The sequence below is a fragment of the Eschrichtius robustus genome, chromosome 3 (genome assembly GCF_028021215.1).
Source record: "Eschrichtius robustus isolate mEscRob2 chromosome 3, mEscRob2.pri, whole genome shotgun sequence".
In the NCBI taxonomy this organism is placed as follows: Eukaryota; Metazoa; Chordata; class Mammalia; order Artiodactyla; family Eschrichtiidae; genus Eschrichtius; species Eschrichtius robustus.
This window is the reverse complement of record NC_090826.1, coordinates 46461159-46749516: the sequence shown is the minus strand read 5'-3', so window position 1 is coordinate 46749516 and position 288358 is coordinate 46461159. Positions and strand designations below refer to the sequence as shown.

The following is a 288358-nucleotide window of genomic DNA, read 5'->3' as shown; positions in this document are numbered from 1 at the left end:
GACCCTTGATAAATTTTGGTTGGAGCATAGTATGTCACCCATCCCTGTTCCAACATTCTATTATTGTGTATAAAGTGTGGCCTGGAAGATAGAAAGGAACAAAAGAGATGACGTGTTCTTTGTTCCACAAAACCACACGCCAGACAGGATGGCTTGGGCCCCACTAAAAGGCCAGGGCTCCCTTGCAAATGACCAAAGGCTCTTGGTCAACCTTTAGCACAAGGGACATTTATTAGATTCAGGAGACAAAGAGGGTCCCTAAGGGCCCCCTGGGTGCTGGTATAAGAAATGATGGGAAAGGTACAAGCTCTGAGAAACAGACTTCTATAGGATGTCTTCAATGCCTGAGTAGTGATTATCAGAATTCCCACAGTTATGAGGTCAAGTAAGGAAGCAAAGATTGAACATGAAACTTTCACTAACGTACTCCCCACCTATAAAGGTGACCCTCATTCAAAGAGCAGCACACACAAACACACACACACACACACACACACACACTGTTTGACACTGAACAGTATGACCCACAAAGAAAAGGATGTGATGGGAAGATGGCCTTTCTTCCATGGTCAAATCTGCCACATCTAATAATACAAGAAATATACGATGCAAATGGCCTACAAAGTAATACTGTAATTTACAAAAGACTCCGGATGTTATAAAGTCAGTGAAAGTGATACAAAACAACTGTATGAATCACAAGCGGTGCCACTGATAAATTATCATTTATCTGTCAGGTAGACCAACTAACTCTCACTGAGCCTCTACAGTGTTCCAGATCTGTACGTACCTCATCTTATTTAATACACACAGCATCCCTGTGAGACAAGCACTGTTGTTGCCAGTTTAGAGATGGGAAAACTGAAGGTCAGAAAAGGTCAGTGTTATTGTTGAAACAATTGGGGCTTTGGCGTCAGATAAACCTGGATTTTAATAGGTTATAATACTTACCGGGCCAGTTATCAATGTACTGCCTTTCAGTTCCGTACTCACCTTCATCGCCCAGCTTTGTGATGCTGAAGGTGGACCCTGTGAACATTTCTCCTCCGTCAGTGGACATACAATGTTAAGCTTTGTCAGTAGAGGGCACTCGAGGGTGCTACAGGAGGAAGGGTCTTTTCTTCCTGGCTCCGTGTGCTTGCTTTCTTCTTGCTCCTGTGGTGAATAGCAACCAGCATGTAAAGGACACCCAATCTCAATGGTGCTCACACCTCAGCAAGTTTCACCAGCACCCCAGAAGGCAACTCCACTGCAAACGTCAGCAGCACTCCCCCAATCAGCCCCTCAGGGGATCTTAATCACACCCCCGAAGGCAGGTCCCTAGAGAGTTCTGTTGGCATCCCAGGATCTGGTTTCCCACTTGTGGCACCTCAGCGAACCTCTCCACCATCCAGTGGACTAACTCACACCCTCTCCACTGAGGTCTGAATCTCAGCCTAGGGAGAAGGGATCCTCTTCCAAATTTGTTCCTTCCTTGCATACTAAAAGAAAATGCCCGTGTTGTCCTCAACTCACAGCACTTCTGACACCAAATGTGGGAGTGGGAGGAGGCGGGGGCACACCAACTGATTCTCCAATGCTCAGACACCACCTGGGTGTGCTACGGTTCAGCTATGACATTAACTATCTGAAGTTAGTGCAGACGCACAGGTTCAGGGCACAATCCCACAAGACTGTCTCGTGGCTTCAGATGCCAATCACAAGTCCCAGGTACTCACCTATACTTCTGACCAACTGGCTAGAAATTAGGGGTCACCACAAGCCCCTGCTCAGGCTTGATCATGTCCTATAATGGCCCACAGAACTCAGGGAAACACTTACTTACATTTGCAGTTTATTATAAAGGACACAATTAAGGATATAGATGAACAGCCAGATAAAGAGGTACATAGGGTAAGATCTAGAAGTGTTTTGCGTGCAGGCACTCCTGTCCCCGTAGAGTTGGGGTGCGTCGTGCACCACCGTTTTGGAATGTGGATATGTTCACCAACCCAGATGTTCTCCCAACACCATAGTTCAGGGATTTTTTTTTATGGAGGCTTCATCACACAGGCATGATTGATTATTAATTAACTCAAGCTCCAACCCCTCACTCCTCACCCCTTCCCAGAGGGTGGAGGGTAGTTCTGAAAGTTCCAAGCTTCTTAATCATGCTTGGTCTTTCAGGTGACCAGACCCCATACAGGAGCCTCCCAAGAGTGGCATCATTAGAACAAAAGACACTCCTATCACCCAGAAAATTCCAAGGGATTTAGGAGCTTTAGGTGAGGCACTCCTATCTCCTCCATCATTCAGGAAATTATAGGACTTTAGGAACTCTGTATTAGGATTCAGGGCAGAGAACAATATATATATATATTTCTTATTATTTCACAGGTACCCTGCCTCCACCCTAGAGGAAGACAGTACTCCTTACATCCTCTACTCCTGCGTTCTTTACTGTTATCTTTACCCCTCAGTAGTTAATATGCCCTGCAACTAGTTTACAATTCTTTATATTAACCTTTCTCCATTCAAATTATTGTATGGTTTCTATCTTCTGACTGGACCTTGACTGATATGCTTAGAGGAAGTTACTTAACCTCTCTGAGCTTCAGTTCCTTCTTCTATAGAATGTAAATAAAGTTCAAATAATTATTTTTAACTAATACAGTGTAAACATAACTTTTATATGCACCAGGGAAGCAAAAAATATGTGTGACTGGCTTTATTGTGATATTCACTGTACTGCGGTGGTCTGGAACCCAACACGCAATCTCTCCAGGGTGTGGCTGTATATACAGCACTTAGAAGGGCACTAGTTACGGTGCTCAATAGTTGAAGTTTTGTGGTTTTTTCCCCCACAAATTTATCCAAGGTTACACAACTAGTTACTGGTGGATCTGCGATTGAATCTGGACCTAAATGATTCTAAAGATTACTTTTTTTGCATAGCTAAATGTTAAAACATCCATCTCTTAAGAAACACACGCCCTTAGAAGAGTCAGTGTAGTGGTTAAGAGCCTGGGTCTGGGAGTCAGAAAGTCTGAATCTGGTGCCAATATTTATTAATTGTGTGTCCTCAGGCAAGTTGCTCCACTTCTTTCCACCTCAGCTTCCTTCTCTGTACCGAGGGGATAATAGCATCCACCTCACAGGGCTGCTTAAAGATGGGAAGGGTCATGATGCAAAGCGCTCAGCTTGCTGCCTTGCCCAGAGTAAGAGCTCAACAGTGACTATTCTAGTCTTGTTTTCCTTGTAGTCATCATGGTTCTGAGAACATAAAAGCACTCAGTAGATGTTGTGAGCGCTGGTGGTGGTGTTGTTTGTGTTCAATAAGTTTGTTGAATGAATAAATGAATGCAGGAGGGAGAGCCAACTGATAGAGAAATTTGCTTTAAAAATATTGGGGGCCAGAAAATATGCCAAAGAACTATTAAAAATGCCCTCTCCTTGCATACAGCCCTTGGGCTAGCGGGCAGCAGCCCAACCAGCTGGAACTTCCCTCCCAGAAGGCAAGAGGCCTCAAAGGCAGCATTGCCAGGCAGCCACGCCAGGAACACACCAACGGAGCAAGCTGGCCTTCTGACAGAGCTGTCATATTCTGTGTAAGGATGTGTAACGTGGCACCTCTGGTAAGGACGGGCAACGAAGGACTCAGGAAGCTTTTGAGGAGCAGCTACCCACACCCGGGGCAGACGGGGACTGAAATAATAGCTGTTTGCCGAGCCTGCCTGTACCACCACTCTGCCAGGCCCTTGACACACCTAGCCCATTTTTCACACTCCTTAGAGGGGGTATTCAGCCTGATGGCTCCTGCTCCAGAGAGCTCTGAGCTGTGACTGAGGCCTGCTCTGTGACCTTAGACAAGACGCTTCACCTCTCTGAGCTGTTCTGTAAACAGAGGTACTAACAGTGCCTACTTCACGGAGGTGGAGGAGCAGAGACAACATTAAATATAAAACTGCAGCCTCTCTCCACAGAGCCTCCCGAATCCCAGCAAACGCTGGCACAGGAAGTGGAAGCTCAGCCAGGACAGAGTGAGCCCTGAGCAGCAGCTCTGAGTTCAGATTTCCTGAGGAAAACCGTTTAGGCCTAAACTCATTCAAGAATTATCCCTGAATAGAACTGGCCCTTGACCAAATTGCGGGGGGAAAAAAAAATAGCAGCTAATTTTTATTAAGCCTTTGTGCCTGGCTAAGCATGTCACATGAAATAACTTATTTACTCATCATAATAACCCCAGCCTACCCCTATTAATAATGTTCATATAATACCACGTATCTGTATGGTTCTTTTTTTGAGAGAGAGAGTTTATTTAGAGAGAAACATATTCCATAGGCAGAATGCTGTCTGTCCACACATAACCATACAGTTCTTTTCTGCTACAAGCAAACTTTCACATCCACAATTTTCTTTTATCCTCACAACATGTCTAGGAGGTGTAGATTACTATTACCCCCCCATCTACAAATGCAGAAATGAGCCCACGGAGGGAAGATGGCTTGCTTTTGCTTGCAGAGAGAGTTAGTGACAGAACCTGAGAACGCGGGTCTCCATTCTTGGAGACCAGTGCTTTACAACTGTAAGACTCTTCTTTCTTCTTGATTTCCCCACCCCCTTCCCTTCCTGTGCCAGGTGAATTGGATTAAATAACTCTAAATGCCAATGAGCATTTGGAAGTGCCAATATGAAGATAATGTGCCCCTGGAAGTGATTCGGAGACACGTCCCTCAGCCTCTTTTAAGCCATTTAGAGACCACGGAAATGCACCACCAGATCTCTGGAAGCCCGCTCTTACTGTTGCCCCTCTGGATCCACCAGCACGTGTACTGAGGCCAGGCTTCCCAGGGCAGCCCCCAGCCAATGACTGAGTGCAGCAGGGACGCTAGTGCCCACCCACCCTACCAGATACAGCCAATGACTGAGTGAAGGGAGCGGGCAGTGGGGAGCAAGCCTCTACCCACCCCTACCAGATACAGCCAGCGACTGGGTGCAGCAGCGGAGCAAGTGCCCGCCCACCCCTAACAGACGCAGGGTACTCCAATGGGTGACTTGGTTCAGGAACCGCTATACGAGCCCAGACAAAACCTTCTCAGACGTGAGCTTAGGTTTGAGACCTTCCTGTCCAGCCCTCTTAACTTTCACCTCTGCTTTCCCCGGGGGGCAGTCCCACGTCACTTCTGCAGGCTTGCCCTGCCTGCTGCCGCTCTCTCCCCTTTATCCTTCACAAGCGTTTCCCCAACAAATCTCTTGAATATCTAACCTTGTCTTGGCATCTGCCTCTCAGAGGATCCAACCTACCGTCTCCTCTTAGCTGGAGATGTATTCACAGATGACCAACAGATTAGACCCTCGTCCTTCACTTCCCCCTGCAAAAGAGCAATCTGGGAGGACCAGCATTTGCACACTGGATCCTGGCTACCCTGCTCTGCTCTCTCAGACCTCACTTGGCTCTCTCAACCTCCGTCATGCTGACCTTGGCCTGCTTGTCTCCCTTTAATCTGACCCGCCAGCCTCCAACCCAACTGCACTTCCTGGCACTGAACTCATCTTCCTCCCTCAGTGTTCCTGTACCAGGCTGGGCATGGCTCCTCAGACCCAGTCCTGGGGTCTCTCCCACAAGTAAACTGCTTGAAGGACAGTACCCCCAAACCTGCATCCGTCTTTGGTGGTGGGATGCCTGATGGGCAGGACCAGACATCTATAACTCAGCCTCCATTGAGCTTCCTTCCCTCAAGGCAGAGCCAGGGTGGCCCCAGTGAGTCACCATCTGAAGGGGCTTCACAGAAATCCCTACCCAAACAATGACAGGGGCGGGGGGAAGAAGTCCACAGGCCTGAACCAACGCCAGATCCAGGTGGGCAGAGGTGTAGGGAATGAGAAACTCAGAAACAGAGGAGGGGATCCAGGATGAGCAGACTGGGCTCAAAGGAGAGAGAGTGTTTCGGGTACAGCTAGGATTGTGTAGGGTCTGGTGAGCCAGCCTGACTTAGAGCGCAGCCACAGTGGGTAATCAGTCACTGAGACCCACCACCCAAGCCTCAGCCCTCGGGTTGTTCCAGAGGGCATTTTTTTGCCCAGTGTCCCTCTGGTAAAGCTCAAGATGGCCCTTCCTCTGCCAGCTTCACCCCATCTGCTCTACAGGGCTGCCACTTCACTTTGAGGTTTGCCCCCAGTGTCTTTCCACAAGCATCTCTCTGACCCTTTCCTCTGTGGAAGCTGGACACTGAACCCACAGTTCCAGCCACCAGGGGGTAGATGCTTCTCCTCCGGCCAATTTAATACCCCCAGCCCCATCCCACCACGTGAGTGACAGTGGACACCATACGGCGTCTGTGCACTGAACCACTGCCTCCCTGGCCACCTCAATCCTTCCCACTCACACAGCCATTCAATTCTTACCAGCTGTGTGGCTTTCTCCCTCCCTTTTTCTAGTCCAAGTCCCTGAGACCCCCGCTGGGTGAAGGTCAAGTCTATGTGACCAGAGGCAGGTGACTTTCCCCCTCTGGACCTCAGGTCCCATCTTACACTGGGGAAGAAGGTCCTCTAGAGATCATCCCTCAGGGCCTTCCCAACTTGGGAATTCCGTGGCCACTTTGGTTCCATAATCCCATAACCACTCGGCCCCCAGTATCTCTCGTGCAAACACTGCATCTGTTTTCCCTTCCTTGTCCTCACGATGGGCAAGGGGCTGCACGGTCAGGCCGCATCACCCATCTCCTGGCATCTTTCACTACCCAATCTCCCCGTAAAGGACTTCCTGTCCAGATATAAAGAGGACTCCCCCTCCCCCAACCCACCCCATTCTACAGCCCAGCAGCTGGGACCGTGACCTCCCCAGCCAGACCCATAGGGGGGAGATGAAAGAAATCCTGCATAGTCACCCCTACTGACAGTGACACGTCTACCACACAGCTGCTCGACACTCCCTGCAACACACAGACACACGCTGACTCCCTCACACATTCTCACACTCATGGCCCAGCACATCCAATCACTTCTTGTCTTCTAACACGTACCAACTCTGACACAAGCCCTCTCGGTCTTCCCACTCACATTCCTTCTCCCTCTCTCTCTCTCACACACACATCAAGGACCACTCCTGGCCAATGAAGAAACACTGAACTCAGGCGATGACCATGGTTCTCCTCTCCCTCTCTGGCCCCAGGGAGCAGATACTCTGCCCAGAGCTCCTCTCTGTGCTCCCCCAGGGCCCCTCTCTGTGCTCCCCCCGAGCCCCTCTCTATGCTCCCCAGAGCTCCTCTCTGTGCTCCCCCAGGCCCCTCTCTGTGCTCCCCCCGAGCCCCTCTCTATGCTCCCCAGAGCTCCTCTCTGTGCTCCCCCAAGCCCCTCTCTGTGCTCCCCCGGGCCCCTCTCTGTGCTCCCCCCGGGCCCCTCTCTGTGCTCCCCCCGAGCCCCTCTCTGTGCTCCCCCAGGCCCCTCTCTGTGCTCCCCCCGAGCCCCTCTCTGTGCTCCCCCGAGCCCCTCTCTGTGTTCCCCCAGGGCACCTCTCTGTGCTCCCCCGGGCCCCTCTCCGTGCTCCCCCCGGGCCCCTCTCTGTGCCCCCCCAGGGCCCCTCTCTGTGCTCCCCCCGAGCCCCTCTCTGTGCTCCCCCGAGCCCCTCTCCGTGCTCCCCCCGGGCCCCTCTCTGTGCTCCCCCGAGCCCCACTCTGTGCTCTCCCAGGGCCCTTCTCTGTGCTCCCACACACATACCCAACCCACCTTCCAAGGGCTCTCTCTCTCATGTCAAAGCCCAAAGTGAGCCAAGGCCAAGTTAATGAAGACAACAGTGTTTTCTAAGCACAAAGTTATGTTCTCAGGTGAAAAGAGGACACGAAGAATGTTCGTCTGTTCTTGGGTTCAGTCAGAGCTGCTGAGAGAGACTCCGAGGGGAAAGCAGGCCAAGCAGGCAGCATCAGCGCCCTCTTCCTCAGCCACAGGGAAGGGGCTGGGGGAGTTACAGGTGATGCATTTTTGTACCTCGTCACAAAGCATATTTATCCCCCCATACTAAGGGAGCATTTACTAAGCCGCTTTCCTCATCCTGAAATAGTAACTAGTATTGATGAGTCCTTATTCTAGGCCGGAGACTGTACTAAGCACCGGGCGTACGTAAATTAGTTAAAGCTCACAACAACCTTACAAATATTTTTACAATCGTTGTTTGTGCAGATGAAAAAACCAAGGATTAAAAGAATTTAAAGTAACATGCCCAATACCTCCCAACAGGTAAGGAAGGAGCTGGTTTACAACCTGTGTGACCCCCAGGCCCAGGCTCCAGCACCTCCCCTGTCCCTCCCTTTTGGATTTGGACAGAACCAAGTTCAAATCCTGGCTCCCCTGCTGACAGACTGTGTGACCCCAGGCAATTTCCTTAATCTCTCTGGGTTTCCATTTCCACACCTCCGCAGTGAGGACACTGGTGCCAACAGCATCTGTTTTGTAGAGTTGTCAGGATTACAGAGGGTTTCTCTAAAGCACTTAGCACAACGCCTGGCCCATAGTAGGTCTTCAATAAGTGTCTCATCTCTGCCTTCCTGTAAAATTTGGTAGGGTCTTCAGAGACCAAAATGAGCCCACAAGGTAAGAACCCAGGTCTAGGATACCAGATTTGGAAAGGGAGTGAAGCTCTTTCGAATGTAGTTTTTAGGGTAAATAAAAAATAATGTTCTCCTTCCTACCACGGGGTTCAGCCATCTGTAATTCATTTCTCTGAGGGCACTGCAGACAGAAGCCATGAACTGGTCCAAGAGGAGTTGAGATGGCTGGATGGATGACAGAGACAGAAGGGGTCACTCGAACAAGCACTAAAACCTCCCGTTTGCCCTGTACTTTAGTTTACAAAAACCTACCCACCCATTATCTCATTTGATCCTCACAACCACCCTCAGAGGCAGCTGACATGGTCAAACGTGTCTAGGACGATGTCACCTCCACTGGACAGATGGAAGAACAAGGCCCAGAAAGGGAGCATGACCTGCCCATGGTGACAGCTGGGGCTCAAAAAGACCCAGGCCAGCCAACAGTGGCCCCAGGACCCTTTCCAGAGGACAGAGGGGAAGGGAGGAGCAGGGGACTTCCCATTAATAATAGCAATAGCCAATACTCATTTGCCAGCAGGGCTGGGACCAGGGTGAAAAGAGAAAGACACGTAGGGCACAGAATTTAACGAAGCAAGCAAGCACAGGGTGAGTGCATCCGTACATTTTGTACCCTAGGAACTTCACCCCACTCCCAGCCCTGTTTACCAGGCTGTTCTAAACACTTTATGCATATTAACTTATTTAATCTTTACAACAAGCCATGAAGTAGGTACCATGTCATCACCTTCCACACACATGGAAAACAGAGGCACGTCTTTATAGACATGGATAAAAGTGAGGCGATGTGGATGTTCCAGGCCTCATAGGAAGAGTCCACACACAGACCCTTGACTCTGCTGCCTGCTCTTCCTTGCTGCCTCTGACCGTGACCATGGTCTCTAGGGCTCACGAGTATGTCCCCTCCAAAAACAGTCAATGAGTGAGACTAGGAGAATAGGGAAGTGACATTCAATGGCCCCTGAAACAGCTATAATTGATTCTTGTTATTTGCAGTAATTGTGTTCTATAATGTCACCATGAACACTGGATTCATAAACGTTGAACCATTGCTCCTAGGGGAAATACAGGGTTAGGTTCCTGCAAGCCTCTGGTTAACACATTTTATCAACTGATCAATATATAACCTTATTTTATGTATATTTCTGTTTAAAGACATCTTAATATATACTGTTGAACTCATGGCCGACAGCACCACAACTCATGCCTGAATGAAAGTTATTTAACATGTATTTTCTCCGTAAGGTGCATAGGAACAATAGACAGCACTTCAGCACTGCAGCTGGGGCCCTCTGCGTGCCCCGTATGTATTGTACATGTGTCCTGTAGCCATGCAGCACTGCAGTGGTTTCATTTTAAACAGTGAAATCACAAACAAAAAGCACAAAATGTGGGAAATGTGGCACTCAATAGATCATTAAAAGGCCGCTTGTTTATAGTCTGAGCTGAAACAAGAAGGCAGAGCATCACTTTGTTTGACCTCAGCCGGGAATGTGTGCATTGGGTGACTCAAATTTTTCATCACTTTTGCACACGTCCACAAATGACGACAACAGAGATTGATATGGGGGTTACAGATAAATTTTAGCAAGTAGGCAAATGCAAACACAGAATCCGTGAACAATGAGGATCAACTACACACGCACACACACGCGCACGCACGATTATTACCCCAGCTTTATACAGAAGGACACAGAGGCCCAGAGAGGTCCAGTGACCAGCCCACAGTCATGCAGTGTTTAAGGTGGCAAGACTTGTACCCTGGTTCATTGCTCCCCAGGTTACCCTCCTTCAAAGAGGAGCATGCTTGGATCTTTCCCAGCATTCTGGGCTCTCCTTTCATGAACCCCCAAAATCTCAGTGTAGTGTCACCCGGGGTTTGGAAGAATCAGAAGACCCAGGTTTGACAGCCAGTACTAACCCTCAGTTTTCCCAGCTGTAAAGTGGAGACGACAGCTCCTGCCTCACAGGAGGGCTGTCAAGATGAGCGAAAAAGCCTGCAAATGCTGGAAAGGTGAGTCATTGTCTTCCTTTCCTTCTGAAAACGGGCCTTCCCCATTTAGGCTAAGGCTCCCATTCCGGGCCCCTCCCACTGAGCGGACAGGGAGGGACCGGGCCTCCCCCAGCTGCAGCTGAGAGCCTGGGGCCTAGAGAAGGGCAGTGAGCACCGCCCCTCTAGGGAAGGGTGTGCACTCTCCTGAGTGGATGATCAGCCCTCACAGACCCTTGACTCCCTCTAGAGCCACAACACGGCCTATGGTTTATTTTTAGAGGATCAAATCATTTTCTCTCCCTTTTCTTTCCAGGGTCCAACAGTGCAGAGATGGCTCTTAAGGGACCCCCCTTGGCGTGCTGAGCATGTGGCACTTGGGAAAGATCCCATGAAGTTAGCACTGCATCTGAATGCTACTGCTGCTAATGAGTGTGTGACCCTCACTTACCAGGTCTGACCCTCCTTTTTCTTATCACAAAATGCAAGGAGTAATAGTGCCTGTCTCTATTGATGTAAGGATTGATGTAGAATCAAATGACCTAAAGTCCTCCACTTCACTCCACCCATGCCCTAGGACCAGCAGCACAGGCATTACCTTTTAGAAATGCAGCAACTCAGGCCCACCCAGACCTGCTGAATCAGAATCTGCCTCTTCCCAAGCTCCCCAGGTGTGCATTAGCGTGTGGGGAGCACTGCCCTCGCGCCCTGCCCAGGACCTAGCAGGTGCTCAATAAATAATAGTTATTATTTTTATCAGCATATGGGTCCAACCGTCAAAGAGCTCACAAATAACTAATAGAGCACACAGATCACTAATGCAAGGCTGGACATATGAGAAGAAGAAGCCGAACATTCTGGGAGGAGAGAAGACAGAGTGGCTGCCACAGTTTGGAGCCCTCAGACAAAGCATTAGACCTGGCTTCCTTCCTTCGTTTCTTTGCTTTAATAACGTTCTTTCTTCCTTGAATCAGTGTTAGCTTATTTCTGTGCTGATTGTGTTCCAGGCTCTGACCTGGGCCCTGGGGAGAGAAAGCCACATAAAGACGTCACCCTTGACTCAAGTTGTTTGCACTCTAATCAGAGAAACATAAACCAATAATCACAAAATGAGTTATAGTACCATTCAAACTCCCATGGAATAATCAAAGCTCCAAACTTGATTCAAAGGGGTCACTTGCTCCCCCCTCCCCAAGGCTAGGGGCCCGCTGCCAGCAAGAAGCTCTCCTGAGTGGGGCGGGGAGAGGAAGAGGAAAGCCATGGTCCTTCATCCTCCACTGTACCGTCCCGCATTTCCTCATCCTCTGGCTGACTGTGCTTCCTGCCACCGCCCACCTCTGCCCCCGCCCCCCCCCACAAGGGTTGAGAAGAAAGGAAGGCAAGATAAGAAAGGCAGGGACATTCTTAATGAACTTATACTGCCCCGAGATAGCTTTATCACACTCTCTCAGCTCAGCAACACTTAAAGCTCATTCTTTAAACACAATTTCATGGCTTCTCAGAGACCCTACACCTACAGCTCCCTTGACAACAACAATAATGCCTTCTCCTCCAGCTTGTCACTTACTGCTTCTGCAGCTCCTAGGAACCCAGAAATTCACCTCTTGCCTTTTTCTATTGAATCTGTTTTCACCCTTGTCAGGCACACACGCTACCTCCCTCTCACAGGTGGCCCACATTTAGTCCATGGGAAACACTCTTACATCCTTTGCTCCAACAAACTCCAAGAATGCAGGTATCTTTTACCTGAGTCATAAAGTCACTAGATATCAGCTACCAAAGTAAACTGTAAGACAGGACTCCCCAGAGGTCCTCATATTCATAATTTTAATAACTAAGTATGCCTTCTAATATTTATTCTCCTTTTCTTCCATAGCTATAGTACCCAACTTTTTAACTGGGCACATGGTTGTGATTAAATTTTCCCATTGAGATATAAACGAAGTGTCATGTGAGGAAGTCTAAGATGTCTCCTTAAAGTGGGAGTGTGCACACCTTTTTGTTCCTTCTTCCATCCTGTTGCTGGAAGTATGGATGTGATGGCTGGTGCCCTAGCACTCATCTTGAACCATGAAAACAGAGGCCTCGCTCTAAGGAAACTGGAGCAGAAACCTGGAAAGCAATTGTGACTCTTGATCCATCAAATCAATTTTGGATTGCCTTCCCCCGGACTTCATTTATTGAGAGAAATCAGTTTCAATCTGTTTTAAATCACTATTTAAGTGTTTCTTATCTGAATCTTGTCCTTACACACTGTGTAATAGTCTATTGTATGGCTAAACCATAGTGTATTTGATCACGGTTCTCATATTGTTCCTTCAGTTTGTTTCCAATTTTCACTATTAGGAATAACACTGTAATGAACTTTTGTCCATACTCCTGGTTATTTCCTAAGGTAGAAAATAAAGCTTTTGCTACAGATATAGGTCCATATAACTTTCCTAAATTTAGACTCTTATCTTCTCAGAAGCAGCAGCGAGGAGGTCGCATCGTTCCCATACTTAACACGCGTGTGGACTTTAGAACACACCACACTGGGTTTGTCAGCTCTTGTGACTATAATGCTGCATAACAAACACTTCAAAACTCAATAGCTTTCGACAACAAGCATTTATTCTCACAATTACAAATCTGCAGATCAGCTCTGCTTCGACTGATTCAGGCTAAACTGGGCTAGGAAGCTATGCTTCAGCCTGCTGACAGCTGGGTTTGGCCAGAATGTGGTTGGGTCAGGTCTGCTCCATGTGTTTTTATTCTTGAACCCAGGCTGAAAGGGCAGCAGCTACCCAAGAGCGCTCGTAAGGAGTGATAAATAATCCAGGGCATGAGAGTGACACTATTCAGAGGAGCCTCAGCAGGAAAGACAGGAAGCAAGTGGCCAAGCTCTTCTCTGGGCATTTTCAAAGAATAGTGAATGCCAGTGAGCTGATTAAGCAAGATTTGGAATCAACAAGCAACACTGATTGAGCACCTACCCTGGCTAAGCCTCTGCCAGGTGTTTTCAGAAAGATCCTATCAATCCTCAAAACAAACAAACCTATCTGTACATTTTTTTTAAACATCTTTATTGGAGTATAATTGCTTTACAATGGTGTGTTAGTTTCTGCTTTATAACAAAATGAATCAGTTATACATATACATATGTTCCCATATCTCTTCCCTGTTGCATCTCCCTCCCTCCCACCCTCCCTATCCCACCCCTCTAGGTGGTCACAAACCACCGAGCTGATCTCCCTGTGCTATGCGGCTGCTTCCCACTAGCTATCTATTTTACGTTTGGTAGTGTATATATGTCCATGCCACTCTCTCACTTTGTCACAGCTTACCCTTCCCCCTCCCCATATCCTCAAGTCCATTCGCTAGTAGGTCTGTGTCTTTATTCCCATCTTACCCCTAGGTTCTTCATGATCTTTTTTTTTTTCTTAGATTCCATATATATGTGTTAGCATACGGTATTTGTTTTTCTCTTTCTGACTTACTTCACTCTGTATGACAGACTCTAGGTCCAAAAATGGGCAGAAGACCTAAATAGACATTTCTCCAAAGAAGATATACAGATTGCCAACAAACACATGAAAGAATGCTCAACATCATTAATCATTAGAGAAATGCAAATCAAAACTACAATGAGGGGGCTTCCCTGGTGGCGCAGTGGTTGAGAATCTGCCTGCCAATGCAGGGGACACGGGTTCGAGCCCTGGTCTGGGAAGATCCCACATGCCGTGGAGCAACTAGGCCCGTGAGCCACAGTTACTGAGCCTGCGCATCTGGAGCCTGTGCTCTGCAACAAGAGAGGCCGCGATAGTTAGAGGCCCGCGCACCGCGATGAAGAGTGGCCCCCACTTGCCGCAACTAGAGAAAGCTCTCACACAGAAACGAAGACCCAACACAGCCATAAATAAATAAATAATTTAAAAAAAAAAAAAACTACAATGAGATATCATCTCACACTGGTCAGAATGGCCATCATCAAAAAATCTAGAAACAATAAATGCTGAAGAGGCTGTGGAGAAAAGGGAACACTCTTGCACTGTTGGTGGGAATGTAAATTGATACAGCCACTATGGAGAACAGTATGGAGGTTCCTTAAACAACTAAAAATAGAACTACCATACGACCCAGCAATCCCACTACTGGGCATATACCCTGAGAAAACCGTAATTCAAAAAGAGTCATGTACCAAAATGTTCATTGCAGCTCTATTTACAATAGCCAGGACATGGAAGCAACCTAAGTGTCCATCATCGGATGAATGGATAAAGAAGATGTGGCACATATATACAATGGAATATTACTCAGCCGTACATATTAAGGTTACAGAGACTCAGTGCTAAAAGAGACCAGAGACAAGAAGGAATGCTTTGAAATTCTTGACCCACCCCAATCAGTGCTGAGGATCTGATAGTTGTCACACTGGCAAAAGGGTTTGAGTTCCCAAATCTGGGCAAGCAAATCTGAGGTTAAGGGAAATGGCCTTCACATCTGACTTCCCAAATTCAAAGCCTGGGTCTACTGTTTTCTAACTGTGCAAATTTAGCAAGGTATTTAACCTATCTGTGGCTCAGTTTCCCCATCTGTAAAGTGGGGTGGTAAGAGTATATATCTCATTGGGTTACTGTAACAGTTTGGTGAAATAACACACCTAAATTTCTTACAGCAGCACCAGGCCCAGAAAAAGTGCTTGATTCATGTTCCTGTTATACCAGGGTGGAACACTTAACTCCTATCGAAACTCAGACAAAGACCATGTGGCTCCTTTGTTTTGTGTATAACTGTTTTCCTCCCAACTAGCAGATTTTTTGTACTTTTTCCAATGTTTACTAATGTCAAAGAAGAAAGTATGGGATGGTTGTCTTAGTTTACATTTGGGCAGATAATTGAAGTTAACTTTTTTCATATATTTATCAGTTAGAATGTTTTTAGAAGCCTTTCAAAAATGGCTAATCTTTGTCCTCTGAGAGTAGATTTGATTTTTGGAAATAGCCAAAAGCCATTCAAAAGGATGACCTGATTACTTCCATGTCTAATCACGTTTGAACCTCAGTATAACACAATAACATAAGTGATCCCTTCAAAGAATGTTTACTCTCTAAGGGGAAATGAAGGCTTAAGCTCTCAGACATACCAGTCTTCTGGCTCCTTTCCTGGCTCCTCTCCAAGATGACATCTGGGTGTATGGGGGAAGAGATAGGGTTTAAATGAAGTCCTGGAAGGTGAAGAGTCATATTTTTCTGGCTGCTCTGGCTCTTCTGGCCCAGGTTGGGCAGGAGTCCCTGATCCACCTGCTGGGATTCACAGCTGAAGTTTGGGTCTGCACTAGAGCAACTTGTAGTCCAGGCTTTCCACAACTGGTCAGAGCCCAGGGGGCTGCCTGGCTGGCTTTGCCTCGTCCCAGCTCTCCCTGGCAATTTCGACTCCTCTGTTGGCTCTAGACTCCCTCCCATTTGCTATGACTCCAATTTGGCCTGGCCCAGGTGGTCCACCGTGCAGCCCTTCCTCCAGAGCACCCTGACGCTGCCCAACCATGGCGACCCCCATTGGCAATGCTTCCTAGCCAAATTCTCACCACTTTCTGTGTGGCCATCTCTGCCCAGCCATGCCACACTGCCATGTGGATGTGGTCACAGCCCAGAACGACAATATATTCAGCAGAGTCTCAACTGGTAAGAAGTACAAGAGCCCCTCTGCCCTTGGTTATACTTATTCAACATGCCTCCCAACTTTCTGGGCCAAAGCTGAGAGAACATCCAATGTAAATTGATCTCTTACCTCCTCATTCCTCCTTTTCCTTTCTATGTCTTTTTCACTATCTCACAGTGTCCCAAAAGGTCAGATAGGCCCTCTACCATCACATCATGCCCTCCGTCTTTCACTAGAGTTTCCTGGCGATGCCTTAATGGAGCACAGGGGTATTTCTGGTACACACAACGGGAACTCCATAAGCTGGGTAAATCAGAATGCATTGCTGAAAAGCTAAAGGGGAAAACTAAAGGAATTTAGAATTCCTCTTTCAAGATAACACCTGGCTTGCAAGGCTATTTTCCTGTTGAATAATTCTATTTTACTTGTCAGAGGAGGGATATTAACTTGCCCTTTCTTTTTCCATTCCTTCTGTTATAAATCATGGTCTAGCCCCAGGATGATGGATACCTCAGGTCAGCTAGAGCAAAGGTCAAGAAAGGAAGGAAGCAAAATAGAAAAACACATTAATAGTTTTCAAAGCATCCCCTTCATAAAGCCACTATGACTAGCTATAATTATAATTATCCTTTCCTTTCTTCCTCTAATTTGGCTTAGAGTTCTCAACTCCATACTATGCATAGGAATTTGTGTGAACATGTGGGCCTTGTTGAAAGTCTGATTCAAACAAACCAACTGTTAAAAGACGTTTTTTAAAAACTGAAGGAAACCTGGTGTTAGATGATATCAATAAATTATTGTTAATTTTGTTGGCTGTGATAATGTCATTACAGTTAGGTTAAAAAAAGAACTTTACTTTTTTTAATGTCGACAAATGACATGATGTCTATGATTTGCTTTAAAATCTGCAGCAAAATAAAAGGTGGGAAGGCTAGTTGGTAGATGAACCAAATATGGCAAAATGCTGAGTTGAAGCTGAGAGATGGCTACAGAGAGATTTTTCTGTACACAATTTATTTCTGTGTGTGACAGACATTTTTAAAATAAAAAGATTTTTTTAATTAATTAGTATGGGGAATTATAAAATACAAATAAAGTGTGCCACACTTAATGGTCAGGTCAAGAGTAATATTGATTATATGCAATTTTCACTTTACAGGACCAGGTATAACTCAACCCGATGGCAATCCCAATGTTGACTAATTTCAAAAAAGAAATTATGGTCAAGTTTTTTAAATTTACATTTGGGAGGTTTTAGTGAGGTTAAATTCTTTTCATATATTTATTGCCTAGTAAATGTTTAGAAGCTCTCTCAAATGGCTAATCTTTGTCCTCCAAGAGTAGGTTTGATTTTTTAGAAATCACCAAAAGCCATTTATAGCTACCAGGCAAATAGCAGGCCGTCAAGGAAGAATAATCAGACCTCATTTTTAATCCCCAAATCTTAAGAAGGACTATGCTTCATTTTTCCCCCAGGCCCTACCAACAGCCTCGGAAAGTTCTGTTCATCCAGAAGATGCAAGTATCTCCCGCTGACGTCACCTCACTAAAGTAAGGACATCATGTCTCAAATTTGACAGATATAACACTCCTTTGAACGACACTAACAATATTGAAGATGACAGCTATAATGTATTTTACACCAACTAAGTGCCAGGCGTTGTATAGACACAGTACCTCTCAAAAATTTCCAGAAAAGTGCCTCAATGCACAGAGTGAGCAAGAGAACCCAGCTGGTTGTAAAAATTTAGCCCGAGGCCAACTGGAACAAGTGCAAAAATTCATTGAAGTCTCCTGTTTTATCTTTTAAAAGAATATGACTTTTACATTCTGTTCCTCATAATAGTACTAGCTAAGATTTATTGAGCACTTAAAAGAGATGTTGTTTTAAGCTTTTTCCATGTATAATTCTTCTATTTTTTTGGTGTTTCTATGAGGTTGGCACTATTATTACCTCTATTCTGCAGATGACAAAACTGAGGTACAGAGAGGTTAACTAGCTTACCTGAGGTTGCACAGCCAGCAAATGTCAGAGCCAGAATTTGGACCCAGACAGTCTGGCTCCAAAGACCATGCCCTTTACTACTATGACGTATTTCCTCCATAGTGTGTTCACACTCTCTTTAAATTAAAAAATATCAATGTCATCTTCTAATTTACTGTTCATCTGTAGTTTAGAGCAGCAGTCCCCAACATTTTTGGCACCAGGGACCGGTTTCGTGGAAGACAATTTTTCCACAGACGGGGTGGGGGGATGGTTTCAGGATGATTCAAGCACATTACATTTATTGTGCACTTTATTTCTATCATTATTACATTGTAATATATAATGAAATAACTATACAACTCACCATAATGCAGAATCAGTGAGAGCCCTGAGCTTGTTTTCCTGGGGGTGATGGGATCACCTCAGCTCCACCTCAGATCTCATAAGGAGTGCACAACCTAGATCCCTTGCGTGTGCAGTTCACAGTAGGGTTCGCGCTCCTATGAGAATCCAATGCTGCCGCAGATCTGACAAGAGGTGGAGCTCAGGCGGTAATGTGAGCAAAGGGGAGCGGTTGTAAATACAGATGAAGCTTTGCTCGCTGGCCCGCCTCTCACCTCCTGCTGTGCAGCCCAGTTCCCAACAGGCCACAGACCAGTACCGGTCCGTGGCCCAGGGGTTGGGGACCCCTGGTTTAGAGCATGTATGACTGTGGAATCAGAGTTATGACTACCCAGCTGGAAAAGCACAAACGTGTACTATTCTCTCCAGTCCTCACAATGACAGAGCAAAGTAAATATTATTATTCTGTTTAAAACTTTCCCAAAATCAGGGTGACTCCCTTCTCTGGGACAGGCCTTACTTTGATTCTTTGTAAAAAATAATGAAACCAAAAAGGGGTGAGGGGTCAGACAAAGGTTTATTCCACTGTCCCCTTTGGTCTTTACCAATGGCAAACCTGCGCTGTCACTGCTTCTCAGATCTCTCTGAGTCAAATGTCACACACACACATGCACGCACACATATAGGGACACATACATACATACACATGCACACATACATGCATGCACACACACAATCTAAGCTTAGGTCAGTTGGCCCTATGAGCAAGCCCCAGACACGTTTCATGGGGACCAGGACAACTTCTTCAGGTGACAACTAATAAATGGACAGAGGGCACACAAATGAGGCCCCACTGAATAAACTCTGCCCCAGCAGAATAAACTCTAGTATTGAGTGCCTGTTTTAGACCTTCTGAAGTCAAATTAAGAAATTCACAGAAAGCATTTTCCGGACAGGCAGTGAAGAGGCAGCATGAAGTACTAGGACCCGCATCCCCTTTGCGTCAGTCCCACCCGATTGAGCCCCGGCTCATCCAGTCTTCAGTTCTGTGGCTGTGGGCAAGTGTGCTCACCAAGACCCCTTTTACTCATCCACAGAATGGTCAAAGTAACAATACCATATCTGCGTTACGACCACACAAGGTCATTACAGGACTAAATGAGATAACACATGGGAAGGTACTAGCATAGTGCTTGGGGAACCATAAGAACTCAGTAAATATTAGCAAAATAGAATTTATTGGGAGTGTACACACACACACACACACACACACACTGTATTTGCACAACCATTTTAGGAAACCATCCTCCTAAGGAGAAGGACTAGAGAAGGCTCTGGGGTCACATGGAAACGTGGTTTCACTCTACCTTTTTATACTGTTGGAATGTCTAGAATATGCATATGCATATTCCTTTCTCAGTTAGAAATATTTTTAATGTTTATTGTGGTTTTGTTTACTAGGAGACTTTTGGAAGACCAGATTTTGTTATCTGGAGCCCATTTCTGAAGGCTCTTTTGCTTCCATCCTCTCACAGGCAGAGCTACTGAAGGCCCAGCTGGAGGATTGGACTATACCCACCTTGAATGTATAACCATCAGCACATAAGGTAACTGACAGGCAATAAAACCAACAGTTACGCTCTGCCTGGCAGCATGTCTCTAAGCGCCCCACCAGGCTAAGCAGTTTGCCTAGGGTTACGGAGTTGGGATGTGGTAGAGCTGCGATTGGAACCCTAGTAGGCTCTATTCCTGCACTTAACCATTAGGCTGTAGTGCTTCCAGCCATGCTGTAATGCTTCTCACCAAATATTAGGGACCATTCCACAGTCTGACAGGCCCCTATAACACTGCCCAGTCTTTGCCTCTAGACCAGCACCTTCCCTGAATCTGAGCCCACCAGCAGGAGCCCAGAGCTCTCGCTCAGCCTCCCAGAGGGCCTGGAGGTGCTCTCCACGGCCTGGCCCCGCTGCTCCCTCCCCAGCCTGCCTTGGGCAGAGTCCAGCCGGAGCTCCTCCCAGCAGCTCAGCCCACTGCAGCTGATTGGGGTGCCTCCCCCACCCCAAGAATTTCTGGAATCAAGACTGATGCTATTACATCCCCTGGGACCCTCAGCAGGCTGTGGGGGAAAAGGAGGTCCCATTAACAATTCAGATGCCACTGGCTCAGAGCCCTCACCTGCTGATGAAGGAATCTGGCCTTCCTCAAAGTCGCCCCTGGGGTTTTCTGAGCCATCTCACAAACTCTGGGCTCTGTGCTACCCTCGAGGGTACCTGCGGCTTGGAAGCTTCTAGGGGAGGGCTCTTCCCTGCCACCATTCCCACCGCTGAGAGCAGCTCTTCCTTCCCAGGGCCCCCAGAACTGCACCCTTCAGTCCTCAGGACAGACCTTGAATCAACCCACGTTCCAGGCATCCCTGGGAAAGGGGTCCTCTCCCCAAACCTGTATCTCACTTTGCCAGCTGGGCCCCAAAGCAGCCCTGCTGGGAACCAAACCTCACATAGGCCTTTGTGAAAACCACACCTTAAGCCTCTGCCCTGGACCCTATTCAGAAGACTGGGACCTAACCCTTGGTCTGGACTAGGAAAAAGAAGTAGCAGCGTGGTTTCATCAACTTCTCCCTCCCACACCCTTGTGCCCTCCCCTTACCTCTGACTCCAGAGATCTGTGAATAAGGTCCTCCTCAGCGGCTCCCATTCCCCACGAGGACACACTGGGAGGCCGTGGCCAGGAGCTCAGCTGGCCGGGGCATGCTCTAAGGTACCTCTGGGCTCAACTAGATCCATCTGTGACTACAGGTGTCTGATGATAGCAGTCGTGGTTAAGTGTGCACAACGGACTGGATAATTTACAGACAACGTGTCATTAAACCCCCATCTGCAAATTAGGAAACACTATCCCCAGTAACAAACAAAGATGGACACAGAGAGATTTGGTGATGACCCCAAGGCTATGTGGTCAGAAAGTGAAGGATTAAGATTCAAGCCCAGGTGCCCCCCGACTGTGCTCTTCCCAGCTTACCTTTCCTATTCAGCCTTAGGTCTCTAACTGAGGGTATCTCCTCAGCCCACATTCTGTGCCTTGGAGCCAGGATGGAGTTGGAGAGACGGGGCAGGGAGCAAGAAAACTCAGGCCAGGGTGGAAGCATGGGTTTCTAGCTATCTGATGTTTTAGTCCTAATGGTCATAGGGAATTATCAAGGCTGGGGGAAGAGTGGAGGGGGAGGGGACTCACTTCTTGAACTGGTATCAAGAGGAGGCCTGTGTCCCTTTACGGGATGCTGAGTGATTTTGACGCGTGAGGTTTATTTCAGGCAAGGAGAGGAAAAGGAAGAGGGAAGCGTGAGAGTGTCATGTGAAAATTAATAGGGTTGGCTTTTTTGTGAGGGAAGAATATTTTGGTCTCTTGCTACCCCCTCCTGTACCAGGCAGGTACGCCATACAGCAGCTCTTGCCAGGGTAAGAACATGAAAGTAGAAATCGCTGCTCTCCAACCTAGGATTACAGGTGAGAGGGAGGTGCCCAGGACGTCAGCAGAGCCAGGCTCGCAGGAAGGCTCAGTTTGAATTCATCCATGCATCAAACGTTAATCACATATGTGCTGGGCATTTTGATAGCACCATGAATCATGTGGTCATAATCATATAATTATACAGGGCATGGTTATCTCTATTTTAACAGTGAGAAAACTAAGCTTTAGAAAAATGAAGTGCCAAGGTCACATAGCTAAGAAATGTCAACACTGTGGTTCAAAGCAGTTTTCTGTGACTCCAGATCCAGTGTCTCCCCACACCTAGGACCCTGCTAGCATTCTAGTGAGGACTCAGCCCTGTACCTGGAAAAGTGTCACACCCTGTGATGAGGGGGCCAGGAAAGCAGAGCAGTTCAGAGAACAGACTGTGAACTTGGACAAACCTAGAAGTACCACCCAGCTCTGCAGTCTACTGGCCATGTGGTTCGTTATTTAAACTCTCTACATCGGAGTGTTCTCATCTGTTACATGGAGATATCAAATTGTACTTCATAGGGGTGGTGAGGATTAAACAAGAAATGAAAATCACTAAGCCCAGCATCTGGCACATAGCAGCAGCTCGCTAAACAGGAGCTGCCATATCACCGTTGAAACAGGGCAAGTGGAAGGGAGTGTGTAAGAGAGAGATGCTGGACCCAAAGCCAGACCCGTGGGGTCATTCCTGTGCAGAGTTCCAGTGGGATGGAGACCCCTTGACTGGGGGTTGGCAGGGGCATAGAAACACCTGAGACAAAAGATAATTATTGCTCTTTCTATCTCCCACCATCTGGCTGGGAAAAGGGGACTCCAGGAACCTAAGCCAAAGCAGGGGAGCTGAGCTGTTGGAAGGATGGCACAAGCTTTCCCGTCCAGGGGACCATCTCAATGCAGTCTCACATCCAGGCACACGGGGCTGTGTCCTCCTTCGCTCATTCCTAGCTACATGGCCCTGGGAAGGAACTTAGCCACTCTGAGACTCAGTATCGTCATCTTTAACCTGTGCAGGGCAATGCCTGTCTCATTATTAAGAAAAAGAATGCATACATGCCACCCAGCACAGTGCCTGGTGCACAAAAGTGCTACAAAGACAGCAAATATGTTAGCTGCACCCTTCACGCCCTCTTGGTGGGCCCTGACCTGCACACCCCAAAGCCCTCCCAGCCCCAGGAGAGAGGAAGCCCCTCCGTAGCCTCCACACCTCTGTGTGCGCACACACGTACACACACACAGAAGGAAGGATCGGGTCAGAAACAATCTCATCAGATTTCTAAGTTCTGCAAGGCAGTGGGAGACTGTGGCTCTAGAAAGAATGTTTGCTTTAGAGCCGACCAGCTTGACCTTCTGCCTCAGAGCCAGTGCTGCAAGAAGCACTGCTTCACAGAACCTTCACATTGTCCCCTCTTCCCCCACCCAATCCCCACCCAGGCACCCAAAAGCAAACTCTTCCTCATGGCCCTGGACGCCATCCAGTTTTGGCCAGCCCTGAGAAATGTTTCCACTTTGGCCGGTTCAAGCACTTCCTGAGCACGGTTCCTCTCTAATCTGGGTTCCACGGCAGTCATGCATTGGTGGGAGCCGGAGTAGGGAAGGGGGTCAGGAAGAGGGTTCAAGGCGTCAGATAAAAGGGGGCGACAGGAGGCCTTTTCATCGGCAGCCTGAGGAAAAGCCTTCCCACGCTCACCCAACATCAGCAGATTGGGCGACTTCCCTTTCCCTTCCTTGTGGTCACAGGCAGTTGAGAGTGGGCCTTGCAGGTTCGCATCTTTTGTCTAGCCTTAGAGCCAGGCATCGTGTTCCCTGTCCTATAGATGGAGGCACTAAGTTCAGAGAAGGGAAATCACTCACCCCCAACCACATGAATAGTGAGAACCACAGTCATACCCTCAACTCTCCTGATTCCTAAGTCCAGGGCTCTGTGATCCAGGATGTGTCCCTTATAATGCTACAGCAGAACAATAATGAGAATAAGAAAGCAGTATCACAGGGCTGGCACAAACGAAGAGCTCAATATAATTTACCTAAGGGCTGTTAACTATCATATTTACTCTTACAAAAACCCATAGAGGAAAGGAGTATTATCTCCATTTGTGGATGAGGAAACTGAGGTTCAGAGGGTCAGGGGTCAGCAAACTGGCCCATTTTTGTAAATAAAGTTTTATTGGAACGCAGCCACACCCATTTGTCTATGTGTTGTCCTTGGCTGTTTTTACATGATGACAGCAGAGGTGGTGCTTGGTCACAGCAGCCCTAGCAAACTAATACCCTTACCCACCCAAGACCAGACACTGTTCTCGATGTCATGGAAAGAGAACAGGGCCTGGCACATTGTACTCACTAAACGTTAATTATTTATATCATTATCTAAGCACTTTGCTGGTTTTGACACATTTAATCTTCACAGAAGGCCTGTTATCTGAGTATTCTTTTATCCCCATTTTATAGATGAGGTATCTGAAGTCCAGAGAGCTTAAAGTACTTACCCAAGATCACAGCGCTAAGAGGAAAGGAATAAGTCACAGCCCAGTTTCCAGTAGGGTTGGGTATACTGGACAGTAAATGAATGTCCAGCAGGGAACAGTTAGAGGCCACTAGTGATGGTCACTGCCCCCTTGACTGGTTCCGTGAAGGCTCTCTATGCAGCAGACCAACGAGCGGACGGAACCCAGGAGATGTGCCCTTGCTTGAGCCCATGCCGTCAACGACCAGCCACACCCCCACACACACACTGGTTTTGGTGACATGAGGCCTACTGGACTTTGAATTACTAGCTTCCCTGGGAAGGTTCTGGGTACCTCTAAGTGTCATTATCTCTCCCATTGTCCATTCATGACACTGCTTCCTGGCTTCTAAGAAAAACTAAAGTTAAATCTAAACCTGTTTCCTGACTCTGTCTCCTTCTGGGGCCCCACCAGTCACTCGGGTGCTAGAAGATCCAGTGAGGTCATCTGAGACAGTCAACCCGTTCCGTGCCTGGCACAGAGGGGGCTCTGAATGGCATCACTTCCTATGCCCTTGTTCCTCACTTCCCAAAAGGCTCAGATGTACTCAAAGGACAGGAGTCAGGGGCACACAACATTTTGTCCTTCAACAATTATTTACTGAGCCCCTTCTTTGCTGGAGATAGAGCAGTGAACAAGAGGGAAGGGGCTCCTGCCTTCACGGGGCTTGCAATCCAATGGGAGAAAAGGCCGTTAAATAGTGATTGATTATAGATGTAATGAGTGTTACCGAACGGGAAGCCTGAAGCGCAGGTGAGATTAGGAGAGGCCTCACCCATGTGTGTGTATGGCGGAGGGTGGGTGCAGGGGGTGGAGGGAGCGAAGAGGAAATGCTCTTCTAAGGCCGTGTCATTTAATGGAAGGAGGAGTAGGAATTAGCCAAAGAAGCGGAAGCTCTGAGCTGTGCGCTGTGCTCCTGTCCCTACCAACAAATAGCAACGTGACCTCAGACACTTGCTTCTCCTCTCTGGACCTTTACTTTCCCACTCATGCAGTATAGGTGTAGCTTGAGTCCTATGAAGCTTCCTTCAAGTTCTAAAAGCCTATCTTTGGTATCACATTCAGGCAAGAGAAAAGTTGCTCCCATGTCTCTTTCCTATCCTAGAATAGTACACGTTACTTTTCTACCCAAAATTTGAACTGGGGATGTCTCCGTCCTTAGTGAGCCTCTGAGCGCCCTAAGGTCAGGGCTGGAGTCTATCCAGTGTGTGTGCCTCCCACGCCCAGGACAGAGCCTAGCACAGTGGGGATCAAAAGCCCTTTTGGTCGATGTCTTTTAGAGACTTTGAGGTCACCTTGTAAAGTCAGAGGCATCAGAAAGGATCACATGGGAATCCTAAGGAAATGAAATGATTATTGTTAAGCCCCCATTCGCATGTTATCACAGGCAGCCGTGAGCCCAGCCCTATGGGACTTGCATTATTACCTCCTCCCCACCCCCATTCACAGATAAGGAAGAGGAATTAACATTTATGAAGCAGCAATTATGCACTCCGTGAGGCACTGTTGTTTATAGTTATCTCATTTTACTTTTTCTCTTCACCCTGAACTGCCAAGTAGAGATTATTAACCCCATGTTAGAGATAAAGAAACTGAGGCTTAAAGAAAGAAATTGATTTGCCCACGTCCTGAGTAATAACTAATCCTGCCTAAAGCTAAACCAAAGCTGGGATTAATTCCTAAACCCATGCCCTTCATTCATTCATTTAAAATATCACGCCCTGCACTTAATGGGTGTTGCTGCCCTTTCCCACACTATGGCATCCATAACCCTGAAAGATCCAGAAGCAGAAGTGAGGAGTGTAGGAGGGGAGAAAAGACAGACACATCTCCTTCCTGACCCAGGTACTTCAGGCCAAAGCCTGGCCTGGACCAGGAAGAAAATAAATTCTAAATTGGAAGTGAGATTAGAGTTTTAAAGGACTAACTGTCCAGAAAACACTCAGATCTGCTATAAAGGGACATTCCATCAAACACATCTGAAGGCAACGATTACAGGGAAATAAAACTGTCTCACGCTTGTATCTCACCAAGCTGTACCTGTTCAATGTACTGATTGTAAGAGCACGGGGCCCCTTATGACAGGAGAGGCACAGGGTTCTAGGGAGGGACAGAGCAGAGGATCAAGCCCAGCCGTGTGGGGTCAGAGACGTCCCTGAGGAGACTCGCAGGATGAATAGTCAGGAGAGAGCCTTCGGGCAGAGACCTGGTGTGGAAACAGAGAAACGTCCAATATGGCTGCAGCGACAAGCGTGGACGTGAAGAGTCTAGAGAAGCGGGGGTAGGAAAGGAGCAGATCACAAAGGCCCTCAGAGGTCAAGGTGAGGATTCTGGACTTCATTCCCAGGATAAAAGAGAGCCTTTACTGGGTTTTATGCAGGGGAATAACAATCTGATTTGTGTTTATAAAATATAGTCTAGTTGTAGTATGGAGTAGAGATTGGAAAAGTGAAGATGCCAATTCAAGAAGCTTATGATGAAACCCAAGAGATGACGGCGGATTGGACCCGTGACAATGGAGATGGGAGGGGGAAGGTGTGGAAATGATTTCAAGGAGCTCAGCAGTATTCCATGGTGAAAGCTTCATCATCTACAATTCCTCCAGAGGAGATTCAGGACACCAGGATGAATCTGTGTCACTTTTGATACAAAGATGTGCTTGACTAAGGGGACCCTGGGCAGGCAGCCAGACCTTGCCCCTGACCAAAGATGCTGCAGGCTTCGGAACATGGAGCTGGGAGGGAAGGGATGGGGCCCAATGACTGGACAAAGGAAGGCATCTGGCATGGGCAAGATCGAGTGATAGATGTATATAAATGTAAAGATCGCTTAGCTAAATCCCTCATTTTACAGCTGAGAATACTAGGACCAATGCGTAGAGGCTAAATCACAGTATCCATTATCCAGAAGACCTGGGTTTCATCCTGACTTTGACACTGACCAGCTAGAGAAGCCACTTGACCACTGTGAGCCTAGATTTTTCCATCTGTTAAGTGGGTATAATAAGACCTCTTTCTTGCAAGTCTTTCTTGCAGGGAGCTTGGGAAAGTTAAGTAAATTACTGATCAATCACCAGCCCAGTCCACTTATTTAGGCATTGGAGACGACGAGATGCGAGCAGACCTGGAAGATACTCAGAAGTTAGGAAGAAGGGGAATCGGTGACTGAGTGACTGATTGGATGTGGGGGGTACGAGAAAGGACGGAGGCCAGGATGATGCTCAGGCTGAGGACGCGGTGTCCCTCCCGCCAACCCCGTGTGTACGAAGCTGAGTAACCCTCCAACCCTCCCTCCCTCCTCACCAAGAAATTCCCTGCAAGACTGGACTCCCATAAAAATGAAAATAAGAAAAACAAACACTCAAGTATTTGCTACCTGCCAGCTGAGGACCTGACATGCACTTATGTCATTCAAGCCTCACAACAATGACCTGTGAGTTAGCAAGCAGTATCCTGCCATTTCACAAGTGAGGAAACTGAGGCTCACAGAGAGGAAGCAGCACCCCCGAGCCTCTCATGAATATATAGCAGCTCCTGGTCTCAAACCTGGGCCTGACTCCAGCCCACCTGGGCAGCCCACACACACACACAGCAAGCCGTCCCCCCCCAGTTCCGGCAGGTGACTGATTTAGAGGGGAGGCTTGTCGGGAACAGCCAGGCGCCTGAGTGCATTTGTGATCCCACAGCTAGGTGTTCCTGCCACCTGCTGACAGCACCTGCATTACGTGTGGCAGGAAGAGGAACAGGCCCCAGGCTTTGGACACCAAATCTCGGCACCAACCCGCTGTGGCTCGCAGGGGCCTCCTGCTCTCAGACGTCTGTGGTCCCCAGTGGCCTTGCTCCTCCAAGGGTGGTCTTAGGCCAGCAACCTCACTCCACCTGGGAGCTCATTAGAAACGCAGGACCTCAGACCCACTGGACCTGCTGAGTCAGAATCTGCAGGTGACTGGCGTACACATTGATGGGTAGAATGACCACTGGCCACAGAAACCTAAGTAAGGGTCCTGACCAGCCACCAAGAGGCTCTGGGACCTTGGGCAAGCCCCTTCTCTCTGAGTGTTGGTTCCTCACCTGTGAGATGAGGGTGCTTAGACCAGATACTCTCTAAGGGGCTGCCAGTGGAGGGAGCCGGTGGAGGGAGCAGAAGCCTGGGAAATCAGACTCAAAGCTCCGTAAGTACTTTAGCTAAGTAACTAATTAATTCCACAGGTTTTTACTGGGCACCTACTATATGCCAGGCATGTTAGGCCCTGGTGACAACAGTGATGACCAAGTCCCTGCTCTAATGAAGCTTATATTAATTAATTCTCTAGTTAACGAAATGGAGTTAAAACCCCACCTCTACTCCCTAAAAGCTGTGTGACTTTGGTAACACGACTTCACCTCACCAATATCTAGTTTTCTCACCTGTAAAATAATAACAATAATAAGAGCAGCTGACAATTATTGAGCACTAATTGTCAGGCACTATTCGAAACACAAGGATTCCCTGGGAGGCAGTATAGCATGAGTTCCAATCCCCCTGAAAACTCTGGGGCAGTTGCTTGCCCTCTGTGTGCCTGGTGGATGCAGTGCCCCCAGGTGCCCTTCAAGGAATGAAGAACTTAGGGCCCCCAGTGTCTGGGAGTGCTGCCTCGGACAGCCCACAGCTGGCAGCCTCTTTTGGGGATGGCTTTGGCTGAAGAAAACTACCTCACCCAAGTTCATGCTCACGTCCAATGTCTGATCAACACAGTGGTTCAAATCCCAGTCCCCTCCCCCCAACTTGGACCAACTGAAGGACCATCCAAGCTAGAGCATCCCACGGGGTCAGTTGAGGTCTCGGCTGAGACTGGTCACAATTCAACTTCTCCCCTGGGCCCTCCCGCTTCCTCCCCTCCTTCCACGGGTGCTGGTCCCAAGAGCGCTCCCTTGTAAGCAGCCGGCACACCCTTCCCCATCTCGGAGTCGGCTTCCTGAGCAGCCCAGTCTGATAGCTTCCCACCTGTAAAATGGGGATAAGAGCACCACGTGCCTCACAGGGCTTCTGTGCACATTAAATGACTTAACATAGACGTAAAATGCTTAGAATACTTGGAATGTGGTGAGTGGTCTCAATGTGTCTGCTATTATTATTATCATTGTTGTTATTATGTCATGCAATGCCACTGAGGAAGGACTTGTCACTGGCCCCATTTTAAAGGGAGCAGCACGTGCTAGGGCATTGAAACAGGTAAAGATGTGGTGTGATCAAAGAAGGGAGGCCCAGTAGCAGGGGAGATGGTAAAATAAGGAGAGCCTGAAGGGGAGGGGGGCAGGGGGCAGGAAGCCAGACCATGCTGGCTCTCCTAGGCCATGGCAAGAAGTGTGGTCTTTATCCTAAAAGTCATGGGAGGCCACTGAAGGGTCTTCAGCAAGAATGACTTGCTCACCCCTCAAAGCTGCCCAGCCCAGGCAATGTCAGCTCCCGCCCTTCCTCCTGCCTGTCATCAGCCCAGGCATCTGTCTTCCTCTCCTCTCAGGGGCAGCACGGAACCCCCAGCCCCTCTGCTCGGGGAAGCCTCAGCCTGAACACAGACCTTTGACTCTCCAAAACCCTTCTTGAAGACAATCACTTCCACTTCCCCCAGCATGCCTTTACGAGACCTGTTTTTAAGTTCCCTCCCCATTCTGGCTCCTTCCCCTGGGTGTCCAACCTGATTTTATTCTCTTGACGTGCAGCAGGCAGGACTGGCCTCCCAACTCCTGGTGACGCTGGGTCAGCTCAGAGCAGAGCAACCACCCGGCACACAGCCAGCCCCTCCATGTCTGCAGGGCACTCTGAGGTTTATTTCCTTTCTGTGAACCACAAATGAATGAATGAACACACGAACGAACAAGCGGTGAGTGGTTCCATGTGACAGGACTGAAGGATACACAAGGGGTCTGTGAAGAACACTATTCAAGATGTGACCTTAATTATGTGGCATTTCCCTGCGGAGGTTTCCAAAGAGCACTGCAATGGAAAGAGACAGCCTGCACAAAGGAAAGAGTCCGGGGCTGGGACTCAAGCAGCCCGAGGTCCTGGCTCCAGCTGTGCTGTAGAGCCCTGGAGAAATGACTCCACCTCTCTGGGCTTCAAGTCCTCATCGGCTAAATCATCTCCAGGCTCTTAACTAGGCTCATTCATTCAGGAAAGAGCCACTCCACCAGAATAGCCATCCCATGTCTACAGTAAATGTTTGCAGAGCAAAGAAAGGTAGTCAGATTGGTCCAGAATGATATTTGGAACAGGTACAGGTGTGGATAAAAGAAGGGACTTTCAAGTCTTTTTCCTTTGGCCCTGATTCGGTACTTAAGATTCAAGTGGGCTACCTTTCAGAGTGCTATAAATGCATATATCCTCTGTCCCAGCAATTCTGCTCCTAAAAATTTTTCCTGTGGTTAAACCAGACTAATCATGGACTTATTCATTGCAACAGTGTTTGTAATAATGAATATTAGAAACATCTAAAGGACCACCAATGAGGAACGGAGTAAATAAATTGATACACCCTACAATGAAATACTGTGATACTACAAAAGAAAAAGAATAATTAAGTTTGCTACGTGCTGTTAAGGAAAAATCTCAAGATATACTTCTGAGTGAAAGTGCAGAACAGTGATAAACTGATTAAGTTAAAAAAAAAAGTGGGGGAATAATACTCTATTTTGTGTACTCTGTGCTCGTACGTACATAAAACACCTCTACGGCAGAAAAACAAGTGAGAAATAGTGGTTGGTTTGGGCAGTGGTGTGGGCAGTGTGAGTTAGCAAATGGGAGGAAGAAGTGGATGGGAAATTCTCACCTTATGTTATTCTACAGTTTCTTTCATTCCTTTAAAAGTTCAATTCAGGTAAATAAAAAATAATGTATGTGACCAGGGCAATATAGTAAAGACATTATGACACGGGGCAGAGCTTAACTTTCCTGTTTGCTTCTGGATTTTGCAGCTTGGTGAGAAAGCAGCTGAGTGAAACCCAGCCTCCTGCTTTGTGGGAGTTCATTCTATACTTTTCGATGTTTAAACCTACCACCTGGTCAAAAAACAAAGGAGGAAGAGCAAGCCATCTCCAGTGTTTTTATCCCATCCAGCCCCCTAGCAGGGGCCGATGCCAACCCCTTCTTCCACTCGTGCAGCTCTGCCCTCTTTCCAAGTAAATTCACGTCTTTTACAAGATCACCAATGAAAAGATGTGCAGAAAGACTGGCATCTCTTTCTACAGATAAAGAAACTCAAGTTGAGCAAGAATAAGTCACCTGCCCAAGAACACACAGGCAGTAAATCAGTTTAAATGCTTTCAGCTAATAGTAACAGAAGACTTGATTTTAAATAGCTTAAACAATAAAGGTTTACTAACCCACGTAGCCAGAAGTCCAGGAACGAGGGGAAATTCTACATTTGGTTAATTTGGGGGCAGGAAGATGTCGTCAAAGGCTCAGTGCTGGCCAGCCTTGTGATTTGTGACCTCAGCATGTCGCTGATTTCTTGCCTCATGGTCACAAGATGGCTGCAGCAGGGATCACTCAAGGACACTCTATCTAAAAAAGGGGACATTTTTTCTTTTGCATCTCTCTCATCAGCAATAAAGTTCTTTCCCAGAAGCCCCACAGTGAGTTTCCTCTCAAGTCCTAGGGACCATATGATTGGTTCATGGGTCCATATCCAAACCAATTACTGACAAAGAGTTTGAGACCACCATGGATGACTTAAACCAACCATGATTCATCCTCCTGGGACTGAGGATAGAGCCATCTCCTCTAAACACACGATACCCCAAAACTGGACAGTCATTGGCAAGGGTGGAGTAACTGTTATGTCTGTTCAGGTAGTAAGTGATACGTTATCTCAACACAAAGCTGGACGTGACCTGGTTAACTATCATTAACAAAACTCAGTATTCAGTAAACTTCTGCTGAGTACCTACTGTGTGCAAGGCAATATATACAAGGTACCAGGGATTCCAAATGGAGGCATGGTCCTTTAAGGCCCTTCCCACTGTAGTGAGGACTACAAGTAAAGAGACAAGTCCAACCCAGCAGGGCCAGAACCATGAGGAAGGGAGGCCCAATGGACTGTGGGAAAGGGAAGAGGCAACTGGTCAGTCCAGAAGGTTAAGTGCAAATTTCCAAGAGAAGGGACCCTTGAGCTATGAACTAAAAAAAACTGGAGGTAACAGTCAGGGAAGATAGTCCAGGCAGAGTGAGCAGTCTGTGAAGAAGCCTAAAGATGGGAAAGAGCATTTCGGTGGGGGCGGGCATGGGTGGAGTGAAAGAAAGTGCTTGTGGGGACAGGGTTGGGAAGAGGGCAAGGAGCCGTCCTGGTGAGTCCTGTAAATCAAACCTTTATCCAAGAAGATGGGAAAGTCAGACAATCTTAATAAATGCTGACGTCATCAGGTTTGCATTTTAGAAAGAGAAGATGGGAAGAACAAAAGACAAGAAGGAGGAAGAAGAAGAGAAGCAGCAACAAATGGAGAAGGATCAATTAATTACAAATAGTGACCGAGCACCAGACTCTGTCCCAGGCGCAGGGAGGCCAGCGTGAACTGGGCAGAAACAGCCCTGCCCTCCCTGTCCTGTCGGGAAAACAGACATTGAGAACATCCTGCAAACCCGTAACCACTGGTAACCACGGGTGTCAACAGAGGCTCCAAGGAGTGAATGAGCTTTAAACTGAGATCCAAAGGATGAGTAGGAGTTAGCTGATGAGAAAAGGGATGGAGAGGTGTTCCAGGCACGGGAACAGCATGTGCCAAGCCCCTGAGGTGCGAACCGCTTGGCATAATCAAGGAACTAAGGCCCCCAGAGCAGCAGGAGCTCAGAGAGCAAGGGCCACAGAGGCAGCAAGGAGAGCTGGGAGGCAGCGGAGCCAACGCCCGAGGCCAGACTAAGGGGCTTACCTTTATCAAGAGAAAGGAATAGAAGAAACACAACGAGGAAGCAGGAAAAGAGAACTGGAAGGCAAATTTCCTGAGTTCAAGCCATTTGAGATCAAATCGGCAGTTGAAAACCCCAGATGAGATTTCAGAACATTAACTGGCCTTGGGCCATCCTACTCACCCACGGATGGTGTAACAGCCTCCCAGCGGTCCCATGCCACGCCCAGCTAGCTCAGGGCCCTCCTGAAGGTGAACTTCAGGCCTCAGGGGAGACCTTCACAAGTGAGTGATTTGCCCCAAGGACCAGCAGCAAAGGGATGGCCCCTCCCCCTGGCAGCATCCAGGAGATCTCCTGCAGGTGGAGGCCATCAAAAACAGATTAGCACGCGGCCCTGAGACACCTGCGGGGAGGAGCCATATAGGTCCCCTTACTGGGAACTCCTCAAGCTGATGCTGGGGGGAGAAACCTGAGATCTCTTTAGCAGGAGTCCGAGGGGCCCTGGAAACACATTTCCCCTTTGGGCACCTTTGCAAAATCTGTGATGGACTTGGGACTTGCAGAATTTAGAATTTTCTAGCCAAAATGTGTCTTCAGAAACTTTGAATCCCACCCCTTAACTTTAGAGAAGAGAAAAACAAAGCCTAAGAAGGAAAGTGACTCGCCCAAGGGCACAAAACAAGTCGTAGTAGAGCTTCACTGGTATATAAGTCTGAAGACTCTCTGTTCAGTGCTCTTGCCAATAATAATAACAATAATAACAGCTAACAAGTACTGAGCCCTTACTATGTACTAGACTCTGTTCTAAGTGCTTGGAACAATTTTATTTAATCTGCGCCACTACCCCATCAGACTGGTAATAGTATAATTCCCATTTTACAGATGAAGAAACTGAGGCACAATTTAAGTATTGCGTTGGCCCAAAAGTTTGTTCAGCTTTTCTGTAACACCTTATGGAAAAATCTGAACTTTTGGGCCAACCCAATACCTCTCCCAAACTTGCAGTTAGAACTTGAACTCAGGCAGCCTACACTTTTAAAGACCACTCAGAACTGCATGTGGATATCCAACCCCTCAGTTCCAACCCCACTTCCTCAAAAGGCAGAATCTATTCACAAATGTGGACCGTTTTTTTTTTTTTTTTTTTTTTTGGCCGCTCTGCACAGCACGCGGGATCTTAGTTTCCCAACCAGGGATAGAACCTGCACCCCCTGCAGTAGAAGTGCGGAGTCTTAACCACTGCACCACCAGTGAAGTCTCTGGACCCTACTTTTTAAATTTTGGTTTGTTTTGGACGTGAGTGGGCTCACCTCTCTTCTCCCACACACAGCCTTCCCTCAGTCCGGGACAGCCAGTTGTCTGCACTGACAGTATACCAGGACAGGACGCTAGCCCTTTTTCATCTATGCTAAATAAATGCTCCCATCTCCAATAACCTCAAGGCAGAAACAACAAGGTCACATGTCAATATGTCAGCTGAGCCCAGGCCCCTTCCACCACTTACCAGCTTTCTGTACTTGACTCTCTGTCCCTGCTGGCTGACATATGGATTATATCACTGGGTGTCCTTGTCCTCATGCGGGGACAATGGAAAATATGATCCAGAGATTAAAGGAAGAGAATAAAGAGGTTGGGGTATTTATTCCCCCAGTGCCCTCTCTTTTTGGTCACCACAGGCTGGCTGAATCCCTCCGCTGCAGGTCCAGATGCTGTAGAGGGGGGGGTCCTTCCATACAGCCCTCTCTTCCTTGGTCCAGTTACCACCCCCTCACCCTTTCAGGACAAGGAATGGTAAAAAACCTCTCTGCTGTAAACTCCAAAGTTCCGCAGTATCCCTTGTGATCTCCTTACCCGCCATTCCGCCATGAAGAGTGCCCTTATTAACTTCTCGATGCATCCTAATTTGAGCCGTCTATTTCCTGACTGATGCACAAGGCTATTCCTTGATCTTCTGGATTGTGCACTCTGCCGCATCCCAGGTGAGCTGGGATGGTCACGAAGCAGCTGGTCGCTCACTGGTGGCCCCTCTCCACCTTCGACTCTCCCAGTCCAAGTGGTTCAAAGAGGGCTTCCACCAGCTCCATCCTGACTCAGGAGTGGAATTCTGCCAGTGGAATCCCTAGGAGGGAATGGTCCTAGTGATTGGTTCAGGTTGGGCACATGACCAGAGTTAGTGCAAATGAGAGTCAGTACAGGGGCTTCTCTTAAAACTAGGGCAGGAGTCTGCTCCTAAAACTAGGAAGAGAAGCACCAGCCAGGAGCTGCTGGTGGCCACCTTTCCTCACTTGGGAGGCACCTGCCTGAGAATGCAGCAAATACAAAGGAGCACAGAGCAAGAGAAAAAGAAGGAAAATCCTGACTTGATCATTAGAGCGCCTAGTTTCAGTTGTGCTTTAATTCAGCACAACCCCTAGACTTTCCAGTGAAGGAAGCTAACCCAGTTCCTTTTGTGCTTAAACCAATTTGAGTTCTGACACATGCAACTAAGTCCTGACTAATATAGAAGGTCTTAACCTTATCAAGGATTTGAGGTACAGATCAGGGAATCTGAGGCAAAAGCCCAGTTGTATGGCACCCAGCTGGGAGAGGGCTGCAATTCCCAGCATCCCTAATAGTTCAATACATGGCTCCTGAAATCATCCTGCTTGGGTCTGAATCCTGGTGCAGCTATTTCTTGTCTGTGGGAGGTGCCTCTGTGCCTCAGTTTCCTCATCTGTATGATACAGATATTCAAAACAATACCTTCCTACTAGGGCTGTCGGGAGGATTAAATAGGCTGTCCCACGTGAAGCACTTTCAACAATTCTGGGCAGGTGGTAAACTCTCAGTTAATGTTAGGTCTTGCCATCATCCCCAGGCACACAGGCGACCCCAAGCTCACTCCAGGTTGCAAGACTCCTTCCATATCCACCGAGTTGAGAGAGCTGGACCTGCACCCAAGTCAGGATGGCTCAGGGTCTCTGGGGCAGAGCCTGTAGGAGAAGCCTCAACACTGACCAGCTCCCATGCGATTAGGACAATTGGGGGCCCCAGGGTGGCAAGCTTAGGGCGTCCCTGGGCTGTCCAGTGCATACTGCAGATCTGGCTGCCCTTGCAGAGCCTGCTGGGAGGCCCCTCCCTTCCCCCACCATGACCACCACCCAGGTGTTGTGATGATCCCTTCATAACAAGCAGCAGCCCCGAAAAGGCAGGCACCAGGCCAGGGCCCAGCCCGTATCGCGCCTGGGAGAGCACATCACCAGGCTGCCAATCAGTTTGTATTTGTGTTTGTAACACCCAAAGGTAAAACAGGATGTCCTTGGTCAGAAAGGAAATTGTGAATTTTGTTTTTATTGAATTAAGGGTGCCCCTGACCAAGAAAATGAAAAAATGTATAGTGAAAAAAATACCTGGAGCAGGAGTCAGGAGGCCCAGGGTCCAGCCCACGCCTGTCACTGGCTCACTGTGGGACCTCGGCTGGTCCCTTCTCCTCTCTGCAGCCCAGTTCCCTCAACGGCAGCCTCCTGGGTAGGAAGCAGAGAGTGGGGAGTAAAGGCAAAGGGTTTAAGCGGTCTTGGTGGCCTCCTTCCCATTTCATGGTTCAGAAATTCCCTTTCACCACAGAGACCAGTAACTCTGCAGTTTGAAAAAATGAACTTTTTCTTCAGTCCTGGAGCTGGTCATCCCGCCCCGCGTTTTCTCACCATTGGCTTCCACCTCCTCGTGTGTCTCTCACTAACCCACAGCTTGGGCCCTTTCCTCCTTTCCTTTCATGTTTGAGAGTAGGTTCTAAGAACTCATTGATAATATTAATGAATGACCAATATTTGCATAAGACCTTTGCAATTTAAAGCTAACTTCGTGGGGCTTCCCTGGTGGCGCAGTGGTTGAGAATCTGCCTGCCAATGCAGGGGACAAGGGTTCGAGCCCTGGTCTGGGAAGATCCCACATGCTGCGGAGCAACTGGGCCCATGAGCCACATTTACTGAGCCTGCGCGTCTGGAGCCTGTGCTCCGCAACAAGAAAGGCCGCGACAGTGAGAGGCTTGCGCACCGCGATGAAGAGCGGCCCCCACTTGCCGCAACTAGAGAAAGCCCTCGCACAGAAACGAAGACCCAACACAGCCATAAATAAATAAATAAATAAATAAATAAAAATTTTAAAAATAAATAAATAAAGCTAACTTCGCGTTGATAGATTTGTTTATCCTGAGCTAAATGAAAACTTACAGTGGTGTAGTCCTACCATAAGAATTACCCTTCTCGATTGTAATTGCTTGTTTCAGTGTCTTCCTTGTGAAATGGAATCTCTAGAACTGTGGGCACTGATTCCACTTGGCTCGCCACTCTACTCCCAATGCTGAAACATAATCCCTGTCATATGGTCCACTGTTAATAAATATGTAGTGAACAAATCAGCCTGTAGCTGGTTGAATGTGGAGCCTGAGAAAGAAGGAGGTGTCCAGGGTGGCTGGAGGATCCATCTCCTAGTGAATCCACCGGGTCACTGCAGGAAAAGCAGTCTTAGAGATAAAAAGAGTAGCACAGTGGTTAAAAGGCCCAATTAGGAATCATAGTGGCTTCTGGCATGAAGAGCAACACCCAAGTAATGCTTTCATAAGGGTGGGGAGAAATCCTTTGGGTGATTTTTATGGAATCTGATAATTCTGCAACCGGTAACACCAAATCAGATAGGTCTACAGTATTTTTTTCTGCCAGATAATCATCTGTAACAACTTAGGCAAGTTAGGGGAATATTTGGCTCAGATCAATCTGAAAAAATAATGTTCTGTGGAAGTTTCAAGAAGGAAAAAAATGAACCCCATGGAAAGCAAATGTTCCTGACCCAGGTCAGACTCTTTAAACAAAACCACATGAATGTTCAGACACCTTGGTCAATTAGCTTAAAGGAGCATTCACCACACCTTCTAAATGCTTTCTTCTTTGGTGGGGGACTTTAATTAAAAGGCCAGAGGAAGTCTGGCACAGAGGATGACAAATGCGAAGGGATCACCTTAGAGAAGCCACTGGCACAGAAACAGAGAAATCTGGGCTGGCTGGGATGCTCAGCATTTATTAAAATTCCCAAAGTGTGAACTCACGCCTGAGTCAGACTGTCAGTGGGCTGCCTGAGGAGGAGAGCGGGGCCCGTAATGAATTATGCAGCCAGAGGCCTTGCCACCAACTCCAATTCCAAGACTGAGGCTGAAGCAGTGGGGGTGGAAAACCAAAGCCTGGATATAAAGACTTAGGAGAGCAGGGTCCTAATGCAGAACAGAACTTGCCTTGGTGGGGTTATCCCAGCTTAGGTGGGCTCAGAAAGGGAGCATGTTTGGGCCTTAGCCAACAGCTAGTCTAAGGGAAATGAAGCTGAAGCTGAAAAAACCATCCGGGCGTTGCACGGTTGTATCCTAAACAGGAAGGGAGGCTTGTTGTTGGGAGCTGGGGGGAACCCAAAGGAGCTACAAGGGCCCTCCTTTGTCTGTCCGTCCCATAAGTGTCGGTGCTCCCCAGGATTCGGTCTTGGCCTGCTTCTCCTCTCACTTACTCCCTTCCAGCTCCAACCACACTCACGAGATCTAGACTCAATCGTTATCTGCCTACTGGACTTCTCTTGCGGGGTGTCCCAGAGGCCCTTCAAACTTCTGTTCGCTGACTCAGTGACCTCAGGAAAGTTACTTATGCTTACTGAGCTTTTGTTTTCTTACTTGCAAAATGGGCATCCAAATACCTACTTTATACAATCCTTTTGAGATTAAATGACTTAGACTTAATGAATGAAATATACCCAATCAGGGGCTTACTCAATATCTCTCCCCTTCATCCAAGAATATGTAGTCCCCCGTCATGTTCCAACTTGTATTTTGGCCAATCACTCTGGCTTCTGTACACCCTTCACAGGCAATAACCAAAGGGACTGAATTTAATGGCACTTCTAGAGTTGTGTTCTCTGGTGACTCATCTGGAAAATGGAGCCAGGATCTGAATGGCCCTTCAAACCCAAGATTCCCCAAACCAGATCCATTTTCATACCTACCCCACGATACCGCTCATCCCAAGTCCCCTCTGTGAGTGAATGGCAGAACCTTCCATTCAGACACCTGAACCAAAAAGCTGGATATTGGCCTCAACTCCTCTCTTCCCAGCAGTCACCAAGTCCTGCTGTATCTCTTAAATGGATCTCAAACCCATCATCCGTCACCACTCCCTACCTAGAATACCTCAGATGCATGTAGGGGCTTCCCTGCAGATCCTATGGTAGGCCCGGCCAACTGACAGTACTTTGGAGACTTTGCATGGCTCTGTTTGCTTCATCTCCTGTTCAATTGCACACACCCTTCCCCAGACTTGAATCCTAAAACCAAGCCAACAAAGCCAGCTCTTAAAAGACTCAAGATCTTAAAGCTTTGCCCTAGGGCTCCTTGTTTCTCCTTCAACTGGGACTCCTAACTTGGCCTTGGCCAGAGGCCTCAACCCCCTACCACTTAGCCTGCCCCAGATTCCTTAGCGCCTGCTTGCCTCTTCCTCCTCATCCTCACCATCCCCCACCTTGCCCTCTGAGTTGCTCGGCAGAGTCTCTCCTGAATGAGCCTCCAAGCCTGGGTTAAGAGCCTTCTCTGAGCTCCCAGAGCCTCTGCATGTCCCTGTTACCACTTCATCTCACTGTATTGGATTTTCCTGGTCACTTGTATAATTGACTCTTTGAAAAGGGCCACCTCAAATGAGGTCAGTTTCTGTTATATCTAGAAATGGGGGCAGCAAGTCACTTTAGAGGAAATCACTTGAGGGCCTAAATCAATAGTCGAACCCATTACAAGTTTATTTCTGTCTTATGCCACAGCCCAGTGCCAGGTGGTAGGGATGGGAGGCTTGCTCTATGTGTTATTCAGGAACCCAGGCCCCTTCCATGTAGGTCCTCAGAGTTCCTTCCATACAGCAGGTGGGTGAAGAAAGAAAGCAAGGATCACACGTGGGCCAGTTCTTGAACTGGTGCCATTACTTCCACCCACATTCCACTGGCTAGAGCCCAGTCACGTGGTCACACGTAGCTTCAAGGGAGTCTGGGAGTCTAGCTGAGCTCCATGCCCAGGAGGAAGAAAAGAACATGAATATTGGTGAGTACCAGCCTTTTCTGCCACATCTGGCAATGTTTACCAGGCAAGAATTTGTCCATTTGATCAGTGCCGAAGTTCAACCTTGGCAAGGAGAATCATCCACCCTTGAAGAAACCTGGTCAGTAGCAACAAGAAGAATAGAGAAAAAGGCTCCTTCAGACTCCCTTCACTACAACTGCTACATCAGCTCCCCTGTCCAAACACCCAGCAGCCACCAAACCATCCCAAAGCAAGCCATCTCCTGTGGAAGGTGGGCACCTCCTGCCTTAGACAATAGGGTTTGCCTCCTGGATTCTTGTGATGAGCTGCGAGACAGCAGGTCTGGGCCTCCCCACACACACAGTGGTGAGTATCCAGGAACCCTGTTAGGGTTCCTGGAGGAGAATGAATAGGCTTCTTTTAGTAAGAGCAGGAGGGAGTTAGAGAGAAGATTGCACTCCAGGACACTTGGAGGACAATATCTGCAGCCCAAACTGTAAAGTCAGACCCTTATATTTTGGTCCTTTCTGCTAAACTCTGAGCTACTCAGAGGCAGACTCTTGTCTTATTTTTCCCACAGCCCCAGGCCCTGCGGAAGACTCTGGCGTGGAGGGGTGGCAAATCCAGCTCCTCCCTGGGCCACACCACCACAGAATCTGCTCTCGGGACGCTGGCTCCAGTTAAGTAGGACAACCAGGCCCCGAGGATAGGCCAAGAGAACACTCATTCAATGCCTGGCTCCATTTTCCAGATGAGTCACCAGAGAACACAACTCTAGAAGTGCCATTAAATTCAGTCCCTTTGGTTATTGCCTGTGAAGGGTGTACAGAAGCCAGAGTGATTGGCCAAAATACAAGTTGGAACATGATGGGGATTACATATTCCTGGATGAAGGGGAGAGACACTGAGTAAGCTCCAGATTGGGTATGTTTTATTCATTAAGTCATTTAATCTCAAAAGGATTGTATAAAGTAGACGTTTGGATGCTTATTTTGCAAGTAAGAAAACAAAAGCTCAGCAAGCCTAAGTAACTTTCCCGAGGTCACCGAGCCAGTGAACAGTAGCATCAAGATTTGAACTCAAATCCTTCTTCAAACTTGCCGTCTTCACACGTGCTATGATGCTGGCCTCTTCCCGCCAACAGAAGCAGCTAAGAGTGAGGCAGAGGTAAAGGGACAGCACTACTGAGAAAAGTAAGGGGGAGGGAGGGGAGCATTATTTAAAGGAAAACCAACCTGTGAGAGCAGGAGAGGAAGACAAAAAGAAAGAGCATTTGTTGAGGGCCAGCAGCCTGCCAGGCACAGGATTGGCAGTCCTCCATGTGTCACCTCATCTAATCCTCACAACAGCCTATAAAAGAGGTCTAAGTGTCTCCATTTTACAAAGAAGGAAACTGGACACAAAGAAGTGAAGTAACCTAGCCAAAGTTGAAACTATGATGCAGCTGAGATTGAAACGCTATCTACCTAACTCAAGAAGGGTAGGCCGAGGCCCATGGCCACTGCCACTCTCTGCCAGACTGTATAAAATCCAACACACTGGCTGCTGACACAGAAGGATCTAGGAAGGCAAAATGCCATGTGCAACTGGCTAAAATCCAGCCCTGCTCAGTGGCTCTGGAATCCAAGCTGGTGTATCCCTGTTTACACTCAGAGCAGTGGTATTTGAGGGCTGGAGGCTTTGGGGGAAAGGCAGGACAGATCCTGGCCCCTCCATATGGAAGCACTCTGCCTTCCACTTACCACCTCCCACTTGTACTGCCCTGGTGCTGATCTGTGGGTATACTGTACTTTAAGAGGAAAAAGCTGCAAAGATAAACAAGGAATAAAATCCAACAATACATAAAACCCCAAGTGACAAGAATTGCTGTCATTAAGGAGACCGCCTGTCATCTAGAGATTGCCGGAGACTGCCAGCTTGCTAAAATCTATTTTCTTTTGAGAGCCCTGGTTCAGATGCCACCTCTTTTAGGAAGACACTCCCTGGAAGGAATCCCTCTCTCCCTGCCTGGACTCTGTTGTATGGTTAGTTTGGAATTTATCATATTCATCCCCCAAATTAACTATACTTCTTCACTAACCTGTAATACTGAAAGCAAAGACCCTGTCCTCTTCACAGTCATAAAGGTGAACTAATGGCCTCATTTGTTGGTGCTCACTACGCCCATGTGCTTTACTTTCATTATCTCCTATAATCTCACGATGCTCCACATGTGTTTAACCAACGTGGAAAGTCATGGTCAGAAAGATCACCCACAGGGTCAGGATCCAAACCCAGATCCAAGACGGAACTCTTTCCAGTAGATGACAATGCATAAAGCATTTATTGAAAAAATATTCACTCAATATTTGTGAATTCATGGGTTCCAAGCCCATCACCCTGTGTGTCAAGTAAAGCTGGACATGATAGTGTACCAGCATTCTACTGCTGCATAATAACCCACCCAAATAATAATCGCACCACACCCTGTTGGCATCCAACAACAATCATTTTCTTTGCTCTCAGTTATGAGGATGGACAGTCATTTTCTTTGCTCCCAATTCTGAGGCTTTTTTTTTTTTTTTTTTTTTTTACTGCATTGGGTCTTCGTTGAGGTGCGCGTGCTTCTCATCGCAGTGGTGTCTCTCTTTTTTTTTTTTATAAATTTATTTATTTATTTATTTTTGGTTGCGCTGGGTCTTCGTTGCTGCACGTGGGCTTTCTCTAGTTGCGGCGAGAGGGGGCTGCTCTTCGTTGCAGTGCGCGGGCTTCTCATTGCGGTGGCTTCTCTTGTTGGGGAGCACGGGCTCTAGGCGTGCAGGCTTCAGTAGTTGTGGTATGTGGGCTCAGTAGTTGTGGCACGCGGGCTCTAGAGCGCAGGCTCAGCAGTTGTGGCACACGGGCCCACTTGCTCCGCGGCATGTGGGATCTTCCTGGACCGGGGCTCGAACCCGTGTCCCCTGCATTGGCAGGCGAATTCCCAACCACTGTGCCACCAGGGAAGTCCAGCAGAGCTCAGCAGGGACCCCTCCTCTCTGCTCTGCAGAGTGTCTCTTTTCCTCCTCGTGGCCTCTCCACATGGATACTCTGGGCTTCTTTACATAGTAAATATGTTTTCCTCTGAGTGAAAGCAAAAGCCTTCTGAAAAGGCTCCTTAAATCTCAGGATGTCAATTCTGCTGCATTCTCCTCACCAAAACAAGTCACAAGTCCAACCTAGATTCCAGAAGGTGGAGAAATGGACCCCAACCCCTCGCTGGGAGGAGCAAGCGAGGTCACACTGCAAAGGGAGAAATAATTCACTGGGGATCTTTTTTAGCAATCTGCCAGATACAAATGACAGATTCTGGTCAGAGCATAGAGCTGCGGGATTAACTGTCTGCGCCTTTAAAGAAATGGAGATAATGCCAGTTCTGATCTGGACATCAGAGCAGAGCTGCATCAGATGCAGGATTTTTCATGGGTTTTCTCCTTTCTCTGCTTTGGCCAGGGTTTGCTATGATAATCATCACATCCACTTTACAAATGTATCCACAAACATTATCACTCATACATAATTGAACAGTCTCTAAGTTAAATCTTCTTGCCAACCAGGGGTTTTGTTGTGGCAGGAAGAGTCTGATGGGGGCACATCTCTGGACCACCGGCAGCACCATGGCCCTCACTGGACACGAGGCACAAAACAGGCACCGCTGGCACCAGAATAAACTCTCCCTTGCCCCTGAGTCACTCTCTCCAGATTCACAGCATTTAAAGTGGACATTTAATTATCTGGAAGTTTTACTAGGTGGAAAATTCCTGACTGGGCAGGAACCGGAGAAGAAAGAGGCCAACGGGAGAAAATTCAAATCCACCAATTAGTGCCTGGAGAGACACAGCCCGTCCTTACCCAACCCGCAGATCAATAGCAGACATTTATACTCAATACCTTCTTTAATGTGTGTGACAAACAACTTTTTCAAGTTCACTACCTGTGCAGTGAGCTGTATGGGTCCCCAGCAGATGCAGGTAGTACACTAAATCTGTAATGGGGGCGGGACGTGAATAAAGGGGCTCTTCTTTAAGATGTGAGCAGAGTTCAAGAAAACCATCAAGGGGGAGTGCAGTTCCCTGGGGTTAGTGGCAGCGAGGCTGCCTAGAACTTAGCCAACTCATGGCCTCCTGGCTGGGAGAACCCCCTGCCAGGTCACTCTCCACACCCCCCCAATCCCCTGTCAGTGCCAACCATTGGCTGAACCCAGCCAGAAGCCAGGGGCAATGGAACCCACAGAAGGAGTCTGTTAGGGTCAGCTTCCCAGGGTGCAGAGTAAAGTAGAGAAGAGAATGGATCTGCAAGGACAGATGACAGATAGACAGCACACATTCCCTCTGCTAAGTAGCACACCATGGGTTGTTCCTAAGAATTGCCCCCCATCGTGCCTGCCTTGGTAGTCTTTAAAATCCAGCTTCACCCAATTACACAGTTGTATGGGGAAGAAGGAGGATAGGACGCTGAGATCTGTCCAAGAGACATCCTCTAAGGCTCAGTGCCCTGACCTATAAATTTCAGATAACTTGTATAATATTTCCCAGGGTTGCTGTGAGAAAATTCAATGGGCTCACGTATGTATACAATCCTTACAAAGTATAAAGCAATAGACAGATACGCTCTACTGTCTGATGGGGGTGGGAGGGCCACAGACATGAAGCCACACCTCCCGTGAAGGACACACGGGGCACATCTGGACCAGGCCACTCCATTCCATCACAGCCCATCACATCACGTCACTCCCCCACTAAAGGTCCTGGCAAGCTCCCACATCCCTCACAGCCACCTCCACTCTGACATGTGAGGCCAGCAAGGAGTCCAGGCCGGGCCCTGTGGCATCAGCAAAGACCTCCTGAATGGGCCGCCGGGAATGCGGTCCCTCGTCAGCGAGACCAATGAGCTGGACACGTGTCAACGTCATCTGAGTTTTTGTTTCAGGAACACTCTTCTCTCTAGAAAGGCCCCGTGGGAGCATTTAAATCCACAGTGTTTATTTAGGGGCACATGAAGTAAGTCGAGGATGCCAGAGCGCACTCCCTGGGGAACAGCCATGCAGAGGCTGCTGGCCAGAGAGAGAGGCTAGAGTCGGCCGGGCCAGACTGTCCCTCTGCATCCTCGCAGGACCTTCGCCAAGCTCACGGCAAGAATGGCTTCAGAATTTCAGAGGTTCTTAAATGATTCTTACTTTACTTTTAGAAGAAATTGGACGGGTGTAGTGGGAATGGGGGTAAAGCAGAGTGAGAGCCCATGGAAATGGCACCAGGCATGCGCCCTCTTGACTTACAAGTAAGATTTCCATTTGACTCAGGAAGGAGAGGCAGACTTCTGCTCTCCTTTCCCATCTAGTGGCTCCCCGCTGCCCACAAGACAATGCCCAAGGCTCCTTAATTTGGCATCTCAGAGCCTCCCCAACTGGCCCCAGCCTACTTTTACAATTTTGTTTCCCAATACTACACCTCATGGGCTCACGCAATTCGGGCTTCACGTGGTCGTCAGATGCACAGGCTTCAGAGCTGATACACCAGATTTCTATCCTGGGCCCCATCCCTTCCCAAGCTGTGTGACTTTGGGCCAGATGTTCAGCCTTCCTGAATCAGGTTGCACATCCTAAAAGTAACAGCGCTTGCTACAAATTAAATGAGGTTATGAACGTTAAGCCTGCAACAAATTGCCTAATTCAAAGTAAGAATTCAATCAATAACAGCTGATAACAAACCAATCTCCTGGTTATGCCGTGTCCTTCACCCCCAGAATCCTGCCTGCCCAGCCCTCCACCGACGCAAGCCCACCCCGAGTCCAACACTTCGAACTGCTCTAACCACACGTGCCCCTCCCCTGGCCTTGACCTCCGCTCCTCCCTCAGGACTCCAGGTAACCACACTCACCCTGCAAAGGCCACCACCATGAGACAGAAATACCGCTGGGTTGGGCACCCAAAGGTCCCAGGTCAAGTCCCAGCCTCTCCAGTGATTCATCGCCTGACCTTCCACCTGTCACTCAGCATCTCTGAACTTCTGTTGCCTCTCCTCTAAAATAGGGAGACTCCCCCCTGCCACTCGTGGAAAATCAACAGGATGATACGTGGAAAAGGACTTTGTAAACTTTGAAATGCCATGGAGTATTTAAAAATTAAACTATTGACTTTTAGGGCAATAGTAATACTAAACCATAAAGGCTAACTTTTTATGATCTGGTTCTGCATTTACGGTCTATAATGTTTCTGCTAGAAGACCCAGTATACAGATTCAATTATCCAGGCCGCTCCAGTTCACTGTCACTGATAAGCAGAATTTCCACAGACTCCCTCTGACCCCAAGGCCCCTCTCTGAAAAGTGCAGAAATAATTTGTGTTGTTGTTCAGACCATAGAAATGCTACTTCTCACCTGCAAGGTGCTTTTACAGTTTACAAACCAAGCATACATCCCAGGGCCTAAGGAGCTACAGTTAAATGAAAGAGCCAGTCAGAGTTCCCCGCATCAGCCTGGGTCACTGCTCTCCCTCCTAACCCGAAGGGCCCAGAGCTTTTGATTACTTTAAAACCTGAGAGCAACCCAGCCTCTCTCACAAAGGGCCAAATGCCCATGGGAAATGGGATTATTTCCAAAGCCCAATCACATGTCAAAAATCAAGCCAGAGTTCTGTAACCTGGGAGGTGAAAGGATTGCTTCTTTTGTTTTATTTCTTGCAAAGTGCAAATCTAGCCATTCTTTCCTCTCCAGCTTACAGCCTTGACACACACTGAGAGCCCAATTGACTGACTCAAGCTGCCTTTCAAGGTCTCTACATAGTCTATGCCACAGTGTTTCTTTCATGTTAAACTTCTTGGCTGACATGTCTTAAGCAACATCTAGTTCACAATGCTGTCCAGTTTCTTTGAGATAGGGGAAGATATGCAGGGGAAGCAGATTCATCTGTAAGCACAACAAGATTAGTGTGTTTAATGCTACAGAGCGTCATAGCTGAGATTAGAGCCTATGGTCTTTAATGTTCTAGGTTGCCTCAATGATTTCCACTTAAACAATGGAAATCCACTGAGGTAAGAAAAAGAATGGGTATTTTTAAGTTCTTTTATTGAGGTATAGTTGATCTATAATATTGTGTAAGTTTCAGGTGTACAACATAGTAATTCACAATTTTTAAAGGTTATACTCCATTTATAATATTATAAAATATTGGCTATATTGCCTGGGCTATACAATATATCCCTGTAGTTTATCTATTTTATATGTAGTAGTCTGTACCTCTTAATCCCCTACCCCTATTTATTTTGCCCCTCCCCCTTTCCCTCTCCCCACTGGTAACCACTAGTTTGTTCTCTATATCTGTGAGTCTGCTTCGTTTTTGTTATACTCACCAGTTTGTTGTATTTTTTAGATTCATTCTTTTTATGGCTGAGTAGTATTCCATTGTATATAAATAACACATCTTCTGCACCCACTCATCTATTGATGGACACTTAAGTTGCTTCCATATTTTGACTATTGAAAATAATGCTGCTATGAACATTGTGGGGCATGCATCTTTCCAAATTAGTATTTTTGTTTTTTTCAGATATATACCCAGGAGTGGAACTACTGGGTCATATGGCAGTTCTATTTCTATATTTCTGAGAAACCTCCATACTGTTTTCCACAGTGGCTGCACCAATTTACATTCCTACCAACAGTGTATGAGGGTTCCCTAGAAAAAGGATGTTTAAATAGTTAAGTATGACTGGTAGTCTTGGAAGCTGGACTGAAGTGAGAAAAATCATTAGTCCCAGCCCTGCCCCTAGTTCATTATGTAACCTTGAGTAAGTCAATTTCCTTCTCTAAAGTTCATTTCTTTGTTGGTTAAATGACAGAGTTGGACTAGATCAGGTAGAGCAAGTACATGCCACCCTCACTCATCCACCAAAAGCCCATGCAGACATTACTAATCAATCACAGCACCCTTTCCCCATAAGCAGGACATAATACATTGCTCCAGGCAATCGGGACAAGTAGCCCAGAGCTGACACATGAAGTAAATAAAAATCTAGTTGCCATCCCTGAGCCAGATGATTTTTACCTGTTTTGACATCGAATGATTCATGAGGGAAAAAAGCAGCAAAGCAGAAATTAGGAAACCTGGGACCTACTGAGCACCCAGCCATGGGGTTTCAGTGCCACTGAGAAAGTATTACAAAATCTGGGTCTCTGTTTCCTCATCTGCAAATGGAGAGTAACAATTTTATTCTCCTTATTTTCAAGATCTTCATGAAGATGAAAATTAAAATGAAAAACATATAAAAGAGCTTTCTAAACTGAAAGTCCTCTAATAATCACAGTATACTAACATTTATTAAGCACCATGCTAGTTACCTTAGATTTATTTCTTGTCTCATTTATAGCACCACTATAAAGTTGGGTTTCTGGCATAATTGTAACCGAAGAAAATCGTATAAATACATTGTGAACTCCTCCAGAACAGGACTGCTTAATCCATATCTTCATCCCAATGCTCAGCCTGGAGCTTGGGGCAGTCAATAAATATTTATTGATTTTTATATAATTCTCTGGAGGAAATTGTGTGGCTCCTGAGAGAGCAATTAGGGACATATTTTAGAAAGTGAAGTATAACGTTTATGACGCATTGGGATGACCTAGCAATGGTTTCAGATCCTAAGGATGGTTGAGGGTGTGATGTATGGACTTTCACCTCATGGTCCCAAGATGGCTGCTGCAGCTCAAGACATCACATTCTCACAGTATGTTCTCAAAGTAAGAAATCAGGGGGTGGCTGAGACAGTGAGAGAGAGCTCTCGCTGAGTACCTAGCTTCTTTTTTCAGGGAAGAAGACACTTTCCCCTGCTGACTTTTCCTTATGACTCATCGGGTCACATGATCACCAGAGTACAAAGCAGGCTAGAAATACAAGTACCTGGGAAGAAGGCAAGGGAGGAGGGGGTTAGGAATGGTCATTAGGTAGCCAAGCAGTAATGTCTACCATGGGGAGACATTTCAGGTATTCTTCATGTATTAGTTTCATATTGCTGCTATTATTACCATAAATATAGTAGTTAAAGAAACACAATTTTATTATCTTACAAATCTGACATTCAGAAGTCCGAAATGGATTTTGCTAGGCTAAAATCAAAGTGTCAGCAGGACTGTGTTCTTTTCGGAAGCTGTAGGGGAAAACCTTTTTCCAGCTTCTACAGGCTGCCTTCATCCCATGACAAGCTTGTAGCCCCTTCCTCTATATTCAACGCCATCAACAAAGCATCTTCAAATCCCTCTCTGACTCTAGCTCTGCTTCTATCCTCACATCCCCTTCTCTGATCTAAATTTCTGCATCCACTTCCAGCTTTTAAGGACACGTGTGAGTACATTGGGTCCACAGGATAATCTCCCTATCTCAAGATCATTAACTTAATCACATCTGCAACGTTCCCTTTGCCATGTAAGGTAACATAGCCCAGGTTCTGGGGATTAGGACATGGACACCTTTGAGGGCCTATTATTCAGACCACCTCACCTCACATGATTCCTTGCAAACCTCCTCTTCCTGAACACAGACTCCTGCTCCTAAGGAAGGCTGAAAACAAAACAAAACTGCAGACTCACCATCTTATACATCTAATTGCTTAAACATCAATGGCTAACATTCAAAAGAGCCACAGAAAGTCTAGTGCAGGTCAATCTGGCAAGTTCTCCAAGTTCTTGAGAGGAGATACACAAAACAAATTTGAAAACAAAAAGAAACGCCTTTCCTGGGTTGAGGGGGCTATTAATTCTTAGACTATCCAACAGCACCCCCCAGTGCCATGAAGCAGGAACAGAGAAGGAGGGCTAGCATTTGGTAAAGAATCAGAATATTTAGCCAGAATCATGAATCAGGTGCCCAGGCCCCAGCCTCAGAGATTCAGGTGCAAGGGATCTGAGGCTGGGTCCAAGTGTGAGAAAATTTTTAGAGGCCCCAAATGATTGTATGTTCAGCTAGAACCACTGAGTTCAGCATAGCAATAAATATGGTCTGAAAGCCTACCAGGCCCTAGGGATTCAAAACTAAGTATGATAAAGCTCCTCTTCTCAAGGAGCTTTCAGTCTCAATGGACTACGAGAGCTGGAAGAGACTCTGGTCACAACTAACAACTGTATGACTTAGGGCAAATTACTCAACCTCTCTGTGCCAGATTCCTCGTCTGTAAAATGAGGATAATAATAGTCCCTGACTTAACAGGGTTGTTAAGAGAATTAAATTATATAATTCACATGATCCATTTAGTATGGTGCTTGGTACAAAATAAGCACACAAGAATGTTAGGGGTTCCTAGCAAGTTCCAGGAATAAAAACTACGTGGCCCACATGCTGCCACTTCCCTGTCACTCAGAGCAGACACTACTGATTGATCTGAATGCTTTTTCCTACCAAATCTGGACAAAGCTTCTGAGTTCTTCTCAATCTAGTTCTCCACTGCGGGTGGGGAAGATCAAATCTGCCATGCAAACTTCTCCTGCATTTTTTTTTTGAATTTCATTTTATTTATTTATTTTATACAGCAGGTTCTTATTAGTTATCTATTTTATACATATTAGTGTATATATGTCAATGCGCTTTTCATTTAAGGAAATTGAGACTCAGGAGGGCCAAGCTCATTGGAGGAGCCTGTGCATAGCTGGTAGGGTCCAAATCTTCCGGCCCAGTGCTCTGCGCACGCGGCTTTCAACACCCTCCAGCTTGCTGGGCTCTTCCTTGGCCAGAGCGTGCCATGCTCACAGCCTCCTTCTGTCAGGGCTCCTGGCTATTCTTGTCCTCTCTACCTGCTGCCGTGCCTCCTGGGTGTTTTGCAGTGGCAGCATGACCTCAGAGTCTCTCTGTGGGCCAGATGCCCATTGTGACATTGTAAGAACTGACACCCAGGGATTAAAATCACTCTCACTAGCGGAGCCCTGACACCTGCCTTTTGCTAATTGCTTGATTGTACCTGATGTATCTCAGATAGCTTCATGTAGATCCTGCCAGGCAGGGATTTTTAGTCCTATTGTAAGGATGAGAAAACAGACTGAAAGAAGTTTATTATCTAGCCCAAAGTAAAATTGTTAAGAGGCAAAAGAAGACTCAAACCCAGGTCTGACAAGCATGCAGCACACCTTTTAGCTTAAGCATGCAGCACACCTTTTAGCTTTACATATCCATAACTTCATGAAGCAGAGCCATTACACTTTGCCGTGCTCCTAACGTTCCAGGCTCTCCTCCATCATAACATTTACTAAATTACATTGGAACCTGTCCTGTCCATTTATGGGTCTCCCTCATAAGACTGAGGCCCTTCAGCCACTACTCCCTGGCACATACACACATGCATACATACACACCTTCTCTACCAGCTGTATCCTACTCATCCTTCAGTGTTATGCTTATAACTCACTCCTCCTCCAGGCAGTCTACCTAGACTGTCAGGTGTCCTTGCTATATGCACCTGTATCAACCTGTATTTCCCTTGTCTCAGCACTTGTCAAACTGTATGGTATATGTTCTCTAATTACAGTGCAGTTAATCAAGAAGCTCCCATTATATGTGAAAATTAAGAAACATTAACAAATACTGCATAATGTCACTTATATGTGTTATCTAAAATAGTCAAACTCATAGTTACAGAGTAGGATGGTGGTTACCAGGGGCTGGGGGCTGGGAGAAATGGGAAGATGCTGGTTAAAGGGTACAAACTTTCAGTTATAGGATGAATAAGTTCTGGAGACCAAATGTACAGTATGATGACTATAGGATACAGCTGGTAGAGAAGGTTAATAATTTTATACTGTATATTTGAAATTTTCCAAGAGAGTATATATTGATATTTCAAGTGGTCTCACCACACACACACACACACACACAATGGCAACTATGTGAGGGGATAGATATGTTAATCAGCTTGATTGTAGTAATCATTTCACAATGTATATGTATACCAAAACATGCTGTACACCTGAAATATATACAATTTTTATTTGTCAATCATACCTCAGTAAAGCTGGTAGGAGGGAAGTAACACTAAATTATACTTAGTAATAACAGCTACCATTCATTGAGCCTTGTGCCAGGCACTCACTATACCAAGCACTGTATCCACACACATACATTTATAAAACCTCATTGATTGATTATTTGCAGCCTCTTAGGTGACAGTTATCATTTTCCTCATTCTGTGGGAGGTAGGGGTGGGAGCTGGCAGAGAATGAGCTTCAGATAGGTTAAGTCATCTGCCCAAAGCTGTGTAGATATATATGTGGCAAAACCAGAATTTGGACCCAGGTCTGTGAGTCCTCAGAGCTACACTGTGGACACCATGCTAAACTGCCTTGATGCAGTGTGACTTCCTCTCACACCCTGTACAAGTGCCAGCGGCCCTTTGACAACTATTTCAGCCCTGGAAGGTGGCATCCCTTTCCTCCTCTTCTTCCTGTGACATCAGCTACTAGAAAAGTTACCAGGTTGTGAATGGTTAATTAAACTCAGTCATCAGGCATTGCCAATAAGCAGCCAAGTTCTCCCAAAAATTTACCCAAAAGAGATCACATGTGGGAGATGGTGAAAGAAAAGGAGCTTGGGGGCTTGTTCCCACTTCCAAAACTCAATAAGGACCTATTGAGGCAAATGAAATATGATCCAGCCCATGAGACTATATACACATTCATCGCTCATCAGAATCTGAGCTTTATGAAAGAAGAGACAGTTTTATTCCTTGCTGTCTCCCCAGAGCCTAGAACAGTGCCTGGCACAAAGTATGTGCTCAAGAAAACCACCACTGAATGAGTGAACAGACTCATATTAACCCAGATAATGGCAGTGCAGGAATGGTGGTAGGGATCATGGGCAACCTAAAATCATTATTAAAAGTTGTCCAAATATGGCACAAAAATTTGTTTGGTGTAAATTTAAGTGATCAAAATTACATCCACTTTTTAGGAACACATTTAGCCCTTTTTCTTATATATCCCCCCGCCAAAAATCATAAAAATTGTTTAATATGAAATACACTGATGAGAGGGGAAGGAAAAGATAGGGGTATGGGATTAAGAGATACAAACTACTACGTATAAAATAAATAAGCAACAAGGATATATTGTATAGCACAGGGGATTATAGCCATTATCTTGTAATAATTTTTAATGCAGTATAATCTGTAAAGATACTGAATCACTATGATGTACACCTGAAATTAATATTGTAAATCAACTATACTTCAATTTAAAAATAAAATACACTGATGAGGGCTTCCCTGGTGGTGCAGTCGTTGAGAATCTGCCTGCTAATGCAGGGGACACGGGTTCGAGCCCTGGTCTAGGAGGATCCCACATGCCACGGAGCAACTGGGCGCGTGAGCCACAATTACTGAGCCTGCGCGTCTGGAGCCTGTGCTCCGCAACAAGAGAGGCCGCGACAGTGAGAGGCCCGCGCACCGCGATGAAGAGTGGCCCCCGCTTGCCACAACTAGAGAAAGCCCTCGCACAGAAACGAAGACCCAACACAGCCAAAAATAAATACATAAATAAAAACATCTGATTGTCTATTAAAAAAAAAAAAAAAGACCATCATCACGATACCCCTGAGTCACTGAAATGGCAAAGTATATAAAAAAAAAAAATACACTGATGATTAATGCACAATACTCTTCATCATATATCATCCCTAAAAATAATAATAATGTAATGTAAAATATACTAATAATTAATGCACCATATAGCACATAAATTTGATGAAAAACAGCTATCTAATTGCTACCATCGTTTCTGTGAAAGGGCCGCTGAAAGCACGTTGCATGAAAGGGGACAGAGCAGCAGGTGTGGAGGCTGGAAATCAGAGGCAGGAGAATGCTCAGAGGAGGGGCTGAGAGAAGGCTCCGAAGATGCGGGCAAGAGGAGGCTGAAGCCAGAGGAAGGGATCTCCAGGAGGAGGTACGTTAGGAGGGGTGTAGGGGGCGTCTGGGAGGAAGGTGAGTGGGGCATTCTCAGCAGCGCAGCTGGATGCAGAAACTTCGCTTCCTCGTCCCCGGGGCTTGGCTACTCTGCTCTCTGGCTCTGTCTCCCAGGGGCTAATTTGTGGTCTTTGAGGGTTTTTTCCTAAATGTTCTGCCTTATTTTTTTTTTTTTTAAAGGGCTTTTAGAAACCCTCTCGCAGGGTTTCTTTTTTTTTTTTTTTTAAAGAAATTCACGTTCTTTTATTTATTTATTTATTTATTTATTTATTTATTTATTTATTTATTTATTTATGACTGTGTTGGGTCTTCGTTTCTCTGCGAGGGCTTTCTCTAATTGTGGCAAGCGGGGACCACTCTTCATCGCGGTGCGCGGGCCTCTCACCATCGCGGCCTCTCTTGTTGCGGAGCACAGGCTCCAGACGCGCAGGCTCAGTAGTTGTGGCGCACGGGCTCAGTTGCTCCGCGGCATGTGGGATCTTCCCAGACCAGGGCTCGAACCCGTGTCCCCTGCATTGGCAGGCAGATTCTCAACCACTGCGCCACCAGGGAAGCCCTCTGCCTTATTTTTAATCATGGTTATTCTGCAAAGCAATTCATTCACCCCATGCCCTTCTCATGGAGAGCTAATTCTAAACAAATGAACAAGCTCCTGAAATAAGAATGCACAGGAACGAGGAGGAGGCCCTTGCTGAAGGCGGTTAGAGAAAAGGAGACAGCTGTCTGCTTGAGAGTGGTTAAGTGCAGCCTTTCCTATTCTTGATTAAACCGCCTCTTGAAGCCCCATTCAGTCCTGACAGTAGGTGACAGGGACCGTGAAGTGACACTTCAGCCACCATCACAGCTGTGCCACTGTCCACAAGAGGGCAGTGGTGCATGTGGTCAGAACAAAAGTTCTCCTGATACCAGCATTAGGGACCATTATAGAAGATCCAGTCAGAGTCAAGGACCAACACACACATACACACGCACACACACACACACAAACACGCACACACAAACACACACGCAAACACACATGCACAAACACGCACACACACAAACACACGCAAACACATGCACAAACACACACACACACACGCACACAAACACACACACTTCAGGTGGGGCACTGAAGCTCAGGGCAGAGGCCTCAGCTGTGGTCTCGCAGAAACAAATTGCAGTGCTAGACCTCCTTCCCTACATCAGTGGCTCCCATGTAGAGTTCCTGGTAATATAACTCGGGGTCCCACCCAGACCCAGTAACCCAAACCTCCAGGTGGGTTTCAGGCACCAGTGGTTTTCAAATCATCCCAGGGTGAGGTCCTACTCATCACTGCCTCTCAACACAAGGAATGCAAAAGAAAGGAAAATGTGAGTCTTCTGTACTTTAACAGGTGTCAGGACACCAAATGGTAAAAGGGCAAGAAAATATGCTGTCTTTATGAGAAAACGTGTATGAAACAGTGTATAAGTCAAGGTCCCAGCAGAAAACAGATGTCTCGTTCAAACTGGGTAACTTAGGGAAAGTTGATAAAGAAATTACAAAAGTTACAATCAGGGTGTGAAGAAACCACAAGGAACAGTGGACAGACATTTACCTGCAGGCCAAAGTCAGACAAGGAAGTGGTTATTAGACCCAGAGCTAAAGCAGGCTGGGTCGGAAGGACTCCCTCAGTAGAGGGAAGCAACCAAGGGGATAAATACCCCGACCCACTGTCCTCCACCCTCTGAGCTCCTGCCAGGGCTTCTCATTCAGCCAAACTCAACCAAGGAAGCTACTGACAGAGTCCCTGGATGTCAGGTTCCGGAGACGAGGAGCAGGGTGGCAGGGGATGACAGGATTCAGAGGTACAAGCAATCACACACCATTCAAGCCTGGCCCTTCAACAGAAGCTTCATGAGCAGTACTATATTCAGACACTGTTGGATGCAAAACAATTTTAGTTTAAACCTCCGTGGATGTGGAACAGATATTCTTTGCTGGTTGGAATACAATCTAAGCAAAGTCACTTCTGGGAAATCAAGAATAGAGTTTTAGTTGGACAAAAGAGGAATTCCTAAACACTTTCACTTTTTTAAAATATAGCAGTGAGCAACTTTTCTTAGAGTTGGACAACAGAAAAAAATTTTCAGGAACTTTCCTTGTAGTCCAGAGGTTAGGACGCCGTGTTTCCACTGCAGGGGGCACAGGTTCAATCCCTGGTTGGGGAACTGAGGCTCAGCCAAAAAAAAAAAAAAAAATTCATTAAGTTACAATACAATAGGGTTGGTAACGTCTTGGTTGGAACTATGGAACCTCGCTTCTGAGGCTTAGAAAAAAGAAATAAGCTCCTTATATTTATTATAAAATATCTGCCTTTTCAAAGAAGTGTCATTTATTACCTCATACTACTCTTTTAAGGCAGTATCCTTATTTACCATCTTACAGATGAGAAAGCTCAAATAGAGTAGTCAAACCATTCTCAAAAGGTCATCAATAGAGCAGGGGACAAAGGGTAAGGCCAGGCTGGCCCTCTGATGCCCCGTCTAGGCCCCCAGCACCAGGGTGTTTATCTGACCCTGGAGGTGGGGTCAGAGGGTTACCGTTAAGAACTCAGCAAAACTGAGTCCCAGCTCTAACATGACTTCACTGGGTGACCTTGGGCCAGTCCCTTCCCTTCTTTGGGCCTCAGTTTCTCTAATCAAAACACCAGCAAGTTGAACTAGACTTGCAGTTTTCAAACATTTTTAGCAGGAGAAATTTTTCAGACACAATCTTACAAGGCAACCAACAATGTAACAGATTTAGGAGCTGCGTCCTTGTTGAAGAAGCCTCCCCTCACCCTGCTGCTGAAACCCTTGAGGAAATTCTAGGGGACTTTTCAGATTACTTCTAAGTCTGTGTGCTATGAAATATTAGTTCCATGAGATAGTATAAGGATTTGGAGGAAAGGAGCGATCCAAAGCAACACACTGGATTAGCAAAGTTCCACGGATGTCTTTACTGCAGGAATTTTCAGGGCCTTTAAAAAGCACACGTTTCGTCCCTCTCCAAGCTGACGATTTAATATATAGTTGGGGAAACAGTGATCCAGAAAAGTGTTTCTCAATCTTTTTTTAACCACAATCCACAGTCAGAAAGATGATTTATATCATGACCCAAGACACACACACACCCAATGTGTACTGAAATGAATACACCTTTCCTTTCAGTGACACAGAAAAGAGAGTTTCACCAAAACAGTATCTATCTTCATTGCACTCTGATACTGTCTAGTCTATTTTGCTTCCTTTTTTAAATGTTTAAATTATGCGTGAGGGTGTACGTGAAGGTGTCTGTGTGTGTGACAAGGTCATGATGCAAAATTTATTTCTCACTAAAGGCTACAGTCAAAAAAAATGTTTGAAAACTGCTGCCTTGTCAACACTCATTTCTACGACCCCAGCCGTGCAGGCTGCAGGCTGCTTGTGGGTCTCCGAGACACAAATTAACTGATTCTTTTTAGGGCTTAAAACATGGGAGCCTCTGTGCCTCTCTGCACAGCTGAGTTGGGCCAGAGAATGTGGGCAGGATGGAGTGAAGAAAGCTGGCACTGCCCGTGTCTAGGAGGTACAGCTCAGGAACAAAGAGGGAGTTTGTCTCAAGGGATGCCAACCCCACCTCATTCACAGGCTCCAAATTCATTCAGGCTCCGCTGGCCCGCAGGCGTCCCCTCGCCCCGGGGGCCTGCCAGCCACTTCGACAAGGGGTTAGTGTCAGATCTGGGCAGCTCTCCCTGCCCGATGTGATGGGCATTCAGGTCGCCTGTGAGAATCGGAAACGGAGTAGCTCTTGTCAGCTGAAAAACAACATCCTGCCCCCGTCACCCCATGTGCTCCCTGCTCCCACCCCCACCCTCAAGGGGACCCAGGAAACAAGCGTATCTGGAGACGTGCGTCCATCGTGGGAAAGGGCACTGACTAGATGGCCTGGCCACTGTGTGCAGGTTCCTGGGGGTCAGCCCTCTCCGTTCTCCTTCCCTCACCGGTCTCCTTACTTCTTACTCTGAAAGGGCTGCCTTTCCAGAGTGGGCCACCCTAAGCCACACCACCGGGAGAGGAGAAAGGAAACGGAAGAAATTACCCCTTGTGCCAGGCAGCGCCCTGGGTACCTTGCATCATAATCTTGTAGGATCCCCTTTTATACAGATGAGGAGAAAGAGGCTTAGGCAGGCTACCACTCAAGTCTGTCTAGTTCCGAGGTTCCAGACCTACCAAGCCACAGGGAAGAAGGAGGTAGCAGAACAGCAGATCAAACTGGAGTCAAGTCCAGGGCAGCCTCAGACTTAGGCACAACAGCCGGCCAGCTGCTCACAGAATGAAGTCCGGAGGTGTCTACACAAGGGCAGCCCAATACAGGCACGATGTGAGTCACGAGCTGAACTCTAGGGATGGGGACAAATGGTGTAAGAGCACCCATTTTGCAACCACACAGGCTCAGAGTTGGTTTTTGGTTTTTTTTTTATTTAATAGATTATTTTCTAGAGCAGTTTTAAGTTTATAGCAAACCTGAGCAGCAAGTACAGAGTTCTTACGTACCCCTGTCCCCCACACACAGGTAGCCAACCCCACCTCTCACCCCATGACAACATCCCCAACCTGAGTAGTACATTTGCTACAAATGATGAACCTACGCTGACACATCATTATCACCCAAAGCCCACAGTTCACATCAGAGTTCGCTTTTCATGCTGTACATTCTATGAGTTTTGACAACTGTATAATGATGTGTATCCACCATTATAGTACCATACAGAATAGTTTCACTGCCCTAAAAATCCTTCTGTGTGCCACCTATTCATCCCTCATTTACACCCTCTTGAACCCCTGACAATCACCAATCTTTGTACTGTCTCCATAATTTTGTCTATGAATGGAATTGAATTCATTTAAACTCTCCAAAAGCAAATATCCAGGCCCATATGTTTTCACTGTACAATTCTACCAAATGTTTAAATAAGAATTAGCACTAGTTCTACAAAATCTCTTCCAGAAAATAGAAGAGAATAGAATATCTCTCAGTCCACTTTATAAAGCTAATATCACCCTGATATCAAAACCTGATGAAAACAATATAAAAGAAAAAAAACCCTACAGACCAATATTCCTCATGAATATAGATGCAAAAATTCTTAAACTATTAGCAAATAGAATTTGGTAACACATAAAAAGAATTATATACCATGACCAAGTAAGATTTATTCCAGGGATGCAAGGCTGGCTCAGTATTCAAAAATCTACCGTGTTACCAGGCTAAAGATGAAAAATTACACAATCATATCAATTGTAAAAAGAATCTTATGGTGAACTTCAACACTTATTCATGATTTAAAAAAAAAAAACTCTCAGAAAACTAGAGAGGGAAACTTCTCAACTTGATAAAGAGCATCTACAAAAAACCTACAGCTAACATTATACTTAATGGTGAAAGACTGAATGCTTTCTGCCTAAGATAAGAATGAAGGCAAGGATTAACCCTCTTACCACTCTTATTCAACATCATGCTGGAAGTTTTAGCCAGAGAAATAAGGCAAGAAAAAAAAATAATAAAATGCATATAGATAGAAAAGGAAAACTGTTCCTACTCACAGATGACATAATGGTCTATGTAGAAAATGCCAAGAAACCTACAAAAAAAAAAAATTAACTCCTAGAACTAATAAGTGAGTTTAGAAAGGTCATAAGATATAACATGAACATACAAAAATCAATTGTATTTCTATAACTAACAAATTAAAATACCATTTACAATCACTCAGAAAAAATGAAATCCTTAGGTGTAAATCTAACAAAACGTGTATAAGACTTATAGGTTGAAAATTATAAAATGATGGTGAAAGAAATCAAAGAGATAAATGGGAGACATACAGCATTCATGGATTGAAAGACTCAATATAGTAAATATGTCAGTTCTTCAGATCCATCTGTAGATTTAACGTCATTCTTATCTAAATTCCAGCAAGACTTTGTACAGATATAGAGAAGCTTATACTAAAATTTATATGGGGGACTTCCCTGGTGGTCCAGTGGGTAAGACTCCGCACACCCAATGCAGGAGGCCCAGGTTCAATCCCTGGTCAGGGAACTAGATCCCTCATGCATGCTGCAACTGAGAAGTCCGCATGCCGCAACTAAAAGATCTCACGTGCTGCAACTAAGACCCAGAGCAGCCGAAGTAATTAAATAAATAAATAAATAAAAATAAATAAATATATATTTTTTAATTTATATGGAAAGGCAGAGGAACTAGAATAGCTAAGACAATTTTTGGAAAAGAATTATAATATGGGAGGAATCAGACTCCCTGTTTTCGGGACTTATTCTATAGTTACAGTAATCAAGTCTGTGTGCTACTGGCAGAGGAAAAGACACATAGATCAACGGGACAGAATAGAGAACCCAGAAACAGACCCACACAAATACACCCAAATGCAGAAGTCATCCAATGGAGGAAAAAGAGGCTTTTCAACAAATGGTGCTGGAGTAATTGACCATCCAAAGAAGGGGGAAATAATGAAACTTGACCCAAATCTCACACCTTATACGAAAAATCAACTCAAGATGGATAATAGACTTTAATGTAAAATGTAAAGCTATAAAACTTGGGGGGAAAACGTAGGAGAAAATCTTCAAGATCTATAAAAGGAAAAATGTATAAAACGTACTTTGTCAACATTAAAAACTTTTGCTCCAGGAAAGACTCTATACAGAGGATGAAAAGACAAACTACAGACTCGGAGAAAATATTTGCAAACCACATATCTGACAAAGGGTAGAATATATAAACCTCGCTCAAAATTTAACAGTTAAAATAAAAAACAAACAACCCAATTAGAAAGTGGCAAAGAGATATGTAGAGACATTTCACTGAAGAGGATATACAGATGGTAAATAAGCATATGAAAAGATGTTTAACATTGTTAACTATTAGGGAGATGCAAATTAAAACCACAGTGAGAGATCGATACAAATCTATCCAAATGGCTAAAATAAAAGGGTGACAACACCAAATGCTGGTAAGGATTCAGAGAAACTGGATCACTCATGCATTGTTAGTCAGATGTAAAATAGTACACAATTCTGGGAAACAGATTGACCATATCTTTAAAAATTAAATATGCAACTACCATGCAAACCAGCAATAGCATTCCTGGGCATTTATTCCAGAAAAATGAAAACTTATGTTCATGTAAAAACCTGTACACAAATGTGTATAGCGGCTTTATTTGAAATAGTCAAAAACTAGAAACAACCCAGATGTCCTGCCAATTTTTTTACAAATACCAACAATGCCACTGTAATGACCATTGTTGTGACATGTCTTCCTGTAGGCACAGGAGAGCTTGGCAGACACTGCTGGATGCCTGCCCATAATCCAATCACACCTTCTAAGGTTATTTCAATGAATGAGACAGACATAATCCCTGTTATTACAGAGCTCACAGTTTTGGAGGAGAGATAGACAAGTAAACAAGTTTATACAATTGATTGTTCGTAACCGGTTGTTATGAAGCCATCAGTTCACTACCACCTCAACCCCAAAAGGTGCCAAACTCAGTAGCTGACTTCACCATTTTGCACAGAGGAGCCTAGGACTCTTTTATATTTTTATGTAAAACTCATCACAAAAATTTCAAAGGACTAGGTGATACCCCCAGGAACCCTAATTAAATGTCTGACTTAATTAGAAATCCAAATGCTGCTGAGGCTCTCTGATCAATGGAACGAGGAACAGTTTGCCCCTGCCAACTTTAACAATATAATAGCCAGTTATTTAACAGCAAGAGTGAGTTTACCTGGGAATAGTCAATGGAACTGCAATTCCAGATACGAGAACTACGGAAGGAGGACCACAGGCAAATCCAAAGAACAAAGAAAGGGAGCTTGCTTTTATAGGGAAAGGGGGCAATTTGGAGGGGCTGTAATAACCAAAGAGTCCATTGGAGGAAGCTGGGAGTCCACAGTACGAAGGTTTCTCATTGGTTGGGCTGCTACAGTCTCTGATTGGCTGGGCTGTACTCTCACAGAGCGTTTTCTTCTTCCTGGTGGATTGTAGAGTAGGCAACACCTTCTTATCAGAGATGTAGGCAGAAGTCTCTTCTTGTTAAGAGTAATTGACATGCATGGTGGGTGTGTGACAGTTCCCCTACAGGTCTGTCCTGACTCCAATTTTAGCTGAGGTTTCTTTAATTAATTCCACACCTGATTTAATCATTTTGTAAAAACACTAGCTTTTCACCCTCTTCTTGGACCCATGTAAAGTTATTAAGGGCCCATACACTAGAGTCAGATAATCCCAACTTCTCCACTTCTTCACAATAAGTGACCTTTACTTAACTTCCTTAAGCCTCAGTTTCCTCTCTTGCAAGAAGAGACTTAATGAAAGTACCCACCTACTAAGTCAATTGTACATATTTAAAAAAATAATACGTATTAATGCACTTAGCACAATGCCTAGCACACTGCAATTTCTCTATTCCATTATATGATAACAGTGAAACATTTGGATTATTCCCTTAGGATGAGTCTAAGGAGTAGAAGTACAAATCAAAGAGTTTAAACATTTTTAAATCTCATGAAACATACCATAAAATTATTTTCTAAGAAGAGCTTATCTACATTCCTGTGAGTTGAGTAGAAAGCACCCATCTCTCCTTTCCTTGCTAGCTTTGTGTGCTCTCATTTTTAAATCCTTGTAATTTAAAATCTGCATATTCCTTTCCTTTGTGTTTCTTTGATTATCAGCAAGGTTGAATGATTTTTGTAAATGTCTGCTAGCTATTTATATTTCCCCCTCTGTAGATTGTTGATTAATATCCTCTACCTATGTAATTATCAGGGTCTTCATTTTTATTGATTTGTAGGAGTTCTTTATATACTAAGAATATTCATTCTTTGCCAGCAGTGTGATGTTTAATAAATACATGCAGAAGGAATGAAGGTAGTTCTACTGCTTTGTCACTAGAATGTGAGTAATGTTTATGAGTTGATGTATGTGATCTTCAGGTCTTTTAATTCTGCATGGATGATAGTGCTATCGTTTCCTTTTTTTTTTCTTTTCTAACTACCAATTCGTCATCTTCCATCCTCCACAGACCTGAAGATACATCTTCTGTTTATAAAATTCTGCTGCCCTCTTCTGAACAGAAGTGCCCTGGACCAAACAAGAGCACCTCACCAGGGAGGTTACACAACTCCCTCCTCCACCCCACCTGTCCACCGACCTCAGACAGTAATTGATTGACATTTGGGTACAAAAGGCCCACTCTCTTACTCTTAGATGAGACTAAGCCTGCAGCACAATTTGTGCTCTAGAGCTTCCCTATAGGAGCTGACTGAAGCCAGGCTCTGGAGGAAACCACACTTCCCTAACTTTTCTCCTCTGCCCTATGCCATTTCTGTCACTCCCTTCTCCTGAGAGCATTCTCCCAGTAAATCCCTTGAACAAGAATCCCTCTCTCAGGCTCTGCTTCTAGGGAACTCAACCTAAGGCAGCAGCCTTTCCAGGAATAAATATTTCTGTTTGTACCTTTGTTTCCCCAACGATTCTGAGTCACACTTCTTTGTGGCCACCCTGAGCATATAACTACTTGCTTTTCCTTGGTGGTTGAGTAAACGAAGTGGTGAATTATTTCAGTAGCTTGACCAAGGTCATCCAGTATGTTGGTTAATATTTACTGAGACCCCTGAGGCCTGAATGTGAACTCTGGGCCATTGCTTCACATCCGGCCCTGATGAACTGAAATCTCACATCTCATTCGCCTCCCCAGGGTTAGTTCCTTCTGAGCAGAAATGATGCACACTGACTCTGCACCTCCAGTACTGAAGGTACAGAAAGGGTCTCACCTGGGGGCCCAAGAGGCTGGAATATGCTGGTTTGCACAATCATACAGTTAGAGCTGGAGAATACCATAGTGGTTGTGTAATCATACAGATGGGGAAATTGAGGCCCAGAAAGGTGAACTTACTTATTCAAGGCCAGGAAGCACCATAGTACTGCCACTGCAAGCCATTCTGGCACGGGGTGGGGAAAAAATGGGCCGAACCATAACTTCTTTGCCTTTGATTCCCCCATTATCTCCTAATCTAGCAACCCCCTTTCTGTTCCTTCCTGGCTACCCAAGTTCAGCCCATGGTTGTTTGGCCTGAAAGAGGGTCCCCTCTACCTCCTCACCAACTTTGCAGCCCTGCTTCACCTGCCTCAATCCGTCTTCTTGGTTCCTACATCCCACACCCCAAGTGCTGCTGGAGAAAATGGCACAGGCCGACTGGTTCACAGCCTCCCCCCTCAGCTGACCCAGACTTTGACAACCTTTTGCTAATTTGTAGTTGGCTCTCCCCCTCATTCCCATCATTGCCCACCCCCTAACACACACTCTGAAAAACTGCTTGAGAAAAGAGAGGTGCCAATGAATGCACCCCCCAGAGCTTTCTCTCCTGCTGCAAGAAAATTTACATCTGCACTCCAGCCCCATCAGCTCCTGCTGCTGTTAGGGAACCATTGACGGAAACTGCCCATCTTCGCCACGCACGATGATAATCGCTTGCCTGAGTTGTCTCACAACAGGAGGTCCCGATAAAGAATCGGTGCTGCCACCGAAAACTAACTGGGAGGATTTGGGAGGGGCCACAAGGAGGAGGAAAGACATGATATGTCCTGCCAACCTCCCGGAATCCTTCGTGCTGGAATCCATCTTGGCTAAGAGATGCACACACCATCAGGAAGGACCCTGAGTCAGACCAAATATCAGCCAAGCAAGATGATGGGTCAGAGACAACCCGGAAACTAACCTCATTACCATAAAACCTGAGACTGCGTGCCACGTGGCAGAGCAGTTCTCCTGGGTTCCCTTACCCTGCTGCTCTCTGCCTGGACTCCCCTTCCCAATAAAGTGTTTTGCTTTGTCAGTACGTGTGTCTCCTCAGACAATTCATTTCCAAGTGTTAGACAAGAGCCCACTCTTGGGCCCTGGAAGGGGTCCCCCTTCCTGCAGCACTCCCACCTCAGACTTGTTCTTCTGGTCACACTGACTTGCTGGTAGTTCCCTGTGCACACTAGGCTCTTTCTTGCCTTACTGTCTTTGCCCATACAGGTCCCTCCTTCTGGAACATCATCCCCCTCCTGCCTTCTCCCTTCCCTCTTGACTTGGTCCAGGAAGCCTTGTTTGATAGCCTAAGTCCCTCCACGACCAAGCGAAGTGGGGTTCCTCCCTGCCTGAGCAGCCTGCTGTGTGGATCACCACCAATCCACTTACTGCATTAAAGGAAATTTTATTTCTGTATCCTTCTCCTCCAGGAAGCTGGAAGCTCCAGGCAGCCCAGGGCTGTGGTTTATCCCTGTTTGAAAGGTGTTCTAGCACCTGCACATGGGAAGCTCTCAGTACCTGGTCAAGCCCTGTGCCCTTCCTGTTCAGGTGGTTTCCAGGAACCCCCTGCCTTGTTTCTGTCACCCCCTGAGGTGGTGACAAAACTGTGGCAAATAATGGTAAAACCATTACCCCAACCATGTTGCACCGTTCACGTGGCCAACGTCACAGAACCTGACCTCAGCCACCAGAAGGTGATTTCTAAAAAGCTCAAGCCCTTTGTATTTTCAAATACCATGAAGGGGACTCATGCAATAAGAATATGTCTTTACAAAGTTTGCTTTTTCTCTCATCCACGACCCTGATACATTACAGCTGCTTCCATGCCAATGTCTTCAGCACTCCCCCTCATCTTCTCTCTCACTTGCTTGTCCTTCTGACATCACAGGGGCCTAAAAGAACAAGACCAGCAAAGCCAGAGCCACTGCTGGGGGCAGAGAAAGAGAGGAAGGTGGCATTATTTTTCTGGGGGTGGGGGCAGGGAACAAGTGGAGTACACTCATTCCGTTTCATGAGTGTATCCTAGTTTACCTATCTATCTGCCTCCTAGTTAGGGTGTTTCTGATGTCTTGCTCCTGTGACATATGTCTCAAAGAACACCTTGGGCCAGAGATGTTTGCCTCAGCACCTCCACTTACTAACTTATTGACTTTTGACCTTGAACAAGTTCCTTATCCTCTGTGTGCCTCAGTTTCCTCAACTGTAAAATGGTAATAATAATTCCTACCTCATAGGGTTGCTGTGAAGATCAAAGGAGGCAAAAAATGAAAAGTACTTAGAATGTTTTTTTTAAATCACAGTTGTTGTGGTTGTTGATTTGTTATTATCAAGCTTTTATCGCCTGTCTTAACTTCTTATCTGAACACCAGACTGTTACCTTGATTTGGATATCCCGCAGGCATCTCACATACAGGATATTCAAGATTCTATTATCACCAGACACCACCTCCACCACTTCCTGCCCCACTTTATCACCTACTAACCACCTCCTTCTATATCCTTCCTCTCAGTAGATGCCCCTGCCAAACTCCACTCTCCCAAGTAATACACCTAGGAGATGACCTACCATCGCAATTTCCTTGGGACTGAGGGGGTTCCCAGGACATAGGACTTTCAGGTTTTTTTTGGGTTTTTTTGTTTTTTTAATTTTATTTATTTATTTATGGCTGTGTTGGGGCTTCGTTTCTGTGCAAGGGCTTTCTCTAGTTGCGGCAAGTGGGGGCCACTCTTCATCGCGGTGTGCGGGCCTCTCACTATCGCGGCCTCTCTTGTTGCGGAGCACAGGTTCCAGACGCGCAGGCTCAATAATTGTGGCTCACGGGCCCAGCTGCTCCGCGGCATGTGGGATCTTCCCAGACCAGGGCTCGAACCCGTGTCCCCTGCATTGGCAGGCAGATTCTCAACCACTGCGCCACCAGGGAAGCCCCAGGACTTTCAGTTTTAAAACTGGTAAACTTTGGGACTTCCCTGGTGGTCCAGTGGCTGACTCCATGCTCCCAACGCAGGGGGCCTGGGTTCAATCCCTGGTCAGGGAACTAGATCCCACATGCCACAACTAAGAGTTCACATGCCACAACTAAGGATCCCACATGCCACAGCGAAGATCCTGTACACAGCAACAAAGATCGTGTGCCTCAACTAAGACCTGATGCAGCCAAAAAAATAAATATTTTTTTTAAAAAACAAAAACAAACTGGTAAACTTCCACTGCCATATGATCCATCAATCCCACTCCTGGGCATATATCCAGAGAAAACCATAATTTGAAAAGATACATGCACCCCAACGTTCATTGCAGCACTATTTACAATAGCTAACACATGGAAGCAACCTAAATGTCCATTGACAGAAGAATGGATTAAAAGCATGTGGTACATATATACAATGGAATATTACTCAGCCATAAGAAAGAACGAAATGATGTCATTTGCAGCAACATGGATGGACCTAGAGATTGTCATACTGAGTGAAGTAAGTCAGACAGAGATAGACAAATATTATATGATATCACTTTTATATGGAATCTAAAAAAAATGGTACAAATGAACTTATTTACAAAACAGAAATAGAGTAACAGATGTAGAAAACAAACTTATAGTTACCGGGGGGGGGGGGGGGGGGGAAGGGGGGGGTGTGAATTGGGAGATTGGGATTGACATATACACACTACTATATATATTATATAATAGATAATAAGGATCTACTGTATAGCACAGGGAACTCTACTCAATACTCTGTAATGACCTGTATGGGAAAAGAATCTAAAAAAGAGTGGATATATGTATATATATAACTGATTCACTTTACTGTACACCTGAAACTAGCACAACATTGTAAATCAACTATGCTCCAATTAAAAAAAAAAAAAAAAAACAACCGGTAAAGTTCCAGGCAAACCAGGACAAGTTGGTTACCCTAATTCTTGATCCTCACCCCCACGTCCCACATCCATTGGCCACTTACTTCTGTAAGCTCAACCTCCTGAGTCCATCCCTCCATTCCACTACCACCAACCATGCCTTATCCTAGAGCTTCTTGTCTTCTGCCTGTGGTTTCCTTGAATCCACTTTTGCCTCCTTCCTGTCATTTCACCTAGGGTGACTAGAGTGACCTTCCTGAAAGACATAAGTCTAATGGCATAAATCTCCTACTAGGATTCTTCAATGGCTCCATGGCTCCTGTATGATCAGGCCACCCAAGATGGCTGTTCTCTTGCTCTCTATACCTCCCCATGTAGGAAGTACCCTTCCTGCCTCACCTACACCCCACTCACATGACTGACCTTCTCTCTTCATCATAGAGCCTAATCAGTAAATGCCTACATACTTGCCCCCAGCCCCAGCTGGTGATTATTCTAATCTTTAGATCTATGATAGCTCATCAAAGGGGTAGTGAGGGATGTGCATGCCCCTCTGCTGGATTCCCTGCTAACCAATGAGATGTCAATTCCCCCTATAACTGGTAACCTCCCTCTCCCCTTGCTGCCCTGTCCTGCCTGCCATCTGGTGGGGAGTCGCGCCAGGACTCTTTTGCTTCAGAGGTGTAAGATCCTCCATCTATTAAATAACTGGTGTCTCTGTCGCTGACTCCGGCTCTTTCTTCAGCTTGAGGCTGGGCAGGTCCAGGGCTTGCAGGCCTGTGAGGTGCAGCCCAAGAGCTCCCCTCACCCTTACTGTTAATCCCAACTCTTTACCACCATTGCGGTTCTGATATGTCAAAACTCCACTGATAGACCACTATTTATAAGTATTTTCCTATTTTTATAATTCTATATTATTAATAAGCACTCCTTTTGCGTAAAATGATAGTCACAAATGCTCTATTGACCTAATACTCATAACCGTAATGTAAATGAGAACACATTTTGACCAGAATTCCTCTTAAGATGGGTAAACTATCTTTGTTGGCAAAATACAGTGGTAAATGCTTGGGCTGGGGTTGGTTTGTCTCTCCCATGTGATACAGGGGAGGAATTTATGTGCAGGACAGAAGGAGGAGAGGGAAAGAGACCAGAAAAATGGAGGAATGAACGGAAAGTGGGAGGAGGCAGAGGCTGTGTCTGGGATGTGCCCCAGACCTGGAATACTTGCCCTTGTCCATAGTCAGTAGCATTTTACTAAGTTCATGAAAGAATCAGTGTCTGTGCATTGTTTGTGCAACTTGGTCGGAGGGCTGGGCTTTGCATCTGCTTTAATTTAGAGCAGCACAAAGCAGCAAGTGGAGGAAGCGATCAGAACCAGAGAGAAACCATGCCGAAGTCTTGTGATGTCACAGGCCATGGAATTTGGCTTCAGGTCAAAGTTACACAGACTTCCCAGGGATGGGGAGCCCCAGCTGGTACCCAGGTTGCACAACCCCCTTCATCTTCACCTCTGCAAGTCCTGATTTGGGTTCAGGTGTCGCAATCCGACCTTGGCACAGAGAGCAGAGGAGAACAACAATCTGTCTTCAGGACGTGTCAGGCCTCAGCAAAACTTGACCATCTCCCTCTGACTCTGGGAAAGCCTGAGGAGGCTGTGGCTTTCCACCTCTGTGCTCTGCTCAGGCTTCCCATTCCCCTCACCCTTATCAAATGCATCCATCTTGTAGAGTCATCCTCAGATTTTATCACCAAGGATCCCTGACACTTCTTCTCTCCCTCTCCCCTCTCACCCATATTTTGAAAGATTTTATTGACCAAACTGCATTTACTCACATTTCACCCATTTTCCCATATTTTGGCAATCAAATGCTGTAATAATGGTCAATGGAGATTTCTGATTTGCTTGAGATAATAAAATTAGTGCTGAATTGATATAACTCCAGATTAGAGCAAAGAAGCTTTATAGTTTAATAACAGCTAGTGTTTACAGATAACTTACCATGTGCTGGGGCAGTAACCCATTGAGGTAGGCATTATTATTAACCCAGTTTTACAGACAAGGAAACAGAAGAGATTAGTTTGCCCAGCATCACTTAGCAAGTAGGTAACAAGGCTGGGGTTCAAATTCAGGTGAGCTGATAACAGAGCCAAACTTAACTATCCTTAACTATTGCCAACGTGATTAAACGTGCTTTTAAAATACATAATTTCCATCATGTTCTGTGAAATACAGCACAAATTTGGAGCTCCTGTATCACTATCCCTAGGAGTCCTAACATTCCAGGTGAGGAAACACTATAATAAACAAATCCCCCTCAAGATAGTCGTCACTTTTTGTTTCAGTGTTTCCAAGAAGCTAGTTTTACAACTTAAAACTAGATAGTTTTAAAAAATCTATCTCCTTTTTTTAAACTTGTTCAATGTGCTTTCTTTTTTTTTAAATTTATTTATTTATTTTATTTATTTTTGGCTGTGTTGGGTCTTCGTTTCTGTGCGACGGCTTTCTCTAGTTGAGGCTAGCAGGGGCCACTCTTCATCGCGGTGCGCGGGCCTCTCACTATCGCGGCCTCTCTTGTTGCGGAGCACAGGCTCCAGACGCGCAGGCTCAGTAGTTGTGGCTCACGGGCCTAGTTGCTCCGTGGCATGTGGGATCTTCCCAGACCAGGGCTCAAACCCGTGTGCCCTTCATTGGCAGGCAGATTCTCAACAACTGTGCCACCAGGGAAGCCCTCTTTCTTTTTTTTTAATTGAATACTATAAACTATTCTACCCCAAAATACAACAGAGGCTTCATATGCTAATCATTTGCATAAGTCTGAATATTTCTCTTCCCTATTGGAATACAGATACCAATTTTCTCTAGCTTTGAGAAGTGTGTGTATACTCTTTGTGGTACTATTTTGCATTCTGTCCTTTTTACTAAATATAGTTTCAGATGTTCTCCACTGACATGATTCATGTATTGGTCTTTTGAAGTTTGTTCTGTTATGTTAATGTGTGGCAGCTGGTCACTTTACTGTCCAATCTGGGGCCATAGGGCTATGTGATGAGTATGAGCTATAAAGATTTGGGGGCTTTTGTTTTGTTTTAACAACTGACCTTCTTTTCTTTTTAAAATTTTTTACTTAGGACATTTTCTCAGAAGTGGGACTGCCAGTCCCAAGAGTAGCAAGGCATATCGGGGAAAATATGGCCATTGGAGTTAGGCCTCTATTTGAATCCTTTCCTCGTCACTTACTCTCAGGTGGCTTCAGACATGTTGCTTAATCTCTTCCTAAGCGTCATAGATAGAATGGTAATAATACTATCCCCACTGGGTAGTCACAAGGATTAACAATAAAATAAAAGACATCAAACATATAATATACCCTAATTAAATGGAGGCAGCTGTTGTATTACTAATTTAAGGCGCTTTTTCTGCAAGTTACAAGCTTACTTTCCAGCTTGCACAATAAATAGCTTAATTATTAATTAAGACTTAATAATTGAGATTGATCATGGTTTAATGTTTTCTCTTTAAGGTTTTTTCTGTTTGTTTTGTTTTGTTTTGTTTTTTAAGGCTGCACCGTGCGGCATGTGGGATCTTAGTTCCCCAACCAGGGATCGAACCCATGCCCCCTGTATTGGGAGTGCGGAGTCATAACCACCAGACTGCCAGGGAATCCCCTAAGGTATTTTCTTTGCCACTGGGCCTCCCAGAGACAGCACATCTTAATTCAAATGTCAACAGTGGAATTTATCAGCTAATAATGAACTATGGAGGGAAGGCTAGTAATAATATCACCTGTGGCTTCCCTTCACATCCATGCCATGTTAATAGCTACCATTTATTGGTCACTATCTACATGCCAGGCATAGCACAAAAAGCTGTATTGTGTTTTCTGACTTAATCTTCACAGCCCTATGGGTTATGAATCACAATGACCATTTTTAAAGATGAGAAAACTGAGTCACAATGAGGTTATATAAACTGTATGAGGCAGTACAGATAGAAGAGGCTGCAATTGGTTTCAAACCCAGGTCTACGTGACTCCAACATGACTCCATGTTCTCTCTGTCACATCAGGCTGCTTCCCAGTGAACTGGATAAGTAACTATAAAGTAATCATTAACGTGTCAACATGCAGGGAATATTCTGGATCATGCTTGGATCTCTCTAGAATCCACTGTTTTGATGATCATTCTTTGCTTTGGAGTCTACATGACTCCAAAGCTCATGTTCTCTCTTTCACATCAGGCTGCTTCCCAGTGAACTGGATAAGTAACTATAAAGTAATCATTAATGTGTCAACATGCAGGGAATATTCTGGATCATGCTTGGATCTCTCCGGAGTCCACTGTTTTGATGATCATTCTTTGCTAGACCCCTACACTGGAAATCATAATGTAATTTGATATTATCATCCTCAAGGCAAAAATTTCAACTCCCCTATCTTCAGCTTTAAGCCCACCTCTGCTATTACTCACCTTGGGCAAGTTTCTTAACTTCCTTCACCCTCAACTTTCTAATCTATAAAGTGGGAGTAATAATAGAGCCGCACTTAAAGAGCTATAATTTTAAAAATTAAATGAGCTAATATATGGACAAATCCCTAGTACAGTACCTGGGACCTAGTAAGTATTTAATAAATGTTACCTATTATTATAAAAATAATAGATTATTATTAAATGAGGAAGTAACCTATTTCCAGCTTAGATGTCCTTGCTGTGATCTCTTTCCTCCCCTACATGCTTCCCACCTCGTATCACCCTTGGTACAAAAGCTATTTGGAGACTATTTCTGCCCAAGGATAGGAATGTGGGAAGACAGCAAAATGAAAGCAATCAGGCTATAAAAATTCCTCTTTGCCAAGATGGCTCTGAGCCAGGCCTGCTGGCAGTCAGAATGTATGAACCAAGGGGAGATGAAGGGTACAGTTGCCTTCAGAAAATGCCACTGCCAGGATCAATCTCTGGCCTGGAGTCAGAGCTCTCTTCCTCAGTGACACGGCAAGCTGGACTGGACAAGTAGCCTCTGTTGCCCCAGAGGCCACCGCAGAGGTCAGGCCCTAATCCCCAAGTATCACCCAGCCTGGCACTCCCACCAGCAGAGTGAGGACAGAGCCAGGGCCACCAGGTAGGTCCCCTGTCACAGGGCTGGACAGGCTGGGCCAGGATGTAACACACCCATTCCCAAGCAGGCCAGAGGGGTGCTTCCCCAACGTACCTAGAGGCAAGGTAACAAGGGTAAGTCATCAGAATAGTCATGACCAAGCCAAAGGCAAGGGTGGGAAAGAGAATCCAACCTTCCAGATAAAGGAAAAGCAAGTGAAAAGGTCCTCAGGGAGGAGGGCGGGTGAAGAGTAAACAGAAAGGCACTGTGAGCTGGACAGCAGAGAGCCAGGGCAAGAGTGGTTCCAGGTGAGGCATGAGGCGGCAGACTAGGCCCTCAGGACCTTCTGGCTGTATCGAACATTTTCATTTTCACCCTAAAGTAAATGGAACATTTTAAGCAGAGAGACGTGATTAGGTTTACATTTTTTTAAACGATTCACTCAACAAACACTCTTGAGCACCTACAACAAATTATGCAAGATACTAAGAAGAGACTGTGGAAAAAATAACACTTACTGAGCACTCAGTTTTGCAGGGCAGTAAGACTAATCACCAAAATGATCATCATACCATGTGGAAAGTTAATGCTTCATAAGAAAAGCTTTGTAAATGGAGTATATGTGATTCAAAGGCAGAAGAGGGTGTTTCTAAATGAGGGATCTGGAAAACTTCATGTAGAAGGTGGAAGAGGCATTTATACATGTGGGTATAATGTAGCCTAGTGTAGTGCAGACATTGTAGAGTGTTGACACTAGTGTCTGATGGCCTGCGCCCAAAGCCTGGCTCTAGCACTTACATAAGAGTTGTGAGACCTTGGGGCTTCCCCGGTGGTGCAGTGGTTAAGAATCCGCCTGCCAATGCAGAGGACACGGGTTTGATCCCTGGTCTGGGAAGATCCCACATGCCGCGGAGCAACTAAGCCCGTGCTCCACAGCTACTGAGCCTGCGCGCTAGAGCCCGTGAGCCACAACTAATGAGCCTGCATGCCACAACTACTGAAGCCCGAGAGCCTAGAACCCGTGCTCTGCAACAAGAGAAGCCACTGCAATGAGAAGCCTGCATACCACAACAAAGACCCGATGCAGCCAAAAATAAAAAATAAATAAATAAATTTATTTTTTAAAAAAGAGAGTTGTGAGACCTTGAGCAAATTGCTTAACGTCTTTCTTCATTAGTATTATTTTTATTAGAGCCAGACCTTAAAGAGAAACAGGATTTGGACATACAGAGATGCAGGAGGGGGAAATATAGGTGGGAGGTGGGATGGGGAAGAACATCAGTAAAGACACGGAGGGCTTGAAAGCGGAAGAGCAAAGCAGCTTCATTTGGCTGCAGACAAAGTGTGTTAGAAGAACTATGTAGTCAAGAAGGGTATTAACACTTTTTGAATGTTTACCAGATACCAGAACTCTACACACATTAATACATTTAATCTTCACAAAAACCCCACAAGGAAGGTGGGATTTCTTTCATTTTGCACACAAGGAATTTGGTGCTCTAAGACGTTGAGCAGCTTGACCAAGTTTGTAACTGGAAGAGAGAGGAACTGAACCCGAAACATCTCACTCCAAATTTCACACCTGCTCCACTCTGACCATACTTACGCTGCCCGCCCCCCACCACACACACACACCACCAGAATGGGACAGCATCTTCTCCTGAGCGAATGCCCCACGTTCCCCAAGCACATACGGCTTTGATCACTGAGGACATTCCAGAGCCTGATCCACGCCTGGGAAGGTAGTTCTGAAAAAGGTACTCCAAAAACACTTTGAGCAAAAAGACATTGTCAGACCAGGTACAATGCCTTCCAAAGGGGGCTCTTTGAGGAGTTCCACATTCATTTGGATGTGCAAGATCTCTGGTGGTGGGCTTCCCTGGTGGCGCAGTGGTTGAGAGTCTGCCTGCCAATGCAGGGGACACGGGTTCGAGCCCTGGTCTGGGATGAACTTACATGCCGCGGAGCAACTAGGCCCGTGAGCCACAATTACTGAGTCTGCGCGTCTGGAGCCTGTGCTCCGCAACAAGAGAGGCCGCGATAATGAGAGACCCGCGCACCGTGATGAAGAGTGGTCCCCACTTGCCGCAACTAGAGAAAGTGCTCACACAGAAACGAAGACCCAACACAGCCATAAATAAAAATAAAATAAATAAATAAAAAATAAAAAAATTTAAAAAAAAAGATCTCTGGTGGTTTTTAAAGTGGTTTACTTTACATTCACACCTCTATGTTACCTTGGAATGGTAGCAAATTAAGCCGGAAGCAGCTATTCACACTGAATGATTTTATAAAGCTTGCCTCGTTCCCACAGCTCGGCTACTTTAAATGCAAGCTACTTGCCTAAGGAAGCAGATATGGTGGAAACTGCATTAAAAGAAGGTGCCATAAATCAACTCCAAGATCCTGGACCCTTTCCTTCCAGAATTCCCTTTTCATTGATTCTCCTAGTTCTCAGTCAAGTTAAAAAAAAAAAAAAGATATTGCAGAGTATGGGCAAGAAAATGTTACTTCTGTCCTAAAAGAACCTTTAATGACTGAAATGTGCCTTTTATATGGTAGAGTAAATTCTACCAGGAAAAAACAAACAAACAAACCAGCATGTCTTTGAGAATGAAAATCGACAGTTGAGAGAGAACTGACATTTGGCTAGTTTAAAAATAGATCCTCCAATAGAAAGAGCATCTGCTAAAAATACAAACCAGCACAGGCCCTGCTGCACTCTGAACAGGTTATTAGGCTACTCAAAAATGCCCTATTTTTAGGGCTGTGGAGCCAGGAAACACAGGCCGGCTTCAGTGGCTCAAATAAACACCTAAGACAAGGACACGCAGAGTAGTCTCCCAAGTACCTAGAAGTAAGGAGTTGTAATACCGAACAAAGTCTTCTGAGGCAAAACGATGATGTCGTAGCTTTTCTATGTTGCTGAGGTTAATGGAAAGGGGTGTGAGGTGATGACTGGATCCATTCTCATTTTGCTGGTGGATGCATGCATTGTTAGCATTGAAGGGACCGTCGAGACTGCCTAGTACTGGACGTTCGATTTGATTGGCTGCCCGGGATCTGAACCCTCTGATTCCTCCCCTGGGGAACTCTCCATTTCAGAAGGGTTGATGGCCAACAGAGCCCGCCTCCCTCTCTAGGAAGCTGTTTTCCAGTCTGCCATAGTCGTCCCCCGCCTCCATCCCCATACCTGCCCCCGCACACCAAGCTCAGGGTGTCAGATGCACCTGCTCAGGTTTTTGAGTCAGAAACTAATGACACAAAGGAAAGAAAGCAGAGCATTCTTTCCGAGAGTAACAGCAAAGGCAGCAACATCCAGTTCCCAAGGGCAGCACAGACAGTGGTGCCAACAGGGGTGTCCCTTGCCCACTCCCAGCAGGGGCACAAGCTGTGTCGCTCAGCATTCAATGGCCCGGTGGGTAGCTGTGCTGGCTTCGAGGGAGTCTGGCCCATCACTGAGATGCTGGCCTCGGTTCTGCCCGTTCAGTCTTCCCTGGTCTTACCAGTTCTCTCCATCTGGTTCTTCAAGCTTGCTAGGAATCCTGTGAGCTGGCCAACAGCCCTTCAATCAGTTCATTTTCTGTTGAAATTGCCCAGGGGCAATATTTGTTCTTTGCAGCTAAGAGCCCTGACTGCTATAATAATCCAACTCTGTTATTTTACAGGTGAAATTAAGAATGAGAGGGAAAAACACACGGCTAGTTAGCATCAAATCCAGGCCTCAAAAGCAAGTCTCCTGGCAGAGTTTGGGCACTTGCTCCCACAAGGCGCAGCCTTACAGAGGCTCAGAGGGCACCTGTGGACATGCCCTCTGTCCCTGACAGGCCCTTTCCGTTCTTTCCTGCCCAGAGGTCACCACTGTCATGGCCCACCCACCTAATTGTCTACGTATTTTCCGAGTCATTCCAAATGTCATAACCCACCTGCCCTCGGTCACTTTCCCCCGAGCCCTTCCAGGTTACAAAGTCTCCTTTCTTCCAAAACATATTTACTGAGTACCTACCATGTGCCTGACACTACCCTAAGCACTAGGGTTCCCATAGTGAGAAAGCAGAAATGGACTCGGATATCACGAGTATTACGGTATAGAGGGAAAGACAGGTATGAATCAAATAATCAGGCAAGCATATAATTACAAACTTATTATAAGCATAAGCTGTTATGACTGCATATAACGGAGAGGTCTTATCTAGTCTAGAATTCAAGAAAAACTCCCTGAGAAGGTAGTGTTTGAAATAAGATTGAAAATCAATTAAGTTCATTTGGTGAAAAGAGGGGAGGGAGAATTCTAGGGAGAAGGATTAGCACTCCACAGGTCCTGAAACAGAAGCACAAAAGTGGGCAGCACAAAAGAAAGCCAGTGTGTCAGAGCAGGGGGTAGAGTGAAAAGAGCTGGGCTGAGACGTGGGAGGATGGAGCTGGGTCATTCAGGGCCTTAGGCCTTGTTAAGGATTTTGCTCGGGGCAGCAGGCAGCCGCTGAATGATTTTAAGCAGAGGAAAGACGCAGGTCATGCTGTATTTGGAAAAGATGGCTGTGGCTGCCCTGTGGAGAATGAATTGGAGAAGAGACGACAGTGAACATATGCAAACAAATTAGCAGTCCATTGCCATGGTTCAAGGGAGAAGTGATGGTAGCGTTGGAGAAGGAGCGATGTGATCAGACTGGAGAGAGATTCGAGAAAAATCTGCAGAACTAGGTGGCTGGGGAGACTGGCGAGAAGATATTAAGAATGATGCTGCATTTCTGGGTAGATAGTGGAGCTATTTGCCAGAATAGACACTGTAAAAAGGGCCGTTTTGACCCAGGACACCGTAAGTTTGGTTTTAAATACACTGAAGTTGTAATACCTTTTAGACATCTCAATGGAAATGTCAAAATATATGGATCTGAGGCTCAGGAGAGAGGATTTGTCTAAGAAATACTTTTTAGTGTTATTATTATATAGATGATCATTGAAGCCATGGGTGCAGATGAGTTCACTTGGGGAGAGAGTACAGAGGGATAAGAGAAAGAGGCTTAGGAAAAGACCTTAAGGATTGCACCATCTGAAGATCACAGAGGGGAGGGTGATCCAGCAAACAATACTAAGAAGGAGTAGCCAAAGGAGGAGAAAAACCACTGAGATTTCAAAAGCCCATATTCAAACAAGTATGCCTGAAATTCCTTGACCTGGCTAGTGACCAGGATAGTATTTATTGACAAAACAACAGCACATAATTACTAGGGGCTTCGAGATTTGCAATCAGACATTTTGTCATTCTGGTTCTGAATTAGAATCCCTAAACTTCCCAAAAATCAGGTCCCAGAGAAATGAAAAGGCAGAGCACAGAGGGTTTTTAGGGCAATGCAACTACCGTGTACAATAATGGTGGATACGTGTCATTATACATTTGTCCAAATTCATAAAATGTACAACACCAAGGGTGAAGCTTAATGTAAACTATGGACTTTTGGTGATAATGATGTGTCAATGTAGGTTCATCAGTTATGACAAAGGTACCACTACAGTGCAAGATGTTGATAATGGGGGAGGCTGTGCGATGCAGCGGCAAAAGGGCATATGGGAAATCTCTTGTGTTCAGTACGACTGTGAACCTAAAACTGCTCTAAAAAATAAAGCCTATTTTTTAAAAAAGGAGAAAAACCAGGAGAATGTTTCACAAATGCCAAGTTAGCAACTGGAGCTGGTGTCCATGGCATCAAATGCTGCTGAGAGGTCAGGTAAGCTGAGGATTGAAAGGTTGCCAATTGGCTCAAGCAATGTGGAGGCCATCGTTAATCTTAAGGAGGATCATTTTGATGGCAGCTGGAGTGGAAGCCAGGATGAAGTGAGCTGGGAGATGAGGAGTGACTAGGAGGTAAGAAAATGATGACGGCAAGAAAGAAAACAGTTCTTGTGCGAAGTCTTACTACACAGGGGAAGAGGAGGCATGGAGCGGTGGGGGAAGTGGACTCCAGGGGGAATTCTTTAGGATGTACAAGGCTTGAGCATCCTTAAACGCTGAGGAGAAGCATACATAGGAAGAAAGAAGTTGATCATGTTCTATAATATGGACTTGAAAATTGTTAGTGGGTAAAGTTAACATCACCCATCTCCCAGGAAATATTGATGTTTTTAGATGGGTGTTTGATGACTTAACCCAAATAATAGATGATGTGGGACTTCCTAGGTCATTACACTGCCCCAGGCAGAGTTCACTGCTCTGTCCTCTGTCTCCAACTCTTGACTGGTATCTTTTGCAGTACTCCCAATGTTGCAATGTGATTTATCACCCGTTTCTCCCACTCACTGCATTTCCTAAATTTGTATGTTGTACATTGTATGTTCTGTATTTTACTCGTCTTTATACCCCTGAGAAACAGGACTATGGCATTGCAGGATATCCTAGAATTGAAAGATATAGTAGCTCTGCCTGACCCATTGAACTCAATAAATACTTATTGAATGAATGAACAAGTAAACAACAACAAAAACAAGATAGAAAGAGGACCTCTGAAGGAGAACACTGGAGTTCAGAAGGGACTTTGCATGTTCCATCAAATCTCAGCCACTTGTAAGAACTCTAACTTCATCCATGTAGCTAGCCCTGGTGGCAAGATAAGCCCTGTCTTTACTCTAAACAGTATGACTTCTGACCAGCACACAGTGACAGCACTATGAGTCCATCAGGCTCTTCCAGGAGCAACCCAGGAGGAGGATGCCACAAGGCTTGACCTCAGGGATTGAAGACCTGGTGAGCTAAGTCAGCACTTCTTTGGCCAAGACAATTTCTCAGAGAACCCAGGCCTCTTAAATCAAACTTTGCCTGAATTCCAGGCAAAATGGAGCAACACTTTGGCATGAAGGGGCATAAATCATCCCAAACATAGGGTAGTTGCTTCAAATCTGGGCTGCCTGCTGCCTCTGGAGACCAGTCTAGAATGTGCTATCTTCTCTTTCTTCTTTCACTCCTCGAATAGTCCAGGTCTGGGCAACTGCATTGTTTTTTTATGAGAAAAACAAACTGTAAAGTTTCTTATCTCACCCTCTCTCCTGAATGGTCCTATCCAGAGGGAATCTGCTGCATCAAATTTTTCTTTCACCTGGAATTCAGGCACAATGTTATGAATTGGCACACTTCCCTCTTTTTGCCACCCCTGGGTACCCTCGCCTTCCTCCTGTGCCTGCTCTGTGTGCCAAGGAACTAGTTGCCGTGGACCATAGCCCTTGGGCTCCCTTGCCCTCTGGGTTCCAGGTGGGTTTGTGGAGGTATGAATGGGAGGTACTAGAGGGAGGTAGAGAGCTAAAGGAATGTGAAGTCAATATATTTCTCCATCCTTCTGTGATCCGCACATGGTCCGGGAATGGTTGCCTCCCTCCACAGCCTCAGCCCCCGCTGGGGAGCCCCTCCCTCACGAGACCAGCTCCCACAGGCCCCAAGGGGTAGCAGAGACCACCACCCTGTGGCTAGCCCCGGGGTGCCTTAACCTGCCCTTACCTCTGTAAATAGTCCCTTTGTCCAATTCTCTACTGAATTCCACCTGAGTGTACTTCTGCTTCCTGCCAGGACCCTGACTGACACACCTGGGGGACAAGGGATAAACAGTTGAAAAATCAAATGGCGATATGAATCAAGCCATAACAAACATGAGAAAAGTTTAAGCCCCTGTCAAGCGAGTAGTCCATCTTCCTTATTTACAGAAATGATTCCCGAAATCTGTCTCAAAAACTCTTTCTGAGTTACAGGGTGCCACTTGTGGTTTTCACTAATATGGGTAAAGTTCTGACTAAAAGACATTTTCAAATGTCAGTTGATTTAGATTTTTTTTCTGCAACACTGAGCAACGTTGATTAACGTGGAGAGGTCTGTTCATTTTCAAAGGATTGGTTTTTATAAATAGGCATTAAGTAAAATTGTGAAGTAAGTAAAAATCTGTGTTTCCCCTCCCCTTCCCTCCTTTTGTGCTACTCTGGGGCTCTGGATCTCTTCTTCCACAGGAAAACAAGGAGAAAAACTAGTACCCCAAGCTGTTAGTGACCCATTACAACTCTTTAAAATCCTAAAATGAAGCCAAAACACGGTATATCTTGTTTTTACACACAGCACCTCTCACTCTTATTTCCCCAGTGTATAAATACACACACACACACACAAAACACACATACACACGGAAGCATTTGACAGAGCAGAGCATACACGCGGGCTTAAGCTTGCCCAGTAGGCACAGGACAAACTGGAAAAATAGAAATATATGTATTATATTTTTAAATTTATCTTTACACATATATATCTGGAGAAATAATGGGGAAACTGTCAAGAGAAAGTTGGATGTGTGTCCAACACACATTGTGGCCATTTGGTGATGGTGGTGGTTCAGAATAGAGACATCATTTCATCTTTCTTAAAGGTTTTCTTTTTCAAGTTTGTTGTATTGTTTATCCCTCATACTTCTGAATATCCTGTATTCCTTTCCTCTGATTCTGCTCACACTCACCTTTTTTAAATCTCTTATTTGTAACTGCAGCCAGACTGCTCCAGACAATATATCTATCTGGCTCCCCAAAACTTTCATTTTTCCATTAAAGGAAATACTGTGGTGATGGTTTGGAACTCATGAGTTATCTTTTTTTAAATTCCACTTTGAATTAATGTGGCACCTTATAGTAGCTGACAAGTAGGCATGTTAGGCGTGCTTTTATTATTTTTGAGACAAGAGAGTTATGGGAAAGACAAACTCTATTAAGGTTGATGGATTGCTTAATACTGTACCTGTGTCGAGTACTGATGTGAGCTTAGTCATAGGAAAAGCAATCACTCACACTTCCCCCAAATAATGAAAATAGCACCAAAGTAAATGAGCTGATGGAATTGGATAAAAAGATGTAATGTACCATCACCCCAACTTCCTTTTGAACAGCTTCCGAATGCCTTAGCATGTGAGATTTTCTATGGGCTGCCTCCTACCTGTGTCTCTAACCTTCACCATATTCTCCATCTGGGCCCGGTATCCTTAAATCAGCAGGCCTCTGTGCCTTATTCCCAAACCCAATATGAGAGAGGACTCAGAGATTTGTCGCAGCCTTTATTTCTTCCCTCTTTCATTCACAAAATATTTAGCATGCATTTATGTTCCACGTGCTGGAGAAGGAGGGCTTAATCCAGCCCAGAGCTGGCTGAGACCCAATGGGTAAAGCTGCCTAATTCCATAACCAGTTAGCTTTGCCTAGGCTACGCTTCCAAATTAGCCCCTACTGGTAATACAGGTGATATTTTCACTTCTCTCTTTACCCTTTTGTTATATTTCTTGAAGTTGTTCAGAACCTGAAGGGCAAGAGGAATGCTGCTTATTGTGTGTGTGTGTGTGTGTGTGTGTGTGTGTGTGTGTGTGTGTGTGTGTGTGTAGGGGGGAAGTCCCTTGGAGTTGAGGACCAGACACTGTCTAAACCGCTAGAGATAGGACAGCATGACCCCAGTTCTAATAGAGTTTACATTCCAAAGGAGGAAGACAGTTGATAAACAAAGATCAAAGGTAAATTCAGATAATGGTAGGTGCTAGGAAGGAATGAACTGTGTAATGTCACGGAGAGTAACAGAGTGGAGGGGGATGCTTTAGACTGGGGGCAAAGGGAAGGTTCTCTAAGGAGGTGACATTGAGGTGAGTCTGAATGATAAGACATGCAGATGAGATATGTGAGGAGCTTTCCAGGAAGGAAACAGCAAGTGAAACATCTTGGGCATGTGAAAGAACACAGAGTATGCAAAAGAAGATGTGCGTGGCTTTAGCTTTACTAATAAGATGGAGAGTGAGATGAGGTCAGACACATAGTTAGGGAGAAGATGACATAAGGGAAGGAACTTGAATTTTCTTTTAATTATGATTAGTAAGTCTCCTACTGATTTTAAGTAAGAGATCTGATATGATCTGATTTACATTTTTTAACTTTTTATTTTGAGATAATTATAGATTCACAGGACTTGCATAAAACTGTACAGACAGGTCTCCTGAAACTTCACCCCTCCTCACCCTATGTTAGTATCATATAATTATACACATACAATATATAGAGTACCTATATATAACATAGTACAATAATGACACCATGAAATTGACATTGCTGCCATCCACAGAGCTTATCCAGATTTCAACAGTTCTATAGTTGTACTTGTGTGTGTGTGTGTGTGTGTGTGTGTGTGTGTGTGTGCGTGTCTATAGTTCGAGGCAATTTTATAACAGGAGTAGTCTTACCACCATCGCAATGAAGATGCAGAACTGTTCCATCATGTAACTCCTTTGTAGCCACTCTTCCCCCTCCCCCCAAAGCCCTAATCCCTGGCAGCCACTAATCTGTTTTCCATCTCTATATTTACAACAGTTCAAGAATATTATATAAATGGAAGCATACATTATGTAACCATTTGAAATTGGCTTTTTTGACTCAGCATAATTCCCCTGTGATCCATCCACCTGGTTGTTTATGTCAATACTTTGTTTCTTTTTATTGCAGAGTAGTATTCCATGGTATGTATGTACCATAGTTTATCATCTATTGAAGGATATCTGGGTTGTTTCCAGTGTTTAGCTATTATGAATAATATGAACATTCGTGTGCAGGTTTTTACATGAACATAAGTTTTCATTTCTCTGGAATAAATGCCCTGTTTATCATCCATTGAAGGACATCTGGGTTGTTTCCAGTGTTTAGGTATTATGAATAATATGAACATTCTTGTACAGGTTTTTACATGAATATAAGTGGTCATTTCTCTGGAATAAATGCCCAGGAGTGAGACTGCTGCATTGTACTGTAAGTGATTTTTTGGTTTTAAAAGAAACTGCTGTTTTCTAGAGTGGCTGTACATTTTACATTCCCACCAGCAATGTATGATTAGTGATCCAGTTTTTCTGTATCCTCACCAGCATTTGGTGTTATCACTGGTTTTTATATCTGCCATTCTGATAGACATATAGTGATATTTTATTTGTGGTTGTAATTTACATTTCCCTAATGGCTAATGATGTTGAACATCTTTTCATGTGCTTATTTGTCATCTGTACTTCAGTGAAATGTCTCTACATGTTTTCTGCCCATTTTCTAACTGGATCGTTTGTTTTTACTGTTGAATTTTGAGTGATCTTTGTATGTTCTAGATCGTAGCCCTTTGCTAGATACGTGATTTGCAAATATTTTTTCCCAAGCTGTAGCTTATCTTTTCATCTTCTTAACAAAGTCTTCACAGAGTAAAAGTATTTAATTCTGATGAAGTCAAATTTATCATATTCTCTTTCTTTTTTTGGTTTTCTTTTTTTTTTTTTTTGATTGTGCTTTTGGTGTGAAGTCTAAGAAGTCTTTACTTCATCCTAAGTCCTGAAGATTTTCTGTGTTTTATCTAAAAGTTTGGTGGTTTTATGTTTACATTTAAATCTTGGACTTATTTTGAGTTAATTCTGTAAGGATTAGCTCAAGGTTCTTTTATTTTTATTTTATTTTTCAATTTATTTTTTTGCTTAAGGGTGTCCAATTGCCCTAGCACCATTTGTTGAAAAGGCTAGCCTTCTTCCATTGAATTGCATTTGCAACTTTGTCAAAAGTCACTTGGGCATATCTGTGTGTCTATTTCTGGGTTCTCTATTTTGTGCCATTGATCTATATGTTTTTCTATCAGTAGCGCACTGTCTTCACTACTGTAGCTATATAGTAAACTTAACATCAAATAGAGTGATTCCTCTGATATTACTACTCTTCCTTTTCAAACTTGTTTTAGCTATTCTAGTTCTTTTAGCTTGACATAAATTTTTAAATAAGCTTCTCTAATATAAAAAAATGCTTGCTGGGACTTTGATGGGAATTTCATTAAGCTTATAGATCAATTTGAGGGGAATTAAAATCTTTACTATGTTGAGTTTCAATAAATGAACACTAAATGAACAATAAATGAAATGGTATATCTCTCATTTGTTTAGATCTTTGATTTCTTTCATCTGCATTTTATAATTTTTAGCATACAGATCCTGTACATGTTTTGTCAGATTTATATCTAAGTACTTAATTTTCTGTGGAGCTATTGTAAATGGTATTGTGTTTTTAATTTCAGTTTAATTTCAGTTTCCACATATTTTTTGTTTGTAGATTTTCCTGGTGTGTTCATCTTGTCAACTGCTACCTTGTTGAACTTATTTGTTCTAAGATTTTTCTTTTTTCCTCTGGGGCATTTTATTTGCATGTATGTATTACATCCCTGGAAAAAGAATCCAAGGATTTTCCCTCCTGTGTGTTTTCGTCTTGCTTCTTCATGGTCCCTGATGCCAGCTGAGGTTGTCAGTACAGTGAAACCAAACTGATGGGACAGGAGCAGTCTATTGTGCTATTTTTTCTAGATTTTTGAGTTGCACATCAAATCTGAGGCTGATCATTCCACACTTATTTAGCCTGCCTATGAGGTTCACAACAATTTTCCCAGCCCTGTGATCATCGATGATTTCAAATTCGCCGGTGTAACCATGCTTCATCGTCACAGTTAGAAACCAGTTGGTGACTTTGGAGCACGGCCTAATAAGAACCTGTCACTTGCCTCTCTTTTAGGCACTGTTGACGCTCTTGAGAGCATCAGTCAGGACATTCATTCACACCATTATGGCAGCATGGAAAGGTGGCCGAGAGAGCTAGGATTTTTTTGTTTTGTTTTGAGAAATTTTCTTTGTAGATTCCTTGGGGCTGTCTACATAGACAATCATATTTTCTGCAAATCAAGACAGTTTTATTTCTTCCTTTCAAATATATATGACATTTATTTCTTTTTCTTGCTTTATTGTGCTGGCTAGAATTTCTGGTAGTATGTTGAATGAGAGTGGTAAGAGTGAGCATACTTGCCTTTTTCCTAATCTTAGGGGAAAAGCATTTGGTTTTTCACCATTAAGTATAATGCTACCTGCAGAATTTTTTGTAGTTGCTCCTTATCAAGTTGAGAAGTCCCCCCTCTATTTCTACATTTGTTGCAGAGTTTTCATGACTGTGAATTGAACTTTGTCAAATGCTTTTCCTGCATCAATTGATATGATTGTGTGAATTTCCTTCAGCCTGTTAATATGGTGGATTACATTGACTGATTTTCAAATATTGAACCAGCCTTGCATCCCTGGAATAAACCCCACTTTGTTGTAGTATATAAATTTTTTGTACATTGCTGGATCCAATAAGCTAATGTTCTGCTGAATATTTTTTCATCTAAGTTCATGAGAGATATTGGTTGATTTACATTTTTAAAAGATTGCTCTGGTTTCTTTGTGGAGAATGGGTAGAAGAGCAAGAATGGCAGCTGGGAAACTAGTTAGATATTGTTCTTTTCTCTCAACCTTGAGTTCCCTCCTCAGCCCTAATCTTCATTTGTTTCTTAAATTACATTTTCCTCCTTTGGGTCCAAGTAACAACATAGTTCAAATTCAATGAATATAACACTGGTGACCCCAACCCACCAACTCCAGAGAGTTTGCTCCAACTCCAGCAAAAGGGAATAAACTTTCCACTCCAGCCATACAAGTCCTTGTATTGAATATGTCATGTACCTTATTTATGCCTTACCCTTTCTTCAGTATCCTACTAAAGTCCTAGAACCTCCGTAAAGCCTTCCCAACCATTCCAGTCATTGGAAGTGTTCCTTCCTCTCACCTCCTACAGCTCTTATTGTCCATGCTACCCATTTCATTTCATTCATTCACTTATGCATTCAACAAACATTAATTGAGTGTCTACTATTTTGAAGGCACTGTGTAGATACCGGGACACAGCTGTAAACAAACGAGATGAAGTTGCCTTTCCTAATGGAACTTACAGTGTACAGGAGGACACAGCATTAAATATATGTATATATATATATAGAGAGAGAGAGAGAGAGAGAGAGACACTCACAGAGAGTGATACAAATCAAGATAAGTGCTGTGAAGAAAAAGCATAGAACATTTAGAACAAAAGAATAGACTTCTTTCATTTTTTTTTCTGTGCATACTCCAGTTTAATCATAAGTTCCTTGAGAATAGAGACCATATTTAATGTTGCTTGGTTAAACTCAGAATCTAACCCATAGTAGGTATGCAGTGGGGGGTTATTAATGATGAAGTGGCAATGAAGGAGAACAGTATGGTTTGAGGATGACTCTTTAAGTACCAGGGGCTGAAGAAATTCCACTTTTCTTTGCATCCCTGCAAAAAAGTAAGCAATCTATAGAATGCCTTCCTATTGTGTTGGTTTAAAACACAGGGAACCATCTCTTTATGTGTTTTATCTCTGGCAGGGCTCTGAGAATTGTTTTATAATGCCTATCTACTTACCTCAAATGTCCATGCATATCCATCCTCTCTCCAAGTTACTGTTTTCTAAGACTGTGCACAATGGTGTGCTAGTAAATGTCTAACTGACTACCTCAAAAAACAAAACCACCAGATTTGTAGCATTTGCTGATTTCTGTGGTGTAAATACTCCCACCATGGCCAATTTAAAACTACCAACAAGTTGTCACTAAACACAGAGATGAGAAGAAATGCACAGTAGCACATTTTTAGAAGGCCATACAGATATAGCAGACATAACCTCAAGAGCATAGTTAATAGTGAAATGTAATACAATGTTAGGAAGTGGTGAGTCTTTTTGAGTATTTATGACCTTTTTCAAAATAATTTATTTAATTTTAAGTTAGTGTAATTCCATTTTAATAATGACTGTGTTTATCAGCTGGCTCACAACATTCCTAAAAATTTAACAACTGGCTCTCGTGAGATGGTAAGAGCCAGCTCCAGCACCCCACTTACTGTGCAGCTTAATAGACCCATATATGTCCCAGATGGAATCCAACTATGCTAAATTGAGTCTTTAGTTAAACCAAGAGGAGAAAGCCAAGTTGAATCTTAGTAAGTGACTCTCAACTCTCTCCCCCAGCTCTGCAAAACAATTGAGGGTCATACTAAGAGCTTCAGTGTGGCAATATTTCAAGTTAGCTGACTGAAGACCCACTTCTGACCACCTCTCCCTTGTCTACCTCCACTACAAAGGCTGAAAAATCTAAGTACTCATTTTCTCAACTCCAGTGAGGCTGAGTTGCCAATGGGACATGAAAATGCTGGAGGGTAGAGAGTGGTCTGAAAAAGCTTTTTGCTTTCCTAATGGAAGGACTAGATAGGTCTTTTACCCTTCCTTCCTGTCTCAGATATGAATACCATGTCTGGAGCTGCAGTAGCCATTTTGGAACCATGAAGCAATATGCATGAGGCAAAGGCCAAGAGAACTGAAGAGCTACTGGCTGTGGATTTATTGGGCTCCCAGACTAAAACCAAACCAGCAGACGCCATCAGACTTAATGTTATGTGAGGGAAAAAGCTCCTATTTCTTAAGTTCTTAGGAGTTTTCTGTTATTTACAGCCCAAACCATTCCTAGCCCATACAGATAGGAATTTCACCTGTTTTGGCTTCTACCACCCTAAAAGCTGGAAATAGAATAAGAAGAAAGGCAACTGATATGCCAAGCATGGTGCTGGGCGTTTTTCACACTTCATTCTCTTTAAGTTTCACAACAACACTATGAGAGATGACATTTATAAATGTGTGTAATTTATCATGGTTAGTCACACTTTAAAGGAAGTGTGTTTTAAAGGAAGATTTGACAGAGCTGTGGTTATATGGACCTTGAAAGATTAATTTCAGTGTAAATTTGCAAAGGTTTGAACACATATCCTTCTTCAGTAAATTAAAAGTACATCATACAAATATTTCCTTTGGATTAATTAGACACAAGCTGCCTACTGACAGACATAGCATAGCATCCCTAACTACCTTTTGCCAAGTGACTAAGGACATTTGATTTGGTTAATAAACAGTGGGGAACACTTTTCCTTTTATCAAAGCTGGCCTGGGTTTCAAGGAAATTTAGAAAAGATCTATCCCCCTGGTGGCATCTGTTAATGAGGAGGAGGAAGTGGTACTTTCTGTGGAGTGGGCTGGTCCTCTCTTAGGCAGGCCAGAGGAGTGTTTCCCAGGGATCTAGAACTCTCCCGGTGGGAGTCAGGAGGGAAACGGAGGTGAGCACTGCATTTCTAGGGCTCCATCGATCAGTCAACAAGGAGTTAGAAGTCCCTGTGCCTTTAAAATATATGGAAGGTAGAGGCTTCCTTGGCATGAGTCAGGAGCACTGAGAAATTGCAGAGGGTGCCAAGGGAGAAAAATGAGGGTGGAGTGACAGAAGCCACATCAGAAATTATATAAACAGCAAGGGGTGTATTCCATCTCAAGGAATGGAATTCCTGCTGCTCAGTCATTCTTCAGGCATTCAGAGGAGAGAGGTATTTACTGAGTGTCTCCTATGAGCTAGGTCCTGGGGATGGAGCAGTGAATTATTAAGCAGACGTAGGTTCTGCTCTCATGGAGTTTACAGTCTGGTGGAAAAAACAAACAGTTAAAACAAGTTATAATGAAGTGGGAGGACTGTTATAATAAGTGAATGCTATTATTTATATTCATCCTCTTCCCTTTAAGGTGTGATTATGTGGTGACATGGAAGAAGAAAGAGCACTGGACAAGAGCACCTGGTGAACACCATTTTGTTCAGTTATAGAACTTCATCAGTTGTGTGTCCTTGAGTAAATCCCTTTACCCTCTCCATCTTTCTTTTTCTTTAAAATGAGGTCAAATTAGATGGTTATGATTCTATTATTTATACTAAAAATAGCAGCAGTAACTTCTAACAATCATTCCCACCCTGCTTGTGATTGCCTCATTTAACAAGTACCATTTATTTGTTTATAGATGTGCCCCAAAGTTTGTTCCAAGGAACACACTATTTCCTGTGCCTTTCCTCTCTCTACATGGCTCTGACTTGGGCTTCCTGGGCCCTCCTTGCTAATACTGAAGGACCAACACCTGAGGTTGGTCATACCAACATTCTACAGCAAGCCTCTATCTTTTGAACTGGTTCTTCTAGATAAGTACATTTCAAAGCAGTAATTCTTAACTCAAAGTCTCAAGTACCTTGGAAAACAAAGGATGAGCTTACAGGAGTCCATGAACACCATTAAAATGTATGCAAAAAATGCAGGCAACATTGTGTGTGTGTGTGTGTATGTGTGTGAGTATTTTGGGGGGAAATGTTCACAGGGTTCATGAGATCTTCAAAGGTGCCCATAATCCCGAAAGAATTTGGAGCACTGGCTCTGGAGATATGATCAAGACATGATCTCACCAACCTCTGAACGCCCATTGTTCTTGTAACTTTCACCACTAATTCTACAGGGTTGTGCATCTTTTCTATCAGACTATTCCTTTCTTAAGAGTGAAGATTATATCTTATTGAAACAACGAAGTGTACAGGGAAAAAAATACATATATGGAGAGAGAGAGAGAGAGTTTGGAGTCAGACAGACCTGGGTTCAAATCCCAGTTCCGCCACTTATTGGCTATGTGACCTGAGACAGGTTACTTAACTTTCAGACTGACTATTTTTTTGTCTGAGTTCCTTTCGGGTCTTCTGGAAATGTATCTTCCTTGTCTATAGGAGAGGGCAGGAGACTCAGTCTAAACCAATCGCAATACCTATTTTCCTAGCCATAGAGGTGGACAGCAGAGGGGCACAGGACCCTCACCCGCCAAATAGAGTCCCTCTCCAGGATCTTGCTAAGTGGTACTGGCAGGGGAAAAATCCTTTCCTCTCTGGCTGCAGAGAAGTTGGGGCATGAACCTAAGCTGTGTACAGCCATGTCTCCATTCTTATGAGGATATCTGTCAGTAAAATGAATGAATAGACTTGGCAAACAGCAAGAAGCAGAGGTAGGAGAGAAAGAATCTTGTGAGTTTCAATATTCCAAGCTTCTCAGTTACATGAACCAATAAACCCCACTTTGCATTTAAGCAAGTTTGAGTTCAATCTGTCACATGCAACCAGAATCTTGAGCCCATCTGTAAGTAGGGGTAATAATACCTGTTCCTAAGGTGTTATGAAGATAAAATAACATGTAGCTAAGAACTAAGCAATAAGCTTTCACCCTGCTTGTGACTGCTCCATTTCAACAGGTACCATTTATTTATTCTTCAATGTGTTCAAAGGAGCACCAGTTACACAGGCTATTTCTAGGTTTTCTGAGTTAAAAAAAATAATGAAATAAGTTGAGAAATGCTTGATTAAACAAAATTCTTTCCTCCCATGAGACTTCCCAGGGTCTTCGAATTTGCCTTATGAATTCCCAACTGGGCAAAGTAATATGACCACAGGACCCTGTGTCAAGGAGCGTCTGTGAAGACATTTTGGGAACTGCTATCTGTGTGGCTAATTCCCTAGGTTGCTGTGGCAAACAGAGCTTCAGTGAGAGAGTGACTGTCGTCATCGGTTCCTTTTCTACCTGAGCAAAAGTCCACGAGGTTTTCACCTCAATTCTGACAATTATTAGCTGTGGGACTTGGAAAAGTCACTTCAGTTCTCTGAGTCTCAGCTTCTTCATCTGTAAGGTGATGATGTTAGACTCCATGACCTTTTAGAACCCATCTAACTGTATAATTCTCTGCTTGTGGTATTATAAAAGGTTCTGGGAGATCAGACGTAGAGAGTCTGGACACTCTGGGCCTGTGAAGGCCAGGAAAGGCCTAGGCTGTTGCGTGGAGAATGGGAGGGAAGCTGGTGCACTGCAATCACGGTTCACGGCAGTCACTGGAACCACTTCCACTTTTTGGAGATTTTCTTCCAACATTCTAGCATAACAATCTCTGGATTATCTCAACTTTTAAAAAATTGAGGTCTCTAGCGGCACTAGATTCTTCTATCTTTAAGATTTGGATGGAACAAAAGTAGAGACTCATAAAATAAAAGGTTAATATAACAATGTTTGCCCTGTGGATCCTCAAAGGCCAAGAAAACCTAACAGAAAGAAGTGATAGAGAGTGAAGATCATACAACTTAGAACTCTGGACTCCTGAACAACAACTTTATATTCCTCACTTACTTATTCAAATTTAACCAAGACAGCTGTCAACCGAACTCTCTTCTCTTCTGCTCTCCTCAAACTAACCAACAGGAAACCTTCTTAGGGGTGCTTAGTAAGTGTAAATGAAATGACAGTGGAGGAAACCTTTTGAAAACTGCAAATGCTCCACAAATATATTATTTTTATTATTATTCATAACATTTAAAGTATGATTTTGGCTTTACCACAGACATGACTTCAGGCAAGTAATTAATCAGCTCCACCCTCCACATAAAAGGGATATGGTAATAGATGGGAAAGATTAGCTAGAAATGATGGTGGATGCCTTTGAAAACTGAGGGTCATTGCAATACTTCCTAATTAATAGTAACCATACAATGTGAAGTTATAAATAGATCTGCATCGGAGCAGAACCCAGAGCGCTCTGCTACTTTTTCACTTGTTGCCATTTTGATTTAGTCCATTAGTTCCACTAGCCTATAATTAGCATAACACCCTGGAAAATTAATCCAGACTGGTGAGTCAACATCAGGGAAATGAAACAGACTTCTAAATCATGTTGAAATTAAGCTGAAGCCTGACAGCCAGGTCCTCCTGGTTTCAGAGGAAATAAAAGCCTCAAGTCTTGGGTTTTCAACTACAGATATGGGAGTCCATTTTTCTCTTTTCAACAACTGAGTTTCAACATTACTAACAAGGTAAACATATTCTTTATTCAAATTTTTAATCAGTCAGAGAATTGCAAGCTGTTACATTATAACTGCATATTCTTCAGAAAATATAATTAAGATAAACTGCCCAATTTCTATCTCCTGGCAAAGATTCTGGGGTCGGCCTGAACAAGAGGGTTCTGAAGGTATGAGCTGGCAGAGGAAGTCTTTTACTGGAAACTGTGAGATTGCTGAAATCTGAACCCATGGACAGAGGGATCCAACATGCAGGAAGGGGAGTCGAATAATATAGTCGAGAGGCCACAGGCAGATTAGCCACAATATGGAAGGCTGGAGTACAGAACCGGCTATGCAGGAGCAGGAAGATGAAAATGAGGAGCAGTGGAATAAAAATGGGAGTGTGTGTTTGGGACACTTCTGCCTGAACAAGCTTTGCTTTCTTGAGCTGCCATGTGGTGTCATGTGTAAGTGAGTATGATGAGCTAAAGGCCAGGAACTAGGTCATCAGAGAAATAAATGCGTCCTTTCATCTTTCTCTTTTTGTAAAATCTTTTCACTTTCCAAATTAAATAGCTCCATTCTCCTTTCCGTGTAAATGCCTATCAGCTTTAACTGTTTTATTTCCAGTTATATGCATGTGATATGACTGGGAAAGTCTGCAGTCTTTCCTAATTAAATGTCAATTCATCTAAAGCCTAAGTTATCATCTTCCCTTCTGGTTGAATCCCGACTTCAGATCATCCAGTCTTAAAATCTAGGAGTCCTTCCTTTTCCTTGATCATCAAATCCAATTGCCAAATCCGTCTGCATACTTCTTTTCAGTCTCACCCCACAGCTGTTTATTTGATCTTTTATGTTCAATACACTAATGCCAGTTTAACCTTCTTAAAGTACATCTTCAATCATGTCATTCCCAGACTCAAAACATTTAATGGCTGCTCACTGCCTAACAAATTCAGGAAAACTCCTCAGTTTGGCAGTCAAAACCTTGGCCTTATCTCCCGTCTCCCATTCACTCCACAATCTGATGGCATGCATTTCCTTAGGTTGTGGACTGCTGGATTCCTAGCTCATCTACGACAAGTGAAAAGCCTCCCAAAGTGGAGGTAGGGGAATCAGTTTGCATGTGCAGGGGATAGATCTGCCCATTAGTCATGGGGGCTCAGGAAAACCCATAGTTGCTGCTGGAAAAATAACCAAAAGCTAAGTTGGACTGCCATCAGGTCAGGTGTATCATCTTCTTTTTTTTTTTAATTTTTATTTATTTATTTAGTTATTTATGGCTGTGTTGGGTCTTCGTTTCTGTGCGAGGGCTTTCTCTAGTTGCGTCAAGTGGGGGGCCACTCTTCATCGCGGTGCGCAGGGCTCTCACTATCGCGGCCTCTCTTGTTGCGGAGCACAGGCTCCAGACGCGCAGGCTCAGTAACTGTGGCACACGGGCCTAGTCGCTCCGCGGCATGTGGGGTCTTCCCAGACCAGGGCTTGAACCCGTGTCCCCTGCATTGGCAGGCAGATTCTCAACCACTGCGCCACCAGGGAAGCCCTGTATCATCTTCTTAAGTGACAAAAGACACCACATTAACTTCCATTTATTTATTTATTTATTTAAATTAATTAATTTATTTTATTTATTTATTTTTGGCTGCGTTGGGTCTTCGTTGCTGCGCGCGGTCTTTCTCTAGTTGCAGCGAGCGGGGGCTACTCTTTGTTGCGGTGCGCAGGCTTCTCACTGCAGTGGCTTCTCTTGTTGTGGAGCAAGGGCTCTAGGGCGCACGGCCTTCAGTAGTTGTGGCGCACGGGCTTAGTTGCTCTGCAGCATGTGGGATCTTCCCGGACCAGAGCTCAAACCCGTGATCCCTGCATTGGCAGGCGGATTCCTAACCACTGTGCCACCAGGGAAGCCCCCACAGTAACTTTTAAATGACTCCCCATTTGGCAATATGCTTTCTTTACTAAAGGGTGGGAGGAGGCTTGAACTTAAAATTACCTTTTCCTCTTCCTTCTTCTAGATTTCTCTGTTTTTTCATACTGATTTTTTTTTTTTTTGCAGTAAATAATCAGACTCTAGATTCCTCTAAAAGTAATTGCTCTCTTTCCCTAACATTATCACTGTGTTTTTAAGCAAAATATTAGCAAACTAAATCCAGTAACATATATAAAGTAGTATCACCATGATAAAGTGGGCTCTATCCCAGAATGCAAGATTGGTTTAACATCTGAAAATCAATTAAAGCAATGCACAAGATTAATAGAATAAAAAACAAAACCACATAATTATGTCAATATGCAAAGAAAAAGCATTTGACAAAATCCAGCACCCTTTCATGATAAAACACTCAACAAACTAGGAATAGAAGGAAACTATCTCAACATTAATAAAAGCTATATATGAAAAAGCCAGAGTGAACATCATACTTAATGGTGAAAGGCTGCATGCTTTCCTCCTAAGATCAGGAAAAAGACAAGGATGGCTGCTATTGCCACCTCTATTCAACACCGACCATACTGAAGGTTCTAGCCAGGGCAATTAGGCAAGGAAAATTTTAAAAAGACATCCAGATTGGAAAGAAAGAAACAAAACTCTCTCTATTCACAGAAAACATGATCTTGTGTATAGAAAATCCTAAGACATACACTAGGAAACTATTAGAATTAGTAAACAAGTTCAGCAAGGTTGTATGTTACAAGAGCAATACGTAAAATTCAATTGTATTTCTATACATTTGCATTCAAATAATCCAAGTATGAAATTAATAAAACAACCCCATTTACAGTAGCATCAAAAAGAGTAAAATATTTAGGTTTAAATCTAGCAAAAGGAGTACAAGACTTGTACTCTGAAAAATAGAAAACAGTGCTGAAAGAATTAAAGAAGATCTAAATAAATGGAAAGACATCCCATGTTCATGGATTGAAAGACTTAATGTTGTTAAGATGGTAATACTCCCCAAATTTGTCTACAGATTCAGTGCACTCCCTATCAGGATTCCAGCTGACTTTCTTGTAGAAATTGACAAACTGATTCTAAAATTAATATATGATTGCAGGGAACCCAGAATGGCCAAAACAATCTTGAAAAAGAACCAAGTTGAAGAATTCACACTTGATTTTAAAACTTACTAAACAGGAACAGTAATCAAGAGAGTGTGGTATAGGCATAAGGATAGACATATATCTCAACGGAACAGAAATGAGGTTCCAGAAATAAACCCATGTGTCTATGTTTAATTGATGTTTGACAGGGATGCAAGACCATTCAATGGGGAAAGAATAGTCTTTTCAACAAAGAGAAGCCAAATGCAAAAGAATGAAATTGGTCCTTTACCTCACACCATATACAAAGATTAACTCAAAATATAAGAGCTAAACATATAAAATTCTTAGAAGAACATATCGATGAAAAACTTCATGACATTGGATTTGGCAATGATTTCTTGGATATGAGACCAAAAGCACAGCAACAAAAGAAAAAAAAAAGATAAATTGGACTTCATCAAAATTTAAAACTTTTGTGCTTCAAAGGACGCTGCCAAAAAAATGAAAAGACACACACAGAATGGGAGAAAATATCTGCAAATCATACATCTGGTAAAGGATTTGGATCTAGAATATAAAAGAACACTTGCAACTTAATAATAAAAAGACAATCCAATTCGAAAAGGAGCAAAGGACTTGAATAGACCTTTCTCCAAAGAAGATATACAAATGACCAATAAGCCCATGAATAGATGCTCAATATCATTGGTCATCAGGGAAATGCAAACCAAAACCATGAGATACCACTTCACGCCCACTAGGGTGGCTATAATCAAAAAGTCAGCTTATGACAATTAGTTGAGAAAATGTGGAGAAATCGGACCCTCATACACTGCTGGTGAGAATGTAAATTGGTTAGGCTATTTTGGAAACAATTTGGCAATTCCTCAAAAAATTAAACAGAGTTAACATTTGACCGAGCAATTCTGCTCTTAGGTTCTCTTGGGTAAGAGAAAGGAAAACATATGACCACACAAAAAGTTTTACATAAGTGGTTATAGAAGCGTTATTCATAATACCCTAACATTCAAATGTCCATCAGGAAGGGATAAACAAAATGTGGTATATCCATATAATACTACTCAGCCATAAAATGGAATGAAGTACTGATATATGCTATATAACATGGATAAAGCTTGAAAACAGTATACTAAGTAAAAGAAGCCAGACAAAAAGGCCACATATTGTAAGATTCCACTTACATGAATTTTCTAGAATAGGCAAATCTATAGAGACATAAAGTAGATTTGTGTTTGTTCAGCACTGGGGAGGATAAGGAAATAGAATAAGGATGGCTAAAGGAAACATCCATCTAAGTTTCTTTCTTAGGTGATGAAAATGTTCGAAAATTGACTGTGGTGATAGTTGTACATACCCATGAATATACTAAAAAAACATTGAATTGTACACTTTTAATGAGTGAACTGTATAGTAAGTGGATTACATCTTAATAAAGCTGTTACCAAAAGAAAAAAAAAATCAATGCCCAAGTAGAGTATTCTAGGTATGGCCATTGGTGCCAATTTTCTGGTGGCTGTTTTTACTAATTTTTAAACATATATAATGGGTATGAATTTGCATCCATCAATATCTGGTAAATTAAATACCATTTTTCTTTATTTTTTCTGAAACAATTTAAAGCTTACCTAAAACTCCATTTGCCAAAGCATTGAAATGTTGAATTACAGTCACAATTAGGACTCCCTCCTCTACTGCAGGGGTGGGGGGGTGGATTTATACAAGTTGCAGGGGTCTTCTGTAGTCTGAAGCATCAAGAAGTGCCCTCTGGTCTCTCTATACTAGTTAACACTGAAAGAATCACAGTATAGCCTGTACAAGCTAAGGTCCTCCAAGGGAAGGTGGTTCTGCTACTTCCCTGCCCTGCTGGAGAGTGGGGAATTTTGTGGAGGCTGGAGATGCTGGAAGCCCAGGCAGTCATTTCTCTCTGAGCTCTTTCTACTTCTTGGGGCACTGTGAGGCAACAGGGCAAGCCTCTTCCTCCTCATGGAATATACAAAATACTAACCTCTTCCTAGTCTTGGAAAACCTCCTTCTCTGTCAGGGTCTGCTCCTTTTACTCCCTACCTTGAAGTACTTTTATCCATCTTCTTTCATTCTATGGGATTTCTGCTCCCATCAATGACAGATCTGCTTTTTTAAGACCATCCCTCTTACTGAGAACAACCAGACAAGTCGGGCAGAATAGAAAAAATATCTATTTAAAGGCACTGGAAAGTTTCCAAGTGAGAACTTGAAGGGCCAAATCCCAAAGAGAAAGGAAGTTCAGAGAGGTGAACATGATGAGTGAGCCCATCATTTGGCACTGCTTTTCCCTTTCATGCATTTGCTGATTCTTAATCATCAATCAAGAAGCTGAGAAGCTGAGGAGAGCTTTGGGCAGTCTTACAGAACTGAGATGACAAAAATTGGAGATCAAGGGCCACTAAAGAGGAAGGGCTTGGATAAACACCCCAGGCTTTCATTTAGTATAGTAATCTGTTACACTGGTGGCCCCTGCAATGAAACACACCTTCCAATATTTATGCCTTGGGGTGGGTCTCTTCACATTGGCTCTGGGCTTGGTCACGTGATTTGTCTTCATCAATAGTACATCAGTAAAAGAGACACAAACATAGATTTGATAAGCACTTGCTCACTAGGGTTTGCATTTTTGAAATTCTCCCTCTTAGAACCCAGCATAAGGAAGTCCAGGTTATCCCAATGGAGAAACAGGTCATGTGGAGAAGCCCTGAAGGATGGGACATTATATGGAGAGAGGGGTCATGTGGAAGAGCAAAAAAATGCCCCAGCCAAGCTCTCAGGTGAATGGAACTTTATGAGTGATCCCAGCCAACACCAAATGGAGCAGAAGAACAATCCAGTCAACTCAGAGAATTATGAGAAATGATTAGTCATTGATGTTTAAAGCCACAAGTGTGTGGTGTTTTGAGATACAACAATACATAACCAAAACAGTTGGGAATCCTAAAGTATGCTAGGAGTAAAGGTGGTCCAAAAGTAAACCAGCCCCCAGAAAGATTGATGTCTAGCTTCCAAAAATACTTAATCCTTTATTAGATTACTTTGTTTATCATTCCTACTCCCAGTTACCTGCCAGAAGATAAAGTAAATCCACTTGTAAGGAAGATAACATCATCTAGAGCCTAAGGTCATCTATATAGTTTTTAAACAATATATAATCTTTAAAATTTAATGCGCAGAAAAAAATTTTTAATTATGCTTGCAAAACATAAGAATTGATTGGTAATCAAGAGAAAAATCAGACAATAGAAATGGACCCACAGAAGTGCAGATATGGAAGCTATCAGACACTGACTATAAAACAGCTGTAATTAATATGTTAAAGAAATTAAGATAAAGAATTTCAGAAAAATGTGAAAGGCATAAGAATTAAAGTGAATTTTAGAATTTAAATACACAATAACTGAAATTAAGAACTCAATAGATAGACTTAGCAGATAAGATGTAGCTGAAGAGAGAATGTGTGAACCAGAGGAAAGGACAGAAAAAAAAATCTAGACTGAAGCACAGAGACAAAAGAATAAAAAATACAGAAACAAGCATAGGAGACAGAAATGGTTCAGTGAAAAGAGCCTCACATTCATTTAATTGAAGTCGCAGGAGGAGAGAGAGAATGAAACAGAATATAAAGAAGCAATAGCCAAGAATTTTCCAAGCTATGAAAGATCTCAAGCCACATATTCAAGAATCTCTGCAAACTCCATTGAAAACAAGTACAAAGAAAACCATCCATAGACACATCACAGTTAAACTGCCAGAAACCAAGAACAAAAAGACAAATATTGTAGATTGGACAAAAAAACAACTCAACTCTTTCATTTCAAAGGTTACCTAGGAAGGCTAACTGATCTTGTCTCCTAAATGGATTCTCTACTTTCTCTCTTCCTCTCTTCTATACCATTCTCTACACTGCAGTTAGGTTGATCTTTTAAAAATTTAAGTAACATCCATCACCTCTCTCCTCTATACAAATGATTCAGTGGTTTCCCATACCTTCAGAATAAAGTTCAAACCCCTTATCAGAGTTTAAAAGGCCCTCTCAGATCTGGTGTCTGTCTAGGTTTCTAGATTCCTTTCTCATTGCTACCTCTCCAGAACTCTGCACTCCAGCCACACTCCACTGACTTTTAATTCCCCTAAATTGCTTCCTTCTTACCCACTCCATAGCCTTTGCACATGCTGTTCCTATTCTTTGGAACTCTCGCCCCTCATCTTACATTACTTTTTCTGGTTTTCCTACTTTCTATCATATTATTGTTTAACATTTACTTTGGGAAACTTTCCAGATTTCCTAGATTTGGTAATTTATGCCCATAGGAGGCAAGAAATTTGCTCCTTACTTCCTGAAATTCCCCTATCAAAGCACCTATCACACTTTATTATTACTGCTTATTTTTCTGTCTCCCTTTAAAGCCTTTAAAGTTCTAAAGGGGCAGAAACTATGCATGTTTTGCTCACAGTTGTCTCCCTAGTCCTCAGCCTGCCTCAAAATAGACACTCAATAGATGTTTTTAAATTACTTATTAATTATTATTAGAAACCCCTCATATCTTATCTTCAAGACAGTCCATTAACTAATCTCCAAAATTTACAAGCAGCTCATGCAGCACAATATCAAAAACATGAACAACCCAATCCAAAAATGGACAGAAGATCTAAATAGACATTTTTCCAAAGAAGATATACAGATTGCCAACAAACACATGAAAGGATGCTCAACATCACTAATCATTAGAGAAATGCAAATCAAAACTACAATGAGGTATCACCTCACACCAGTCAGAATGGCCATCATCAGAAAATCTACAAACAATAAATGCTGGAGAGGGTGTGGAGAAAAGGGAACCCTCTTGCTCTGTTGGTGGGAATGTAAATTGATACAGCCACTATGGAGAACAGTATGGAGGTTCCTTAAAAAACTAAAAATAGCACTACCATATGACCCAGCAATCCCACTACTGGGCATATACCCTGAGAAAACCATAATTCAAAAAGAGTGACGTACTACAATGTTCATTGCAGCACTATTTACAATAGCCAGGACATGGAAGCAACCTAAGTGTCCATCGACAGATGAATGGATAAAGAAGATGTGGCACATACATACAATGGACTATTACTCAGCCATAAAAAGAAACAAAATGGAGTTATTTGTAGTGAGGTGGATGGACCTAGAGTCTGTCATACAGAGTGAAGTAAGTCAGAAAGAGAAAAACAAATACCGTATGCTAACACATATAGATGGAATCTTAAAAAAAAGAAAAAAATGGTTATGAAGAACCTAGGGGCAGGAGAGGAATAAAGATGCAGATGTAGAGAATGGACATGGGGAGGGGGAGGGGTAAGCTGGGACGAAGTGAGAGAGTGGCATGGACTTATATATACAGCCAAATGTAAAATAGGTAGCTAGCGGGAAGCAGCTGCAGAGCACAGCGAGGTCAGCTCAGTGCTTTGTGACCACCTAGAGGAGTGGGATAGGGAGGGTGAAAGAGAGACGCAAGAGGGAGGAGATATGGGGATATATGTATATGTATAGCTGATTCACTTTGTTATAAAGCAGAAACTAACACACCATTGTAAAGCAATTATACTCTGATAAAGATGTTAAAAAAATAAAAACTTAATAGATTAAAAAAAAAAAAAGACAGTCCATTATACCTCTCCTCAAGACCAAGCTATTTCCTTTTCTTCTAAAAGCTTCTAAATAAGGATAAATGTGAATTAAATATTTATTTTGGGGGGTCCTTTAACATTTTCAAGATTCTACTGCAATAAAAATAAAAATGTAAGTGAAGGTATGAATATTCATAGCACAGTCCCCTCTCCTGCTAACCCAATTCAACAGAGTTTAAAGTGCTCACTTGCTTTCTTACATGCAAAAAAGTGTGATTATACTACTCACATCCTCAAATGACACTTTGGCTTTTCAGTCACTCCAGGATCTGGTTCAAAAATGGCCTTCCTTTTTTTTTGTAGCCTTCTGTGGCTCCTTTCCAGTTTTTATCACAGACTTTGTTTTTCTCTGCTTCCTCTTCTCAGCTCAGCACAGTTTCCTCTGTCACGATCTATAAACCTGCCACTGTTGATGAGTCTTTTTATGTGCCAGCTGAATCGGTCGGCCCCGTCTCATTACCTCTTGAGTTCTATTTTGAATTTCAGTGGCAAACAATTTTTTCTTTACCTGTTACTTTCTCTTCCCTTATAACTGATTTCTTAATTTGGTCACTGAATTAACTCTTTAAACACAGTGCAAAATTGAATGTCATCACTTTGCCATCATCAAATTTTGTCTACTTTGTTTAGAGTTGCATCACCAGTGCCAAGAACAGTACCTGGCACCTGACAAATACTAAGTACATTATTTGTTGAAAAAACTAATTACCTTGGCAGGTACTCTATGACAGGTTGCTTGGGTTGATTTGGATTACTTTTGTTCTTCATATGCCACAGATAAATATCTAAAATGTCATCGAGTACCTAGAAGTGGATAACACTTAATAAAATTTTATTTTAATATACACACTGTGACCTGATCCAATTATAGGCATTCTTCCTTAGCAGGTTCTTTTTTGTTGTTGTTCAGAAATGGAAGAAGAGAGGAGTTTTGTTATTTTCATTAACAAATTACGAGACTTTACTTCCTTTGCATATTAGTCCTAGTCTTTGGTCTATAATCTAGCCTTTAATCAATACAACAAATACAGTTACTTCATTTAAATGTAAACAGCAGTGATAAATTCACCCTGTAAATCAAATTGCTGGTGTTTATAAATTTATGCAGCAAGTACTAGACAAGAAGGGCTCATGGTCCAGGGAAAAGGATGCTAATAGAGAGAGTGCAGAGAAAATTTCTGGGTACTGTCCCTAATTTAAGATTTGGGGTAAAGGGGGATTTTAGTGAGTGCCTGGTTGGCAACAGGAGGGATTTGACGGTATGAGAAAGGTTAGACGGTGGACTTCAGGGTTCAGGAAGAAACCAGGGTAAGGGTAATAGGAGATGAAGTGAGATATGGAAAAAGCATCAGGATCTTGGGAGAGGGTGGGGAAAGAACTTGGGAGAAGCAAGAATAAAAGGAAATTGAAGGCGGGAAATAGCAAGGACCAGGGCTTACATGGTAGTCAGTGGACTAAAGATACGGCCCCTGCGCGCTAATGCTAAAAGTGGAAAGAGAAAGCAAAGAAAGCAGGCCTTTGAAGGGGAAGAGGAATGCTCAATGGTGGAAACCAACGGGGGTGCGGTCCCCTCCCCCAAAGGGCATAAAAAAGAGGGAGGGTAGTCCTCCCTCAAAAGGCAGAACAAAGACGGAATCCTGAGCCAAAGGGTGCAGTAGAATGTGGGTGGGTGGATGAGCATCAGGAGGGAAGTAGAGGTCCAAAGTGTTCGAATGAGTCAGAGGCTGAAGGAGGCTGATGCAGTCAGGAGTTTTTGGAGGTTTTCACAGAGAGTACTGGGGTTTGGAGTTCCGGTTGTAAAAATATGTTTCGGACTCTCAGGGGATTTTTGTATGAGTTTGGTAGAGTCCAGTCAGGTTGGCTGGGGGTAGGTGGTGGTCAGTCAATGCTGGAAGGAAAATTCAACGAGGGCTGGGAATTCACTTCAACCAGTTTAGGGTGATTTCAGCGAAAGTTGGAGGGATTTAGGTCAAGAGTATGTGGGGGGTGCATTTCAGCCCGGGTGGGTTGGTTTGCCTGCTTTGGGCATGAATTTAAGTGGGCGCTGAAGGGTATGTCAGGCAGCGTGGCTGGAGGATTTCCTTCAGGACCGCGGTGCAAGTCAGGCCAGGTTTGGGGTGGGTTACAGTAGCCGCCGAGCGCACTGCGTTTAGGCTGCGGTGCGTTCCGGGCCGCGCCGGGGCGAGCAAGTCCGGGAGCGAGAGTCCGGCGGGGACTCCGGCGAGGTTCGGGGGGAACCGCCGTCAGCGCCGGGCAGGATCGCCAGCTCGGGGACTTCGGGGACTTCGGGGACGTTCCGCGCAGCGCGTTGCACTTTGCTCCCGCCCCTCCCGCGGGAACCTGTTGCTGGAGGAATGGGCGGGCGGCGGCGACGGCGGAGAACCCTCCCTTGCCTCCGCCCGGGCCTCACGGCGTCCCTTTCACCCTAGATACGCTCCGCGGCGCAGCCCCTCCCTTACCGCCTCTATTAAAAAAAGAAAGAAAGAAAGAAAAATCACCCCCCAACCCTCACCCGTGACCGGCGGGCCCCGCGGTTTCTCGTGCGGCTTCCGGGAGCGGAGGCGCGGCCCCGCGGGCCGGAGGAGGCGGAGGCGGAGGAGGAGGCCAACATGGCGGCGCGCAGGGCTGGGCCGGGCCGCCGCAGCGCCTGAGCCTTCCACAGCCGTCGCTCGGCTCGGGGCGCCCACCCCCGCGCCCACCCTGGCCCGGCGGCCGCGGAGCGCGCAGCGCAGGAGTGCAGGGGCCCTCCCGGGCGCGGGGACGGCGCGGAGGCAGCGCCGCGCGGCCCGCCAGGCCCCGGACCCGCAGCTTCGCAGCCCGCCGGCTGGCGCGGCCCGGAGGCCCGAGCCATGGAATCGGAGGAGGAGCAGCACATGACCACGCTGCTGTGCATGGGCTTCTCGGACCCTGCCACCATCCGCAAGGCCCTTCGCCTGGCCAAGAACGACATCAACGAGGCCGTGGCGCTGCTCACCAACGAGCGGCCGGGCCTCGACTACGGCGGCTACGAGCCCATGGACAGCGGCGGCGGCCCCAGCCCCGGGCCTGGCGGGGGCTCGCGGGGCGACGGCGGCGGTGACGGCGGCGGCGGAGGCCCTTCCCGCGGCGGCAGCACCGGAGGCGGCGGCGGCTTCGACCCCCCGCCCGCCTACCACGAGGTGGTGGACACCGAGGTGAGGAGGGGCGACCCATGACCCCCGCGGGAGAGGCCAGCGGGCTGGAGTTCCCAGGGGAGGGGACAGACCCCCCCCCCCACTGGGCTTGGAGTGCGGAGGGCTTGTGAGGCGGGGGAGGCACGGAGAGAGGGGGAATGGAACACCGGGCTCGTCGGGATGGAGGTCACCGGACTGGGGTCAAGTGGGGAGAAGGGCCCATGGGGAGGGGCTGAGTGGCAATAAGGGCTGTAGGGCAGGGCTGCGCGGCAGCGTGAGTAGGGGGTCCCTGGGCTTTGAGCTGAGCTCACTAACGGGGCAGGCCCGGGTCGGGGATGGGGAGGAGGGCCCAAGGCTGGCCTCCAAGATGGGGAGAGCCAGACACGTTGACCTGGAGTGTGTGATGGGGAGGACGCTTGTATCAGGGGGTGAGAAATGGGGTCCTAGGAGATTACGCGAGGGCCCGAGATTTCCCGGCCCAGGGTTTCAGTGAAGGAGTGGGGAGGCACCAGGTTCAGAGTCAGAGAAAAAGTGGGATGGGCCAGCCAGAGTAGCGGCTTTGCTAGGGTCAGGAATGAGGTCAGGAATGGGGTTTGGGTTTTAGCCAAGGACCAGAAAGAGAGGAGATTGGTCATGGTCTAAAATGAAGAGGGACTGGGCAGAGGCCAGGAATGACAAGAATTGATAGGAAGTGGGGAGGGGGCTCAGCTGCAATAAAGTCTGGGGCGGGGGGGGCGTCGTTGAGGTCAGATATTAAAGCCACGGGGATTAGACTGAGAGAGGTTAGAGATAAGATGCCAGGGCAGGAGTCAAAGCTGAGGAGGGGCTAGGCAGTGATGGGACTGGAGTTGGAGGACGAAGCTGGGACCAAGTCTGGGTAAGCAGAGTACTGGTCATCGATTAAGTCAGAAATGAGGGAAAGCTAGACTGGAGAAAGGGATTGGAGCAATACTGAGGGTGCTATGTAGAGGGACAGGGACAGGGCGGGAGATAAGGGGACTGGAGAAGTCTGTTAAGGAGAAAGAGGGCCGTCTAGGCGAATGGCTTTGGTCAGAAATCTCAAATCTGGGTGGAGACGATTCCTTTTTGTTTTAGTTAAGGATGTGAGCAAAGAACATGGGGGGAGAAAACAGACTTTACCTCTGAATTTTTAAAAAGCATCAACCAGAAGCAACAGTGCTTGTGAATAATTACTTTGCAGAAATATGGCAGCTCATGGTAGGAGTTTTGGTCAGATTCACTGCTTAGTACATTTCAAGGGTCCAGTAGAGCAGGTTGGCCTACTCTAGTGGTTTGGGTTTTTCAGTAGAGATGTGAATTTGGATAATTCTTAATGAAGCTAAGCCTCCTGATAGAATTCTTTCCTAAATAATGTTCTATCCTTTTAGTTATATTCTTTTGCAGCAGTTCCTTGGGCTGAAGTATTTTGGGAAAGAAGGCGGCACTTCAAAAAGCCAGATTTCTTCACAAGATCTCTTTGGTTTCCAGACTTCCACACACTTGGTTGATTACCCTCTGTTACCTAGTAACTCAGCTAGATCATTGACTAGTATATGGCAGTAAAGTTTGTAATTAGTCCTAGTTTTGGAAAAAATTCCCATATATTTAAATAACTGTACCTAAGTCACTTTAAGAAATGAGCTTCTCTTTGCAAGTCCCCGTCACTCCTCTCCTTGTTCCTTCGAGTTTTTTTTATAAATTTATTTATTTATTTTTGGCTGCGTTTGGTCTTCATTGCTGCGCGCCGGCTTTCTCTAGTTGCGGCTAGTGGGGGATACTCTTTGTTGCCGTGCGCGGGCTTCTCATTGCGGTGGCTTCTCTTGTTGCGGAGCACGGGCTCTAGGCATGTGGGCTTCAGTAGTTGTGGCACACGTGCTCAGTAGTTGTGGCTCACGGGCTCTAGAGTGCAGGCTCAGTAGTTGTGGCACACAGGCTTAGTTGTTCCGCGGCATGTGGGATCTTCCCGGACCAGGGATCGAACCGCTGTCCCCTGCATTGGCAGGCGGATTCTTAACCACTGCGCCACCAGGGAAGCCCCCTTCCTTCTAGTTTTGACCCAGTTTTGAAATCAAGAAGAAAGCCATTGCTTTTTCTGAAGATGCTTGTAAGGCCCTACAAAGTTCAGTGTATCCTCATTTTGTGAAAAATTTTACTCTCTTTTTCTTTTGTCACACCTTTTAATTTCCTAGAATTGCAAAATCAAAATAAATTATAATGCTTGGTGGTACTTTAACATTAGTTGTACTGCCTGTACATTTAAATACTAAGAATTGGGACTGGCTTCTTTGCATATGAATGACAGGCTGAGGAGTTTGCTTTAACGTAAAATCCAGAGAATCTATGACTTTTTGAAGAATCGTGTCAAGTTTTCATTTCCTCTTGACCTGTGGATTTGGCTGCACCATTTAATTTTGAGAGTTCACTAGGGGCTGGTTACTTAGGCTGATTTACCCAGAAGAGTATTGGCAAGGATACAGGGAGACACTTTCCTGGCACACAGGAGCCTGGTGAGAATGTTTAACCCCGTTTTTGCCTCTGTAGTTTTACAGATCTTCTTGCATGCCACCTGTGCACCTTGTTGGTCATCCTTGCTGTAGACAGTGGGAACCTGAGGCATTTGATCTTGGGAAATAGGGAGAAGTGCTAAACATTGCTGAGCATCTACACAGTGTGTCAGGCACTATGTTAGGTGCTTTATACATTTTATTTAATCCCCAATGAGAGAGTTAATAAGATCACCATTTTAGAGCTATGCTTGGCTAGTGGCAAAGTGTGAATTTGAACCTGTTCTCTCTGACTTCCAAGACAGTGTACTTTTCATTCTGCTCAACTCATGGTTTTAGGATTGAATTCATTTTAAGATAAGGAAAAATAAAGAGGGAAAAAGACAAATTTGGAGGCTCCTGTACAAGTCTAGGAATGATGTGGCTGGCAATTGCTGAATCAAGGCATTAGGAATAGGATAATGGGTAGAATGAAAGGAGAATCATAGATTTTTAAAGCAGAAGACTTTAGAAATTAATGATTAGTTTGGCTCCGTTGTTTTACAAGTGCAACCTTGCAGGCCCCAAAGGGGAAGTGACATGTCCCCACAGAGCCAGTTAATGGAAGAGATGGGACTAGAACCCAGCCCCATGCACTGCAAGTCCAGTGTGCTTTCTCCCTACCAGCGGCCTGCCTTTCAAATGAAAAGGGGACAGGACACAGTAATGGGTTGAAGCAAAGGGAAGTATAATAAACAGTGTGAAGATTGCCAGCTCTTGTGTAATCTACTTGTTTTATTTCTAAAAAATTAGTACCTTGTTTGAAAATATATAAATTTCTATTTGCCCCATAGGAAATTTCAGTTTCAGTGTCCTCTTAAAAATGTTTGGGAATAATACAGATTAAAATCTAATTGTTAAAAAAGAAAAAATGATTACATTTATTTTATATTTGTCATTTGGGGACAGGAATGATCCTCTTATTTGGTAAACATTTGATGCCTTCCAGGTCCTGGGGCTGGGAATAGAGTGCTGAACAGAAAGTGAAGGTTACATTCTGGTGGATCTTAGTGCAAGCCACTCATTTTGCAAGAAATGACTTCCCACGGTCATGTAGTTAGGTAAACCAGTTTAGTAATTTGGGCCCATGCTATAATTAGTACTTGGTTTAAAAATTAAAATTTGGAAAGTAAAAGACGTTAACTTCTGGTTCAGTAGCAGCAAGGAGAATGCAGATAAAAAAGACCCAGATATCTAGCAGAACACATAAAACTGCACAGAAAGCCACTTTTTAAATATCCTCCAGTGAAGTAAAGGTATTGCTTTGCAGAAAGTTGTGTTTGGTTGTTATTAGTATTGTTGCATGTAGATGTATATGTAATTCTTGGTCTCTGGGTCTGGACGGGACTTTGAAAAGTTATCCAGTTTTGATTTTGAATAGCATTACTTCAAACCCTTTCCACGGCAGGTAGCAGTCTGTTCTATTATTACAGAGTGAGATCTCACAGCTGCTCTAAATAACTTATCCAGATGTTTAACACCCCCACTGTCAGAATTCTTCAGTGCTATATGGCTGTCAACCCCCCTGACCACTACTCAGGGCATGCCCCCTGGTTCTGCCCTCCACAGAGCTGGGAGAGAGTTGGTCCTTTAAGAATTGTGATCCTGTCCAGAGAGTTAGTAGAATTTAGAACCAAGAACTGTTGTAGGCACCTTTTAAAATTTAACAGTTGTGAAATATACCTTATTTGTTATTAAGTCTCCTTCTTTTGTCTTTAGAAAATACAAAAATGGAATTTTTAAAAAATAAATTTATTTATTTATTTATGGCTGTGTTGGGTCTTCATTGCTACGCGCGGGCTTTCTCTAGTTGTGGCGAGTGGGGCTACTCTTCGTTGTGGTGCATGGGCTTCTCCTTGTGGTGGCTTCTCCTGTTGTGGAGCACGGGCTCTAGGTGTGCGGGCTTCAGTAGTTGTGGCTCGCGGGCTCTAGAGCACAGGCTCAGTAGTTGTGGCGTATGCGCTTAGCTGCTCCATGGCGTGTGGGATCTTCCCAGACCAGGGATCGAACCCATGTCCCTTGCATTCGCAGGCAGATTCTTAATCACTGCGCCACCAGGGAAGTCCCTAAAATGGAATTTTCTTGCAAGGAGATTTTAATTAACAGCTAGAAATACCTTCCTCAGTGTCTAGTTCTGTGATAATTAATATTCCTAGAAGTGACATTTAATGCTGTGATCTCACCAATATTGTGAACTGCTTGTTTTGTTCCTGCTGTATTGTGGATAGTCTTTCTGGAAGTATTTTGTCAGGCGTGTTTGCAAGATTTCATTGCTACTTTGTTAAGAGCCCCAAAGTTGGTCCTGCTAGAATATATATAAACCACATTACTTTGTAACTCCTTAACTCATTTCTGCCTCCTTTTTTCCTTTTGGTATTAAGTGGGTAGTTATACATGAATTAAAGTTATAATACATTTTATATACAATATGTAATATGTTATATGATATATTAAGGTTTATATTAAAATTCATGCCCTTTTTCCCTAAAATACACAATCCTAGCTCATTTGATGTAGAGTAAATATCAAATAAGTAAATTTTAGTTATTATTTGTGATTTGGATACATGACTCTTGGTTTCTGATTTACTGTGATTTGTTAAATTAGAAAAAGTGGAATCTATTTAAAAGTTTTAGAGTTAAAAAATAATTCCAAAAATCAGTTGAAAGTAAATGAGAAATAGGGAATCTGAAAGATTAATTTTGAAATAAGAATTTCTTTATAATCTAGTATATAGGTATCTGCTTTGTGAATGAGGCTTATGAGTTCATCTGACAGTTGGTTCTCACCTTGTAATTACCTGGCCATTTGCTATTAGAATGAATGTAATTTGGCATGAAGGAAGTACCTCTTGTGTGTCAGTGAGTGTGTATTCTAGTGAAATCATAATAGGTAGTGACAGCTTTATACAACATAATAATGCTGTTAGCTTAAAATTTGAAACCAATTACAATATTAGAAAAGTAAATGTTGTAATGTTTTAACAATTTGAGGAAAGAATTTCAGCTGTAATACGACCCAAATAGCAGACGTCGGTGTACTACACATCTTTGTACTTACTGCTCAAATATCATATAATATTGATTTTATTTGAATTTGAGTGCAAACATGAAAAATTTGTACTTTTAATAGAACTATTATATTTAGAAAGATTTAGTTGACTAATACTTTTCATGTCTGGAGTTCAGTTTTCCAGGAAATTTTTCTTATTTGGAACACCAGAAGAAGTAAGACGTAAAATACATAAGATTAAACCATTTCAAAACACCCCCATACGTTTAATGCACTCAAGATCATGCATTTCATTCATTTGTGTCTTAGCTTGTTTTTTTAAAAACATAGTTCAAGTAAGTTTTAATATTAGGTTTCCTATCAAATTAGAAGTGTTTTGTAGTAGTCCAAACGTGAGGTGGTGAGCTGTTGGAGGCAAGTGCATTTGACAGTAGTGAGAAGTGACAGGTAGCCCAGGGGTAAAGGAGGGGATAGGAAAACCTTAAAAACAAGGCAGGCTCACCCGTTTGTATAGGGCGATGTGAAACAGCTTTATGTGCTACATGCCCCTGAGAGGCTGTTTTTACTGATGCCACACTCAAGAAAAGGTTACAGTATGTTCTGTTTAAGAAAGGTCAGGAACATGTAATACAAGGTTTTCATTTAAAAAAAAAAATGGAAGAAGAAGAAAGTTGGACACATTAAAGAAATAAGCTTTCAGGTACCTGGAAAATTCAGATACGAGGGACATTTCAGCCTGAGGCTTCTACATTGTGGAGGCATTGCTAAGTAGGTTGTGCTTCATTTTCAAGAGTAGATGTTTTTTTCTCGCCTTCCTTCTAGGGAGTTTTAGTTTCTTTTTTAAGTTTGTATTTCTCATTCTCATTGTTATCATAGGAATTTTTATTATTCAGTATTGAAATATTTTTCAGTCACAGTTGAGTTGTAAAAATTTTTTGTTAAGCTCATGTTAGTAGTAGGTGACAGTAGATTTGGTTTATTTTTATTTGTTCTGAAGAAGAGAGCTAACACAATTAAGTTGATATTTCATTCTGATAATCTTTCCAGAAATTGAAATGCTTTAGCCATGAAGCAGAGGTGTGTGGAATCTTTTTCTAGAGCTAAGTTGAAGATTTTATTTTTCTTCTTAGAAATAAGTAATACCCTAGGTGACCACCAAAGTCTTTTCACTTCTTAAGTTCTAGCACACAGTTCTCTTTCCTGTAGTGTCTTAGTTATGTGCATTGTAAAATTCAATTGACAGCATTTGATATGCTTTCACTTAGGTTTAAGATGTTTATGTTAGAAATATTTTATTGAAAAAAAGTAAATATGATACATTCTTTATCAGTAGGCTTCCAAAATGGTTTCTGAAATTAAAATCTTTTCCAGAAAGATTTGTTGGTCAGACATTCTGTTGCCAAGGCTTTTCAACTTCTGCTTTGTGTTCTTTTAGAATCTAGCTTTTCATAAACAGGTCAGCATTTTTTGGCTTTTTTTTCCCTCTTTCCATTTCTCTTATATTGGCAATTTTCGTTGAAAATTGAATTGCTTTGTGAAACTTATAGTTAGAAGCCTACAGTGTAGCATTTTGGTAGCAATTTAAAATAAATTTCAGATCCTAAAAAATATGAAGGTATTCCATACTGCCCATGGCAACACCATCTGTCAATTATTTAATTTATTCTAGACTCCTTACTCTCTCTTCTTATCAAATAGCCTGTTTATTCTAACCCTAAATATCTCTCCTGCCCCTTTTGTCTATTTCCTCTGTTACTGCTTTGGTTTTGTTCATGTCCCTTTCTTATTGTTTCTCTGTGCCACTCACTGGTGCCAGAATGATCTTTGTAAAGTGCAAATTTCAGTTATGGGATAACCTCGCTTAAAAATGTTTGGTGGTTCCTTATTTCCTGTAGGTAAGATCTAAACTCCTTTCTTTCAAGGTCTCCATACTTATCCATCCCGTCTTACCTCCTGCGTTCCAGTGCCATGCTCTCCCTTGCAGTTCAGGGGCCATCTGTTCCCTAACTCTCACCCCTGAGCCCCAATATCCATCTGCCTGGCTAACATGGATTCATTCTTCAAGATTACCTCAAATGCCATTCCTCCTCAAGGCACACTTGTCTCACATGGCCACATTCTCCCACTGCATTCTGTATGTACACCAAGTAAAGCAGTGATCATGTTTTAGTTAATAAAAAGATGTGTTTACATATATGTATCTGTTTCCATTGGACTTGAGGAGCAGGATTATTTCTTTCTATCTCTGTGTCCTAGGACCCCTGGCTCACAGAGTTTGATTGGATAGATAACTAAATGAATGGATGAAAAGAACACCTTAAGTGAAATAAAAAGTCAAATGGTATTTGAAAGAGTATTGAACCAGGAACTTGGGAGACTGTACATTTCTCTTCAAGGTTCTGTTGATTGCCAGCTGTAGTATTGGGCAAGTCAGTTTGCCTCTCTGAGCCTCAGTTTTCTCACCTATGAAATGGGCATCTTGCACTAGATCTATGGTTAAATTTTTTCATTCTTTCACCTCTTCGAGAAATTTAAAGCTATGAGGCCTTTCAGAAAACAGCGCATGTAAATATACACACTTGGTTTTTTAAATAAACTGGTGCTAAAACACTAATGCTATTATTTTTGGGTGATAGGACATACAGGTAATTCTCTTTCTTTTTTCTGAATTAAAAAAAATTGATGAGTTTTTGAAAAGTATATAAACTTTATTAAATGAAGACAAACCAAAACCGTTAAAAATAAAAATAGCTTAAAAAAAATAGACTAAAGTATTTCATGATTCTTAGGAAAATTTTGCCTAGACTCCAAAATTATTTTAAAACTTTGCTACTGAGGAAAATTAAATATAGAAAGATTTAATTCGTGTTTTATCTAACTGAAATACGGAAAAAAGTATACTGCTTCCTAACACACAATTGGGAACATTTTTTAAAAGTCTAGATTTTATATTTGATTATCTACTTATTAGATAGGTTCTAATTAGTTCTAGTTATAAGAAAACTGGCTTGGAAGATGTGGTTCAGCAGGACTTTTCAATTTTGAGTCACGTCTTGAGCTTTAATGGAGCTTCTGTTTAGTTGCTTTTCCTGCCTTTCTCCTTTTCTTCATGCTCCCCCCCACCCCCGGCCCTCGCCTAATATCTCAGAGCATTTTGCCTTGTTGACTGTTTGTAGGACTTTTCTTATCTATGACTCCGGTGTGTTTGGATTGGCCTTTAGGTTACCTGCCACCAGCATTTAAAGACTATCCAAGATCTTTGTGTTTTGGAAACAGCTGTCTTTAGAGCACAGTTTTTTTGTTTTGTTTTGTTTTGCTTTGCCAAAGGGATGGAATAGAGATGCACACCTGGCCAACAAGGCCTTCCCTTGTCACCTCTCTTTTCTGTGACCTGTAACACTGTTACTCATGATTGTTGGGCTGTTGGTGGGCTCCAGACTCAATCTTATCTGCTGTTTTCAAGAAACATTCCACTCACTTGACTCTTTCTGTCATTTGCATACCTTAATGTACTCTTTCATGTGTATTTACACATTCATTTTTAAGAGGGCAAGACTGCTATTTCCGGTATTTTTATTAAATGGAAAATAAAGAGTTCTCAGAAGAAAAACTCTAGATTTACGTTAAATAATGATACAAATCAAATTCCAATGATAAAAACAGGCATTACACCAAAAATGTCAGAGCAGCCAGACAGTTAATAGCCCATTTAACAAAACACTTAAACGTACCTTCATTCAGTAGGTTTTTATTTAGCATTGACTGTGTGCTAGGCACTGAGCTAGACGTTGGGAATACAGTGGTGAACCAATCACACGTAGTCCCTTCTCTGTTCCAGTTTCAAGGCTGGTGGATTTCTTATGCTTTATGTCCAATAGATTATAATGTTATAATTCAGAAAATTAAGGCCTTGAAGAGTTGTGGGTTAAGTGTGAAGAGATTAGATCTATCAGAAGCATTTGAGTAGTGCCTCAAGAATTTTTTTGTGATGTAATTTGATCTATAGTGATATCCATTGCCAGGAAAGCAAGTGATATTGTTTTTTCAAGTGATATTTCTTTAGTGCCATGGAATGTACAGAATTTGTATTTATTTACTTGTTGAATGTTTAATATTAGTAGGTTAATGATTCTCTCAACTAGTATCTCTTTTAAGAATGATGCTAATTATTTCAACTAAATGTCATTACTTTTTGTCCTAAAATCATGAATATGTATTTTTTTTCCCAGAAAGGAGAAATTGCCCTAGGAATGGGTCTTTTTTAGGCTAAAAATCTCTTATGATTGTTGGTAATAACCCCCAAAAAGGATGTTTTAAAGCTGGAGGAATGTTGTTGATTTTAGAAAGACTTAACGATGGTGGCAGTAACAGTAACTCTAAATGAAAAACCTGTCTGGTATTAATAACGTTAGGAATCCTTAGTTTATTATCAATATTGTGTGTGTGTGTGTGTGTATGTGTGTGTGTGTTTAGTTTTATGTTGGAGTGGACTGTCTTTACTAAATACTGTAATACTTATAAAATGTTAGTAATTTTCATTTTGTAAGATTTCCTTCTCATAATGTCTGCTTCATTTGAAATGTTTTGGTGAGTTACAGTAGCAACAGAACATTCTATATTTCACAGGTTTATATATCATATTTGTTTTTGAGAAAATGTCAGTTGCTTTTTAAGCAATCAGTATTCTCGGTGTTGAAGTTACACCAGACAAAAAATGTTTGTGTAATATATAAAATTTGTACCATAAAAAACAATTGGTTCATGATATGTGTACATATATACTGACATCTGTAGAGAATAACAAGCGAGTGCTGTTTGCTTTTTATTACTTTGAGGTTTTTATGGTTGGAGTATAAAACAGGTCTGTGGTAAAAGAATTCCAAGCATTTGTTAAGGAGGATCGAAGACCAGAATCAATGCTGAGTTACCTTGGATTCACCCGGTTCACAGTGGTTATAATACAGGAGAGAAATATCAAGAATACCTTACACTTCATAAAACAGAAAAATTATCTGTAGAACCGAGAATATTTCCTGTCTTCTCCTCTCCCTATTCCAATAAACAATACTGAAAGTTGTAAATTTAAGGATTAAAATTGAAGATTTGTTTCAAAGCTGGAAGGGACCATTGGGATCTTTTGGTGTTAAATCTGGTCAGTTTAGGGATGAGGACCTCGACTCTTGGATCATTAGCAAAGTCAGGAAGGGAACTAGCCTTCTCCTTCTAAAGAAGTGTTTTGTATAGTTTACCACACTGTCTTTCTGACATGAGGAAGTCTTTTACTGTAGATCATCTTTAGTATATCCTTCCTCATAAACTTGCTGTATCTTAATCATCACCATTTCCTTTGTTAGATACTAGCTTCAGTTAGGGGGGCAAAGTTGACATTTGATTCATTTTTTTCCCCCTTGAAGGTGTTTATCTTGTTTACCTTGCTTTCTCATTCAGCACTTTCTAATGTCAGCAGCTGTTGACAAGTTTATAAAAGGTGGTGAGGGTTGAGGAGGGGAAGGTTGAACAAGTGCTGTCATTTGTGAAGGTGCTGTGTCCGTCTGTCTACTTAGCATCCTTGTAAACCTGACAAGGATTAGTGACCCCCTGCCTGAGTCTATCCATAGTTGCACATGGGTAATAGGTATTTAAAAATAAGCTTAATAGTCAGTATATAAATCTCTTGAAATAATATATGCCTAATTTGTATATCTTTTACTTTCTTAAAACTGCCTTTTTGTTCTCTACGTATCAATTGTAGGTTTGAAATCAAACATTTTGAGTGATACCTTGGAAAGGTATTAATACTCTAAAAACGTGACACTTGCCTTAATTATATATTTTAATGAATACAGAAATAAAACAGTGTGTGTTGATTAACTCTTAGAAGATACATTAAAAAAAAAAAAAACCAGCCTTAAAATATGCCAGGTCCTTTTATGACTCCTAGCCTATTATGCACATGCTTTTTTTCCTACCTGGCCTGTCCTCCTTATCCCTCTTTCCCCTTCTCTTACTATATTGGACCAGGAGAGTTAGTCCGTAGCACTATGTGACATCAGTTTGATCCTTGTACTTGATCCTTTCTCCACAAAGTAGATTTAACACAAGCTCGTGGTTGGCAGAGTTAAGTATTGGACATCCTCCTTATTTCAGTCTAGCGAGTCCCATGAGATTCCAAATACTAACATACCACGTGTACTGTTAATCAGGTTTGCTACTGGTTTTCTATTAGAGCTTGATGCCCTCTATTCCACTTCCTCCCATTCACTCTTCCCCTTTACCCAGTTAAAAGTCCCTTCTTGAGTTTGAATAGAAACACTTACATACAATGCTCTGTCATAGCATTTACCCCATTATATTGGAATTATTCATGTATTTGTCACCCAGACTGAATTGTAAGGCTTTTGAGGTCAGGGTCTGATCTTCTGTATTTTTCATAAAGTCCAGGGGAACACTTGACATAGGAGGTGCTAAATAAAAGTATCTGATCTGGAAAATATTTAGTTTGCATCAACATTTCGAAACACATTTTCCCCCATTCACGTGTATCGAGTAGTTTCTTAAAGTGAATCTTGCCTAAAATAACCTACACCATAGCTTGAAGGTAACAAGTATTTTGATAGTCCTATAGCAGATTTCTGTCATGGTATTTACCTTCTTTTGCAGTTTGAGGGAAGGAACTTTTTTTGAACTGTTGCCAATGTCCTTCTGATGGATACCATTTTGGACATGACACATTAAATGTGAACTTTTGTATTCAGAATGGAGGGTAACTCCCTCCGTTTTGTAAGTTTTTTCTGTAGCTCAGAAAAATATTGCACACAGGAAAGAGCATAATGCATGATAAAAGAAACAAAACTTTTTTTAGCCTTTGGTAGGACTGTTTAACAGTCTGTTTTTATGTAGCTTTGTTACATGTCTTAGTTGAGCTCAGCTTCATTAAGGAGAAGATTATTTGCAGAGATTGTCATTTCTGGAGAAGAAAGAAATACGCTACAGAATAATTAAAATAGTAAACTGATTTTTAGTGTTGTTTCTGTTTCAGATTGTCCTATTTGTTTCATTTATCAATATAATAATGATTAATGATGTTACTGTTAATCCAAGTGAGTTTATTTTGAAGTAAAGCTATTGAGACACTGTTCGGTTTTTACCCCTCCTTTCTTACCCCGGTGTAAAAAAAAAAAATGTGTGTGTTGAAAGTAGGAAGAGGAAAGAAACAGCAGTATGGGAACCGTTTGTGCTGTGCTGAACAAATACTTGTTGAATGGCTTTGATTCCGGTCTGGCTTCTGATTGCTAAAACACATCCCTGCTTCTTAGGAGCTCATAGCCCATTGCAGTGATCCTGAAGGGTGGGTAGGGGTGACCAGCAGCAGATCGGGTTGCTTTTTCAGGATAGCTTGTCCCCTACAGGGCCCCTAACTATCCCAGGAGCTTCTGACAGAGTGGGGAGTAGTGTGAATCTCCTAAGGACAAAGACATTGTCCTACAGAACCACAACAGCATTATCTCAACCAAAGGAGTTTAACAATGATACATTAGTATTCTCTATTATTTAGTCCATATTTAGATTTCCCCACTTGTACCAAAAATATCCTTTATAGACATTTTAAAAAACAATCCAGGATTGAATCAAAAATTATCACGTCACACCTGTCAGAATGACTATCATCAAAAAGAATACAAATAACAAACGCTGGCGAGGATGTGGAGAAAAGGGAACCCTCGTACACTGTTGGTGGGAATGTAAATTGGTGCAGCCACTGTGGAAAATAGTATGGAGGTTTCTCAAAAAACTAAAAATAGAACTACCATATGACCCAACAATTCCACTCCTGGGTACATATCTGAAAAAAACAAAACACTAATTTGGAAAGATACATGCATCCCAGTGTTCATAGCACCGTTACTTACAATTGCCAAGGTATGGAAGCAGCCTAAGTGTCCATCAACACATGAATGGATAAAGAAGATGTGGTATATATATACACAAAGGAATACTACTTAGCCATAAAAAAAGAACGAAATTTTGCCAATTGCCACAACATGGATAGACTTGGAGGGCATTATGCTAAGTGAAATAAGTCAGACAGAGAAAGACAAATACTGTATGATATCACTTATATGTGGAATCCAAAAAATACAACAAACTAGTGAATGTAACAAAAAAGAAGTAGACTCACAGGAAAAATAGAGAACAAACTAGTGGTTACCAGTGAGGAGAGGAGACGGGAGGGGCAATATAGGGGTAAGGGAATTAAGCGGTATAAACTATTAGGTATAAAATAAGCTACAAGGATATATTGTACAACATGGGGAATATAGCAGACATTTTATAATAACTATAAATGGAACATAACCTTTTAAAAATCATGTGGGGACTTCCCTGGTGGCACAGTGGTTAAGAATCCGCCTGCTAATGCAGGGGACATGGGTTCGAGCCCTGATCTGGGAAGATCCCACATGCCGCGGAGCAACTAAGCCCATGCGCCACAACTATTGAGCCTGTGCTCTAGAGCCCGCGAGCCCCAACTACTGAGCCCGAGTGCCGCAACTACTGAAGCCCATGTGCCTAGAGCCCGTGCTCTGCAATAAGAGAAGCCACCGCAATGAGAAGTCCACGCATTGCAACGAAGGGTAGCCCTCCGCTTGCCACAACTAGAGAAAGCCCGCGGGCAGCAACGAAGACCCAACGCAGCCAAAAAAAAAAAAACTTGTAATAAAGTACTAGGCCATATATTAAGCACTTCAAATGCATTATTGTGTTGAAAAAAAAATGCAGGATTGAATCAAAAATTATGCATTGCATTTGGTTATCATATGCCTTTAATGTAGATTCTAGAATAGTCTTTACATCTCTTTAGTCTTCTGATACTGACATTTTTGATAATAACCCAGTTCTCATATTGTATTTTTAAAGGATTTTATAATTGAACCATTTTAAATGCACAGGAAAGTTTTATCATTGTCTATTAAGGTAATAAGGAAAACTGAACAAAAATATTAACTTCTTTCATGACATAATTTGCTCCTCTTTAATAAGACTGCACTTTCAATCATCTTTATTCTGATCTTTTATAGAATTTTAGCATTTTTAGAGGCAAAGAGGGGTCTTAGATCTATAGGTAAACGTTTTCATTTTATAGATGAAACTAAAATATGAAGTTATCAAGTCTTATCTAAAACAGTGGTTCCCAACCAGGGGCGATTTTGCCCCTGGAGACATTTGGTAATGTCTGGAGACCTTTTTGGTTGTCACAACTAGAGGGGTACTACTGGCACATAGTGGGTAGAGGCCAGCGATGCTGCCAAACGTTTCACAGTGCACAGAACAGCCCCCCCTCAACAAAGAATTATCCAGCCTAAAATGTCAGTAGTGCCGAGGATAAGAAACCCTGGTCTGAAATCATACAGCTAGTGGTGGGCTTAAATCCATGTGTCTTGACCCTCAGTTCTGTATTCTTTCCACACACAAAACATACAATGCCTTACTTTTGCTCCCTTTCATTCTGCCTGCCTTCATCCTCCGTTTCTTCACTTTGAACCTTTTTTGTTAAGCCTGAGTTAATGAATTTCTTGATGCCTGTAAGGATTAAGATGAATTAGGGCATATTGCTAGAAGAACTTGGAGTGTCTTTCTAAAAGAGAAATATAAAAGTGCTTTCAGTGGAGTTTTGTTCCTATAAGTAAAAACGTGTGCAAAAGAACCTTTTAAAAGCAGTTTGGATAACCGTAACAGCTCTTTACTTTGTTTATATGATGTTTGAGTTTACAGAGCATTTTCACATACATTATCTTATTTAGTACTCACAAAACCCCTTTGTAGTTATAAGCAAACAAATGGCAGTGTCCTTTTCAAAAGTGAGGAAATGAAGGGTCAAGGAAAATAATATATCCCATCTGACTGTGGTCAGGTAGGCATTAGTTAAAATTACATGGAGCAAGATTTCAGTTGAAATTTTACCTTTGCTAGAAAGGACCAGGCAGTCTCAAAATGTCATAGGCTCCTGGTTTCTAGACCTGTTTAGGCAGAAGCTCTGGGATATTTCCGAGGATGTGGAAGGGATTCAGGTATCACCAAAGGTTTAGACACTGGCGGTAGAGTGGAGAGTTAGATACAGCTTGTTGAGTAACACGATCCAATTAGTGCACCAAACCTGTGAATAGATCAAGTTTAATACAACGCAGTATTTGTTGTTATGGAGATAGAAGAAAGTGCTTTAAATATGCCACACTCTCTCTTTGGTGGCAGACTCTCACACATACAGTTCTCTAGACCTAGAATCCCTTCCCCTTCTCTTTCATTTCCTAAGTATTTATTAGGTGCTTAACATTCATTCATTCATCCACCAGATATCTACTGAGCACGTACTCTGTATCAAGGACTGTTGGAGATAATGCAACAGACAAAACAAAAATTCTGCCCTGGTGGAGCTTATATTCTGGCTGAAGGAAGACAGACAGCAAACAAATAAGTCAAATGTAGAATGGTGAGTGCTATAGAAAAAAATTAAGCAGGGAATGGTGCAGAGAGCATGCTGGACTAGGGGGTAGGTGTCGCAGGGCTGCTTTTTAAAATGAGGTTCAAAGGTGGAGGGGGCAGCTCCTCACCAGAGCCTTGTAGGCAACTGAAATGGCCTTTTCGTCAGAATGAGGAAGGCAAGCGTTGAGGGTTCTGAACAGGGAGGTAACGTGATCTTATGGGAAAGATCCAGAGTTTGTTTTTGGATGTGTTTATTTCAGATGCCTATTAAATACCCTAGTGGAGATGTCAGAGAGGGAGTCGGAGAGATGCCTGGAGCCTAGGGAAGAGGTCCCTGCTGGAGCTGAACTGTGAGTGCCTTCAGCTCGGAGATGGTATTGAAGACCATTAGCCTGTGCATTCTCAGCAGGGCCAACAGCACTCCAAAGGGCCAAAAATTGTTTCCTGAGGGGTGAAGAAAATCTTAGATATTACAGTGGTTGGCTCCAAAGCTCAACCCTAGCCAACACAGTCTTATTCTTTAGTATTTAATAAATGGAGATGGGATGATGGAGGGAAAAAAAATGTTTAAAAGGCTCCTCGAAGGTGTGATCACGAAAACAAGGTTGAGAAACACTGCGCTAAATGTGACTCCGTGAGATCGCCAAGGGAATGTGTGTGTGTCTGAAGTAAAGAAGAGTTCCGAGGACTGGATTCCCAGGTACTCCAGTGTTAAGGGACTGAGGTGACAAGGGGGGACCAGCAGAGGAGAGCGAGGAGTGGCTGGTGAAGAGAGAGGAGCCAGGCAGGGGCTTTGTCCTGGAAGCCACGTGGAGGAGGTGTTTCGGGGCGACGGCGCCCTCAGCTGAGTTAAAGGTTGCTGGTGGCCGGGGTCAGGTGAGGACTGAGCATTACCGTGTGCTCGAGGCTGAAGAAGCTGGATGCTTACTTAGGTCTCAGCCTAAATGTCATTTCATTTGTAGGCTACCTTTGACCATGGTAGGCTGGGTCCCCTTCTTCTTCTTTTTTTTTTCTTCTTTTTTAAATTGTGGTGAAAAACACAAAACATAAAATCTACCATCTTAGCCGTTTTCGAGTGTACAGTTCAGCAGTGTTAAGTATAGTTACCTTTTGTGAAACAGATCTCCAGAACTTTTTTATCTGGTAAAACTGAAATTCTGTACCCATTAAACTACAGTTCCCCCTTTTTCCCCTACCCCCAGCTCCTGGTAACCACCATTCTTTCTGTTTCTATGAATTTGACTACTTCAGATACCTCTTATAAGTAGAATAGCACAACGTCTTCAAGGTTCATTCACGTTGTAGCATATGACAGGATTTTCTTCCTTTTTTTTTTTTTTTTTTTTTTAGAGCAGAAACTTTATTCTTTTTTTTTTTAATTTGTTTATTTGGTTGTGCCGGGTCTTATTTATTTATTTATTTTTTATTTTGATATATTTTTAAAATTTTTGGCTGTGTTGGATCTTCGTTTCTGTGCGAGGGCTTTCTCCAGTTGCGGCAAGCGGGGGCCACTCTTCATCGCGGTGCGCGGGCCTCTCACCATCGCGGCCTCTCTTGTTTCGGAGCACAGGCTCAGCAATTGTGGCTCACGGGCCCAGCTGCTCCGCGGCATGTGGGATCCTCCCAGACCAGGGCTCGAACCCGTGTCTCCTGCATTAGCAGGCAGACTCTCAACCACTGCGCCACCAGGGAAGCCCCAGGATTTTCTTCCTTTTTAAGGCTGAATAATATTCCATGGTTTCCCCTTCTTACACACTTGCATAATACTCTGTTATTGTAACAAGCTCCTTATAAGAAATTATAATCTCTTATTTAATTGTCTTTTCTGATAGGCAGTGTATCTCAAAGCTTCAAAGACAGGAGGTGTTTGTCTTATTCATTGATGTTTTCACAGCTTCTGGATAATACTGAATGAGAATTCAGTATAAAAACAGAAGACAGAATACTTTACATTGCTTGGAGGAATCTTGAAAAATTTGTTAAAGAAATGATACTTGAACTGATTTTAGAGACTGTCTTAGTCTATTCAGGGTAATATAATAAAATACCACAGAATGGGTGGCTTATAAACAACAGAAATTAATTTCTCATAGTTCTGGAGGCTGGGAAGTCCAGGATCAAGGTGCTGGCAGATTTGGTGTCTGTTGAGGACCTGCTTCCAGGTTCATAGGTGGCTGTCTTCTTGCTTTAACCTCACATGGTGGAAGGAAGGGGCAAGGGAGTGCTCTGTGGTCTCTTTGATAAGAGCAGAGCTCTGATGACTTGCTCACCTCCCAAAGGCCCCACCTTCAAATACTGTCATAGCAGGGACTATGTTTTGGCATATGAACTTTGTGGGGACATAAACATTCAGTCTATAGCAAAGGCAAAGTGGTAATATATTGGGTTGAAAAAGAGCATTTTAAGCATTCTAGGCAGAGGAAAGAACATAGAGGTAGCATGGTTTCACGGCAAGGCCTATGTACTCAGGGGTCTGAGGAGTTTGGTGTGGTTAGAGCAGAAGGGTTTGTGAAAGTGGCAGATGAGGTTCTCTTTGTAGGCTGTGGTCAGGTGGTGAAGAGCTTTGCATGCCAGTGCTGGAGACTTGCTTTTACTTTCTAGGCATTTACTGGCAGCTGGGAGCTAAAGGAAGTTTCTGAGCAAGTAAGTGATGGGATCAGATTCCTGTTTTTGGTTTGGTTTAGTTTTTGTTTTGTAAAGAAAGATCACTGTGGCATTTTGGAGCGGACACAAGAGTGGGGATAGAATGGTGGCAGGAACAGCAGTCATTTATGTGTGTCGGCTGCAGTCTAAGCAACATGCAGCGAGGGCCTTAATTAAGGGGGTGGACGGCTAGGAGAGACTATTGAGAAAAAATTTTTGAGGCAGGATCACTGTGGTATGGTGACTGACTGACTGGGCAGATGACACAAAGTTTCAGAGATTAGGGATAGTAGAAAAGAAACAAATGTGAAGCAGAAGAACACTGAGTTCTTTGCAGAGGTTGAAGAGTCTGACAGGGATATAGAAGCACTCATCTGAAGCTTGAAGAGAGGTCTGAGCTGCGGGGCATGATGTGCCTGTTTGCTGTGGTTGGCCCCTCTACGTGGGTGCTGTCCCATCTGCGTAATAATCCTGCAAACCAGGCACTGTTCTCTATTTTTTGTTGAGAAAACTAGGGCACATAGAGAGGTTAAGAAGCTTATTCAAGGTCACACAGCAAGCAAGTGGTGGTGACAGAATCAACATTTAGATCTGTCATGTGGGAATATATAGTAAAGGAAATTTCAACAAAATTAAGAATAAAAGGTACTTGCTTCTCCTAGAAAACCCTTATCTAGAACTTTAGGAATATCAGTGGATTCAGAAATACAAGTGCTTTGGAAGAAAAAGAGTTGATAATCAATCCTCTCTTACCTTCTCAACTCTTGGTTTAGGGGAAATTATATAAATTTTTTGTTTGGTTGTTTTTTTAATAACAAACAATTTACCTCCATTCTGGAGTGGTGCTTTTAGGGACTGTGCCATCCTACCAGTTTTAGGAGGAATTGGAATACCTCCAGGGGTGCTTAATCTAGAACCTGAGATTTGGAGAAACTTGACTTGAATTCTCATCCCATTCTGAATCCATGAATGACTATTAGCGTTAGGCAAGAGACCATGAGAAATGTGATTTGAGTAACGTCTTATTTGAGCCTCAGTTTTGCCCATCTAAAAAAGAAAGATGACAGTTCTTGCCTCATGGGGTTGGGCACCATTCCTGACACAAAGTAGCTAAGTACTCAGTAGATGTATTCTTCTTTTGCCTCTCACTCATTTTTCTCTGTGGGTATCTAAATCCCCTTTTACCATCTCTCTCCTTTTTCCTGCTGTTTATTAAAACTGAAGGTCCACCTTCAGCTACCAATTTTTTTCTTCCTGAGACCAATGATCTGTAAGTCTCAGACCTCAAATCTAAATGAAAGGATAAATCCTATGTGTAAGATACCACCTTTGAATTCGAAGACAACAACTTCTCATGAAAATCTTGTTTCTATATAGTGAATAAACACCAAGGGTTATGAAAGAAAGGGGCCATGAGAAATGTCAGCTTTTGTACAAAAGTTAAATTCTCTACGACTTGTAACATGGGATGAAAATGAATCCAAGAAAACTTGGCAACAGACTTGAGACAGTGTATTAGTGACTTGGGGACTGCCTGCACTTGTCTGTCATCTCTTTTTTCAGTAAGCAGTATTTTAGGAATCATTTTATCTAGTCTGAAATAACAGAAGGCATATTAGATCTGCATATAACTATCTCTGAATTGCTTGAAAAATATTAAATAAATAAGACTGACAATCTCAAGATCTCAAGTTTCATTAGGAAGTTGTAAGTTAGTGACTTGGAATCGAAACGTTCATGTTTTCATGTTTTTCCTTAAGCACTTGACATACATGGTGCTAATTGTTTGTTTTAGGTAATAGACAAATGCATTTTTAAAAATCATGGAGAAATGATTTGGCATCAGTTTGGTATCTTCATTTTTCTGTAATTAATCAAACATTTAGAAGCTCTTTTGAGTACATTGTTGGCTAATAAAATAATTCAGTAATCAAATTTAGGTTTTTTAAAAAAAATAAAGCTTTATTTATTTAAATTTATTTACTTATTTATTTATTTTGTTTATGGCAGCGTTGGGTCTTCGTTTCTGTGCATGGGCTTTCTCTAGTTGTGGCGAGCGGGGGCTACTCTTCGTTGCAATGCATGGGCTTCTCACTGTGGTGGCTTCTCTTGTCGTGGAGCATGGGCTGTAGGCACACGGGCTTCAGTATTTGTGGCACGTGGGCTCAGTAGTTGTGGCTCGCGGGCTCTAGAGCACAGGCTCGGTAGTTGTGGCACACGGGCTTAGTTGCTCCGCGGCATGTGGGATCTTTCTGGACCAGGGCTCGAACCCATGTTGCCTGCATTGGCAGGCGGATTCTTAACCACTGCGCCACCAGGGAAGCCCTTGAATTTAGTTTTAACATAAACTTTAAGCAGTATTGGCAATCTTCTACGCCTTAAGTTTTCTTTATCTATATTTGTTGAGTTACTGGGCAGATGGGAGCAGAGTTTCTCTCTGAACTAACAGGCAGTACTTAACTCCAGTAGGTTTCGCTTCTTTAAACAAAGAAGGCTTAAATTTTAATATGTCCTTATTGAGTTCAAGAGCAAAGGGTTTGTTGTCTTTTTTTAAACTTGAAGGTAGTTTTCTAAGTAAATAGTAAAATTCTGTTATTAACTTAAAAGCTTATGCAGTAATATTTTAAAGCCCAGTTGCAAGGGCTAAGTAAGTGATATTGTTTTGTGTACTCAGCCCTCAATTAAGTTATTGCCTGTACTGTATTTATGTTGGTTCATCTGCATTTTTCAAACAGGCAAATTTCTAGATATGGGTAGTGACATATATGAACACGTCTAATTGTAAATATAGAAGTTTTCATGCAGAAAAATATTTTTGTCAAAATAATTTAGATGTTAAATCTAAAGATCTTTGCTGAACTCTGTGGAGGTAGATTTACACTATATAGTGACAGCATTTATCAATTCCATGAAAAACTTTATTTCCAATAATTAAAAGTACTAAGCCCTTTTATAAGCAAACAGTAAGCCTTATTCTGAACAATTTGCCAATAATGAAGTTATAATCACAACTATACGAATTCCTAGCATGTTTATGACATTAACCAATATTATGGGAGTTGCAGAGGTCCTGTTTATATTTTAATTTGTATTTATGGGCATAAATAAAATTACTTTTTTAGGAACTAGCCTAAATTATGTTTCCAGCAATTGTTTTGATTCTAATCTTAAAATGGCTAATTCAGGAATCATAATTTAGGACATTAACTCATTTATTATTTTTCTTGGATGACCAAGTACACAAGATTCAGTGTTACTTGAAATTTTCCAGGTTAAAAGTGACATTCAAGAATTGTTTGTGAGCTCATTTCTCTTCTGCCTTAGTGACAGAATTGTGCATCTCTAACATGCTAAATTTACATAAATATTGTAAAATATTTTCAAAACTTAAGTATCTTTAAATTTTAAATGAAATTGGTAGACTGTCATAATAAAAAGACATTGCCTCAAATAGTCAAAAAACCTGAAAATGCTGAAGTTTTATTACTTAATATACTTGAAAAATAAAGTAATTCCAGTTCCCTCTGTAACCCTCTGCCTGTAATACTGTTTCGCTTAAACTTCAACTGTTCGCATGCATGCACAGCGTCACCCACAGCCTGGCTTGGATCCACCCCTTCTCTTTGTTCACATTGTCCTGTACTCTGAAGACAAGAATTGTGTCTTTTATCTCCGTCACCAACGCTAAGTACCTTTTCTGGAACATGGTGAGCTTTTGATAAGTGTATTTCTCATCAATTTAGAATCATTGGTCGTTAACGGTTACTTGGGTATCAGTTGGATTTGGCATCTAATGAAAAAATAGTATATTACTTTCCAAAGTTCTTATTAAAAGCCTTATACCTTATGTCTTTTGGGAGCTATTTTGCAATAGGACGATTCTGAGCAGCTTTGCACGTGTTCTCTTGCTCAATGTGTAATTTTTGCCAAGGACGGGCTCTACTCAAGATGATGACTCAGAATATTAAACCTACCTAAATATGGATTCATGTCACTATTTCCTGCTCTCTTGTGATTCCCTATCTCTTTTGTGTTGGTAGTACCCTCCTCAAAATTTAATGCTGCTCTGTTGTCATTTGTTAACCCTAATGTACACCATGTATGTTCCCCCCCTTTTCAAGACCAAGAATGTTAACTGCTTAGGAGGCAACATGAGGTTTTAGGTCTCAAATATATTATTTTTTAAATTACTGTTTAAAAACTGACTACTGGGCATATATATCATTTTTATCATAGATCATTAGGTACAACTCTGTGTTTTGAAATTCTTAGATACAAGATTTTATACTCACTTATGTTTAATAACTATAACCTTTGAACTCATATTTGTTAATCATGTTTTTAAAATAGCAGCTTTATTGAGATATAATTCACATACCCTGAAGTTTACCCTTTTAAAGTGTTCATTCATAGTTGTGCAGCCATCACCACTCCTTAATTTTAGAATATTTTCACATCACCCCCGAAAGAAAGCTTGCGTGTGTTTTTAACAGTCACTCTCCTTTTCTCCCTCTTCCCATCCTCTGACAGCCACTAATCTACTCTTTATGTCTGTGGATTGCCTATTCTAGATATTTCATATAAATGGAACCATATAATACGTTGCCTTTTACGTCTGGCTTCTTTCACTTAGCATAATGTTTTTGAAGTTCATTTATGTTGTAGCATGAATCAGTATTTCGTTCATTTTTAGGGCTAAAAAATATTCCACTGTATGGATACACTATATTCATCCATCAGTTTTGATGAACCTTTGGGTTTTTACCACTTTTTGACTTATTAAAAACAATGCTGCTGCGAACACACGTACAAGTTTTTATGTGGAAATATATTTCTCTTTGTGTATCTCATAGGTGTATCTGCAAATAGAATTGCTATGTCCTACAGTAACTATGATTAACTTGTGAGGAACTGCCAAATTGTCTTGCAAAGAGGCTGCACCATTTTATTTATTTATTTATTTAATAAATTTATTTATTTATTTGTTTGTTTTTATTTTTGGCTGCGTTGGGTCTTTGTTGCTGCGCGCGGTCGTTCTCTAGTTGCGGCGAGCGGGGGCTACTCTTCGTTGCAGTGCGCGGGCTTGTCATTGCGGTGGCTTCTCTTGTTGCAGAGCACGGGCTCTAGGCGCACGGGCTTCAGTAGTTGTGGCTTGCAGGCTCTCGAGCGCAGGCTCGGTAGTTGTGGCACATGGGCTTAGTTGCTCTTAATTTTATTTTAAGATTGTTGATTGTTAGTGTATAGAAATACAGTTGAATTTTAGATATTGATATTTTATTCTGCAACCTTGCTGAACTCAATTATTAGTTCTAGTAGTTTCTTTTTTTCATGAATTCCTTAGAATTTTCTATATACAAGATCATGTCATCAGTGAATAGACATAGTTTTACTTCATCCTTTTCAATCTGAATGAATGCCTTTTATTTCTTATTTTGCCTAATTGCCCTGGCTAGACACTCTGGTACAATGTTGAATGGAAGCTGAAGAACAGACATCCTTGTTTATGATTTTAGAGGAAAGCATTCAGTCTTTCATAGTTAAGTATGATGTTAATTGTAGGTTTTTTCTAGATGCTTTTCATCAAGTTGAGGAAATTCCCTTTTATTTATTTGTTGATTTTTTTCTGTTATGACAAGGTGTTGGTTTTCGTGAATATTTTTTCTGCATCTATTGAAATGATTGTGTGTTTTTTATCCTTTATTCGATTACTGTTTATAGCATTGTATTGATTGACTTTTGTATGCTGAATCAACCTTGTATGCATACTTGGTCATAGTGTACAATCCTTTTTATATATTGCTGGATTCAGTTTGCTAGTTTATTGTTAAGGATTTTCCCGTTTATATTCATAGGGACGTTGGTCTGTAGTTTTGTTTATTTTTTGGGGGGATATCTTTGTCCATTTTTTTAAGCTGTGGTAAAACGCACAACATAAAATTTACCATTTTAACCATTTTTTTTGTTGTTGTTGTTGTTGAGGATGAAATGTAAGATCATTTTATTTCTTCACATTTCTGCTCTTATAAGAGTCATCTCAAGTGAGTATTTCTATAAGTCTCCGTTCTGACCAGGGCATGTATTCTGGATAATGTCTCTATACATATATCCACTATATGGTTGTATAACTTACTATTGATTTAGCATTTATTTAAATGTAAGCAATAAAGTACTTTAAATTGTTACAGACCAAAGAAAATCAATAGGTAATCACCAAAGAAGAATATCTGTTCTACTCCCTGAAACAATATATTATCTATAAAATGTATTTATGTTAGAAATCGAAAACTTGAGATGCTCTGTCTCTTCAAAGCTTCCTGTAAAATAAATGTATTAAATTCTTACTTATGTTTCCCAACACATGTGCATGCTCACATACAGATGCACATACAACATACAGATGCACATACAAACATTCAATAAGTAAAGGGAAAAATCACCTAAATAATCACATAAGAAAGATCTTTGTAAAGCCCTCAGAATGTGTATTATCACTGTACAGGTTTGTGATTTGTTAAAAATAGATCTAAATTCACCAAGTAAGCAAGATAACTTCATGATCAGTCTTCAGAATAGTTCTTAGAATTTAAAAAATTCCTATAAATAAAATGACTTACAGATCCATTTTAACCATTTTTAAGTACACAATTCTGTGCATTAAGTACATTGACATTGTTTTGCAACCATCACCCCATTCATCTCCAGTACTTTTTCATCTTCCCAAATTGGAACTATGTACTCATTAAACAATAACTCCTCATTCTCCCTTGCCCCCAGCCCTTGGCAACCACCCTTCTATTTTCTGTCTCCATGAATATGGCTATTCTAGGTACCTCATATAAGTGGAATCATATAATATTTGTTCCTTTGTGACTAGCATATTTCACTTAGCATAATGTCTTCAAGGTTCATGCATATTGTAGCATGCATGTATTAGAATTGCCTTCCTCTTATTAAAGGTGGAATAATTTTTGGTTGTATATATATACCACATTTTGTTTATCCATTCATTGTTGGACACTTAGGTTGTTTCCTCCTTTTGGCTATTGTGAATAATGCTGCTATAAGTATAAACACGGGTGTACAAATATTTGTTCATGTCCCTTCTTTCAATTCTTTTGGATATATACCCCAAAGAAGAATTGCTGGATCAAGTGGTAATTTTATGTTTAATTTTTTGAGGAACCTACCATACTGTTTTTCACTGTGGCTGTACCATTTTGTATTCCCATCAGCAATGCACAGGGTTTCCAGTTTTCCTTCGTTCTTGTCAACACTTGTTATTTTCTGTGTTTTTAATAATAGCCATCCTAATGGATGTGGAATGTTTTTGTCTGGTTTTAATGTCAGGCTAATACTGATCTCATAAAATAAGTTGGTAAGTATCCTCTCCTTTTCTTTTTTTCTTATTTTTTGGTCGGGGGGTGGGTCAGGGGGACGAGTGTGTTGGATTGATGTTAATTCTTTAAATGTTTGGTAGAATTCACCAGTAATGGCATCTGGTCCTGGCTTTGTGGGAAGCTTTTGATTACAACATTCTCTTTATTTTGTATAGGTCTATTCATATTTTCTGTTTCTGCTTGAGTCTGTTTTGGTGGTTTATGTCTTTTAGGAATTTGTCCATTTCATCTAGATTATCTAATTTGTTGGCATAGGATCTTCAGTAGCATTCCTTATAATCATTTTTATTTCTATAAGGTCAGAATTGATACCCTCTCTTTTATTACTGATTTTAATGATTTGAGTCTTCTCTCTTTTTTTCTTGGTTAGTGTAGCTGAAGATTTGTCCATTTTGTTGAGATTTTCAAAGAACCAACTTTTGGTTTTGTTTATTGTCTCTGTTGTTTTTCTGTTCTCTCTTTCATTTATTTCCACTCTAATCTTTATTATTTCCTTCGTTCTGCTTGCTTTGGGTTTAGCTTACTCTTCTTTTTCTAGTTTTGTAAGGTTCATGGTTATGTTATTGATTTGAGATCTTTTTTCTTTTTAAAAAATATTTCCCTCCAATCACTGCATCTTATAAGTTATATTGTATTTTTATTTTCATTCATCTTAAAGCATTTTCTAATTGCCTTATGATTTCTTTTTTGGCCCATCAGTTGTTTAGGAGTATATTGTTTAATTTTCACGTATTTTTGGATTTCCAAAATTTCCTTCTGCTGTTGATTTCTAATTTCATTCCATTGTGGTCACAGAACATACCTCGTATGATTTTAATCCCTACAAATTGATTGAGGCTTGTTTTATAACCTAACATGTGCTCTGTCCTGGAGAATGTTTCATGTGCACTTGAGAAGAATGTATATTCTGCTATTATGGGGTGGAACATTCTATAAATATCTTTTGTATACTTAGTTTGTGGTATTAATTCTTCTATTTCCTCATTGACCTCTGCCTAGTTCTAGCTATTACTGAAAGTGAAAGTCTCCAACTGTTCTTGTTGAATTGTGTATTTCTCTTTAGTTCTGTCAGTTTTTGCTTCCTATACTTTGGGTCTCTGTCATTAGATGCATATTTGTTTAGAGCTGTTATATCTTTCTGATGGATAAGCCCTTTATCATTAAAAAAAAATCCTTCCTTAACTCTAGTAATAAATTTTCACATGACTTCTACTTTTTTCTGATTTTAGTGTAGCCACTCCAGCTCTCTTTTGGTTACTGTTTTCATAGTATATCTTTTTCCATTCTTTTATTTTATCTTCCTTTTTTTTATTGACATTTTTATCATTATGAAGTATCCCTCTTTGTCTCTAGTACTGTATTTCTTGTCTTAACATCTACAGGCATACCTCGGAGATATTGTGGGTTCAGTTCCACACCACTGCAGCAAAGTGAATGTTGCAATAAAGGGACTCACATGAAGTTTTTGATTTCCCAGTACATATAAAAGATATGTTTACACTATACTGTAGTCAGTAAATGTACAATAGCATTATGTCTAAAAAAAGTACATACCTCAACTTTAAAATACATTATTGCTAGAAAACACTAACCATCATCTGAGCCTTCATCGAGTCGGAACCTTTTTGCTGGTGGAGGTCTTGCCTCGATATTGATGGCTGCTGACTGATGAGGGTGGTGGTTGCTGAAGGTAGGGGTGACCGTGGCAATTTCTTAAAATACGACAATGAAGTTTGCTGCATCAGTTGACCCTTCCTTTCATGAATGATTTCTCTGTAGCGTGCAATGCTGTTTGATAGCATTTTACTAACAGAACTTCTTTCAAAATTGGAGGCAAACCTCTCAAACCCTGCCACTGCTTTATCAACGAAGTTTGTGTAATATTCTGAATCCTTTGTTGACATTTCAACAGTCTTCACAGCTTTTTTGCCAGGAGCAGATTCCATCTCACAAAACTACTCACTTTGCTTCTCCCTAAGAAGTAACTCCTTATCTGTTCAAGTTTTGTCATGAGATGCAGCAATTCAGTCACATCTTCAGGCTCCACTTCTAATTCTAGTTTTCTTGCTACTTCTTTTTTTTTTTTTTAATTTATTTATTTTTTGGCTGCTTTGGGTCTTTGTTGCTGTGCGCGGGCTTTCTCTAGTGGTGAGCGGGGGCTACTCTTTGTTGCAGTGCGCGGGCTTCTCATTGCGGTGGCTTCTCTTGTTGCAGAGCATGGGCTCTAGGGCGTGCAGGCTTCAGTAGTTGTGGCACGCGGGCTCAGTAGTTTTGGCTCACGGGCTCTAGAGTGCAGGCTCAGTAGTTGTGGTGCACGGGCTTAGTTGCTCCACAGCATATGGGATCTTCCCGGACCAGGGATCGAACCCACGTCCCCTGCATTGGCAGGCGGATTCTTAACCACTGCGACACCAGGGAAGTCCTCTCTTACTATTTCTACCACATCCACAGTGACTTCCTCCACTGAAGTCTTGAACCCCTCAAAGTCATCCACAAGGGTTAAAATCAACTTCTTCCTAACTGCTGTTAATGTTGATATTTTGGCCTCTTCCCATGAATTATGAATGTTCTTAATGGCATCTAGAATGGTGAATCCTTCCCAGATCGTTTTCAATGTGTTTTGCCCAGATCTATCAGAGGAATCACTATCTATGGCAGCTATAGCCTTACAAATGTATTTCTTAAATAATAAGACATGAACGTTAAAATTGCTCCTTGATCCATGGGCTGCAGAATGGATGCTGTATTCGCAGGCATGAAAACAACATTAATCTCATTGTACATCTCCATCAGAGAGCTCTTTGGTGACCAGGTGCATTGTCAGTAAGCAGTAATATTTTGAAAGGAATATTTTTTTTCTGAGTATTAGGTCTTAACAGTGAATTTAAAATATTCAGTAAACCATGTTGTTAACAGGTGTGCTGCATTCCAGGCTTTGTTGTTCCATTGGTAAGGCATAGGCAGAGTAGATTTAGCATAATTCTTAAGGGCCTTATGATCTTTGGAATGGTAAATGAGCACTGGCTTCTACTTCAAGTCACCAGCTTCAGTAGTCCCTCACAAGAGAGTCAGCTTGTCTTTTGGGGTTTTTTCTGGGGGGGGAGGGTTGTTTATTTGTTTAACCATTAAAAAAATTTTTTAAGGTTACTTTCCATTTACAGTTATTACAAAATATTGGCTATATTCCCTGTGTTGTACAATGCATCTTTGAGCCAATCTTACACTTAATATTTTGTACCTCACCCTCCCCCACCCTTACATTCCTCCTCCCCTGTCCCCACCACTGATATACACGAGTTTGTTCTCTGTATCTGTGAGTCTGCTTGTCTTTTGAAGCTTTGAAGCCAAGCACTGACTTCTCCTCTCTACCTGTGCAAGTCCTAGATGTCCTCTTCTTCTAATATAAGGCTGTTTTGTCTACATTGAAAATCTGTTGTTTAATGTAGCCACCTTCTTTAATTACCTACTTAGATATTCTGGATAGCTTGTTGTAGCTTCTGCGTCACCACTTGCTGCTTCACCTTTCACTTTTTTTTTTTAACATCTTTGTTGGAGTATAATTGCTTTACATTGTTGTGTTAGTTTCTGCTGTATAACAAAGTGAATCAGCTATATGTATACATGTATCCCCATATCCCTTCCCTCTTGCGCCTCCCTCCCACCCTCCCTATCCCACCCCTCTAGGTGGTCACAAAGCACCGAGCTGATCTCCCTGTGCTATGAAGCTGCTTCCCACTAGCTATCTGTTTTACATTTGGTAGTGTATATATGTCAGTGCTACTCTCTCACTTCATCCCAGCTTACCCTTCCCCCTGCCTTGTCCTCAAGTCCATTCTCTACATCTGCATCTTTATTCTTGTCCTGCCCCGAGGTTCATTAGAACCATTTTTTTTAGAGTCCACATATATGTGTTAGCATACAGTATTTGTTTTTCTCTTTCTGACTTACTTCACTCTCTATGACAGACTCTAACTCCATCCACCTCACTACAAATAACTCAATTTCGTTTCCTTTTATGACTGAGTAATATTCCATTGTATGTATGTGCCACATCTTCTTTATCCATTCATCTGTCCATGGACACTTAAGTTGCTTCCATGTCCTGCTATTGTAAATAGTGCTGCAGTGAACATTGTGGTACATTCCTCTTTTTGAACTATGGTTTTCTCAGGGTATATGCCCAGTAGTGATATTGCTGGGTCATATGGTAGTTCTATTTTTAGTTTTTTAAGGAACCTCCATACTGTTCTCCATAGTGGCTGTACCAATTACACTCCCACCAGCAGTGCAAGAGGATTCCCTTTTCTCCACAACCTCTCCAGCATTTATTGTCTGTAGGTTTTTTTGATGATGGCCATTCCGACCGGTGTGAGGTGATACCTCATTGTGGTTTGGATTTGCATTTCTCTACTGATTAGTGACGTTGAGCATCTTTTCATGTGTTTGTTTGCAATCTGTATATATTCTTTGGAGAAATGTCTATTTAAGTCTTCCACCTGTTTTTTGATTGGGTTGTTTGTTTTTTTGATATTGAGCTGCATGAGCTGTTTATATATTTTGGAGATTTATCCTTTGTCCATTGATTCGTTTGCAAATATTTTCTCCCATTCTGAGGGTTGTCTTTTCGTCTTGTTTATAGTTTCCTTTGCTGTGCAAAAGCTTTTAAGTTTCGTCAGGTGCCATTTGTTTATTTTTGTTTTTATTTCCATTTCTCTAGGAGGTGGGTCAAAAGGGATCTTGCTGTGATTTATGTCATAGAGTGTTCTGCCTATGTTTTCCTCTAAGTTTTATAGTGTCCGGTCTTAAATTTAGGTCTCTAATCCATTTTGAGTTTACTTTTGTGTATGGTGTTAGGGAGTGTTCTAATTTCATTCTTTTACATGTAGCTGTCCAGTTTTCCCAGCACCACTTATTGAAGAGACTGTCTTTTCTCCATTGTATATCCTTGCCTCCTTTGTCATAGATTAGTTGACCATATGTACGTGGGTTTATCTCTGGGCTTTCTATCCTGTTCCATTGATCTATATTTCTGTTTTTGTGCCACTACCATACTGTCTTGATTACTGTAGCTTTGTAGTGTATAGTCTGAAGTCCAGGAGCCTGATTCCTCCAGCTCCGTTTTTCTTTCTCAAGATTGCTTTGGCTCTTTGGGGTCTTTTGTGTTTCCATACAAATTGTGAAATTTTTTGTTCTAGTTCTGTGAAAAATGCCATTGGTAGTTTGATAAGGATTACATTGAATCTGTAGATTGCTTTGGGTAATATAGTCATTTTCACAATGTTGATTCTTCCAATCCAAGAACATGGTATATCTATCTGTTTGTATCATCTTTAATTTCTTTCATCAGTGTCTTACCGATTTCTGCATACAGGTCTTTTGTCTCCCTAGGTAGGTTTATTCCTAGGTGTTTTATTCTTTTTGTTGCAATGGTAAGTAGGAGTGTTTCCTTAATTTCTCTTTCATATTTTTCATCATTAGTATATAGGAATGCAAGAAATATCTGTGCATTAGTTTTGTATCCTGCAACTTTTCCAAATTCATTGATGAGCTCTAGTAGTTTTCTGGTGGCATCTTTAGAATTCTCTATGTATAGTATCATGTCATCTGCAAACAGTGACAGTTTTACTTCTTCTTTTCCAATTTGTATTTCTTTTATTTCTTTTTCTTCTCTGATTGCTGTGGCTGGGACTTCCAAAACAATGTTGAATAACAGTGGGTGAGAGTGGACATCCTTGTCTTGTTCCTGATCTTAGAGGAAATGCTTTCAGTTTTTCACCGCTGAGAATGATGTTTGCTGTGGGTTTGTCGTATATGGCCTTTATTATGTTGAGGGTAGGTTCCCTCTATGCCCACTTTCTGGAGAGTTTTTATCATAAATGGGTGTTGAATTTTGTTGAAAGCTTTTTCTGCATCTATTGAGATGATCACATGGTTTTTATTCTTCAGTTTGTTAATATGGTGTATCACATTGATTTGCATACATTGAAGAATCCTTGCATCCCTGGGATAAATCCCACTTGGTCAAGGTGTATGATCCTTTTAATATGTTGTTGGATTCTGTTTGCTAGTATTTTGTTGAGGGTTTTTGCATCTGTATTCATCAGTGATATTGGTCGGTAATTTTCTTTTTTTTGTAGTATCTTTGTCTGGTTTTGGTATCAGGATGAAGGCGGCCTCATAGAATGAGTTTGGGAGTGTTCCTTCCTCTGCAATTTTTTGGAAGAGTTTGAGAAGTATGGGTGTTAGCTCTTCTCTAAATGTTTGATAGAATTCAACTATGAAGCCATCTGGTCCTGGACTTTTGTTTGTTGGAAGATTTTTAATCACAGTTTCAATTTCATTACTTGTGATTGGTCTGTTCATAGTTTCTGTTTCTTCTTGGTTCAGTCTTGGAAAGTTATACCTTTCTAAGAATTTGTCCATTTCTTCCAGGTTGTCGATTTTATTGGCATAGAGTTGCTTGTAGTAGTCTCTTAGGATGCTTTGTATTTCTGTGGTGTCTGTTGTAACTTCTCCTTTTTCATTTCTAATTTTATTGATTTGAGTCCTCTCCCTCTTTTTCTTGATGAGTCTGGCTAATGGTTTATCAATTTTGTTTATCTTCTCAAAAAACCAATTTTAGCTTTATTGATCTTTGCTATTGTTTCCTTCATTTCTTTCTGATGTGATCGTTATGACTTCTTTCCTTCTGCTAACTTTGAGTTTTGTTTGTTTTTCTTTCACTAGTTCCTTTAGGCGTAAGGTTAGATTGTTTATTTGAGATTTTTCTTGTTTCTTGAGGTAGGCTTGTATTTCTGTAAACTTCCCTCTTAGAACTGCTTTTGCTGCATCCCATAGGTTTTGGATCGTCGTGTTTTTGTTGTAATTTGTCTCTAGGTATTTTTTGATTTCTTCAGTGATCTCTTGGTTATTTAGTAACGTATTGTTTAGCCTCCATGTGTTTGTGTTTTTTATGTTTCTTTCCCTGTAATTGATTTCTAATTTCATAGCGTCATGGTCAGAAAAGATGCTTGATATGATTTCAGTTTGCTTAAATTTACTGAAGGTTGATTTGTGACCCAAGAGGTGATCTGTCCTGGAGAATGTTCCGTGTGCACTTGAGAAGAAAGTGTAATCTGCTGTTTTGGCATGCAGTGTCCTATAAATATCAATTAAATCTTTCTTGTCTGCTGTGTTATTTAACGTTCGTGTTTCCTTATTAATTTTGTTTGGATGATCTATCCTTTGGTGTAAGTGAGGTGTTAAAGTCCCCCACTATTATTGTGTTACTGTCGATTTCCTCTTTTATAGCTATTAGCAGTTGCCTTGTGTATTGAGGTGTTCCTATGTTGGGTGCATATGTATTTATAGTTGTTATGTCTTCTTCTTGGATTGATCCCTTGATCATTATGTAGTGTCCTTCCTTGTCTCTTGTAACATTCTTTGTTTTAAAGTCTATTTTATCTGATATGAGTATTGCTACTCCAGCTTTCTTTTGATTTCCATTTGCATGGAATATCTTTTTCCATGCCCTCACTTTCAGTCTCTGTGTGTCCCTAGGTCAGAAGTGTGTCTCTTGTAGACAGCATATATATGGGTCTTGTTTTTGTATCCATTCAGCGAGCCTGTGTCTTTTGGTTGGAGCATTTAATCCATTCATGTTTAAGGTAATTATCGATATGTATGTTCCTTTTACCATTTTCTTAATTGTTATGGGTTTGTTTTTGTAGGTTGTTTTCTTCCACTTAGAGAAGTCCCTTTAGCATTTGTTGTAGAGCTGGTTTGGTGATGCTGAATTCTCTTAGCTTTTGCTTGTCTGTAAAGCTTTTGACTTCTCCATTGAATCTGAATGAGATCCTTGCTGGGTAGAGTAATCTTGGTTGTAGGTTCTTCCCTTTCATCACTTTAAATATATCCTGCCACTCCCTTCTGGCTTGTAGAGTTTCTGCTGAGAAATCAGCTGTTAACCTTTCGGGAGTTCCCTTGTATATTATTTGTTGCTTTCCCTTGCTGCTTGTAATATTTTTTCTTTGTATTTAATTTTTGATAGTTTGATTAATATGTATATTGGCGTGTTTCTTCTTGGATTTATCCTGTATGGGATTCTCTGTGCTTCCTGGACTTGATTGACTACTTCCTTTCTCATATTAGGGAAGTTTTCAACTCTAATCTCTTCTAATATTTTCTCAGACCCTTTCTTTTTCTTTTCTTCTTCTGGGACCCCTATAATGTGAATGTTGCTGCATTTAATTTTGTTCCCGAGGCCTCTGAGACTCTCCTCAATTCTTTTCATTATTTTTTCTTTATTCTGCTCTGTGGCAGTTATTTCCACTATTTCGTCTTCCAGGTCACTTACCGTTCTTCTGCCTCAGTTATTCTGCTACTGATTCCTTCTAGAGAATTTTTAATTTCATTTACTGTGTTGTTCATTATTGTTTACTCTTTAGTTCTTCTAGGTCTTTGTTAAATGTTTCTTGTATTTTCTCCATTCTATTTCCAAGATTTTGGATCATCTTTACTATCATTATTCTGAATTCTTTTTCACGTTGACTGCTTATTGCCTCTTCATTTGTTTGGTCTGGTGGGTTTTTACCTTGCTCCTTCATCTGCTGCATATTTCTCTGTCTTCTCATTTTATTTTACTAACTGTGTTTGGGGTCTCCTTTTCTCATGCTGCGGGTTCATAGTTCCTGTTGTTTTTGGTGTCTGTCCCCAGTGGGTGCGGTTGGTTCAGTGGCTTGTGAAGGCTTCCTGGTGGAGGGGACTGGTGTTCCTGTGTTCTGGTGGGTGGGGCTGCATCTTGTCTTTCTGATGGGAAGGACTGCGTCTGGTGGTTTGTTTTGGGGTTTCTATGAACTTAGTATGATTTTAGGCAGCCTCTCTGCTAATGGGTGAGGTTGTGTTCCTGTCTTGCTAGTTGTTTGGCATGGGGCATCCAGCACTGGAGCTTGCTGGCCGTTGGGTGCAGCTGGGTCTTAGTGTTGAGATGGAGGTCTCTGGGAGAGCTCTCGCCAATTGATACTATGTGGGACTGGGAGGTCTCTGGTGGTCCAGTGTCCTGGAGTCAGCTCTTCCACCTCTGGGGCTCAGGCTGTACACCCGGCCAGAGCAGCAAGACCCTGTCAGCCACTTGGCTCAGAAGAAAAGAAAGAAAAATAATAATAATAAATTTAAAAAATAATAAAGTAAAAAAATAATAAAATAAAAGAAATAATAAAATAAATAAATTTTTTAAAAAAAGAAGAGAGCAACCAAACCAATAAACAAATCTACCAGTCATAAGAAGGACTAAAAACTAAACTAAGATAAACATAAAAATCAGAAACAAATCAGTCGCAGACAACAAACCCCAAGTCTACAGTTGCTTCCAGAGTCCACCGCCTCCATTTTGGGAACATTTGTTCAGGTATTCAGCTATTCCACAGATGCAGGGTGCATCAAGTTGATTGCGGGGATTTAATCCACTGCTCCTGAGGCTACACAGAAAAATTTCCCTTTCTCTTCTTTGTTCGCACAGCTCCTAGAGTTCAGCTTTGGTTTTGGCCCTGTCTCTGCATGTAAGTCGCCCTCAGGTGTCTGTTCCCCACCCAGACAGGAGGGGGTTAAAGCAGTGGCTGATTAGGGCTCTCTTGCTCTCTCAGGCCGGGGAGAGCGAAGGGTATGGTAGTCATAATTGGAATGCAGGGCAAGCCTGCGGCGGCAGAGGCATGACATTGCAACAGCGTGAGGCACGCCGTGTGTTCTCCCAGGGAAGTTGTCCGTGGATCTCGGGACCCTGACCGTGGCGTGCTGCACAGGCTCCCCGGGGCGGTGGGTGTGGATAGTGACCTGTGCTTGCACACAGGCTTCTGGATCACAGCAGCAGCAGTGTTAGCGTTTCATGCTTGTCTCTGTTGTCTAAGCTGATAGCCGTGGCTTGTGCCGTCTCTGGAGCTCGCTTAGGCGGTACTCTGCCTTCTGTGGGCACACAGGGAAGGAATCCCCTCTCCTCGCGCACCCCAAAACAGTGGTCTCTTGCCTCTTCGGCAGCTCCAGACCTTTTCCTGGACTCCCTCCCAGCTAGCCGAGGTGCACTAGCCCCCTTCAGGCTGTGTTCACGCCGCCAACCCCAGTCCTCTCCCTGGGATCTGACCTCCGAAGCCTGAGCCTCAGCTCCCAGCCCCCGCCCGTCCTGGCGGGTGAGCAGACAAGCCTCTCGGGCTGGTGAGTGCTGGTTGGCACTGCTCCTCTGTGCGGGAACCTCTCCGCTTTGCCCTCCGCACCCCTGTTGCTGTGCTGTCCTCCGTGGCTCCGAAGCTTACCCCCTCCGCCACCCGCAGTCTCCGCCCACGAAGGGCCTTCCAAGTGTATGGAAACCTTTCCTCCTTCACAGCTCCCTCCCACTGGTGCAGGTCCCATCCCTATTATTTTGTCTCTGTTTTTTCTTTTTTCTTTTGCCCTACCCAGGTACGTGGGGAGTTTCTTGCCTTTTGGGAAGTCTGAGGTCTTCTGCCAGCGTTCAGTAGGTGTTCTGTAGGAGATGTTCCACATGTAGATGTATTTTTCATGTATTTGTGGGCAGGAAGGTGGTCTCCATGTCTTACTCCTCTGCCATCTTGAAGGTCCCCCTGTCACCTTTCACTTCTATGTTATGAAGATATGCCTTCTTTCCTTCAACCTCATGAAGCAACCTGTGTTAGCTTCAAACTTCTTCTGCAGCTTCCTCATCTTTCTCAGCCTTCACAGAATTGAAGAGAGTTTAGGGCTTTGCTCTAGGTTAGACTTTGGCTTAAGGGAATGTTGTGGCTGGTTTGATCTTCCACCCAGACCACTAAAACTTTCTCCATATAGCGATAAGCCTGTTTTGCTTTCTTATCATTTGTTTGTTCTGTGGAGTAGCACTTTTAATTTCTTTCAAGAACTTTTCCTTTGCATTCACAACTTAGCTAACGGTTTGGTGCAAGACACCTACCTAGCTTTTGGCTTGTCTCGGCTTTCATCATGCCTTCCTCACTAAGCTTAATCATTTCTAGCTTTTGATTTAAAGTGAGAGACGTGCTACATACTCTTCCTTTCACTTGAACACGTGGAGACCATTGTAGGGCTATTAATTGGCTTAATTTTAATACTGTTGTGTCGCAAGGAGTAGGGAAGACTGAGGAAGGGAGAGAGACCGGAAACAGCCAGTTGGTGGAGTGGTCAGAACACATACATTTATTGATTAAGTTTGCTGTGTTATACAGACACAATTCTTGGTGCCCCAAAACAATTAAAATAGTAACATCTAAGATCACTTATCACAGAGCACCATAACAAATGTAATAATAATGAGATAGTTTGAAATATTGTGGGAATTACCAAAATGCAACGCATAGACATGAAGTGAGCAAATGCTGTTGGAAAAAGTGTTGATAGACTTGCTGGATGCAGGGTTGCCACAAACCTTCAATTTGTAAAAAAATGTCACATCTGCGAAGCATAGCAAAGCAGAGCACTATAAAACAAGGTATGCCTGTATTCTGTTTGTTACTAATATAGCCACTCCACCACCTTTACGTGTGCGTGATATATCTTTTTCCACCCTTTTATTTCAACCTCTTTATGTCTTTTAATCTAAAGGGTATCTGTTGTAGACAGTTGGATCACTTTTTAAAAATTCATTCTGCAAATCTCTGCCTTTTGGTTAGAGCATTTAGTCCATTTTCATTTCATATATTGCTGATAGTTATAATTTAATATAATTATTTGATAAAACAAGATTTACATCTGCCATCTTGCTATTTGTCTTCTATGTGTTATGCCTTTTAATCCTCTAATCCTCCATTACTCCTCTGTTTTGTATTAAGTATATTTTCCAGTGTACAATCTTAATTCCCTTGTTTTTTCTTTCACTGTGTAATTTTTAAAGTTATTTTATTAGTGGTTGCCCTGTAGATTACAATTAACATCCTGATCTATAGCATTGTAATTCGAATTAATACCAACTTAATTTCAATAGTGTACAAAACATTCTTCCAACATAACTCTGTTCTCCACCACCCCCCCGCCTTTTGTGCTATTATTATCATATGGGTCACATCTGTATTCATTATAAGCCCATTAACATGGTTTTGTAATTATTGCTTTGTGCATCTGTCTTTTAAATCAGTTAGGAAAAGAAATACTGCATTAATCCTGTCTTTAATAATGGAATGATGAGAGGCCATGGAGGTGATGAGAATGAGGTTAATTCCACATTTGTGAATTTTTAAGAAAAAATATCTGTTAAAAAAAAAAAAGCTTTTACTGGAAAAATATTTATTAAAATGTCAGTGTGATTAATTTATAAGTGGTGAAATTAATGGTGGGTTTTATTTTTTGCTATTCATATTTTCTACAATGAACATGTATTACTTATTTGGTAATTTAAGACAAAAACAAAGGTATTTAGAAACCAAATTATGGTACCAAGTGGAATGGGATTCTTAAGTAGAACATACTAAGTATAATTTAACTTTTTTTTTTTTTAACCACTATAGGTGAGTCCCTACCTCTCTAATTCATTAGGTTCTTCAAAAATCTATGTTTTTATATATTTATTTTACTAAATTATTTTAATTTTGAAATAATTCCAGGTTTACAAAAACATTGCAAGAATAGCGCAAAACTATTTTTGCAACTTTTCTGTAAATCTCAAATTATTTATATAACCTTTATATAAATTTGAAATTTTTATATAAACTTTATTCAGGTTCTTCAGATGTTAACATTTTATCACATTCTCTTTATTCTTCTTTTTTTCTCTAAATATGAATATCCATGTATGTATAATGTGCATATGTATGTAAAAGTATGTGTGTGTTTTGTTGTTGTTTTCTCTGAAATGTTTGAGAATAAATTAAAGACATGATATCCCTTTACACTTAAATACTTCAGTGTGTATTTCTTACAAATGAGGATATTCTCTTATGTAACCTCAGTATATTATCAAAATCGGGAAATTAACATTGATCCAGTACTAAAGTCCTTTGAAGCCAAGAAGTAAAATTAAACACATCAAAATTCCTGGTTCAAGATCTAATCCAGGATCCCATGCTGCATTTAGTTGTTATGTCTGTCCAGTCTTCCTCAATCTTTCATGACTTTGACATTTTTGAAGAATACAGGCTAGTTATTTTTTAGGTTGTTCCTCATTTTGGGTTTCCTCATGACTAGAGACGGGCTGCATTTTTGGCAGGACTGTCACAGAAATGATGTTGTGCCCTTTACAGTGCGTCCATTCAGGAGGCACATGATGTTTGTGTCATTACTGATGATGTTAAAGGTCTCCCCCCACCCCCACCCAAGGAAGCTCTTAGCTTTAGGCAGGTTTTGTTTGTCTGCTTCTAAACAATAGCGATTTATTTCTCGTGGTTCTTGAGGCTGGAAGTCCAAGATCAGGGTACCAGCATGGTTGCATTCTAGTGAGGGTCCTCCTCTGGGTCACAGGCTGCCATCTTCTTGTTGTGTGGAGAGCAGAGAGGGGATGCAGGCTCTCCTGTGACTCTCACAAGGGCAATGATCCCATTCGGAGGCTCTTGGTTTTCATAGTTGCTAAGTACATTTGATGATTTCATACATGATTTGATCTATTAACTGCCTGTAGAAATTAATGGTAGATATTTCATAGTAATGACATATTCCCATCATCCAACTGAATTCTATTTTTATATGCCTTAATTCTACTTTGATCCTAGGTTCATAAATTTAAGCATTTAACAAGTGTACAATTTTGAGACTATCTTAAAATCTTTACATTTTGATTCTCCTCAGTTCCTTTAAGTAAAGTGGTTTATTTACAGAACTTATTAATTAAAAATATTTCTGAAAGTATTGTGTTTAAAAACTGAATTATCCCCGAACATTATGATTCTAAATTTACTTCATCCACCACCCCTCGCTCTTCACCCCCAATTATATCGTCTTCTACTCCATTTTTAATTTTTATTACCTTCCTGTTTTTTGTCTTATTTTCATCCCAATTTAGCCATGAACCTGAAAAAAAATGTGTTGCATTCCTTTAGATATCATTCATGTGGGGTTGAAAATTGTTTTTCAGTGTGTTTTTAAATCATTTCTGCTTTATATTTATGGTCTTTTCCTTCATTGAGGCTAAAGGTGAATTTTTTTAATGGAACGGTTTTATTTTGTAATGATCAAATTATAGAGTGGATTGTGAAAATGGTTAGGTTTTCAAAGGAGCCAGGTGTTAGGCCATTTGGGAGGAGGGGTTCCGTTTGATTTACTACAGATTATTATAGCGAGAACTGATGGAAAGTTTGGCAGTTACCCCACTGATAGTTGAAACTTTGCATGAATTATTTTTCTATTTAAAAATATGTTTTAAATACCTACTTTGTGTTAGGCACTAGGTTTTAGAGATACAGAAGTGGTCAGAAACAGTCCTTGTCCTCATGGCTCGCTTGGTCTAGTGGGGGCAAACAGAATAAATCACAAATAAATGTAAAATTATATCTGTGAGTTGTGTTATGAAGGAGAAGTTCAGGATGGTAGGGGTATAAAATTATTAAAGGAATTTGACAGTGTTTAGAAGTTCTGGAAAGGTTTTTCTCTGAAAGAGTTTAGAAGGTTTAAGAGTTAAGTAGGTTAAAGAGGGCAGAAGGATGAGTTCAGGGGTAGCGGCACCCCTGTGGAGATGGACAGAAGTAGATGGATTTGAGAGAAATATAGGAGGTCTGATCACTTAGTCTTAGGGGTGGAGATGGGAGAATAGGGTTTTAAGAATGTGTCCTGATTTCTGGCTGTGCTGCCAAATGAATGTGGTGCCATTCACTGAGCAGAGAGAAGAGAGTCTAGCACTGAGGTTTGAGAAACTCCAGTGTTTGATGGCTAGGAAGGGGAGGATGTACCAGAAGAGGAGACAGAAGGAATTACAGACCCCAGAGGAGAACAGGGAAGCATGTTATCCTGGGAGGTAAGGGGAAGGAATCTAGCGTACCAAGAAGAGGAAGCAGGCAGAGGGTCAGATATTCCTGAAAAGTAAGATAAGGACTGAAACATGTCCACTGGATTGAATGATGCAGCATTCAGTGTGGTGACCTTAACAATTGCCACTTTGGGAGAGCGTGAGAAAAGGGGCTGTAGGTGGAGGTAGATTTGATATTTATAACAAGAGATTAAGAGAGTTCATTTTTGAAGAATGAGATGAGCTCACCTTCTGAGAGAGTTGGGATGCCACATTGATAAAAGCTGAGGATATTTCAGATAGTCTTGGTGAAAGATGTGATTACGAGAAAGAAATGTGGAATCCACAATCTTGGAATTAATGGGCTACCAGTGATTAAGGATCTGCTTTGTGTTAAATTGAAAATTTTTTAAGTAGTCACTAATTATTTGTGTGTGTGTGTGTTTTTTTTTTTTTTTAAACCATAATCCCTCTTTGTCAGAAGAATGATGAAAACGGAAACTGCTCAGGGGAAGGAATTGAATTCCCTACAACAAATTTATATGAACTGGAAAGCCGCGTTTTGACGGATCACTGGTCCATACCTTACAAGCGGGAAGAGTCACTAGGCAAATGCCTTTTGGCGTCTACCTACCTAGCAAGACTTGGTAAGTTCATACCTCAGGACACAGGAGGAGTTTTCACTTTTTGGTTTTTTTTTTTTGATAGGAGGCCTGACTTTAATCTTAGCTCCTGTCATTGGTCATCTGTATTATCTTAGATCGTTTACTCTCTTAGTCTTTGTTTATCCCCTGTGGAATAAAAGCGTTGAATTAAATCAGCTATTTTCTTCTAGCTCCAATAGAGTGTAAGAGTCTTTAAAATATAATTGAAAAGGCTTATGGAAATTGAAATTAACTTTTCCACAGAAACTTGGAGCACTTTAGATTAAGGCTTAATGCAGTGGCTTTTTTTTTTTTAAAGAAAAGAAAGTAATGTTTATTTAATATTTTATGCTTATTAAGTTCTTGGCACTGTCTTAAGTGCTTTACAGATATTAAACGAATAGAGTAATAAAATATCACTAGGTTGGAGAATAAGTATCAACACAAGGAAGCATCTATATTATAAATATATTAAAGAGAGAATAATAATTTATTTTTCATATTGAATTCATTTGTAAAATAAGATGAATTGGGCCAGTGTTTTGCAAATGTTTTTTTTCTCATTAAAAGTACATAGTTTACCATTGTGATTAAATACAAGGCACATCAAAAGGAAATATTTTGACTAGCTTCCGTGGTGTGTTTATGACTGGCTTCTCAGCAGCAGCATTTATTGATTGCCTGAGAGGATGCAGGTATTATGCTAAGTGGTAGGACTGAAAAAAGAAAATGTGCTCGACAGTCTCTCCACTGATAAGCAAAATCTGTCATTGAGTTTTTCTTTTAAGTGTATTCCGAAGGATAATTTTACAGTGGATTCATTCATTCATTTAGCAAGTATTTATCATTTACTCTATGCCAGGCACAGTTCTGTGCATTTTATTGCACAGAGTTCAGTTTGTTTTGGGGAAGAGAGTGATTTTGGCATTTATTGAGAATATTTGTGTTTTTAAAAGAGATGTTTAGGAAAACAATAATGGCTAAAAAGTAGCTGCTGGTGGTGTTCTATTAGCTATTTAGTCAGATCATTGAAAGTTACTCTGATATGGAAACATAAGTTCAACCATTTCAGTTCTAATTAGTATTTACATATTATACTATTAATAAATATATATTAATAATTAATAAATATAAATGGATATATTATGCTATTAATAAATAATACTGTGACTTTCTCATCCTATTCCTTTATCAGAATGTATGTCTTTTGCTTTTAATAATTCCTTAAGAATCAAGGTTTCTATAATAAGTTCCATATGTATGAACTTGGAATGATATATATGATTTCTGCAACTACCTAAAATCTAAATAAGGCATATTGTTTCATTTATTTTACAAAGGTCTTTCTGAGTCTGATGAGAATTGTAAAAGATTTATGGATAGGTGTATGCCTGAAGCATTTAAAAAGGTAAGAAAAATGTGCTGTGCTGGTTTTTTTTTCTTTTTTGGTGGGGGTGAAGGTGAACAGGCTTTTTGCTTTAGTTTTAGTTTTTTAATATGTGAGCCCAGTTTATGAATCCTGTACAACTGAGGAATGCTCAAAAATGAAAAAAGTAGCCCTGAATATGGGGCTCAGAAATGATTTATTTCTTCTATATTTAATTGTTTGCATGTCTTTGGTCGAATATAGCTTTTACTTCCTTCTATTTAACTGCTAAAGAATAGGTTAAGACTTACACTAGGAAATTAGACATCTTACTAAACTAAGGATTGTGGCACTTAGAAAGATAATATTTATTTATCAAAATATAGGCCATTTTGTACTTAGTATTCTACTGAGACAGAAGCAGACATTTAAACTATAGAAAGTTTAACTGGATTGAGTATTGTATCTGGCAAAATGGCATGTGGATGGCAGCATCTCTGTTGGAGCTAGACTGATATGCTTGCCCCCATTCTGGTCACATCTCTTATAAAGCAATTTTTCTTAACAGTGAGAATAGAAGATCACAGGACTTGTGTTTCTGAAAGCAGTCTAACTCAGCATGGTTCCCCTTTCAGGACCTGAGTCCTGAATCCCCCAAGAGCAGGGACGATGTCACAGGCACTGTTGTTTTCCCCAGCATATAGCCAGTGCCTAGTGCAGAGAAAGAGCTCAGTAAATCTTTGTTGAATGAATAAATGAGTCTCCTGCTGTCTCATGCTTCTGGGTTTTGACATCCATTTTTTGCCTCATATGCAAGTAAGTTACTACAACTACAGATGGATGAAGTTTGTATTTATTATAAAACCCAGTAAAATAAACTTCATTTGCAAACTATTATTCCCATCTGTGTCTTGACAGAGAGAATCTCCCTTGATTCAAGGCTGAAGACAGAACAAAATTAATTTTAGGAACAAAAATAGCTTCATCTTTGAAAAAAGGGAGAAATCTTTTAAAATTGTCATTTGGGCAGGGATTATAGAGAATCAAGATTTTTCTTCATTTTGGATGAATTCATCTACCATTTTGTAGTTTTAACTTTTAAGAATTTTGTTAAGAATTATAGTAGCTTTTTAAAAAAATTCCAGCACTTTTATAATGTAACATATTGTGACACCTATCATAATGTATGCATAAATTTGCAGAGAAAGAAAATTCAAGTTTATTCAGAGTCATGGAAAAGGGTTTATTCGTGTAGGGAAGGAATCTTTAGGTTGATGATCTTCAGATTCAGAGAGCCCTGGGTCAAGTCAGTCCAGCAGCAAGTTGCATATTTGGAGTATAATACTCTAACTCTGTACAGAGATGCTTCAGAGGACTGTTTTATTTTATGCCCTCAGCTGTTTGTAATAGTATAAGAAATGGTCAAGTGGTTGTTGGGGGTTTTTTCCTATAAAACTGTGAGCACAAAGGTACCTTGCATTATGTTCAATGTCATTCAATTCTTACAGTTTAGAGCTATTAAAAAGATTTCTCTAAACTAGAAGGGCTACAGAATTCTGTGTGCCTTTAGACTTGTGTTTCCTGGTATGATGACTCTCTCCCTACCTTCTCTGGGCTTTTCTCACAAGCTGCCCTTTTTTTTTTTTTTTTTTTTAAAAAGAAGTAAGAGTACAAATAATAAGCAATTGTGTGAATAAGGTGCACAAAAGGAGCTTTATTGTAATTTCTACTTTCTTCACCTTTCACCTTCAGGCCAGCCTGGATTCTTTTTTTTTTTTTTTTTGGCTGCGTTGGGTCTTTGTTGCTGCACGTGGGTTTTCTCTAGTTGCAGCGAGCAAGGGCTACTCTTCATTGCGGTGTGCAGGCTTCTCATTACAGTGGCTTCTCCTGTTGTGGAGCACGGGCTCTAGGTGCGTGGGCTTCAGTAGTTGTGGCATCCGGGCTCAGTAGTTGTGGCTTGTGGGCTCTAGAGCTCAGGCTCAGTAGTTGTGGCACACGGGCTTAGTTGCTCCGCAGCGTGTGGGATCGTCCCAGACCAGGGCTTGAACCCGTGTCCCCTGCGTTGGCAGGCAGATTCCTAACCACTGCACCGCCAGGGAAGTCCCCTGGATTGTTTACTAGTATATTCAGGCAGGGAAAAACATCCAGGTCTGGCCATAGTGCACAGTTATGTTTAAACTTTGTATGCCTCTTCCTCACACAGTGCTGCCTGTCTTGCCCCACCTCATCTGGAAGTTAGATAGAGCTCCGTTTTCAAAGTAAAAACTGAACATATGAGATGACAACAGAGGGAGTGGTGCTTAGTCCACATAAATTTTATTGTTGTCACATGAAGCTTCTTAAATCTTAATCTCTGCTTTATTATCTAATTTTTAAGTATAGGAAGAATATATAGGCAGGCAAAAGAATTCTTGCAAAAAGTAGTAGCAAAAAATAGTAACTAATTGCCTTATATAGAATCAGTCTTATGATTATTGTTCATTTGAGCAAATAGTGCAGCTAATTGCTATAGAGAAAGTCTGGAACTGAGGTTTTCCTCTGCAGCTAAAGAAGTTTGGGCTCTTTCAGGGTCTTAACCCTCTTGTTAAGGGGTTCTCAGTGTGGCTAAGGTGAAATTTTTATAGCACAGTATTTTCCCTCTGAAGGGAAATCTTACAAAAACATGAAACCACTGTACCAATTTGCCATTATTTTATTAAGTGGAATCCTTTCATTTTCCCATTCCCTGTTTTGGCAGTTGTTCCTGAATTAGGCTTCCCCAAGGACTTAGGAGATCAAAGATTGGGGAAATCCAAAGATGATGATTTTAGATTCTTCTGTGTGCCTTTTCCTTCCTTTTTAACAAACCTAAGCTGCTATCTGAGTATAAGATGCACCATTTTTTATATTTAAGAAAAATAGCTGCAAAGTAAACAATGTTACAGTGCTATTTTAGATTTGCTTAAACTTTTTTTAAAAATTGAATATTTCTTTTATACATACCAGAAAGGAAAATACAAGCAAAATAAATTGACAAGGTATTTCTAAAATTTTTTTCACATTCAGAGCCCTGCTGCCATCTGGTCAACAGGTGGGAAGATGCAGCTCTGTTTCTGAGATATAAATAATATGAAAAGAATGTGCATGTTCAAATCATGAGATTTCTTAGATTCCAGGAATGTTGATTAATAACGACAGCCAAAATATATTAATAATAAAACCTCGCTAATACTTTACATTCATTAAACCTTTTGATACTTGTAACGTCTCTGTGAAGTGGGTAGGAATTATCCCTCTTTTGAGATGAGAGAACTGAGTCTCTGGGAACTCGGGTAAATTTGTTCAAGACCACACAGCCAGAAAATAGTAGTACCGGAACTGATCTCAGGTTCTTTCTTGTTGTTCACCACTTGACCTTCCCTAGTAATAATGAAAAGTAGAAAACAAACATTTTCTTTTAAACAAACTGTTTTATTTATTTATTTGGGCACCCTGCGTGGCTTGTGGGATTTTAGTTCCCAGACCAGGGATTGAACCCAGGCCCTCGACAGTGAGAGCGTGGAATCCTAACCACTGAACCACCAGGGAATTCCCCAAACTGTCTTAATATAAGGGAATTAAATTTCAAAAAAACAAAACTAAGTGTTGACTGTGAAATAAGTCAATAAGTAGGACTACAGCTATGGGTCTTTTAAAGCAAGTCATCTGCATAAAAAGAAGTATTACGGTAGTAATCTCTTCATTAGTCAAGACTGAACTGATAACTGTAGATGTCTTTTCTTTCTTTTCAAGTAAGACTCTAAAGTGCCCTTTATGTTTTTATAGCTGCTGACATCAAGTGCTGTTCACAAGTGGGGTACTGAAATTCATGAAGGGATCTACAACATGTTGATGCTATTAATAGAACTGGCTGCAGAGAGAATAAAACAAGATCCAATTCCCACTGGTCTGCTGGCTGTGCTTACAATGGTACAGTATGTCTAAAATGAAGTACTTTGTGTTTTGCTGTTGTTTAAAATAACTACTCCCTTCTGACTTGTAATTAATAATGAGTGATCATGATATTATCATTAAAGATACTAACTTGACTGTTCTTGCTTTTTATTTTAAAAGCAGGACAACCGTTCTGTGTTTTCAGTTTTAAAGAAATACCTTTCTAATTTTAAGCTTTCTCAGCTTTTAGAATGATTAAATAGCTTCCCTTTATGTCTCCCTGATTATTCGAATCACAAATACTGTGACCTAGGGTGTTGATGTAGTTTGGTTTCTGGGCTTTTTCCCCGACTAGTAGCAGTAGCTGCACGAAGAAGGGGCGCTCGTGTTTTCCCTCCTAACTTCTGTCTTCACTGCCTTGTTGCCCATCTCTACTTGCGGCAGCCCTAGGACATCTGGAGCATTGGCGTCACCGTGCCTGGATCAGACCTCCCGTCCTGCTACCCCCTTCTCTTCCCCCACAGCAAACATTGAACAGAACAGGAGAGCACCACTTTGTTCCTCAGCACTGGCTAAGGAATATGTTTTGTTGGGATACTTGAAAGATTCCATTAATGAGGGAGTCCAAGGCTATATTTTTATCTTCTTCTCTAATGCTAATATGTGTTGCTATAGAAGTAGATAATAATAATGCTCCTCTGTTCTCTTTGAATCTAGGCTTTCAATCCTGATAATGAATACCATTTTAAAAACAGAATGAAAGTGTCTCAAAGGAATTGGGCAGAAGTGTTTGGAGAGGGAAATACGTTTGCTGTTTCACCTGTATCTACTTTCCAAAAGGTAAACATAGTTTTATTTCATCCTTTGATAGATAAATGTATTGAGAAAGATTTTCTCTGCTACAGAAATGACAGTTTACATGGAAGGATTAAAACAACCTATGAAAAATGACAAATACTCCGTATGGTTCATAAAATGGCTTAACATTTTTTTCAGCTATTGCATATTTTTCCATAGCTGTTAATTAACATCATGAAGAACTTTAGAGATTTGACATGATGTTTGGTGAAATGAGAAATGACTGCATGACATGAAAAGTGCCCTATTTATTGAATTACCAGAACCCCAGTTTAATGTGTCCCAGTTTTTTAGAGATGTTTGAGAAACTAGAGCATTTGAAATCATTTGAAACGACTAATTATTCCCAGAAAATAAAATCTAGTAGTTAATCTCATGTGTAATTTTCTTTTAAACTCGGTAAGCTTTAAAGCTTTTGTTTTTTTCTAAGCACAGACCAACATCCTCATTTTATATTTAAAGGCGTACGAAGTGCCAATAACATTATACCCACAAGGAGTACATAATTCAGACAATTTGTTGATCAAACACTGTTTGGTTTTTGAGAGACATTTGAAAGAAGTCAATGTAGTAGATAGAAAACTTGTCCATTGATTTATCTAGAAGGCAGGGGTTCAGTTCAGCAATCATTTATTGAATATTTGCTGTGTGTCTGGCATTATTCTAGGTTTTGGAGATATAAATAAATAGTTCCTGCCCTTAGTATAAAGAGTAGTAAGACATGGCTTCTAACTTACAGCATAGTGGAGGAAATAGGAAAAAAAAAAATCACAGTATAACAAACAATAGGTGCAATTATAATAATAAGTACTATGTACGGAATAAGGGGAAGGAGTTGCCACCTTGGAAGGTCAGGCAATACTCTAGAGAGGAAATGAGAGCTGAGTGGAAAGTACTGTGAGTATATCCTGTGGAATTTAGTCCCCACAACAGCTCTGTGAGTTATGTACTATTTTTACCCCCATTTTGTAGATGAGAAACTGAGGCACACAGAGGTTAAGTACTTGCCCAAGTTCACAAACCTGTTTATAGAGGAGACCTATGCAATCTAGTGCCATAGTCTGCATTCTTCATATACAGTCTTGCCTCCCAAAATACTAAAATCTTATCTTCAGTTATGTTGTGAAGATTAAATGACAAATGTATATAAAAACACTGAACACAGTGGTTCACTTTAGTAAGTACTCAGAAAATGTTCTTTTTCTCCTCCCCCCAATTTATATATACAACAATGGAGACCCAGAAATGTTGTCTCTTAATTTCTTCTCATTACCACAAAAGGAATTATCTCTCCTGCAAAGGCCCTGGATCCCCTCTTCTTTCCTCTTGCCTTCTCAAGCATTTTATGCCTTAGCATTTCTGTTCTTTCTTTGGTACCCTCAATTTTTTCCCCTTTATCAGATTATTCCCATTGTGTATAACAGAGTCTAGTATTTTCCCATCTTTAAAAATTCTGCCTTGGATACCACTTCCATCTCTAGCTTCAGCATAATTCTCTATCCCCCTTCACAACCAACCAGATGGAAGATTCCATATCCTTCCCTCTCAGTTACTCTTTTAGTGGTTAGTCTAAAATTTTAACTTATTAATTAAACAAAACCTAAATTTCATCAGTCTCTTTACCCTCCTCTGAGGAGTACTTGAAAACCTTAGACTGTTTCGTGTACTCACTCCTCACCTGACTCATTATCCTTTTGTCTTTATTGTGCATTGTCTTAGTCTTCTCCTGTATTGTTTTATCCCCTCAAGTAGGTACAGTCATCATTACCTTATACAGTGTTTTGGCTCAGCCCTATTTATATGTTATCTCTTTGTGTACCATTCCTTCTGTATTTTAGACCTTCCATTGGGATGATTTTTCTTCTTCCTGGAGTGCATCCTGTACAGTGTCCTTTCATAAGGGGTCCATTGGGAGCTGAGTCTTTGTTTTTGATGGCTTAAACTTGACTTTATTTCCTATTCCTTGAGGAACATTTTCACTGGGTTTTAAATCCTAGATTGACATACATTTTTCTGTCAAAATATCAAAGCTATCATTTCAGTGTCTTCTGGCTTTTTTTTTTTAAATTTATTTTTGGCTGCTTTGATTCTTTGTTGCTGTGCGCGACTTTCTCTAGTTGCAGCGAGCGGGGGCTACTCTTTGTTGCGGTGCACCGGCTTCTCATTGCGGTGGCTTCTCTTGTTGCGGAGCACAGGCTGTAGGCGCGCGGGCTTCAGTAGTTGTGGCTCGCGGGCTCTAGAGCACAGGCTCAGTAGTTGTGGCCCACGGGCTTAGTTGCTCCGCAGCATGAGGGATCTTCCCGGACCAGGGCTCGAACCCATGTCCCCTGCCTTGGCAGGCGGATTCTTAACCACTGCGCCACCAGGGAAGCCCTATCTTCTGGCTTTGAGTATTGTTATTGAAAGTTGATTGTTGGTCTGACTGTTGTTCCTTTGTAAGAAGTCTTTCTTTTCTTCATGGCTATTTTATTTCTTTTTGATAGTTGGCAATTTGACTCTCACTGCAGTTAACTGAGGTATTCTTTTTGTTTATTTTGCTTCAGATCATTGAATTTTCGAATCTAAGGATTTATATCTTGTAGAAATTCTGGAAAATTCTCCACCATTACCTTTGTAAATATTGCCTCTTCCCCATTAGTCTCGCTTCCTCTAGGACTTTGATTGGATACATGTTGGACCTTCTCATTCTGTTCTTTTTTTTTTTTTTAAATATTTATTTATTTATTTATTTGGCTGCACTGGGTCTTAAATGCTGCACATGGGATCTTTGTTGCGGCACGCGGGATCTTTAGTTGCGGCGTGCGAATTCTTAGTTGAGGCATATGGGACCTAGTTCCCTGACCAGGGATCGAACCTGGGCCCCCTGGGTTGGGAGTGTGGAGCCTTAGCCACTGGACCACCAGGGAAGTCCCTCTCATTCTGTTCTTATGTCCCTTATTCTCTTTCATATTCTCCATCTTTCTGTCTTCTTGTACTGCATTTCTGATAACATTTTTTCAGATCTATGGTCCAGTTCACTAATTTTTTTTCTATTTGTATCCTATAGGCTATTTAACCTATTCATTAAGTCTTTAATTTCATTTATTATATTTCTCATTTCTATAAATTCTCATTGGTTCTTTTTTGACTCTGCTTATTTTTTATTATCTCATGTTCTTGACTCATATTTTCAATCTCCTTGTTTAATGCTTAACTTATATGTTTAATGCTTAACTTAGAAGCATATGTCTGATATCTAAAAGCTGGTCTGATTCTGCCAGCTTTTACTCAGTTGTTTTGTGTATGTATGTATGTATGTGTATAGAAAAACATTTTTATACGTATTTTTTTGTTTTCCTGTGAACTTAACGTTTCTTGGAATTTAATCTAAGAAGATTTTTTGAGGCCTGAGTTGAAAGTTCTTTCCTCCAAAAAAGATTTACTTCTTCCAGATGCCTAGGGATACTACGATTTGGGAATAAATTCTCAGCTTAAGGTTTTTCAGACCATAAAGGCAGTGTGAATTGGAGCAGCAAAGCCATATGAGGGCAATTTTGTGGTTATAAATTCCTGGAGAATTTTTTTCTTCTCACAATCCAGTACCACAGTCAAGGTAGGCAGGCTTCTTTGTTGTTTCCCTTCCACAGTTAAGTTTATTTCAGTTCATCTTACACTCAGGATGTAGCCCTTTGGGTTCTTGATTTATGTGACAAACTCTTCTTAGTCTCTGAGCCCTGTCTTGGCTACGTGTCCTGCCTCTCAGCCACTGTAAGGCTGTGAAAATGGAAGCTAGAGGTCTCCAGAGTTCCACAGATGCATACAGCATGAAAGCTGGCCTCACAGTTTGCTTACCTCACAGGATTTCTGCTTTCTCTTTTTTTTAAACTTCTGAGCACTTTGTGTCAACTCAGCTATATATTTTTAAAATTTCTTTTTTTTAATGTTTTTATCCAGTGGTGTTAGTTATTTTCGGCCGGAGAGATGCTTGGGGTAACTAGACTGAACTCTCCATTAACTCTTCAAGGCATTCCATTCTGCCTTCTTTTTCCACCACTCCACTGAAACAGCTGTCGTTAAGACACCAACACCTTCATGTTTCTAGATCCAGGGGAAATGTCTCTCGACCCCGTCAACAGGAATGGTCACAGTCAGTTTCTCCCTCCTTGAGACTTCCTTCCTACAGTCTCTTGCTTTCTGCCTGCCCCTCAGCCACCTTTCCTTTCTTGACTCCTTCACCTCTACCCAACTTTGATCCAGAGTACTGTCTCTAAGAAATACCTTCCATTCTCATGGGTTTAAATGCTATCTTTGTGCTGATGTCCCTCTGCTTTATTATATCTCTGTGGCCCAGACCTCTTCTCTGAGCACAACAGACTTGAAGAGCCAACTGTCTCCTCTTGGTTGCCACACAGACATCTCAAACCGTGCCTAAAACGGAACTTCATTATGTCTCCCCAGCCTTCATTCTTCTCCCTTTTCAGTAAATGGCATCACCGTCTACCTGCATGCTCAAGCCAAAACATAGGAATCAGCCACGATTCATCCCTTTTTCTTATTCCCCATATCCAAACTGTAAACAGGTCCTTTGATTTAATCTCACATAGATTTTAAGTTGACTTCTCTCTGTTTCCTCTGCCACCATCCTACTCCAAACACCATCATGTCCTACCTAGTTACTGCACTAGTCTTCTCCCTGGTATCTCTAGTTTTCACTCTCTCATTCATCCATTCCATTCCATTCTCCACATAACTGCAAAACATCCCCTTAAAACATAAAATGTATCATTTTCTTGCTTTAAACACCTCTGTTGCTTTCCTTTTAATCACAGTCTACAAATTTCTGCATCATCTGGCTTTTCCTGTCTCTACAGCTTCATCTGTGCCATTCTCGCCTGCACCCCGGCTCCCAGCTGGGAGAGTTGCCTCTCAGTTTTTCAAACAAGGTAGGCTTTTCTGTCTTCCCCCAACAGGACCTTTTCCATTTCAGCCTCTCTGCCTGGACTATTCTTTGAATGGCTAAATCTGTCTCATCCTTTTAGTTCCAGATTAAAGACCACCTCTTCAGAGAGGTTTTCTATGACCACCATTCTGAACAGAGTAGGCTCCAATTTTCATTTGAAGACCTTTTGTTTTTCCTTTTGTGGAATTTAGCACAATCTGAATTATGTGTTGGTTTACTTGTCTTTATTGATCCTGCTAGAATATGAGCTCTGTGAAAGCAGGTACCACATCTCTTCTTAGTCACTGTTCTGTATCCAGCCACTAGAACATTATTCAGCCCCTAGAACAGTGAATGCTTAAGAAAGGAAAGGAGGGAAGAAAAGGAGGAGAAAAGAAGAGCTTACTCTAGGACAGTAATTAATGGTACAGCTGGGACTAAAACTTTATAATTTCTTGATTCCTGATTTGCTACTCTTTAATTTAATTCCTAAAATATAACTCTCTTAGAAAATTTAACTCAAGTTATCTTGTACCTCAGAGAGCTTAAACAGCTGATCTCAGCTACCCAAAACACATAAATGCTTCGTGTTGTAGCAATTCCATCAAAATACAGACTTACTCCTGCAACTGTTTATGTCAAAGAATCATGTTAAGAAACATTTGGGAAAACTTTGAAATATTTTTTAAATTTTAATTTTTTTCCAACTTTTGATTTAGGATAAAAGAAATATGAGGGTTAGTAGGGAAGTTTTTGTATTGCTATCTCATTTTCTATTTTCTTTTCTCATAGGAGCCTCATGGATGGGTTGTGGATTTGGTAAATAAGGTATAAAGCTTTTATTAATATGATCATGTTTTCCATTTACTAATGAGATTTCCTAGAGTTTGGTGTTTAGGTAGATGATAGCTACAGAGAATAATCAGATAGGTTTTACAGTTTCTTCCTCTTTTTTATATGTGCTGTTTTTACAGATAAACCTCAGCTTTAGGGCTTAGCACATCTCCTCTGGTATATCACAGGAGCATTGGAATTATCTTTGTGATGACCCTTAAGACCAGGATTATAGAGCACATTAATAAAGCAGAATGTGAGCCTTAGTTGCTTGCTTAAACTATTAAGGTATAGCATTTTAAAATTAATGTATACCTTTTTTCTTCTCAGTTTGGAGAATTAGGTGGATTTGCAGCAATCCAGGCCAAGCTCCATTCAGAAGATATAGAACTTGGGGTAAGTTAAACCACTATATGTACAGTGTGGAAGTTCACTTTATCTGGGTTGCTGTGTAACCCAAGGGACATGGTCTAGACAAATTAAATGTTAAAGTTTAAGTTAATCTTTACAGGAGCAGCCTCCATGGTTCTGATAACCACAGAAATGTTTACTGTTAATCAAAATAAGCAAATTTCAGTGTATGGTGTTTGTTTTTTTTTTTTTTTCACCACACCGATTTCTCTTTGTGATATTTTTCTCTTAACTACTAACTTGTGGTGGTTACATGAAATTATCTTGCTATTTAGGGACAGTTGCTATATGTGGCAAGTATATGTGTACATAATAATTTTATGCCTCAGATAAGTCAGAAGTTATTTCATAGTACCAGAAACAAATAAAATATTTTATTTTAAGATTGTTTAGGGCTTCCCTGGTGGCGCAGTGGTTGAGAATCTGCCTGCCAATGCAGGGGACACGGGTTCGAGCCCTGGTCTGGGAAGATCCCACGTGCTGCGGAGCAGCTGGGCCCGTGAGCCACAATTACTGAGCCTGCACGTCTGGAGCCTGTGCTCCGCAACAAGAGAGGCTGCGACAGTGAGAGGCCCGCGCACTGCGATGAAGAGTGGCCCCCGCTTGCCACAAGTAGAGAAAGCCCTCGCACAGAAACGAAGACCCAACTCAGCCATAAATAAATAAATAAACAAATACTTTAAAAAAATAAAGCGCAAGAAGAGAAAAAGCAAGTGGCCCAAGTGGTTAGTTATAAAAAAAAAAAAAAGATTGTTTAGTCAGCTTTCTGGTGTTAACAGAGATTCATAGATAACAAAGGCTATAACAGGAGCTTAGAATCATCCCTCAGGTGCAATACCATTATCTTTTCATGTCAACTTCATTTTCTCAAAAAATTTAACCTTGTGATAAGGGGAATAACTTAATCTTTAATTTTTCACGGACTGCTGACCTGTTTGTAACCGAGAGCACTTTGTTCTGTTCTCTAGTTAATGAATCATTCAATTATAAACTACTTATGTACTTGCCATGTAGAAGACACTGTGCTAGCTACTGTAAATTGATCAGAGCAGAAAATGATGTGGTAAAATAATATACCTAAGTGGTATAAATTGTGCTTACAATAGCAGTTATTTCTGTGGGACCATGACCAATCACCTAACTCCCTTGGTCCATCTTTGCATGAGAGCAGTAACAACGGTCAATGAGAGAGACCGGTGCTGTGGTTGGTAATAGACTATTTCTTGCTACCCAGTGTTTATCCTTAAAGATCAGATGTCTGCCAGCTCATAAATACTTCTACTGACACTGATCAGAGGCCTCTTCTCCCTCCCTGACTGTTAACTAGGTTGTTAGGCTGTCATTTTGATCCCCATTAAATGGATCAAGTATGTTAGAGACGACTCTTGACCTGGAAGATAATAGGTAGTGACTTAAAAAGCAAGACAAAACAAAACCTGTTCTGATATAGGGTTTTATCCAGCTTGCTTGTTTCTCAGGAACTGGCTATATTGGTCATTGGGCAGTATTAGAAATGGACTTCATTTTTTAAAAAGGTTAAATAAAACACTCACTAATTTCCTGCAGAGTTAATTTATTTAAACAAACAAACAGAGAAGCCCAAAGTTTCTCCCCTACTTGGATGAAAATTGGCCAAGGATGGATACATAGGAATCTGGGCTTGCCCTCATTATTATCAAATGTCTTGAAGCTAAAGATACCTCCAAGATTTTTCCCTTAGGTCAGACCATTTTTCAGACAACTGTGTTGTTTGTTGCAGTTGATGTAAAATTAGATTGTTTAGGTTGTATTGAGAAGATGGTAGAAATTCAGGCATAGGAGAAGGAGATTGCAAAGACTGAGACTCTAATTTTGCAAACAGGTACAATTAAAATTTCACAGTAAGGGCTTCCCTGGTGGCACAGTGGTTAAGAACCCACCTGCCAATTCAGGGGACACGGGTTCGAGCCCTGGTCTAGGAAGATCCCACATGCTGCAGAGCAACTAAGCCTGTGTGCCACAACTACTGAGCCCGCGAGCCACAACTACTGAAGCCTGTGCACCTAGAGCCCGTGCTCTGCCACAAGAGAAGCCACTGCAATGAGAAGCCCACATGCCACAACGAAGAGTAGCCCCTGCTCGCCACAGCTAGAGAAAGCCCGCATGCAGCAACGAAGACCCAAGGCAGCCAAAAATAAATCAATAAATTTTTTAAAAAGTCACAATAAATGTCTGATTTCTGACCAGTTAAGAAGGTGACTATGTCCCAGAATAAATTTAGGCCGTGTTATAAGACTGAGTACAAGTGAATGTCGTCATTTTACATTTATATTTACATATTTTTGGATTTGAAAAATACTGGGGAAAAAAAATCATTCACAATCTGTCAGTTTAAAATACCTGTACAAAGTAAGAAGTGAAGGTTTCCTGTCCTCCACCCCACCCCAACACATACATCTACCTCCTAGGTCATGGTTACCCATATAATGCATAGCCTTTCTGACTTTTTCCTAAGTTTATATAAAGTATATCTGCATGTTCTCTCTTTCTCTTTGAGACCAAATTGTAATCAAACTATACCTAGTAGCATATTTTCATATAACATTATATCATGGGCATCTTTCCAGGTTAGTGCTATCAGTGTTTTTGATGGCTCCAATGTATTCCTGCAACTGTTGTACTGTGATGCAGTCATTTATTAATGAGCATTGGATTATTTCTAAGTTTTTGCTATTACAGAGAGTGTTCCATGTAAATTTGTCCTTGTGTGCATTTGCTGCCATTTCTGAAGGATAGATTCCTAGAAAATGGGATTTCAAAGACTATATACATTTTAAAATTATAATTGATAGTGCTAAATCTTTCAAAAAGCAGTGACCAGTATATACTCCCACAAAGTCATTTCCTAGTACTGTCATTAGTGCTGAATATTGTCAGTCTTTAATTTTCCAATATGATGGACCAAAAAAATGGTATTTTATTGTCTAATTTGCAATACTCTGATTTCCTGTGAATTTGAGCATTTTGTTATATGACTATTGGCTATTGGCATTTCTTCTGTAAATTTGATCTATTTACATAGGTCTTTGGGGTTGCTTGTCTTATTTATTTTTTTCTTTTTATATTAAGTATATCAATGGCATGTCTATTTTGTGTATTTGTAAATTTCTTTCCCAGCCTTTTCCTTCTCTTTTCATTTCTGTTGATGGTGTCTTTTTGCCATACAGAGGCTTCAAAATTTTATACAGTCAATTTTTTCCTTAATGGCTTAAAATTTTTCTTATTTGCTTGGGGAGTGTTTCCTTCCCCATCTCAAGGTTATAAAAATACTCATTTAATTTTATACTTCTACAGTTTCATTTTTTAAACTTAGTTCTTGAATTCATTTAGAATGTGTTTATATATGGTGTAAGATAGAAATCCAATTTTATTTTCTTCCAAATGGGTAACTAATTGTTGTTAAGATCCTTTAAAGAATATTCCATTTTTTTCTTCACTACTTTGATTTGTTGGCTTTATCAAATGTCTGAGTCCCGTGTATACATGAATTGTTCTTGGACTTCTGTTCCTGTCATTCATTTGTTCGGTCACTCTGCCATTTTTATACCATTTCTCCAATGTTTTCATTATTGGTAGTGCCAGTTTTGCTCAACGTCTTTCTTTTCTCAAATTTTATTGATCATTCTCATATTTTTACTCTTCTGAATATAGCCAGCATGTCAGGTTCTCCTGCAGAAAGTTCCACCAAGACCATATGTGGAATTGTGTTCAGTTTGTTCATTTTTACAGTACTGGTCCTTTCCATTCAAGAACATGGTATCTCATTTATTTAGACTATTTATGTATTTTTGTAAAGTTTTATAATTTTCTTCATGGAAGTCTTAAGTGTTTTTTTGTTAAAGTCACATTTCACTCCTTCCCCAACTATTCTCTCCTTTTTCAAATAAAAATTTTTATTATTCTGCAGTGTGAACGTTAGAATCATCTCATCCAAGCCTTGAAAGAAGTTTTATTGGCATATTATGATTTAAATCACATTTCTACAGTAATTTAAATAAATCGACATCTTTATATCAGTTCTTCCTATTCAAGAGTATAAAATGTTCTCTGACATATTAAAGGGGATTTGTTTAATGTTGAAAGGAAGAAACTCACTCACATTTATTTCTCACCTTCACTGTCTTTTTTCAGGCAGTATCAGCACTGGTGCAGCCCTTAGGGGTGTGTGCAGAGTACCTCAACTCCTCAGTGGTACAGGTAAGATAGGCCATTTTACACTTACTTCAGAGGTGATCTAAGACATACAAACAGTAAAATTATCTTTTTATCCGGTTGTTCAGAATTGTGCCTAATTTAGAGTAACTTCTTTTTTTTCGGATTAGCTATCTTTATAGTGAAAATATTATCAGAAGATAAATAAAAGTGATTACTAATTTAAGGTATAGGAGACCTAACATTTAAGGTTATTTACCTTTTCAATTTATCATTTTATCAAATATAATTACATATTATAGCATATATTTTTCTTTGTTTCCGTCACAATAAAATAGGTGGCATATATCCCTACCCCCTTTACAGGATTATTTAAGGGTTCAGTGCCATTACGTATTAAACAGTGCTGAGTGGTGCTGGGCTCACCTGCTAGCCAAGTCACTCACTATCTGAGGAACAGTTTAACAGCACATCTTGTCTGATTTCTTGCCTCTGCAGATTGTACGTCAGCAGGTCACAGGATAGTCAAGGCTGCGGAATGTTCAGCTTCCTAATGTTTAGGGCTTATTACATTTTCTTATTCCTTTCCATTTCAGTTAACAAGTTTTACTGAATAAAATGTCATGTTGAAATGCCTCCATTTATTATTTTCTTTATAAAAATAAGTCTGTGAAACTTAAAACTTTCACAGAGATTTTTTAAAATCACCACAAATGGTTTTGAAAGCTTAGTGTCCTTTGGAAGCAAATAGTATGCACTGTTCCTTCTTTCTAATATCTAATTTACTTAGGGCCATTTTAACAAGGGATATAGGATTTTTTTTGTAGGTTCTGGAAATTCCTGCTATTTCTAAGTTTTAAGTGCCTTCTTTAGATTTCAAAGTAATACTGCAAGATTTTTAAATGAAACAGGATGGCTACTTGTGTATTTCTTCATTCTGGATACTAAGGTCTTTAGAGACATCTAGTGTTCTCACTTATTAAGCATATGAACACAATCATTCGTTTTGTAGCTGAAACACTAAGACATAGAGAGACAAAATGATTTGACTTAATAATTTAATAATTGGCTTTTTAATAATCAGAGCCAGGATTGAATTTTTAAATGCATGCTTTTAAACCCATGCATTGCTCCATGTAAAGAGATTCAGTGTAAATATTCCAACTGCTAATTAATACTAAGTTCTCTAGAAATTCCAGGTTTTGTATGTAAACACAGTGTACTTTTTTTTTTTTTTTTTGGCTGTGTTGGGTCTTCGTTGCTGCACGCAGGCTTTCTCTGGTTGCTGCGAGTGGGGGCTACTCTTCGTTGTGGTGCATGGGCTTCTCATTGCGGTAGCTTCTCTGTTGCGGAGCACAGGCTCTAGGCACACGGGCTTCAGTAGTTGTGGTGCATGGGCTTGGTAGTTGTGGCTCGCGGGCTCTAGAGCGCAGGCTCAGTAGTTGTGGAACACGGGCTTAGTTGCTCCGTGGCATGTGAGATCTTTCCGGACCAGGGATTGAACCCGTGTCCCCTGCATTGGCAGGCAAATTCTTAACCACTGTGCCACCAGGGAAGTCCAAGCACAGTGTACTTTAAAAAGAGTAAAAAGTATATGAATTTCCAACCAAAGCATATTTAACTTTATCTTTATTTGAATTATATCAAACCATCCAACCTTAAATTCATTCAGCAATAAATTCATACCATATTTATGTAAATTAACAATTGTCTCTACCACTTGCTCCTTGTGTGACTTCAGAAGACTGAAGTAACTCCTGTGACTTGGCTTCTTTATCTGTAAAATAGTGGTAATAACCATGCCTATCTCACAGAGTTGCAGTGAGAATTAAGCAGGGCTGGCACATGCTGACAAGAGCAGTGTGACTTGCCTCTTACCCTGACAGCCCTCAGTTCTCACTATACAGTTGGCATAAGTGTAAATAAAGAAATTCTACTTGGATAATCAGTTGCCTGATGTCACTTTAATTCATTGCTAATGTCTTCTTGCTTTGACAGCCAAATATTGTCTATCTTCTCTTGTCACCAGATAAGTTTTAAATATTATTTTACTTAAATGGAAGTGATCATTTAGATCTAGCTAATAGTTTGCTACTTCTCACATACTCTTCAGAGTTAGTTACCTGGTTATGCTACCATTCTGGAGCAGTGTGTTGTATGAGTCTTGTCTATAGGCCTCATTTATATCAGTTAGCAAAATAAATGCATAAAACAGCGTATTTTTCATGGTCTGTGCTTATATTCATTTTTTAAATCAAATGCAAAATACTTTATTACAAAAATAATACATACTCATGCTTAATGTTTTAAGTTAGTCGGTGTGTCTTTGGTTGTCTTTGGTTGCTCTTCAAAGGACCCTTTATAAGATAGTAAAGACGGATTGCACCCATATGATAGTAAAGAAGCTGAGGCACAGAATCAGTTAAGGGTTTACTTGGGATGCTATTACCTAGTTAGTGGCTGCTCTAATACTGGAATTCAGATCTTTGCATAGCACCCTCTCCTTTTTGAAATGTGAATAAAAAAGTGTCTCCTCTCTAGTTTGGGGACAGATTCAGGGGTCCTTATTAACTTTAGTACTTTTTTCTTGCAGCCCATGCTGGACCCAGTCATCCTTACTACAATCCAGGACGTGCGGAGTGTGGAAGAAAAGGACCTTAAAGATAAGGTAATGTTCTTTCCAGTCAAGTAGCCCCTATGCCTATTGGTCCATGGAAGCAGAGCCATGGCTTAGGGCAAGGTTCACACACCATTGCTGTTTGGATTCTGGTCACATACAACTCACATCAAATTAATTTTACATCTCCTAACCAAAAAATGTTTTGTCTGAAATACCAAGTGGTTGGTGTTACCTCAGTCAATAAAATGAATGTAGGGTTGTCAGCAAGTGATACCATTAAGAATTTTACTAACATGTTGATTTTGATAGTAGTATAATTGGTATAGCATTGAAGAAGCTTTAAAATAATTCAGTATTAAAAGCTATCCAAAGGTGTTTAAAGCAATTTTAACATTTAAACTTAACATGATTTATTTTGTCTACCTTGAATTTATCACAGAACCCTTCCCTTTTCTTTGCTCACACATGTGCTAACTTTTGTTTAGAAGTAAAATATAGTTTATTGACCATGCGGAATATCAGATACCATTAGACCATGGTTATTGAAAATGTCCTGTATTCCTGTGTGTGTGTAAGAATTGGCATCAAAATGTTTTCATGGTTCCTTTTTGTTTTTTCTGTTTATGTATCTGTACGTTTGTGTGTATTTTGTTTTTACATAAAAGAGATTGGTTAGCATCCCGGAGCTCTTGTCTGCCATTAAGTTACTTTGCATGCGCTTCCAACCGGATCTGGTGACCGTTGTGGATGACCTTCGACTAGACATCCTACTGCGCATGCTGAAATCACCTCATTTTAGCGCTAAAATGAATTCCCTCAAAGAAGTAAGTTTTGCGTCCGTTTCTGGAAGACTTAAAGCACAGACACTTTTAAGTTCTTCCAAAACTTGTGGTTATTAATGTAAAAATGTTGGGAAATAAAGAATAATAATTTCTTGTAATCCTACAAAAAGAGATAAGTGATTATCTATAAAATGGTGTACATGTTTATAATTGTTAATAAAGTAATATTTTTATACGTATTACATTTCCAAATTCGTTCTGTGAAATATTTAGTGTTCTAGTGAAATTTGCTAGAACATAATTCCTTGGAATATGCAGTTTGAGATTTACTTTTTACCCTAAGGGTATAATTCCTTTTACTATATTTCAGATATGTGTTTACTTAAATCAAATCTTCTAACTGGGGTTGAGGCAAAATTTTGTTTTGTTTACAACTGTGATGGTCTAAGCAAAATGATGGAAATAATTTTCTGCAGCTTCCTAAACTTTACGTGAGCATAGTTGGTTTTGGTGAGTTTCCGGTGGAGCCAATACAGTTCAGTCATAATTCCAGTTATTTTCCTTCAGTTTTATGTTAATTAGGATTCTTGGCTGCAAGTGAAATAAACTCATCTTGAATTATCTTAGACTAAAAGAGGAATTTAATGGAAGAAGGCTGGGCTGTCTCACATGAATGAGAGATTGACTAGCCAAACCGTGTAAGGGCAGGGACACGTGTGGGCAACAGGATCAACTAGAATCTGAGACTGAACCACTGCCAGGACTCTATCCAGGTCTTGTCTCTGCTTTTATGAGCATGATGGCCTTGTTCTCGTTCCACCTACAGAGTGGCATCTTTCATATGGTAGACATGGCCATGGATAGCTCTTGTGACTCGGGAAGGACTGATACTTTCTCTCTGGTCCCAAGTATAGAATTTGGAGGAGTGCTCTGATTGAAGTTTGGGTCAGATGTGCATCCCTGAGCCAATCAGCAGTGGCCCAGGAAGTGTGAGCTCTGTGTTCTTTTTAAAGAGACATCACAAATAAGTAGTCTATTAACTTCTAATAACTGGCCTTTGATACATTTTGGCTAATCATTAGACCACATTGTAACACTATAAAAGTCACAAAATATATATGAAGATTTTGATTATGAATATTTGCATTAGATTCAATCACAATAATCCTGTCTTTTTAGGTAACCAAACTAATAGAAGATAGCACTTTATCCAAATCTGTGAAGAATGCTATAGATACAGACAGACTGTTAGATTGGCTAGTTGAGAACTCAGTTCTGTCAATTGCATTGGAAGGTAAGTTGCTTAAAAAAAGTTACCTAACACATAAATAATGTATTTATGTATAAAAAAGGTTTGAAATTGTTGCTTTGACTATTATTAGCCTTTAAATAATTTTATAGCAAGTTAATATTGCTTTGAATAAATAGAATCATATTTAGAAAGTCAGTGTTCACTGTATCTGTCTGCCTCTCTGGTGTTTCTTCTCTTAGGCAACATAGACCAAGCACAATACTGTGATCGTATAAAGGGAATTATTGAACTCTTGGGCAGTAAATTGTCTTTAGATGAGCTCACTAAAATTTGGAAGATACAGGTAAGTTGATCAGAATTATTTTTGCCTTTTTCTGACATTTTTTATCAGTAAGGGAGAAGGGTGGTGACTCTCTAAAGCAGAGACTTACTGCCCATCGATAAATAAATATTAATTGAAGTCACAAAATATCTATAAGCAGTTTTAAAAATGAGACACATAATACTCTCAACTGAGACCCTCAAGATCATTTATAAAATGTGAAAAATGAGTATGTTTTTCTTGTAAAGTAATTAAATTGTTTTTAAGCCAGTTGAAAATATTTTGTTCTCCTCTTGAAATGAATATGTCAGATTGAGAACTTGAATGCTTCTAGGAACTTAAACAAGGCCAACAGATAACCATTAATAATGGTTGCTTCTTGTAGTCTTACCAATTTTATCATGCAAGTGTATGTATGCTGTTAGACTAGCATCAGTTTATGTTTGTTACTGTTTTACTTTTGCTTCTGTAAATCAACAGGGAAAGACTTGGGTTTTTCCAGTTTCCAAGACTTAACTTTCTTCCCAATGTCTTCTTTTCTAGTCAGGACAATCATCTACTGTGATCGAGAATATCCATACTATTATTGCTGCAGCAGCTGTCAAATTTAATTCAGATCAGCTTAATCATTTGTTTGTTCTCATTCAGAAGGTATGTGTTCAAACGTGCTTACTTTTAAATATTTCTAAAATAATCTTATTTTGAGGTCTCCTCCCTCTAAATTAGCAGTGTTTAACTGTACTCTTCTTACTTTATTAAACTTCTTTAGCTCAAGTTTAAAGTTTTTGCATATTTTGCCAGTGTGAGCAAATGGGACTGGGAAGCAGTTCCTGTGTCTTTTCTTTTTCGTTCTACAGAGCTGGGAGACCGAGACCGATAGAGTAAGACAGAAGCTCTTGAGCCTGATTGGACGAATAGGCCGGGAAGCTCGCTTTGAGACCACTTCTGGAAAGGCAGGAGAATCAAATGACTTTTTCTAGCTACAAGTACTTAAAGCAGCTTTACCTGCGTATGGGCTGGCTCACCACATGTGGTTTATCGTAGGTGTTAGATGTACTCTGGGAGCTGGCTCATCTCCCAACGCTGCCCAGTAGCCTTATTCAGCAAGCTTTGGAGGAGCACCTGACAATCCTAAGTGATGCGTATGCAGTGAAAGAAGCAATCAAGAGGAGCTACATCATTAAGTGCATAGAAGATATTAAAAGGGTTGGTTTTATCTTTGGTCTAGTTTTGTTGTCAGAGCAATAGTATTGTCTGAGTAATTAGAGCCAAGTAATTTTCCTCCCCTATTATGTAAATTAAACTAAATGTCCTACCTGGAAGCTCTTACCTTAGAGTCCAAAATTGGGAAATTATAGGTACTGCTTTTACCAAGTCACTTATATTTCTTAATATTTCTTAAAATTAATTTTCAGCCTGGAGAATGGTCAGGTTTGGAAAAAAACAAGAAGGATGGATTCAAGGTAAGAATTTGCAGATGGAACCAACTAAAAGGTATACTAATTTAATAATTCCTTTTAATAAATTGAATTATAATTTTAAGATAAAAGTATGTTTTAGTGTTTCTTCGAATAATATTCAGATACAAACCGCTGTTTAAATATTTGCTTATGACCTGTGCTTATTTTTTAAAGCTTGGGGGTTATTGACTGTCAAAGGGAAAAAAAATCCAGGGTCACATTCAAAGAGTAGTTTTACTGTATTATTTTCATATGATTGTAAGACCTTCAACTTAGTTTTTCTTTTTTAAAATTAAATCCAAAGTATGCACATCTTTAATAAGCACAATGGATTCTAAATAAACATCGTGTCCATTTTTCTCCCGTAAGAGAGAAATGGAGGAACATTCATAGAGTCAGAAGAGAGAAAGAAGGGAAGAAAGAAGTTCATTCGTTGCTGGCACGTAGTCGTTTTCTAGGTGCTTGGTTCAGATGTGTTCCTAAAGTAATTCCTTAGACAAACGGTTATTGAGTGAGTGCCTGCTGCTAGGGCTCGATTTTAGAAGGTAGAACTGGGTAGTGATGGGTGCTGTGGAAGTCCTGCGCTCCAGGGCTTTTGCCTCCAGGTGACTGTGGACTTAAGGACTGTCCTTCGAAAGGGTGGGTAGCAGCATGTGTAGTGATGGTTGTAGCTCTCCTGTTGCTGCAGTCAGTAGCTGCTCACTGGAGCCTGTTTCCGTGGTTGCAGCAGCCCTGATCAGAGCATGTCCTCCTCCCACGCAGGCCCTCAGGTTGGCCAGATGAAACAAAGCCTAGCAGCGAGAGGGGTTTCATTTCAGTGTTAATCATAAGAAAAGATTTTAGTAAATAGCTAATGGCTTAGGAATTTCATTGGTAAAACATATTTCTTGGCTTTCCTAGTATTTCTTTAAAGGATCTTGAATACTGCTAATTTGCATTAGTAAATTCAGAGACTCAGCTCTTGCTAAGCGGCCTTGGTGACTCAGTAGGCTTTTATTCTCTTAAATTATGCTTGGTCATAAAGTTTAGTTGGGGACATTTAAGAACTTTGTGTGTTATATTTCTGACATTGAAATTTGATCAAGTGAATTTTCTACATTAAAATCGTTGACAAACTGGAGCTGGTAATGCTCAGGTTATGATTAATTGTTCCTTTAATTCAACAACATTGCTCTCTTTCTAGTCAGATACAATTTGAATTTTCCCAGTTTTCTCAGCTCAGTGATTCAGATAATGTAGCACCCTCTATCTTTATGATTGAAACTCATCCAGAGTTATTTAAGAAGTTTAAATCTTTCAATAGTAATAGTAAGAGGGAAAGGGTATCTATAGAAAATGGTCTTTTCTTCACAGTAACAGATACATTTCTGTATAGGTATGAAGGTCAAAGCTGAAGGGACTTTTTCCTCCCTCCAGGGAAATGGCTTTTGAAACCAGAAAACTCCTTCCTGATCCCTGTTCCTTCCTTGTTACAGCTGAGCAATACTTTAGCCTTTCTCGCCAGTAGCATCGCGGCATCTTTATTGCTTCTCTTTGCAGTCGCTTCATTCACGTCTGTTGTTTGATAACAAAACTCAAAAAGTAACAGGGAGAATTTTGGAGTCATTTTGTGAGTCTTGAAAGGAACATTCTTCCTTTTTTGTATCCCACTGCTCCCAGTAAAGAAATTCTGATGTACCATTCTTTCATTTCAAATAATAATAACTTGCATTTACATAGCACTTTTCAGTTGACTGAGTGCTTTTGCAGATACTCTCTTAAAGTACACATGGCTGAAGGGGGGCAGTGGGAAGATCAAAGCCCCCGATATGACTCCAGGCAGGGGGTTGAGTTATACACTGCCACTAAAGGTGTTTTTCTATGCTATGCCCTTTCCTGCCAGGCAGCAAGGTGGGCTGACTGGGAATTATGTCTCCCTGCCAGGCTACACAGAAACTAAGCAAAGGGTAAGACAAGATCACCCACCTCTTACTCCCCTCCCACCCCCCAGCTACCTCTACTCCTCCAACTGATTCCCTTTCCCTCTGCTTTTGACACTCTTAAAATTCCCAAGTTCCATTATTGTGTTCAGAAATTCTGACCTTTATTTCTCAACTTTATTTCTGTAGATTCTGCCAGGATACCCTTGGCTTCCTTGGTCCTCTTTCCTTTGCTTCCTTATACCTTCCACTGTCTGCCCCCAACCCTTTCCCTCTTATTGCACTTATTTTTTACTTCAATTAAAAAGTTTAAATGTACTCATCCAAAAAAATATTACTAAACCAAAAAAAGTCATTTTTACTCAATTAGTGGTGTTTGTGTATTCCTTAAGTCATTATATGAAGGCCTCCTAGCACAGTGCCCAGCAGCCTTTCAATAAATGTTGGCTCCCTTCCTCTTACCTCTTCCCCTTCCTCTGTGAGGACACTAAAATCGTTACTTACCCATACCTGAGGGGCCTCCACTTGCCAAAACATACAACTGAAAGTAAAAGCAGCAAGATGCCCTCAGTACAGCCTCACAGTGATGTGCTTAGCACAGGAGGAAATACTTTTTAAATGTCCACCCATGTAAAAATTTGAACTTGGTTCTAGGTAAATGGCTAGGTCTGGTAAAACAAGGCAGATGAAGAACTGGGATATTCAACCTTGAGAAGAGAGACCTCAAGAAAGAATAGGAAAGCTTTTTCAGCGACTTAGAGGATTGTTATAGAAGTTTGATTCAACTTACTTTTTATGTCTCCTAAGAAGTTATGGGAAGGCATGTTGCAATATGATAGATCAATGAACTTCCTATGAAAACAGTCTGACACAGAATGCACTGCCTCCTGAGTTCCTCATCACTGGAAACACTAGAAGACAAGTTTTGTAACAAAAATGAATAAGGAAAGTTTAGGCACAGGTTTGCAGGCTAAACTAGTTGACCTCTACGGCTTCATCTAACATTAGGAGTCTAATTTGGATATACCATTAACTCCTACTTATGAAACCTCAGCTTCATTATCAGACGTTATCAGATATGTTCGTTTTAATTGTTCACCATAGTCTTCAGCCCCTTTTATAAATGGAGAAGAGTAATTTAAATTTTTCTTATAACATAACAACATAATGTTATAGATATGATGGAATAAATAACATCTGTCTTGTTTGCTAAACTTTAGAAAGGCTATATCAGAAATACTTTTTAGATTCTAAAGGGTAACTTTCAATGTTAAAAAAATAATCTAACCATAATTGACTTAATTGGTCATAACGATACTTTTTAATATACCTGATTATTTACTAAAGGGTTTATATTTATATCCTAATGTTTGTAATCCTTTTGGAAGGTATGAGTTCGGACTTAAGCCTTAGAATTTTAATCTCTGTCATTTTGCAACTTTTATATCCTAGCAGAAATATTCTAGCTAGTCTTGCAAGTAGTTGGCCTTTAATACATACCTTATTTCTCTGATTCTAAGATGCCAGTGATTGCAACATGCATCACAGGTTTCATCCAGTATGTACAGCCTCACTGTGGCACACCGCTTTTCATTATCTAGTGTAGTGCTTTGGACTTCTTTGAAATCTTTAAGATTGTAGAATTTTGAGGCACGTTGAAGAATATGGAGTTTTGTGTCCTTGTCTTTTTTTGTAAAACTCAAGCTGCTTTTTTCTTTCATTAAGTTGTATATACTACAAGTTAAACAGTTTCTCTTGAATCAAGGTGCAGCTTTGGACAGAGAGACGTTTAATGCCAAGTGATATAGCCCTTCACAGGGTATGAGTCTGTCACACCAAGTTCTCCTGGCTCTGAAAAACACTTTAGTCCGAGACCACTGGCAGTTATTCTTTGCTTTTAATTGAATTGATGGACACGACAGGCTAGTCAGTGCTATATCATAGTGTAATCTTTTTGATAGCATCCAAGAAACAAATCAGTGATCTACATTTAAGTTAAAAAGCCATCCTTGTTTGGTGCGAACTATGCCACGTAACAGCAGAAATGATGGGTAGATGAACAGATACCTTTTGTAAACAGCTAAGTTTGCACATACTCACATAAGGACAGGTATATCTAAACTTACTCCTATGCCTAGTGGCTGGTAAGTTTCTTTGATACAGTTGTAAGAAGTGTCCATTTCAGAAACGTTAAAATTTATAAAACCTATATCTTAGAATCCAGGAAATACGGTATTTGCTGATTGATTGGCTAATCTCTAGGAAAGCCAGTATTATTTAGGCAGTAGCTCTCTCACATTTACGTATTTAGTAGTACGATATTTTTCTGCAAATGACATCAAAAGTAGTTTTCTGCCCCATAGGCATCTTCATCTTACAGAAAGACTTAAAGAAGCAAGGCTTTAAAAAAATAATACAGTTTTTAAAGTAAAAGCTAAGGACTTAAACTGTTGCTCAGTTTTTTAGAGAGTTACTTATCAATTGATCGATAGTGTTTAATCTGACATTCCTACAACCTTTATAATGAAATCTCATAGTTTGAAAGATGCTATTTATTCAAAAGCAATTCTCTGTTTAAAGAGTATCACATGAACGTCAGACTTTTCAGATATGTACTTGAAGGTCTGGATTGTCATGTACCAGCTGCAGAAATAACATATTTGCAAGGGTCTTGAAAAATATAAAGTATAAGTGTGAAGTGGCTGTAATAATTAATAAAAGTAGAATTCTCTCATAAAATTGTTTTAACTAGGAAATACAAGCAGACCATGGATATTTTCTTTAATATTTAAACCACTATTAGTATCTTGATCATATCATTGGTATCTTAATCATGTAATTGTAGAAAACCATATTTTTATACCATTTTACTTATCAGCCAGTTCAGTATCATCCAAGTTAAGCTTTTGCCATCAATTTATTTTATTACGTCAACATATCCTAGCAGCCTGTGCTACTTAATCTATCCTCTGAAGTTGCTAATTCCTTGTCGTCTGTTTTTTGCTGATGTACCCCTATACATTTACTATCACTTCACATCCACTCCTGTTTGCAGTTCTTGGCTTTAGGATTGCATGCAGAATAAGAAGTTGAAGACTGAATTATGAGTGCATGGAGATAAACTATAAATGAGCGATGTGAAGAGAAAAATAATAGAATGTGTAACAATAAAACTAATTGACTTGGAAATTTTTTATAGCTAATAAATTTAATCTGCTGTTTATTTCTAAATTTAACTAATGTAACTTCTTTTTAACTCTAGTCATCTCAACTTAATAATCCCCAGTTTGTATGGGTAGTACCAGCTTTGCGTCAGCTACATGAAATCACCCGCTCATTCATAAAACAAACCTATCAAAAGCAAGACAAGGTAAGAGTATAGTTATATTTGATTATTATACAATTACTTGCATAACCTTTTATAATAACAAACATCAAAAGATTGCTGAGTTTTGTAGTGACTGTATTACGGTTTTATGGTTATTAATGTAATTCATTTATATTACTTAATAATCTTGAATTTAAACATCATTCTGCTTTCATTTCTATGGAGCTTTTCCTTTGATATATCCCTTACTCATTTATTTTTTATTTCCTTAATTTACAAAGTAAGCCAATGTTTAAAAGTTAATGGTATTTTAGAAATTAGTTTGAAAAGATTCAAAGACTTATTTTGTATTGTGAAAACATTAGTTTGCTTAGGAGCTAGAGCTTCCTCAATGTAATAGACTTGGGAAGAAAGATCTGGAAAAGTATGTAAGAAGTGAAATAGTTCTTTTGAAAGACTTTTTTTTTTTTTTTAAGAATCCCTTTTAGAAGCAGAAATTTACCAGGGAAGTTTATTAATTCTATAGTAATTCCCTAGTAAATGTACATACCAGATTGATTTTATTTACTTTTATGTAGGAAATATGAGTGAAAAACTTTCTGTGTTTGCTATTCCTCAACTACGTGCTAAAATAGAAGCTTGTATTAAACTGATAAAATAACTGCACGTTCTCATACCATTTTTCTTTTTGTTGTTTTCTCCAAGAGCATTATTCAAGACTTGAAGAAAAATTTTGAAATAGTGAAATTGGTAACGGGAAGTTTGATAGCTTGTCATCGGCTTGCAGCAGCCGTGGCTGGACCTGGAGGCTTAACTGGTTCAACACTAGTGGATGGCCGATACACTTATCGGGAGGTATCTGACATTGTGCTTTTGTTTCATGATTTACAGCATTCATTTGGCCTTTTTGCACTTGAACTATAAAAATAATATTTATTGGGAGTAACTCTAAAGAGGTAGCATGAGGTGTCTTTGTCATAATGGAACATTTTTGTATCTTGACTATAATCACCTCAAAATAAAAGTTCAGAAAATTGATATTTGTGGGTAAATCTTTCAGTAAATCACCCAAGATAACTGCATATGATATGGTAATAAAAATAAACATCTTTTCTTGTCTTTGATCAGAAATAATAACTGTCAGTTCTGTGGCTAATGGCTTTTGTTTTTCAAATCTAGTGGTTAGTAATATTGTTTATAAAAAAATAGAAAAATACCTTAACTCACCAGTTGTGGTGTGGTATTTTACTCTGAGATTGCTGAAATTGTATTTTTTTGGCATCTGAAGTCAACTGAGTTTGTGTTAGACTTCAAGTAGTTTCTGCTACATTGTATTGTCAACTTGTAAACAGATTTCTCACATTTACTTTACCCTAAGTTATATGAAAAAGCATTAGGTAAAACTATTTTTTTAATTTCAAAGTTTTTTTGTTTTTTTAATTTTGCTTTTACATATGAATGCCTGGAGTTAACTAATTAGCATTATTTCTTTTTCCAGTATCTAGAGGCCCATCTAAAATTTCTGGCATTTTTCTTGCAAGAAGCTACTCTGTATCTGGGTTGGAATCGTGCCAAGGAAATCTGGGAGTGTCTTGTGACTGGCCAGGATGTTTGTGAATTAGATAGAGAGGTAAGAAGATATTGTGGATGAAGTAAGACAGCAGTGGGACTTAATAGTATTTCACTTTTCTGTGTGCATCTCACATTTTTGTGTGTGTCTCACATCTTCAATTCTAAACACTTTTCAATTTACTAAGCACACATTTATACTAATAGGCTAGGAACTGTAAGTGTTGAAAAGATATTTTATATAATATATATCTGTGATATAGACAAGTGTGTGAGATCTTTGGTAAGTCTGATACCATTCTGGATAAAACCAAATTCAGCCAAATGAGTACAGCAAAAGAATTCTTGGTGTTTCTTTTAGTATTTTTTTCCCTCCCATGAAACTAATTTTAAGTTAACCAGTAGAAAACTTTGAGTTCCTATAATGATGTTGTATCCCGGAAACACTAAAGAAGGAACTGATACCTAGACAGATCTTTAGAACTAGAGTTAACACAGCTGAAAATAGATTAAACCAGGAGCACCACACTGCTTTGACGTTTTCTAACAGTGAATGGCTGTTTCCTCATCTCATTTTGCAGAATAGTGTTAACTACATCATAAGATTATTGAAAGGACTAAGTATGTGACAGTGCCTAGCACAGTGCGTGGCACATAGTAAGGCTTATTAATAAATGTTGGTGGAAAAACCAAAGTGTAACAATTGAGTGAAAAGCATGAATATATATTTTCATTATCTCGAGGAAAGATTGCTGTAATTAACTGCTTTATTTAGTTCCAGAGTTACAACCAGTTCGGTTTTGAGTGGTATTAAGGCAATATAAATTTCTAAAGAATTAAAAATAATTTATCTTTGCTTTCCCAGTTTGGAATATGTATTTGCCTGAAATGGACTTTAGTTACAGGGTGATATTTGTCTTGATCCGCAGATGTGTTTTGAATGGTTTACAAAAGGGCAGCATGATCTTGAGAGTGATGTTCAGCAGCAGCTCTTCAAGGAGAAGATTCTTAAATTGGAGTCATATGAAATCACTATGAATGGTAGGGGAAAAAAACCTTAAAATCATTTTTTCAGTTCTTTAAGAATTTTATACTTTTCTTCTCAGCCCACTCTCAGAAGCAGCTAACCAGTTTGGGATATCCTTCTGGACTTTGCCTTATGCATATAAAGACATAGCTATATATACATATGTTTATATACACAGATAAATTTCTTTTTATATGAATGGTATTTTAAAATTATATAGGGTAATAATTGTTAAGCTGTCTTTTCATGAAATTACTTAGTACAAAAAGGATTCATTTAAGGTAAAGATTTGTCAAAGTATAGAAAGCCTCTTTTCAGTTGTTTCTTTTGAGTTTTTTTATTGATATGTATTTTACGTGCTATAAAATTTACTTTTTTAAGGTGTACAATAAGTGCTTTTCGTATATTCACAAAGTTGTTCAACCTCCACCATTTTTAATCTCAGGATATTTCCATCACCCCAGAAAGAAACCATGTAATAGTCACTCTCCATTCTCCCCTTTCCCCAACCTCTCATCTACTTTCTGTCCTTATAGATTATTCTAATCTGGACATTTTATATAAATGGAACCATATAATATGTCACCTTTTGTATGAATATTTGGCTTCTTTTATCATGCTGAGACATAACGTTTTCAGGGTTCACCCAGGTTTTAGCACGTACCAGAACTTCATTCCATTTTATGGCTGAGTAATATTTCATTGTATGGCAATAACACATTTTGTTTATCCATTCATCAGTTGATGGTCATTTGGGTTGTCACCACTTTTGGTTATTATCAGTAATGCTGCTGTAAACATTCACATACAAGTTTTTATATACCTATGAGTGGAATTGCTGTATCATATAATTGACATTTGAGGAACTGCCAATTTGTTTTGCAAAGTGGCTACAGCATTTTATAATCACACCAGCAGTATATGAGGGTCTGATTTCTTCACATCTTCTCTAATAATTATTATAAACTGTCTTTTTTTTTTTAGCCATTCTAGTGGTTATGACATGGTATCTCGTGGCTTGATTTACATTTCCCTGATGACTAAGGATGATAAGCATCCATTCATGGGCTTATTGGTCATTTATATATCATCTTTGGAGAAATGTCTATAAAAATCTTTTTCTCGTTTTTAAATTGGGTTATTTGCCCTTTTATTTTTGAGTTGTAAATGTTGTTTATATATTCTGCATATTCACTCCTTATCAGATATGTGATTTACAAATATTTTGTCCTATTCTGTGGGTTGGCTTTTCACTTTCTTGGTAGTCCTTTGAAGCACAAAAGCTTTTAGTTTTGATGAAGTTTATTTATTTTTTTGTCATTGTTGTTGCTTGTGCTTTTCATACCATATCTAAGAGACTATTGCCTAATTCAAGGTCTTGGAGATTTGTGCCTATGTTTTGTCCTAAGAGTTTTATAGTTTTAGCTCTTGCTATACTTTGTCTTTTCATTGATTATCTGTGGTACCTAGAGTGCATGAATTTATCAGACATTCTATAATTTCAGGTTTTAACTTATTTAAGACTTTTTTTGAAAATGTGAATCTCTGTGATCATCGATTGAAAAGACAAGGAGCTCAATTGGTAAGTAACATTGTTTTCAAATCTAGAAAATTTGGAAAATCTAGTAAAACTTGACATTCAGCAAAAGACGTGTTATAATTGAGAGAACACATGAGGTTCTTTTTTAAAAAGAATGGACACCTCCTTGACTGCGGTCTTCTGCATGGACGAGCGAGCTTCTCTTAGAGTGTGAGGAGGCTCCGTTTCCCACACAGGTGACTTCTCAGGCCCCTCTTTGCTTCTTGCTGATCTGGGGCAGCCAGCGGCCTCCTGTGGCTGGGTGAACGTGGAGCAGGGATAGTTCCAGCCAAGCTTCCAATCTCTCAAATCTGGCAATTCACATGTACCTGAAAAAGTACCAAAATCTTCAATTCTGGGATCGCAGTGGCAAGGATTTGGGGGGAAATTTTTAAGAACAGACAAGGAAGCAGGAAAATGAGGACCTGTAGAAAGTATACAGCTTATGTTTATATTTACGTGAGCACCTTAAAAAAGAAAGGCAAAAAATAAGTCTTTTTCCAAGTCTGTTTCATTCATGACCTGACTTCCTAGGTGGTAAGAATTTTAACAAGATCTTATAAGGCCTGGATCCTGCCATTTCTAACTGAGTTTTGAGAAGACCAGATTGAGCCCCAAGGATTAGTAACTACCTCTAACCTGACTCTCTTTCCTTTGAAGAAAAGCTCCTGAAGAGGGTGCCCATATTATTCCTGTTTTGTTTCTGCTTTAGTAGCCCATCTGGGTAGAGTTCTAGCTTAGGTTTAGGAATGTCTGGAGAAAAATCTCCATATCTGTCTTGGTTCCGTGGAAGTTGCCCAGTGTTTCTGTTGTTGGTTGTTTCTTGTTTTAAAGTTCCACATCAGTATAATGATGTTCTCGTATGTAGCTTGGTTTTTGCAGCCTTAATTCATTTTGAACTTGAAGAGGTGTGGAGTTACAGTGTAGCAGAAAATAATTGTAATTTTGTGACCTTGGTGTGCTGTATACTTTTCTTTCTTTTGAACAGTATGTAGAAAAGCTGGAATTGATAGGAATGGATTTCATTTGGAAAATAGCCATGGAATCACCTGATGAAGAAATTGCTAATGAAGCTATTCAGTTAATCATAAACTACAGTTACATTAATCTAAATCCTAGGTTAAAGAAGGTGGGTATTTAAGGAAAGAAGGTACACAAAAAAGCAGAAAATAATATATTTTTAATTGCTAAGTTGGCATGCCTGAAAGTCGGGCTTCTTTATTTTGACATTTTATCCTTAATGATGATTACAACTAAATGCTAGACTAATTTTAATTTCCATATACCTCTTACTTCTAGGATTCTGTATCATTACATAAGAAATTCATTGCTGATTGCTACACGAGATTAGAAGTGAGTAGCAAATTTTATTTAACCTGTTTTTGAAATAAATGCTTTGGGGTTTTTTTCCTTTTATAATTTTGTGTTTTGAGATCATGTATAATGTTGATATTTGTAGCTGGATCCTACAGGAAGAATTTGCTAGCAGTACCGTATTGTGGACATAGGGAACAGGCATTTGCCCTAATGCCCACAATGTAGAAGTGTATTTTACAGGAAATCCTTCCTTCTCCCTCCCCATCCCTTTTCCCTGCTCCACCCACCCACCCCACCCCCACCCCCTTTGGGGTATAGAAACTGTCTTCAGAAAATAGGTCTACCGTACTTTCCACATTTCTGATAGATTCTTTTTCTCCTTTTTCTGTCCAGAAATTTTATACAAGCACTTGCTTCTTTTCCCATCCTTCCACATGTGTCACTTTGTTTATATCATAAATGCTATTAAAGGCCATAGCAGCACACTCAGTAGTGTGTAGTGTTGGGTATCTTTGTCCACTAGAAGCCTGCAGTGTAATACTATCTCAGTAAGTTAAACTTTCTGATGATGAATATGTGCTGGTGATGAATCTGTACAGGAAGGAGTTCCCAAGTTGTGACTTCCATCCAAATATGCCATCATAAAAACATTTAAAGTATTCAGGTATCCCTAAATGAGGTGCCATGTAAGTATTAACACATGTAGAATGGTAGTTCTCAATTGTCTCCCAGGGGACATTTGGCAATGTCTGAAGACCGTTTTGATTGTCACAACTAGAGGTGTCCTACTGGCACCTAGTGGTAGGTGAGTGGTGACTAGAAGTCAGGGATGCCACTGAACATCCTACAATGTCCCCGACAGTCTTCCACAACAAAAAAAGTTTCCAGCCCAAAATGTCAATAGAGCTGAGGTTGAGAAACCCTGATATAGAGTGATGATTTTCTGTTTCGTAGGCAGCCAGTTCAGCACTTGGTGGCCCCACTCTGACACACGCTGTGACCAGAGCAACAAAGATGCTTACAGCAACTGCCATGCCAACTGTAGCCACGTCAGTCCAGTCTCCATACAGGTAAGTGATTGCAGAAGTTACAACGAATGTGCGACACCTAAATGTAGATCAGCTTAAAAAAAAATAATTGGAATCTTTTCTTTCCTTTGGAGATATCTCAGTTAATTGTTCATTTCCTCATTTTATTTTGCATAAGCAAAATGAAGTGGAATATGATGATTGATTAATATTGTACATTATGATATAATCATAGTTAAAATGTTTTACTTAAAATCATTTTTCAAAATAATTTTTAATAAGAACTTTAGCCCCAAATATTTGTGTTAAAACTTTGAACTGACATCTCTTAATCACATTGTTGTGTTGAGTATTTTCAGATGTTGTCAGTGAAATCTGAGTTCAGTGTTATAGGTCTTTGATATAGTAAGGAGAATAGATGAGTATTTAGAAACATTAGATTGAAGTAACTAAAATACTTTTGCGGAGTTTTATGTGCCTTTCATTACTGGTAAGCATCCCCCCCCCAGTCAGTGATGCTCAGGAAACCTTGGCAGGTGCTCAGAGAAGGGCTCCCTCTCTGTGCCTCACTCTGCTGCCCCCTAGAGGTTGGTGCTCATAAAGTCTTTTTCAACTCCTGGAACCGCTTTATGTGTTTACGTATGTATGTATTTATTTATTTCTCTTTATTCACAGTTGGGGATATTCCTTTCTTTTTAAAGCCATCCTTTAGAAGAGGAGTCAAGGCAATATCCTTGCTCACATTCTTCTTCTTTATCTTCTTTTTTTAAATGAGCTGACTACTGTGTAGTGATACATTATTAATATGAAAGAAGCCAATAGAACTCAACCTTCTTGGACCTCTTTTTAAAATGACAGAAAGTGATTATAGATTCAACTCATGATAAGAACACTAACATGACTTTTGCATTCCCACATTCTTGGAAGTGTATCTCAAATAGACTTTCATTAAGAATTCCTAATTACATGTTTATAAAATGTAGTCTATATCTATGACCTAGGTCCTTAACGATTCATCTGTCTGACAAATCAGACTAGAAATGCACTTATAAACTATTGGATTGGGATTTCCAAACTGCTGCTTCTTTAAATAAGCATGCTTTTTGTTTGTCTTTTCTAACTGCTTTGTATTCTGAATCATTTCATATTTGACTATTACAGAACAAAACCACATGATAGTTTTTAAATATTCTCTTTATAAACCCTAAACAGAGTTACTAAGAATATGTAATTTCAGAGTTGCCTTTGAACAACATGTAGCTTTTCTCATTCACTAGTCTTAAAAGAACTTTTCAGTGACCATAATTGTTCCACTTATGGGAGGAAGAGTTATTCTCTCATTTGTACAGTGTTTGCAGTGCTGTCTGTGATTTAATTCATCATTGAGGCAAAATAAAACAGTTCACTCAACAATTCACTTGTTAAGCACTTAAATATTTCCTAAAGATTTTCCATCTGAATATCAAGTTCTGGTTTCTGCCCGTAGACTGAAAGAATTTAGAACTCTGTTAAATGTGTTTAACCAACTTTTTTTAAAGTGAAATTTCCAGTACTGCTAATCAGCATACTTATTGTTAGAAAATCTGAAAACTTTCCAGATTTAAAAATACACCTGTACAAAATACTTAGACTCTCTGGAATAGTAAATATTTAAATTAAGGGCACTTGGATTTTCATTTGTTAGTGTTAACACATGTAGTGTTTAATAAAGTGTGGAGCTGTGACTGTACAAGCTGCTGAATGTTGGAGTCTTGTTATTTCAAATGATAAGATTCCTTAAGTCTAACCAAAAGAGGCCTCAGGTCTCACTTTCAGATTCTGTGAGAGTGCCACAGTTCCTTGCTGTGTGTTTTCTGTTCCAGAGATGGTTATGTCTCTTGATGGGTGTTGATTTCTTAAGTACTTTGAAAACCCTTGGGATAACAAATTCTTACATTGTATGTTTTAACTATACAGACTAGTCACTTGAACCAGATGAACAATTTTTTTCGTCCTTTTCTTCTGCCTCATTCTTAGGCTAAGTAAAACAAACAGCAGCTCTCATTTGTGGCATACTTAATGGTTTGCATTTGTCTTCTAAATTTCAGGCAGTTCAGAACTTAGTCAGATTCTTTGTGTTTACAGAATTATGTGGCATATCTTAGTTGTAAGATTATGAGATTCAAACTCACTGATCGTTCATTCTTGGTGGATTGGTAGACAAATAAGCCTGCAGACCCAGAGGAGACCCAGGTCCTCTATTTATGGGACAACTGTTTAAAAAAAGAAAAAGAAGAAGAAAGAAAAGAACAGGAAAGGAAACATGGGGAGGGGCAGGCTTCTGCCCCATATTCCATCTGTGTGCGACAGCTGTGACCTGCTTGAACCACCTCCCCCTTGAGTGAAAAGGAAGTTTAGTCTTTGCAGATTTCAGTCTTTGACTGGAGAGGGCTAATTGTGATTGTGGTTTTGGTGAAATAGACTGAAACTGAGCTCAAGTCAGCAGTTCATTTCAAGTATTTTCAAAAAAATATTTTTAATTCATAGATCCACTAAACTTGTAATAATTGAGAGATTGCTGCTTCTGGCAGAACGCTATGTGATCACTATAGAGGTAAGCCTCTCTTCTTTGTAAAGCAACTTTATCATCCTATAATTACTCTCAATGTGTTAGGAGTGTATTTTTGTGACATTTAACAGTGGCGCTGTGCATCTCACTTGCTGTATCTTTTGACTTGCTGTATCTTTTTCAAGGATTTTTACTCTGTTCCCCGAACTATTCTACCTCATGGTGCCTCATTCCATGGACATCTTTTAACTCTTAATGTTACTTATGAGTCTACCAAAGATACCTTCACTGTAGAGGTAGGTTTACATTAAGCTCTGAAGCCATTTCCATATTGTCATGTTATTTTCATAAGAACACTGTTGATTGAGATTGAACACTGTTGTTGATTTAGCTGCATGAATGACTATTCTAAAAGCTGTTTGGAAAACAAATTTAGAATAAAGACCTGAAATGAAAGGAAGCTGATAGGGTATAAGCAGACTCATAAGTAAATACATAATATCAGGTGATAATGAGTGTTATAAAGGTTAAAAAAGAAGACAGCAGGATAAGATGGGTATACATGACATATTTTAGGTAAGAATGGAGAGGGAAGGTCTCTGAGGTGATCACATTTGAACAGAGACTTGAATGAAGTGACAGAGTTAGCCATTTCTGGGGAAGAGCATTCCACACAAAGGGAGCAGCAGGTACAGAGGTCCTGAGGTGGGAGTTTGTTTGATTTATTCAGTGACAAGGAAAGTGGCTGGTGTGACTAGAGCACAGTGAGAAGGGGAAGAGTGGAAGACACTCCAGTGGAAGAAGGACTTGAGATTTCATTCCATGCATGCTGGGGGATGGAGTATGGAAGAGAATATTTAATTACTGCAGGAGGGAAGCCTCACAAGGGCAGGATTCTTGTCTTTGGGTTCTCTGCTGTGTTCCCAGGTTCTGGAACAGTGCCTGGTACATAACAGATGCTCGCTAATAGTTGTTTAAATTGATGAATAAGTGAATTACTCAGAACAGTGTTTCATTTCATTTTACAGGCTCACAGTAATGAAACCATAGGGAGTGTCCGGTGGAAGATAGCCAAGCAGTTGTGTTCTCCAGTGGATAGTATACAGATATTTACAAATGATAGTCTGGTAGGTGTAAATAAACATTTTGTGGCACTTTAGTCTGATATCAGTATTTTCCTTCTCAATAATTAAGAAACCACTTTTTACAGCTGACAGTGAATAAAGATCAAAAGCTCCTCCACCAGCTGGGCTTTTCTGACGAGCAGGTCCTCACAGTGAAGACTTCTGGCAGTGGAACCCCGTCTGGGAGCTCCGCAGATTCCTCAACCAGCTCCAGCAGCAGCAGCAGCGGCGTGTTTAGTTCATCATATGCCATGGAGCAGGTATTGAGCAATAATATTCAAGTTCAAAACAAGAACGTAACATCATTAAGTTTTGCCTTCGGCCCATATAGATTTTTCACGATTATGTCCTTTTCTCTCAGACAAGTCCTGCCCCTTCAGAACTGTATCACTGAGAAATGCTGGGATTCAGTGGGGAGAAGAAGATACACAATTTGTCAGTCTTCTGAACCACAGAATCTTCTGAGTCTGAGTGATTCTGCCTGGCCACTGCTTGCTGCTCCTCTCATATCTCTCTCTTCATTGATTCATTGATTTTCCTCTCCTGGGTCATTCCCATTAACATTCAAACGTGCTGTGCTATTTCTACCATCTTTTTAATAAACCTTTTTTCACCCCAATTTCAGCTTCAGTTCCTGTCCCCATTCTCTCCATCCCAAATCAGCGAAGCTCCTCGAAAGGGTTGTCTAAGCTCTCTTGACCCCTCTCGAAAATAAACCCTGCAAGGTAATCTGTCATGTCCACCTCTCAATCCTCATCTTCTTGACATTTCAGCAGACTTGATCCATGTGATCACTTCCCCTTGAAATACTTTTTCCCCTTGGCTTTCAGGACCCCCCTGGTTCCCCCTTCCCGCTCTGGTTCTCCCTCTTTGGCCTCCTCTGCTGCCTCCTTTTCATCTCCCCGATCTGTGTACAAAGAAGTTCCCTGGCTCAGTCCTTTGACCTTTCCTCTGTCTACGCTCATTCCCTTAGGAATCTTATCCAGTTTCAAAGTGTTATATATTGTATGTGTATTGATAACACCCCAATTTTTACCTTTAGCTTGAAGTCTAGGTACATGGAACCAACTAGTTAACCAGCATCTCCTCTTAAATGTGTGATAGACATCCCAGTCCTAACATCCGTAACTGAGCTCCTGATATCCCCTTTCCCACCACCTCACCCCTAACCCAAACCTCTTCATCCCAGTCTTGCCGTATTTCAGATAATGCCTATTTCATTCTTCTAGTGGCTCATGCCAAAATCCTTGGGTCCCTTCTTTCTCTCATAGCCCTATCCATCAGCAAATCCTTGACTCTACCTTTAGAATCCATCTAGAATCTAGCTCCTTTTCTCTGCCTCCACAGCTTCCACACCAATCCAAGCAGCCATCGTCGCTCATCTGGAGGGTTTCAGTAGTTCTCTAACTGGTCTCAGGGCTTCTGCCCTTATACCAGTTCAGCCTCTTCTCTGTGTAGCACCCAGCAGCCCATGATCTTTTTAAACAGAGTCAGATTAAGCCACTCCTCAGCTCAGACTCTCCAGCGGCTCCCATCTCACTCAGAGTAAGAGCCAGAGTCTTTACTGGGACCTTCAGGGCCTACTTGGTCTGTCCCCCCCACTGAGATGTTCCCCCATGACCCATCCTCACTCTCACCACTCCAGCTGCACTGGCCTCCATGTTGGTCCTCAAACATAGTGGGCCCTGTGCACTTGCTCTTCTCTGTGCTTGTAATGTTCTTTCCTGATGCCCATGTGGTTCTTTCTCACTTCCTTCAGCCTTCACTCAAATGTTGCCTTCTTGGTGAGCCTTCTTTGGCAGTCCTGTCTAAACTTTCCACCTATTCCTACTCCTGCACGTCTCATTTCCCTTCCCTACTTTATTTTTGCCTAACATACTATATATTTTATTTACCTGTTTAATGTCTCTCTCTCTCCCCCCAGTGAAATGTAAGCTCCTTGAGAGCAGACCTTTGTTTTGCTCACTCCTGTATTTCCAGCACCTAAAACAGTGCCTAGAACATAATAGGTAATCAGTATTTGTTGAATGATTTTATGAATCAGGGTTTTTTGTACCTTCTCTCTGCCAGGAACTGAGCTCAGCACCAGGGGTACAAAACTAACAAGACCATTCAGCTCTTTATGCTTTTATAGTCTAGAAAGTAAGATAATACCAACCCTCATGTGAAATAAAGGTATTTAAATGACAGAGAGGGATTTTTTTCAGTTATTATATATAGTCCTTTCATTTAATTACAAATGTAAGATCTTTGCATGGCTGTCTGCTTAACTTAGAGAGCATAGCCTTGCTTATAGATACCACAGAACCCTGCAGGGTTAATGTTAGTATTGTGCCGTTTCTTAAAAAGTAACTATACTTATATGTAGTGAGAATTTAAGAACGAAATCATACTCAGAGCAGTATTATGACAGTTTATCAGCAACAGAAATGACCTACATAGCATCTTTGAGTTTAACATTTTTAAACTGTCTCATATTTATCCTGAATTTATTAAAAACCTTCCCAAATAGAAATGTATTCTATAGTGATGTCTAGCTTTTTTATTTCTTATACCAGAAAATAGGTCTTTAATCACATCTGAATCTCTTCTATACAGTTGTATCCGTTTTTTTCACCTTTAAAAAAAGCAGGCCAACTTCTTTTTCTCAACTTAAATTACATATATATCTATGTGGTTGTGTGTGAGTAGTGTGTGTGTGTATATCACTTTGAATTTGCTTTTTTTTTTTTAATACAGTTGACCCCTGTTATTTTTTTTCACAACTCACACACACACACACACACACACACAGTATTTTATTTTTACAAGAGATAAATAAACTGACACCAAGCATTGTAAATGGATGACCACAACAAAAGCAACAATGATTGCAATTACCAAACACGAAACACACTCATACTGTGTCATAATATTGACATTCAGTCCAGTAATCCTCCACTGTATAACAGCTCCTTTACTTTGCAGTGAAAATTGATTTGTATATTTTTTGCCTCTGAGTCCTTGTGGGATTTTTTTTTTTTAATTCAAACAGAAAGTCACAAAAATTATAATCGTCCTCATCAGTTCACTCAGTCCCATGTAATTAATGTTTCTTTTTCATCTTGATCTTTTGTTAGCATTTTTATGAATTCATCAGTTTTCCATTAGAGTTCTGAATGAATTTGCTTTTAAATCACTCTGCCTTGTTTGCTCCTGCCAAGCTGCGATCAGCTTCCAACAGTGCCCACCCTCCGTGCTGTTCATCACATCTGCCCTTCCTTTTGCCTCTCTGCCGCTGCCTGCTTTTTGGTGCCTTGGCCGCTTCGCCAGCAGGTGGTAGGAGAAGAGAGCCCAGGTGCTGAGCACGCTAGGAGGGGGAGCGGCCCCTCACTCTGTGTTCCCGTGCATTGTTGTTTGAGGCAGATAAGCACCATGCGTCCCTCAAGTTTTGCAGTGGCCAGTCTTTAAGAACCAGTAATTTTATTGTTTGTACCTTTGATTAGAAAAGGAGAAAATTGTTTTGTAAATTTGCATTTATGTTTTGCTTTCTCCCTCAGGAGAAATCCCTCCCTGGTGTTGTGATGGCACTTGTGTGTAATGTATTTGACATGCTTTACCAGCTGGCCAATCTGGAGGAGCCAAGGTAAATAGAAATGTTTACGAAGCTTGAAAGAGAAAGTTATTAAAGTTAGGGAACCCAGTAAATGTTCACTTGAAATGTATATTACTTCACATCCCATACTAAGTGACTTTGTTATTGAAACTGTGGTTTGTGTGAAAAAAAAAACTAATATTTGAAAAATTTCAGGATAACTCTACGAGTACGAAAGCTTCTGCTCTTGATACCCACTGATCCAGCCATTCAGGAAGCCCTTGATCAACTTGATTCTTTAGGAAGAAAGGTATGAGTATCTTGGATAGTTATTTAACAGGCATGGAAATTTTTTTTTTTTTTTTTAATTTATTTATTTTTGGCTGTGTTGGGTCTTCGTTTCTGTGCGAGGGCTTTCTCCAGTTGGAGCGAGCGGGGGCCACTCTTCATCGCAGTGCGCGGGCCTCTCACTGTCACAGCCTCTCTTGTTGCGGAGCACAGGCTCCAGACGCGCAGGCTCAGTAATTGTGGCTCACGGGCCTAGTTGCTCCGCGGCATGTGGGATCCTCCCAGACCAGGGCTCGAACCCGCGTCCCCTGCATTGGCAGGCAGACTCTCAACCACTGCACCACCAGGGAAGCCCAGGCATGGAAATTTTATGTCATGATTCAGTGAAAATACAGCATGACATCACATTAAGGTCATACGATATCATCTTTCCCATAACAGTTTTTTTTTTCTTTAGAAAAATACCTTTGCTGTAAATAATGATATCAAATTTTAGAACTGGGAGAGCCATTAATATCATCTGCTTCCACCTCCTTCATGTTTTATATTAGGAAACCTAAGCACAGAGTGATGAACGGTCTTGGCTAGGGTCAGACTCTAGTTCTGATTCAGTTGAGATATTTTTCTTCTGTCATGATGCGTCTCTGAATGTGGTTGTTGCATATGTTTGAGTTGCTTGCGTAAATGGGTTATCGTTTAATATTTTCACAGTTGATATTTAAAGTTCCTTTTGTTTAATATTTAGAATCCTGTTCCTTAAGGGTTGTATATATGTAATGAAATTGTGTTTTATCTATAATATTGTTTGTGTTCTCAGAATAAATTCATTTAGATCAAAGCTGTTAGAACTAAGTTATAAATTTTGTATTTCAGTGATTATAGTTTAGATGAGCTCATAATCGTGTCACATGTACCTTATATATTAATTTGAGGAAGAAGAGAACTAATGTAATTAACTATATTACTCGTACTAACTAAAAGAATTATCAAAACTACTACACTGCAATCTTATAATTTAATTATCAATGTTTGGTGGTACAAATTTTATTTATTTATTTATTTTATTTTGGCTGCGAGGGCTCTTCACTGCAGCACGCGGGCTTCCCTGGTTGAAGCACAAGGGCTCTAGAGCGCATGGGCTCAGTCGTTGTGGCGCACGAGCTTAGTTGCAGTATGTGGGATCTCAGTTCCCCAGCCAGGGATCGAACCCATGCCCCCTGCATTGGGAGCGCAGAGTCTTAACCACTGGACCACCAGGGAAGTCTCCTAGTGGTACGAATTTTAAAAACACGGAAACAAATTAGGATGACCCCACTAGTGTTGCTTAGAATACAATCCCAGAAGCATTCCCGTAGGACTGCAGTGCTGTTGAGCGTTTACTGTCTGTGTGATGGAGTTCAGTGCTTTGTTAATAATTAGAGCGATGTGGCTTTGAGGTTAATTTTTAGAAAATTTCATTGATCTGATTATATTGAAGTCGGAAAAAACATTAGAGCATGTAGTGATACCTGCTTCTCTTTAATTTGTGCTTTTGAGCTGTATATTCCTTTCTTCTTTCTATTAAACTTAGAAAACACTGCTGTCTGAAACAAGTGCTCAGTCTTCAAAATCTCCATCCCTCTCTTCCAAGCAGCAGCATCAGCCAAGCGCCAGTTCAATTTTAGAAAGTCTGTTTCGATCTTTTGCTCCAGGAATGTCCACCTTCAGAGTGCTCTACAACTTAGAAGTAAGAAACCTCATTTCTTTTTATTTCATTTTAACAGATTCATTTTGGCCTCAAGGTTCATGCTTTCAGATATCAGAAATAAGTAAATAGGTTTCTATTATTATTGAATGGCTTGTTTAAAAAAATTAGTTTTAAAAAGAGTAAAACAGAGAGTATAGATTGAAGTATTTTGTTGTTTTGGACTTTGAAAATGCTCAGTTTTCTTTTTCAGTTTATACCTGTGTGCACTGTTATACTTGCAAAATAGCATGTAAATAAATAATTAGGAAGCGTTATGTATTAAGATGTGTCATTACCTTCCTCTGGAAGTTTTGCAAGTCTGTATAACATCAGTTACTAGTCCTCAGCCTTCTTGTTATTAAATGCATCCTAAGTTTTTTAAAAAGCTGTTGTAATTTGTTGCCATTAACGAAGCTTTATAAGGAGTTTGTCAGGAGTCACATTAACATTATTATTTCAAGGTTAAAAAAAAAAGAACTGAAAGAATTTGAACAGAAGAATATTTTTATTACCCTTCTTCCCAATAGTAGCTTTAAACTAGTCGATTTAGTTCAGTAAACATTTCCTAACTGTTTACTGTCTACAAGTCATTGTGGTATTTAAAGGGTCAGAGTTGAAAAGACAAGATAATTGCTCCAAGATCTTATGAGTAAGACATAGGGGAGGCTGGATAGGCTGAGTCATGAAATGAAAGCAGTAACAAAGCAGTGTGGAGAGTGGCCCACTCTTGGGAGGGTGAGGGGCTAGACCCTCAGGCCACTTAAGATCTGGAGAAAATAAAGCCCTGAATGATTTTGCTTTGCCCTAAGATGTTCTATGCAGTCAGTTATTTATTAAGGAATCCAGATCAGTGCCTAAGCAACCTTAATCATCAAATTACCATTTCTCTTCAGTAGGTTTTGAATCACAACAAAGGTCATAATTGGTAGGAAGGTACCTGCTTGGGCATTTTTTCCAAGTTTTATTTCATCTGACAATCTAATTTGGAGTATAAAATTACATTCATTCATTTTTATGTTTCACTCATTTATATGGTGGAGCTGTGATAACAGTTCATATTTGCCTTAAAATAATCATTCTTGTGAAAACATTTGTTGGGTTCAAAAGGAGAAAATATCTAGCAAATATTTTAAAAATAAAATATGTCCTTATTTCTTGCAGACGTTTAAAAATACATACAATATTCCAAAACAGAAAATTACCTAGAAACTTTTGGCTAACTCAAGCTTAGGAAATTTGCATCTTACAATTACTGCCAGATTTGTCATTTGCTTTTGAATGATTGTCTCAAAAAGTTAAGGTATAAATTTTAACACCCACATTTGAGAGCGCCCAGAGAAACAGAATGGCCCAACAGTGGGTCTAGCTTGTCACTGGTTACCTAGATTGCATTATCTTGGAGCCAAAGGGTTATATAAATTATCTCCGGTATAATTTTAGGACTTCTGATTAACTGGAAATTCCTCTGATAGGTTTTCTTTTACTTGACACAAAAAATGTAGAAAACCTAACACTCCCAGAGCACTTATTTTTACTATTACCTGCAAGGTTAATGTCCTTGCATTTCGATCTGTAACTTATGTTTGCCTACTAGGAAAATTCAAAGTGGATATTCCAAATACCCATTCCTTTGGAGAAACCTTCCATCTTCACTAAATTGTCCATTAAGCATGGGGAGTGTGTGCATGTGGCCGTTGACATTCGGGAGGGGTTAGGATAGCACAGGGTTCCCATTCTCCTGTGTGATGCTTGTGATCTGAGGCTGGGGAGCCTGTTTCCCAAAGGGCAGCTTAGGAAGAAAGCATCTTTAAACAAAAATACCACATTAAAAACCTAAGCTCGTAAAACTAATAGGTTCATAGAAGCAGATTTTTTTGAATAGAAAAGGATCTTGAATTACATCTAGATTAAAACCTTGGGGAGACTGCGGCAGTGAGCTTTAAAATTTTTTTAAAAGTCGTTACTAAATAAGCAGTTGTTTACTGGGCAATTGTTCTGTGCCAGTGCTTGTACTAAAGCACCTTAAGCTTGTGTTATCTTACTTACAAACAATCCTCTGGTAAAGGTAATTATTGTCCTCATTTACCTGATGAGAAACCTGAGGCAAAAAAGGAAAATTACATATCTGAGATCTTTCAGCTAGTCTGTGGTAAAACTAGAATGTGAGCTAGATTCGTAGTCTCATACCACAGTATGATTATTTATGTGAAATAATTCTCTACTATACCAGAATATTTAGTTGAGCTTTCCTTTAGGTGGGTATTGCAGTGTCATAAAAGGGGCATGGGTATTAGAGTGAGGCACATCTGGGCTTGAATTCTAACTATGTGACCTCGGGTGGGAGGTCACTTAACCTCTCAGGTCTCAGTCTTTACCTGTAGAATAAAATACCTGTGCTGTGCATAGTGAGATTAAGAGAGGATGCATGTTAAGTAGCTCACCTTATGCCTAGTACTTTGTAGATAGGTGCTCAGTAAATAGGAGTTAGAATCATTATCAGGCAACTCATCCAGCATTTATAATAAATGGGCTGTTTTATAAGACTTTAGTTTATATACTTTTTCTAGAACATATCAGCATAACATATAATGTTACCTGCTCTTATCTAGGTCTGGGAGCCTGAGACCTTCACATTTGCTGGTTTCATAAAAAGAAGAATACACCAGCTCTCTTAAAAACAGAAAGGTTTTTCATGCTAAGTAAATGGAACTTGGAAAATGTGATTATTTTATTTGTGAAATATCAGCCTCCTTATACTACTGGGGGTAAAAAAAAGAGCAGCATTTAAAGAGATTCTGACTCAAATTGTCTGATTGTTTTACTTAGTATAAAGGAGTAATTTCAGCTGGAAATGTTGGGATGATTAATTGTGCTTATCTTTTTCCAAGGTTCTAAGCTCCAAACTCATGCCAACAGCTGATGATGACATGGCAAGAAACTGTGCAAAATCCTTTTGTGAGAACTTCCTCAAAGCAGGAGGTTTGAGGTTAGAGTCTCGATATTATGTTATATGAATTGCAGAAAACGAATCTAGTTATTTTAGTTAATTTCTCCTGCTAAGCCTTGCTTATTCTTACAAGGCATTATGTGAAGCATTATGAGAGTTATAATAAGAAGGAATGATGTTTTAGTCTTTGGAATATTTTAACTCATTTTATAACTTTTGATTATTTGGAAAACTGACAGAAGCATGTCTCTTTCCTCTCTGGTGGTGAGGGAAATTCTCGAGTAGAGGAGAGAAGGCTTATTACTGTTTCTGTTCATTCCCACATCAGTTTGAGATAAGGTGAATCTGATTGTCGGTAATCTATGTTGTGCAAGGCATTAGTGCTGGGGATGCAAAGATATTATCCCTGCCCTTGAGAGCCTCATGGTTTAATAAAGAATAACAAACAGTTATTGTAAGTATCAAAACAGAGGCTTATAAAAAGTGCTTTGTGGGGTGGAGAAGAAAGCAGTGGTTAAATGGTTAGATTTGCTTAGGATAATAAGAGTAGGAAATGCTTCCCAGAAAGTGACATTTGAGCTAGGAATTGAGAGATGAGTTGCCATTCCCTAGGTAAATAAGGCGAAAAGGGCACTCTAAGCCAGAGGTGGGGTGGGGATAAGTGAAAGCATCATGGACTGTCTTGGGAAGTACAGTTGCCTAGTGAGGCTAGAGCAAAGGGTAAAGGAGAGAAATATGTAAAGAGGGGTCACATTGAGGAATTTCAGCATTATCTTGTAGACCATGGAAAAACAGGAGGTTTCTCAGCCAGGAGTTACCTAGAACAGTTACTCTGGCTACAGTGGAGAAGATGAATGGAAGTGGGAGGGAGCGGCTGGAGGCAGGGAGAACTATAAGAACTATGACTGTTCCAGAGGAGAGGTGACAGTTTCTAAATATGGGACAGTGTGGTAGAAGGACATTTATAAGGTGAAATAGGCACGTCTTTATGACTAGATACAGGGTAGGAACATTTATAAAATGGCCTGTGATTTCTAGCTTGGGAGAGTGAGTGAATGGTGAATCTTTAATCCATATGGATTAAATAAATACGGAACGAGATGGAGGAAACTGAGAAAGTCAAGAATTTGATTGCACACAAGGTCCCTGTGAGTCATGTGAAGGGGATGGTTTGGACATGATGCTCTCGAGAGAAGTGGAGAATGGCACTAGAGGTTCAGGGAGACATCAATGTGTAAGTAAAGCCTTAGGGCATAAGCAGCTGGCCAAGTGTCGCGTGGCAAGTGTAAGGACGAGAAGCAGAATCAGTAAGTAGAAATCTCTGCTTTATGTTGAGTGAGAAGAAGGAGGTGACAGGAGTTTGAAGGGTAGAATAACTGAGGGAAAAGTTTGCTCTTCTGTTTTGATTTTAATTTGTAGAAGACTTGATTCTCACTGTAGGCTGACTAAAAGGGGCCGATGAAAAAGAAAAGAATAAAGATAAAAGTAAGGGGGATGATCAACCGATGGGGCTAAGTTCCACTGCAGTTGGAAGGAGATTTGCTCCAGAAAGAAGTAGGCATGCCATTTCCTCTGGGGGAGGAAGGAGTGAAGACCATGTTGAAGTTTGAGCAGAGGGTAATTGAAGGAATTCCTGTCTGGAGGCCTTCAGGGGAAGAGAAGTTAGGTGAGACCTTGAGGAGATAAAGGGTGTGAGAAACAGAGAAGTGGAACTAGAAGGTTAAAACTCATTTCAGATCACTCAGCCAGTTACAGAGCTGTGCTAATAAAGGCATTTTACTTCTGGCTTATTTTTGAATGTCAGTTAACGTACGTGCCTGCATTGTTCTAAGCACTGGGAACAGAGCAGTGAATAGATGAAACAAAAATCCATGTCCTCATGAAGCTTACAGTCTGGAACAGAAGACAAACAATCAACGAAGAAGTAAAAGTGTATGTCAGGTGGTGATAAGAGCTGTAGAGAAAAATAAGAGAAGAGTGGATGGAGAGGGTTTGATATCCAGTGGGGTGATCAGGGAAAGCTTCACTGATGGGGTGACATTTTACAAAGACCTGAAGGAGGTGAGGGAGCAAGACCTGGAGATACGGGGGAAAGCTGTCCAGAGGAGCATCCAGTGCGAGCCCCTGTGTGGGCGAACCTGGTGCCTGCGAAGCTGGCAAGGGTCCAGTGTGGTTGGGGCCAAGTGAGGGGGCAGGGTAGGAAGCATGAGGTCGCAGAGATACCAGAGGTCCGGTTATGCAGGATCTTACAAGCTACTATGAAGGAAATAGAAAGCCATGGGAGGATTTTGTGCAGAGCAGTTCCATGGTGACCTCCATTTTTAAAGGATCTCTGGTTGATCTTTTGAGAATAGATTTTGGCGGTGAAACATCAAGAGTAGAATCAGGAAGAACAGTTGGGAAGCTTTTGCAGCAATATCGGTGGTAGTGGATATGAAAAACAAGCTTTGTGGAATACACCAATTCTGGACATATTTTTGAATTGACAGTTCTACTAGTACCAAGATAGCAGTTGATCGGTGCACTCAAAACCAGTCAGTGAGAAGAACCATCCAAACACTCTGTGTTGGTTATCTTTTTGGCTAAGGAAGGAGTCTAATTCTAAATGGACCAGGAGGGTTATATGTACCATAGGAAATTAGTGTAATAGGAATATGTATGATCCATTTATAGGTAAAGATCTTGTAGAAATTTTAAGTAACTGCTAACATTTATAAGCAATCAAATTACTTACAGAAAATTTCCTATGAAAGAAATAGAAGTCTTTAATATCTGCCTTTTTTTTTTTCTTTTCTTTGAAGTTTGGTTGTAAATGTCATGCAGAGGGATTCCATCCCATCAGAAGTAGACTATGAAACAAGGCAGGGAGTTTATTCCATCTGCCTACAACTTGCAAGGTATGTAAATATATTGCGTTAGTCTCAGAAGGCAATTCTTGACTTTTTCTTCCAAATCCCATCCTTTAAAATAGTATGAAATGACCTTGACTAAGCCTAGCTTTTTGTTTCCTTTTAAGATTTTTACTTGTGGGACAAACATTGCCGACATTATTAGAGGAAGACCTCACCAAAGACGGCATAGAAGCACTTACTTCTCGCCCGTTCCGAAATGTCAGCCGGCAGACAAGCAGGCAGATGTCCTTATGTGGTACCCCAGAAAAGTCATCCTACCGACAGCTGTCAGTGTCTGACAGGTCTTCCATTAGGGTTGAGGAAATCATCCCTGCTGCTCGAGTCGCAATACAAGTAAGTGATTTGTGTATTCAAGAAATATTAAGTACCTCCTATTTAGAAGGCACTGGTGGTGGTGTGCAGATATAAAAATTACTGACATGAATATTGCCTTCAAGAAGCTTATGGTAAGAAAGCGATCACTAGTGCAGAAATAACTGTAATTCAGGTAGAAGATACCAAATGTTATAGGAGAACTACAAAGGCAAAACATTCTACAGGCCGTGAGAGGAGGTGGAATAAATTATCTTCATGTGTGGCTATCACGGATGATTTTATGTAGGAGGTGGCATTTGAGCTAGGCCTTCAAGAATAGGTAGGGATTCTATATACAGAGATTAGCTTGGAGAGAGGATAGTTGTTCAAGCAAAAGGGAGGGCGTGAGCAGTTAGAGAGAAAGCCAGAGCCCGTGTGGGTGGTCACACAGTGGTTCGCGTAGGCCAAAACGCAGAATGTGGAAGAGGGGAAACTGTGAAAACAAAATTGGTGATGGGTAATTTGAAGCCAGAACATGGAGAGTAGAGTCTCTGTATTACAAGTAGCAGAGGGGTAGTGAAAGTCTTCGAACAGTATGGAAGCATGGAAAAGACTATCTTGTGGATGATCTTGGAGGGAAACGAGTCTCAAAACTGAGACTGGGAGGAGGTTATTGAAGTCAGCGGGATGTGTTCAAGTACTACCTTTTCTCACAACACTCTTTCCATACTTCCTTAGACAATGGAAGTCAGTGATTTCACGTCTACTGTGGCTTGTTTCATGAGATTGTCATGGGCTGCAGCTGCAGGACGGCTTGACCTCGTTGGGAGTAGCCAACCAATTAAAGAAAGTAATTCTCTGTTTCCTGCTGGAATTCGAAACAGACTCAGCAGTTCAGGTACTGATTAAAAAGGATAAAGTAATTAGAATATTGGGCAGGAAGTAGCTGTAAGAATCATCTTTGTATAGGTTGTTCAGAGTCACAGAAAGGAGAAAGCCTTTTCTCTTGTTTTTGAGCGTAAGCTAAAACTAAATGTTTCTGAGCATCAAGATAAACACTCTAGATTTGTGCACATTCAAATATGCATGTATGCATATGCATACTTCATTTACGTATGTCATACTAAGAGAAAAAAAAAGGTTATAAATACAGAATATAGAGAAACCAAGCAGAGTTTTAGCTTGTTGAGTGTAAAAGTATAGTGAGGCCAATAATCGTGGCTGTAATAAAAATTCATCTAGAATTTTTACCTGGAAAAATCATTTTCTTGGTTTGGCCTGTTATTTTCTGTTAGGCCTTTATAAATAGCTTTATTTCTCAGCTTCATTTGGTTTCCCTGCTCAATCTATGTGTGTGGATATACCTCAATAGTAAAAAGTTTTTAAACTGTATGACATACACACAGTGAAGTGCAGAAATGCTAAATATACAGGATTTTTAGGGTTTTTACATATGTGTAACCCATCTAAATCAAGATACGGAACGTTTCTAAATTAACCCCAGGACTCCCACATGCCTCCAAAATTGCAATGTTCTTCTATCACCTGAAACTAGTTTTGCCTCATAAACATATTTTTTAATGGTTCCAAATGTGTTTTAAGTACAGAGCAATGAGGTTCAAATCAAGTGATTCTCTCTTGTTTCGTAGCCTAAAGTGTCTTCTTGAACTCTTTACTTTCACTTGAGGATTATGGGACTCATTAAAGGATATTATAATCTCAAGGGTCCTGTGGGATCCACAGTAACCTTCTGCTTGCCTGTTTCCAGGAAGCAATTGCAGCTCTGGAAGTGAAGGGGACCCGGTAGCCCTGCACGCAGGCATCTGTGTGCGACAACAGTCCGTGTCCACCAAAGACTCACTGATTGCGGGAGAGGCTTTGTCTCTTCTTGTTACGTGCTTGCAGCTTCGGAGCCAACAACTGGGTATGCAGGAGGCTTACTTGCCATTCATCTCTTTTAGTAAAAGACCAGGTTTCTGTTGGGAATTATTTCTATCCCTTCATAGATAAGGTCATATTAATAGAAATGGCAAAGGGGAAAGTTGGCATGTGGAATAGGTTAGAATAGTGCTAGAGTACTTAAATTCTGAACAAGTATTTATTGAGCACCTTCTGTATACAAGGTTCCACAGTAGATGTTGTAGGGCAGTATGTCTACTCTCCAGGAGCTTACCATCTAGTGGAGGAATTAAAACAACCCAAAGTTGTATGTCATAAACTATAGAAGTAGAATTATATATCAATTCCTAAACTGATAATGACTCCAGTATTAAAAATTATGAAACTTAAGATTTGCCCTTTTGTCTTTATTGTTGGTTTTGGCAAACTAGGGCTGTTGCTAATCATACTTTTAACATTAGACACCTCAGGGCTCCGTCCCTCATCTCTGTCTGAACTCATTCTTGCCACATAATGACATCCACGTTCACAGCCTTAAATTCCCTCTGTGTGCTGATAACACTTAAATTTGGCTCTACAGCCTGGACCGCTCCCCTGACATCTCCACTTAGATATCAGATAGACTTTCCAAAATTAACATGTCCAGAACTGAACTACTGGTCTGGCCCATACCGCCCAAGAGATTTCCCATCTTAATTGATAGCAGTTTTATTCTTGGAGACATCCTTCATTCCTTTTTTTCACACCCTTCTAATCTGTCAGCACATCCTTCTTCAAATTCTATCTAGATTCCACCCCTTAGACCACCTTCACTGTTAGCACCCTCTGACCTGTCATCATCTCTTACTTGGATTATAGCAGTAGTTCCCTGACTAATCTCCCTGCTTCTACCCTTGCAGTTTATTCTCCACACAATAACCAGAATGGACCTTCTAAAATGTAAGTCAGATTGTATCACTCCTCTGTTTAAAACCTTGCAGTGGCCTCTCGGTTCACACTGAGTGAAAGCCAGGTCTTTCCTAAGGCCTGACACCATCCACCCCCGTGACACCTGTGTGCCTTCACCTTCTCCCGCTCTCCCCTCATGCACTGTGCTTCAGCCACCCTGGCTTCCTGGCTGTTCCCTGACACTCAGGCACATTCCTGCCTCAGGGCCCTTGCACTGCCTGTTCCTAATTCCTGGTATGTTCTTCCCCTGCCTTTTTTAAAGAAATCGCAACCCTTCTCTCACCCACCATCACCTAAACCCTTTATTTTTTTTCTCTATCACTTGTCACTTTATCGCATACAATATAATTTCTCTGCGTACTGTGTTTATTGTCATTATCCCCTCCCCAACTAGATGGTAAGCTCCGTTAAGAACAGAGACTTTTGTTCATTTTGTTCCCTGCTGAATCCTTAGCACCCAAACGCTGTGTGATGTGTAGTAGGCCCTCAATAAATACTTATTCAGGGATGAGGTCTTAACAACTCCACTTTTAAAAACTGTACCAACACATCAGAGCCCTATTCTTCACTATTATTACTGATTCAGACCGCCTGTTCATAGAATTGATGATCATTATGTATTTAGTATAACATCCAGACTCATCATGTAAGATATCAAGATAAACATATAGAAAAAGTTAGATGTTTATGGGACAGTTAAATAATATCAAAAATGATTTACTTTGAGCAGAAATGCTTTTAAAGGCTTATATATGAAACTAATTCCTTTTGAAATGCTTTTGAGCATATACCATACTTTTAGTTCGATTTTCCTGCAATTGTTTAATTATAGAGATATTTTCAAATCAAGATGAAAAAATTATAACTTCAAGCTTTTTTATCATGTGTAAGTTTATTGTGGGGTACATTTTATAGTTCACAAGTATTGATAGTTTTCTCAAGGCAAGACATTTATTCTGTAACTGGTATGCACAAGGCATCGTGCAAAAATGTCAGGGTATGAAGATGACCAAGACACGGTCCTGCTCCTGAGCACCTTAGGCTCTCATGGGATAGACTCAGAGACGTGGGTGCAGTTGTGGAGGCACTGAATTTGATTCTGTGTGGAAGAAGAGATGATTTCTAAGATAGTTAAGCTTAAGAAATTATTCAAAGTTTTTGAAATTTTGAAAATGCATTTCCTAACTTATTTTCCTCCCCTGCTCCCATACTCTTTATTCTTATCATTAGCATCTTTCTATAACTTGCCCTGTGTTGCTGATTTTATCATTGATATTCTGCTTGGATCACCAAGTGCTGAGGTAAGGATTTTTTACTTTATAAAAAGCCCCTTTGGTCCTGTTCTGCGTGGACTCTCTGGATACCTGTGACATTGTGGGGAGTATAGAAGGAATGGTGTTTAGTCCTCTTGGGGAATCAGACAAAAGAGGTGTGACATTATGGGGAGTATAGAAGGGATGGTGTTTAGTCCTCTCAGGGAATCAGACAAAGAGGCCACAGAGCACTCTGAAAGCAAAGTGACCATTTGGACTGTTGCCCTCCTTTCTGTTCCATATTTCACTGAAAGTTAAGAGACTAGTGCTGTGATTAACTTGTATTTGTTTATAACAAAATCTTACAGCCAGTGTTCAGTATCCATACCTGGCCAAGGCAGCTAGCATTAAGCATCAACAAGGTGGTCAAAATCAAGAAAGACCAACCTCAAGCCATGAACTTTCATTAGATTTTATAATCCTCATTTTTGTACATGACCTTGAAAGTTAACTTTGAGGCACTTGCAGAAGAGTTTTTTCCTTATTTTCATTTACATTAAATTATAAACCTGTTGATTAGAGTGCAGTACTAGAATAATTTGGGAAATTAGTTCCCAGACTACACTTGTTTTAAATTAGCCCTAGTTTATTCAATGTAAACTTTACCATTAAAGACTGAAATACTCAAACCCTTCCAGCATCCTTCACAGGTGGACTTTGGAGGAAAATAATTTTTTAAGCAGTCTGTAAGTGTTGGTTGATGTACTTCCTTTGCCACGAAAAATGTAATTTCAGATTCGCCGTGTTGCCTGTGATCAACTGTATACTCTTAGTCAGACAGATACTTCAGCCCATCCAGATGTGCAGAAGCCAAATCAGTTTCTCCTAGGTGTGATTCTCACTGCTCAGCTGCCTCTCTGGTCCCCAACTAGTATTATGCGAGGAGTCAATCAGAGGTACGTAAAGATGAAAAAGTTCACGTCATCCAGAAAGAGAATAATGATCAGTGTACTGCTCCCCCAGAGTCCACAGTGCATGATTGAAATGATAGACTTTCTCCTTTCCTCTTCCAACATTTGTACCCTGAAAGAGGGCATTTCAGGTTTTCTCCCCATTCAGGACAGAAGAGTTAGAAGAAAACATTACCAGGCTTTCTTCCTCTCAACCACCCCAACTCCCACCTCCACTCCTCCCGGTCCACCTACCCCAGAGAGAAAGAGGACTCACCTGGTGGTTGAGAAGCTGCATTATTCAAGCCAGATCACCGTGTAAAGGTCGCACTGCCCATGTCCTCTTGTACATCATTTTCTTAGCTCAGCCTACTTCATAACTCCATGTCTAGAGGTACTAGGGTATCCTTCTAGCTTGCTTTCTTGGTTTTATACATGCCTGGGCATGGAAGAAGGCTTGAGGTCCAGGCTCAGAGAATGACTTGAGTAAATCCATTCTGCCTGCCCCATCTTGTCTCCTTAGGCAAGCCTGCATGCAGGGGTGCCCCAGTGTAGGCCCAGGCTGGGAGATCAGAGATCCCACACTGACCTCAAGTTTAAGCCAGTTTCTCTAATTCAGCTTTACCAGCGAGCCCTTGCTCTGGGGCTTAGACGGTGCCACAGAGATTTGTGAAATCAATATGTATATGCTTTACAAATTAGAGCCCTTAGAGGGAAGAAACGTTAGAGCTACTCTGAACCCCTCACATATAAGCATCCAAACTTGGGCTTTTTTTTTTTTTAGTGTGGTAACACATACGTAACAGAATGTTTAACATTTTTACCATTTTTAAATGTACAATTCAGTGGCATTAAGTGTATTTACAATTTTGTGCAACCATCTCCACCATCCATCTCCAAAACTTTTTTAGCATCCTAAACTAAAACTATGTACCCAGTAAGAAGTCATTAGATAAAAGACTGGTAAAGTTGACTCCATAAAAATTAAAATGTTCTATGTGGAAAAAAAATGCCGTAGAGTCAAAAGTCAGTTAAACTGACTAAATAGGTTTATAACGTATATGACAGATAGAAGGCCAATTTTGCTAATATATGTGAAGAGCTGTTATAAACCAGAAAAGACCGCTAGCCAAGCAGAAAAATGGACAAAGGAAATGAAGAGAGACCGTTCAAAGACAATCATGGAGATGATTTTTTTTTTTTCAGATATGCTATGTTTTTTTTTACTGCAGCAAAATATGCATGACATAAAATTTAGCGTTTTAACCATTTTGGGGGTATAACTTAGTGACAATAAGTACATACACATTATTGTGCAGTCATCACCACTGTCCATTTCCAGAACTTTTTCGTCATCCCAAAACTGAAACTCTGTTCCCATTAAACAGTAACTCCCCATTCATTTCCCTCCTCCCTCAAGGCACTGGCAACCACCATTCTACTTTGTCTCTATGAATTTGACTATTCTAGGTACCTCGTAAAAGTGGAATCATAACAATATTTGTCGTTTGTGTCTAGCTTATTTCACATAGCGTAATATTTTCAGGGTTCATCCATGTTACAGCGTGGGTCAGGGTTTCATTTCTATTTAGACTGAATGTATGTGTATATCATGCTTTGTTTATCCATTCACCCATAGATGGACATTTGGTTTCCACCTTTTAGCTAGTATGAATAATGGTGCTATGAACATGAGTATACAAATATCAATTTGAGTCCTGCTTTCAGTTTTTTGGGGTATATGCCCAGAAGTAGAAATGCTGGGTCATATGGCAATTGTATGTTTGATTTTTCTGAGGAACCACCATTCCACAGTGGCTGTACCATTTTACATTTCCACCAGCAATGTGTAAGGGTTCCTTCCATATTCTCCACACCCTTGCCAACACTTGTTTTCTGTTTGCTTTTGTTAATAACTATCCTGATGGGTGTGATGTGCATCTCAGGGTTCTGTTTTGCATTTCCCTAATGATTAGTGATTTTGAGTATCTCATTGTGCTTATTTGGCCATTTGTATATCTTCTTTGGAGAAATGTCTATTCAAGTCTTTTCCTCATTTTTTTTTAAAATTTATTTTTATTTTATTTATTTTTTGGCTGCGTCGGGTCTTAGTTGCAGCATGCGGGATCTTTCGTTGTGGTGCGCAGGCTTCTGTAGTTGTGGCATGCGGGTTTTCTCTCTCTAGTTGCGGCACGCATGCTCCAGAGCATGTGGGCTCTGTAGTTCATGGCACGCGGGCTTAGTTGCCCTGTGGCATGTGGGATCTTAGTTCCCTGACCAGGGATCAAACCTGCATCCCCTGCATTGGAAGACGGATTCTTTACCACTGGACCACCAGCGAAATCCCCCTTTTCCTCGTTTTTAAGTTAGGTTGTCTGTTTTTTGTTGTTCTTTATATATTCTGGATATTAATCCCTTATCATATACGTGATTTGCAAATATTTTCTCCCATTCTGTGGGATTTCTTTCACTCTCTTGATAGTGTCCTGTGATATGCAAAAGTATTTAATTTTAATGAAGTCCAGTTTATCTGTTTTATCTTGTTGCCTGGGCTTTTGGTGTCATATCCAAGAAATCACTGACAGATCCAATGTCATGAAGTTTCTCCCCTGGTTTTTTTCAGGGTTTTATTGGTTTAGCTGTGACATTTAGGTTTTTGGTCCACTTTGAGTTGTTTTGTGTATGATGTAAAGTAAGGGTCCAACTTTATTCTTTTCCATGTGGATATACAGTTATCTCAGCACCATTTTTTTGAAGACTGTCCTTTCCCCACTGAATGGTTTTGACATTTCTGTTGAAAATCATTTGAAAAAAAAAAAATATATATATATATATATATATGATATATTTACACACATACACAGATGCATGCATACATGTTTATTTCTGAGCTCTTTATTCCTATTCCTTGATCTGTATGTCTGGCTTTATGCCAGTACCTCCCTGTTTTGATTGCTGTAGCATTGTAGTAAGTTTGAGGTCAGGAAGTGTGAGTCCTCCAATTTTGTTCTTATCTCTCAGAATTGTTTTGGCTATTTGGGGATCCCCTTGAGATTCCATATAAATTTCAGGATGGGTTTTTCTGTTTCTGTGAAAGACATCAATGATATTTTAATAGAGACTGCATTGAATCTGTAGATCATTTTGGATATTGGCATCTTAACAAGATTTAGTCTTCTGATCCATAAGCATAAGATATCTTTAGATTTATTTAAGACTTCTTTCATTTCTTGCAGCATTGTTTGTAGTTTTCACTGTACAAGTCTTTTGCTCCCTTGGTTTAGTTGATTCCTAAGTATTTTATTCTTTTTGTTGCTATTATAAGTGGAATTGTTGTCTTTCTTTTTTCATTTTCTTTGTTCATTGTTAGTATATAGAAATGAAACTGATTTTTATGTACAGATTTTGTATCTTTGTAACTTTGCTGAATTTGTTTATTCTAACAGTTTTTTTTGTGAACTCTTTAGGGTTTTCCATATATAAAATCATGTCATCTGCAAACAGATCATTTTATTTCTGTCTTTCCAATTTAGATGTCTTTTATTTCTTATTCTTGCCTAATTGCTCTGCTTAGAACTTTTAATACTATGTTAAATAGAAGTAGTGAAAGTAGGCATCCTTGTTCCTGATTGTGGGGGAAAGCTTCCAGTCTTTAACCATTGAGCATGATAGTAGCTGTGGGGCTTTCATATATGGCCTTTATTGGATTGAGGTAGTTTTCTTACTCTCCTGGTTTGTTTAGTGTTTTATCATGAAAGGGCATTAAATTTTGTCAATTTTTTTTTCTATGTCAATTGAGGTGATCATGGATTTTTTTCCTTCATTCTGTTAAAGTAGTGTATTCATTGATTGATTTTCGTATTTTGAACCATCCTTGCATTCCAGTTATCAGTCTCACTTGTTCAAGGTGTTAAATCCTTTAAATGTACGGTTGAGTTAGGTTTGCTGGAAGTGTACCCTCCTCTTCAGTTTTTTGCAAAGAGTTTGAGAAGGGTTGGTATTGATTCTTCTTTAAATGTTGGGTAATATTCACCAGTGAAGCCATCTGGTCCAGGGCTTTTCTTTGTTGGGAGGTTTTTGATTGATTCAATCTTCTTGCTAGGGATAGCAAGGAATCACTATTTCTTCCTGATTTAGTCTTCCAGAGTGTTATGTTTCTAGGAATTTGTCCATTTCGTCTGGGTTATCCAATTTGTTTGGTGCACACTTGCTCATATACTATCTTGTAATTGGTAGTAGTATCCTCACTCATTTCTGATTTTATTAATTTGAGTCTTCTCTCTTTTTTTCTGAGTCATTTTATTAATCTTTTCAAAGAACCAGCTTTTGCTTTTGTAGATTTTGTGTATTGTTTTCCTATTCTCTATTTATCTTCCCTCTAATTCTTAATATTTTCTTCCTCTACTAGCTTTAGATTTGATTTGTTCTCCTTTTCCTAGTTCCTTAAGGTGTAAAATTAGGTTGTTGATTTGAGATCATTCTTCCTTTTTAATGTAAGCACATACAGGCATAAATTTCCCTAGTAGCACTGTTTTCAAAAGCTACATCCCATAACTTTTGATATGTTGTGTTTTCATTTTTATTTGTCACAAGATATTTTCTAATTTTCCTTGTGATTTCTTCTCCAATCTGTCCCTGACTTTTTTTTTTTTTAATACCTATATTTTCTAATTGTAAGTTATATAATCTTCAGAATTTTTTTGAACTGAGTTATATTATCAGTTTGCAAGTCTTCATTTCAGGATTAAATGTTTGTCTCAACCTTGATTATGTTCTCACGCACTCTCATATATGGAGGTTCCTGGCCCACATGTCTAAGTCTCAAATATTATTTTGAAGCATCTAGGCTATTTTAACGTTATAAATTTATAAATAACAAAGAAGTTAACATTTTTGTTTCTGAGATGGGATCATTGTGAGTGATTTATAAAACTTAAAAATTTAACTAAAACTTACAATTACAGTTTAACTAAAACTTACAGACTTGCAGTTGACCATTAAGATTTAACCTAAATTAGATAGACATTAGCTGTGTGTTTCTGGTCATGAAAACTAAGTCTTTAATGGTGTAAAGCCAGAACTTCAGAGAATGATTTTTCCCTGGTAAAAGCATGTGGATTAAAAGTTATAGAAACTTCTTTTTTTGCCCTTGTACATTTTTTACTTTAGTATTCCAATTTTTCCTAGTTAAAAGTTTCCTAAAATCAGATAATCCTTTTATTAACTAGTTAGATCAGTGATTCTTCAGTTTAAATGTGTAAGCCATTTTTTAAGTAGTAAGCTGTTGTGCTTCTACTTGTTGTAAGAGATTATTTAACGTAACTAACCATTAACAGTTTGATTTGTTATTAAATTCCTCTAAACTTTGGGAAAGAAACAGAAAGCATTAAATGAATTTTTTAACATACACTCTCAGAGAAGCTCTTGTCACAACTTTTTAATGCCCAAGTTTGGTACGTATTTTCCCATAATAGTAGTAGTGATGATAATTGCAGTTATCACGGGCTGATTATGTGCCCCACAGTATGCTAAATTCTTTGCATACATTTATCATTTAATCCTCACAATGGCCAAATGAGTTTGACAGTTTTATTATCCCCACTTTTTTAATAATCATAATTCTTAGTTCATTATGTAGTCTCATCCTTAGTGCATTCTTGAGCCCTTTATGTTTGTGTATATGTGTGCACGTTTATTTCTAATGCTCTAGTCAGCATTTTAGAAATCAGAAAACTGAGACAACTGAAATAAATTGTCCCTGGACACCCAGCTGTAAGTAGTGGAGCCAGGATTAAAAGTAAGGTCCGCCTGACTTCAAAACCTGTGCTCTTCACTTCTGTAATTGCAGAAAAAGCTTCATTGATCATCCTAGATAAAAGAATTTACCTTTTTCTTCTCTTATCCACTTTATTTTGCTTCTTAGCACTTATCACCAATTGACATATGTATGTATTTTTCATCTGTTGTCTGTCTCCTTTGTTCACTGTTCCCCTAAAACAGTTCCAAGCATATAGTAGGTGCTTAGTGTGTATCAGTTGATATTTGAACAAATTAATCAATGCATTATGTATGCAGTCAGTGTGTACATCATTACATAATGTGATAGATTTAGTAAGTTTTCTCTCTTTATACTATTATTCTTATACTATGTCTGTATAAGTAAAATCACTAGTGTGTGTCTTGCTAAAATACTGAAGTTGAATTGATGTAAAATAGTTATTTTATGCTTAGGAAAATTCTCTTATTCAGTTGTTTTATGAACTTACTCTTACAAGGAAAATTTTTTTTAATTTTCAAATCAGCCTTTTTTTTAATAACTGTAATCTGTTTTTTAGACTGTTATCCCAGTGCATGGAGTATTTTGATCTGAGGTGCCAATTATTAGATGATCTGACAAGTAAGTAGATGTCTAACTTTGATTTATGTTGGGGGAGGGGTTGGGAAGGACTAGAAAAGAAAGACAGACATTTCGAAATCTGACTTAAATGTATCTCAGATATAAATAATGTTAAAATTATTGTTTGACGTTGAATTTTATTTTCTTGGAAATAGCATGTAAACCCATGTACCAGTTATCTCTTCCGCTATTATATACCCAGCCATTAATGTGTTAAAAGATTTGTTGATTTTAAAAATTGTCAAAGGCTCATATTTTAATTACACTGATACAGAACTATTAAGAAGAGTCTTTCCATTATAGTCAATTCTGACAGTTTTGAAGGTTTGAAGGAAAGAGGGAATCTCTGTTGAGATATGTTGATAGTAATAGAAGTGAGTGATAGAAGTCAGGTAATTGTTTAGTGTTAGGTGTTTGCAATATCATTGTTACAGACTCTTTTGTTAGAGTGTTTAGATTTTAATCATCTGTACTTACTCTTATATAATGCAAAGGTTTGTTGGAGTCCTCTATGCAAATTTCAGTTGTTCCAATCAAGAGTTTGTTAGTTTATTCCTTGTTCTTTACACAAAGCTTATAGGAAAGATTTGCTTCTGCCTATAGGAAATAAATAAAATGAAAGTCAGGATCAACAAAAATGTTAATTGGAAAAGAATGTCAAGACCAGGAGGGAAAAAAAAAAAATACCTTGTGTATGTGCAGGCTGAAAAGCCCCACACTGTCAGAATTAGATTTTGAGGTGCCTGGAGGACCAAGGTAAAAAGGAAACCTCATTTGTTTGTTTGTTCTCAATACCCTAGAGGAAGAAACAGAATGGTTTCTCAAAAGAAACAGATCTTTTCCCCAGCACTCAAACCTAGAAGAAACTTCACACAAAGGTCTTCATGTAATGGGCACATAAAGACAGAGGGCTAAGAAACCTCAGCAGCGTCTCTAAGGCAGATGCCTTCCTGGGTTTCATAAGTGTCTCTCAAAAGCTGAGGACATGGTGCTCTGAGCAGGGCAGTGAAATTGGTTTTGTTGGAGCCTGAGATGATATAGTCTATGTGTCTTGATTCAGGGATAACACCTGTACTATCTAGAGAAGTGGAGGGACTACATGTCCATCTAACAGCCTAGCCTAGTACTGCATTTTTCAGCTAGGCTTTCAGTGTTAAGTTGGGCAGCAGCCAGCGAAGGTTTGTCCTCTGGCTTGGACTTTGAGAGGGTATTCTGCTTTGCTGCTTGAGAACTGGACTCATGAGTTGTATGAGACACATAACATCCTCAGAATGCATGAACAAGGTATTAGTGTAGGCCTTTGCTGTGCCATTGAGCCATAAGTAAGGGATCCAAGATCCCTTAATGGGATGTTGAGGGCAGGGAGGGAATATGTCTTGAAACAAGCAACATTTGCCGTTTTTGGAGCATTTTCTGTATGCCAGTGCCTATACTAGACACTGTATACACAGCACCCTGCAGCGTAGGTGTTAGCCCCATTTTATAAATGAGGAAACAAGGATACGCAGTGTCGCCTGAAGTATCCCTTTCCACCTCACTGGGTGGGACCTTGCCTGCCTGTGGCTGCAGTGCAGTGGGAAGAGAGCATGATGACTCCTGCTCTCCTCCCTAATCCCCGCCTCCAACATGGAATCTTGTTTTCAATCCTTGTTTGGAGGGGAAAGTGAAATACTTAATACAGAAGAGTGGTTCTCTGGAGGTTGGCTCATCATCTGGAGACATGGATTCTGCTGCTGCGCTGTGGACCCCTCTCTCCCTCACAGGGCTCCCCCCTCCCTGGCATAGGTAACACGGTGGGAGTGACGGCTCTCCTCTCACCCCTCGACCCCTTCCTTCTCTAGAAGGGTTTCTTCCCTGGGACATCTGCTAACACCACCAAACAGGAGCTTCTTCGGAACAAGGAGTGTCCCTTTCATCTTGTACCCCCAGCGTCAGCACCGCGACCTGCACAGAGGAGGCGCTCAGTACCGTTGGATTTGTGACAGAGGGAGGGAGGAAGGGAAGGAACGGACGTGTGCGAGCCTTCGTAGTCCTGTGGGCAGCTGCTGTTCATTAATGACAGTTTTTTTAAATCTGTGAAGTAGAAGATTGAGACTTGTCTCTGCTTACTTTAATTCAGGATTTTGACTCCATGAAAAGAAATCCTTCTTTCTTCAGGATGAGAGGTCGTTTTGTTTTGTTTTTCCATCTTAGCTTCAGAAATGGAGCAGTTAAGAATCAGCCCAGCTACCATGCTCGAAGATGAGATTACTTGGCTGGATAACTTTGAACCTAATCGCACAGCTGAATGTGAGACGAGTGAAGCAGATAACATCTTACTGGCAGGACACTTACGGCTTATCAAGACCCTGCTTTCACTCTGTGGGGCAGAAAAGGAAATGCTTGGTAATTATTACTTCATCTTACCATGGGACAGAGTACCTCAGTTCTCAGTTATTGCCATAGTGTTGTGTGAAATTGGAAAAATAAGATAGGTACTAAATGTTCCATAGAAAATTGACCCTCAGACAGTAGGGTATTGTCTGGAATTTTAGTGGCTAACAAATTTAAAGTGTATTTTATCTGTGTCATTAAACCATATAGAGAATTTTATAGCATTCAAAATAGTTGGATCACATAACTTAGTAACAAATAAAAATTATAAATCAAAGTAGGTTTTTCTCTTCTCTTTTTACTGTTACATACTTTATAAAAGACAGTCCATTGTACGCCTTACCTCTTAAGGATAATTCTTGTCTGGAGAGGCAGCCCCCAACCACCACCCCTGGATGGTGGGATACACATATAATTTGTAAAACCATATTCGGTATTATAAGTTATATTCAGAAGACAAATCAAAATGTTAATTATCACTTTTATCACACAAACTGAGTTCTATAAAAATCTTCTTGGCTATTGGGGATACATAGAAAAGAGTGATTCTAAACCAGGGTGAGATGGGCACATCATTTTTACCTAAAGATTTTTAAAGTTTTTAAAACTTTTACGTGGATTCCCCTATGCCCAAAGTAAAAGTTAATTATTCACTCAAACCGTCTGCCTTGTGATGTTCTTGGCATTTGTGTTTCTAAAGTGAAAGCTTAACTCCTTTCACTCTATTGTAAGCTCATAAAGGAAGGTTCCTTCACTTGTCTATCTTTGCATCCTGTCCCGACTCTCCCACCCATCCACACTCCTCTGCCCCACAGATCTTTGCCATGTATTATAAGTGCTCAAAAAATGAGCGTCAAGTTAAATTGAATGCCTTGCCATTGGGTGGCCTCAGGTGCCTTTGCTGCTCTGATATGAAAGTGCAAGACAAGATCTTTGAATTAAAATATGTGTTCATCCTCAACATGAATATTATGCTCTATTCCAGGTTCATCACTCATTAAACCATTGTTAGATGACTTCCTTTTCCGAGCTTCTAGAATTATTTTAAATAGTCATTCTCCAGCTGGCAGTGCCGCCATCAGTCAACAGGACTTTCATCCAAAGTATGGAAAATGCACGTTGTGTTCAGTTTTGGTAAAAATTCTAATTCGAAACTTTAGTCCAAAAAAGATTTTCTTAACTTGGAGTTTGTCTTCCATCTTGTGAGTGTGTGTAGCTTGTAAGACATTATCCGCTGTATAAAGAAATGCATGTAAGGGGGCTTAGGGTAAAGCCTGCCTGGCACATAGTAATTGCTGAGCTGGTACTATTATTATCATCAAGATGGAAGAATAAGTAATAATGTGGTTAACTTTGTCAGTAACAAATTCCAAGAGAAACTGAGGTTGTAAGAATTGCTTCCAAAGTAAACATAAATAGGCTCTGAGTCTTGAGGGTTTCTTTCTGCTAGGAGAAAAGCATAGGCGCTTTAGTGCATGAACCTTGTGATTTGCTGAGTATCGACTGTGTCCTTATAATTAAAACTGCTAGTGATTTTATTACGATGGTAATTTTAGAGTCAAATTTTATATTAGTTTTTATGGGTAGAAATTTGAAAGATCTTTTGTAATGTTGACCCTTTGTGGGTGATGTTTGTACTCTTGGAAATAGGAAGAGGCAGCTACAAGCTGCCATCTTATTTACTCTGAATCTAACTTAACCTCATTCTTTTCTGACGAAAACCAGAGTTAATTGAGTAATCCTGAAGAAACTGAGGATTTGGTATTTAACCAGTGAAAAAAATTCCCATACAATTTCAGTGGTTATTGAAATGGGCAAGGCATAATAAGCAGTATTTTATGGAATCTTAAGAGGTATCTTACCATGTATGAATATTTCTCTATCTAGAGATTCCTTATTAGCAAAATCTGTTTTAGGTAATAAACCTTCATTAAAACTCTTGGGGTGTCCCTCACGCTGTTACTCCCATCCTTACCTCTGCCCTAGTCTTGTTCTGGAAGATTTGGTGCTAGCTCTGCGGGAGTCTTTTATTAAAGCAGTAGAAACACATGAGTATTTCAGTTTTCATTGAACAGAGAAAATAAATTTTCAGCAGTTTTACTGAAATTTTTTTCATGAATTCTTCCATTTGTAATTATTAAAAGTAATACATCCATCAACGAGGAGTTGTGTTTTTTTAATCATATACAGTGCCTTGAATGGAAAAGGAAACATTTTGTTTCATCCAGTGTACTGAATGGTGTTCATTTATCACAGTGACTCCCAGCCTTTTCCCACCCAAACACGGAAGCCAGAAAGAGATTTAAAATACACAGAAACTCTTTTCACAAGTAATGCTATTCTTATATCACACCAACAAAAGAACTTCTTGATGTTTAACCTGTATATATGGTACCTTCTATTCATTCTTTACCTGTCCTTTGCAACCCAGAAACGCAGGTAAGAAGCAAAGGACAGCGCCAGCTCCATGGCTCTTGTCCTCAGTGCCTGATGCAGTTCTGATCTCCATGCCCTTCAACCCCCTCTTGAACACATCTCCCACACTCCACTCCATAAGTGTTTCTCTCAAAGGTTGGATGTCCTCTTTTCTGTGTATCCTTCCTAACCTGTGATCTGCTAGCAAATGCAAGGTTGGCTTAGGTGACTGTGAGAAATTACTGTCCACCCCCTAAATGATTTCTACTAAAGGTGAGCAGTGAAGAAGCCTTTGGTTTCCTGCAGAATGCTTGCTAGTTATCTCTCATTGTCACTTTAAGTAAATTGACTTGGCAAACTATTTCTGTCTCCACATTTTCAGGAAAATAGAAAGTTGATTAGTGTCCTTGAAGAATTTTTTATCTGCAGGTGCATAGCAAATGTTTATGGGCATCTATTCTGATTTGTATAGCTTTCTGCCATGTAGATATTTGAATTTCAGGGCAGTATCTACAAAAACCTTTCTTTCTACCTACTTTAATTGAAAGGTAGTTATTTCCATGTTGTGTTTTTGTTAAAGTTTTCAGACTCTCTATTCTCTATTCTTGCTGATCCATCCCTCAGATAATAATCTGGAGTCATAATTGAAAGATTTGCTACTTTATCATCAGGCCAAGAAGATACTTAGCTCTAAACCATAATCATCCCTCCTGTATTCATGGTCTCTTCCTTTGTTAAGTAAGCACCTCCCACTAGATTACTAGGTTGTGCCATCAGACCTGACTTAACCCTGTTTTAGGAATTGCAGCTCTTATATTTTCATTTCAAATGTTGATTTAGTTAAATGAGTGACTTAATTATTCACCGTTGAAATTGACTTGTGTCGTTTGTTTTTAGATGTAGTACAGTGAATAGCCGATTGGCAGCCTACGAAGTCCTTGTAATGCTGGCTGATAGCTCACCTTCAAATCTTCAAATTATTACAAAAGAACTACTTTCTATGCATCATCAACCGGATCCTGCTCTTACCAAGGAGTTTGATGTAAGTTTTCTAGACCTCAATGCACTTAATTTTTTTAGAGTGCTCTCTTAAACATAGTATTTTAAAACTGTGTTTGCATTATCCTAGTCACAAAGAAAGCCAGTGTTATTCTTTTGCTTATCAAATTCATGTACTCAAATCAACCATAATCTATAGTGTGTTATACTAACACACAGTAATATATATATTGCTAAATGGTACCCTTTTGATGAAAAAAGAAGAGAGATTTTCAAGTCAGTTGATAATTACTCTCAGTAAAAAGTAGCATTTCAATCTATTTTTTGAGGAACTATGCATGGCACAGTGCCAGGCACTAGAGTTACAAATTCCAGAAAACATTGGTTCTGTCACAGTATAGTCTATGTTCACTTAAATTCAACTAAGATTTATTGAGTTTACTATGCGCTAAGGTGTTGTTGGCTTTTGGAGTTCAGAAATGAAGATAGAATCCAGCACTAAGATTGAGGTATGTCCTGAATGCTCTACTGACAGAGAGGCACTTCAACACCAGATGGTGGTGTTTTAGAAAGCTTCTTAGAAATGATGGAATTTAAAATAGAGCCCTTAAGAGTGGTGAGCCAATTGAAGCAAGGTGGGAAGGTCATTCCAGACGTGAAAAGCCATGGACAGCTTTGTATATGTCGGGATCTGCAAGAGGGAAGCGAGCTGCAGATGCCCTGGAATACCAGACCAGGAGTGGGAGGACACTTTTAAAGCATTCTCCACTAACATCATAAAGAGGCAGTCTCATCCCTTTGGATGCCTGAGCCGAGTACTATGGAACATACAAGTTAGGCAGGAAAAGAAGTGAGAACAGGTGTTCTAAGTAGAGGAAAGAGCACTTGCAAAGTGGAATGTGAGTACGTAAATTGGGAACTATTTTGGTATGAACTGTTTAGTTTATAATGCTTACTTTATGCTATGCTTTAAGTTTTACATGCATTTATTTAATAATCAGATTAAAATGACAATCTTATTTTAATAAGTCAGGGATTATATCAGCATAGTGAAAATATTTGTCATATAAATACTTACATTTTTAGCACTGTTATGAACCAGTTTTTCTTATTTTATAACTTTTTTTTTTTAGTCTGTGCTTTGGACTACAAATAAATTACACTGTTAATTAGATCTTAGAAATCACCCTGCTCTAAGTGCATGTTGAATGTTAATGAAAAGTATGTGATATTTAGCAATTCCTTTCAGTCCAGAAGACCTCCAGGGTTTTGTCAATTGGTTAGTTATTACATGGTTACACGTACTTGATATATGCAGATAACATGATTCTGGTCATAGGATTAGAACCAAGATTCTGCTGTAATAGCATTTCAGAGTGTGTCATTACAATATCCATTGAAGTGCCGTGTTGAACTTGTATCCAAGATGCCTTTTCTAGATGATTTCTACCTAGAAAAATACTGTGCTAGAATCTACGTTGTTACAGATCATCCTTAAGTGAAATGCTAGGGTGTTTACATACTTATTTAATGGCATGCTTATTAGAGGAAGTTCAATAGAAGAATGTTACCTTCTCAAAAAAGGAAGGGAAGGAATATGAGCCTTCTTTGACTATCCAGACAGGTTAAGATTCTTGCAGTAAACGCTTCACAGAACCCTTCCTACTATTCAGATTACTACCTCAGTTTGTAAATATATATCAGTATTTTTACTTAATTAATGTATACCCTACTATAATGTAAGCTCCTTGAGATAAGCACTAGATACATTTCTGCTCTCTCTCATATCCCTGGCACAATGCCTGGCACATTGTGCTCTTAAATGTTTGTCAAATGATAATCAAGTGACTACATGCAAGGCTACATAGTGGATGTATAGATACATGCTTCGTATATATGTGAGGTACTTTAGGAACTAAAAGGAAACATTGAGATAGTAGTTTTAGAATTGTATTGCATCTGCAGAAGTACTTCATGAACATAGGTTTGCTACCATAACTCGTAACACACCGAATGGATAAATCTGTATCTCTCTTTTCCTCTCAGACATCTCATAAAGCTGTAAGCAAATGTGCTAGTGGCAGAGATACTAATTCTCTCTCTCTATTTCTGCTCCTCTCTTTCCTAGTACCTTCCCCCAGTGGATAGCAGGTCCAGCTCAGGGTTTGTGGGACTGAGGAATGGTGGCGCTACATGTTACATGAATGCAGTCTTCCAGCAGCTGTATATGCAACCTGGTCTCCCGGAGGTGATTTTCTTCCTCTTTCCTGTTTAGTATCATAAATGATGTATGTGTACATTGCCTGAGAACTGTTCCATATTCATATATTGCATTTTGGGATTTACTAAACTGGACATAATTAGAGATTCTCTAGTAGCTTCTGAAATCTGTATAGACGACATTGTTCATAGTCACATATTTTTGTATATCTGCTGAGGTAATATGCTGCCTGTTTGACAGATGGATTTGACTTAATGTGATTTTTGAACTCCTCAATTATTCTCAAATTGTATTCCATAAAGCTACTAACATTTTTGGTATTTTAGAAATATGTAGACTCTATTTTTAGCATTCTATAATAATCTATTAGTAGCTTGTGATATAGCAAAGCTATGAAATAGTTTTGAGAATATTCTGTGCGTCATCATGTCACACTTATTTCTTATAGAGATCCTGGCATTACTAGTTCTAGTTTTTCATAATCGAACAGAAGCTCAAAGAGATGATTTATTCATGATTACACCAGCTAGGAAGCGTTGAAGCTAAACATATGCAGAGTTATAGCCATATACAAACATACATACCATTCTGAAGGAGCAGTGGGTACTCACACATACAGAAGTCAAGATGTTCTGAAAGCGGTTGAATATTTCTGATTTAATACAGTTCATTTCTTTTTAGTCATTGCTTTCAGTGGATGACGACACGGACAATCCAGACGATAGTGTATTCTACCAAGTGCAGTCTCTCTTTGGGCATCTGATGGAAAGCAAGCTGCAGTACTATGTTCCTGAGAACTTTTGGAAGGTATTTTACCCAGTAACTCTTTGGATTGAAGGGTGTTACGTATTTGGAGTGTGGCTGCATTCTTTCTCTAGTGTCTTGTTTATTGACTCTAGACTAATCCCATTGCCAAGAACCTATAAAAGAAATGTCTATACCATTCTTATTGGCATTGGAGCTTGAGTCAAGTGATTATAGAATGTTGAGAATAGTCATTTATAATTTCTAGGGGTTTGCTAATCTTAAATGTTTTGACTATATCCCATTATTCTTATTTAGCTGTTTGAAATATTTGTTCAAATTATTCCTCTGAATTTATGCCAATTTCACTAATGCCTCTAAATAAAGAACATTCTTCTAAAACATTGCTTTACTATGTTTTACCTTATATTTTCCCCTATAGGTTGGTTAGTTTCTAAGAGAGAAACTCTGTTCCCTGGCCTTAGATCTCACCCTCTATGGTTTCATAGACTTTTTATAAAGGGACCGAGGAAAAACATAGATGGCTGAATGCAAGCTAATCTCACGTCAGTAAAAACTTGTATACCCTAATAGTAAACTTGGTTTTTAGAAGCATTTAAGGACTCTTTCATTTTCCTTTTCTACCATATTCAGAAATTGCTACTTTTCCTGTAACAACATATCTAATTCTTGTTACATAGATTTTCAAGATGTGGAACAAAGAACTTTATGTGAGAGAACAACAGGATGCATATGAATTCTTCACCAGTCTCATCGATCAGATGGATGAATATCTCAAGGTAGAAAAAGTTTCATTTTCCCTCTAACTCCCTCAAACTCTGTAACATGAGAGCAGTGGTTTAGGATTTGGGATTACTATGAAACTGACAAATCAGAAAGTGATCATCTTTAATACCACAACAGTAATTCATTTCTTCTGGGTTTGAATATCAAAACATACACAGAACACTATAGATTATAGATTTATTTTCTTCTTAATTCATCTGACACTTGGTAAAGTATGTAACTCTTAACCTATACCCCATAATGATAACCATTTGTAGCTACACGCTCTGTGTCTGCATTGAAGTAACCTGGCCTCAGAGGAGTGCTGCTGTCGCCGGTGAACTGATGGCCCCGTGCAGAGCTGTTTTGCTTTGTCAAAGGGTACAAAAGGACCAGATTCAAAAGTTGTTTGTGGTTATGTGACCCAAAGCTCTCTACCTCTACCCAGGAAAATGTGTCACAAACTTCCGAAGTGGTATTGCCTTCTAAGATACAGACAGCCTCCCATCACTGCCAGCATTTGCCTCTCCTCTCAGTAGGCACAAGTTATCCATTTCTCTTTTAAAAAATAACTCATAGGGACTTCCCTCGTGGTCCAGTGGTTAGGACTCCACACTTCCGCTGCAGGGGGCACGGGTTCAATCCCTGGTCGGGGAACTAGATCCCACATGCATGCTGCAACTAAGAGTTCGCATGCCACAACTAAGGAGCCGGCGATCCGCAACTAAGGAGCCAGTGAGCCACAACTAAGGAGCCCACCTGCCACAACTAAGACCCGGCGCAACTGGGGAAAAATAAAAAATGATAACCTATAGGGACTTCCCTGGCAGTCCAGTGGTTAGGACTCCGCACTTCCACTGCAGGGGGCATGGGTTCGATCCCTGGTTGGGGAACTAAGATCCTGAAACCTGCACAGCACGGCCAAAAAAATAAATTAAATAAAAATAACTTATAAATTTGTAGCATTCTATCCACAAGAAAAAAGAAAAGATCGTGGAGAGTTACTCCGAGCTTGGTAACTGTGGCACGGGGAGAAGGATTCAGGATCATCATGGAGAATGCCGTCCTGTCATCAGCGTGGCTGATGGCGATCCTCTTCCTTCTCTGATCGTTTGCATTACTCTGGCAGCGGGTCTCATGGGTTATAATTCTTTCATTAGTTCCCAGCTTAAACTACCAAGCTGACTCGTCTTATTTTGTTGGTTAAATTAAAATCTATGCTTTAGCTCAGGTCTAAGTAAAATTCTGTGTAAACAACCTAAAAGTTCTAGAGGCATCAACTAAAATTTTAACTTTTTATTTCAACAGAAAATGGGGAGAGACCAAATTTTTAAGAATACTTTTCAGGGCATCTATTCTGATCAGAAGATCTGTAAAGACTGTCCTCACAGGTTAGTGAAGATAACACTGACATCAAAAAATAATCACCATCATTTTTAAATGATTTTTCTAGAATGTTGTAAATTTTTTATTCATTGAGAGGTTTGCAGATATATCTCCTAATGGATCTGTAAATGTTTATTGAATTAAATTTCTTTGGGGAAATTTCCAGGGAATTAATTTCCATTTCTAAAATTTCTTTGTTGAAATTCATAATTTTAAGCAATTCTAAGTGGTCGAAGATTGGCATTTTTGTTGAGTATACTTTTAGAAGGATGAGAAGGTGTGTGTTAATTATAGTGATTAGGAATGTATCTGTAGTTCTGTGTTCAATCTCAAGTATTGTGGTAATTTCAAGATTTTTAAATTCCATTGCTGATATGGTTTTTCTGTTATTTCCTAAGCAGATATGAGCGCGAGGAAGCTTTCATGGCTCTCAATCTAGGAGTTACTTCCTGTCAGAGTTTGGAAATTTCTTTGGACCAGTTTGTTAGAGGAGAAGTTCTAGAGGGAAGTAATGCATATTACTGTGAGAAGTGTAAAGAAAAGGTATTACATTTGCCCTTTTCAAAAAACAAGATTAATTTGTTATTCATGGACTCTGTCTTTATGTTTTATGTAAGATCAGTATTAAGCTCCTACTGTTACTGCCATTAGATTGTGTCATGACTTGTGTTCACAGAGATGGGAAAGCCCTGTAGAAATCTGTGACCTTCATATTAATTACTTTGTTATTTTATTGTCTCCATGGAGATAATTGGGTTTTGCTTCTCTTTAGAGAACAACAGTGAAAAGGACCTGTATTAAGTCGTTACCTAGTGTCTTGGTCATCCACCTGATGAGATTTGGATTTGACTGGGAGAGTGGACGCTCCATTAAATATGATGAACAGATAAGGGTAACTTATTTTTTTTTCTTGGTTTTTTAATAACCATTATTACTGTACTCCCTTTATTGTTTCCTTTTTATATTTTCAAATTTCATCTAAAATGTGAAAGGCTGTGGTCTCAGCATTCTGAGAAGTACACAGCCCCTCGTCTTAAGCAGCTGCTGCTAGTGGTACCGGCAGATCTCTAGACAGTAACCCTCATTTCTAGAAGGCATCCCAGTGACAGCTATGAAGTGAAATCCTTTCCTTAATGCTCAAGCAAGAGACTGCTTAAACCTTCCTAGACTTGTGAGCCCTTCTGAAATTGTGTACTTGAATTGGAGGGTGGTCCTAGCTTAAATTAGGAAAACACATCCCTCTTCTTTGTACAGACTTAATTGGGTGTGACCCTATATGTTACTAACCAACATTAATGTGCTCTTTTTGCTTTTTAAATAGTTTCCCTGGATGCTAAACATGGAGCCTTACACAGTTTCAGGAATGGCTCGCCAAGATTCATCTTCGGAAGTTGGTGAAAATGGGCGAAATATGGATCAGGGAGGTGGAGGATCTCCACGAAAAAAAGTTGCCCTCACAGAAAACTACGAACTTGTCGGTGTCATTGTACATAGTGGGCAGGCACATGCAGGCCACTACTATTCCTTCATCAAGGACAGGCGGTAAGGGGTTCTCATACCGCTCCCTCACTCCACCCTTCCGGTAGTCTCTCCTCCGTTCCCTGCCCTGCTGTACCTCTCCTCCACTCCCCCTGCTTTCCTATGTCCCTCCTCTGCTCCCCCTGCCCTGCTGTACCTCTCCTCTGCTACCCCTATCCTCCTATATCTTTCCTATGCATTCTCTGCCCTCCTGTATCCCTCCTCCACTCCCCCTGCCCTCCTATATCCCTCCTCCACTCCCCCTGCCCTCCTGTATCCTTCCTCTGCTCCCCCTGCCCCCCTGTATCTCTCCTCTGCTCTCCCTGCCCTACTTTGTCATCCACACTTATCATTACGGTGCAAAGAAGCTTTCACATTGTTCTTTGATCTTATTTCATATTGGATTTTTAAAACTTGTTGCAACTGTTTTATCCCTTCAATTAGAAAAGTTGTTTAAGAAATTGAAGTAACTGTTGCTATATTTTCCTTAGGTGTTTTCAAATGGTAATTACCTGCTGTATTTGTAGACAATACATAGAGATAAATGCTGGGGATAGGGAGGTTTGATTTGTAACCTCATAATATTCGTTTTATCAAATCTGTGCTCTAGGGGATGTGGAAAAGGAAAGTGGTATAAATTTAATGACACAGTTATAGAAGAATTTGACCTAAATGATGAGACCCTAGAGTACGAATGCTTTGGAGGAGAATATAGACCAAAAGTTTATGATCAAAGTAAGTATTTGCAAATGTATATTTTCCATTAGTTTTATTTTCTTAATTTATAGTTTTCTATCAGATTGGAAGCAGTATTTTTTATATAAAAATAGAACAGATTTTATTTTTTTTACATACGACTGCTCTAGCCATGTAGATCCATGAACTCCTTGATAGCCAGGGTGAAAAGGTTCAAGCTGCTTACAGAATTCTTTTTAAATAATTCCTTACAACAGCCCTGGGATGGGGGGTGAGTTATGTGGAAGAAATGAATATTAAAGAACAACTTGAAAGAATTTCAACCTTAAAAACAGTTTCAGAAGTAGTAGTCCACTAAAATTTTCAAATTTCCTTTTCACTTATGTAGAGGTGTGATTAATGGAGAAGACATTTCTAGCACCTGTGTTTTTAAAACCTTATTTGTTGTGCAGTGTGGTAAAGGAATCTTTCTACAACCCTACCCCCAGAAGAAAAAATATAAGGAAAAGTGCATCACAGAATCCCATCAGAATTTGCTATTTGAAGAAGAAATATTTTTCAGAGACCTTGACATTTTTGAAACCTGATTTTGAAATACTCTAGGGGCATTTAAATTTTTCCACCTGTATGAGATCCACAATGTTAGATTTTGACACCAGACCATGGTAGTCATGCATGTAATGGTAGTAACCTTTATTAGCTGAACATAGTGTCATTGCCAGAATTTACCTGGATTTGGCTCTTCTATGCAGAAATGGTTAAGTGAGGCCGATTATAATCCCATCCTATGCCACAGAACTTATTTTTAAATGTTACTTGCCTTTTGATTAAATTTCCACTTGCCTCGGAATGTTTACCTTCTTTCCCCTACTCTGCTACCATACAGCTCCTTACTCCCTGCCCCTCTGCATCACCTTCAGAGTGATTTTAAGCAGTGCTCTAAAAAGACACACACTTCACTTAATGCTTTCCATTTAACAAATTTAGTAAGTAATTACTTGCTGGATTTGTGGGTCCTTTGTTTTAGATTGTCAAGACAAAAAAAAAAAAAACCTTTTTTACTTACAAAGAGATTTTTCTTATTGTCTCGTTATGAAGCGAACCCATATACTGATGTACGCCGAAGATACTGGAACGCCTATATGCTCTTCTACCAAAGGGTGTCTGATCAGAACTCCCCTGTGTTACCAAAGAAAAGTCGAGTCAGCGTTGTGCGACAGGAAGCTGAGGATCTCTCTCTGTGAGTTTCTCCTCTGTGTAATTTGCTGTGTGATTTCAGTAGGTGATACCGTGATCTTCAGAGTATGCTGTTTGGGATTTAAGGGTAATTAGCTAAGCTAGAGAGAAATTCTAAAAAGAAAGGAAGTAAATCCCTCTACCCCTTTTCTTTTTTCTTGCTGCTACCTGGTCATTGTTTCCTTGGCAAGAAGTTATTTTGTTTTCAGAAACATGCATAGAAATTATTTCATTCCAGAATTGAGATTTTTTAAAAATCTCATTTATTGAGTACACTTTATGTCCAAAGCATAGTTTTGGGTTGGCCAAAAAGTGCCTTCAGTTTTTAAGTAAAAATAAAAGATACATTTTTTATTTTCACCAAGAACTTTATTGAACAAAGTATTCACCCTTTTGTTCCACTGTCTTCTGCCATTTTTCAGGCAAATTCATAATTCCATATTCCCAAAACTTTTTATCTTTTTGAGCAAAGAACTGTTCTAGGTGCCTTTTACAGTCTTCCAGGGAATTGAAATTTTTTCCATTAAGAGAATTTTGTAAAGACTGAAATAAATAGAAATCCAAAGGTGCAAAGTCTGGTGAATACGGCAGATGAATCAAAACTTCCCAGCCAAGCTGTAACAGTTTTTGCCTGGTCATCAAAGAAACATGCAGTCTTGCGTTATCCTGATGGAAGATTATGCGTTTTATGTTGGCTAATTCTGGACGCTTTTTGTCGAGTGCTGCTTTCAGTTGGTCTAATTGGGAGCAGTACTTGTTGGAATTAATCATTTGGGTTTCCGGAAGGAGCTCATAATAGAGAACTCCCTTCCAATCCCACCGTATACCCAACATCACCTTCTTTGGATGAAGACCGGCCTTTGGTGTGGTTGGTGGTGGTTCATTTCACTTGCCTCATGATCTCTTCCGTTCCACATTATTGTACAGTGTCCTCTTTTCATTGCCCATCACAATTTGTTTTAAAAACAGAACGTCTTCATTACGTTTAATTAGAGAATTGCATGTGGAAATACGGTTAAGAAGGTTTTTTTTGCTTAACTTATGTGGAACCCACACATCAAAGCAATTCACATAACCCAGCTGGTGCAAATGATTTTCAGCGCTTGATTTGGATATTTTGAGTGTGTCGGCTGTCTCCCGCGTGGTAGAATGTTGAGTGTTCTCAGTTAATGTCTCGATTGGATCGCTGTCAACTTCAACTGGTCTACCCGACTGTGGAGCATCAGCCAGCGAGAAATTTCCAGCATGAAACTTCGCCAACCACTTTCGACATGTTTGATCAGTCACAGCACATTTTCCATACACTGCACAAGTCTTTTTTTGCATTTCAGTTGCTTTTTTACCTTTCTTGAAATAATAAAGCATAATATGCCAAAAATGTTGCTTTTTTTTCTTCCATCTTCACTATTAAAATGGCTACACAGAGATTCACCAATTTTGATGTCTTTTTTAATGCACTCTGCTGTGACAGCTGTCACACACAGTCCAACAAAATTGTTTCGAATGAAGTTAAAGACAACTAAGTGCTACTAGAGCCATCTTACGGGAAAAAACGAACGAACCTTTTGGCCAACCCAATACTATACCAGCACTGTCTGGAAAGTTTTTTTAAAGGTCCTGTTTTCTGTGAATTTGCATTTTAATACATTAGATCAGGAAAGTATACAGTTTAAGTCTAATACCCTGTTTATGTTAAGTTTATCCGGTTGTAGCAAACCACTAAAACAATAGCTATTTTATTCTAGACAAACACTTTTCTGATTCCATCTGTTAGGTCAGCACCATCTTCACCAGAAATTTCACCTCAGTCATCTCCTCGGCCCCATAGGCCTAACAATGACCGGCTCTCTATTCTAACCAAGCTGGTTAAAAAGGGCGAGAAGAAAGGACTATTTGTGGAGAAGATGCCTGTTCGCATATACCAGGTAAGAACTGTATAAAAAGTTCTAAGGGATAAATTCCAGATAAATGTCAAAATCTTATCTCATGGGTCCAGAACTACTCCTGCCAGCCTTCTTGTGGGCGTAGTTGTACCTCTAGCGCCACGTCTTCTGACCCACCTTGTCACAGAGGTGGCAACAGACTCAAGATTGGCCAGGGCTGTCACTGACCTGCTGTGTGACTGTGGGATGCCCCACATAAACAATGGGGAGGGAGTGGGCAGTGCAGAAACACATTGCTGAAATTAACTTATTGAATCTGGAGAGAAAAATAAGTTGAGGTTCATAACCTTTGGGTAAAACTAATATAACAGTGATGACCGTTAGTTATTGAATACCTACTCTGTGCTACATGCTTAAACAAATCCCTAATTCTTAAAACACTCTCGTGGAGTACCAGGTTTTATTCCCATTTTTCAGATGAAAAGGAGAAAAGGCTTAGAAAAGGAAATGATCTGTCAGTGTCACAGAACCAGGATTTAAATTCAGACTGTCCAGCTGCCCAGTCCAGACTTTATACACTAAGTAATCAAAAGCTAAGTAGCCAGAATCAAAAAATTTAAGAAAAATATGGAGTCTTTGATAGAGAGAGAGAGAGAGAGAACTGAGCATCTGATACACAGAGAGCATGGAGTTGGTTGTACTTGGGAAAGCTCTGATTGTCCCTTTTCACTCAGAGTAACAGGTTAGAATTCATTTGTCCTTCACATGGTGGTCTTCCTGAATTTCCCAGAAGAATTTGGTTTAATGAATCATAATTCACCTTTTTACAACTTCTTATCTTTGAAAGGAAGTTTTCCCTCCTTTTTAAAAATTTCAAGGCTTGAGACAAGTGTTTTTATGAACCCATTTTACCTAACATATCAGTAAAAATGTCTTCTACATATTGAATAATTTACCCTGTTTCTTAAAAATAATTACCAATTTTCTTTTATAGATGGTGAGAGATGAAAACCTCAAGTTTATGAAGAATAGAGATGTGTACAGTAGTGATTATTTCAGTTTTGTTTTGTCTTTAGCATCATTGAATGCTGTAAGTACTAGTTGGATTGTTACTAAACAAATTAGAAAGGATCATAGTTAAATATCTATCCACTAAAGCATTCAGTGACTCACCCTCACTCTCACTTGTTAGCATTTAGATTAAAAGCCAAAAAAAATTCCCACAAATGTGTCACTTAATGGGTGATATTAAAATACAGGCAGTATTCAGAATGTGTAATGCAGATTGTGAATGAGTGTGGGTTTCTACTTACTGGCTTTTTTAAGTGCTCTTGTTATATTTTATAAAAAATTTAAGAGTAGCCATAGGTGATGTAAACGGATATTGGGCTATGAGGAGATTAATTATTTCCAATTCGTAATCAGATGTTACCAGACTCAAGATCAGCTTCTAAGTGCTTCTTTTTCTTGAGTACCATGATCACAGTTTGCCAATAAGGGGAAGACTTTCTTAGTCTGTTGGTAGCTTAATTAACATCCTGTGGTCTAAAGGCTCTATTTTGAGAAGGCTTCATAAAAGAAATGAAGGCGATATCTTTTCTTAATCTTTTTAAAATTTAACTGCAACATTTTCTGTTATGAACTGGCTGGATTTTTCTTACTAGTATTTAACTTTATTTTATATATAACTCATTATTCAGTTCATAACAATGCATAATAATCTATAAAACTTCTGTGAAAAATAGTCTGTCTTTTTTCTCCCTCTCTTGTAGACTAAATTAAAGCATCCGTACTATCCTTGCATGGCAAAGGTGAGCTTACAGCTTGCCATTCAGTTCCTTTTTCAAACTTATCTACGGACAAAGAAAAAGCTCAGGTAAGAAGTGATACGTTTTGATGGTCTGTTGTGACAAAAGGCATTAATTAAATTAAAGTTGAATTTATAAATTCAGACACTTAAAAATTCAAAACATTGTTTTAGGTAGTTGAGGGCAACTACCTAATACACCCAGATGATTAAAATATGGGTTCCTATTTTTAAGGTATTTCTAATTCAGCAGGAAAGATGGACAAAACAGAAAAAGAAAGAACTGTGGTGTAAGGCATAAATGCTGTATGTCTTTAGAAATTGGGAAAAGTCATATCCAGACATGGGGCTTGAACTGACTATCCATGTTAGTCCAGCAGTCATTGAGTACATAACTTATCCTCCACCCCACCCCCCAAAACAAATTTTTTTTAAATAAAAAGAAATGAGCGACACTCCATGGCGTTATTTGCTGGGCTGTCTTAACATCGCTGTCTTTGCTTCTTTAAAGGGTTGACACTGAAGAATGGATTGCCACTATTGAAGCATTACTTTCAAAAAGTTTTGATGCTTGTCAGTGGCTGGTTGAATATTTTATTAGTTCTGAAGGACGAGAATTGATAAAGTAAGTGTCAGTATCTTTCAGTTAAAAGAAATTTGTGTCTCTTCCAGTGATTTAGAGCTGAAGCTTCTCGTAACTCTTTTTATTTCAACTGGAAATTATTTTCCTGGTTGGAATCAGTTCTAAGCAGGTAACCAGGCGCTCACAGGCAACTGCTGTTGCCCAGGGGATTCCAGAATACAAACCTCTTCCCTCGGACTCACAGTCTGGTGGCGGGTAAAGGTCAGCAGTCCTGGGTTATACAGTAATACCGCAGTATTGCTAATATGCTTGGATTCTGGCTAAAATATCATTTTTCAAAAAGTTTTTGATAGTATGATAGTGTGGTGAATATACCATGATAGTATACTTACCTACATATCTATAGTAAAAAAGTAATTGGATTTTTCAAGAAGGTCCGATCACTGTGAATGTTTACACCTTGCTCCTTATTCTCTTATCCTCGGAGAGTTCAGCATCGATGCGGGAGACCCAGCGAGCACCTTGAGCTGTCAGTGGCCAGGCTGCCTTACCCCCAGTGGCCGCTTCCCTCCCTCTGCCACAGCTGTGCCCCACGCCCCTCGGACGTGCTGAGCTGGCTCACCCACTCCTAGCCAATGGCCTTGCCTCAGCCTTCACCCGCAGCACAGGTGGAGCCCCCGCCCCGTCCCAAGTTGCACACCAGCCAGTCTGTTCCCACCTTCTCCTTTCCTCCTGATACAATGGAGGAAGTGTCCTCTCTCCTCTCAAAATGAATCTCTCTGCATGAGCAAAGCTTCTCAAGGAAGTTGGCGTCTTTACCTTCCAGAGTTTTCTGTCGGGTCACTTCTGTCGGCATACAAATATGCTCTGGTATCTCTCAACTTAAAACAGACAACAAGGAATTCAGAAATGCAGGTCCCTTCCCACAGGGAGATCGTCGTGCGGCAGCAAGTTAAGATCTAATTGAAACTCCTGGTCCCGTATCCCCTTCATCTTGAGGTCTGAGCTTCAGACATTCATCCACTGGCCTGCTTGGTATCTCCACCTCTGCCTCCTCCAGTGTACCTCATACAGCAACAAAAGGGTTCTTTTGAAACAAATTAGATTATGTTACTTCTCTGCTTAAAAATTCTTCAGTGGGTTCTCACCGCACTTATAATAAAATCCAAAATCTTTGCCATAATGTAATACAAAAGGCCTCACTTGAGTATGGGCTTTGCCTGTGTGTTTCACTTTCCACCTGGCTTATCATTCACCTGATTGTTGATTCCTTGAACACACGAAGCTTTTTGTCCTGCCTAAAGACCTTTTCGCCAGTTATTCCCTCTATTTGAAAGTCTCCCCTCTACTCTTTGCATAGAAAGCGCCTCCTCATCCATCAGATGTCAAGGGCCACCCAATTTAAAGTAGGTCTGCCCTATTGTTTGCTCTGTCTCCTCCACTAAACTTCAGCTTCCTGACGGGCAGAAGCTACTCCGTTTGGTTCCCTACATTAAGTGCTCACGTATTTGTGCATGAATACATTCATACAGTTCATAAAGAGAGAACACATAAACATTTCTTTGAAGTGTTCTTGCCTGTCCCTTTAGAGTTTGCATGAAAGATAACCTTTCACCCATTTTCCAGCTTAATTCCAAAATATCTTCCCATTAGCACTCCTGAGTACTGTGTTAAGCAGTAGAACGTCATAGAATCATCATCCATTTGAAAGGAACATGGCAAAATATTTAGTTTACCATCAAGCAGGCTCGCTCTTAAATATCTCCAGAGAAACTCAGTAACTTCCTTTGGTAGTATGATTTGGTTTCTTAGAATTCCTAATGGTAAAGAACCTAGTGAATTACCTAATCTAAATGTTCCTGGTAGAGTTTATTATATTTTGTCTTTCTTTATAAAGCCCAATTACTCATCATTATCAATTCCTCAGTGATTTGAAGAATTAATATTCTCCTTTCTCTAATTACTTATTTCTTTAGAACTTTTAAGATAGCTTAAGTTGTCGTTGTTACAACTAAAAAATAAACATACACTGTACTAATACCTCAGTAACTGTGCATGTGAAGAGGCTGTCGTCTCTCAGATTAGCCCCTCTGTAGCCCTTTTGAGGGACAATTTTTAAATGTAATTATAAGTGTAAAAAATTAAATTGGCAAATAATGCTTGCAAATTGATCTAAAGAAATTAAAACTACTAACATGAAGGGTACTTTACATCTTTAAAATTTTTTTTATATTGTGGAAATTTTTAAACATACTCCAGAGTCGACAGAATAAGGAACCCTCTCCTGTACCCATCCCCAGCTCGAGTTGTCAGCATTTGGCCAGTCTTGTTTGCTTATCCCAATTCCCACACGCGCTCACATGCATGCTTTTCTTTTATCCTCTGAAATATTTTAAAGTAGATTTCAGACATCATATAATTTCACTATAAATTTTTCAGCATGTATCTCTAACAGGTTAAGTTTTAAAAATAAATAAATAAATAAGTGCTTTACCATCATCACTCTAAACAAAAGTGATAGTAATTCCTTCCTATCATCCTATACCCAGTCTATGTTCAGAGTTCCCCAGATGTCTCAAAAGTGTTATTTCACCATTGAATTTGTACAAATCAGGCTCCAAATGAGCTCCATTTGGTCTCCATTTGGTTTGTATGTTTCTTAAGGTTCTTTTAATCCGTAATTGTTCCATTTCCCCGCCACCTTTTTTGTCATGCCATTTAACTGGGGTGAGAGAGGTCATTTGTCCTGTAGAACTGCCCATATTCTGGGTTTGTTTGCATTCTCACGATGCTTCCTAATGTCTGTGATAGGAAATGTGGAACACCCCCTATAGATATTCTTTCCAAAAGAATTGTACCTGAATCTGATCAGACATCTAGAGCTAAATATTACAAGAGTACTTGTTATCTTTTAAACTTGCCTGGAGTTGCCACTTAGAATCTTAGTGGATGTTAAACAGAGCCTTTGTGTCAGATTCACATTAGGTAGCTAATGCTTAGCATTGACAGTTACGTGCAATGAGCAGAAGTGAAGTGGCTTCAGAAAGCTCCGCTGTCGTCTTCCTGTGGGGAGAAGGAGGGCAGGGCTGTCAGCAAATGCTGCCTTCAGACAGGGACCAGAGCAGCTTTCAACTGTTGTGACCTGAAAGAATGCATCAGGACAGTTTTGCCCTGGGTCATCAAAATTATCTTATATTAAATCTTGCTCATGGAACAATGAGACTTTTCTGTTAAGAGATATTAGAAACGATAGGTAAGTTGTCACTGTGCTGATTAGAATATGGGTTGTCATGTCAGAGTGCGTGTGTGAAGCAGAGAAAGAAAAGCTGACTGTGGGGAAGCATGCAGTTACCTAGTCGCTCTCAGGAAGTTACCACCACCGCCCGGCACCAGGGAGCGGGTGTTTCTGCCTGACCGTGCCCTCCGCCACATCTGAGGCTGCTGCCTCTACCGCCCTGGTGGTGTGGAGGATTGGATTAGGTCGTGCCTTTGCAGCGGGCAGTGTAGTATCCCAGTGTAACACTGGGTGTGCCAAATATGATGGACGTGTCTGATAAACCTTAAAACTGCTGTCGTCATCATCATCATCATAGAAGAAGAAAGGAAGGAAGCAGGACCTTTTCAGCCTCACATGCTTCTGGGAGGACTGAGTAATAAGTAAACGTTGGGAGGGAAGAGGAAAGGAAAGTGAAAGGACGGAAATACCAGGTGCACAGGGGGATTAGGAGGTGCTGTGTTGACTCAGAACTTGTAATTTGTGTCTTATTCTGAGACATTGAAGGGGTGCCAGGGAGAACTACTCCTGGGTGAACAGAACTTATAAAATTTTAGGTTCTTTGCTTGTATCTCTCTTGAAGTCTGAATTTACATTTATACAGATACTCATCTTAGGAGAAGAAAGGAAGAAGAAACAGGAAAAAATCCACTTTCCGTGTTCAAGGGTCTTGTTTTCCTTTTTCTCCTCCTTCCTCCCTCACAAGGGCCTGTGTGTGCTGACGCTCTCAGGAGACTTGAACTGACATCTTGGAGTAATTTTTTTTCTTGGACAGTAGGTGGGACCGTGTTGGGAAGGTTGGGTTATAGAAATCTATCTTGCTTTTTCACACCACGTTTCTCTTTATGTTAGGATTTTCTTGTTGGAGTGCAATGTGAGAGAAGTACGTGTCGCTGTGGCCACCATCCTGGAGAAAACCCTGGACAGTGCCTTGCTTTATCAGGATAAGGTCAGTCTTGTTTTCTGAATGTTATTTACACATTCTGTTTTTACCACATGTTTTAAAGTACACATGATAAGAAAGAAAGCCTAGGATTAGAGTCTGGTATTTATCCACATAAAATGCACGTTCTGTGCACTGACTTCCTGATAATGCCAGGCTAGAAGGCATTCTCTCCTCTCCTCCTCAGATGCCAGATGTCAGGGTAGGCTAGGAATTCAGATCTGCTTTGGTCTGCGTCAGGATTTTCTCTCTAGAGCACTTCCTTCTCAGAGTCTTCTCTCGAGAGTTTGTGTTCGATCTCTCTGCGTTAAGACCAACCTGAGTCTAGAGTCTCTAGTCTAGACCGACAGTCATTTTGAGCCACCCCTGGCTTTGTCTCTTCCCTCCTAAGTTATTTTCATGATCCGAACCTTCATTTGGCAGCCGGACCAAATAGTGCCGTCCATCCAGGGGCATTGGCCACAATAGTTCCTTCTTTGATCTCCGTTATTCCCTAATCCTTGTTCCTGTTCTTCTGAATTTCTTCTTCTTCTTAACCATGTTTCCTGTAACATATTTTCTTCTGGTTCACAATTCCACATATGCTAAAACAAACCATGGTATTTATTACCATCCTCAATCCCCCCAAATTTTAAGTCTTAGGGACATAAATGACATGAGTCTAATTATTCAGTCTGTTATTAAGTCCTAGCAAATACAGCAGTTACTTCCCAAGTTTGCTGTTTCAAACAGCTGACACTACATGGAAAACTTTGAAAAATGTTGTTTTCAGAACGAATTGGCTCCTTATAAACTCCTTATAAATTGGCTTGAGGCAGTGTCTCAATGAACTGAATGCAAATTCTAGGAATTGCTGCTTCAGATTCAGATGTTGGCTTTACTGTTCAACCCTGAGCAAGTCCTTTAAAGAGACCCTTGATCCACACCCAGTGCCTGGCACCCAGGCACTCAGTTCCTTCAACAGTCCTGAGCCGGGGCGCACCGTTAGACCAAACATGCTCAGGAGCTCTGCTCAATCCAGGATGGAGAAGGAGGTCAAATATACTCTTCAGGGAGGATCTAGAGGAAGACTGTCCCTCTCAGTTCCAGGAATCCTAAGGAAGTAGAGGTTTACTCTAAGGCATTGGCTTTCGATCAGCTTAAACAGCAGAACCATTTTTGGCAAAACCTTACCTGGTTGCAGAATATTTAAAAATAGGTCATTGGGAGCAGCCTAGGACAGTTTGGATACCGTTGCTCTGAAGTACCCCTGTGGAAGTTTTCTAAGATATTTAACATAAGGACCTTCTTACTCTCCTCCTTCCTCCCATGTACAAACCCAGACAAAGGATAAAGGCAGAATTAGCGTAGTCTCCCTACAGCTGGGGTCAGGCCATAGCGCATCATCCCACCAACCTCTAAAGGCAGGGCTGCAGTGGGGAGAAAGGGAAGGGAGTGGTGGAGGACATAAACCATTTGCCTCAGTAAATCCTACTTGATATCCAGCTGATGTATTTTATGTCTATTTTTACCCCATAATGGAAATGGTACCTCTTGCTACCCACTTTATATTGTAAAGTACTTTGAAATGAAGTGCTACATAAATGGTAGATTTTACTGTATATAACAAGTGTGACAGGATGGATGGGAATATTTCGAAAGTCTGTGAGAACCATCTCCAGAGGAAATGAACTGATAAAGAGTAGTAAGGCTGGTCTTAATTCTCAGATCACACATGAATTTCTAGGGACTTGTCCAAAAACAGTTGGGGTGGGAGGGAAAGAAGAAGCAATGTGATGACCAAAATGGTTTCTAAACAAATAAAATGTTTTTCAAAGCTTTCCATGAGGCGTCAGCGGGCTTTCAAGTAAGTTCACAGTTGAGTCGATATTACCGTTGTCATTCTGTCAGGCTGTTGCTCTCCATTTGCTCCATTGGCTTGGTTTCTAGCCCCTATGCCTGTGTCTGTGTTTTTTATTCTTTGCATCTGTGATTATGTGAAGAAGTAGCATAGTGGAGGGAGGGATTCAGAAATATGTTACCTCTAAACCCCCTGCCTTTTAAGAGACAGAAAGAAATGGGCTCTGCAAAAAACGTGACGATTAGGCAGTAGAACCGTGCCTTGAGTCTGAAAGCTAGGAAACAAAACTAGGCTTTTCTTTTAATTATTTCTACAGTTCCACCAGTCTTCCCTGGAAGATCAAATTGATAATTCTGTTTTTGCTCTCCAAAGCATAAATCCATCTGAATCTGAGACTGGATTGTGTCAATCAGACTTTCCTTTTGTTCTTATGGTGATTTACTTCAGATTAATCCTGTTACAGATGTCTGTCTTATACTCTTTTTCTTTATGTAATTTCATCTTTCCTCTAATCAGTTAAAGAGCCTTCATCAGTTACTGGAGGTACTACTTGCTCTGTTGGATAAAGATGTTCCCGAAAATTGTAAAAACTGTGCTCAGTACTTTTTCCTGTTCAACACTTTTGTACAAAAGGTAAATGATTTTTTTCCTAATATAGCAGATTGATAGTCTAAAGGAATTTTATATGCGCAAAAAATTCAGACTGGTCAATATAGGATCTATATGATATGGTTTTATGAGTGTTTCTTCTTAAAAATCTTAATTCGTGCATTATATTACTTGCAAGAATTCCAGTGTACGTAGGGATCGTTACTTACTGTCGGAGTAGAAGTCTGCATTGAAACTAGGGGCCGTTGTGCAGCACTGCAGGGCTGTTAGATTTTTAACAAGTACTTTCTCTATGTAAATTATACCATTTAAAAACTTACCACTTAAAACTTCTCATTTAACTGTATTTTTGGAATAGATCTCTGTCTGGATAGGAATATAATTTGTCATTCTCAATATCTCGTGACAGCAAGGAATTAGGGCCGGAGATCTTCTTCTGAAGCATTCAGCTCTGCGACACATGATCAGCTTTCTCCTAGGGGCCAACCGGCAGAACAGTCAGGTAATGCCTACTTTTATATATCCCGGCGAAGTGGCCACGGTTTTGGAAGCCACGGTGTTTCTCTTTGTAGGGAATAAATATTAATTTCATCAGAGTCCAGGTATAAGTACTACATAGCCTTTAAAATTCTTTGGAGTTCAGTTATTTTTTTACAGCCTCCTCATAGAATTTATTCTAAATGCTGTAACCAATGGGAATGACTAACTAGGATATCACTCAAAATGCAAAGTGCTGAGTGACCTAGGAGGAAAGATGGGTTCTGCCTGGGAGATTCAAAAGCATTCAAGAAATAGTGGCATTGGGTCCTCCACTTGCTCTCTGGGTCTGTGAGCAAGGCTGTGTTGGTGGACGTGCTTACACGGGATGCTGGTCACAGGCCAGGATTCAGATGTGAAGTCGAACCATTACACGCCGAACGACGTTGCTGCAGATGTAATACTCATATTCGGAAAATGAAAGGGAAGTGATTTTGTGATAATAGGGTCAGATATATCAAAAAATGACTCTCCTGTTTGAAGTTCCTATATTGGTGTGTTTCTCCAATCATTGTATTTCTTCTGTTTGATAGATTTAAAATACACAAAATGTGAACATGCTGTAACGATAAATACTGTTTATGGAACTGGTTACTTTTCATGCTGTTACCTCTGAAACTCACAATTCAGTAAAACAGGCAGTTTCCTCCCCATTCTCAGGCAAGAATTACAGCTCAGAAAAGTTGTGATTTGTGACAACTTGTGACAACCTTGACAAGGTCACAGGGCTAAAGCTCTGGTTTCCCCTGTATGTGATGCATTGCCTAGGGAAGCTTTCCTTTCTTTATTAAGGGAGACAGACTTGCTACTTAGGCCTCCTCTCAGCCTCCTGTCATACCACCTTGCCGCTGTGACTCTTTAGTGTTAAAGAAACAAGTACTGACATGCTCTGTGTGTTGATGTTATGTTGAGATTTACAGTATCTATTTTTCACTTCAAGCTTTTCCTTATCAGGGACTCCACTGACACTGGCGATTGACTTAAATTCATTGTAATTTAAATAAGATTTAATTAATGGTGTTATGTTGTATGATTAATATTGTTTTGCATTTATGGAGCACACGAGTTTGAAAACATTCTGCCTTTCATGTTTCATTTGGTCCTCACAACCACGAAGTGGGCGGAACAGGTAGGTTATCTCTGTCTTTACACAGAGAAGTCAGGTAGAGAACTCGCCCACATCTGTGTGGTGCAGCGAGTGGCAGAGGAGAGCCAGGCCTGCAGACCTCCAGCCTCACAGGCTTTCCCCACTATACTGGGTGCAGGGAAATTACCTGGCACAGGGTGAGCACTCAGTACCTGAATTGAATACATAAATAGATTTGTTTTAGAATACGAGTTAATATACATCTACGTTAAGCCACTCTTAAGCTGGCTTAAAACCCATGACTTTTTTGGACTTTGACCTGTCCTACTGTCAAACATTGAGAAAGAATGTGGCTCAAAGTATCATGAACCCGCACACCCTTCTAACCAAAGCACTAACATCCACTTTATTTTCTCTGACAACAGATACGTCGATGGAGTTCGGCACAAGCACGAGAATTTGGGAACCTTCACAATACAGTGGCATTGCTTGTCTTGCACTCAGATGTCTCTTCCCAAAGAAATGTTGGTAAGCTTTAACCTGTCTTTAATACATCAGGAAAACAGAGAGATGGTGAGTTTGTCAGTAACACGTGGAGAGTAACAACGTTGGCAGTTAAATGGGTGTTACTTGTTTCTCATTTGGCTATTTGATATTTGAGGAACACTTAAAAAGTTTTTTGTTTCAATCCACGTTAAACTTCACCTTATTTTACTAGTTTGTCACAAGAGCAAGCCAGTCATTTCTTTGGGGTGGGATATAGAAGTATTTAACAACACTCTAGGGATAAAGGTACATTTCTGCACTGTTTCTAGGCCTTGTCGTGACAGCAACAGTAACAGTGATAATACAGGAAAGCAGCTGAGAAGTAGTCAGTGTTTTCTGTGTGCTGTGCCTTTCCGTGGGGCTCGCAGTTTGTTGTGTTGAATCCCCTCAGCAAACCTGTGAGGGCAGTTCCCCTCCTGTGTGCGCAGAAGCTGAGATAGGGAGAGGTCTAGTAGCCCCTGAAAGTCTCACCACTAGTCAGGGGCATGGCAGCCAGTGTGGAATGCAAGCCTCTGACCCCCGAGCCTGTGGTAGGGTTTTCATGTCATCTGACCAGGAAACTAGATTAAAATCACAGGGCGTCCCTCTGATCTGGAAATGCCGTTGGCTGTCTGAAGGGACGTTGGGAGCGCTCAGACGGTCGTGAGCTAGAGTGTGCTTCCTAAACTCTGACTCGCCCATCTACAGAGGCAAAGCTACTGCATTCATGAGTTAGAAGAGTTTGCAAAAGAAAATGAGAGTGAGAGTCCTTGCTTTTCTAGCATGTGGGGTAACCCCTTCCACGTGGGTTGATTCTGCTCAGCACAGGTGGTGTTGGCCATTGGGCAACAGAAGTGCCTTGTCCAGGGTCTCTTCAGAGGCACTTTGGGCATTCTTTTTTTTCATGCACTTTGTATATTTTAACTTCTTCGGAAGATTGTCTTGGGTGGAATCACCAGGAGTCTAGAGATCTTGCACCTACATCCTGGGCATACATTGAAAGAGAGGGGTAAGTGTTTTCTCCCATCTCATGTCTGTGAGGGAACAGTTGTAGGTGCTCAGTGGTTGCATGTATGAATCTTGAGGGGATCGCTTTGCCTTGTAGAGTCGATTTCATGTGATAATATCCAGTAAAGTGGGTTTTTCTTTGGTCCCCTAAAGCTCCGGGTGTATTTAAACAACGGCCGCCTATTAGCATTGCCCCCTCGAGTCCTCTGCTGCCCCTCCACGAGGAAGTCGAAGCCCTGTTGTTCTTGTCTGAAGGGAAACCTTACCTGTTAGAGGTATGTACTTGTTCTGCTAAAGCCATTTTCTTTTCGTTTTAGCTGTTTTCTTCTTTTTGAGGAAAAATGCCTCTTGTTATTAGTTGTATTTTGTATGTTGCTCTGATGAAGGGGAGTATTGTTAAGAGAAGTGATTATTTCAAATAATTTTATTTCCTATATGTGTGTCAGGAAGAAATAAGGACTAAATATTCTTAGTCCTCTCTGCAACTAAGAATTGGGCCTCAAGATCCAGCCCAGCTAATTACCCCTCCAGGTCCCAGGAGCTAGGTACATGGCACCTCCCCAGTCAACAGTCATTCAGTTTATTATCAGAGGGTTTATTCCCAATCTCTTGTATGTGTCCCTGGTCCTGGAACACTACAGCTCTGAAGCACATGGGTTTTTCAACCTCAGGAGTATGGAAGTGGGCTGCTCACAACCCCCTATTGTGGCCCATCCACAATGAGTCCCTTCCCCTTCCACCCAGAGCTACCCCCTCTTGAGAATGTAATCTTCCAATCCTTCTTCCATTACTTGATTTACATAAGTATGACTCTGTGAACATAATCATACTGGTTTTTAATTACATCAACAGTGCTGTGCTATATATCTCTTTTGTTTTTTTTTTTTTTAAGCTTAACATTGTGTATTTTTTGGATCTATCGGTGGTTATTTTAATGGGGGAGGCGGAGATTTACCTTTAAAAATCTGATGAAAGTGACTCCCGAGAGAAAGGTGCACATTTGCACAAATTGTGTTAACTCTCAGACAGACTCAGACTATTTTGAGGCAATGTTGATAATCATAAATCTGAGCAAATTTCAGTGAAAGTCAGAAACAGCATATCAACAGTAAGCTGTGACAGAAGAAAGGCTTACTCCTCTTCTGCCCTCCCGCTAGGTAATGTTTGCTCTGCGAGAGCTGACGGGCTCACTGCTGGCGCTCATTGAGATGGTGGTGTACTGCTGTTTCTGTAACGAGCATTTCTCCTTCACCATGCTGCATTTCATTAAGGTAGGACCTCGGGAAACCCGGTGATAGCCTGAGAGCCTGTGGGTGAGACACGAGGAAAGCATTCCTTTGGCTCCCAGGCACTGTTTCTTTTAATAACCTTAATTGTTTTTCCTAATCATAAAAATAGTATATACTTATTGGGTTTTTTTTTAAATGAAGAATAAAAAAGAACTCAAAATCTGACCATTTATAATATTCTCATACATTTCCCTTTTATGTTCTATGCATGTATTTTAACATAACTGGGATTTTATTGTCTTTATGATTTTGTGTCCTTTTTTTCACTTGACATTTATAAGTATTTTCCATATCATTAAAAGTTATCTGAGTATATTTCATTCTCTCATGTACCATAATTTACTTAGCCATTCCCTTCCTAGTGATGCACATTTGCATTGGGTTCAGTTCTTAACTATTAAGACTAATACTTTATAGTTAATGCTGTGGTGACCATTATTGTGTAAAATGGTTTTACAGTTTTAGATTATTTCCCCAGGCAGCATCTAAAATATCAAAAGTAGATTGATTTTTGTCACCTTCTGAAATATTGATGTATGTAGTTCATTTATGAAGCTCTGATCAGTGTATAGTAATTATTTATGTTGCACTTATTAGATGCCGAGCACTGTTCCAAGAATATTACCTATTTAACTCACTTAATTCTCAAGTACATAAGTCCTTTGAGGTAGATACATTTTTATCACCATTCTGCAATTGAAGAAACTGAGGCACAGGGTCACACAACCAGTAAGTAGCAGAGTGGGAGTTTGAACATCAGCAGTGTGGTTCCAGGGCTGTGCTCTTAACCATATTGTTTACTACCTTGCTGGGGATTATTAGAAAAACCTTTAAGCCTACACCTAGCATTTTTATTTGTTTTTAATCTTTAATTTTTAATTACATGGATAATATATAACTGCATTCTCTTGGTGAAAAACTAAAACGTGCAAACAAGGCCAAAGTCCACCTTGACCACCACCAGCCAGGCTCATCCCCTCTCCACCCTACCCCACGGATCAGTATTGTCACATTGTATATGTCTTTCCAGGCCTCATTCACTTACTTAGTACCGTACCTGGCACCTTGCAAGTGCGGTGTTGTAATGCAGTATCTCCTTTCCTACTACACACATGTATAAGGTTACTAAAATGCACAGGAGTGTGAGTTTTCTGAACCTTGCTTTCTTCACTTAGTGTATCTTGGCAGATTTTTCCACTTCCTAAGCTGAATTTTGTTATATATTTCACTCCTAGCATGCTGATCTCAGAACACTCTCATTTGCATTCTCATAGCTACTCCAGCATGTTCAACAAAATAGGATATGTATAAGTGAAATATAGGTATAAATTTAGGCCTGTTTAGTGACTGAAAATTATCTCCCTTCCTTTCTGCTTTTTTTCCTGTCTCCTTCCTAATTTCATAGTAAAATATCAAGGAGGGTTACATGTGGGAGGACCATAGAGGTTGTTTGTTTCAGTCCCCAGATTTAGCATTTGGGGAACTGAGACGCAGAGAAGGGAACGACTTGCCCAAGATCAGCCAGGAGGTGGTAGAACTAGGGCTGGAATCCAGCACTGTTGGTTGCCACTCCAGTGTGCTTTCCACTGAAGACTTACTGGAATCTTTATGCTTTTAAAAAATATTTCAGAACCAACTAGAAACAGCTCCACCTCATGAGTTAAAGAATACGTTCCAACTACTTCATGAGATGTTGGTAAGTCATAAATGTTCTAATTCACTTGCATTTAGGTATTTACTAGTCAACGTGTGTTCATGAATAAAAACTGTGTGTCCTTGGGTTGCCTTTGCGCTCCTTTGGTCTGCACTCACTGAGTCCTCTTCATATCAGCCATTTTTCATGCATTACTGATTTAGAAGTGAACGATAATAAACTGCCTCATAGGCACTTGCAGTTTAGTGAGGGAGCCAGACAAGTACACAGGCAATCACAGTGCAGAGAGCAAAGGCCTCACCATGGACAGGAAACTGTGATCAGCTCAGATGTGATCTTGTGTGACCCTGTGACCGGCAGAGGTGAACGGCTGGCTCTACAGTTCACTCGAATCTGAGACACCACTGACTGTCTGTGTACTACTGAAAATATCTTCATGAGCCAAAAAACTGAAATGTCATCCACTGTAGGGTGCATCCCAATTTCAGAAATATGAAAAGCAGGGGCTAAAATTCAGTTGTAATCAGTGAAATATAGTTTTATTAGAAGCTGAACTTAGAGAGGTGGAGTGAGCTGCCCAAGGCCATTGTTCAGTAAGTGACAGAGCCAGGATCCGAGCCAAGCGACTGGGCCTGGATCCCATGCTCTCCACCAAACCCCTGGTTTGCTCAGTGAATTGTAGAGGTAGAGCCTTCTAGAAGGAGTGGGAACTCGTAGGGCTTGGGGAAGAAGCCCAAAGCAGACCAGGAAAGGCTTCAGGTACCAGTGCGTGTGGACTTTTCCCTGTAGGTCAGTGGTGACACTCTGGTGACCAAGTTCCGCCTACATGTCTATTTAAGTTGGCGCAAATTGTCTTGTTTTTTACTTTCTGGATCCCAGCCTGTCTTGAGGAATCAGGTAATCTGGCCACACTGGCTCCGTTTCCTCCACACCCCGTCACCTAGAACAGCCGCAACGCACCCCCTCGATGAGGCTTGTGGTCTCCCGTTCCCCAGTGTCCTCACCACTCCTCTTGTCTGCCGCATGGCTCATGTCTTGTCGTCTTGGGCTCTGTAGACATTTAAGTTAGCAACTTCTGCCATCGGTGATGGGCACCATGGAAGGGTTTGAAGCAGGAAAGCAATGTGACCTGATTTATGTCTTAGAAAGATTCCCCCGGCAGTTGTCTTGAAGGATGGACTAAAGAAGGAGGCAAGGTTGGAACTGGAAGACCACATAGGAGTCTGTGGCAATAATCTGAGTGTGAAATAACAAGGCTTGTACTAAGGAGAGACAGGAGTAGAGGGAGCAAAGGCCAGAACAGTAGGTGTTTAGAAAGAGAATCAGTAGAATTTGGTGACTGACCGTGAGCCAGTGAGAGACTAGCCCAGGGGCTTTTTAAAGAGAGGCTGTGGTGGTGGTGGTGGGGGGGGGGCCTGGGTTCCCTTTAGGTCCCTTAGGCCTTGGCACAGGGTAGGCATTTAATAAACACTTTTGAATATGGCAGTACCTCATGGGTGCCATTTCTAAGAAGTCTGTCTTTCTGGTCTTTACTGCCTTCTGGTCCTAGTGCTTTTGGAAGATTGTTGCTCCTTGGGGTGGGACTGCGTATTGTTCACCTGCTCAACGACAGACCCATTTAGTTTACTGCACCATGCCCGGTTCAGTGCCCGGGCATTAGAAGTACAGCGAGAGTAAGATGTAGATCCAGCCCTGTTTGGCATGGTGTAAACCTCCACATCAACTTGTAGAGCATGTGTTATATCAAAACTTTGACACGTTTTTTGTAAACCATAAACCTCTTATCCTTGGGATCATGAAATACGCGTCCATATAACCCACAGAGAACTCTAGATGTTATCGGTAAGAACACGTATTAGGAAATGAGTGTATCTTCAAATATCACTTACGTAATAGTTTTTCATGTTTAGTTTAAAATTTAATATATTGTTGAGAAATACGGCAATGACTTGATATTTGTTTGTATTTGGTTTTGTTATGTTAGAAACTATAATCTCTTGAATTATTTTTTTTTTAAAGGCACCAGTGGCTGTAACCCAAGTTCCTTCTTTCATTTACCAGCCTTTGTTTCCTACTTCTCCCAGGTCATTGAGGATCCCATACAGGTGGAGCGAGTCAAATTTGTGTTTGAGACAGAAAATGGATTACTAGGCAAGTATGGCTGCCTTACGAAGAAGTGTCTGCAGTAAATGTGCAGAGAGCTCATCGTTCCAGCCAGTCTCTCCTCCCCGGGGCTGCCCCACACGATCTGCCTGGCGTGGATCAGTGAGGAAGCCCCGAGAAGTCTGGTCAGGGCTGTTGGGCTCCCTCATTCTAGTCAGGAGAATTAGAGCCAGAGGATCTTATCGCCCTGGACACTCTCCTGCTTTTAGTAAGACACAGTTTGAGGTCCTTTTACTGGGTCAGGTAAGATTTGGGGGTGCTGTGACTTTCTTCAACAAGCTAAAGTTTGTCCACTTAAGCAAGAAATCTTTCATCCCACTCTGTAGCCATTGAGGAGGAAAAAACTAAAACCTTACACGCAGGATATTGTCAAGCTCATGAAATGTAATTTTTTTTTTTTTTTTTTTTACTTGTGGTATGAATGTACCCAAATTTCTATTGTCTATTCATAAAAGTTTTTTGACAGAGTTTTCTTTTTCAGAAGGCTAAAGTGGCTTTAATGAGCTATTTCTTAGGAAGAGTTTAGTTAAAAATAGTCTTATCCAACTCCCACCATCCACCTGTATTTCCAGTTAACTTGAGTCATTTTAGATTTTGCTACGTATTAAGAGAAGTTTTAGGATCTCTTTTTATTGCAGAAAGGAAATTTATGCGAGAAAGGTTCTGTAGCTACAGCATTCTAGGCCACCCCCTTTGGAATGGTGTACTCCGCTCAGGGCAGTCCCCGGGCTCTCTGGAACTTACGGAGCATACACTGCTCAAGAGCAGGGACCAGGCATTACAGTCATCCCTGGGTACCCGCAGGGCATTGGCTCCAGGACCCACCTCGGATACCAAAACCCACAGATGCTCAAGTTCCAGAGTCCACCCTTTGTATCCACAGTTCTGCATCTGAGTATTCAACCAACCACAAATTGTGTAGTACTATATGTATTTCTTGAAAAAAATTCATATGTAAGTGGACCTGCACAGTTCAAACCCATGTTGTTCAAGGATCAGCTGTATTCATCTTTAAATGCTAAAAGCAAAGAGCAGAAAATATTTGTTGAACTGAACTAATACCATACATTTCCATTTATCACAGTAAAAGTATTTTAACTACTCTCTGTCAGTAGTGTGGTGGATGGAGAACTTTGAAGGTCTCTAGCTGAATTATCAGCCATTATAAATTTTAGTTCCTTTCAGTTCTTGTAAAAGTCAAACTTTCACCACCCTGTGTGTTCCTTGAATACTACTTAGTGTTTCTACCCATTAGAATTTAGGGACTCCTGTTGAGTCAGCACCACCATGTTTTTGTTAAGTTTCTTATCTGCTTATCAAAATAGTTTGTTGTAAATTTTCAGAACAAGAGAGCTGTTATTACTTGGACCCACTTTCAGTTTAGTGCTTTACTGTTAAAATTTCCTCTTCTGTTCCTTCAGCTCTGATGCACCACAGTAATCACGTGGACAGCAGTCGCTGCTACCAGTGTGTCAAATTTCTTGTAACTCTTGCTCAGAAGTAAGTATTGACTCAAAATGCAGTGAGGAAATGGTGTTTTAGTTACAAGTCAAACATGACCAGAGGAAAAAATCTGCCTTGTTTTAGTACCTAGAGAATCTCACCCAGTCAGGGCATGCTTGCTTGGATGGTACAGACAACTATTCAAATGATCTCCAAGAGATGTGGAGGGGGAGTGTTAAAGGTAACAGATCTTGTGTAATCCAAGGGAAAAAAAAAATGCTAAACCACCAGGCTTTATGCAGGAAGGGCAGGAGTCCAAGGCAGATTTAGGGACCTCGACAGCAAAGAGTTCATGAACCTTCACTCAAGAGATCTTTAGTTAACTACCAACTGTGTCGGCTTCTAGGTCCCCACTTTCAAAATTGCCTCTCAAGAGACAGTCATAAAACAGCTAATTACACTTATGAACCCAGGCACTATGCTAAATACTTTGCCTGTATTCTCATTTAACCTTTTCAACAACTTTATGAGGTTAAGTACTGTTATTAGTCCCATATCATAGGTGGTTTAAGTGACATGCCTGCCGTCAGAGCTAGGACTTGATCACAGGCTGACTGACTTCAAGGCAGAGGTTCTTTTTTCTTTTTATTTAATTGTGCTAAAATATACATAACATAAAATTCACCATTTTAGCCATTTTTAGGTGTACAATTCAGTGGCATTAAGTACACTCACATTGTTAGCGCAGCCATCACCACCATCAGTCTCCAGAACTTTTTTCATCTTCCAGGACTGAAACTCTGTACCCAGTAAACAATAACTCTCCATTCCTCCTCCCTCCAGCCCCTGGCAACCATCGTTCTACTTTTTATCTTCATGAATTTGACTGTCGTAGGTACCTCACATAAATGGAATCATAGAGTATTTGTCCTTTTATGACTGGCTTATTTCACTTAGCGTGATGTCTTCAAGGTGTATCCACATCGTAGCATGTATCAGAATTCCGTTTCTTTTTAAGGCTGAATAATACTCCATTGTATAGATATATATATACTATATTTTGCTTATCTATTCATCTGTCAATAGACCCTTGGAAAGCAAAGGTTCTCAATGTTAGAAGGAACCTGAGTGGTTTGCAACTTCAGCTCCCCGATTTAGTACGTTGGCCAACAAAAGATCGGAGTGACTGCATGCTAACCCAAGGTTTTGTTTTTTTTTTTAATTGAAGTATAGTTGATTTACAATATTGTGTTAGTTTCAGGTGTACAACAAAGTGATTCAGTTATATATTTTGTTTCAGATTATTTTCCATTATAGGTTATTATAAGATATTGAATATAGTTCCCTGTGCTGTACAGTAAATCCTTGTTGCTTATCTGTTGTATGTATGTAGTTTGTATGTTAATCCCATACTCCTAATTTATCCTCCCCACCCACGCCTTTCCCCTGGTAACCATAAGTTTGTTTTCTATGTCTGTGAGTCTGTTTCTGTTTTATATATAGATTCATTTGTATTATTTTTTAGATTCTACATATAAATGATATCATATAATATTTTTCTTTGTCTAACTTCACTAAGTATAATATTCTCTAGGTCCATGTATGTTTCTGCAAATGGCAATATTTCATTCTTTTTATGGCTGAGTAATATTCCATTGTGTGTGTATATATATATATATATATATATACACATACACACACACACACACACACACACACATCACATCTTCTTAAACCAGTCGTCAGTTGATGGGCACTTGGGTTGTTTCCATGTCTTGGCTGTTGTAAACAGTGCTGCAGTGAACATTGGGGTTCATGTATCTTTTCAAATTAGAGATTTTGTCTTTTCAGGATATATATACAGGAGCGTAACCCAAGGTTATTGAGCAGACTGCACTGCCATCACTGAATCTTGCACCGAGCTCTTTTTATAGTTTAATTTATTTTGCTCCAGATTTTCGCTGATTCTTAGGCATGGGTATTGCCATCCTTGGACTTGTACCAGAATGAGAATGAGAAATCTGTTGGGATTAATCTGCTGCATTTGAGCATCCTCAACAGATTTAAATGAGAGCCCCACTGAAATAATGCACGAACACGCGTTTTCCAGATGACATAACATTGTAGACACAGATGGAGATCATCCTGCCACAATTGTGGGTTCATTAATTAGGCTTCATATTGGCAACATGTCATCATAAGCCCTTGCCTAAAAGTGACATTTCCAAGTAGTGTTGGGGCCACATAGCATGTCTTATGCCAGCAGACACACGGTCCAGACATCAGTAGTGTCTTTATATGTGCTTCCATACCCTGCACATATCACATTTTATATACATTAGTGGCAATATCCCCATCGGTAGTGTCTTCAAATAAGGACAGCTTTCTAGATGGGCAAATAAAAATGGAAAGCTGGAGGGCTCCAAAATCACATTTTAAAATTGTTTTCCCCATAATATCATTCTTATTTAAATCACAAAAGTTAAAGACTAGTTTGATTTTATCAAGAGGTCATTTATTGGACACCTTAAGACTACTAGAAGAGAACATAGGCAAAACGTTCTCTGACATAAATTGTAGCAATGTTTTCTTAGGTCAGTCTCCCAAGGCAATAGGAATAAAAGTAAAAATAAACAAATGGGACCTAATCATATTTCTAAGCTTTTGCACAGCAAAAGAAACCATAAACAAAACAAAAAGACAACCTATGGACTGGGAAAAAATATTTGCAAGTGTTGCAACCGACAGTGGCCAAGTTTCCAAAATATACAAACAGCTCATACAACTCAATAACAGAAAAAACAAACAACCCGACCAAAAAATGGTCAGCAGAGCTAAATAGGCATTTCTCCAAAGAAGACATACAGATGGCCAATAGGCATATGAAAAGAAGCTCAACATCACTAATTATCAGAGAAATGCAAATCAAAACTACAATGAGGTATCACCTCACACTGGTCAGAATGGCCATCATTAAAAAGTCTACAAATAATAAATGCTGGAGAGGGTGTGGAGAAAAGGGAACCCTCCTACACTGTTGGTGGGAATGTAAGTTGGTACAACCACTATGGAGAACAGTATGGAGGTTCCTTAAAAAACTAAAAACAGAGTTACCATATGATCAGCAGTCTCACTCCTGGACATACATCTGGAGAAAACCTCTAATTTGAAAAGATACATGCACCCCAATGTTCATTGCAACACTCTTTACGATAGCCAAGACATAGAAGCAACCTAAATGTCCATCGACAGAGGAATGGATAAAGAAGATGTGTATGTATATACCATGGAATACTACTCAACCATAAAAAAAGATTGAAATAATGCCATTTGCAGCAACATGGATGGACTTAGAGATTATCATACTAAGTGAAGTAAGTCAGACAGAGAAAGACAAATATCACTTAGATATGGAATCTAAAATATGATACAAATGAACTTATTTACAAAAAAAACAGACTCAGAGACATAGAAAACAAAATTATGGTTACCAGAGGAGAAAGGAGGTGGGGGAGGGATAAATTAGGAGTTTGGGATTAGCAGATACACAGTACTATATACAAAATAGATAAACAACAAGGTCCTACTGTATAGCACAGGGAACTATATACAACATCGTGTAATAACCTACAATGGAAAAGAATCTGAAAAGGTGTATTTATAACTGAATCACTTTGCTGTACACCAGAAACTAACACAACATTGTAAATCAACTATACTTTAATGTAAATAAATAAATAAATAGGTTATTTATTAAGTGTGCAATTTGTTGTGGGTATTTTTGTTTTATTTTTCATTTTCCAACTTGGAATTTTAATAGAATGAAGTGGGTGAGTTAGAGGTAGATAAGAAACTTTTCACTACATATTTATCTTTTACTGCCTTTTGAAGTTTAAACATGTGAATGTATCCAAACCAAAAAACATACACATTTAATGTAAAGACAACTGAACTTTAATGAAAGTAGCACTTCTGTTTCCAAATTTTAAAGTACTATATATTAAAGAAGTATATTTGCAGAGAAAGCATTTGGCTAATAAAAATTTCCTCCAATCACCAGGTGTCCTGCTGCTAAAGAATACTTCAAGGAGAACTCCCATCACTGGAGTTGGGCTGTCCAGTGGCTGCAGAAGAAGGTAATTGAGTTTTTAACTTTTCTGGCTATAACATTGGAATCAATAGCAGCATATCTTATCAGGAAAAATCTCAAACTTAATTTGAAGACTGTCCTCAAAATATTTTCAGAGTTCAGACTTTTTTTTAGTACAGTTGATACCTATCTTTATGCATTTAATTTGTATCTTAATACATGTGTTTTAATTGTATGGATAAAAAGGTAAGGATGATTATATAAGAGATAATATTGATATTTTAGTGAGCTCTTGAGAATGGAAGTGGAATCTTCTAAGAAAGAATCTCCTGATGTGACAGAAAGTCTGGGTCAATTTATACGCTATTTTAGATGCTTTTTATTTTTATTTTATTTATTTATTCGGCTGCACCAGGTCTTAGTTGCAGCACGTGGGATCTTCGTTGCTGCATGCGGGATCTATTGGTTGTGGCATGCGGGCTCTTAGATGTGGCATGCGGGATCTAGTTCCCTGACCAGGGATCGAACTCGGGGCCCCTGCATTGGGAGCATGAAGTCTTAACCGCTGGACCACCGGGGAAGTCCCTAGATGCTTTTTGTACTGTAATATCTAATGGTAGAAATCGTGGGCTCACGTGGGCTTATTTGTCATCTCTGATGACATTTTTTTTTAATATTTATTTGATTTATTTATGTCTTTGGCTGCGTCGGGTCTTAGTTGCAGCACGTGGGATCTTGGTTGCGGCATGCAGGCTTCTCTCTAGTTGTGGCGCGTGGGCTGTGTAGTTTGCAGCACGCAGCCTCTCTAGTTGCGGCACACGGGCTTAGTTGCCCTGTGGCATGTGGGATCTTAGTTCCCCAACCAGGGATCAAACCTGCGTCCCCTGCAGTGGAAGGCGGATTCTTAACCACTGGACCACCCAGGAAGTCCTCTGATGGCATTTTTGACTTTCTGTCTCAGATGTCAGAACATTACTGGACACCGCAGAGTAATGTCTCTAATGAAACATCAACTGGAAAAACCTTTCAGCGAACAATTTCAGCTCAGGTGAGAGTTGTCTTTTGGTTTTGTGTGGCTTGAAATCCCTTAGGTAGGATTTTTAGTATGTTTCTCAGAAACTGCAGCCTCAGAAAAGAGGTATAGGTTAAAAATGAGTAAGGCTGGAAGAAACAATTGATTTTCTATGAAAAGACAGCAAGTTGGTGTACAGTTTGAGAGTTATTTGCCTGGAAGAAAAGCAATGAGGGTCGGTCAGTCTGGCCCCCACTGCCACAGAGGTTGATGTGAAGGCACCACCTCCAAAGGTCAAGTGAAGCGTAGTCTTCCTCAGTGATGGTGCTGCCACTGCACACCCCCTAACTTTTTCTTGTGTTTCAATCTCCGGCAGGACACGTTAGCATATGCCACAGCTCTGCTGAATGAGAAGGAGCAGTCGGGAAGCAGTAACGGGTCGGAGAGCAGTCCTGCAAATGAGAACGGAGAGAGGCACTTACAGCAGGTACAGTAGGGCATGTCCTGTGTGAAAGGGCAGCACCTGCTCTGAGGTTCTCCAAAGAGAATCTCCATAATCAAGAGAGAAAGGAAACACCAGCTCCACCCTCTAGTAGTCTCTGCTCAGGACTCTCTCACTGTGTGCTTAGAAAGCGGAACAGTGCTGCACCGTGAAATGAAGCCAGGCTTTGGCCTCAGTCTCTGCTGGCTGTTCTGCTGAGCTTGGAGAGCGTCCTGATAAAGCGAGGCTGCAGATGTGGTCCTTCCAGATTGTACTTTGTTCTGCTGGGTTATGAAGAATCACCCCTTCCTCCTTCTGCTCTCACCAGCCTTCCTGGAAACACAGACCCTTGAAAAGAAGGGCCTCATGCCATTGAAATCTGTTTGTCAGGGGAGTCAAAGAGTAATTTTAAGCTTATTTTTAAAGTATTTGTAATACTAATCGCTATAGTAGAAAAAGGAATGCAATATTTATTGAACACCTACTATGCGCAAAATAATGCAGCAGGTTTAAATGTAATGACGTGTATTGTGTCTTCCCTCTGGTCTGTAACCTTCTGTAAAGCCACCTCTGTAGCTCCATCACAGTGGTGCATGGCACAGAGCCCTCATTAAATGAATCTTGCTGATGTTCTGTGCGCTGTTTTGTTTGTTTCTAAATCTTTCGGATCCTCGTAACAACCTTGTGAGGTCGCTGTTAACGCTGATTTCACAGAAGGAAACTGAGACTCAGCATAGTGATTTGATTTAACCCAAGACCACATTGTGACAGCAGGGAAGTCACTAGGTTGTTCCTGTGACTAAATGAGAACACAGAAATGAAAGTTTTGCATAATCACGAATTATCAAATATAAGGTGTTACACTTGTTACGTTTTGTTGCCCTTTGATAAACATTAAGTAGTTAAATGAGGACATGTTTGAACTGCAGAACACAAGTCCGTTGGCATAGAAAAACTTTTTTCTCTAACTTAACTCTGTATGTATTTAACTTCTTTTCCTTTCCCAAAGGGTTCTGAATCGCCCATGATGATCGGCGAGTTAAGAAGTGACCTGGACGATGTCGATCCCTAGGGGACGTGCCCAGCACATGATGAGAAGTCACGTCACGGTTACTGGATGCTCAGGACCTTTTTGAAATCAGAATCTCATCCTTGAACCCTTTAGAAGAGCCTGGAGGCTGGACCGGGAGAGCCTGCGTGACGGGAGGAGCACATGTTTTAAGGAAAGCACTCTTCAGCCCCCGGGGAAGGCCTGGGAGCTGTTTGGCAGCAGGAGAACTCCGGCCTGTGGATCCGCTGACCCGGGGCACAGTCCATATGTGGATTGACACTTTTGTGGAGATTTTAGGAAATAAAGCCGGTGCAGACTGTTTTGTTACATGAACATAACAAGAGTGAGTGAGGATAAAGCTGTTGCTTTCTCTATGATGCTACATAAGAAATTCCTTTGGTTTTTATATTTTAAAAAAAAAAAAAAAAAAAGCAAGCTGCCTTTAGATGAGTGTGGGCAAATTTTTAATCTTGCAGTAACATTGAATAGGAATATCCAATTTAAAATGATGTAAAGATATGTGATAAAAATTCCTTTTCACTGTAAAATAGTAGTTAAAGAACTCAGTTTACACAGACCTTTGTATTTAATATGTCTCCCTATTTGTATAGAATTTCAGGTGGGTCTGGATGAGAGCTCTGCGCATAAACTTGGATCTTGATGAAATGTTACCAGGATCAAAAATTGGGAAATTAAGCTCTTTAAGGTATTTTTCTGATATAATTGAGATTGAAAGAGCAATAAAAAAAAAAAAAATGCTGTGTTCTCCAGAAGTACAGGGTGCGTTCTTTGACATCAGTTACTGAAGAAGTTGCGAGTTGTTCCCAAAACAAATTTTAAAAAGAGCAAAATAAAAAGCACTTTAAGATATAATTTTATTGAGTTTGACTTCATAAAATCTTTTTAATGCTTGGAGACATATTGAATAAACTGTAGTCTTAAGTCATGTGACCTGCAATCATTTGCTTTTGCTGAAAAATAATTACTGAAACCCTTGGTACTGGTTGTATATGAAGTTTAAATATTTGAGTTGAAAGACAACTGCTTTGTGAGTTTCTAGACATTTTAATGCAGAGAAGGAATTTGAGACTTAGTTTCTCCTCAGCATGACTAACTGACACTAAAAAGATGGGGACAAGAAATAACTAGTAAGCAACTGAATAGCCATCCATTTAGTTGGGTTTCCCAAGTCTTGTACCACGCACTCATTTCAGGTTAGATGCCAGCTCCCCCTTTTTCTGGAGGGGAGGGGGGATGCCAACATATTTCGTATATTTTATATGTTTTGGGTTTTGAGTCACTACACACATTTTCAACCCTGTTTGCCTTTAGTTGTGTGCCCTGCCCTGCCCTGTGCTCACCACGCACAGGACTAGGGGAGCCTCAGGAAGAGCCGAGTGGCCCCAGTCACAGGTCTGCAGAGTCAGAGAGGCTCAGTGGGCCCGTGACAGGACAGACAGCTGCTCCCGCTGCGCACTGCAGACCCTGTCATCTCACGGTCGAAGGCTGAAGTTACGGTGCAGCCGGGCTGCAGTTTGCGATTGCATGACAGGCTGGTGGTGGCTTCTGTCAAAAGACACTGAGTAGGTGGAGGGCCGACACCTGAGAGCAGAACTGCGCCCCAGGGAAAGGGTCAGAGGCAGCCGGCAGATTTTATGTGGTTCTGATGTTCTTGCAAATTCAAATGTGATGTTTCAAAACGGATTTTGAGTACACGAATAGCCCATGTCCTACTATCTCCCCAGCCGTCCCCTCCGCCCCCATCCTCACAAAGCGATCCCACAGGGCGTGACGCTGAAATGCCAGCCGTGGTAAAGCGTGAGGATATCACGCTGGCAGCTGCACTCTTGGGAGCCCAGATTCAGGAGTGAAATTGCCGCTTCTGTCCCTTCGTTCCTGTGGAAACAATGCCTTCCACAGCCCCCAGCACCTGCTCTCCTCAGTCATGTTCATCAGGACCAGGATCACCTGTCGCTGATACTAGGTGCCCTGGTTGATTTGCTCACGTTGTTGCTGCAAGGAACATCACTTTCACTTTGCCAGTAACCTTGATTTCCGATGGCTGCAGTCTACGAACCTGCTGATGACTTTTTTTTTAATGTCATACAACAAAGTGACAATTATGACAGGCTTACTTTGGAAGAAGGGTCATTTTTACTGCCAATTCTTTGGATGAAGATGTTTTTATAAATCTTTCAAAATGGTCTGCAAATCGAGTAGGAATTGCACAACTAAACTCAATGCTGTGTGTTCTCAAGAAGCTCCCTTCGTGAGGCCCGTCTTAGGATGGCCGAGTCAGCCCCTTAGAGGCGTCCTGGGAGAGAAGTCAAATGAGCCTTCCGAAGGGCACCTGGCCCATGACTTCCCCTGGAGCCCACACACGGCCCTGACGGAACAAACGCGGGCCTAGAGCACGTGTCACCAGACTCACCCTGTCTTGCTCCACCCTCCCTGCTAACATCGAGGTGTGTGCCGTTACCTTTTGAGCTTGGAACGAGCAGACTGGAATTTTCCTCTGCTACCTCTTGTGTACAAAATCTTGTTTATAAAATTTCAAAAGGAAGTAGATAGACTAGGGAAGAAAATTCTAAATTTGGTTCACTGAGTGGCAGTTCTTAGCTTCTGAGGGTATAAAATAAATTTTTCAAAAACAGAGTTGGGGGTTCACTGACATTTTTCTGTGTGTATCAGAAAATGGCTATGGTCGGGGGGAGGGGTGCCAGGGGCCAGTGACCTGGTGGAAAATGGTGCTGATTCCTTTTTGTACTTTGCACTGACAGTGTGATTAAGGTTCACTCTTTAATAACGAGGGGCAGTGGGTCTTTTTCTAAGCCTTTTACTGTTTCCTCCTCTGGATACCCTGACCATTTCAGGATTCATTTGCAAAGCTGGATAAGGATGTGCTAAACTCAGACCAATGGCCTGTAGACATCTCCCCCATAGCTTTCAGGTCTCCCAATGGTCCCCAGCATAAATCATGTCCCTGGTCAAGCTGGATTTCTTGCTGGACCCCGCTGGTCTCAGCCTCACCCCTAATGTCCTGCGTTTGCCCACATGGTTCCCCTCTCCTGGGGTGTTTGCTGCTCCAGACCTTTCTTCTGTGGTCCACACTCATTCCTCCCCAACTCCCAGTGACCAGCTGCCAACCTCTGCAAGAACAGTCGTTCCCTTTTCTCAGATCTTGGAGCCATCCGGGCGTGGACAGCTAAGGAACTGACCCCTGACTCTTGGGTGGTGGGCGAGGGGTGTCCAGCGTGCCCAGCAGGCGGGGTGCCAGCGGGCCCACTTACACAAACGCCCGCTGGCAGTCAGGCCCTTAGCAGCTGGCAGCTCTTGAACGCTCTCCATGACACTAAATTGTCAGCAAATAGAGTTTGAGAGGATTTTTGCTTTTGCAGGCCGATTCCCTGATCACTTATAACATGGGCTGTTGAGAGCTAGGCCTTGCTTAAGACAGCTACGCTTGCCAGCCTCAGAGTGGGGCTGGGGGCCGGGGGGGCCGCATTGCATGGGATGATTATACTTGGCCAGGTGGAAAGTTCTGGGGCTGTCCTTAATTTCAAATCATGAAAAATGACCATGGACATAATACTCACTACAGAAGCCTCAGAAACTTGTATAATTAACGTATACCATAAACATTGACTCTGCACCAGGCCCTGTGCCAGGTGCTGGGAGAGGAGAATGGAAAGGACACGGGCACCCCACGCATCTAGAACATTGTGGGGCAGAAGTTGCCAAGGAGGGGGAGCCCTGTTTGCTGGGGGGACTCGGAAGCGAGAGGAAGATGCTGATTTTATCCCAGGGTGGGCACAAGTACTCGAGTACTTGTACTCAAAATACAAACGCTCCTCAAAGGCTTGATTTACTCAACCACCCCACAGACTGTTATCAAGCATCTTGTATAAGCAAGGCCTCATCCTAGACGGTCAAATTCAGGCAAGAGTCATGACAAGTTGTTTTTATTTTAAAAAGTCACTGTATAATAAAAATGCTACAAAACCCAGAATAAATATCTTCAAGTTACAAAAGCAAAACAGAGATCTAGAAAAACTACTTGCTGTAAAAAGGCAACAGAGAGTTGTTGACAAACAGACCAAAAAGATAAATGCGTGCTTGTTTGCTTGGGTGGGGCTGGGGATAGGGGAGCTCAAGGAGGGAGAGTTGCACCTCCCCCTTCTCCTTTTCCCCCTGCATCCCTGCATCCCTCCAAAGGCCTCTCCACTCAGGTCCCTGTGAATCGGCCAGTACCTTTTGCCCAGTTTTCTGTCCTTGCTCACAGGGCTACCCCAGGTCTGTGTTCCCTAATGAGCCTCGGTTATTATAAAGATGGGGGGCCCAACCTGGTGCAGTAAAAAGAGCCTTGGCTTTAGGGACAAATCCGGGTTTATACCCTGGCACCACCTCACTTCTTGGCTGTGTGAATGGTGGGCACCCACCCCCCATCTCTGGTTCCCAGTTTCCTCCTGAAGTGGGGATGACACTGTGTACTGTGCAGGGTAGGAGCGAGGACTGGGTGAGAGGTTGGATGGAGCACGTGGCCCTCCGCTGGGAACTGAAGAGTCAGCCCTGGGGTGATGTCCCCCTGCAGGCTGATGCCAGGTGGACTGCAAAGCCGGGACCAGGCCAGGTGAGGGCAGCTGGGAGAAACAAAGGCACGGCCCCGTGATCACCTGGGACACATCTGGCTGCATCCGTCATGCCGCTGGTGGGTACAAGAGCTAGGAATTTTGTCAACAAGCTGTCTTCAGGAGGTGAGTCGTAACAGCAGGACTGGGAGGGCCCGTGGAGATCACCAAACTGATGGAGATCTCTCTAAAAGAGCAAGGACTTGAACCAAGGAATCTTGGCAGCTGACCCTGGGCTCATGCTTCCAGCCTCAACATCCTCATCTATCCAGTGGGTATGAATATAGGCCCTGCCTTTCCCCCAGGGCTACTCTGAAACTCTGTGAGAAGGTGGGTGGAGAAGCCCTTTGGACACTTTGAAATGCTGACCACATCTGGGGAAGCGTCACCCCTCATCAGTGCCACCCTGCACCCCCAGAGGCATGGAAAACTGATCTCCCACTAATTCGGGAGCCCAACGGGGCATCCCTAAAGCAGGCAGGAGGTGAGGGGCCATCTCCACCTTCCACTTCCCCTGACCAATATTTGGCCCCTTCCAGCCCTCAAGCGCCTCCCTGCCTACCCACAGGAGGATGACCACCTCCTGCATGGAGGCCTGAGGACTGACTGACTGCTCAATAAAAGTAATTCTACCCACAGTGTTGGCATCTTGGGAGCAGCTGGCAGGAAGCTGAGCACAGCCTGACCAGCGTTAACGGTGGCATGTGGACCCAGCCCCACAGCGAGGGAGGGGCTGCCCGGCACCTGCAGCCCTACTCACTCAGCCTCCCATGCAGCTCAGGCCTGGGAAGGGGTGATCCAGGCCGAGAGCTGGGGTTCTCCCAGGTGGAGAGCCAGCGCACCCCGAGTGCCAGCGCGAGAGCTCCAGAAGCAAGAGGTATCCTCTTCCCTGGGGTCCAGGCTGAGGAAGGGGGAAGGAGGAACCACTTCAAAGCCCAGCCAAGGCCTGGGACCACGGCCCCCAGGCCCTGGCCCCTTCCCCATGCACGCGTCCTGGGCAGGGCGGTCACTGGGCCTCCTGGGGGGCCTGCTCCCCTGAGGGCCGGCTCCGGCAGCAGATGGCGACGGCTACGGCGGCCTCCTCGCCCGTCCTGCCTCCTGCTCCGATGTCCCGGCCCCTCACCACACACGTGTTGTCCACCGCGTAGGCCCCCAGGGTGGGGCAGGCCCCGGGGAGGGTCCCGCAGCCGGTCAGTGTCCAGCCTCCCTCGCAGGCCACGGTGACCTGCCAGGGCCAGGGGACGAAAGAAAGCGCACGTGTGGCCCGGCACACTGTGAGCCAGGCCGGGAGGGCACAGGCCGAAGTCTGCCACGCCAACACGGACTCCTGGTCTTCCCCCGACACCACGCTCCCCACAGCCCTCCCCATCCCGGCCAGCGGCAAAGCAAAGCCTGGGATGCCCCCTCCGCGGCTCCCACCACACCGTCCCTCAGGTCTGCGGGCTCCTCCTTCAGGCCCTAGCGTCCTCCACGCTCCTGCCCTGGCTGAGCCCCCGCCCCCGGGCCTGGACAGTCGCCGTAGCTGTCCACCTGCCTATAGCAGGCCTCCCTGCTTCTGCCCCCTTCCCTGCAGTCTTCGTGGCACAGCGGCCAGAACGAACCCCGCTCACACCCAGGTCAGATACCCGTTCCCCTCCCCACACCCCAGGCTCAGAACCCTGAGTGGCTCCCAGCTCACTCGCGCAAAAACCAAAGTCCTTACTGTGGCCCTCAGGCCCCACCTGAACCCTGTCTCTGGTTCCCTGCCTCACTCGGTTCCCACCTCACTGGCCCTCTGGCTGTTCCTGGTGCTCCTTTGCCGCGGCTGTTCCCTCTGCCTGGAACACTGTTCCCTGTCACGTCCCCCACCTTCTTAGTGAGGCCTCGCCTGAACTCCCCCTCCCCATTCTCTTCCCTGCCTTACTTTTCTCCACAGCAACTTCTAAGTACTCTGTAATATTACTCATTCGTTTACTGTCATCCCACTAGAAAAGACGCCCCAGGAGAACTTGTCAGGTTTGTATCTCCACCGCCTGGAATGGTGCCTGGAATGCCAGAGGCCTCAATACATGCTGAGCAAGTGGACCTGAGACAGCCCTTGCCCTCGAGAAATGCAGCGTCCAGACCACAATCACTACAGACTTGCTCTTAAAAACCTCTTCTGAGGCAGGAGAGTGGACTCCCCAGGGCTTCCTTTTAAGAAGCTCCCTGTGGCTTTTAAAAGGAGACTTATAGAGAAGCCGTAGGGAGGTTGCGGTCTGCACTGGCAGTTTCTGAGGGCCTCTCACGCCCCAGTCCCCCAGCGTGCCTCCCCTCTCTGCAAGCCCTTCCTCACCTCGCTGGCCCCGCTAGCCACCCCTCCACCTGCAGCGCTCAGCTCAGGTGTCCCGTCCTCTGGGTCATGGCTGAGTCATCCTCCCAGCAGATGTGTTAAGTGGATTAATCAGCGAATGTGTGTGACTGCTTTTCTTATGCCATATTTACACATACTCTTCCGAAGGGGGGGAAGCATGCCCCAACAGCAAATCTTACTAAGCTGGACAAAAGCAAAAACTGGCCCAGCGACACACACACATACACACACACACACACACACACACACACAGGTGCCGTCCACACAGCTGCAAAAGCTGCTGACAGCACCCACCCCACAAGCCACTCCCCAGATATGTGAGGGTATGGTGGTGACACAAACACCCAGAAAAGCTGCACAGGATGGACACGTGCCACCCCACGCGGCGTCCGGCGCACGTCCCGATCCCCCGAGCCCCTTCACCTTCTCTGCAGGGCCCGGGATCCCGTGCTCCCTGACTTTGCACTCCAGACCCGGCGCGTGACAGCAGGAAGCGTGGATGCTGGCCTCCTTGTGGCCCACACACTGGTCTGGCTGACCCCGTGGCCTCAGCACAGGCCGCCTGGGGGTGCCAAGGTCCTCCACCTCCCAGTGGGAGCTGCAGCCTGGGAAAGAGGAGGGCCGGCTCAAACACCTGGACGCTAAGGGACCCTCTGTCTCTCCTCCCCACCCCATTCAGTCTCCATCTTTTTAGGGTCTGAGTCTGGAGCTGGGAAACCCAGAAACAAGTCTTGGCAGGAAAAAGGCACTACTAGCCTGAGCGACAGGGCTCTTGGGTTCTCAGCTCAACCTTGCTGCTGGCCTGCTGTGTGACCTTAGGAAAGCCATACAACCTCTCTGGGCCTCAGTGTCTCAGGGAAAACATCATCTCCTCTCCACCCCGACATGGGGAGGGGGCTCCAAGGCCTGAGATGCTAGACCAGCAAATAGTATTCCTCCCCATAACCCAGCCACCCAGGCAGAAGTTCAGGGGTGAGCTTGATGTCTCTCTGGGAGACATGGGCCTCCCTCCAGAGCTTGGGAGTCAGGCACACCCCCCTGGCTACGAGACCTCAGAGAGTGTTCCTAGGCTATAGCAAGCCTCAGTTTCCCTCTGCAAAATGAAAAGGGAGGCTGCAAGGGTGAAGTGAGGACATGCACGAGGAGCCCAGCACAGCGTCTGGCACCGGGCAAGGGCTCTGCACGTGTTAGGGTCATGGTCACTGGAATGCCCGTGTTAGCTGCATGGCCTTGGGGAAGTCACTCGGCATGTCAGGGTGCATTTCCCTTCGCTGTAAAGTGGGACTCTTTTGGATGTGCTTCGTAGGTAGTGGGTTCTATGACTCCGATGTCTTCGAACTGGCATGTGCCCTGGAGTTCATCTGCTGGGCGTTCCCAAAGGGGCGAGCCATCAGAACACGGTGGACTTCCCACCAAGCCAGGACCCCAATAAGATGGCAGGTGGCCTGCTGGACCTGTCCCAGCCTCTCCACCTGACTGGGCTCATCTTTCCCCTGCAGAGCCAGCTCCTAACTCGTCACTCGCCCTTGTCACCCTCCTTCTCCTCCTCTAACTTCAGTGGCTCCCCAGTACATACTCGATGAAGAATCAACTCCTGAGCCAGTTATTCCAGGCCCGCTACCTGCCCTCTCCCCAAACGCTCCCCAGGACATCCCATGCACCCTCCAAGCAGGACAGCTCAGCCCCCTCCTGATTTGAGGGGCACCATCCCTGGATCCCCCACAAGGTCCCCATCTGCGACTTCCTGCTACCTACCCAGGGCATGTTTTTGACACAAGGTAGCCCATCCACAGTTACCTATATCAGAGAATGGATTTTAAAGCAATGGGTGATAACCAGGATAGCTAGCACTTATGTTGTCCTGGCACCAAGCTAAATGCTTAGCACCCGTTATCCTCATTCTATTGCTGAGGCACCTGAGGCACAGAGAAGTTAAGTAACTTGCATAGGTCACACAGCTGACGACTGGCAGAGCCAGGATTAAACCAAGGTCAGCTCCACTTTCAGAGCCACTCCCTAAACTGCCCCTCATGCAATGCGCTGCCTGTGGGGAAATGCCTATGATGCCTCAGGCCTGGTGCTCTAGGCGTTACTCATTTCATAGCAACCCAGTGAAGCAGGAACTGCCGCCACCCCTCTCAGGGAGGAGGAGGCTGAGACGGAGACAGAAGAGGTGCCTTCCCAGGGTCACAGGGATGGAAAGGGTAGCACTGGCCTTCACACCAGGCCATCGGGCTCCAACGTGGGGCCAGCCGGGTGGGGGCAGGTGCACCAGGAGCCAGAGACGTCTCCTCACCCCAGGGTGGGCCCAGCCGCCTACCTGTGAGGACGTGGCCCGGCTGGGGGCAGCGGGCCTGGGTCTGCACTCCGGCCCCAGCTGGCAGAGCCGTGTGGACACGGCAGTTGGCCCGGGGCAGCAGGCAGCACCTGGCAACGGCGTAGACACCCTCACCCCCAAATGCGTTGTGGGCAAGGCAGACGCGCCTGCCCCCTCGGGCCTGAGAGCCAAAGACAGAAACAGGAACCTGCTTTAGAAAAGGCTTCAAAACACAGGATCAGGGGGCTGGAAGGAGCTGACTTGGGCACCTGGTCCCAACCCCTTGAAACGTCTCCAATGGCCTCGCGAGGGGCCAGCCAGCCCCTGAGGACAAGGAGCTCACTTCCACCCAAGGCAGATCGTTCCACAGATGGGCAGTTCTGAGTGTTATAAAGTTCTTCTGGACGCTGAGAGTGACTTCAAAATGCAGATACGGGGAAATCTAAGACCCCAGAGCAAGGACCTGGCCTGCTCAGCCCTGCCCCACTCTCAGCCTCTCGCACGTGCACTCACACGCAGGAGGCTGCAGAGTCAAGCACACTCCCAGACACCGGCTCCCAGACAGAAACGCCTGCCCGCCCCTTGTCCTCCTGGCCTAGGCACTGCCCTTCCACCAAAACACTGCGGCCAGATGGCATCTGTGCCAGGCTCTGCAGCCTTCCCATCAAGTCCCCTCTTTCGCTGCTTTGAGAAGATTTCTCAACTGCCAGAACCATGGAACATCTGAGTGAAAAGGGCCCTGGAGACCACTGCATCCAGAGGCAGCGAATCCCTGGCACACGTCTGGCCCTCCCCTCCCCCGAGGCAGTGAATCCCTGGCACACACTCGGCCCTCCCCTCCCCCGAGGCGGGCACGGGAATCCATCCATTCTCATCCTGCAGAGTCTCCCGGGAACCCTCAGTGTTCCTCCCTCCTGCAGCACCCAAACCGCGTGACTGAGATATGCCCCATTCGGCTTTAACTTGCAGACGGGCACTGGAGTTCAGAGGAGGAAGGGGCTCCAGCAGATCTGGGCCTGGAAGCGAGAACCCCACTTCACGCTCCGACGGGAGGGTACAGGTCACCTCAATGCGCTCGCCCCGCCGCTTCCCGCTCCTGGAGAAGCTAGAGCAGCCCAGCAGCTCCTCGGGGGCAGCGCAGCGGGCCTCGGCCGTGGCCATCCGCGTGGGCCCCGAGTGCGCCGACCACACGGTCCTGCAGAACAGCTGCCCACCTGCAACGAGGCCCTGGGGTGAGGAGGGGTGGCTGGGGAGGGGGGCCTCCGTCAGGGCTCTGCTCACAGAGGGCTCCAGATCTTTGGCTCCTGGTGGGGGAGAGGGGCCTTAAAGAACGTGATCCATTTTCCCATTAAAACAGGTCATGAAAGGCCTTGCAAAGCCCTTCCGGAGCCCGTCCTGCTCAATCTCCCCCAGTGTCTAGGAGCCGGTGGCCGAATCCTCCCTCCACAGATGAGGGAGGGACAAGATTGCCCAGGCCACACAGATGCCCTGAGACCTCCCAAGCCCCAGTCTGGATTCTGCCCGCCCTGCCATCCTGCTGACCTGCTCCATAGGTGCTGGGGGGTAGGGTAGCCACCAGGTTGGGGGTCAGCACCCGCTGGTCCTCGGGGAACCAGGCCTCATTGATGACGTCTTTGGCAGAGAAACGGATCAGCCTCTGCCTCAGCTCAGCCAGGGTGAGCTCCGGCTCAGCGGTCAGCATCCTAGCCACGATGCCTGGTCGTGGGGCAGGCGGTGAGAGATGGTGGTGGCCTGGCCCTCCTTCCCAACCTGGGACTCCTCTCCTGGTGCGCACGTGAGCGCGCACACACACACAGACACACCAAGCTGTTCTTTAGAAGTTAAACCACCTGCAATCCCGTGCTAAAAGATGGCCAGAGCAAGACGTACATCCTGCTCTCACACCTCCGAGCCTTGGCAATAGCTGTTTTGTTTGCCAGGTAAACTCTTATTCATCCACCAAACCCCAGATGAAATGTCCCTCCTCCAGGAAGTTTTCCCTGACCCTTAGCCTGGTCAGGCACCTCTCCCTTCCACACAGCCCTGGCTACTCCGTTTGCGCACCTGCCTCCCCCATCAGACTGAGCGTCCTTGAGGGCACCATCAGTCTGTCTCATCTTTACTCCCCCATACCCAACACAGAGCCTGGCACACGTGGTCCTGGTGCAGACCCTGCCTGCCAAAGGGGCTGTCAGAATCATGATGGCTGAGGCGGTGGGGCAGCTACTCACCAGCCACATGGGCGGCAGCCTGTGACGTCCCACTCTGTGATGTGAAGCAGGTGCTGCAGTCACTGGAGGCACCAATGATGTCGTCCCCTGGGGCAAAGAGGTCCACGCAGCGGCCAAAGTTGGTCCCCAGGACCCCCAGGGTCACCGGCTGGTCCTGGGCATTGGTGGCCCCAACAGTAATGACCTGGAGAGGTGAGGGAGTGGATGGCAGAGAGGGGAGCCAAGGAGAGGATGTAGGGAGACTGAGACCTTGCCAACTGGGCTGGCCAACTCCTATATACCTGTTTGGCCCATTCAAATATCCCCTCCTGAGGGAAATCTGACTCTCCAGGCAGAACTCTGGCACTCTCTGCCCCACCCGGCCCTGGTGCTGCCCTCTGTCCCTACCACATGCCAGGCACCATTCCCGAAGTCCCCAAGGTGCTTCCATTCTAGGGAGGGACCCAGACAGTAAACAAACAGTAAACAATGCAACACATTAGGTGGTTATAAGTGCTAAGGAGAAAAGCAGAGCCGGCAAGGTGGAAAAGACCTGCTGGGTTTTGTCTGCTTTATGCGATTTTAAATTCGGCAGCCAGGGAAGGTTATCCATCAGTGTCAGGCTGACATGTGTGCCCCCCACCTGCCCCCTGACCCCAACACACCTCCCCCCAGACTGTGATGTCCTTGAAGTGGGACGAGATTCCTTCCCCTTGGTCCCCCCCGTGCCCACACCGCCAGTAGGTGCCCTCGCACGTTAGAGGAAAGGACGGGCGTTGGACCTACTGGGTCAACCTCTTAAGCTGAGAAGCGTCATCTCTGTGCTCATGTAGCTCCCCTGGGACACACCTGGACCCTCAATGCAGGGCCTCAGGGGGCCTTCGGGGGTGGGGGCGGGGAGGTGGACAGTGAGGAGGCCCTGGGATACTGGCAGGAGAGTGATGCGGGCAAAGCCCCTGGGCCCTTACCGAGTGGACCGGGAGAGGGAGCAGAGGGAGGCCGGGAGAAAGCGGAGGGAGCTCTGGTGTCAATCCAGGGGACAGCAGATGGCCGGAGGCGATGGGATGGATTGGGGATAAGGGGCCGGGGGAGTCACGGAGGGAGAGGGGCCAGGGCGTGGGGCTGGAGCTGCACTGTGGGAGGGGACAGTTGAGGCTGGTGCTGTTCACAGACTGGGATGGTGAAGGTTCAAGCCCCTCCCCTGCCCAGGCTCGGCCCTGGCAGTCTCCGACACGTCCTTCCAAAGCCAGGCCAGTTCAGGAGCACACCCCATGAAGCCCCCAGGGGCCCACCTGCCACCTTCCCCTCCCTTCGGGAGCACCCACCTCGGGAGCTGAGGCCGGGGAATAGAGACAAGCGTCATCCCTGAAGTTGCCCGCAGCGGCCACCAGCACTGCCCCCGTCCCGACCAGGTGCTGGCAGGCGGCGTTGAGGGTCGGGCTGTACCCACCCGCCAGGGGCAGCAGCACTACCAACCGCCCTGCCGGCTGGGCCAGCTGGCTTTTCCGAATAAACTCCAGGCCTGAGAAGACAAAGCTAAGGTCACCCATGGGGAGGAACGCTCCCCCTCCCCACCCCCGCCCCCAAGGCCCCCGTGAGGGTTAATTTTACATGTCGACTTGGCGAGGCTACGGGTGTTTGCTCAGACATAGGTCTAAGTGTTGCTGTGAAAGTACTTTGTGGATGTGATTAATGTTTACATCAGTACTTTGAGTAAAGCAGATTACCCTCCATAATGGGGGTGGGCCTCGTCCAATCAGTTGAAGGTCTTGAGAGAAAAGATGGAGGTCCCCCAAGGAGGAAGGAAACCTGTGTGTACACTGCCTTCAGACTCAAGATGGTGGCATCAACTCCTGCCAGAATTTCCAGCCTGCCAGCCTGCCCTGCAGATTTCAGCCAGCCCCACAATATGTGAGCCAATTCCTTAAGATAAATCGCCCACTATGTGGTATATGTATGTATTTATAAATATAAATATACACACACATCCTATTGGTTCTGTGTCTCTGGACAACCCTGACTAGTACACATGGGAAGCATGTTAACAACAGCAGCACTTATAAAACCAGCCAACTCCCGAGCACTTATACGCACCAGGCTCCTTCTAAGTGCCTGACTATGGGAATTTACACAATCCTCACAGTAACCTTACTATTATTTTCCCTTTCCAGGAAACTGAGGCACCAAGAGGATGAGTAAGATTCTCAGAGGAACAGGAGGGGCCCCCTTTGCCCTGCCTCTGACCTTCACAAGCCTCGTTGCCATCCTCTGAGGGCTGGTGTACAGTAATCGTTCCCCACCCCACACACACACACACACACACACACACACACACACACACACACTCCAGTGAGTCCTCACTGCCCACTCGCAGCTGTGGGCCCTGCCCTCCCACGTGTGAAAGGGGACACTGCTGCTGGGACTGTGTCGAGGATCAAAAGACTCCTCGCCCTGGAGCTGGAGTGGGGTGGGGTGGGGGGGACTTGATAACCCTGCCCCCGCAGGGGGTGTCATGCCTTGACCCCGGCTGCACTCCCCCGCCCCAGAGCCGAGTGTGCAGCCTGGAGCCCAGGCCCAGTGGAGACCTGGGTTCTAACACCAGCTCTGGCCCCCATGTGCCAGGGGACCAGGAGCTGACAGCTTCTCCTCTCAGGCTCCGGCTCCTGCTCCGTCAGATGGGGGTGTGGCCGGCTGACCTCTCAGAACCTTCTGGATCTGGGCCTCTGGGAGGTCCCCGGGGCTGCAGCAGAGGTGGGAGTTGGGGTCCCATAGCCAGGCTCCTCTTAGGAGGAGACAGCTGCCCCTCACAACAGGAGGGGCAGAGCGGAAGTAGGAGTGGAGGTGAAAAATAAGCACGATTACAGCTGCCATTTATCAACCACCTGCTGTATATACGTTTCTGTGCTCGGACTTGACACACTTTACCTCAACAATCTGCTGACAGAGGAGACCGGCGGTGACCACGAAAGTAAAAGCTACTGTTCGTGGAGCCCCTGCTCTGCTCCAGGTAATGTGCTAGGGGCCCTTCCCAAAGCGGGGACCTCTTCTTCCCCTGGAAACCCTCCAAGCCTAGGGTGCCAGGCCTGTGGAAGGCCTTTCAGGGCACAAGCGGGCCTCCCCTCCTCTGCACACTGACCTTTGGGAATTGGCCTGCTGAGCTGAGGTCAGTGGATAAAGGGGTGGGACAGGAAGGAAGGGTCACCTGATAAGGCAGGGGATTATTGATTCTTGCCTTTAAAACCGAACATCAAAACCTGTGTTCTAGGGCTTCCCTGGTGGCACAGTGGTTAAGAATCCTCCTGCCAATGCAGGGAACACAGGTTCAAGCCCTGGTCCGGGAAGATCCCATATGCCGCGGAGCAACTAAGCCCACGTGCCACAACTACTGAGCCTGTGTTCTAGAGCCCGCGAGCCACAACTACTGAGCCTGCGAGCTGCAACTATTGATCCCGAGTGCCACAACTACTGAAGCCCGTGCGCCTAGAGCCCATGCTCTGCAACAAGAGAAGCCACCGCAATGAGAAGCCAGGCATCACAATGAAGAATAACCCCCACTCGTGGCAACTAGAGAAAGCTCACGCGCAGCAATGAAGACCCAATGCAGCCAAAAATTAATAAAGTAATTAAACAAACAAACAAAAATCTGTGCACTAAACTGCAAAGAATCAGGGCAGAGCTCACTCACCAAGCACAAGGCAGGCACCACCAGCCCTTCAAAAAGGCCTATGGCTGCCTCTGCCAGCTCAGAGGCCAGCGTCTGACACAGGGGTCTGGGCGCTTGCAGTGGAGGTCAAACTCAGAGCCGGCACCTTCCCCAGCGAGGTCACTGGCTCTGGCTGTGTGGCCCTGGGCAAGTCACTTCCCCTCTCTGGGCTGATTTTCTCAACTGTTTTAACAGGCTCACACTACCACCCTCAGGGTATGGAGTACAAAGTCCTTTGCTCAAGGTCTGGCCACAGGAGGGACTCAGTAAGGGAGAATTCCCACCCTCTTCTCTGTCCACAGGCCTCCCAGGGTCCTAGCTCTAAGCTGGACCTTGCCAGAGGTGACTGGATGGAGAAAGCTGCAAGAGTCTGGAAAAAGTCTCTGCCAGTTTCTCTACCAGGTCTACCCAACCAGGGCTCCAATCAGTCATGAGAAGGAGTGAGTCCCCCGGTGTTAAGTAGAAGATGGAGAAAGTTTGCTTAGATCACCTCGAGGGTACATCCAAATCCAAAGTAACATGACAAAAGACGCAACTATTTTAAAAGATTTGGAAAGGGGAGCAGTGTGAAACTGTAGAAAGACCACTAACTAGGGGTCAAAGCTGCAGGACCTGCCTGGGCTGAGCCCTGCCCCTCTCTGGGCCTCAGTTTCTCCATCGGCACTCATGACCCCTGGGGGCCCTGCCCACTCTGACACTCTGGGACTCTGCCTCTGGGGCAGAGGCTGCCTTGGTCTCCTCGGTCAGGAGTCAGTTCTCCCTGGGCTGAAGCCCCGTCCCATGCCAGGTCTGGATGCAGAGACCAGCACATCCGGAGCCATCACTCACCTGTGAGTGTGCTGCTCACCGTGCCCTTCCCTTGGCAGTTGAGCACACGCAGGCTGCGCAGGCTGGCGCCCTTGGCCACGCCGGCATCCCGGCCACTGACCACCCCAGCCAAGTGGGTGCCATGGCTGTCACACTTGTTCGCCTGCTCGACCAATACAAGACCCGAGTGAGAAAGCTCATCCACCCTGTAATAATATCAGTGAGTGACCGGACAGACGTCCCCACCCACAACTGATGGCAGGGCAGGGGCAGTGACAGCTGGGGAGGCCAGCAGGGGTGCAGCTGTGGCACTCCGGGGGTGGCATCACCTCCAGGTCGGGGATGAGGGACGGGGGCAGCCCTCCCGCCTGAGGGACATGCTCACCTGTCTGTGGAAGCGTGTCCCATCCTCCTCGGGCACGTTCTCGAAGTCAGTGACTACCACCCTGCCCTCAATTTCCCGGTGGCCACTTTGGATACTGGTGTCTAAGAGATATACCTCCACCAGGCCACCTCCAGCTTTCCAAGGTGAGGTTTGTTCGAAAGGAAAGAATAACAATGAGGTTAACGTAATAGTTAACACATATAAATTGTTTACCATGTCTCAGGCACTGCTCTAAGCACCTTACATATGTCAACTCAGAAAATCCTCTCCAGGTACATACTTTTATATCTTTATATCACAAACAAGGAATGTGAGGCACAGAGAGGGTAAGTAACTGTCCACGGTCACACAGCTGGTGATGGTGGAACCAGCAAGAGAACCAAGTAGTCTGGCTCCATAATATTAATATTAATATGAAATAACAATGTGAACACTCAAAACTAATAAATACAATGGAAAAAACTATGCCAAGTAGGGACTTAAAATTTAAGTAGGGACTTAAAATTTTTCACAGCTCCCCAAACCTGAGACCACAGAATTTAAAGAGAGAACAGGATTTGACAAGTAAAAGGAGAATAACAGGCCTGTATGGCCGTCTGAGCAGGTCCGCTCATTTCACAGAGAGGAAACTGAGGCTCAAGGAGGATGCGTGGATCTGGGCCTCCTGGATCCAAACCCATGCTTTCTCCACTCCACCAGCTGCCAGGACGGCTCAACGGTGGCTGGTTCCAACTGACACAAGTTACAGGCTCAGAGAAAACAGCAGTATTGGAATTTCTCCAAAAGCCTACCACCTACACTTCATCATTTCTAGTTGGGTCAGTTCAGATTCTCCAGGAGGCAGGCACCAAGATGAGACGAGACCTGCAGGGGACTTCCTGGGGAGATGCCTACACGGGACAAAGGTGGAGGGGGCAGGAGGAAGCAGGGAGAACCTGCAGGTGTGACACCTGTGGAAGGAGAGGAAGGAGAGGGTCAAGTAGGCAGAGCCCCAGACTGCAGCACTGCTCTCGGAAGCCTCAGAGGCCTTGTCTCCGTCCTCGTACCCCCATGCAAGGTGGGACCGCTGTTGTCCCATGTCGCAGAGGGGAAAAGGGGCCTCAAGAGGAGTTATCACTAAGGGCAAAGGGACCTGCGAGTGGCCTCTTACAGCCTCTGATTCAGTGCAGGGAGCTCTGGCAGGTGGGCGCCCAGTCCTCCTGCATCCCTCCGGAGCAGGGAGCTTTCTCTCTCCCACAGGACAGCCCCTGCCATGCCTAGAAGCTCGGAAGGCAGCCAAGTTCTCCTTCTCATCTCTGCCCAGGAGGCCCCTGACCCTGACCCTCTTGCCACTTCCCCGCAGGCCACACCCCTTTCTGCCTCAGGGCCTCTGTCCTTGTTCGTTTCTCTGCTTGGACATGCTCCCCCTGGTGGGGCTAATGATACCCACTGCAGGGCTTGGCTGAGTGTCACTTCCTCCAGGAAGCCTTTCCTGACTCCATGCTCACAGCTGTCTAGACTCCTTCGTAGCTCCTACCCCATCCAGACTACCTGGTGTCATGTAGCTATCTGTGTAAGGATTAGCCTTCTTCATGCACTAGAAGCTCTGGTGGGGGGCGGGGTGGGGGGCGCGGGCAGAGACCAAGTCCATCTTGTTGGTCTTTGTGTCCCCAGCACCTAGCACAGTGCCTGGAGCACAGTGGCTACTAGAGAACTTACTGTGGCATGGAAGGAGAGGAGGGGGAGGGCTGAAATGACAGCACTCTCACTCTATACCAGACACGGATGGAGGCTCGCTACAGCATAAAGAGCATTAACCCCAACACAGCCCCCCAGATAGGACTGTCATCACCTCCCGTTTTTGCAGAGGAACCTGAGGCTCATTCAAGCTCACGCAGCTTGAAAATGCTGAAGTCTGGGTTTGAGCATGGCAGTTGGCTCCAGAGCCTGTGCTCGTCAGCCCTTTGTCAGGTGGCCTCTCTGTGAAGGAAGGGTCTGCTCCTGGCCGGGTGCGCCACTCTCCACTCACATGCATGGTGCCCACTCTGCCCCACTCCGACCCAACAGCCCCCGGGGGGCCTCGTCCAGCCAAGCCCTTCTGTGACTCCTGATGGACTCCACATTCCTGTCTTCCATCCCCACCACCTCTCACAGCCACTGGGAGCAGGAGGAGGGTAAGGCAATCCATGGGCATCCCAGTGGGGAAGGAAAGGATCGCACGTCTGCTTCTGGCCTGGGGGAGGGCAGTGGGTCCAACGGTCACCCCAAAAAACGTATGTCCACATTCTAACCCCTAGGACCTATGATCATGACCTTATCTGGCAAAAAGGTCTTTGCAGATGTGATTAAGTTAATGACCTCCAAATGAAATCATCCTGGGTTATCCCGATGGGCCTTAAATCCATTGATGTGTCCTCATAAAAAAACAGAAGAGGAGAGATACACGGAGAAGATCATATGAAGGAGGTATGGACAGGAGTGATGCAGCCATAGCCAAGGAACGCTGCAGTCACCAGAAGCTGGAAGGGGCAAGGGAAGATGTTCCCCTAGAGCCTTTGGGAGGAGCTCGGCCCACTGACACTTTTATTTCCGACTGGAGAGTACATTTCTATTGTTTTAAGCCACCGGGTTTGTGGTACTTTGTTAGGGCAGCCCTAGGAAACTAATTTAGGGGCTGTGGCCTTCTCTCTCTCCTGCTTGGCTTGGGGTCCCCCGGAACCCCCTGCACAGCATTCCCTCCCCATTCCCCATACTAGCCGGCTCCAGGAGGTCCCTGAGGCACAGACGTGGAAGGTGGGGTCTCTAGGGTCTCTGCCTAGAGAGGAGCAGCCTGGGGTGGGGAGAGGCAGGCTCTTCCTGCCAAGGGCACCCCCTCCCTGGCCACAGGCTGCCCAGACTGGTCAGCACACCCTGCCTGACCAGGCCCCGCACCTCTGCCGCTGTCAACTCTGGGGTGATGAGCCACACTTCCTACTAATCTCCCATCCTGGCCGCGAGCCCTGGGAGGCCCCAGGTCTACCGTCTGTCACGATGACAGCAACTCAGAACCCGCCTAGCCTTTCAGTTCCCAAAGCATTTGCACATCCTTCACCTCACTGGAGCCTCACTACGCCCTGTGAGGACAGGATGGGGTTACTGTGCCCATTTTACAGATGAGGAAGGGGAGGATCAGAGAGGGAAACGGCTTCCCGAGACCCCACGTGAACCAGCAAAGGGCGGAGGCTGAACTCACCCCCAGGTCTGGCTGAGTCCCGGAGCACCACTGCGTTGTCTTTCCGCTGAGCTCCAGACCTCATGCTGTGGCTCCTCAGACTCCACACGGCCCAACCACAGCCCCTGATCTCCCCAAACCAGCTGTCCTTCCCTTCTTCCCCAGCTCAATAAATGGCACCTCCACCCACCTACAAGGCCCTGCCCAAACCCAGGCCGCTTTCCTTGGCCTCTCCTCCTCCTCCTGGCCAGGCCACCCCACGCAGAGGGAAGAGTGGGAGGAGAGGCCTGGAGGGGACACACAGAGTAGCCCACGCAGGGAACCCCAGGAAGCCTAGCGATGCTGAAGGGAGGCGGAGCAGGGCAAGGCGGGAGACCAGAGACCAGGTGGGGGCGTGGCAAACAGGGCTTATCTGTCCCGTTATGGGGTCCAGTCCTGTCCTCAAGGCACTGGGATCACCCAGACCTGTGCGCCTTAGGGGATGTCAAGGTCAGGATTACCCTCTCCCCACCTGAGTGCAGCCTGATGGGCCAAATGGCAAGAAAAGGCAAACACGAACTTTTAGAAGGTGGGAGAGGGGCTCATTTTAAAAAAAAGACTTCTGCACTGTACCTGGGGCAGAAGGAAGGCAGGGCATGGGGGCTGGATTGGGTGGAATGGGACAGAAAAGGGGTCAGCGGAGTGTACTGAGCTCTAACGCCCCTGGGAGGTGAGGACCGTCGGCAGGGAGGAGAGAGCGGCACGTGGCCTCAGCTCGGATGGAGAGGCGCAGGGAGCATGGGGCCCTTACTAGGAGCGTGGTGTTCGTCCGCCTGGCGCCGCGCAGAGAGAATCCGCTCCAGGTTCCACGGGATGCTCTGGGCAAAGACGAAGGAGTCCTCCTCGATGTACTGGACGTGGGGCAACGTCAGGGCCTGCAGAAGGCAGAGAGGTGGGGCTCGGCTTCAAAAGCCATTTGGCTGACAGTCGCCATAGCCACAGCCCTTAACCCACCTGATCAAGCCTGTCCCGAGTCACACACCAGTCACACACCTGTCCCCTCCTGGTGTGTGGTTTCCTCGCTCAGGTTGGGGGGCTCAGCACCCGCCAGCACGGAGGATGCCTTTTAGGAAGGATTCTGAATTTGACATGCCATCTGGGGAGCCAGGCAGTGCCCAGGCCCCGGGGAAGGCTGGACCTGGACTCCATGCCCAAATCATGATGCCCTCACTGGCCATTCTGTTTCCCCCAGATCCGTTCCCGCCGTTCTCCACCCTGCAAGGAGTTGGGAGGCTGACCCTGCAGACTGCAGCACCCAGGCCTCCTTGCAGTGACTTCTGGCTGGGATCAGCCAGAGGGAGGCCCAGCAGGAGTTTTGGGGGATGAGAGGGTGTCTTCACTCCCTCTCTGTTTTGGTGCAAGCTTCCCACAGTGGCTGCATCCTTTGGTGACCACGGGTCCCCCGGGGCAGCCCCTGCTCCACAGCTCCAGCTCCCACCTGGCAGAGAAGACACTATTCCCTCTCCTCGCCCATCAACTTGTCACGGCAACTCATCCCTGGGTGCCTCAGTGTCCCTGTGGGCTTCCTTAACCTGTCCACACCTCCGTGAGTTTCTGTGCTTAGCATCTACTTAAATACTTGACGATCTCATTTAGTCCTTAAAGAACCGTTCCTATTTTCATGCCAGCTTACAGGTAGGGGACTGAGACTCAGGGGGTGAAGAAAATTGCCCAAGGTTAGACAAACTAGTAAGGGTACGTGAACCCAGGCTGGCGCGATGCCAAAGCCCAGCTCTTGAGGGCACATGTCTGTGGCCTGCAGCTCAGCAGTGTCTCCCCTCTGAGAAGCTGCCTGGCCTTCGGGGCTCATGCGTGCCATCTGGCTCTGTGGGCATCTGATTCCTTCCCCCGCACTGTGCTGGGCATATCATCCCCCAGTTAACTGACTGGCCATCACTTCTCAGTCTCTCTTTCTGAACTGTGAGCTCAAGGGAAAGGGCTGGTGGTCCATCCTCATGTCTGTAGCACATAGTAGGTGCTCATTAAATATGTGATGAGCAGACTGATTGAAGGCCTTAACCTGATGCTTCCCCTATTAGACTAAGGGATTGGACCCTGTCTAATCCATGTCATTGTCCCCACAGGACTTAACACACTGTAGTTGTTCAGCCACCGTATGCTGAATGGAATGAAACTATGCAGTAGTAGTACAGTGGAGCGAGGAGGCCTGGGCCTAAATTCCCGTTCTGCCAGTTATGTGTTGTGTGACCTCGGGCAAGACCCTGTCCCGCTCTGGGTCTCAGTGTCTGCAGGAGGCTATGAAGCACCCCAGCCACGCGGAGAATCAGTGTGAAAATGGGAACCATGTGTTCTCATCAAGTTAGGAGGACAGGGGAGGGGGGCGGGTTGGGAGGAAGGGAGCAGAGGCTAAAACAAGGAAAGGGTTGTTTTTTTTGTTTTGGTTTTTTTTTAAAGGTGCATTTGCCAAATTCTCTTCTGCCTTTTTTTTTTTTTTAATTATTTATTTATTTATTTATTTATTTATTTATTTGGCTGTGTTGGGTCTTCGTTTCTGCGCGAGGGCTTCCCCCAGTTGCGGCAAGCGGGGGCCACTCTTCATTGCGGTGCATGGGCCTCTCACTATCGTGGCCCCTCCCGTTGCGGAGCACAGGCTCCAGACGCGCAGGCTTAGTAGCCGTGGCCCACGGGCCTAGCCGCTCTGCGGCATGTGGGATCCTCCCAGACCAGAGCTCGAACCCGTGTCCCCTGTACTAGCAGGCAGATTCTCAACCACTGTGCCACCAGGGAAGCCCTCTTCTGCCTTTTTATTAAAGCTACAAATCTTACATCCCTCAACTCGCTTCAAGTGGAGCCCCCTTTCGCAGGGAACCTCACCAGGAAAGGTTTTTAAGATATGCATTTAAAGCACTAGGGCCAGGATGAGGAGAAGGGAGGCCAGAAGTCCTCAACTACCCATGTCTGTTCTGCCCCTGCACCAAAGAGGTGACATCAGGGTCGGGCTGGAGGGGGAACAGCCTCCCTGTCCTACAGGAGGAACCTTCTGAATAGCATCAGTTTCAAAGGAATTTTGGATCCTTGAGTCATGTTTTTATAAAATGACTCTGGCCCCACTAATGTCATAGGGCCTTGTTCCTGTAGGGTTCTCATAGGCAGCAAGTTCACCAACGCAAAGACAGCTAGAAGACAGACCACTGGGTCTGATCCCAGCTCTGCCTCTGGCTGTCTGTGTGGTCCCTTCTGAACCTTGGTCTCCTCATCTTTCAGATGAAGATGAAGTACCATTGAGGTATGGCCAGGCTTGAAGGGCATCCCGTACTGAAGGCCAGGAGCCACTGTGCTTGGTACTCAGTAAGCGCTCTGTGAACATTTGCTGCCTCCTGATGGTCAGCCAAGGGCACACCCAGGACAGTCCCCTGTGTGCATGCGGCAGCCCAGCCCTTTCTGGAAGTAGTGCCCCGCCCAGAGACGGAGCTCACCAGCTCCAGCAGGTCGCCGCTCATCTTCACCAGGAAGCCGGGGAGAAGGTCGTGGAAGACGTGCAGGATCTTGGTGAGGTAGCCACGGTGGGCGGCCTGGGTCTGCAGGCGGCGGGCGGTGCGCTCCGTCTGCGAGCGGTGGGTCTCTTCCTTCAGCACCACCATGTAGGTGCCTGGCAACCTCCAGGCGTCCTGGCCCCCAGCGAGGAGGAGTGACATGATGACATTAAAAAAAGAAGAAGGATGCTATGAGTGCTTCATCCACCTATGTTTACAAGTTAGAATTACAGCAAAAGAAACTCCATAGAGTATAGGAAGTATAAAGAGAAGTCACCAAATTAGGACCCCCAAACCACACAGAAGCCAACTATTAGTATTAACCTAACATATACCACACTTTCAAACTCGACAGTCAGGCAAAAACGGGAACCACGGGCCACAGTCAACACCAGGTTCTCCTCTGCACCTGCACCTAGTTCTCTGTGGGGCCGACCAAGGCCTGGCCACCCTTGGAGGCCCTGCCTGAAGGCCACTTCCTCCCGAAGACCTTCTTAATTACACCTCCCTTCCCCGTGTCTCAATTTGAAATAATCACTTCCTCCCGGTTCTAGTACCTCCCTGACCCCCTCCGGCGGCAGTCCAAAAACATGGCCTGAATCCCAACCTCAATATTTACTGGCTGTGTGGCCATGGGCAAGTCACTCAACCTCTCTGAACCTCAGATATCTCCTCTGTGGTGTGGGGAACATAATACCTAGGGCACAGGCCTGCTGGGAAGGCTAAGAGATGTAGTTGTGTAAAGCACCTAGCAAACAGAAGGGATGATTGAGTGAGCAAAGGCAACACTTCTCACATGGGATAAAAGACTCAAGGCCATGGTCTACAGGAGCAGATTTGTTTGCTCTTATCTCTTATCTGCTCCCACTGCTCTCAAACAGACACACCTGTGCTCAAGAACCTTCAGTGGCTCCCCATAGCCTGACAAAGTCCAAACTCCATGCTCCCCCTTGGTTCCCGCTGCAACCTACCTCTGTAGTCTAATCTCCCACATCTCTGTACGTGCACCAGAGTAGAATACAGTCTACAACCCTTTATCCAACATCTTAGGGTCAAATGGGTTTCAAGATTCAGAACTTATTTGGACTTTAGAAAGGTAGTAATAGGCAATCAGGGTGCTCAGAGGCGTCTGGAGCAGCATACTGTAATCTATGCAGCGAAATATAGGAATATAAATATTTACATCAGTGGGATAAATTATAAATAACCTCATGTCAGTTCAGGTCAGGTTACCACCAAATAAATTACAAGAAACCTTTTGGGTTTCAGAACACTTTACATTTCAGAAGGCAGATAAGGAACTGTGCACATGTGCTCCCTAGTCTCCACCTCTGGCTTTCCCAGGTCTGAGCTTTTGTTCATGCTACCCCCTTCACCTAGAATAAAATTCCCCTGCCACTTTTATTTAAACTCCTATTTATGCTTCAAAGGCCCATCTAAAATGCCCTCAGCTAAATGAAAATCTAATGAATTGGGAGGACACTTTGTGCACTGGAAGTAGACTTGCCCTAGAAGCCTAGTTCTAATGCATTGGTGGGTGAAACCCCTCTCTCTGGGTGTCAGTTTCTCATGAATAAAATAAAAGGATTGGTCTAAAATCTTTCTCTGCCTGCCAAAAATATTTTCATTATAAATTCAATCTCTACAAAATATCCATTGAAGGAATGAATAAATGAACTTCTGGAGGTTCTTGTTCCAAACTTCCGCTGGGGAAGAAATACCCTCAAGTGCCTGGTTTAAGTGGTTGTCTGGCTTCTGCTTACTCACCTCTCAGGATGGGGTATTCACTACTTCTAAAATAGTTATTTGGGGGCAGTGGTGACTTGAAACGCCCTTTCTCATCCTTGTCACAACCCATCAACATCCTTCTAGAAGGTGAAAGGCTCAGGGAACAAGGAAGAAGGAGCTAGGAGCTGAGTAAACTTCACTCTTCTGTGGGAGCCAGACTGAAGAAGAGAGGTCCCTCCCCTCCTGCCACTAACACAGGACACAGGCAACACTAAGGGTCTGACACCCCTCTGCACCCAGCACACTCAGGCAGAGGAGCTGGGGAAGAAGCGCAGGCCAGATGTCCATTAGCCTAGAACTTCCCCTCTGCCCCAGGAGCTGCAGTTTGGAGCAAAAAGGGCATCACCGGGAGGTCGCACTGCAGCCAGGTAAATAGCTACCTCCTACAGTGCTCTCTTCACCGGCTCACATGGTGGGGAGGTCACTCACGTGGGCAACAGAGCCCCTTTCCCTTCATTCCTCCATCTGCCCAGCACTGACTCTTCACAACAAACCCTCGGGAAGGACTGTCACCTCCCTTCTAAAGATAAGGAAAATGGAGGCTCGGAGGTTAAGTGACTTGCCAAGCACCACTCAGCTAGTGAGTGATGGAGCCAGGATTCAACCCCAGAGCTGACTCCAAGCCCGGTAGCAGGACCTCAGTTGAGCCCTGGGAAGGTTAAAATTGGAGGGAAGCAGCAGTCCCAACCCTGGGCAGGAACTCCCATAGCCCAGTGGCCAGGTGCTGGCCTTGATGTTCACGAAACTCGCCCCACCCACTCTGGGCAGGCGTGGGTGGGCTGCGGCTACCAGGCTCCTTCCTTCCCGAGAGCACCAACAAGCCCTTCCCAGACGAGCCCAAGGACCCCAACGGGCCTGGAGAATAACTCCGCCCCTTCCCCTTCAGTTTTGTTCTTTTCTTCAGCTGAAAAAGATGCAATACTAGAATGTGAGTTTTGTGGCATGAAGAAATTGCCTCCCGCCACTATCATTCATTCGCCTTCTCTCCCGCTCCACCCCGGTCACAGCAGCGCCGTCTCGTCCCAAGACCCCCAAGCCCACCCCCTCCCACACTCCCCACACACACTCTGCACTACCCAGATTTCCCGATCCGCGTCAGGACGCATAATAATATCTCCTCTCTGCCCGGGGCCGTTCTAAGCACGTTTCGGGCATTAGCGCCTTGACCCACCCGAGCCTCAGTGGTGAGGCACGTCCAGGATCCGAGCAGGCGAGCCTGGAGGTGCTCTGCTCGTCCTAGCTGGCGCCTACCAGTCTCCGAGCCCCGCGCACCTTTCCCCCGCAGAGCGCACCCCAAAGAGCCGCCGTGCGCGTTCTCCCCGCCACCGCGCCCGCAGTCCCCAAGATCCGCGCCAAGCCCGTCCTCGGGTGAGCAGAGGCCCCCCACCCCCAGTGACTTTCACTCCAGCCCCTCCCTTCCGGGGTGGGGGGTGGGGCGCTGAGGCCAGAGAGGATATGGCCACCGCCCGGGTCCCCGCGCGGGTTCGCCCCCGCCTCCCACCGCGGCGTCCGCACCTTTGCGCAGCGGTGGAAGGTGGCGGTGGCCACGTTCTGGGCCGTGTCAGCCGAGCTGTCCTCCTCCGACCGGAAGGCGAGCACCAGCTCCTCGTAGTCGCCGTCTTCGTCCTCCTGCGCGCGGGCGCCCGCGGGTCCCAGCAGCAGCAGCAGGAGCAGCAGCAGCGGCGGCCACCACGGCCGCCGGGAGCTGCCCGTACCCATCGTGGGGACAGGAGAGGTTTGCGTCGGGCGGGGAGACCCGGGGGCAGCGCGCGGGCCAGGCCCGCAGCGCCTGTGCCTCGCGGCGGGGAGCTCGATGCGAGCACGGGACTCGGGCCCCGGCGGGGACGCGCGCTGGGCCGGGCTCTAGGCCTCCGGCTTGGGGGCTGCGCCGAGGCGACGCTTGCCGGCCCCGGGCCGTCTCACTGCCTGGCTCGGACCCGGCCTGAGCCTCAGCCCGCCTGCAGCCGCGCGCGCCTCGACGCCGCGGGAGAAACCTTCCAGGGTGTGGGTGCGCGACGCCCAGGGTCCGGGAGATCACGCCACCTGAGCCCTATCGGATGATCCTACCTGATTAAATATTAACGGAGCCCCCGGACTGAAGGATCGGGTTTCGGCCTCGTTCCCCCTCCCCCTCCCCACCCCCACCCCCAAACGGCGTCAGATTACGCTCAGAGAGAGGACAAAATCCCAAATCTTAATTGGGCTGGAAGGCTGTTCCCGCGCTCCCGAGACGCCTTCTCCCCGCCCCTCAACCCGAGCCCTGCGAGCTGTGCCAGGCACCAAGTTCGGCTGAGCCCACCTCGTCAAGCGTTTCTGGGCTCTGCCTTGGCACTGGCCAGCCACCCTCCTCGCCTACCCCCTGAACGATGTTAAACCACTCCGTCCGGGTCCTCCTCCTCGCCGCCGCCGCCGCCGCCAGTGACTGCGGACCCCTCGCTGACCCCAGCCCCCAAGTCTTTCCGCAGGTCTGAGCGTGCCATCCTTCTAAACTCAGCCCCGACCCTTCTCGGGCCTCTGCCCCTTGTGCACCCGGCACACCCACCTCACCAACTCGCCACCCCTTGAAGTCCTGTTGCTTTTGACTTCCAGCCAGCGCTAATCAAACATTTCAAGGGATTTATTCTACAAATATTTCTGTTTTTAATCTGCAGAGATATCATACGTGTACATTCAAGAATTCCATTGTAGGGACTTCCCTGGAGGTCCAGTGGTTAAGACTGCGCCTTCCAGTGCAGGGGGTGTGGGTTCGATCCCTGATCAGGGAGCTAAGATCCCACATGCCCTGCGGCCAAAAAACCAAAACATAAAACAGAAGCAATACTGTAACAAATTCAATAAAGACTTTAAAAACGGTCCACATCAAAAAAAAAAATCTAGAAAAAAAAAAAAAAGAATTCCACTGTAGCACAAGGTCAGTGTTCCAAACGTTTCGGTTTGCAGATTCTGTTTACACACCATGTCCAAGAACATGATGAGGGTCTGGTGAACAGCTGCTGTCTGCGGGAGGATGTGGAGGCCAGCAGCCCCAGACCTCGGGGTTGATGTGCCACACAAAGCCAGGCATCCTCCCAGAAGGGCCACACAGTGTAGAAACTGGAGGCTTCCTGATCCCACTTTGCAGATGATTAGCAGGTTCTAGTGAAATGACTTGCTCTGAGCCTGGGTCACTGGACTCCAAAGTCAATGCCCTTTCCACCTTGTTTGCAGACACCTCACACGGGAGGGCAGGGCCAATTGAACAAAGACTGTGCTGCCAGTGGGCTGACAGCGACCTCTGCAAGGTCAGGGTCTCCTCCACTTTGTTCTCCCCTGGAATATCCCACCATCCCTGGCACAGAGTAGGAGCTCATTAATTTTTTGCTGAGAGAGGTAGCTGAGGCTCTCAGCAGGCAGCGGATGCTCCCTTTCCTGTCTCCTGTAAAGAGAATTGTATTTGAAACGTGCTTTTGGCAGCTTCCTCATCAAAGGCCTCCTCTTTTGGGAGGTGGGAGCAAGCTTTCCCTGATGCTCCCCTTGGGGACCCTGGGGTCTCACCTACCAGCAGATGATCAATCACGTGCACAGAGGGACACGATGTCAACAGGCTGAGGAAGGGGGGGCACTGTCGAGTGTGCAGTGGGTGTGTTTGGATGGAGGTGGGGGACCAAGGAAGCCCCACAGGTACCTTGGACTTTGCAACAGATGGACCCCGAGGGCAGTCCCTTCTCATCCCGCATCCTCCACTGCACTTTTTGAGGCGTCAGCCCCACCCTGGCCTCCTGCCACTGGGCAGGGCTTTTGTCCCTTGTTAATTACCCCCGCCAAGAGTTGCCCAAAGCAGCAGTGTCAGCGGTGTCAGCTCCCTCTTCTCAGATGCACCCCCCCCCCTTGCTCTGACCAGCTGACAACCAGCCTACCCACCATCACCACCACCACCAGAGACGCAAAGATGCAGGGGTCAGGGTAAGACAGAGCCTCTTCCAGGTCCTTCCCTCCGAGTTCTTCCTGGGCCAACACCCACCCTTCCCTCCTCCTTCCTTCCTTTCTCTTTTAGGGCAGAAGGGACCATCTTCCTGTCCACAGAGGACCCTCCCCTGCCCCAGTCAGGCTTCCTCAGGGATCTCCTGCGTCCACGATCTCCTCTCCCCATCTTACCTCCACATCCCTCGTCTCCTGTTATTCTTCCTCTTCACCACATAAGATTTCTCAAAGCTTCTCCACCCCCCAAACCCCTTCCCTCAAAATGACCCTCTCCCCTTGACTCCCACTCACAGTCTGAATGATAGACAGAACCCGCTATTTACGCCCTGTACTTCTCCAACCTCAGAAAACTTGGAGTCTGCAGCCGCTATTGCCGTGAGTGTACATTAGGCCAATTTAGCAGTGTCAACATTTTGAACGGGCACACTCTTTTTTGGGAGGGACCCATCCTTTTTGTGTGTATGTTCGTTTTAAAAAGAGTTTAAAAAAAAAAAAGTTTTACAGGAAAATTTTTTTTTTAATGTGAGTAGTTCAAAAGCATATACAGTGAAAAGTTTATCTCCCTCCCATTCCTAACTGTCCCCCTCCACCTTCCCAGGGGCAACCCCTCTTACCCATTGTGGTGGGTCGAACTGTGTCCCCCCCAAAAAGATCTGTCCACTCCTAACCCCTGGTACTTGTAACTGTGACCTTATTTGGAAAGAAGGTCTCTGCAGATGTGATTAAGCTAAGGATCTCCTGATGAGATCACCTGGGTTTAGGATGGGCCCTAAATCCAATGACTGGTGTTGGAAGAGAAAAGGGAGGGAGATTTAAGACACAGACGGACACAGGGAAGAAGACCATGTGAAGATGAAGGCACAGACAGGAATGATGCATAAACCAAGGAAAGCCAGGATCCACCAGAAGCTGGGAGGGGCAGGGAGGGATTCTTCTCGAGAGGCTGCAGAGGGAGCATGGTCTTGATTTCAGACTTCTGGCCTCCAGAACTGTGAGAGGAATACATTTCTATTGTTTTAAACCACCAAAGTTTTTTCCTTGTAATTTGTAATTTGTTACAGTAGCCCTTGGGAACTAGTTAGTATACCCATTTATCATGTAACTTTTCAGATATGTTTTTATAAAAATACTTTTAAACATTTAACATTTTAATATTTATGACTCATTTTTAACTTTTTATTTACATGGGCAAGGTGGACAGGGGCCTCTATCGTCTTACTCCAGCCCTAATCTGCGGGTTACGACTATGTCGGTGCATCTACATCTGCTTTGTCATTTCTCTGGTGGCAGACGATTCCATTCTATGTATGTTCCAATCTCTGACTGATGGGTGTGCCGGTTGTTTTCTGCCTTTTGCTGTTACAAACAAAGCAGCAATGCCTCGCCTCATCCATGCCTCTTTGCACATGTGTGAGCCTCTCTGTTTCATAAATTTCTAGAAGTGGAATTTCTATGTAAAAGGCGCATGCATGTTTGATGCTGATATAGTCCCACCAGCATTGCTTGGGGAATCAATCAGCATAGGCTAGGTTCTGCTTCAGTTACGCACAACCCCCAAATCTCAGTGCTTCAAATGACAAAGGCTTGTTTCTCTCTCACACTGCATGTCCACCGCAGGCTTTGCTCCCGGTCCCTGCTTCAGCCCAGAACCAGACTGAAGAAGCCACCTTCATCTAGAACTTTGCTGAATCCACCAAAGCAGGAGGGAAGCAGAAGTGGTGAATCGCATGCAGCTTCCACCCAGAGGCGACCCACACCCCTTCCACCCACATTTGTTGATTGACATTTGACTTTATGGCATTTTACTCCATAGGAAATTATATTTTCTCTGGAGTCAAATTTATCAGTCTTCTATTTAATGATTTCTAACTTTTGTGCTGTGCTTAGAAAGGCCTCCCCCTTATCAAGATCATATGAAAATTCTCCTTTTTGAAAACATTTAAATCTTGGCTTCAGCTGGAATTTATTTTTGCATAATGAGTGAGGTTATTTTTTGCAAATGGCTAGCCCATTGCTCCAATACCATTTATTCAATAACCCACCTTTTCCCCAATGATTAGAAATGACACCTGATCAGCAACTAAATTCTCTTATGACTTGGCAGCTATTTCCGGCTCTCTGTTTTGCTCCTTTAATAACTCTAGCGGATACCAAAATGTCAAAACATGCATGCATTTGGACCTAGCAGTTATTTCTAGGAAGTCATCCCAAGGAAATAGACAAGTGAACGAAGAGGTACTATTGGTACAACAGTTGTTACTGTGAAAAATTGAGAGCAATTGAAGTATATGGAGGCCCTAACATAAACCAGCAAGGCCCCCAGTATGTTCACCCACCATCAAAGGACAAGACTTTAGTGGGCCATGGCCTGGGTTGGACGAGGGGTCAAGGACAGGCGCATACTCATTAATAAGAACTTCTGCTGTTTGATGGTTGCATTTGGCTCTTAAAACAGCCACTGACTCACTAAGGAGTCTCTAGGATATAAAAGCCCAGACATCGTGTGGCAGGGTGGGACATTCTCATCTGGTCCCATGGGAGCTCCCACTGCCACAGGTCGATTCACTTAGCTCTCTCCTTCCAGCATTACTGTCTTCTGGAATAAAACTGTCACTTTGATCTGCCACAGTGTAATATTTTCATTCGCTCTCACTGAATTCTTCTATTGGTTCAGCAACCCAAATATCCATCAATATGGAGGGACAAATTTTAGACTATTCACACAGTGGAATATTTTGCAGCTGTTAAAAACAATGACATAGATGTTTATATATTGATACGGAAAGATGGCCGAAATCAATCACTTTTAAAAAGTAGGTTATGATCTCGTTTCCATAAAATGGTTACGTATGTATATATAATGTTTACCTCTACATAGACAAAACAAAATCGAGGTTATAGACCCCGAACTGAATTCAAGGGGACTCTCAATGTCTGTGTTCCATGTTCTGAATTGTGAAAAAACAAAAAAACAAAACAAGATGCCTCGCCTAATTCCACTTAGAACTCTTTATCTTTGCCCACAGTCTCCCGTCTACAAAGCATTTTCATACTCACCATCTACTTGCCTCAGTCCCGTGGGGCTTACTGAGCTGGGACCATTATCTTTGTTTAAAAGATGAGGAAATTGAGGCCAAAGAGGGGGAGCACTTTGTCGACATCACACAGTTACTTGTCAAAGTGGACCCAGACCCCCTTTCCAGCTGCTTCCTAAAATCCAGGATGCCCTGGGGTTCTGGGAGGTGAGGGCTAAGTCCACCGAGGGTTGTAGGGCAGTTCCTGGGGCTCCTGAGCAGCTCCTAGGCCGGCTAGTGGAGTCCCAGGAGGTGTGGGTAGGACGTGTAAGGGGGGAGGTGGGACTGCAGCTCTCTGCTTGAGTGCATTGCCTGCCGAGTACAGTAAGGGCTGCAGCGCAAAGTGACAAATATAAATGGCCACCTGCAAGTCCAGCTGTCACGTGTCTGTCTCCCCCATGGGATTCTGAACTTGGCATAGGCAGGGACCCTCTTAGCCTGGTTCTCCCTAGTCTGAATCACCCCGGGGTGGCCAACATCAGGCCAGAGCCTGATGTGTATACTTAATGACTTATTTAGTTAATTACCAAACACCTACTGTGCGCCAAGTACTCGGTCACAGCAGTAAATAAGATAGACAAAATCCTGCCCTCCCATCCCCGTGCAACCCTCACTCTTGGAGAGTGAAACAGATCACAAATGAATCAAATATGCAGTGTATGAGATGGCAATTAGAGCTATGGAAAAAAACAAAAAGGGAAGGGGATCAAACATAACGGAAAGGAAGGGGCGGGAGAGCTGTGCTTTAAATAGGGCGGTCAGGGACTGCCCTGGCAGTCCAGTGGTTAAGACTCCGTGCTTCCACCGCAGGGGGGACACGGGTTTGATCCCTGGTCAGGGAACTAAGATCCCACATGCTGTGTGGTGCGTTGTGGCCAAAAAAAATGATAGCTAGATGATAGAAAGATAGATAGATAGATAGATGATAGATAGATAGATAGATAGATAGATAGATAGATAGATAGATAGATAGGGTGGTCAGAGAAGACCTCAGTGAGAAGGGGACCCTGGGAGGAAGGAGCTGAGGGAATGCGCCATATGGACACGAGGTGGGGGAAAAGCACCCCAGACAGAGGGAACAGCGGGTGCACAAGCCCAGCCACGGAAGGGACAAGCCAGGAGGGACCAGGAGGCAGCGCAGTAACCGCCGGGCTGGGATGCAGATCCAAAAGGAGGGTGTAACCCATTCTGGGGACTCTGGCTTTTGTCTTGTAAGGTGGGAAGCTAAGGCAGGCTTTGATCAGAAGAGTGAAATGCCCTGATGATTTAAAGGATTGCTCTGACTGCTGGTTAGAAAAAAGATGGCAGGGGGCGAGACCAGAAGCAGAGAAAGCAGCCAGGAGACTGTGAGCCGCTACTAGTGGCTTGGACCAGGGGTATCAGTGGGGCAGTGAGAGTGGTTGGATTCTGGGTGTATTTTGAAAATAAAACCTGTTGCATTTGCCGACAATTTAGATGTGAGTCTAAGAAAAAGGTTCCCAGTTTGGGCCGAGGCTACTGGAAGGACGGGGCTGTCATTAGGCAGCTGGGAAGTCCAGGGGGAGAGGCTTAGCAGGGCAACTGCGGGGTTCTGGTTGCCCCTGTCTGGACCATTCACCAGACAACCAAGACACTACATCAGCGGTATGACATGTGACCTGAGCTCAGGGAGACGCTCGGCTGGAAGTTATCAGCATATCGATAATATTCAAAGCCACCGACTCGCAGAGATCACTAAGGGAGGGTGTCCAAGGAGAGGAAGTGACTGAGCGGGTCAAATGCAGCCCACAGGTCAAGTAAGGTGAGGCCAGAAAATTGATTTAACAGATCAGGTGATGGGATCCGAAGATCCCATCAGGTTTAGCACCAGAATGGTCTGAATGAAGAGGGTTCTAGGGAGAATGCAGGAAGAGGAACTGAGATAGCCAGAGAGTACGGACAGCTCCTTTAAGGAACTTTCTAATAAAGGGAGCAGGAAAGTGTGTTGTGGACAGAGAGAATATGAGGCCAAGAAAGCTTTTTTCCCCTAGATGGGAACCGTGAGAGCAGGCCAATGTGCAGAGAAGGGAAGCTGGCAGCCAGAAGGTGGGGGTGGGAATTTCTTAGCTGGGTGAGAAGGGATGTTTTCTGGTGCAGTGGAGACAGGGCACAAACATTTTATCCTAATGGGTGGGGAGGTGGAGAAGGGGGCAGAGGTACAGCCAGGGTGGTGTGGAGAGGGAGCTGCTGGGGGCCTCTCTTTCCTGTATCTGTTTTCTCATGGAAATAGGAGGCACGGCATCAGCTGGAAGGAAGGATGGGAGAAGGTTTGGAGGTGTGAGGAGAAAGGAGAAGGGGTGATGTAATCGAGGCAGTGTCTCTGGGGGCTTGAGGGCAGAGGCTCCCAGTGTAGGTCGCTCAATCCACGGACCCCCACCGCGCTTCCATTTCCTCATGTAAAATCCAAGTGACTATAGAACCTGCCTCACAGAATTTTTTGGAAACTAAATGAATTGGTATTCATAACATGCTTAGAATATTACCTGCAAAGTAGAGGTGCTATATTTTTAATTAAAACAAAAACTAAAATAAATGAGTTGGGAAGAGTGATGGCTCAGAAAACATGTGGGTTTGTAGGACAGTCTCAAGGGCCCACTGGAGGTTTGTGGTTGATAATGAAGTGGAACCAGAAAGCGTGTATGTTGTATGTTTTCCTCTTGCTGTGTGCTCAGCCACCTGGGTGCGGGAGCGGAGCTGGTGGACAGCGGGGTCTAAGCAGGATTGGGTTTTGGCCTGTGATTACAATAAAGAGTGGGGCAAGGGAGTCGAGGGTGTGAGCAGATAGAAGGCTGGACCAGGAAGCCTCAGGTGTGCAGAGCTGAGACACAGGAGGAGGTGAGTGACAGCCAGAGGTGAGAAGGGGGACGTCAACAGCAGGTGTCAGTGAAGGATGCGGGAGTTGGGGGTGAGCTGGGAAAAGGGAATGTGGTGATCAGAAGGTGGGGTGTTTGGAATTGAGATTCTGGAGGAGATAGAACTACAGGTAGTGAGAAGGTCAAGAGCATAGTGGTGGGAGTGAGTGGCTGAGAGGAAGTGGAGGTGAGGTCTTTGGAGGTAGAGGAAGGGAGAGCCCAGGGCATGTTGGAATCACCCCCGCAGGAGAACGTGACCGTATGCTCAGTCTCCAGTACGTAAAGCGTGTAATCTGATGACAGGAGCTTCTGAGACAGGCTGGGACCTGGGACCCTTTGCTGCAGTGCTTGCACCTAGACAAACATCTCCTCAAGCAGCAAAATGCAAAGACACTATAAGGGACTAAAAATAACTGCGTGCATGTGCAGCTGGGGCAAATTACGGGCAGCAAGATACAGAAAGACCAAAAAGCCCAACTGCCACTTCTGAAGAGCCGGGAGAAAAGCAGGGGGTCAGGGGGAGCAAAAGCAGGGTACTGCGCATGCCCCCTGCACACAGCACCACCAAGGGGGTCGGCAAGCCACCTAAGCTACCCCTCCGGCCAGACCCCTGGACACACCCCTGTTCTCACCCCATAGAAGGAACCAGCTCGCCGCCCCCCACAGTGAGCGAGCGAGCAAGGGAACCTGTTACTTGTTCTCACTCCCCTCTGCTGCAGCAGGGGCCCCAATAAGCCTTGCCTGAATTTCTTGTCTGGCCTGATCAATTTCTATCGATTAAGGAGGCCAAGAACCCTGGTCAGTAACACTTTGACGGTGTGTATGTATGCAGGACAGAAGGACAGCGATCTGGAAGACGCAGTGAGGAGCATGGAGGGCCCTACCCCACCTCAGGCTCCAGGTAAAGGAGAGGAAATCGAGGAAGCAGTGTCTTGGGGGACGGGGATTTTCGGCAAAGCAAGAAGAGGGAGGAATGTTTGAGAGGCGTTTGAGGACAAGGCAGTGGTGATGGACCAGGATTTCAAGAGCACAGTGAAGGATTTCAGGAGAGGAGGAAGGCAGGAACTAGGGAGGGGCTGGGCCCAGGGAAAGAGGTGTGTCTCCCAGAAGTTTCCAGTCCCTTGCGAGCAGTGGCTGTGTCCAGCTGGGCCAGCAGAGGGCGCCCAGCGCCCAGCATGAGAGCCCATGGCCTAACCACCCAGGCCAGGCAGAGCCCAGACTTCGCTGGCGGCCTGCTCCAGCCCCTGAGATGACGCAGACCCTGCCCTGCCCTCGGAGAGCCCACAGCAAGGCAGGTAAGAGCTCAGGCCTCTGCGATGAGAGGCAGGAGGAGACAAGTCACACAAGGAAGAGAGAGGCTGGGTTCTGTGGGACCCAGTCAATGGACACTGGATCCAGGCAGGCTTCCTGGAGGAGACAACTCTGAATTTGTGGTCCAATTGTAATGGGGACATGTCTAGCAAGCAGTGCATGGCTCAGCTGGGGACGTTGGGACAGGAGGCTAGTTTTTAATGTTTTTAATGTTTCCCTTGAGGCCAGGGAAAGATACGGCCCCTTCCGGTGGATGGAGGGGTCCTGGGAGGTTCTGAACAAAAGAGAGTGGTGACTAGAGTGACAGCCTCAGTTATGCTTTCACTTGCTCCAAAAGGCCCCCCTCAGGAACTACCCCAGGCTCTCGCCATCCATGAGCCTCCACTGCCCCCTCCCCCTCTTCCTGCCTGCACTTCATGGAGGAAATGAAGGCCAGGGGTACCCACCTCCTGCACCACCTCCCCACCATGCACCAGCTCTGTCCCTTCAGGCTTAAAGGGAGAAGATGTCCAGCAGGTTGAGGGACCCATCCTTTCCCCTGGTCTCCTCCAGGAACTGTGCTCTGACATTCTGTCCCCATCGTGTCCACACCAAGGCTTGCCAGCCTCTGAGATGCTCAGAGCTCTTCCACCCTGAAGATAAATGAATGAATAAACAGAACAAAGCCCCCTCTATCACTTTACATGTGCCAGCTACTGTTTTAGAAGCTGGGTTACATCATTGAACAAGGTAGACAAACTCCTGCCCTCATGTCGCCCTCACTCTTGGAGAGTAAAACATAAGAAACCACTAAGTCAAGTGTGCAATATGTGAGGTGGTGACAAGAGGCCTGGAAAAAAGTGAAAAGGGAAGGGCTGCAGGGAGACCTGCACTTTTAAACAGGGAGGTCCAAGAGGGTCAGCCCCTACGCTACTCCTATGGCTTACTGCACACCTACCGCCTCCCCTACGCCCTGCCCACTGCTCTGCCTCAGTCTCCTCAGCCCTGTTGTGCTTCTCCACTAACCCAAGGACCACCGGCATCGGAGCTGTGGGGTTGGGGCAGGGAACCAGTCTGTGAGAAGGGCCGATTCCTCGGACTGACCCAGAATCTCTACGAACGTGCCCAGGAATCTGCATTTCATGAGCTCCCCAGGAGCTTCTGAGGTAGCCCAAGGCATGGGAGCCACAGATTTACTCCCTGAAGATGTAGCACTGCTTAGAGTGGTCCAGATTGCCCAGCTCCACTCTGCAGCCGCCAGGCAGATCCATGCTTCCGTGCACACTGTTCCCTTCTGGAATGCCCTTCCCAGCGTTCTGCACCTGATAACTCATACACATCCTTCAAGACCCACTCAGAGTCACCTCCTCCAGGCAGTACTCCCAGAACAGGCAGGCCTGGGTAGCAGATGGGCAGGGCCCAGGGCTGGGATCCAAGGCACCGTTCTAATCCCAGTTCCACCACTAAACCCATGGTGTGACCCTGGGTGAGTCACTGCTCCTCTCCAAGCCCCAGTTGATTCATCAGTAAAATGGTAACAATAATTCTAACCTCAGCAGGGAGATGTGAGGCCAAACGAGATGACACATCTGAAAACGCTTTATAGCACAAACAGAGGGGAGCGCTTCATCACATTAGACACGCGTGGAGGGAGAGGGCAGACGGGGGCTGTAAATGGTCGGATGGCAGCGCCCCCTCCACACAAACACCCAACTGTATCATGGACTGGCAATTTGGATCCAAAAGACCCCAAGGACATGCACCCAATTGGCATCAAGTGCCCTGAGGTCTGGGGTGAAAGGAAAGAATCCGCAGCAGCCCCAGGGCCCCAGGGCAGGTGGGAGTGGGGACCAGGAAGAATGTGCCATTGGCAGCTTCCCAGTCACTAGCCCTCACCCCCAGGCCAAAACATCTCCATCACCTGCTGGTCAGGGTGTTAGTGGTGCAGGGAAGGCAGCCATCTGAGCCTGGGAGGAGCCCAGAAGCCCTGGAACCCAGTGCGGCAGTAACCACCTAAAAGCCCCCTCCCAGGCCTTGCATCAGCCACGTGAGGCACACAGGCAGGGCTGCTAGCCCCTTACGGGGTGAGGAAACTGAGGCCAGGGAAGATCCTACAGGGAAAAAGAGGTGGAGTCTGGCTCCCCTTCCCTAGACAGGGAAGATCAAAGTGTTCCCTGGGAGGAGTTCCCTGGTGGTCTCATGGTTAGGATTCTGTGCTTTCGCTGCTGTGGGCCGGATTCAGTCCCTGGATGCGGAACTGAGATCCCACAAGCTGCACAGCGCAGCCCAAAAAAAAAAAAAAAAGTGCTCTCTGGGAAGAGGTCGGGCAGCATTGACTGGCACCCCATTATTTCATTGGGAAAAACCGAGGCTCAGGCAGGTGGCTTGAGCTTCATAACTCAGAGGGTGAAGGAGGCAGAAGGAAAGAGGAGGCAGGAAAGGAAGAGAGGGAAGAAAACTGGAGTCACCGGGATGTCCAGCTGCTCCAGACTGGTCTACCCCATTCTAAAGAGAAGGTGGAGAGCTGGTACCCAGATGCCTCACCCAAGGGAACGCTGGTATAAACCATCCTCATGGCCCAGTCTCCTCCCATCCCAGGAAAAAACCCTGCTGCCCTTGAGCGTCCCTGGTGCTATCTCTGCCCCCGCTTCTCCAGGGCAGTTTCCTCTGAT

General features: G+C 42.7%; 2 protein-coding genes and 1 pseudogene across 6 annotated transcripts; 1 reads left to right on the top strand and 2 right to left on the bottom strand.

The window, feature by feature from the left end:
* Nucleotides 1-58064: 58064 nt before the first annotated feature.
* On the bottom strand, nt 58065-85878 carry LOC137760576 (small ribosomal subunit protein uS8-like; annotated as a pseudogene).
* Nucleotides 85879-104390: 18512 nt separating this feature from the next.
* On the top strand, nt 104391-252223 carry USP24 (ubiquitin specific peptidase 24). 4 transcript variants are annotated; one of them, XM_068539966.1, is made up of 69 exons: nt 104391-104794; nt 146234-146396; nt 147734-147801; nt 151564-151707; nt 152389-152511; nt 158240-158275; nt 158612-158677; nt 162863-162928; nt 165477-165551; nt 166169-166327; nt 167465-167579; nt 167777-167880; nt 168403-168510; nt 168717-168812; nt 168904-169065; nt 169275-169322; nt 171206-171265; nt 174501-174608; nt 175272-175421; nt 176065-176196; nt 177065-177176; nt 178668-178744; nt 179730-179870; nt 180041-180094; nt 181013-181128; nt 183613-183679; nt 183820-183930; nt 184663-184761; nt 184845-185018; nt 188298-188383; nt 188549-188642; nt 190191-190346; nt 193235-193332; nt 196095-196190; nt 196310-196538; nt 197238-197397; nt 198268-198423; nt 200577-200647; nt 201395-201555; nt 207885-207946; nt 210140-210331; nt 211305-211422; nt 213632-213776; nt 215862-215981; nt 216636-216761; nt 217400-217498; nt 218793-218875; nt 219272-219413; nt 219643-219762; nt 220192-220412; nt 220999-221123; nt 222183-222324; nt 224095-224245; nt 225198-225293; nt 225976-226079; nt 226522-226635; nt 230720-230816; nt 233167-233283; nt 233669-233761; nt 235309-235411; nt 236570-236691; nt 237574-237687; nt 239336-239401; nt 241444-241510; nt 242944-243022; nt 247026-247101; nt 248017-248103; nt 248444-248554; nt 249558-252223. In XM_068539966.1, exons 1-69 carry the CDS (start codon nt 104471-104473, stop codon nt 249618-249620), a joined length of 7920 nt encoding a protein of 2639 aa, XP_068396067.1. In that variant the 5' UTR covers nt 104391-104470; the 3' UTR covers nt 249621-252223. The 4 variants fall into 4 exon arrangements, with proteins under 4 accessions (XP_068396067.1, XP_068396066.1, XP_068396068.1 ...); XM_068539965.1 differs by having other exon boundaries at nt 146231-146396; XM_068539968.1 differs by lacking the exon at nt 104391-104794 and adding an exon at nt 120794-120814 and having other exon boundaries at nt 146231-146396.
* Nucleotides 252224-253545: 1322 nt separating this feature from the next.
* PCSK9 (proprotein convertase subtilisin/kexin type 9) lies at nt 253546-276610 on the bottom strand. Of its 2 annotated transcripts, XM_068539963.1 has the most exons (12): nt 276008-276610; nt 272648-272839; nt 269962-270085; nt 265982-266115; nt 265618-265759; nt 262412-262608; nt 261108-261291; nt 260419-260592; nt 259942-260090; nt 258880-259057; nt 256983-257164; nt 253546-255452 (listed from the first exon to the last, which is right to left on the bottom strand). In XM_068539963.1, exons 1-12 carry the CDS (start codon nt 276209-276211, stop codon nt 255234-255236), a joined length of 2079 nt encoding a protein of 692 aa, XP_068396064.1. In that variant the 5' UTR covers nt 276212-276610; the 3' UTR covers nt 253546-255233. The 2 variants fall into 2 exon arrangements, with proteins under 2 accessions (XP_068396064.1, XP_068396065.1); XM_068539964.1 differs by lacking the exon at nt 260419-260592.
* Between the last annotated feature and the right edge of the window lie 11748 nt (nt 276611-288358).

What these genes read in the sequence shown, in the direction of transcription:
- USP24 (XM_068539965.1), top strand. Translation starts at nt 104,471, where the DNA reads ATGGAATCGGAGGAGGAGCAGCACATGACCACGCTGCTGTGCATGGGC. An exon ending in CTAAAATTTGGAAGATACAG is followed by an intron (nt 167,881 to 168,402) that starts GTAAGTTGATCA and finishes CTTCTTTTCTAG; the next exon opens with TCAGGACAATCATCTACTGT. An exon ending in TGTTTGTTCTCATTCAGAAG is followed by an intron (nt 168,511 to 168,716) that starts GTATGTGTTCAA and finishes TTCGTTCTACAG; the next exon opens with AGCTGGGAGACCGAGACCGA.
- PCSK9 (XM_068539963.1), bottom strand. Translation starts at nt 276,211, where the DNA reads ATGGGTACGGGCAGCTCCCGGCGGCCGTGGTGGCCGCCGCTGCTGCTG. An exon ending in CCTTCCACCGCTGCGCAAAG is followed by an intron (nt 272,840 to 276,007) that starts GTGCGGACGCCG and finishes GCTGGGGGCCAG; the next exon opens with GACGCCTGGAGGTTGCCAGG. An exon ending in GGCTGCCGCCCATGTGGCTG is followed by an intron (nt 260,593 to 261,107) that starts GTGAGTAGCTGC and finishes CCCCACGACCAG; the next exon opens with GCATCGTGGCTAGGATGCTG.